Source organism: Erigeron canadensis, chromosome 3, assembly GCF_010389155.1.
Source record: "Erigeron canadensis isolate Cc75 chromosome 3, C_canadensis_v1, whole genome shotgun sequence".
Classification (NCBI taxonomy): Eukaryota; Viridiplantae; Streptophyta; class Magnoliopsida; order Asterales; family Asteraceae; genus Erigeron; species Erigeron canadensis.
In genome coordinates this window covers 38,062,247-38,345,636 of record NC_057763.1, presented here as the reverse complement: position 1 = coordinate 38,345,636, position 283,390 = coordinate 38,062,247, and the positions used below count along the sequence as shown (strand labels likewise).

At 33.5% G+C, this 283,390-nt stretch overlaps 34 protein-coding genes, 4 long non-coding RNA genes, 1 other non-coding gene and 2 pseudogenes across 54 annotated transcripts in view; 24 read left to right on the top strand and 17 right to left on the bottom strand.

Annotated features, from left to right (window-relative positions):
• The first annotated feature begins 11,624 nt into the window (after positions 1–11,624).
• On the top strand, positions 11,625–13,202 carry LOC122592082 (probable inorganic phosphate transporter 1-7). The gene has a single exon (XM_043764289.1). The coding sequence runs from the start codon at positions 11,625–11,627 to the stop codon at positions 13,200–13,202; it is 1,578 nt and encodes a 525-aa protein (XP_043620224.1).
• A 334-nt stretch (positions 13,203–13,536) lies between these two features.
• LOC122590809 (actin-depolymerizing factor-like) lies at positions 13,537–15,529 on the bottom strand. Of its 2 annotated transcripts, XM_043762978.1 has the most exons (4): positions 15,316–15,529; positions 14,327–14,592; positions 13,841–14,012; positions 13,537–13,715 (listed from the first exon to the last, which is right to left on the bottom strand). In XM_043762978.1, the coding sequence occupies exons 1-3, from the start codon at positions 15,346–15,348 to the stop codon at positions 13,862–13,864; spliced, it is 450 nt and encodes a 149-aa protein (XP_043618913.1). In that variant the 5' UTR covers positions 15,349–15,529; the 3' UTR covers positions 13,537–13,715; positions 13,841–13,861. The 2 variants fall into 2 exon arrangements, with proteins under 2 accessions (XP_043618913.1, XP_043618912.1); XM_043762977.1 differs by having other exon boundaries at positions 13,537–14,012.
• Positions 15,530–16,664: 1,135 nt separating this feature from the next.
• LOC122590810 (chromatin modification-related protein MEAF6-like) lies at positions 16,665–19,577 on the top strand. The gene is made up of 6 exons (XM_043762979.1): positions 16,665–16,762; positions 16,872–16,978; positions 17,912–18,012; positions 18,301–18,370; positions 19,204–19,247; positions 19,341–19,577. The coding sequence occupies exons 1-6, from the start codon at positions 16,750–16,752 to the stop codon at positions 19,441–19,443; spliced, it is 438 nt and encodes a 145-aa protein (XP_043618914.1). The 5' UTR covers positions 16,665–16,749; the 3' UTR covers positions 19,444–19,577.
• A 1,303-nt stretch (positions 19,578–20,880) lies between these two features.
• LOC122590808 (protein root UVB sensitive 2, chloroplastic-like) lies at positions 20,881–26,094 on the top strand. Its single transcript, XM_043762976.1, has 9 exons — positions 20,881–21,063; positions 23,072–23,160; positions 23,255–23,339; positions 23,449–23,508; positions 23,588–23,681; positions 23,756–23,853; positions 24,136–24,315; positions 24,539–24,661; positions 25,488–26,094. Exons 1-9 carry the CDS (start codon positions 20,962–20,964, stop codon positions 25,911–25,913), a joined length of 1,257 nt encoding a protein of 418 aa, XP_043618911.1. The 5' UTR covers positions 20,881–20,961; the 3' UTR covers positions 25,914–26,094.
• Positions 26,095–36,350: 10,256 nt separating this feature from the next.
• On the top strand, positions 36,351–37,780 carry LOC122593389 (transcription factor MYB14-like). The gene is made up of 3 exons (XM_043765789.1): positions 36,351–36,637; positions 36,752–36,881; positions 37,255–37,780. Exons 1-3 carry the CDS (start codon positions 36,505–36,507, stop codon positions 37,745–37,747), a joined length of 756 nt encoding a protein of 251 aa, XP_043621724.1. The 5' UTR covers positions 36,351–36,504; the 3' UTR covers positions 37,748–37,780.
• A 7,883-nt stretch (positions 37,781–45,663) lies between these two features.
• LOC122592081 (11S globulin seed storage protein 2-like) lies at positions 45,664–47,596 on the top strand. The gene is made up of 4 exons (XM_043764288.1): positions 45,664–45,958; positions 46,192–46,481; positions 46,586–47,065; positions 47,210–47,596. Exons 1-4 carry the CDS (start codon positions 45,664–45,666, stop codon positions 47,594–47,596), a joined length of 1,452 nt encoding a protein of 483 aa, XP_043620223.1.
• Positions 47,597–50,042: 2,446 nt separating this feature from the next.
• TRNAN-GUU lies at positions 50,043–50,116 on the top strand. Its single transcript has one exon. It is a non-coding gene; the product is annotated as a tRNA-Asn (tRNA).
• Positions 50,117–51,177: 1,061 nt separating this feature from the next.
• On the bottom strand, positions 51,178–52,550 carry LOC122592754 (F-box/kelch-repeat protein SKIP25-like). The gene has a single exon (XM_043765051.1). The coding sequence runs from the start codon at positions 52,518–52,520 to the stop codon at positions 51,324–51,326; it is 1,197 nt and encodes a 398-aa protein (XP_043620986.1). The 5' UTR covers positions 52,521–52,550; the 3' UTR covers positions 51,178–51,323.
• A 5,082-nt stretch (positions 52,551–57,632) lies between these two features.
• LOC122592080 (patellin-4-like) lies at positions 57,633–59,560 on the bottom strand. Its single transcript, XM_043764287.1, has 4 exons — positions 58,676–59,560; positions 58,481–58,599; positions 58,065–58,203; positions 57,633–57,902 (listed from the first exon to the last, which is right to left on the bottom strand). The coding sequence occupies exons 1-4, from the start codon at positions 59,426–59,428 to the stop codon at positions 57,633–57,635; spliced, it is 1,281 nt and encodes a 426-aa protein (XP_043620222.1). The 5' UTR covers positions 59,429–59,560.
• A 1,577-nt stretch (positions 59,561–61,137) lies between these two features.
• LOC122590884 (structural maintenance of chromosomes protein 1) lies at positions 61,138–69,778 on the bottom strand. The gene is made up of 18 exons (XM_043763063.1): positions 69,101–69,778; positions 67,835–68,071; positions 67,307–67,540; positions 66,895–67,133; positions 66,533–66,799; positions 66,194–66,464; positions 65,165–65,289; positions 64,946–65,055; positions 64,711–64,818; positions 64,494–64,633; positions 64,327–64,416; positions 64,031–64,239; positions 63,651–63,820; positions 63,166–63,275; positions 62,708–63,081; positions 62,349–62,600; positions 61,937–62,164; positions 61,138–61,411 (listed from the first exon to the last, which is right to left on the bottom strand). The coding sequence occupies exons 1-18, from the start codon at positions 69,542–69,544 to the stop codon at positions 61,363–61,365; spliced, it is 3,657 nt and encodes a 1,218-aa protein (XP_043618998.1). The 5' UTR covers positions 69,545–69,778; the 3' UTR covers positions 61,138–61,362.
• Positions 69,779–79,841: 10,063 nt separating this feature from the next.
• LOC122594076 lies at positions 79,842–83,830 on the top strand. Its single transcript, XM_043766550.1, has 5 exons — positions 79,842–80,063; positions 81,921–82,093; positions 82,260–82,443; positions 83,196–83,302; positions 83,390–83,830. Exons 1-5 carry the CDS (start codon positions 79,992–79,994, stop codon positions 83,469–83,471), a joined length of 618 nt encoding a protein of 205 aa, XP_043622485.1. The 5' UTR covers positions 79,842–79,991; the 3' UTR covers positions 83,472–83,830.
• Positions 83,831–85,933: 2,103 nt separating this feature from the next.
• Positions 85,934–88,372, top strand: LOC122592678 (rho-N domain-containing protein 1, chloroplastic-like). The gene is made up of 2 exons (XM_043764963.1): positions 85,934–86,040; positions 87,096–88,372. Exons 1-2 carry the CDS (start codon positions 86,001–86,003, stop codon positions 88,154–88,156), a joined length of 1,101 nt encoding a protein of 366 aa, XP_043620898.1. The 5' UTR covers positions 85,934–86,000; the 3' UTR covers positions 88,157–88,372.
• Positions 88,373–98,299: 9,927 nt separating this feature from the next.
• On the top strand, positions 98,300–98,963 carry LOC122594042 (protein LIGHT-DEPENDENT SHORT HYPOCOTYLS 3-like). The gene has a single exon (XM_043766524.1). The coding sequence runs from the start codon at positions 98,427–98,429 to the stop codon at positions 98,961–98,963; it is 537 nt and encodes a 178-aa protein (XP_043622459.1). The 5' UTR covers positions 98,300–98,426.
• A 3,967-nt stretch (positions 98,964–102,930) lies between these two features.
• LOC122594596 (putative lysine-specific demethylase JMJ16) lies at positions 102,931–111,398 on the bottom strand. 6 transcript variants are annotated; one of them, XM_043767032.1, is made up of 9 exons: positions 111,273–111,398; positions 109,620–109,883; positions 109,060–109,122; positions 108,893–108,970; positions 108,371–108,811; positions 108,022–108,216; positions 107,361–107,519; positions 104,312–104,656; positions 102,931–103,427 (listed from the first exon to the last, which is right to left on the bottom strand). In XM_043767032.1, exons 2-9 carry the CDS (start codon positions 109,875–109,877, stop codon positions 103,131–103,133), a joined length of 1,836 nt encoding a protein of 611 aa, XP_043622967.1. In that variant the 5' UTR covers positions 109,878–109,883; positions 111,273–111,398; the 3' UTR covers positions 102,931–103,130. The 6 variants fall into 6 exon arrangements, with proteins under 6 accessions (XP_043622967.1, XP_043622968.1, XP_043622969.1 ...); XM_043767033.1 differs by having other exon boundaries at positions 108,896–108,970; XM_043767034.1 differs by having other exon boundaries at positions 109,677–109,883.
• A 5,409-nt stretch (positions 111,399–116,807) lies between these two features.
• On the top strand, positions 116,808–120,508 carry LOC122594048. Of its 3 annotated transcripts, none has more exons than XR_006322915.1 (10): positions 116,808–116,966; positions 117,050–117,239; positions 117,359–117,481; positions 117,574–117,784; positions 118,639–118,700; positions 118,941–118,994; positions 119,223–119,288; positions 119,523–119,594; positions 119,790–119,882; positions 120,232–120,508. XR_006322915.1 is itself a non-coding variant. In XM_043766529.1 (9 exons), exons 1-5 carry the CDS (start codon positions 117,030–117,032, stop codon positions 118,815–118,817), a joined length of 636 nt encoding a protein of 211 aa, XP_043622464.1. In that variant the 5' UTR covers positions 117,016–117,029; the 3' UTR covers positions 118,818–118,994; positions 119,223–119,288; positions 119,523–119,594; positions 119,790–119,882; positions 120,232–120,508. The 3 variants fall into 3 exon arrangements, 1 of the variants encoding a protein (XP_043622464.1); XR_006322914.1 differs by having other exon boundaries at positions 118,788–118,994; XM_043766529.1 differs by lacking the exon at positions 116,808–116,966 and having other exon boundaries at positions 117,016–117,239; positions 118,788–118,994.
• An 8,898-nt stretch (positions 120,509–129,406) lies between these two features.
• On the bottom strand, positions 129,407–129,973 carry LOC122590730. The gene is made up of 3 exons (XR_006322588.1): positions 129,960–129,973; positions 129,754–129,816; positions 129,407–129,642 (listed from the first exon to the last, which is right to left on the bottom strand). It is a non-coding gene; the product is annotated as an uncharacterized LOC122590730 (long non-coding RNA).
• Positions 129,974–133,758: 3,785 nt separating this feature from the next.
• On the top strand, positions 133,759–149,510 carry LOC122594171. Its single transcript, XM_043766641.1, has 8 exons — positions 133,759–133,951; positions 146,729–146,791; positions 146,894–146,947; positions 147,035–147,088; positions 147,318–147,383; positions 147,921–147,992; positions 148,599–148,691; positions 149,067–149,510. The coding sequence occupies exons 1-8, from the start codon at positions 133,786–133,788 to the stop codon at positions 149,084–149,086; spliced, it is 588 nt and encodes a 195-aa protein (XP_043622576.1). The 5' UTR covers positions 133,759–133,785; the 3' UTR covers positions 149,087–149,510.
• LOC122594172 lies at positions 137,795–145,335 on the bottom strand. Its single transcript, XR_006322947.1, has 4 exons — positions 145,177–145,335; positions 144,796–144,846; positions 144,402–144,463; positions 137,795–137,863 (listed from the first exon to the last, which is right to left on the bottom strand). It is a non-coding gene; the product is annotated as an uncharacterized LOC122594172 (long non-coding RNA).
• Positions 149,511–151,562: 2,052 nt separating the features above from the next.
• On the top strand, positions 151,563–152,730 carry LOC122590471. The gene is made up of 3 exons (XR_006322516.1): positions 151,563–151,746; positions 152,170–152,253; positions 152,335–152,730. It is a non-coding gene; the product is annotated as an uncharacterized LOC122590471 (long non-coding RNA).
• A 294-nt stretch (positions 152,731–153,024) lies between these two features.
• On the bottom strand, positions 153,025–155,885 carry LOC122594097. Its single transcript, XM_043766570.1, has 9 exons — positions 155,808–155,885; positions 155,501–155,639; positions 155,255–155,383; positions 154,923–155,136; positions 154,388–154,450; positions 154,091–154,144; positions 153,657–153,722; positions 153,445–153,516; positions 153,025–153,334 (listed from the first exon to the last, which is right to left on the bottom strand). The coding sequence occupies exons 2-9, from the start codon at positions 155,627–155,629 to the stop codon at positions 153,231–153,233; spliced, it is 831 nt and encodes a 276-aa protein (XP_043622505.1). The 5' UTR covers positions 155,630–155,639; positions 155,808–155,885; the 3' UTR covers positions 153,025–153,230.
• A 4,202-nt stretch (positions 155,886–160,087) lies between these two features.
• On the bottom strand, positions 160,088–162,091 carry LOC122594341. The gene is made up of 4 exons (XR_006322967.1): positions 162,010–162,091; positions 161,759–161,901; positions 160,964–160,999; positions 160,088–160,329 (listed from the first exon to the last, which is right to left on the bottom strand). It is a non-coding gene; the product is annotated as an uncharacterized LOC122594341 (long non-coding RNA).
• A 3,885-nt stretch (positions 162,092–165,976) lies between these two features.
• Positions 165,977–173,595, bottom strand: LOC122592397 (dolichyl-diphosphooligosaccharide--protein glycosyltransferase subunit 2). Of its 2 annotated transcripts, XM_043764611.1 has the most exons (20): positions 173,521–173,595; positions 173,282–173,430; positions 172,282–172,471; positions 172,098–172,187; positions 171,815–171,877; positions 171,625–171,694; positions 171,452–171,516; positions 170,905–170,971; positions 169,691–169,815; positions 169,486–169,601; positions 169,326–169,395; positions 168,960–169,061; positions 168,694–168,783; positions 168,449–168,591; positions 168,145–168,256; positions 167,988–168,071; positions 167,174–167,254; positions 166,873–167,097; positions 166,369–166,491; positions 165,977–166,265 (listed from the first exon to the last, which is right to left on the bottom strand). In XM_043764611.1, exons 2-20 carry the CDS (start codon positions 173,425–173,427, stop codon positions 166,149–166,151), a joined length of 2,079 nt encoding a protein of 692 aa, XP_043620546.1. In that variant the 5' UTR covers positions 173,428–173,430; positions 173,521–173,595; the 3' UTR covers positions 165,977–166,148. The 2 variants fall into 2 exon arrangements, with proteins under 2 accessions (XP_043620546.1, XP_043620547.1); XM_043764612.1 differs by lacking the exon at positions 173,521–173,595 and having other exon boundaries at positions 170,917–170,971.
• Positions 168,859–168,987, top strand: LOC122594718 (annotated as a pseudogene).
• A 3,035-nt stretch (positions 173,596–176,630) lies between the features above and the next one.
• LOC122593083 (ABC transporter I family member 19) lies at positions 176,631–179,646 on the top strand. The gene is made up of 6 exons (XM_043765429.1): positions 176,631–176,793; positions 177,727–177,887; positions 178,113–178,164; positions 178,570–178,706; positions 178,816–178,902; positions 179,003–179,646. The coding sequence occupies exons 1-6, from the start codon at positions 176,652–176,654 to the stop codon at positions 179,288–179,290; spliced, it is 867 nt and encodes a 288-aa protein (XP_043621364.1). The 5' UTR covers positions 176,631–176,651; the 3' UTR covers positions 179,291–179,646.
• Positions 179,647–182,964: 3,318 nt separating this feature from the next.
• Positions 182,965–188,578, top strand: LOC122592484 (serine/threonine-protein kinase tricornered). Of its 3 annotated transcripts, none has more exons than XR_006322721.1 (15): positions 182,965–183,090; positions 183,204–183,273; positions 184,234–184,566; positions 184,787–184,961; positions 185,042–185,125; positions 185,206–185,447; positions 185,548–185,764; positions 186,013–186,092; positions 186,268–186,352; positions 186,441–186,572; positions 186,659–186,772; positions 186,854–186,901; positions 187,140–187,278; positions 187,707–187,763; positions 188,244–188,261. XR_006322721.1 is itself a non-coding variant. In XM_043764724.1 (15 exons), the coding sequence occupies exons 3-15, from the start codon at positions 184,343–184,345 to the stop codon at positions 188,270–188,272; spliced, it is 1,572 nt and encodes a 523-aa protein (XP_043620659.1). In that variant the 5' UTR covers positions 182,965–183,090; positions 183,204–183,273; positions 184,244–184,342; the 3' UTR covers positions 188,273–188,578. The 3 variants fall into 3 exon arrangements, 2 of the variants coding, with proteins under 2 accessions (XP_043620659.1, XP_043620658.1); XM_043764724.1 differs by having other exon boundaries at positions 184,244–184,566; positions 187,140–187,224; positions 188,244–188,578; XM_043764723.1 differs by having other exon boundaries at positions 187,140–187,224; positions 188,244–188,578.
• A 4,262-nt stretch (positions 188,579–192,840) lies between these two features.
• LOC122591117 (casein kinase 1-like protein 9) lies at positions 192,841–198,328 on the top strand. Its single transcript, XM_043763333.1, has 14 exons — positions 192,841–193,318; positions 193,450–193,490; positions 194,270–194,339; positions 194,495–194,643; positions 194,727–194,822; positions 194,966–195,036; positions 195,512–195,573; positions 195,672–195,735; positions 195,820–195,904; positions 196,288–196,414; positions 196,556–196,629; positions 196,707–196,773; positions 197,217–197,326; positions 197,831–198,328. The coding sequence occupies exons 1-14, from the start codon at positions 193,243–193,245 to the stop codon at positions 198,083–198,085; spliced, it is 1,347 nt and encodes a 448-aa protein (XP_043619268.1). The 5' UTR covers positions 192,841–193,242; the 3' UTR covers positions 198,086–198,328.
• A 2,299-nt stretch (positions 198,329–200,627) lies between these two features.
• Positions 200,628–204,727, bottom strand: LOC122593983 (vacuolar protein sorting-associated protein 2 homolog 3). Its single transcript, XM_043766456.1, has 11 exons — positions 204,479–204,727; positions 204,355–204,399; positions 203,793–203,827; positions 203,614–203,664; positions 203,428–203,532; positions 203,274–203,345; positions 202,742–202,813; positions 202,461–202,541; positions 201,371–201,406; positions 201,234–201,289; positions 200,628–200,890 (listed from the first exon to the last, which is right to left on the bottom strand). The coding sequence occupies exons 1-11, from the start codon at positions 204,516–204,518 to the stop codon at positions 200,842–200,844; spliced, it is 642 nt and encodes a 213-aa protein (XP_043622391.1). The 5' UTR covers positions 204,519–204,727; the 3' UTR covers positions 200,628–200,841.
• A 2,003-nt stretch (positions 204,728–206,730) lies between these two features.
• LOC122592859 (60S ribosomal protein L14-2) lies at positions 206,731–208,604 on the top strand. The gene is made up of 5 exons (XM_043765176.1): positions 206,731–206,816; positions 206,914–207,015; positions 207,784–207,913; positions 207,992–208,104; positions 208,352–208,604. The coding sequence occupies exons 1-5, from the start codon at positions 206,814–206,816 to the stop codon at positions 208,406–208,408; spliced, it is 405 nt and encodes a 134-aa protein (XP_043621111.1). The 5' UTR covers positions 206,731–206,813; the 3' UTR covers positions 208,409–208,604.
• A 913-nt stretch (positions 208,605–209,517) lies between these two features.
• LOC122593826 (CRIB domain-containing protein RIC7-like) lies at positions 209,518–210,831 on the top strand. Its single transcript, XM_043766277.1, has 4 exons — positions 209,518–209,711; positions 209,799–209,902; positions 210,159–210,225; positions 210,326–210,831. The coding sequence occupies exons 1-4, from the start codon at positions 209,654–209,656 to the stop codon at positions 210,613–210,615; spliced, it is 519 nt and encodes a 172-aa protein (XP_043622212.1). The 5' UTR covers positions 209,518–209,653; the 3' UTR covers positions 210,616–210,831.
• A 1,390-nt stretch (positions 210,832–212,221) lies between these two features.
• Positions 212,222–215,804, bottom strand: LOC122590724 (receptor like protein kinase S.2-like). Of its 2 annotated transcripts, none has more exons than XM_043762904.1 (5): positions 214,528–215,804; positions 213,889–214,208; positions 213,499–213,795; positions 213,292–213,415; positions 212,222–212,672 (listed from the first exon to the last, which is right to left on the bottom strand). In XM_043762904.1, the coding sequence occupies exons 1-5, from the start codon at positions 215,780–215,782 to the stop codon at positions 212,338–212,340; spliced, it is 2,331 nt and encodes a 776-aa protein (XP_043618839.1). In that variant the 5' UTR covers positions 215,783–215,804; the 3' UTR covers positions 212,222–212,337. The 2 variants fall into 2 exon arrangements, with proteins under 2 accessions (XP_043618839.1, XP_043618838.1); XM_043762903.1 differs by having other exon boundaries at positions 213,889–214,223; positions 214,528–215,803.
• A 212-nt stretch (positions 215,805–216,016) lies between these two features.
• On the top strand, positions 216,017–218,443 carry LOC122590725. The gene is made up of 4 exons (XM_043762905.1): positions 216,017–216,207; positions 217,576–217,721; positions 217,808–218,075; positions 218,148–218,443. Exons 1-4 carry the CDS (start codon positions 216,198–216,200, stop codon positions 218,360–218,362), a joined length of 639 nt encoding a protein of 212 aa, XP_043618840.1. The 5' UTR covers positions 216,017–216,197; the 3' UTR covers positions 218,363–218,443.
• Positions 218,444–225,455: 7,012 nt separating this feature from the next.
• On the top strand, positions 225,456–230,423 carry LOC122592595 (glutathione gamma-glutamylcysteinyltransferase 1-like). Of its 3 annotated transcripts, none has more exons than XM_043764866.1 (10): positions 225,462–226,102; positions 226,437–226,593; positions 226,866–227,104; positions 227,188–227,351; positions 227,808–227,859; positions 228,037–228,264; positions 228,651–229,154; positions 229,643–229,696; positions 229,869–230,113; positions 230,197–230,423. In XM_043764866.1, the coding sequence occupies exons 1-10, from the start codon at positions 226,028–226,030 to the stop codon at positions 230,255–230,257; spliced, it is 1,779 nt and encodes a 592-aa protein (XP_043620801.1). In that variant the 5' UTR covers positions 225,462–226,027; the 3' UTR covers positions 230,258–230,423. The 3 variants fall into 3 exon arrangements, with proteins under 3 accessions (XP_043620803.1, XP_043620801.1, XP_043620802.1); XM_043764867.1 differs by having other exon boundaries at positions 225,463–226,102; positions 230,184–230,423; XM_043764868.1 differs by lacking the exon at positions 230,197–230,423 and having other exon boundaries at positions 225,456–226,102; positions 229,643–229,749; positions 229,869–229,960.
• A 500-nt stretch (positions 230,424–230,923) lies between these two features.
• Positions 230,924–235,840, bottom strand: LOC122591080 (succinate--CoA ligase [ADP-forming] subunit beta, mitochondrial). The gene is made up of 12 exons (XM_043763276.1): positions 235,619–235,840; positions 234,844–234,954; positions 234,564–234,675; positions 234,186–234,250; positions 233,155–233,232; positions 232,899–232,973; positions 232,647–232,799; positions 232,418–232,552; positions 232,093–232,257; positions 231,885–232,007; positions 231,288–231,359; positions 230,924–231,203 (listed from the first exon to the last, which is right to left on the bottom strand). The coding sequence occupies exons 1-12, from the start codon at positions 235,718–235,720 to the stop codon at positions 231,123–231,125; spliced, it is 1,272 nt and encodes a 423-aa protein (XP_043619211.1). The 5' UTR covers positions 235,721–235,840; the 3' UTR covers positions 230,924–231,122.
• Positions 235,841–237,389: 1,549 nt separating this feature from the next.
• LOC122592079 (protein NPGR2-like) lies at positions 237,390–241,346 on the top strand. Its single transcript, XM_043764286.1, has 5 exons — positions 237,390–237,587; positions 237,666–237,915; positions 238,101–239,314; positions 240,147–240,300; positions 240,731–241,346. Exons 1-5 carry the CDS (start codon positions 237,390–237,392, stop codon positions 241,045–241,047), a joined length of 2,133 nt encoding a protein of 710 aa, XP_043620221.1. The 3' UTR covers positions 241,048–241,346.
• An 8,290-nt stretch (positions 241,347–249,636) lies between these two features.
• LOC122590906 (rho GDP-dissociation inhibitor 1-like) lies at positions 249,637–252,279 on the top strand. The gene is made up of 5 exons (XM_043763082.1): positions 249,637–250,028; positions 250,759–250,822; positions 251,096–251,317; positions 251,802–251,926; positions 252,027–252,279. The coding sequence occupies exons 1-5, from the start codon at positions 249,780–249,782 to the stop codon at positions 252,093–252,095; spliced, it is 729 nt and encodes a 242-aa protein (XP_043619017.1). The 5' UTR covers positions 249,637–249,779; the 3' UTR covers positions 252,096–252,279.
• Positions 252,280–252,617: 338 nt separating this feature from the next.
• On the bottom strand, positions 252,618–261,055 carry LOC122590905 (phospholipid--sterol O-acyltransferase). Of its 2 annotated transcripts, none has more exons than XM_043763081.1 (16): positions 260,756–261,055; positions 259,572–259,707; positions 259,010–259,154; positions 258,717–258,886; positions 258,196–258,272; positions 257,904–258,117; positions 257,646–257,811; positions 256,480–256,579; positions 256,290–256,384; positions 255,815–255,866; positions 255,616–255,687; positions 255,193–255,361; positions 254,157–254,261; positions 253,992–254,076; positions 253,824–253,915; positions 252,618–253,007 (listed from the first exon to the last, which is right to left on the bottom strand). In XM_043763081.1, exons 1-15 carry the CDS (start codon positions 260,990–260,992, stop codon positions 253,834–253,836), a joined length of 1,905 nt encoding a protein of 634 aa, XP_043619016.1. In that variant the 5' UTR covers positions 260,993–261,055; the 3' UTR covers positions 252,618–253,007; positions 253,824–253,833. The 2 variants fall into 2 exon arrangements, with proteins under 2 accessions (XP_043619016.1, XP_043619015.1); XM_043763080.1 differs by having other exon boundaries at positions 257,646–257,814; positions 260,756–261,054.
• A 5,182-nt stretch (positions 261,056–266,237) lies between these two features.
• Positions 266,238–270,484, top strand: LOC122592078 (exocyst complex component EXO84A-like). Its single transcript, XM_043764285.1, has 7 exons — positions 266,238–266,414; positions 266,803–266,900; positions 267,013–268,066; positions 268,359–268,790; positions 269,088–269,276; positions 269,367–269,503; positions 270,008–270,484. The coding sequence occupies exons 1-7, from the start codon at positions 266,238–266,240 to the stop codon at positions 270,441–270,443; spliced, it is 2,523 nt and encodes an 840-aa protein (XP_043620220.1). The 3' UTR covers positions 270,444–270,484.
• Positions 270,485–271,102: 618 nt separating this feature from the next.
• LOC122593551 (multiple organellar RNA editing factor 2, chloroplastic-like) lies at positions 271,103–273,438 on the bottom strand. Its single transcript, XM_043765974.1, has 4 exons — positions 272,985–273,438; positions 272,630–272,727; positions 272,465–272,530; positions 271,103–271,449 (listed from the first exon to the last, which is right to left on the bottom strand). Exons 1-4 carry the CDS (start codon positions 273,386–273,388, stop codon positions 271,307–271,309), a joined length of 711 nt encoding a protein of 236 aa, XP_043621909.1. The 5' UTR covers positions 273,389–273,438; the 3' UTR covers positions 271,103–271,306.
• A 2,475-nt stretch (positions 273,439–275,913) lies between these two features.
• On the top strand, positions 275,914–276,433 carry LOC122592077 (annotated as a pseudogene).
• A 2,788-nt stretch (positions 276,434–279,221) lies between these two features.
• LOC122592666 (50S ribosomal protein L16, chloroplastic-like) lies at positions 279,222–280,001 on the bottom strand. The gene has a single exon (XM_043764950.1). It carries the CDS (start codon positions 279,999–280,001, stop codon positions 279,351–279,353), a length of 651 nt encoding a protein of 216 aa, XP_043620885.1. The 3' UTR covers positions 279,222–279,350.
• A 1,564-nt stretch (positions 280,002–281,565) lies between these two features.
• Positions 281,566–283,390, bottom strand: part of LOC122592737 (heterogeneous nuclear ribonucleoprotein 1-like) — a 3,902-nt gene continuing 2,077 nt past the window's right edge. Inside the window, exon 2 of the mRNA XM_043765032.1 lies at positions 281,566–282,824. Coding sequence (XP_043620967.1) covers positions 281,838–282,824 — 987 coding nt within the window. The 3' untranslated portion in view covers positions 281,566–281,837. The remainder of the gene's footprint in view (positions 282,825–283,390) is intronic.

The following is a 283,390-nucleotide window of genomic DNA, read 5'->3' as shown; positions in this document are numbered from 1 at the left end:
TCTTTGTCAAAAAGTCAAATTTTGACACGATTCTTGGTATGTAATTATGATATCTATATAGTATCAATACCACTGTTAAAAAAAAAAAACATTTTCAAACCGGCCTAGTGACAGTAATTATAGAGAGATGCACTAAAATATAACTAGTTAAATTAGATTTTTAGTATAAAAAAGTACTGGGAAATTAATATATTCTAATTCTATACACTCCATCTATAATACATTTTTTTTCATTACCTAAAATTTCAATTTACAGTTACTAATATACTCATTTAACTTAAAACACCAATCGATATTGATAGTGATATTCTTATAATAATTCTAGCTATATACAACAAATATACATGCATATTTTATTTCAAATAATGTAAAACATAGTTTGTTGTGTTCGGTTGAATAATGTTTTGGTAATATCACTCCCCAATTAATATTCTATTTAAGTATTTAGTAGTCAACTTTTTTCAATTTTCATATTTGTCTTATTTAATTATTATTTTTTCCCCTCAAATATTAAGTTGCTTACCACGTGCCACTACATGTTACTTATAATACCACACCGCCAACGGAAAAATTGTCAAATTCTCCCTTATTAGCATGGGATTATATTAGTTATATAAGAAAGATCTCTTCCAGCAACAAAGGCGAACTAAAGAACAACTGGTAGAGATCATTTTTCCAATAGTACGCTTGGAAGCTTCTTACGCTTTCGATTTAGTAAGACTACAAGAGTGGAACGTAATTTGATTGCTTGGGACCTTCCTGATCATATCGTGGGGAATAGCTTGAGTTACTTTGTGTTCTTGTTAGTTGAGACGCGATTGTATTTTGTATAGTATATTAGTATTCACATAGATTGATTGACGCATCAGAGTACGATGCTTTGTATAGTCGGTTTGACTTTTAGCTAATCCGCCTAAACTTCATTATTATATATAAAATCTAATTAGGATGAACCCTTTTACCTAAAAAGAAGATTGCATAAAGAAAACAAATATAATGTACGTATTTTCATATGTTAACTAAAGTAATGTAAGTAGAAAACATTACCACGTACAATTTAATTTTTTTGGTATAAGTAAACCATTTAATCACTTGTAACGGCTCATGGTTTATATCTCGTAGTTTAGAGTGCGTACAGGGCTTCACATTGTATGGTGATGTGTCTCTGAATATCGAATACCGATTGACTGTTAAAAAAGGGCAAACCATTTGAAAACTAGTAACGCTTTTTATAATCATAGTAACAAGTTTATTGATCATATATAACTTAAAACTCCAATTCGGTTAAAGAGTGTAGAAGGTGAGGAATGAAAAAAGTGTAAGTGGCTTCACGGAGAAGGAGGGAAATGAAGATGGGGCCAAGCAATGTGTTTTTGTTTCGTTTTGTTTTAGCGCTTTGACATGTGTCGAATGACAACGGCCGGTGTAACAAAATATATATATTTAACAAATGGCGTGATGGGTGTGTGACCCATAGAGGTCTAGGTACGAGTTGATGCGTTCACTCAACAAATGGCGTGAAGGACTGAGTGTGATGCGAGTGGTATATATGAGTTGACGTGACAAAGTAATTTGGGATGATTTCTCTTCCCATCCAAATGCTTTAAGCATATATATACTGACAAGCTAGGTGTGTTAGGTTGGCGATATGCAAATGAAAAATATGGATTTTCTCAAGTTAATTCTTCAAATTGAGTCAAGTTAGAAAAGTCTTGACCATTAAATGAAAATTAAGAGTCAACATTCAAATATCATCTTTGAATCTTGATCCTTAATTTTAATTTAATTTAAGGGTCAAAATTACCCTAACTTGTTAGGGTAACTTGAAAGAATCTCATCCCAACAAATACACGAAGAAGATCGATTTCGCATGCCATATAAGACAAATTAGAAGATAGAAATCACAACTGCGTGCAAATCGATGAGATTATACCACAATAAACTCCCGATAGGTAGATAGATATGGCATATACCTTTTTTTTTAAAAGGTGTGGATCAGTTGCTCGTAACAAGGGATCTAACTTACGTTGTCTTAATCGGGTCCGCGCTAGAGAGCCCCCTCACCCAAACTAAACCGCCCGAAGGCACGACATTTAATTGGGGTAAAACTCTGCTCCTTTTGCAGGGATCAAACCTGTTTCACTGGAGGACTTTTTGTGAAATTCCTTTTAAATGTCTTTTCTATGTCTCGAACTCGAGACCTCCAGCATGTAAAGTTGGTGCTCAACCATTGAGCTATAATACATATACTATGTAACTTGAAATAGCTAGCACTAAAAAAAAATACCTTTTAATGGCACACACTTTTAGTGACATATATTTATGTGTCACTATATAGTGATCTTTAATGACATATGTACATGTGTTACTAAATAATGGATATATTAGTGACACTTAATAACTGTGTTACTAAATAATAGATGTATTATTGACATTTAAAAACTGTGTTACTAAAGAATGGATGTATTAGTGACACTTAAAAAATATGTTACTACAGAATAGATGTATCAGTGGCACATAAAAATTATGTTCTAAACAATGGATATAAAAGGTCAAGATTTACCTAACTTTAGTCAAGCTGGGTAACTTGAGGGAATCTCTTCCCATATTAATGACACCTAATAATTGTGTTAATAGTGTATATACATATATATATACATATATATTAATTGCAGAAAAAATTATGTGTCACTTTTTCTTGTAAGTATTTTTCTTAACGTATTTGATTATTAATTATGATTGTTTAACATAATTGATTGTTTTATAAGTTTTTTATAATAGAATATTTATATTGTGTTTTTTATTATTTTTTTTACATAATATCTTTTCGTGAAATAAATTTAGTTTGTTTGTTTACATAATCAATTATAAAATATTGGGGAGGTATCTATTGACTCCTCTCCTTCTACATTAAAGTTTTAGTTTATTTTTCAAAATTACATTTTTCACCCATAAAATCTTCATATATAACTATAAATTTTCTATAATTGACATATATACTTTTGTTTCTTTCTTTTTTATTTTATTTTATATAAAATTAGTTCAAGTAACATGTTTTTATTTAAATAAATTTATTATTTTTTAAACTTATTTCAAAGTTTTGTTTTTAAATTTTTAAACAACCTTTGTTTTAGATAGAGTGACAACTTTTGAATATGTTGTGTCATTGCACTTAAATAAATATATTTGTGTTTCTTTTTTGGAAGTTTTTGTTAAATATTATGTTTTGTGAGGTTATTAGTTTAAAACTAAACATATTTACAATGTTGTGTTTATGGTATTGCATTTTAATAACAAAACGTGAACAAACGATAACTCCAGCCCTGCAATGCGGGGCTTCTGAACTACCTAGTTTATATTCATTTTCCAAGTATAAGAGTGAAATAAGGAAGAGTATAGAAATATTTACGTATTGCATATTTGTATGTATGTAATGTAAGTTTTGATGTTTATCTTGGGATAAAGTTTTAATGTTTTAATTATTGTTTATGTTTATGTTATTGATGATGTTGTTTATGGTATTGTAGTGGTTTTTTTTATGATATTGTGAATGTTATTTTTGGTATTGTCAAATAATTGATATGATATATTTTTATTTTTGTCCATTGGTAAGTTCCAGAAACAATTTTTGGCAGGAGGACAAACTACTCTCTAAAAGCTTTAGCAAAAGTGCATAATTTAACATACAACGAGTACAACAACAATGTGCCCCCAAAAGTTGTTTAGGATGTAGTGACACAATTAAAAAGTGTCACTAAAGGTGATGCAGTCGATAGTGGCATAACAAAAAGCGTCACTAAAAGCCATAAGACCTATAATGACACACCAAAAAGTGTCACTAAAACCATTTAGTGGCACCGTTTCCAGTGACATTTTTTTTCTGGTACCTTTTCAATATTTAGTGACACTTTTTGTGTGTCATTAAATGTTTTTTTTTAGTGTAAATATACATAAGACAGCATCTTGCTAGAAATAACTCGACATTGTTGAAAATGTATAGTTTTAGTCTACAATGTTTAATGAATCAGCAAGTGGGATTCCATCAAAATTGGATTTATGTCTATTCTAACACTATGTGTATATAACTTAAAACTCTTCTCTAGTTCTATATATATTGATATCCATGATAACATTAATGTTAAAAATGCCATGTGGTTGAATTTGACTTTAGATAGTACGAGGTGCGCCGAAAACCAGATCAATATCGTTAAAGCCTCGTCTTTGAAGAAGAATTGCTCGGCCAAAAAACTAAAACTACTCGATTAAGCGTGTTTCTGGCATTGTTCTAAGGATAATGATAAATAGGCCTATTTAGTATGCCTAAAGATAAAATCATGACACATTGCATGATGAGTTGTAAAGATTAAAAGAGAGAGGACACATGATACATATATTAAACATCTAATTCATTAAGCATATATTTTAAATATATCAATCATTTTCCTTGTATTAAACCTATTGTTAGCTAGCATTACGTTGAATAAAGAATGTTTAATTTTCTATAATCGTAACACATGAAGTAAGCATAGCATATTTATCATTTATGTTGCTTTATGCCTACATATATAAAGCAGGAATATTTTCTAATAAAGGTGAACAATTTCACATGGTCTTTTTATAATGTTGGTGGCATCACAAAAAAGAACAACAAAGAGGAACCCAATTATCTATATATATATATATATATATATATATATATATATATGAGAAAGTTAATTTGAGTACAAGGGAAAAAAAATACTAATTAAGGAACAATTTCCACGCGTCTGATCAGAAATTTTATACGGCTCAGATCTTTCCTAGGATAACTAGCGCGCTTCATATGTTTACACGTTGCAGGGTATATCTGTAATTTTACCCGTACATATAAAACTCATCCCGTCTTTCTCTCTCTCTCTCTCTCTTCAATCATTTTCTCACACTTTTCGATCACCGTTTACTCTTCCGTATTCCTCCGCCTTTTACTCCTCCATATTTCGCCACTATTTCATCGTTTTTTCTGACCAAATCATGAGGAAAAGGAAAAATATCGCGCCTACTTGTAAGTTTTATGTTTAATTTGATTTTTATTTAAGTATAAATCATTTAGTATTTATTAATTCTATTATTAATTAATTTTGTTATTGGGGCGAAGTTAGAGATTGATGGATACCAATCGAAGTCAGATGTTGATGGAAAATGTTGTTATCTCGGTGTCAAATTCATCATTTTCAGATCAAACTCCTACTAGTTTTTCTTTTTCCATTTTATATTTTTTTTATTGCATTTTCTTATATAAATAGCTCTGTTAGTCTATTATTTTTTATAAACTTTTTATTATTTTTTTTTATATATACTACATTATAATATTTATTATTTATTTTCAACTATGTAGTTTTTTTTTGGCAGCTCGAGTATTACAATGAAAGGTCTAGAATATTTTATCTTAACCAAATACATATTAGAGAACCCTCTCATCCAATAATAATTAATAAAAGGAAAAATCCCTTAATAGTTCTCCCAAAGACACAACAAAAATTAGAGGAAAACATTGCCCCCTTATACTCAAACCTGTCCCAAATTCAAGCCCTCACAGACGAACACAATGATGTGACTAAATATATACATATTTCCCACGTGATTTATAGGTTGTTTTATGCCTAATTGTTAGTCATTTGTATGTGCTTTCGATGCTTTATGGTATGTATGAGTGGTTTCAGGTTTATGGCATGCGAGACGGGTGAAAATGACCAAAAACGACTTAAATAAGTATGAAGTGAAGTTCAAGGATCAACCGAGTGAAAGATATGGTGGAAAAAGATGTTAAAGTGAAGAAATCAAGATGGAAGAAGTGTAACTCCCATTAGAATAGTTAACTCCTGTTAAAAGGACCAATTATAACCATTTCAGTACTTAACTCCCGATAGGCCAGACCTTAACTGCCGTTAAAAGGAAGGTGGAACTACAAGCTCACGCTAACTGGCGTTAAGGGTTTGATTAACGGCTATTAGTAGTTGAAGGACTGATGGTGTAACAAAATCTTGACGAGCGTTAAGAATAAGCTGACGGGCGTTAGTCTGAAGGACTAAAGTTGCAAAATCTGGACAGTTAGCCCATGTAATGGCCGTTACACCTCCCTAACGGCCGTTAGTTGCTGAATTTGTATATATACTCTTATTTATTCATTAAGGACGACTGTTAAATACTTTTTATCACTTTTTGACCTAGAAAAACATAAAAACGACTTGGAGACTTTTGGAGGTCAATTTCTTATCATCATTTGTTCAAGAATATCAATTTTTGTTCAACGATTTGTTATTGCTTTCGAGATTTATTCAAATCATTGGTACAATATGATCTCTTTTAATATTATTTGTGTTTCCTTGGTTACTATGAGTGCCTAAATCTTAATTGCACCCGCTTGGATAGTGAACATGTCATAGGGTTGTTTGACGTTACTTGCGATTGTTGAACAAGTTTTTTATGTTTAATGGAAGATCCGCATTTAGTTGAGTTTAAATATTGTTTTTATCTTTTATATTTATTGATTGATAATTGTAATTAGAAGTTCGGAAAAATCTATATCATTGTCAATTTGTTTATGAAACGGTTAATCGGTCTATAATTAACCTAAAGTTGTTGGAGTTTGAAAGAAACTAGCGATAAAGATTTTAAACAATTAAATTCATTTTGAGTGTGCAAACACCTATGATAGAGGAATCTGATTAGGTGAATAAGCAGTTCGGAAGAAAGCTTTTAAAGATTAAATCGTAACAATCAACTTAGGTTCTTAATGCTTAATTGTTTTGAGTAGAAATTAAACGCGGAAGCGATAACTATATTTCGAGCAATTAAAGTTTAAAGTATAACGGGAGTTCATCTTGTCTACCTTTTAAGTCGTTCAACAATGCAAGTAATGTTTAGACCCAATGATTGGCATGTGAGCTAATCCAAGTAGGTGTTTCTTTTAATTATTCTTGTCATAAAATCATTTTTACTATCGTTTTAGGACGATCCTTCCCCCGGTCATACCGGATTTCTTTTCGATTAGTCTTTCGAGATTACTAATTATTCACTAACTTTTGCAACGTGGCAATTCGGCCACAAAACCCCCAATTTTACTTGAATCACTTTATTTTTTAACAATTGCTTTACAAAGTCCTTGCGTTCGACCTCGGATTTACCGGTTTACTATACTGCATACGAACGGGTACAATGCCCGTAAGTGTGTTATAGTCAGTTTTCTAGTAGTTCGTGTTTATAAATTTTATTACTCGATTTAACACATCAAGTTTTTGGCGCCGTTGCCGGGGACTTAAATTAAGTAGTTGTTTAATTTTGTGATTCGACCCTTTCTCGCATTCACTTGTGAGGAAGTTAATTGTTTTCTTAGATTAGCGTAATTTAGTGTTATTTTTTTATTTAGTTTTAGTCTATTTTATAGTCTAGTTTTTCTTTTTCATTTGTGCTTTTCACGGGGTATGTAGTATTAGCGTCACCCATGGCAGATTAATTACTTTTATATTAACAATCATACCGTTATCGCCACCACTGCCACCACCACCACCACCCGTCATAGTCACCGTCGCCGTATTGCGCGGTACCCTTTTCGTAAGAAGTAAAATTAAGTTGCTGAAGTTAAAATTCCATCTACTTGTACCAAATATTCGCTTTCAAATTTCAGATTCCCACAATTTATGTTAGCATTTGTAGTAGGCAATCACCAAGTCAAATTGTAAAGGTTTAACATAATTGATCAGTGCATTTTAAGCCGTTTCTTGTGTACCTAGGAATCTATGATTACAATGAGACACTATTTAAACATTCTCTAATCAAATGCAAAGTTAGTTACAACTTTTTTTATAGGAAGCATCTACACACATCAACTATTCCCAAAAACACATCTGAAACGTCCCGTTTTATCTAAAACGCTGCATTTATCGTCGTGTTTTATATAAAACGGGACGATAAACGTGGTCTGACACACATGTCAGTCATTCCCCCGTTTTAGGTACCGTTTAGCCTAATACGTAGCGTTTTATGTAAAACGGTACCAAAAATGAATGAATGACTGACATGTGTGTAAGACCACGTTTAATTCTCCTAATAGCTTTACTATCTACACACCGACCAAACGCGGCATTTCATATAAAACGGGGCGATAAACGCTGCGTTTTATATAAAACAGGGCGTTTCAAATGTATTTTTATGAACAGTTGACGATGTATCTATAGTAGCACTCTTTTTATATAACGACAAATTTACATCGAAAATAATCACTAGCAAAGGCACTAATAGTCAGACATCCTATCACAAATTAAGAACTAAGCAAAGCTATATCCTAAATTTCTCCTAGTGTTTTTAATTAGAGTTATCGACATAAATCGTTCCTGTGGTTTACTAAAAAAAATCACGTTTCATCCTTGTGGTTCAATAACCTCATTGACAGTCCTTTATAGGAAAATAAGGTTCATCTTTCGTCCTTTAAGTTAACGATCGTTATCTTTCTTCCGTTAACACCCTCACGTGCCTCCCACGAGAGGGTATTTCAGTACTTTTCAAGCCATAAAGGATTGATTCTTTTCTCATTCTTTAAATCTATCTATTTATATCTACTGTATATATCAGATCTATATCTTTTGTATGTGTATGTCTACATTTATACATATATACATTCAGATATCTATATCTACATATTCAAAATCATATATGTTAATTCTTCCACTGAATAAAGATTATATACACTCATATATCTCACAAATCCTATTATGTTGTCGATCTATATATCCATATCTATAAATTCAAAATCATTTATATCTACAAATTTTTAGGAATCTATTTGTATGTATATACATACATACAATAGTCTAGCAGATCTTGTTCTTATTTTTTATATAGAGGGAAATGATGATGTTTGAACATTGATATAAATGTAAACATAGATATAAGAAAATGGGGTTTTGGGGTGTAATTTATCTTCTATGTATATATGTAAATTGTAGACACAGGAAATGGGAAACGGGTTTATGGATAAAGATGATGACGATAAACATAAATACATAAAAAGATCAAGTTTAGTCCTTTATGGCTTGGAAAGTACTGAAATACCCTCTCGTGGGAGGCACGTGAGGGTGTTAACAGAGGAGAGATAACGATCGTGAACTTAAAGGACGAAGCATGAACCTTATCTTCCTATAAAGGACTGTCAATGAGGTTATTGAACTACATGGATGAAACGTGATTTTTTTAGTAAACCATAAGGACGATTTATGTCGATAACTCTTTTAATTAGCTACAAAAACTGAAACCTAAAAAAGGTATGGAAAAAACTTACTCAGATCGGAAAGAACTAGGACAAGAGAAACACCTCTACCTGCAGAGATGGCGCCAACGTTTTCACTCCATAATGTTTTTGATACAGTTCCTTACGAGTCTTAGATAAAGTTACGTAAAAAAAAATCATAAAAATGAATGATTGCTATCATTACTAATCTAATAACATTAATAACTTTTCTAACTTATAAACTATTGTAAAAAGATTTAGTTAAATTATTAATGTCAATAGAGTGGGCAATTTATCATACTTAGTTATATTATTTTATAAAAAGAATAACTCCCATGTTAAAAGTTACATGGGAGAAAATGTCTAAAATAACCTTAATGATTAAATTACACTATCAGTCTTTAATCTTTTAAAATACCTTTATTAACCATTTACATCAATTACTTTTACATCAAATATCTACACTACTAGATGCCGCCTCTACCACACATTCGTCCCCCACCATCACACTGTCGCCACTATAAACACCATCGCATTGTGCAGGTAACGTGCTAGTTGTTTTAGTTAAAACATTCATAATTTCATCAATTATTCAATTATGTTTTTAGATCATCACAAAGTAGAGTGATTCTCTTATGTTGTTCGTCTATTAACGCATATCCATAATTTGTGTTTTAGTATAATGATTTATGGAAACACATAACAATATATGGTTAACGATTAAAGCTCACAACTTCTTTCAACACAAAGTTAGAGCCTAGTAATATTAGGTTTTTATAAGAAAGCGGGCTCATTTTTAATTCCAATTGAAAAAGGGCTAAAATGGCAAAATGAAAAACTTATTCCAAATTAATCTCATTGACTTATTTGACTTGTCCGATTCGAAATTTGAAACTTGAAAATCGCACAAATGACAAATTAGCTAATTAACATGCTTATCAGTTATCACATTCTAAATTAGTAGTATACTTTAATAATAATTAAATCATAGTAACATATTAACATTGTAGCAAATTTCTTGTTTTTTTTAGAAAAGAATAAGATTCATAACACTTACCATACATAACATAAAAATTACTCTTTATAGCAAATTACCTATAGCTTACCTAAAATGACTAATTTACCAATCCAAACCTGACTAATTTAACCTAAAATTACACACGAAAAGCACTCTTTATAGCAAAATACCTATAGCTTACCCATGTATTATAAATGCCACCTCTAAACAAAATGGAAGTTAAAATTACGTACAGAACAGTTTGAACCCAATTTTTCGTATTTATTGATGATGTCGATAAAAAAAGGAAAATGTTAAACGCAACCATTATGGCTGCATTTAACGTGTATAAAAAATTTGAACTTTTTATATCAAAAGTTCATTCCTAAATTTTATGATACATATACAACTATTTAATGCTAACACTTTTATATATATATATATATATTTTCATTTCCTACATTCACATTCCTAGTAATAACTAAATAAAAATTTCAATTGAAAATATTGTTCTCAATTTATTAACTACGCAAAAGGGAATAAATAAATGAAAAAAGTATTAATTTAAATTTGACCCACCCTAGAAGGTGGAGTTTAAAATAAGAGGTGAAAGAAGATGCCAAAATACCAACGAATATACCACTTGAGATACTTACACATTTTGTTGTATATAATCTAAATCTTAAACCCCCCAAAAATCTCGTATCAACTTAACGATCCTCGTATCATCATCATCATCATATCATCATATCGATCTTCAACAAGACAAAGATAGCATTAAGGTTTGTTTCAATATAATGATTATCTTGATTATCAATTCGTCGCTTTCGTTACACAATTTTGTTTCTTTGTTTTTATTACTTGTTTTATTATATAGTTTTTGGCATGCATGCATGCATATATGATATATCACAAACACACATTTGTTGTGTTTACTGCATGAAAGCTTAGAGTACTTTTTTAAATTTTGGTTATATCAAAGATGATGATTTAAATGTTTACTTGATTCAAAGATGAAACTCAATATATGATGATTAATTTGTTTTGTGCTCGATTTTTATTTTAATATATATACTTGTACAGAACGGTCCGAATTTAACGAATAAGAGATCATGTCTACAAACATTTTATGTTTTAGAATTCTTTTTATACATTTATACATTGGTTTATTACATATAGTAATAATTATATCGTGTGTGGCTGATAATATTGTGTAGTACATATGATCTTTATATACATTTAGCATACATTAGAGAGGATTAATGGTTCACTAATTAAACTGATGAGTTCTCCTGTGTATGTGCTTGCAGATTTTCTGTTGGAGATTTTCTATAGGGAGTAATCGGCTTAACAAAAACTACTGCAATGGCAACTGCAGGGAATTTGAAAGTTCTTAATGCGCTCGATGGTGCAAAAACCCAATGGTATCACTTCACCGCAATAGTGATAGCAGGGATGGGTTTTTTCACAGATGCTTACGATCTCTTTTGTATATCTCTTGTAACAAAAATGCTTGGCCGCGTTTACTACACCAAAACGGGCTCACCCAAGCCTGGAAGTTTACCGCCTAATGTATCGGCTATGGTGAATGGGGTGGCGCTAGTTGGGACCCTCTCGGGTCAGTTGTTTTTCGGGTGGCTTGGTGATAAACTTGGAAGGAAGAAGGTGTATGGCATCACACTTATGCTTATGTGTCTTTGCTCTATTGCTTCCGGTTTGTCTTTAGGGAGCACACCAAAGGCTGTGATGACTACACTTTGCTTTTTCCGGTTCTGGCTTGGGTTTGGGATTGGAGGAGATTATCCGCTCTCTGCCACCATAATGTCCGAGTATTCAAACAAGAAAACTCGTGGTGGTTTCATTGCTGCGGTTTTTGCTATGCAAGGATTTGGAATTTTAGGAGGAGGGGTGTTTGCAATTATTATCTCGTCAGTGTTTAATTACCAGTTCAAAGCTCCACCATACGAGGTTGATCCCGTAAGGTCAACAGTTCCTGAAGCCGATTATGTTTGGAGGATTATTCTTATGGCCGGAGCTCTCCCGGCTCTCCTAACATTTTACTCAAGATCTAAGATGCCTGAATCTCCTCGTTACACTGCCTTAGTGGCCAAAAACGCTACCAAGGCGGCTTCAGATATGTCAAAAGTCTTGCATATGGAGATCGAGTCCGAGCAACAAAAGGTAGATGTGAATACAAAAGAAAGCTTCGGTCTCTTTAGTAAGGAGTTCCTCAAACGACACGGGTTACATTTGCTTGGAACCACCACTACATGGTTCCTGCTCGACATCGCATTCTACAGTCAAAATCTGTTCCAAAAAGACATATTCACAGCCATTGGTTGGATTCCACCAGCGAAAACAATGAACGCTATTGAAGAAGTTTACAGAATCGCAAGGGCACAAACACTTATTGCTCTTTGCAGCACTGTTCCGGGCTACTGGTTCACTGTCTTCTTGATCGATAAAATAGGACGATTCACGATCCAGCTACTTGGTTTCTCAATGATGACAATCTTTATGTTCGCCTTAGCATTCCCTTACAACCACTGGACTCGACCAGAAAACAATATCAAATTTGTGGTTATGTACTCGTTCACTTTCTTCTTTGCCAATTTCGGCCCCAACACCACCACCTTCGTGGTCCCTGCAGAGATCTTCCCAGCTAGGGTGAGGTCAACTTGCCATGGTATCTCAGCAGCATCAGGAAAACTAGGAGCAATGGTGGGTGCTTTCGGGTTCTTATATTTGGCTCAAAACCAAGATCCAACCAAGACAGATGCAGGTTATCCAGCAGGTATCGGAGTGAAAAATGCATTGATTGTATTAGGCGTAGTTAACCTTTTGGGAACTTTGTGTACTTTGTTAGTGCCTGAATCAAAAGGGAAGTCGCTCGAGGAAATGTCAGGGGAAACTGGGAAAGAAACCACTGATTCACAGCCTTAGCTTGAGTTATATGTATCGGGTACCATTAGTTCATCACTATGAGCATGATTTGAAGGTTTAAAATAACAAGCTTGCTTCGATTTTAACTTAATGAACCTATTTATTCGTCTGAGCTTTTCAATACGTTATTCTTGTGGCCAAATGACACATTTTTACACTGTTCATTAGACAAATAGAAATTAGAGTTATCAAACTGTACGGATTGGGTAACAGGGCATAACATTTTCATGTCAAAAATATACTTTTTTGATGCGGGTTGATCAGATACAACTGGTTGGGTGGGCCTGAAACACCTTTTGGCTTAAAGTTTCAAACTTTATAAACACAGTTTATATGCCTAATATTAGTAATAGAATTATGTTATCTCAATAATAACCTTATAGTTTATAAAACAATGAAAGAGGTTTTATCCATTCCAAATACATATTGAGCAACCTGTGGTCGGTTTTGATCCGTTCCCTATAAGCTGATGTTTTATTGACTCATTAGAAGACATAAGCTGACATCGACCATCTATATGCAAAATAGGTTGGAATTGGTATCACTAGTAGAAACAAAAGGCAAGCATGCATGTATATGCTAAATAGGTCACACACTACATGAAAAAATTCTTATATGAATGGATCAGTAAATACTACCTTAACAGTGCATACACAGAATCAGTTAACACGTTCTCTGAGCGCTCCTAGCTCCATCTCTTCAGGATCAGTAGCTTGAATTTCATAGTGAACACCATCTAAATCCCGTCTTAGTTTGCTTTTAGAAGTTGCATACAACATTTTGGCACGGATCTGGGAGGATTCTGGCGACCTACAGAACACACGGATTAAAATAATAACTAACCTTCAATTCATACAATAACATTCCATTCAATTTTAGAAAAAGCAACCAATAAATCTAAACAGAACTTATAAACGATAGTAGTTGACATGACAATAGTATGGTTTCAGCAGCTTATAAAAGTTAATCCTTCTGACCTGAACCCAATCCAACCCATTACATAATCCGTACATTTTGTCTCTTCTAAACAAAATTTAAAAAACCTTGTGTGTGAAACTCAACAACCTCACAATTAGCAACCAAAAAGCTTATGTAAAGTTTTAATGAGATGGCAGAAAACTAACCAAGCAATGAAGAAAATCTTGCTCTTTTGACAATTGTCAGAAGTCACAAAGTCAAAGTCAAAGACAGCATATCTGCAATCATTCTCTGGCAATTCTGATATGAAATCTTCGTAACTCTCAGAAGGACTCCCTGTCTTATCAACAACAACTTCATTTTTATTGTCATCAATCTTAAATATCACATAACGGTGCGCCTTCTTTCTTTGCAGTTCCAAGAACGCTTCTTTGCAGTGGTCAGCAACATCAACCCCTGAGATAGCATTTGCCTGCAAATCCATATCATATATAATTACCAAAAAATAAAAAAACAGAGATTGACCTTTTCCACCATTGTGCTTTGACATTATTCGCATACAAACCATATTTGTTGCAGGAACTCCAAGACATCCCAAAAGTAGCATTTGCTTATTCTAATACTAATATATTTTGTTCTTTTTATTAAAAAAAGATGTATTTTAATGAACACAACTAAGATTAGCTAAAGTTAATAAACCAAGTATAACGGTCCAAAGATTCAAGTAAATTGTCAAAAAAAAGGTAACATATACTAGTAATACCAATTATTGGCATAGAAAACGTTAAGTGTCATGTAGGCAAAGACGATGCCATTGCACATTTGCACACCCCAGCCTACATGGATTGCTACATTAGATGAAAGTGATTATGTTTACATGGACTAAATTCTCTATAAAAAAAAAATGTGCCCATGACTTTTTATTAGTAATAGTAACTTGGTCTAAACTTAAATAAAATGATAGTTCAGTTTTCTTGTATGCAAATAAACCATAGCTATTATCAGAAAACTAAAATAATACCACACAGTAACGTGATGCAATAAGTAATCACTTCAAAGATTAAGAACATGATTATAAAAAATTAAATGACAAGTGAAGAAAAAAACTGGCGGGGTGACATTTGATCGAACACCTTGAAGGCATCATCAACAATAATAAATAAATAAAAGAAAAAAGAAAAGAGATAAAACGTACTCCTGCTACTCCACCTCGGAATCGAAACGACATTGGTTAGTGAGTGATGTTTGTCAAGAAAGTGAAATTGAACTCAAAGATATGACGGGCACAAAAGGTTTTTAGAAAGTGGGTTGGTTGGTTCAGTAAAAATCACCACCAAAATGAAAGTGGGTTGGGAGTCAGGTCAGGTCAGTTGGTGCGATTTGCTTGCTTTTGATTGCATGGTCCTACGACTACTTGTTTCCGCTTTTTCCCCCTCCCCAATATTTATATGGATTTTGTTAAACCGAACTCTAAAATCTTTTGTGAAATTATATTAAATACTCTATATTTGACGTAAAATTTTAAGGTTGGACCTTTAATATAACAAAATATAACTTTTTTATACACGTTAATTAAAATACTAAACGATTCATTTGACATTTTCCTTTATATAACATTATCATCTTTGTTTATTGGAATTTTGCTTGATGATTAAGATAAATTGTCTATTGTTATTACTCATGACAGAAAGAATTTTCTAATGTTAATCAATTGATTTTTATTTTGGAAGACATTGAGGTCGGAATGAGATTGGGCATTGTCACGTTTCATCATAGCATACAATTTGTCTTGATTTCCGATTGATAAAAAAAGGAAGAAAATGAAATTCTTGTATTTTCTAACTCGTCCCTAACTACGTGTGTTTGAGTAAGTATTTGCATAGTGTTTCGCCTCACGGGCTCAAGCGTATGACTTGGTTTTTGGTATTGTGGTGTGTGGTGAGAGCCTCTCGATAAGTTACTAATTTAGCGTTGTTATTATTTTTGTTTAATTATATTTAACTATGAAAATCTTAAAATTTGTAGTATTTGAAGCCCCAAAATATATTTTGTCATGTAAGTCATGATATTATTTCTAATCTTAACATTTTTATCTTATATATGTGAATGTGTGAATAAAATTAGTTTTTATATAAAAGTTAAAACGAATAAAGTAAATATGTAGAGTAATAGTTTGATTAAAGGGGCAAAATTACCACTCGGGTGTTTATATAGAGCAAATTTACCACTTATTCATCTTTTTATAAGAGAAGTGATAATCGTACTATATAAGTTCATTAATCTATCATAATGTACAATACATATTGTACAAACAATTAATGCGTAGTTGTAGTAGATTAATCAATTTATGTGGTACAATTATCATTGCCTTTTTATAAGGTTAAATTTACCGTTCATGCGTATAAAAAACAATTTACATGTCGCATGAGTATTTACATGTCGTCGCACAACAACATTGAGTAAAACAAAAGTGCATATACTATTTGTAACATATTTAATCCCATTTTGTTTATCCTAATTAGGGATTTTTGGGAATATCTAGAACAACCAAAAAAGGCTTCTCCACAACACTACAAACCCATCAACTATATCTCACACAAACTGTAAACATCACAGTAAAAAATAACACATGGAATCTGAAGGTATATGGCAACACTCTTTGTTCTGTTTTTCATATTTAAAATATCTGTTTTTTTATAAAAAAATAATTATAATAATAAAATATTCAATTGAATTTGATGTTTATTTTAGGGCAACAACAACAACAAAACACTTCCAACAATCCATCATCTATGATCGCAGCTGTTCTATCCAAAAGAGCCAAACATCATGAAGATCTCCGAGCCATTGAAAAACAGGTCCCTTATATGTTTTCTTGATAAATATTATTACAATATCTAATTTCTTCTGAAGTTTTGAATTTTTTTTATCTGGGTGTCTAGAAATTTGATAGCTTTTTGATCAATGATATAATTAAAGTGTTTTTACCCTAATTTTCTAAAAATGGAAAGTTTCAATACTTTTGGATCAATGAAAAAAGATTCATTATCTCTCATCTGGGTGTGTTTCAATTGTCTTCTAAGTAAGAAAAGTTTCAAGCTTTTTGGATATTAAAGGAGTAGTCAATATATTTGATTTCACCTTTGGATGTGCGTTTGGAAGATTAGGGAAATTTTCAAGATTTAGTGAAGGATATGATAATGTGAGTGTTGTTCATGGATTTCGTGGTTAGGGCCCACTTCCTGAAAATCCCATTGATCATAGGATCTGATTTAGACTCGAGTGGTCGAGTGGAGTGTTAAATGGCGGATTGTAGAGAGGAGAGCTGACAGTTATCGTAGTACTAGTGTATGAGTGAATCTATGTTAAATGTTATACCAAAATGATTACAACTGCTGAATTGTCGGAGTCTAGTTCTTCATGAATTCAAGTTACAGACTTACAGCTCTAATAATGTTGGGCATAATCATTATGCAATGACAAGTTTCTTACATAGTACGAGTAGTGTTTAATGGAATTTATTGAAGTATCTCTGTGATACTCTTCGAATAATTATTTCAAAGCAAGATTTAATGGAACATATTTGACTATGCTGGTATTTATGCTTTATATATTTTAAAACTTTAGGTCAAATTAAGCTCCTTTTGTCTATTTATTTTAAAGATAACGTAACAGAAATGATCAGTTAAATGCTTACAAAAGGTCATATCATCTGCCATTGCCCATCAAAACGTTGTAGTTTTATTAATACTAAAATAACATATCAGCCTAATGGTTGACGTTAGTTGCAGGTTTATGACATGGAGACGGCTTATTTACAGGATTCAAGCCAACTTGGAAATGTATTAAAAGGTTATGAAGGGTTTCTGTCAGCATCTAAGAGCACATCACTGTAAATCCCAAAATCTCGTGTTTACTTTTATATGATGCAGCTCTGTATCCTTTACCATATTGATACTCCATCTGACCCATGAAAATTGCACAAAAACAAACTTAGGAGTTTTGGAATCATCTCAATTCTCGAGACATTCCATCTATTTGTGATAATGGTAGTGGCAAATCAGTAATTAACTTGGAAAGATAGCAGAAAATTTGAATGTTGCAAATTTTGTGATATCTATGGGACGTTAAAGGAGTTAGCAGTTTAGTATTTGACTTGAGCTGTGTGTCGTGATTGCAGCTACAAGCGAAGTAGGAAATTTCAACCGGAAGATAGGCTCTTTTCACTATCTTCAGTCACCTCACCAGCAGTATGTTTTGTATCTCTTATATATTAAGTACTGTTTGTTAGTTATAATTGCATGTCGGCCCCGAACCTTTATTGCTTTGTCCAAGTAGATGCGGAAATATAGGCCAGTTATGTGAATACCAGTTAATTTGTTAACAATGGGTCAAATGGTATGAGACAAGTCAGAGCGTTAGGCTATTCAAAGGTTTTGTAACTCTTCTTAAGCATTTTCAAATGCTTGCTACATTTTAACCTTCTTTATTCAGAAAATGGCTTATTACTTTGATAAATCGTTTCTGTAATCATTTTAGTACCTTTGGTCATGTTTAGTTATGGATCAGTTTTTCTAATTTTCAAGAAAATGCAAGGGTTTTTTTTATCTTTGGAAAACCCTTGAAAAATTTGAAAACAGGTTTAGTCGGCAAGGGGAAAAAGCAAGGAGTTTTCCATTTCTGAAATGGAAAATAGTTTAAAAATTACAAAAATGGGTGTTTCGAAATTCAAAGGGTAGTTATCAATTAGAAAATTGAGTTTTTCTGTTTCATGTATACTATTTTTGGAAATTTTTTTATCATGTTTCTAGGACCCCTAAATTTTTTTTTCTGGAAAACACTCCTAGTTTTTGACCACTAAATGCACTCACTTCATTGAGATTAGAAAAGTTTTCAAGAAAATGTTGGTGACTCAATCCAAATAGTTCCACCATTTATGAAAATATACCTAGTTTTGACTTGTTACACAACGCACCTGACATATCCATTTGCCCATTCTTGACGGTTGGAAAGCGTCTTTTCCTGTAACTTTAATCAAGAAGTCGCCACATTGTTTAAAAAAACCTTTTCTGTTGCTTATCAGACTGAAGAACAAGCTGCAATGGGAGCTGCATCTGGGATGGGACCGTAAGCACTTTCTTCTTTTTGAATTATTTAATCTGGTCTGCTATGAAAAACAATACACAGTACTGAATTTTGTTCACATTTTTATTTGGTTAGGGGGAAACCGAAGAAGGGTAGGCCTGGACCGAGGGATGTGAGAAGAATCAGGCAATACAGTGAACCTGACTTCGACTATGAAGATGATCCAGATTTGATATGACATATTTTATATCAAGGCTTAGAGTTAGTACTTAGTTATGCTACTGTAAAGATTAAAGATATAAAGAAAAATTGGTGTTGCAAATATGATTGCGGGGGAACTAAAGTTGCAATTATTAGTCAAAATTTTCTGTTTCCTGGTGTATATATATGCATATATTTGTGAATCTTATGGATTTAGGCTCGAGGATATGTTGTGTTCTGTTAGACAAAGAACCAAGGCAGTGGCTTATAAGCCCATCTAGTATTGACCTTTGGGGGCTACACTACCCGAAATTGAGCCAAAACTCATTCGCTTCTTTGTGGTCCAGTGGTTCACATTGTTGGGGAGATACTGAGCCCGTACCCAATTTGGACAAAACCTACAAGTAGCTTGTCATCCTACATGATATATTTTGAGGTCAACTAACGATCAATCTTTAATGGAATAATCTGACCCATAAGCTATTGGTTGTTCTATGATAATACAATTCATCATAACCGTATGCTATGTCCACTTAATATATACCCTTTCTGTTTCAAGAGAAGTGCCCGCGGTTAAAAAATCACACCTGTAGGAGTCATATCATGGCACTAAAGCGTTCACAACTTTACTCTTGCTTTTTGCATAGACTTTTAGGAATTCGTTTTGTGAAAAGAGTATCAAAGGGTATAACTCTAAGCTTCATATTTTACTTTGAAAGAGAGCATTCATTGTTGGACCGGAAGAGTATTTCCTTGACCAGTATTGTGCATATTGCTTACTTTACTCTACTGGTCACTAATGAGTAATGACTTATCAATCCATAACCATTTCTTCTTCGACCAACATCGTGCATATTGTATAATTTATTTACCCATTCAAAACCCAACCCTTCCTCAAACAAACACCGTGCATGTTGCTTTAATGGCGAATATATAAACTTTTGTTAACTCGAAATGTTGGATTAAGCGGAATAATTTTAGGGAAAATATTATATGCTGCAAACATCAGCTCCCTGCCCTCACATAAATTTTTACATGAGATGAAATAAAAACTCAACCCCCTTTTAAATGTGAGGTGAAGCAGCATATAATCATTTGTTGTTAAGAGCATACCAGACAACCCCATAATTTTATAGAGGGTTAAAGAGTCGAAAATTTGAAACTTACAACCTCGAAAGGAAATAGCACCCTAGATATGACTATGTATGTATTTATGTTTTTTTTTTAAAGGTAAATTTTGCTTGAAACTTCGTGTTGCGATTTGACAACAAGAGGTCTAACATACATTATCTTCTCTGTCCCCTCAGACATAAACCTGGGTAGAAAGACTATCTATATTTCAAAATTGATAGAATATAAATTCAAACTTAGATCTATCGGTCACCAAAAAACTTTAAACCATTCCACCAACTCATCATTTTTAAAAAGTATGACAATGGAAAAAAAAATGACGTCGTATTGGGGGTGGGCGGGGATCTATAGAATGCCTCGTATATGTAACTCCGAACAATCATCTCGTCTGATCAAAAACTAAACCAAAAACAAAAGGTGAAAAATGGACAACAAAGAAGCAGGGAAATCGTTGTCTGTTTCATGGACTGAAACCTCGGATAGTGTTTCTCGTCATTTTCACTTCCGCCCCGACGGTCAATTTTCTGTCAGTAATTAATCCCACTCTTCTTCTTTCTTTTTTTTTTTACTCAATAACAACTTGCTATTGAAATATTATAATTACGGTTTTCATGTATATATTGTTATCACCATTATTACTCGATCGTATTATTAAGTACTATTAGTTATTGATGAACTAGTTCTGTTCTTTTGAAACAGAAAGGTGTTATGACTGTATATATTGTGTTAATGGAATGAACATAATTAGCCTAATAATTAAACTAGGAGTTGATGTAAGTAAATTTAATGGAAAATTACTTCTAGGGATATGTCACCTCGCCATACCCTGCGTTTGACGGGAACAACAGTACCCAATCCCTAAGGGGGTACCAGGGAGGTGAGTTGTAGACAGTCTTAACTCTACCCAAAGGTAGAGAGACTGCTTCCATAAGGATCTCCGGCCAAGAAGATTTAAAAGCAGTAAAAGGGTAAAGTGTTTATACCTGTCTGTCGAGAACATGATAAGACGATATACCTGTCAGCTGGGTCCACTGGGTATGGCTACCTTAAGAGTAGGTAAGAGTAGCAAACGTCCGACCTAACAATACCCTAGCACAGTACATAAACTCTAGCAACCATACGTAGAGGAACCACACCAATCCATCCCGAACTTGGTGGTTAAACTCTACTGCAGTGACGATATTGTAGGGGAGGTCCTTCGGAAAAATAGCTCGATGCCAGGATGATAAAAACTTCACACCTCCCGTTCTTCATACTTTTTCAATATGAAAAAAATGCAAAAGAAAAAGGTCGTCTTATTCAAAACCCCAGCTATGACATCCCTTCTCTCCCACTTCACACCTCGGAACGCGCCGTTCTTATAAAGGCGCTTTGACACTATCTTAACCCGAAACGGCTGAGGAGAGCAAAGGTTCCTTTTTTTGAGGGTACTCCCGGGAACAGATCCAGTGGAGACGGAGTGGGGCCTATAGCTCAAAGGATTAGAGCACGTGGCTACGAACCACGGTGTCGGGGGTTTGAATCCCTCCTCGCCCACAACCGGCCCAAAAGGGAAGGGCCCTTCTCTCCGGGGGTAGGAAAATCATGATCGGGATAGCGGACCAAAAACTATGGAACTTGCGTGTGGGTCTTTTGTCGAAATGGAATGCAAATAACAACATGAAATGTAGGAGCATAATCAACAAAGTCTTCAGCAAGGAGCTCAAACAGGGGGAACGTAAACCGCCAGGACAACCATACCTATACATATGTATTGACTAAAAACTAAGGGGATTAAACTATTTCTAAACAACCTACGGAGCAAAGTACCTTAGGCCGCTAAGCTAAACTAATCCTAGTCTACTCACAAAAAACGCTCACAAAACGACAAAGGTAACCTATACACCTAGTCCTCTAGAAACTGTCTGTTGAGTACACACCCGACAACTAGAATGCGTTTGAAAGAATAAGGAAAAGTAGCATACCTATACATATGCGTTTGACGGGATTGGATATTGTTATTGTAGGCTCGATTAACTAGAATGAGTCCCTGAAAGAATACACACACCTCAAAGGAAAGTGTGTGGCCTTATAATCCGTAAACGTTGAAGGTGGTTGTTCGGAAATTTCTTGGTACTTAAAAGATCAGCAAAGTTGGTTCAGATGAGATTTCTTCTGGCTACCCCAAAAAAAATAAAAAAAAAATAAAAATAGAAGAAACTTTATTAAGGATACTCTCTATAGCAAACCTTTCTGGCTATTGATTGGTTATGTTTCACATTAGATGGGCCCATTCGGTTTTTTAAGGTGTCTTGTAGACAAAGTTCCTATACATTTGATATAATACAAATCGCAAATTGTTGTCTACATTGATAAGATTCTCTTGCAATCATCAAATGTTGCTCATCAAACGACTCACCATAGACGTGTTTTTTGATCATTTTATCTGGAACGTAGCTCAAAACATAAACCTTTTTATATGTTTAGTGTATGGATGTATTAACGAATCCTTGTGTCTTCTGACTATTGAATCTTGTGGGATTTTAATATTTTAGGTGAAGGTGATTGACGATTCAAGACCTATTATCTACAAAATGACTGAATCCTTCATCAATCAGTTCTTCCCTTCTGGTTTTCCATATAGGTTAGTTAGTTCATGAAGCTTGGTATCACTTAACTGCCGTCTAATAAGCGTCGTTTCTCTTAGTCACCATTTATATCGTCTTTTGTTACTATAGTGTCAATGAAGGATACCTTAGATACACTCAATTCCGTGCATTACAGCATTTTTCAAGTGCGGCACTATCCGTGTTGTCGACTCAGGTCCTCTTCTGATACTTAAAACTTCTCTATTTTTAAACTCTGTCTTTGCATTGCCTTTGATTTTTGGGAACATGATGTTGTAGGGATTTGTAAATTTACCCCTTTGTAGTCACTGTTATATGCTGCAGGTTTGAGACCTACACCTGCACAAGCAACTGTAGTTAGTTGGGTAAGAAACAGCTATTAACTAAAATTTAAAGATGCCGATGCTACAGAAAACTTATACTGAGTTTGCTGATGTCACTTAGGTACTTAAAGACGGCATGCAGCACATGGGAAAGCTAATATGTAGTGATTTAGGTGCACAGATGGATTCAGAGCCCAAACGGTGGAGAATTTTGGGTTTGTACAGTTCATTTTTTTTTCTGTGTAGCTATGAAAATATTCGACTTCAATGAAATTTTTTTAATTTGTAGCTGATGTGCTGTATGACTTGGGCACTGGTCTGGAAATTTTGGCTCCGTTATGCCCACCATTGTTTCTTCAAACAGCTGGCCTTGGGAATTTTGCAAAGGTAAGTAGTTGGTTAATTTATTTCTTTGTTCGTCAGTATAGGTGGCAAAATAAGCAAATTGAGTCGGTTGAGACGGGTCAAACGAAGCTGAGGTTAAACTGTGTTATTGTTCATGTATTATGAACAAGTATGATTACAAAGTTATTAGAAAGTCATGAACAATGTAAACACATGGGTGGCATTTCTTTCGACCCGTTTTCCTTTTAGCAACTTTTTTCATTATACCCTTTGCTCTTGTTGGCATAAGTTAAGACCCGTGGTAATCAAATTTACATCCAACAGGGGATGGCTGTGGTTGCTGCAAGATCGACAAGATTACCAATATATTCTTCCTTTGCCAAAGAGGGTAATCTTAGTGACTTATTTGCAAAAGGGGAGGCGATCTCTACTGTGTTTAATGTGCTTGGAATAGGAGCTGGAATTCAATTAGTCTCTACCGTTTGTTCATCAATGCAAGGGAAGGTATGGTCACATTTATTTTTTGAAGTTTTCTTTTATCATTGCCACTTTCGATATAGGGAGCTGGCATTCAATTAGGACACCACACAAATTTTACATACAAAGCCGTGCAATAACAACGGCAGCCAGTACTACAATACACTACATTGCCTTTGACATGTGAAGTAAACAAACTGGGTATTAGGTTACTGTTTCTGCTGCTTTAAATACTGATCTTTTTGTGCAGATGGTTGTTGGGCCCCTTCTTTCCGTTATACATATATATGGTGTATGTGAAGAAATGCGGGCTGCTCCCGTCAACACTTTGAACCCACAAAGAACTGCAATGATCGTAGAAGAGTTTCTAAAGGTTGATAGATGAATGCTAAGATGGTCTCGTGAAGGTTTTTTAATTAAACGGGTCAAATTGGCAGAACAAATCAAATGGGTCAAAATTCAACAAAAAAAACCATAAAAAGTGTGTTGAAATGTATACATCCTAAATTACTTATTAAAAGAATATGATTATTTGATAAATTGTGTAGCTTTTTGTACATATCTTGGGGGAAAATGTCACATTAAGGTAATGTACTTTAGGCGAATATCTAGTTTAGGTAACAAACTTTGTTTTTATTATTGAAAATCATTGAACTTCCCAAAAACTTTGATCCATAGTAATTAATTTTTTTAAGTTTGTTTGATGATATGGTCCTGATTTGCTGATTGTCCAGTCAAATAAAGTGTCAGTAACTTTGACCATGTTGCAATATTTTTAATACGATCTGAAAACCGGTTAGCTTCAAATATTTTGTATCTGAATTTTGAAATTCATATGGTTTTTATAAGCAAAGCTGCAAAAGCAAAGTTTATCTTTCCTCAGTACATTACTTTACTTTCTAGTGCAGATTTCCCCATATTGAATGCATCAATGGTTTATGAAATTCGTAGAGACAAATATATATTGCAAGGCCTACTCTACCAGATCTGTCCTAACCTGTACGAGAATGGCCCATTTTAACCCATTACCCAACCCACCCATTTGGTCATGCTACTGTCTGAGGATACTAGGTTAATTGTCTGTGAGTCTGTCCCATCTTAAAACAAGAAGACATGACACATAACAAGGAATACGTTCTATCACTTCTATACGAATGCTATTTTATAAATATATATGGTTACTGAAATGTATGATTCAGACAGGAAAGGTATCGGGCCCTGTAGACCTAAGGTACAAAGAAGATCTGTTATTTCCTGGACGGCTGATAAAAGGTGCCGGAAATGTTAAAGTCGGTAGAGATTTGCATACTGCAATTAAGCCCTCAAAACTTAAGGAGCTCAAAGAAATCTTTCCAAATGAGAAGTTTCTGCTGAGTTATGGAAACAGGTGGACAGACATGGTGTTGGAGCATAATGCTAGCGGTGAAGATGCACTAAGAGGATGGCTGGTTGCAGTGTATGCTTCAGAAATGGTGAAATCTGTTTCTGAACGAGATTCCTATGTGTTACAAGAGGCATATAAGAAAATGAAGTCGGTAATGACTTCATTGCTTCCGCAATTACAAGCAAAAGGGTGGCATACTGACCGTTTTCTTGATGGAAAAGGTATACGTTTTGGTTTCTAGTTTTTACATATTGATTAATTCCAGTATAAGCCAAACATGTTCTTCCTATTCTGTTAGTCTTTTCTTTCAGGTTACTATATGACCCATTTAACTTACTTGATTATTCGGTTTATAAATTAAAAGAGAACTGGGAAATTGATATATTTGAATTAATCCTATAATAAACATGGACATGATGTTATCCTTTTGGTTCTTCCATCATTGTTAGTGATTATACTATTACTCCACTACTTTTATGGAATTTTGGATGCGGCAAAAGTGGCCATTGAGTCATCTTTCAATGTTTCATTACATGTTTTTCATGTGCCTTGACCTTTTCTTTTTACATAATAAGCTTTATTTCTTATTCCTTGGGAAATTATGGTGATTTCTGTTTGTTTCCGTAACAAAAAGTTAATCACCTGTTTGCAAAATGATTGTCTCACTATCTACAAAAAGGCACAAAAGATCCTCGAATGATGTTTCTGAAGGTAAGACTTTCGTAACACTGTTTTGACAATCAATGAAAATCGTAATACAATTGTGTATATACTCAAACATGTGCAAGGTAAGTGTTTGTGGATCCTACTTGTCTGTACATAGATTCAAAGAATATTACCAAGCATTTCTGCATACGCAGATACAGTGGTATGGAAATATGCATGAATGAATGGATGATTTATCAACCATCTGGTGAAGACAAATGATATTTATCAACCACCAAACTTGTGTGCATAAAATCAATATTTTAAATATTGGGTTGAACCAAGATCTCTACACTAGTCCGATACACAATTATTTTATAGAATTGATTTCGAAGTCCTGGTCGGCTTTATGCTTCAACCACTGACCTGAACCTGATGTGTTAACCTAATGTTTCTAAACCGACCTGTTGGACACAATGTGTTTAACCAATGTTCACCATTCCCATTGCAGTATGAGGACATTATGATTTATGAATAAGTATATTCATAGCTTTTGTTTATGCATGCTTTCTTAGTATACAACCCAAAGATTCAAAATATTCTACGGAGTAATTTGTAAGTTGAGAATTTATATAAAATGGAAACTAATTAATTTAAGTTAATTCATACCATATATTGTTACGCGTTACTAACCTCCTGAGGATAAAAAAAAAAGGAGGAAGTCAATAGAAAAAAGATGTCAATGAATCAAAGGTCCACTATTTCGTTGATCGATGTTAATGGACCAAGAAATCTGTCCTTTGTTGTAATCACCACACAAAGCCGGTCAGTAAAACTAAAGACGACCGATGTCATTACCAGCAGCTAAAGATTATTATTATTATTATTATTATTATTATTATTATTATTATTATTATTATTATTATTATTATTATTATTATTATTATTATATAATTTTCATTGTAAATAAAAGTACTTTAGTTATTGATGATTACATAGATGTTGTCGTAGGGCTGTTAATATGTTCGGGTTGACAGGTTCGGGTGTTAAATTTTGGTAAGTGTTTGTTTGATTGTGTTTAGAGATATAGAATTAGAGATTTAGAGATAATATGTGAAGGGGCAATACGTAGATATTAAAAAAACTGTTTAAATTTTATAAAATAGATTTCTAATTTGTATTATAAAAGGTATAGATAGATATAGAAATGATCACGAGTTAGTGTTAGAATATGTTGAAAAGCGGCCCAAATCTTTTGTCGGTAAAGCACTTGGACCCATCTACGATTTCTTGCTCGATTGCCTTTTACGTCTTTGTTTTTTCTTTATTCCTTTGACTGATTTAATAATGTAACTGATGACAATAACAAGGTTTGGTACTTGTTTTTTCCTTCTTTCTTTTTTATCATTATTAAAATATATATATATATATATATATATACACATATTTTACCTCGCGCGATGCGCGGCTAGTTAAAAAGGTTATTTTATGCATTAGTAAATAGCTATTCTATAGATTTATCATGTAGAAATTGATTATGTTATATTTCATGCTTAATTCGTGGATCACTTTGGTCACCTTTTGTTTTTTCCAACATGTTGATATCACAGTTACTTAACCTACTATAGTAATTACACACCACTTATGAGAACATTTAATCTAAGATATTTTGATATCATCAACACCACTATTTGTGTAGCCATAAATTACGTAAAAATGTATTCACCTGATAGATTAACACTACTATGAATCAAACGTAAATCGATAATGTAGCATGCTGCTAGTTTTTGCTTCTAGTTATGCTCAAAAGATGAAGCAAATACCTTATGTTAGTGATGGCAAAAAATAATCCTAAATACAATTAAGAAATAGAGTATTTTATCTCCGTCAATCAAAAAACTCATTTGTAAAACTCAGTAACTATTATCATTATTATATAGTAGATTTTGTTTTGTGGCTAGAATAGTAACAGCCAATTTTAGTTACTTTATTTTGTGATTCAGCCAAGAGAACGAAAGAGATGAACAACAAAATTGTTTTGTCATACATAACTTAATGATATTTTAAAATAATTTTTAAAATTTCATATAGTCTTCAAAGTTGTATATATTATAATAAATAATATTATTTTTGTCAAATATCCTTGCCAAATTAGTAGAGATATTGAACGACTTTTTATTCTTCATAATATGGGTTTTGATTTTTTTTTTTTTATATCTTGTGTATATAATTTTGAATTAATATTTTATATTATCTTTAATAAAATAAATTAGATTGAGAAGAAATAGAAGATACAAAATAAATATTGTAGAAAAAGTATGGAGATGCCACATAGGATAAAAGCTTATGTGGTAATGTTTAAAGGTAACTTTAGATATAAAAGGCTTTAGAAATGGATTATCAACACCATGGTGATTTTAATTTTTGTTTAATCTAATTGACTACTTCAGAAAAGGTAGAATGTGCCGTTCCAAAAGAGAAAGAAAAAGAAAATTAGGATGTAGAATTTGGTTTAAGGGTGGGGTAGGTCTCGGACTCCGGGTGATTTACAATTACTTGAATTTATATGACTCAATTTTTTTTTGGGTTTTGCTAAACGAAACCCTAAGGGTTTTTGTTAAAGTATATTAATTAGTTGTACGTTTACCATAAAACTCATGTTATTTGTACTTACCGGCTATTGGCAAAGAAGAAGGTATACACCAAGGTAGTTATTATACTTAAAAGAGGATATTGTTTATTAAAACAAAAGGTTTAAATTTGGAACATATATTCAAGGTGTAGCTAATATAATGTTAAGATTTATGAGTTTCGATGTTATCTTTTAACTAATTAAATCTATTTTTTACACTTATATTGTTTTATTTTTGTATATTCATATAGTTTTGAAAACTTCCATATAATCATCATAAGAAAAAAAGGAAAAGAACTTTATGTAATGTTGAATAAAAAAGATAATGAAATATCATTAGGTATAGACGTGATTTTTTAGTTAAAGAGAAGATATCATTTTATCTAATGAGAAGATCTTAGATTTCTATAATATATTTATTTATTTATTAATTAATATATATATATATATATATATATATATATATATAAGTTCATTTTTTTTCTAAATATATAGTTTATTTTTGAAAAAAATATGGAGTTGACACATAGGATAAAATCATAGGAAAAGAACTTTATGTAATGTTGAATAAAAAAGATAATGAAATATCATTAGGTATAGACGTGATTTTTTAGTTAATACTTTTTTATAAGAGTTATGAATATATATCAAATGATGATGATGATTTTAAATATTTTCTATACTTTCAAACGCAACTTTCCTTGCTACGAATACCCCCTCTAACATTCTTCCGATAAATTGTAAATATTAGTCCCCTAAGTAAAATTAGGGTCCTTTTACTCCTGTTAGGCTTTAATACATTTTTCCCCCTTTTCTACACAATTTTTTTAATAATTCATCGGTATTCGATATTAGGGAATACCTCATTATATAATGGTGATGTTCTGCATGTATTTTAGACTACTAGACGTAGACCATAAGACGTTACAAGTTATTCAAAGGAAGGACCTCCAGAACATGTCACTCTAAAGAGTCGAATCTATGAACTGGGTTAAAACCAATGATGACTCCAGGCTTTCATATCGATCTTTTATTGTAATAAAATTAGAGCCGCATCAATATGCATATTTGCTTTTAATTATTTATTGCCAGTTAGTATGCATTTTATTTACAACAGTTCTCCAATCTTGACCTAGAAAGATATATATGTATTCATAATGTATAAAATATGTCAATTTTTTAATATCAAGTTGACGAACATCAATTACCAGTTAATCAATTAGTGAGTCTTGATTGTTATGGAGTTTGGAGTTAGAGCTTGAAAATGAGGCTAGGAGTGGATACTTTTATTTCAACTCTTTTAACATAAGCTATTATTTTAAAAATCTTTCGGGGCTTTTGGAAGCTTTTTGGGCCTCACTTTTGATCTCAAATACATAATCAAACAGGGCTACTATTTTAACAAGAATTTATTTTTAAAAGTTCGGGGTCTTTAAGCTCCTATAATCCCTCGAATGCCTCTTGCCAAACAAAACCATAGACGTGTTATCTCTAACTGTAACATCCCACCCAATGGTGGAGGGACCTTAGACATAGGGAGGGCACAGCCCACCCTAGATAGACTAGAATGTCAACATTATTATAGGTAATCTGTTATGTTTTTGATCCATCAAACCTTTTGGCCCATCCTATGTAGAAAGATCCAAATTAACCTATTAAATTTCTGTGATATTGTAGTTGTATCTCTCTAAACTAAAAGTTACAAATAAAAAAGGTAAAAGTTTAAAAAATTCATTAAGCCACGCATACGTCTTCTATTCTTATGGACCAATGAGGGTATTTTAACATTAATTCATTTTTAGTAATTGTGATGATTAATATAAGTAGTAAGCTTTTATTATCCATTTATCCTCAACCATTTACATAGTTTACTGTGTTGATGTAATGGGGCTATTACGAAAGTATATACATATAAAGTAGTCTATATATACATATAAAGTAGTCTATCTTTCAAAAAAACACGAGATAAAAACATATACTTTTATTACAATTATGATTGCTTTATATTGTATTTATTTATGTGAACTCATTCTTTCTAAAAGTTATAGCTATGCTATTATAGTGTCGTTATTTAGATACAGTACAGTTATTGTCTTTGTATAATTCTGCAAATATATTGTTGTACGTTATTTATGAGCTATATGTTGCCATTTGTGAACTAAATTGATGTTATTATGCTGTTATTTTGCAATTAGAATCCAGGTTAACAAAAAAAATTTGGGCCTCCCTGTATAAAATTGTTGGCTTCGTCACTGATCCCACCCTATATATATATATATATATAGGGAAACCTTACTTTGAGAACCTATTTTTTTGTTAGAACCGTGAGAACTCCTAAAACTTATATTGGATCACATGTTTTTTTTTGTTCATTCACATGTGAAACGTTATAAAAATATATGTTGTAAAAGAAATTTTTTTTCAAAACCTTATATATAGTCGTTTGTCACATGTGAACAAAAAATGTCAGCAAATTCATTCACAAGTTCATAAAAGGTTACTTTGAAGGTTTCTTCTACAACATACATTTTTATATCATTTCACATGTGAATGAACAAAAAAAACATGTGAACAAATATATATCTTAAGAGTTCTCATGGTTCCTACAAAAAAAATGGTTCTCAAAATAAGGAAACTATATATATATATGTGTGTGTGTGTGTGTGTGTGTGTACGGAAAAGTGAGTATGGGCTGTTACACACCCAACTTGTGTGAAAACTCCTCACATGCTAATTTTTTACTGTAATATTTTAAATATATAAACGATTGGACTCATATTTTTTATACATTAAAAAATTTTACTTGTATGTAACGAGATTTAAACCCAAGTTGGATGTGTAACAACCGACATTTACTTCTTTCATACTTATATATATATATATATATGAACAATCAAATAAGAACAGTCTTAAAATAAGAACACGGTGAGGACACTTAAAAACTACATTTTGATGCATTAAAAGTCCATAAAACTAACATAGTGTATTACTAATTATCATTATTTAAGTGTTTAACAACACATTGGTTTGTCAAAATCGAGAAAATCATGTGTTTTGTTTTGTGCATCCATCTTGGATGCATATTTATCAAAATGATGCATCCAACAGAATACGTGATATTTTCAATTTTGGAGGAGAAATGTGTTTTAAAATACTTAAATAATGATAGTTAGTTATGCACTTTGATAATTTTATGGACTTTTAATGCATCAAAATGATGTTTTTAAGTGTTCTCACCGTTCTTATTTTAAGAATGTTCTTACCGGAGTGTTACTATATATATATATATATATATATATATATATATATATATATATATATATATATATATATCACCAACAACAACAACAACATAAATCAATCCCTAAGACGGGGCATGTGGAAGGTGAGCTGCAGACAGTCTAACCTCTACCCAGAGGTAGGGAAGCTGCTTCCATAAGGACCTTCGACCAGAAAAAGTAAAAGAAAATTGAGAAGGGTTTAGTTTTCATATCTGTCGACCGAAAAAAAGGCCTAAGAGCATTTACCTATCTGCTGAGTATCCCCAGCTATGTTTCGAGTAGGGAAGAATAACGACTACCATAGCCTAACATACTATATCATAAGTTCGACAAAAACATATACGATAGCATCCATATAACATACAAACCGCGTAAAAGTGTAAACATAATAGCCATAACCTCCTAGAAGAAACCAGAAACATGGATTTTGAAAAGATCCATACATACATATAACTAGTAATAACTAAGAAATTACGGGTGCTAGACAACCTATGAAACCCAGTAATTAAGACCGTCTAACTAGACTAATCCTAGCCCTCTCACATAACACCTAAACCCAATAAACTTATTCTAGTCCTCACAGTATCCTCTCATGGTCATGTCCTCCGACGAGCAAGACATTATATATATATATATATATATATAATTTTATTTTATCTATACTACTATATAAAAATTATAACCCCTATATTAAAAGTTTACATAATTGGGACATGCAAATTGACCAAAATACCCTTAGTGAGTTAAATCACCATCAACCTTTAATATTAAATTACACCATTAGTTCATTTTATTAGAAAATATTTCTACTAACCCCTTTAAATCAAATACTTTTACCTACACCAATAGATGTCGCCACCACCGACTCGCCGACGTATTGTGTGGATACCATGCTCGTATACTATTAATTTTAGCATTTTGTATTGGAGGGTCAAAATGAAGTATGAACACATGCGCGTATAGCGGCTGTTTACAGCTTTGCATGATTACATTGCCTCATCATCGATCTGTTTGAAGATAGTCAAATTTAGATTGGCTACTACACTACCACTCATCACCCAAAATCGTATAATTATCTTTTAGATTAATATATAAAGATTTTTGAGGTTAAATCAGATAGAGACGTACGATTATATATAATTAATTAACTGGCAATTTATACATCATGTGCTAAACTGTATACATTTCATGTAATTGCTATTTGCTGGATATGCCCAAAAAGTGGTCGTTCCGAAATAGTTTAAGACTATGAATAATTATTCCGATCATCATTTACAACATTTACGCTGGTTCGGCAATTTTATTTATAAAAATCGCTAAAGTTATAAATTGATAATAATTTGGGAGAAAAATCAATACAAACCTTTATCACGCATATTTAGTACTTTTACATAACATCATAATGGAAAATTTTACCCTACCCCACGGGAATAATATCGTATCAGATTTGACGGAGGGGCCATTGTGTGGGTAAGAAAAACAAAATCGCAAACTGGAATCTCTACTTGATTTTGAAAATCGCAACATGAAATTAGAAACGGTTTGAGATTTGGACTTCTAATTAGTTATGTGATTGTTTAGTTTTTGTTACAATTTTGTTGTTCATTTATGTAAATAAAAAAAAGTTTAAATTGATCTTTTTGATTACTCAAATTATTTCAACTATATATAAAATTATAATTATAATATAAAAGAAAAGAAAACAAGTTAATAGTTCATCCAAAATGTGCATGCACAAAGAGTGTAGAGGCTATGGAGTAAGCCTCGTTGCTCGGAAACTCTAGTGCTGACCACACTGAGAGACACGAAAGCGCAGGTAACGTCAATGAGGTCTGCAAGTTTCACATCTAAATAATACTCGATCCGATAGTTTACGATATAGATAGATATATATTTAACAAAAACATTCTAAAAAAAGATATAAATAGATATCGGTAGTTGTCCGGTCGTACTCAAATAATAAGCTTAGATACTAGAGAGTATAGTTGATTTGTAAGTAGCCACCAATAATCATTACTCTTTTGACGTATAAACCATATGCGTCCAAGTCTCTACTTTTTCTTTTAGCCTGGACTTTTATGTTTCTTTAAACAAACACATGTCATAATTAAATTTCTTTGCTAAAAACGACATATATGTTCGGAAAGTTAAGTACCTAACCTCTTAATCCTATCTTTATTTTTTAGAAATAAACAATAATTACTAATTAATAAAACTCTTTGTTTAGGCAATTACTATTCTCTTTTGTTACACATTTATTTTTCCCTAACACGAAAAATGTCCTTTATTTAAAAGTCAAAAATTCAGCTTCTTTGAAAGAAAATTATTTTTTGGTTATATAATATACATATAATAAATATATATATATAGAGGAAGGGAATATGAGGCTGTTAGGCAATCAAGTTGGGTGAAAAACCCCTCACATACCTTCTTTTAAAAGGTAAAAATCATGGGGGGCCATGTATTTATTTAAAATATTAAAATATTAGTATGTGAGAGGTTTTTCACCCAAGTTGGATGCATAACAGCCTTATACTCACTTTTCCCATATATATATATATATATATATATATATATATATATATATATAGGTTTTAGGTAAAATATAACAGGTATTATAATAAAACAAATAAAACAATAGGTTTTATATAATCACTGTGCATCATAAATATCACCATACATCAGTTGTCTCATGAATCTTCGTGCATCAATTTAACTATGATCTAAGGATCAAGATATTATCTTATCTGTTTTACTTTAATAGTTGTTTTACAATAACCAACCCTTATATGGTAACACTCCGGTAAAAACACTCTTAAAATAAAAACGGTGAGAACACTTAAAAACATCATTTTGAAAAGTCTATAAAACTAACATAGTGCATAACTAATTATCATTATTTAAGTGTTTTACAACACATTGATCCGTCAAGATCGAAAAAATCACGTTTTTTGTTGGATGCATCTATTTGATTAATATGCATCCAAGATAGATGCACAAAACAAAAAAACATGATTTTCTCGATTTTTACACGTTAATGTGTTGTTAAACATTTAAATAATGATAATTAGTTATACACTATGTTAGTTTTATGGACTTTTGATGTATCAAAATGTAGTTTTTAAGTGTTCTCACCGTGTTTCTTATTCTAAGGTTGTTCTTATTTGATTGTTATCATATATATATATATATATATATATATACACACACACATAAAAACGTGACAATTTTTTTAATTTGCTCACGCTAACTAAAAGTGTGACAAATGAAATATTATCTGTAATGCACCGCCACCACCAATCCTTACCAATTTGTTGCCACCACCAAGGGCGGTACCAGCAAAAAATATACTATTCGCTTAACTTAAAACTAGCACGGTACTCGCGCAATGCGGCGGTGGTCGTGGTGGTTGGGGAGACGGTACCAGAAAAAAAATCTACTATTCTCTTAACTTAATACTAGCACGATATCCGTGCAATGCGGCGGTGGTCGTGGTGGCGACGCTGTGGTGGTGGGGGTGATTGTTGTTGGTGGAGGCGACGTCGAGTGGTGTAGATAATTGATGTAAAAATAATTGATGTAAAGAGTTGACGTAGATATTTTAAAAGATAAAAAATTGATAGTGTCATTTAATTGTTAATGATAAAGGATAATGTATGTGAAAATTTATAAAGGTGTTAAAAGAAAATATTACATATTTTCAATATTTGTATGAATAAAGTGTTATATTTTTATAACATCGTATGGATAAGAGGCGGCAAAGTGGAATAGAAAAATTTTATGAATTTATTTTTGAAAAAAACGAATTGAAATTTAAAAATTTATAAGAAAAAATTCCAAATTTTTAAAAATATTTAAATATGAAGGGGGCGTCAGCTCTTCCCCGCCCGCTTCCGGTACTGTATATGACTGTCACTATCTCGCTGATGTCAATACCATTTTTTTTATCGTTGCATCGGGCAAACTTTAATCATCTATTTACAATTTTTATTAAAATAATAATTTAAACACGATTTTCTAATCTGATCCCAAAGTACACATCTTTTTTGACTTGTTTCAATTAATTAAAATAAAACTACTTCACCTAGCTAGCTACACTGTCCTTTTGTTGTACGTACCTTTGGCCAACACACCTTATATAAACCCAATATGTATCTATTACATATATATTTAGACTAAGTATCAAAATTCTCAACCCAAATTCGTTAAGCCTTTATTAAAGATTCAGAACAAGATAAAAATCTGAGTGTACGTACGTAGGTAGGTAGGTACAAATGGTAAGAGCCCCATGTTGCGATAAGATGGGATTGAAGAAAGGCCCGTGGACGCTACAAGAAGACCACATCCTCATCAATTACATTAATATGTATGGTCATGGCAATTGGCGCGCTCTCCCTAAACTAGCTGGTAGTGTATTTACTACATACTCACATTTTTATACTGGGTATATATTTCTTATAATTCCTCTTATTATAAGAAGTACTAGTTTTCAATTTGTAAAATTAATTTGGCTGCATGCAGGTTTATTGCGATGCGGAAAGAGTTGTAGGCTAAGATGGACTAATTATCTTAGCCCAGATATTAAAAGGGGCAACTTCACTCGAGAAGAAGAACAAACCATCATACAATTGCATGCAGCCTTGGGAAACAGGTAATTAATTTATTTATTTATTTGTATCCATATATATATATGGGGTTTGCTAAATACAGCCTTTAGGGCTGTGTTTAAGGTGTATAAATTGTTTGTACATTTACCATGAAAAACAGGGGGCGGGATTTTACTATGGAAGTTACAAGTTTTTTTATGCACGTTAAATACAGCCTTATATATATATATGTATAGTATACTAGTAGTTATATATAAATGTTTTTGAAATTAATTAGCTAGACTAAAAATTAGACCGTTTGGTAATTATTAGCTAGCTTGTTCTATAATTCATATATATATATATATATATAATACGTACAAATAACTAACAAATTAAACATATATGGTCTGTTTCTTGGATTGAAATCATATATAGATGGTCAGCCATTGCAGCACGACTACCAGGTCGTACAGATAACGAAATAAAAAACGTATGGCACACTTATTTGAAGAAGAGAGCAGTGAACGAGCATGAAAATTTTGAGCAGCAAAGAGACACATTAAAAGAAGAGGACGACGTCGTGGTGGAGTCATCACCGTCATCTTCATCATCTAATAAACCCTCCTCCGAAATCATCAATAATAATTATAGTGGCGGGCATAATAATCCCCAAACTAGTTCTAATACCAGTGACATATCTTCTGGGATCTCGAATGATAACGGTGGTGACATACAAATATTATTGAGGAATAATAATTCACAACTAATGGATGACGATTTTTGGTCGGAGATTTTCTCAGCTGGCGAAATTAGCTCCATGATGACTACTACTGTGGAAGGGGAGTACAAGTATACATCAAGCAGCATTATGCATGATGACATGCACTTTTGGTTCAATGTATTTACTAAAGGGGATGAATTATTATAATTAGATATATACTACGAGTATCTAATTAAGCAATTATCGTTGAGTGAATTTTGAGATCCTTGTAGTTTTTGATTTCTTTTCTATGTTGTGATCATCATGCATAATGTAAACTTATAAAAACAAAGTGAGATCAACATTGTAGTTCGTAATTAAAATAAACATTTTTGTGTTTCATAGAAACGATATATAAAAAACAAAAAATAAATTAATTATGAAGTAAAATGTTTTTTTCTTTAACAACAACGTGCTGATAAGTGTATTAATTGTATGTAGCGTTCATATCCCTGTATGGCCATCACCGGTCATTTAGTTCGTGGTGGATTTATTTATCACGCACGCCTTGAATCTGAGACGATCCAAATATGACCTTTTAACAGAGCAAAATGTCAAACAAGAACAACCTTCAAATGAGAACACGGTGATAACACTTAAAAACTTCATTAGGATGCATTAAAAGTATATAAAAACTAACATAATATATAACTAACTATCATTATTTAAGTGTTTAACAATACATTGATTTGTCAAAATCAAGAAAATCATGTTTTTAAATTAATTATGCACTATATTAATCTTATGGACTTTTAATGCATCAAAATGATGTTTTTAAATGTTATTATCGTATTCTTATTTTAAGAGTATTCTTACTAGAGTATTACGTCATTTATATAAATAGATCAACAGGAAAGCTAAATACGCTACGGGATCTAACAAATGTCTCAAAGGCATACACATATGCGAAGACTTTTGGTTTGTCTTTTTTATTTTCTTCCTACTTTTAAATATTTTTTTGAGTTGATGATGACGAAGGACTCAAAAGAAGAGTGAAGAGATTAAGTTTGACTTTTTGGCCGTAAATCAACACTGGTGTGCTGATCATGACGAGCTCCAAAAAGACAAAGGCTTGGTGTAAATTAAGTAGATTATCTAGTGGAATAAACTTTTAGAAGAAAAAAAAGTTTATACACCAAATTAGAAATTGCCGATTGGCTTCTATTAGAGTAGTACATTTTTTTTATACACACAGTGACAAGTGTAAGAATGTTTGTTTGTAATAATACAGTAATATTTTATACATTATATATATATATATATATATATATATATATTATATTATATATATAGAGGTTAGTTATTATAAGATAACTATTAACCTAAAACAAAAAGATAATGTGCTAGCCGTAAGATCTTCCATCCAAGATTAGATCCAAAGATATATTTAATGATGGCATTTTTGTTGATATTTGAAAGTTCAATGGCATGGAATTTTCATAACTACTGTCCACGTTTTCAGCTTCCTTAACTCATTCGTAAGTTTAATTATTTAATATTTAATATCAACTTTTAAAATACATTTTAGTTTTTGTTATCAAACTTATTAATTAGTTTGTCATACGTTCCATTCATATAATTTATTAATTACTAATCCACTTAAATAAATCATGATGCACCATTTTAATATTCATGTCCCATGTGTATCATAATTAGTTAGAGAGTCACAATGCATCATTTTGATATAATATTTTTTTTAACTAACAATTTGTTTTTAAACATCGCTGATGCATAAAGTTATTAGTACATTCGGGACAAACCATATGAAATTTGATGCACAAAAATATAAGAACTCGTTATTTTTTTACAAACCTTACAAATATCATTTTGTATATATTGATCCACATTGATTCAACGGAAAAAATGATTGCACCAATATTATGTAAAAAATGATGCACAACTATATATTATTTGAATAACACCTTATATGTAATTGATGCACAAATATTATATGGAATTGATGCACAAGTAATTAAGTATTATGTACAAAATGATGCACAAGCATTATATGAATAGCAACTTATGATCGCAAAGATGATAGATAAACATACTATGTTGATGCACAAGTATTATAGAAAAATTGATGCACAAATATTATTTGAAAAAACATGTGTAGTAGTCATTGATGTACATGTTTTATTTAAATTATAATACTTATGTATAACATCAAATTGAAAAAACAAAAATCAAGAACTTTGCTTATGAACACATGTTGAACAGATTTAAATTTCTTTATATATAAATGGAGTTAGAAATAAATAGAATAACAACATACATGTTTCCTTTGTTATACTCAAAGTGGAAGATGAAAACGCGAGAAGAGAAAGAAAGATAGGGGTCGTGATGGCTGCTCATAAAATAGGGTAAAAGATTGATTGTGGTTGCTGATATGTTTTTTTATAAAAAATTTACATATGTACCTTTTAAGTATTAAAAATATAATTAAATAATAAAAGACACATGTCAAACTCACATTATATCTTATTTGTTTTATGTTAATGGTTGTTTTATTTTACCCCTAACCTATATATATATATATATATATATATATATATATGTGGTTTAAAAGTAATTAACGTAAAAAGTTAATGAAAGTATTTTAAAAATAAAAAAATTATAATGTAATTCAATTATTAATCTTAAAAAGTAGTGTATGTGAAAATATTTTAAGGAATATTAGATAAATATTATCACACAATTTTTCAACACTTTAAAAGAAAAAACTTGTTTTTTCATTAGATTGTATAGATTTTTCATTCTTAACAGTTTGGCTAGTTAATAAGATATATAGTTTACTTATAGCCGTGGGCCTGAGTTGTTTTTGCAAGGATCACGAACGCAATGTTTGGGCTCATGTGATATTTTCTTTTATACAACCATCTTTAGGTTTCAAAATAACCTCATTTTATTTATTAGAAAACCTTGTTTTGACAATATTTTGGACCTTAAAGTCATGTGTTAATTGAGTTCTTTCATACACCAATATCCCCCACCAATTTATTAATGAAGCAAGTGTTCCTGATGTTAAGAAAAAAATAAAAATAAAATTAATGAAGCAATAGTCATCTACACATCCAAGGGTGCGTGAAACGACTTTAGATGAATATATATATATATATATATATATATATATAGTTTTAAAATAAGAACGGTGAAAACACTTAAAAAACATCATTTTCGATGCATTAAAAGTCTATAAAACTAACATAGTGCTTAACTAATTATTATTATTTAAGTGTTTAACAACACATTGATCCGTCAAAATCGGAAAAAATCACGTTTTTTTGTGGATGCATTATTTTGAAGAATATGCATCCAAGATGGATGCACAAAACAAAAAACATGATTTTCTTGATTTTGACAGGCCAGTGTGTTGTTAATCACTTAAATAATGATAATTAGTTAAGCACTATGTTAGTTTTATGGACTTTTAATGCATCAAAATGATGTTTTTTAGGTGTTCTCACCGTTCTTATTTTAAGACTGAACAGTCTTAAAATAAGAACGGTGAGAACACCTAAAAAACATCATTTTGATGCATTAAAAGTCCATAAAACTAACATAGTGCATAACTAATTATCATTATTTAAGTGATTAACAACACATTCATCCGTCAAAATTGAAATAATCATGTTTTTTGTTTTGTGCATCCATCTTAGATCCATATTCATCAAAATGATGCATCCAACAAAAAACGTGATTTTTTCGATTTTGATGAATCAATGTGTTGTTAAACACTTAAATAATGATAATTAGTTATGCACTATGTCAGTTTTATGGACTTTTAATGCATCAAAATGATGATTTTAAGGTGTTCTCACCGTTTTTATTTTAAAACTGTTCTTATTTGATTGTCCCCCTATATATATATATATATATATATATATATATATATATATAGGGTAACATTCCGGTGATAAGAATCTTAAAATGAGAACACTTAAAAACCTCATTTTGATGCATTAAAATATATATATATATATAGTAACATTCCGGTGATAACAATCTTAAAATGAGAACACTTAAAAAACATCATTTTGATGCATTAAAAGTCCATAAAACTAACATAGTGCATAACTAATTATCATTATTTAAGTGTTTAACAACACATTGATCCGTCAAAATCGAGAAAATCACGTTTTTTGTTTTGTGCATCCATCTTAGATGCAGATTCATCAAAATGATGCATCAAACTAAATACGGATCTATAGAATTTTCAGACTCGAATTGAGGCCCGGTGGAACTGTGATAGGGTTCCTTGATGAGCAAAAGTTTGTACTTCGCGGTCTAGATTAAATGAATAGAATAAAATTGCGTATAACCATGTATTTTATGTGCGTTTCTTTTCTTTTAATTTTGTTCTAGCTTGTGTTTTAGTAGTTATTTTTTGTTCGTTTGAATTCGGGTTTTTGAACATCAAACCAGAATTTTTCAAGTCCCAACCTCGTCCGGGTACCGTCCCAATTTCGTGACACAAAAATACTATCGAAATTTAAAAATGTGACCATGACCGGTATCCAATTTTGGTGGTGTCTTGATTTTTTGGAACGTGACTAATCACTAAATGTACAAGTCTCGCACTCATCTTTACTGTGGTCGTTTAATTGTATGTATATAGCACGCGCAGTATATGTATTTCTTGTAGGTCAAATTCTAAAGGAGATTTCGCATTTCAAATCTTGTTATTGAAACTTGAAGACATATTGACAGAGATTAATAATTAATTTATATGTACATCAATTAGTCAAGTTGGCTTGGCAACTTAACTATGAAACATTACAACACGTACGTACGTACATACGATCGAAAAAGAAAAAACAACAAACTAATTATTAGTAATTAGCTAGCTTATTATTGCTAGCTACAATAATCTCTGCCTAGCCGTGATCTGCTGGGCCAAGAGATCGGCCCGGAATCTAGAAATAAACTCTTCTGCCCTCTCATTGATCCCCTCCATTTGTGCTGACCCCATACCTAACGACTCCCACATCTCATCTGCCACCCCTCCTCCACCCCCACCTTTATTACTACTACTACTGCCCGCCACCGCGTTTTCTATTAGTATTCTCTGATCAGCGCCACCCGGAATCCCCTGCTTCTTGTCCAAAAACAACTGATCAACATAAATTGCCTTGGTTTTCTTTCTAGGGTATTTCTGCCCGATGATGTCCTTTCGTTTCCGTTTGAATCTTGATTGAAACGATAACGAGAGCCACCCGGTCCCACTTTTTGCGGTCGTGGGACGTTTCTTGATTTTCCGACTACCGGTTGGTTTATTTGATCTTTGAAACTTTTGCAGACGTAGCTTGGTAGAGAGTAATCTTAGAACCTTTTTAGAAGCTAGAAGCCTCTTGAAAGTCTTCAAGTACGCCATTATTAATTATTGGAAATACTGGATGTGGAGTCGTTATGGAGTGTTTTATAGAGGTGGTTTGTCAGTTGTCAAAATTAAGGTAATTGTGTAACTTAGTTTTTAAGCTAAGAAAGCTTTAAAAAGATATTCGGTTTTTTGTGGATGATGATTTCAGCTGGAGCATATTCTGATCTACTTTTTGTGGTATTCCATATTCTTGAGTTAGCTTCAACATTAAGTTGTAGCCATCGACCTCTCTGGTTTCCACTTTTTTGTTATCTTATTTTAACTATTTTTATTTCCTACAATATTAATTAAAGGCTATGTAAACTTATACGAGTTCTATATATCCGTGATAGATTGTTGTTAGTCTTAACCTAATTAAGGAAACATATTCTAATTAAATTCACACATCTTACAGTTACGTCATTTTTTACTTTCAAAATTTACCCAGAATTTCACCCCACCATTAATATCATCCTTCTCACCAAATTTTCAAATTCGCATGACCACGTTATCGTCACATCATTTAAATTTATTTAACACAAACATAAAAAATTTCAAATTAATTCGGGACATGGAAAATGGGTGCTAAAAGTAAGCAACGGATATCTTGAAGAACATGGACCATTTTTCTCAAATTCTGGCCTTCTCCATGGAGACATGCATGAAGCCACGATTTGGGCCGGAATGCCGTGTTGAAAGTAAGGTTCTCGAGAACGGCCAAGACACAACGCCTATCATTTCACGCTAAAAAAAACGTGATAATGTGCAAGATTTGGCCGAGAACGCTCCCTATTAGCACCGGCCAAAGTAACGTGAGAAGTTATAGAGTGTATATGATATATTATAATATTTTTCGAGTTTTCAAATTTATGGCATATTGATTATTTAAAATAAAAACTAAGTACATTCTTAATTTGAATAACAAAGTCGTCAAGTTTTCACATAAAATATTGGAGTAGTAGATGATTAAAAGAAAATTGACGTTAATTTTAACTTGCACATTAACAGACCCGTTTACTCAACCTCTCTGATCGAATATGACCTTTTTGGTTTTTTGATTAGTACACCGTTACTGACCGACAAAAAATGATAACAAATAAAAATAATCATTAACGTAAATGGCCCAACTCATTTGCCCAATTGTTATAGAAAAATTGGACCAAGCTAGACCCAAAAAAAAAAAAAAACATTATTGTATATGGCCCAACTGAAGATATGACTAGCGGCCGTAACAGGATGAAATGGAAATTTGATTTGATTTATAGAACATGAGATTATGAGAAGAATTCCAATTCGTTTATCAAAAAGGTAAAGCAAGGCTATAATAAGAGAATTTTGATCGAGACAAAAAGAGAAGCCATTTTATCAAAAATGTTAGGAACAAAATGAATTTTAAAAGCATTAATGTTTAGAGAAATGCTAAATACACAAACCAATTACAAACAATGATTTACAAACTTATGTGGCAAATAAAGAGAACCAATCAAATGCAAAATCATATTTTATTTCTTCATTATCTCTCTTCATGTTATTGGACACCTATGAGTTTGTATAAATGTGTTTGGAATTAGTTTGTCATTGTAGCATTGCTCTAATGTTTATTGTACTTGACCAATGAAATGAAGACATGCAAAACAACGTCAACATTGGTGGTCAAAGATCAGTAGGACCAGAAAGGGTTTTGTCCCTCCAGAACTTTAGGCTATAATTACGAACAATTTAATATTTGACGGTAAAAATAATAAGTTATATGTATCTACCCTCTTTAAAAGTTAAAGTACAAAATATCAGATTTGAAAAATAAAAAAAGAAAGAAAAATTTGACAACTGCTATAAGCCTATAATGATGTTTAAGTTTTGCCGTTGTCTCAAGACCCAAGTCCTTGACTACCGTTGTAAATTTGTCAATGAAAAGCAAATGTAGTTTCCTTGAACATTTTACAATACAGGTTCATAGGAAACTCTTAAATGGTTCTTCACAATAAATGAGCTAATAGTGTATTTAGTTATTGAATCGATTTAATAGTGTTTTGATTATTATTTATATTTTCTCAAGTGAAGTCGGACATCACCAATCACATTAGCATTTACACTCATAATGATTAGAAAGAACCCATTGTATTCCGGAAACTCTAGGCTCTTAGCACTGATCTTGACAAACCCGAATTTATTGCTTTCGCTCAGTACGTCTTCACTAAAATGCCTACACCTTCAACTTGTTATAAAAAGTGAGATACCGTGTATTGGTTTTTGATATTCAAACATTTTTTTAATCTAGCTAGCCATGAGAGGTAATTAACAACGACTCAACCAAAAGTATCAAACTAGTTTAGGTTAATTATCAATGTATTTACCAGATGATTATTCAAATCTTTCAACTTACTTCAAAATTTCAAATACTTACTGTTACTGTGAACTAATTATAAACATCCATCAAATCAAATTCTGTATAACATGAGAAAACTAGCAGCTAGTTTTTGTTTACAGAAAGGCTTTTTGTGAGCTAATGCATGCACAGTTGTCCTGATACAAACACCACTTACGCCAAGTGTATATACACATCATGCCATACACCACCACGTTGAAACCACCACAACCACTGCAAGGTGGCATTCATCGATGCCAAAAAACAGAACCTTTGCGCCACACCATGACTCCACTCTCCCTATAAATCCACCCCACCACCCCTCCCCTTAGTCATCATCACTTGTGTAATCTCTTAACCATGGCTTCTAAATCACTTGTTCTAGGCTTCTTCCTCTGCCTCCTTAGCACCACTGCTCTCGCCACCACTCGCTCGACTCACCTCGGCGGCCCTGAGTTCTGCAACCTACAGCAACTGTATGCCACCCAGCCTAACCAACTGTTTCAGTTTGAAGGTGGTTCCATTGAACGATGGGATGTAAATGATGAACAGTTTCAGTGTGTCAATGTGGAGCCTGCCAGGGTTACTATCCAACCCAACTCCCTTTTTGTTCCTAGCTTCCATCCATCTCCTATGCTTGTCTTCATTGAAGAAGGTATATATATATATATATGTGTGTTAATTGCACCTATTTATTATTAGTATATATATTCTACGAAATCTTAAAAATGTCACTCAAAATCATAAAATAATCTATCTATTCTTTATCTATATTTTATATTATAAAACAAATACTTTGTTTGACATTCAAGTTTCAACATTTCATCCAAACCAAATTTCATCAATAACATACACTATTTATATATATCTGGTGATGTATGTATGCAGGTGAAGGAATCATGGGAGTACACTTCCCTGGATGTGCCGAGACATTCGACACTGGTGTCCAACAACAACAGCAACAACAACAATCCCGTCGTATGCGCGAGCAAGGACAACAACAATTTAGTGAAGAAGGCGATTCTCACCAGAATGTACACCGCTTTAAACGAGGTGACATCATCGCTATTCCTGCTGGCGTTGTCCATTGGGCTTACAACGATGGCAACCAACAAGTTGTTGCTATCATCATGAATGACATCAACAACCCCTCTAACCAACTCGACTTGAGCCCCAGAGTACGTCTGTATATAATATATGCAAGCTAGTTACACAAAAAAAAAACTCCGTATATATGATGAAAAAGGTTGAGTTATATTGTTAATTATTTATATTTGGATAGACATTTTTCCTTGCTGGTGGAATTACAAACCAACACATTCAAGGACAACAACAAGGTCACCAACAAAGGAGGCAGGGACAGCAGCAGCAAGGATACATGAACATGAACAACATCTTTTCCGGTTTCGACACCGAATTACTCGCTGAGGCTTACAACACTGACCCAGAAATCATCCAGAGCATGCAAAGGTCAACTGAAAATGGGGTCATTGTCACAGTCAAGGAACCCATGAGATTTGTGACTCCAGAATACGAACAACAAGGACAGTTCCATCATCAGTCACGACGACAACAACAAGGCGGTCCATCAAACGGCCTTGAAGAGAAAATCTGCAGCTCTAAAGTTCTGTTCAACTTAGATAACCAAAGAGAAGCCGACGTCTTTTCTCGACAAGCTGGAAAACTCAACACTGTCACCGAACACAAGTTGCCCATCCTTTCTTACATGGACTTCAGCGCCGAAAAAGGAATTCTTCAAGAGGTAAGTAATATATATATACCACTTATAGCTGAGTGGTTACAGCCTTATATTCACTTTTCATATATGTATAGAGACTAGAGAGAAAAGTAAATTCACTTTTCACATAGGTATAGACCTATATATCTTACATTGCCACCTCTGCAGAACGCAATGTTATCACCACACTGGTCGATAAACAGCCACACCGTGGTCTACGTGCTCAACGGGGATGCACGAATCCAGGTCGTGTCAAACAACGGACAAGCAGTGTTGGACCAACAAGTGAACAGAGGTGACATGTTTGTCGTCCCACAGTTCTTCGCATCAACTGCTCAAGCTGGACAGAACGGGTTCGAATGGGTGGCATTCAAGACCAACAAGTCTCCAATGAAGAGCCCGTTAGCAGGGTACACATCAGTGATCCGAGCCATGCCACTTCAAGTGGTCGCAAACGCATACTCTGTCTCGCCTAGCCAGGCCCAGAGCTTGAAAACCAACAGGGAGACCGAAAGTCTTTTGTTCTCTCCGCAAAGAACTAGCCGAATTTCTTAAATGTGCACGACATATATGGTTCGGGCCAAGAGAAATTTTAAGGGATGTGTTACGCTGTTTAATGATGATGTACAAGAATAAAAGTGTATGAATGAGGTCGAATATTGTACTAATGGTTTTGTTAATAAAGTTTGGCCGGCCACTAAATTATCCCAAGTTTTCTTTCTATTTGGCACAAATGATTCTAGCTACTTGCAAGTTAATTAATCAATATTGTTTATAAAAAACAAAATTGCAAAACTAATTCATCAATGCTTATCGAAGAAAGAATAAATTGCAAACTAATTAAAATTTCGTATTCACAATTTCACGAAGCAATTTATATGCGCAAAGTTAAATAACACAACTAGCAATCTTGTATATATAGGGTGTAAAGAGTTTGGTCCATCAAATGCATTGTATCACATCTCCTTGTGAGATGATCTGGTCAGGAAATCTTAAATTGGGAAACCGAACGGGAAGAGTTTTACCCCTTAAATCAGGAAACCTGAAAACTCCTACCCATTTGACATGCTACAACTCTGACCCGAAAAAAAATTTAAAGAACAACTCGGCCTTTAGCACACCTAAGGAATTTTTTTTATGGATTTTTCGGCCTATCAATAATAACTTATTATCGTGCATTTATATTAAAAGCCTTATGAAAAAAGTATAACTACTTTATGCTTGTGGAGTTGTGGCTTTATTTAAGTAACGAGTGGTGGTGTAAAAAATATACGTATATCTAAAGATGTTATGTTATATTATCTTAATGTCTCATGACAAACATAATTCACTAATTTTTTTTTATTAATATTTGCTTTTGACAAACATAATTTACTAATTGTTTCTTTAAATACTATCTTCTAGTTTTACAAAGTGTCATGTATTACTAAGAAAATTTTTTAGAAGAATTTATTGTTTCTCCTAATTAACGGGTTATAAGGATTAATAGAGAGTTGTAATGATTTTTAAAAATATGATATGTCAGTTCATAATTAAGGGCGTCTAAATTAAAAATGTTTTTAGCATTGTAGATGGTGTATTTTTGTCTTTATATCCGTCACCAAATAAAACAAATTTGTGCCATCCACATGTTAAAGCTTTGTCCTCGCCCCACGCCATGCGGCCATGGTGTGTGTGATGAGTGACGAGCGATGTTAGAACAGTTGCAAACCGTAGCAAACGACAATTCATCGGTGTTTAATGAGCGAGGGAATAAAGGAGACATTTTTGTATTTCCACAAGTCTTTGAGTCAACTGGTCAAGCTATTTAACAATGCTGAAAAGGTGTTTCAAGACATTAGGTCCATTGGTTTTTTATGGTACAAGTATAGGGGTAGAAACGAAAGCATTTGTTGGAAGGACTCGTTAGATTTCAATATTATGTAAATACGATGATATGTATTCTTTGCCACTTCGCGATGGTGAAGTTGGTATTTGTGTATAAAAGTCAATTTTCGAAAAAAAAAAAAACTGGTCAAGCTGGACACAATGGTTTAAAGTTGGTGGCGTTCAAGACCAACAACATATCTAAAATAAAAAGTAGTGTAACAGGTTCCATATCGGTTTTCCGTTTCATGCCACTTGAAATGATGACAAAAGCGTACAATATAACTCGCCAAGCTTAGCCAGTGCCGACTTAAAGTTTTGATGACCTCACGCGAAATCAAATTTAGAAGTCTAGTTTATTAACATACTAATTAGTTAACCATAAGAAACAAAAATAAAAGTAATTCAAATTATGTTGTTGAACTACTAGTAATAAAAATGTAAATTGATATAAAAAAAAAAAGTGTTACAACAATGCAAATTATATAATAGTACCTAGTCCAAAGTCCAAACAATAAGGGTGCGTTTGGCTCACAGAATTTGATAAAATTTGATGTAATTGGAATTGAATTTCATTCCTTAGTGCGTTTGGTTGTTCAAAAAAAAAAGGAATCACATTCCGTAGGAATGTAAACATTCCATCATTTGATGGAATCTCCATTCCTTAGGGATGGAAGAAGGAATCTCATTCCTTCACACACTTGAATTTGCAAAAAATCAAAAAGATTCTGTCAAATTTCATTCCTTCAAATTCCAATTACTTTGATAGATTACATTCCTTTCAAAAACATTTTATAAACTAAACGCGCCCTAAGCCTATTATACAAAAAAAAAAAAAAAAAAGAAGAAGATAATAATAATAATAAAAATTGAGACTTTTTCTTTTTTTTTTTTGACTCAAAACTATTGCTTAGTCACCATATTGAGGCTGCTATGGGCTGGAGCTTTGAACCAACAGGGAGCCTGAAAGTAACTGTTTTCTCCACAAAGAGACAACCCAAATGTCTTATAATGTGTACGATGAGCCTTGTTTTATCTCCTTGTTTGTGTATGTACAAGAATAAAGTATGAATAAGGTCGAGGTTTTCCTTAATTTGCCTATAAGGATAGAAAGAATATAAACTATAAACAAATAGCTGGAATAGCTCAGTTGGTTAGAGCGTGTGGCTGTTAACCACAAGGTCGGAGGTTCAAGCCCTCCTTCTAGCGAAATCTCTTTCTCTTTTTATTTTCTATTAAATGTTTTGTTTTTTGAGACTACTCCACGAAATACAATCTACTATCCATCATCTCATTTTATAAGTTTAATATACACATATATGATTTTATAACATTGAAGAATTTACTAACTTGTATATCCGTGTATATTTCAGTCTAACATCCAATAAATAGGGTGACATGATGTTTTTAATATTATTGGATCTTCTCGTAAAGTCTTTTGGTGCCTACATTTGGTTGGATCAGTGCTAAATATTCTTGCCTCTGAAGACAGAGGTTATGGGTTCGATCCTCATCTCATGCAAAGGTTGGAGGGTCTTTTCTACCATTTAGGTAGAAACTGGAAGCAGCCTCTCTACTTAGGTAGAAGTAAGGTCTGCCTACATCTTAACCTCCCTCATACACCGTCGAGGTATTGGGGCTCAAAACTCACGGAAGGCGGCACTAAGCAGTTAGTTACCTTTTTTTTTATTTGTACGATCAAATTACACACCAGAGATGTGTTAAAGAACAAGTTTCAACCCGTTAGATTTCGTGTATATATCTGCATGGGCGGTACTAAAGGGGGGGCAAGGGGGTCCAACGCCCCCCTCCAAATTTAAATTTTGTCATGTATTTTTAAATTTTTTATAAATTTTTAAAAATTTCTATAGGTTTTTAACATTTTGCCCCCTTTTAGATTTATTTTTCATAAGTTTTCTAAGCTTACCCCCTTTGAAATTTTTTCCTGATACCGTCTCTGTATGTCCGTGTATATTCCGGTGTTGTTCATATGTGTAACTGTGTAAGTGTATGTAAAAGAACGTTGTTTGAATTTGTGTAACAATCATGATATCAGATACTATCCAGTATCCACAAGCCGGTAAATATTTGTATATATCTATCTATATATAGCGGTAAAGCTTATTTATTGGAGTGGATCATCAGATTATGAAACCGAAACCAACACCGACCATAGATATATAACGCTTGTCAAACACATTTGTTGAACTAGAGGCGTTGATATCAAGGCTTAAATCAACATACTACTCGTGTTTGTCAAAAAAACGTAGTACAATAATAAATAAATCTTTATAATATACGAGTAAATCTTTCATGACAACATTTACACCCTATTTGTCTAAAATTTGATTGAATGTATGACAACAATATATCTATATTATATAATAACATTCAAATATGAATAATATTTTAGACTCTAAACCACAATTTGCGAATCAACCTCGGGTGAACACATTCTAGGCAAAATATGAAGACGCAATACTTGTTCTCCGGCCGGTGTATCCACAACCAATAACCGCGGTGGAGACGCCACCACATCCACCACCACAATCCCAACACCACCACCACGAACGACACACACTCTACCACCACCGGCGGCAATGTGTTCAGCCCCTTTTAACATCTCATTTTCCAAAACATCCACCCATAACTTCATAACATCATCATATTTTCTTAACACGCCTTTAGATTCATCAACAATATATATAATCTTCTCATCCATTGCAGCCGCCGGACCTCTCCAGCCACCCAAAATATCCGCCGGCATTTCCGACCACTCATCGGAATTCACATCATAAACAACACCTTCTTTACCATACGCGCCTTTCCCGTTGACCATATAAAGCTTATCTTTACATCCAATGGCATCAATGGCTTCCATACTAAACTTTGAATTACTTAAAGATTTCATCTTTTTCCAAACCCCATTTGAGATTTCACTTTTTTTATCAAAAAGATTGGATTCTGGATATACCCACTTTTCAACGGACCGAGAAACGGTCTGGGTAAAGTGTGAGCCTATCCCACTCGCGACAACCACGGAGGCGCGTGAGACACCGGCGGCGCACCACCGTCGTGGGTTTGTTAAAGGAGGACCGGAAGCCCATGTATTGGATAGTGGGTTGAAAACTAGAGGATGTGAGACGGCAGGAAGAAGGTCGCCGGAGGTTCCAGCGAGTAGAACAAGATTTCCGGCGAGTGAGTATGATTGAACTGGTAAGTTCCGGGCGATGAACGATGGATGACGGAAGGACACGCGCCGGAGTTGTGGTGGTGTTAGAGTAACAGCTTTCCATTCATTAGATATTGGATCAAAAGACGAGAGTTTGAGTGTGGAATCGTGACTGGAGGAAAGTGAATAGAGTGAAAGAAAGGGCGGAAATGAAGAGGTGTAGATCACGCGCCGCCATGAATGGCAAACGGAGTAAAGAATTGAGGGTGGGACATGAGAAATACAGATATGGGCTATGTGATCAGGTAGGCCAGGTAGTAGAGGTTGGTGGTGATTATTTTCGTCGGTAAGTGTCCGGCGCTTATTCACGGAAGGGATAACGGCGGCGCGTGAGGTAGATGTAGTAGGAGGATAACCATCATCAAGAATTGAAGGTGCCATAATGTGGGAAAAAGGTGTGTGGCGGATGGGAGCTCAAAAAAGAGGGTTGGGATTTGACTAGGAATCGTACCATTTTATACGCAACGAAATATGATATTTCTTTATTTTTAATACATTATTAAAATTATTTCATATTGTTGAAAAGTTTAAAAAAAAAAATTAAAATAACCAATATACCCTTAATGAACCCTCCTTCTTCTTACTTAAATGAAATTATCAAATTGCCTTTAATGAATTCATATCAAATTGCCTTTAATGAATTCAATTTTAATAATGATCAATCCTCTTAATTGTTTAGCCAAAAAATCTTCCTAATTAATAGGATCGTGACATGTAGAAAATCAGAGGGTGAGATTAGGAAAGAGAATTAGTGAATTACATGTATTAACAAGTGGATATATTAGAAGGATTTTTAGGTGGATTAGTTAGGAGGATTATCATTTTTCATTAAATTTATATCCTAAACTTTTACCTTTTAAAATATCTCCACTACCACCTTTACATTAATTATATTTATATCAACCTACATCATTCGACGCCGCCACCATCAAACCGTCGTCGCTATCGTTACCGCCACATTTTGCTGGTATTGTGCTAGTTATATCAAAAATAAACTATGGAAAATTATTTATCCTCCTAAAAAAATAACCTAAAATTTTTTTTAATAGTTTTAGATGGTGACATGTGGATACTACTAATTTTCTTCTCTAATCTTACCCCTGATTTTCCACATATCACAATCTTATTAATTAAGAGTATTTTTAGGCTAACAACTTAGAAGGATTGATCATTACCCATAAACTGTATCTACTTATGTTTGTTTTTGTCACATATACGTACATATATATTTTCTAAACATTTATTTCATAACATGTATCCATGTTTTTTTTCTTCTTATTGATGTCATCTTTTTTCAATTTGCGACAATCACACTCATATGAGTAAAAACGATTTATAAACACCAACAAGCATGGTATCCAAGTAATGCGATGGCGGTTTAGTGGTGTCGGTGACGAGTGATGTCATCGACAATTGGTGTCGAGTGGTGTAACCGTGTAAGTTGATGTAATAGTGATAGTGTAAATATTTTAGAAGATAAAGACTTAGAGTGCCAATTAGCAAGATAAGGGTTAATAGTGTAAATTAATTTATTAAGATCAAATTTGCTAATCTCTAATAACCATATCCATAGAAAATTTTTATTAAGGGTAATTTAATACTTTTACATCTAATCATTCTCTAACATTTTTCAAAAATAAGGGATTGATAATTGTTATAAAAGAGTATAGATTAGATTGATAAAAATTTGTAATCAAATGTAAATATTTAAGTTAATTTTTTTTTTCTCCAATGTAAATCATTATTATATAGATCATCATGAAATTTTAGGGTGTTTAAAACAATAACTTTAGGGTTCATTTCCTTTTAAGCAATTAGCATCGGATACTAGTATTTCATAACATTTTTTAACTATACACAATATATATACATATTTATTGTACAGTTTAAAACATAGATGGTTGTGACTTACTAAATAATGTTGGAGGTAGAGGTGGGCAAAATCTCCGGTTAAAAAAAAAGCGACTTGGATTATCTAGGAATGGGAACCGATTATGGTTCCTCAGGAACTAGTTGGTTCGAAACCGGTTCCATTTTTGGATTCAAAAATCGGTTCCTTCCCGGTTTTAAACGGTTCCGAACCGAAAAAAACCAAAAAAACATAGTCAAACGTTGACCAATAACCGATTCTAGTCAACGTTGACCAAGAACCGGTTCCTGTCAACATTGAATGTAACCAGTTTCAATCCAATGCCCACCTCTGGTTGGAGGTGATAATATTTTAGGAGCTGACAATTGAAAATTAGTCACAGAATACCAATTATGCCATGTACATCTTGATAAACAAAAGCTAACTATTTAGTATTTTGTAGGTCCGATGATACTATGATAGCATGGTTTAACATTGATTGAAGTAAATTATATATAATTCAGGTCAATGATATATACTTTTAAATTTATATTTTTGTAATTGTGAAACACTTTAATTTTATTACTCATCGTTTAATACATACAACTAATTTCATTACAAAATCAATATCAATATCAATATATTCAATATATAGATTATATAACCAATTCAAGTAAACCAACCAAAAGTTAACACTAAATTGAGAGATTATCTAAAAATCTATATCATAATTGTAAAAATAAACTATAATCAACACGATTATGTTCACTGACCTAGTGACCCAATCATATAAACCTTATCAGATAACAATTGCTAGATCGTGCCATTTAGCAAACGTCGGTGATAAATTTTACTTCCACTCATCATTTAATTTAAATCTAACTAGATGGGTATACGCGCGTTGCAGCGGTATTATTTAAAAAACGATAGTTAAGTGTGGTGATGATGGATACGAAAGGCGATGGTCGGGGTGTCGATTATGATGGACACTGTCATACTGGAAAATGATAGTATGAAATAAAAGGGAGACAAAGTAGTGGTATATGAAATAAACATATGTTACTTATTTTAGGGTTATGAATAATTTAGAGATATTTTTAAAAATGTTTAAAGTTTTAAATTTTATTTTTTTATAAGGGTTTATAGATACAAGAATAGATAAATATAATGAAAGAAAATATTAAATGCTGGTTGTATATGAAATGGAACTAGTGGAGTTGTTTAAAGTTTGATATATTAAAAAGAATATCTTGATGAAAAGGTGTTTAGTTGGAGTATATGATAGAGACAAATAATAAATGCGAAAAGGTGTATGGAAGGACGTTACACGGATTTTCCCTTTTTTTATTAAGGCAAAAAGGTGTATGGCTATTAAAATATAAGGTTTATGTATGATTTGAGTGAGTGGTGTTTATTAAAAGCCGTCGCTATATTTAAATTTCAAACATATCCATATCTCTCACGACTCGTTCAATTTTTATTTTTTTTATTTTATTTTTTTTATGTAAAATGGTTAATTAGTACTTTTTCCGTCCCATTAAATTTATTTTATATTGGATATTTAAAGTCTTATTTTATAAACTTTGACCTTAAATATTTTGATTTATGTTATATAATATTTGATAAAAGTTATACTAAGAAAAAATACCTTTAAAACTCAATCAATTCATATAAATTTCATCAAATATTATATAACATAAATCAAAATATTTAAAGTCAAAGTTTATAAAGTTAGACTTTGAATATTCAAAATATGACACATTTAGTGGGACGGAGAGAAGTATATTGTAAAAGTTTATACCTGCATATAAATTTCATAGAAAGTTTTCGTAAACAAACACCCGAGTTCACATTGTCAAAATATCCTCGTTGTACACTCTCGTTAATTATGGATGATATCGTTTTAAAACTTCTTCTTGTCCTGGCCATATCATCACCCGAATAAAAGACATCACCGACTGACATTTAACGGTTGTTTGATTGTTGTTTAAAGATCATCAAGTCACTATTTAAATGTTGGTGAAGGTTGTGTTTTTGTGACACTGCACATAACCTACAGAGTTTTTCCGTCGTTAATACAACGCTAATCTGACTCAGATGTTAGTAATAAGTCGTTAAATCTATTGATAATTTGCATCAGATTTTTTCCGGCAGCAAACGAGGCACTAATGCTCTTATTTCAAATAATGTGTTTTTGTTGTAGTAAATATATCTAAAATCTTTTATATAGCAAATTATAGTAAAACCTTTTTCTAACAATTTACTTATTTCTATCTTGTACAAGTTAGCTATCACTTTGAAATTTTGATAGAAACTCTTATATTGATAAACAAATCATTTACATTTTTGTAATCTGACCTTAAGGGGGTGGGAATGGAAGCGGGGTGGTGTTCGTGGAAGCCCGGCCAGGCGTGGGAACACTGCCGCCGGGGGGTCGGGGTGGGGAAGATGGGAAGGATTTTTGGTGTAGTGAGCCCGATGAGAGAGAAATGAATGAGGGGACCGTACGCAAGAAAGGGACGAATGGTGGTTGGCCATGTGGCCTTTTTGACCGTTCCAAACTGAAGTAAAAATAAATTAGGGTTGAGATGAGTAGTGTCAGCCATTTTGAGGTGATTTGAAATGAATTGGGGAAGTTTGAGGTAGAGGGTTTTTATTGAAAGATGGTGATGTGGAAATTTGGAGAATAGTTTATGAAAGTCATTTATTTCTAGAAATAGTTTATGAACTTCGGCTATAACGAAAATACCTATATCTAACAATGGTATGTATAAATTTAGAAAGAAAAAACAGTCACCCTGGGTTTCATATAAAGATCATGTGCTATGATATAAGCTTGCACGACCATTTACATTTGTATTTTCCCAAAAATGAAAATAGCCAGCAATAAATTATTGCAATCTAAAACTATAACTAACCATGTGGGAGTTTTTTTCAATAAAATTAGCTAGTCAAAGTGTTACAATTCCAAAATACAACCAAGGCTCAACACATCATATGGAATACTATATTTAGAAAGACACCTTTGGGTCATCATATCACATACCTTTTTGCAATCAAGATAGCAAAAAGCTATCTTCTTAATTTATAATATCTTTCCAGTTGTATCTCAAACAAGCTTGATCTTAATCAAAGGATTATTAGGTTGATTAATTAAGAGGATTCATCATTTCCCTTTTCAAAATCAATAATTTCCTGATACATGTATATGTATATGAACAAACAGATAAAAAAACATCTAACAAATGAATTAGCGAAAGAACGAAATCAATGTTTGTACTCATTTGTTCAATTAGTATAAACAAAACGATTAAACGACCATAAGCTTAGTCTTTCTTGGCCTTTATGGCTTTGTTAGTCCTTCTTACTTGATGTAATCTGTTTCTTCTTTGGCTTCTTGCCGAAGTTTCTATAATAATAAAATTATGTTGTTCCCAAAAAAAAAACGACCGTAGACGAACGTTTTAATGAAGATTCTGTTAGTTTATGGATATATATGTGCACACAAAAAATATAGATTTAAAGTTCACATATATATTGCTCTAAATAAATTTATTTACATCTCTATACCCCTTAGATAAAATATCTCGATTACAAGCGAAAAAACATAAACAAAATTTAGTTTGAAGAAAAGAAAAAAAATTCTAATCTGTAACTGATATAGCATTCATGGGGGCAATGGGTTTAAGTTTGTATCTATAAAAGACCTTTCTACTTTTAGAAGTAGGATTAGCAAATGTAATGAGAATTTTGCCAGGCTCAGTTACATGAAATGAGTTTGAAGACATTCTCCCAATTTGCTTTCCTTTTGAAACCAACACATTATATGAACCTTCATCTTCTGGTACAAATTCTTCCTTATAATTTACCTCGCTTCCGGTAACTGTTAAATCCCAATATATTGTCATCCCCGTCTGTTATTAATATGCCACAAAATAAAATAGAAAATGCTTATTATTAGTAAGTTAATTTCCGAAACAATCATCTTAGTTAATTTGATATAGGTCATGAGGTTGTAATGTGTCAAGTTTATTGTGCCATTTCATTTGTGCTTACTGGATATAGAAAGAACAAACCTCTGTCATAGGAATTTCGATGCTCTCTGTTCCGTAAATTTTTAGCTTAAGTTCTGTAACTTTTTCATCCGGCGAGAATTCTCCGCCTTGCCTTCTTACACCTCCATATTGAGCTAGAAGTTGTTCTGGCTTTATGAATCTTCAACAAATTCAAGCAAATTTTTAGTTATTATATATAGCATATATATATGTTGTGATCTGTATACATGTTGTGAATCATTAACTAATTAAGTTAAGTCAGACAAGTTCAAATCGCACCATTTAACCATCCAAAATGCGTTATGTCACCTAAGCTTAGGTACATAACAGCAATCACCATATATACAAATTGTTCAGAAAACGTACAACCGATTTATATAACCAGATCATCAAATTCACAATATTTTCAATTCAAATTGATGGAGCAAACAACTTACTTGAGAAGAGTATCCGTAATTGCTGATGGCTTCACATACATGACTTTGTACCTTCTCGTCATTAATCGCATATTCAAGGTATAAAACGCGAAAAACCACATAGGAACATTAACAATCACCTGCAATTAATCAAGGTATCATAACAAAATTATTTAAACAAGCAAATTAATACTGATTAATTAGCAATTAACTTACAAATCGATATATAATCCCGGGATAATGATCCTGCAAGATGGAAAAATACGTCTTGCTACCTTGAACCATTTCATTCAGAAACGGTCTAGGTATATTCTTCACATCAATAATTTGTATAACCGAATCACAACCATCGGGTTTAAAATCAAGTTTCCGTATACATCCTTCCATTAACTTAATCCGCCAACGTAAAAACTCATTAACAGATTCTTTAGTCCCTAATCTCTTCCTTAATATTTCTCTATCCTTAAACACTTCATAACACTGATAACACAATGGATGTCCAGCTGTATCTATCCCTTCAATACAACCAATATTTTCAAGATCACCCCCAAAGTTTTCATCGAAAAGTTTATCGATATTAAAATCTTCCCTCCACATTAGCGTGTTTCCAAGCATTTCAAGCGCATTTTGCGCGTTGTAATCTTTGGCTTTCAAGAATTTCTTTAAAACGACGTCTGTTTTTCCGTAACCTTTACTAGGTAATAATGGGACCCCCCAAAGCTCGATTTCTTTAAGGTTTTTTCGTGATTTGTATTTTTCTCCGACGAGTGAACGTTTATATATGGCGTCTTCAAGGCGTAAACGAAAGTCGAGTAATGCTTTTCTTTTCTTTTTCTTCATTTCTGCTGCAACCGAGGTTGTTTGTTGTTTTTCGTGTTTTGTTATGATTATATCTCCTTCAACGCTATCGTGGAACGTTTCGTTTTCGTTTGGTGATTGCGTGTCGTCGTTGTTGTTGTCGTCTTCCATGGATGGTACGTAGATATCGAGCTCCGGCGGTGGCCGGAAAGTCCAACTGGAAGGTTGTTGGTTGTGTTGGTTATCAACCTCCGGTAGGGGAATATTAGTGTTTTGTATGTATTTGCTAATTATATTGTGGTCAATGATTTCTTGGCTTGTTTTTTTTAACTATACTAATTATGTTCCCTAAATAAAAGGATTTCATCTTACAAGTAACCTCACACTCTAATTTCAATACTTTGACATAATTAATTTGTACTACTTAATTGGTTTTATATGTAAAAATATTCTAAGTATCTTTAAAAAGGTGTGTCTTTGCCTCTCAATATTCAAAAAGGTGTGTCCTAATATATATGCCATTTTTTGTTCATATTCTTATTTACTATTTTGTGATATTTATAATAGGAAGGTACTAGTACTAAAAGAGAAATAACTTGAACCAATTTATTCTAACAAGTACCTAGATCTACTTTGACCGGATCTTTTTCTTAAAGAAAATGCAATTCCTTTGACCAGATTTAAGAAATGTGAGTATCTCAAGAAGATTAATTCCTTTGAAGGGTTTTTTTAAACAAAGACTAAATACTTTAATCAATCGATTTATATTTACTTGAACTCTAACTATCTACGAAAAATATTAATAAACCGACAATCATCGATAACAGGTTTGTTCATTCGAGTCTCAAAGTATGCCTCTAGACGACTAGACCGCCACTAAATTAATGCAATCAATGGTCAAGATACAACTTAAGACACAATATAAACCTGGAGGAGATATTTTAGACATTTCAAAATTTCTAATTTTCACCCAACACCCCTAGCTTCTTTGCACTATTAAGCATTGATTGATTGGCCTTTCAGGAAGGAAAAAAAAAAAAGAAACAATGATTGCATTAGCCCAGGGCCTTAGATGCGTCCTTTGAGGCTCGACTAAAAACATGGATTCAGTCAAACAAGCCTCACCAAGAGGTTTATTACATGTAATTGAATCATATATTATCAAAAGGCAAATAGGCTACGAAATATGTAACTTGGATCTCAATCTTTTTTAAGGTTTTGCATGAACACGACCAGCATTGCTAAACCTTGTATACTCTACGAAATTTTGCATTTTCAATAAACATGTCATTTACACTAACAAAGGAGGGTTAAAATACAGTTGTTCCAAGTTGTTCAATCTTGTTTCATATTTAATGTAAAACACGCTTGTTACAAGTTGTTGGACCATAATGTTGAGCCACAAAAGGATCAGGAAACCATCAAGGAATTTGCAAGTAGCTTCTTACTTGTAAATTGTGATTGACATTGTTTGGCTTGCAAAATAGATTTGAAGAGCTATGGTGGTTTTTCATTTGTCAATCGTTGAATTTAGGTTTAGAGGCTCATACGAGAATACTGGACAACAAATATAACATATTAAAATTAACTAATGAAGAGTTGCATACATTTTATTTTACATCTCTATATTACATTTCTTTGTAAATACTTGTATACTCAAAACAAGTTTGCAGGTCAACCTATTTATCACTAGTCCAGCTCATACACAACTCATTTAACAAACAGGTTTAGATGGGTCAGCTCATTTATGACGCAAGTTGATTTAGCCCCAACCTAAACTCACAAATTTCAAGTCTAGTTCATGGCATACTTGCAGATTGCGGTGACATTTACAGATTTCGCATAGCACATGGATAGGCTTTCCACTAGATGAATCAAAATGTGCATCAACAGAAAATCACTATCTAGATTTAACTAAAATCACAATTCAAGTATTCAACACAGGCTATTAAATCCTGCACAAATACATACAATCTTTTAACTTCTAAACAGAGTCCTTAAAGATCTACATATCTAGAGACAAGTCAAGCTTATGTACTTCCAATATGTGTTTAAGAGTTACCGCGTACTTAAAACTTTAAAGCACCCAAACCAATCTGCGATTCTTATGACTCCCGATATTGAGTTAGGTCAAATGTCAATGTTCTTGAACAGCTGCAGTTAAGAGGCACAGAAAGCAATAAGTTAATTTCCTGTTAGGATTTATGCATGTGGTGTAACTGTACACGTCATGTTACATGTCAATGGGGTTGGTGGCCCATTGGTAAGGTCTTTGACCTTGGGGGGATCCACCTGGGTTCGAGTCCCACTTCCGACATTTGTGGGGGTGGATTAATAGGGATTTTTCGAGAGTCTTGGGTTTCATCCTAGGCATGCGTGTAATTTAGGAGTAAAGTAGATTAGAATGCCGCTCTAAAAATTTAAAAAAAAAAAAAAAAGAAAGTTGTATTGTCTAACGAATTTAATAGAAAATTTATAGCTGTTAGAATTGTCTGAAAGCTTTTCTTTGTAACTTTACATTCTATCATTACCATTGATGGATGAATGCTTTCAAGCCTGTAAGGTAATCATATATTTGCCATTTCTATTATTTTCAAATACACCTCAGATTTCTTATTTTGCAATATAATGAAAAGAAAATAAAATAAAATATACAGTAATAAGATAGAGAAAGGTTACCCTCTTTCAGAATCCCTGTAAACCCCAACCAAAGCTTCAGCCTTGTCATAAAAGGTATCCTTGAGAGATATCACAATACTCTGGAAACCATTCCCTTCTAGAACATCCTGACTGGCCCTATCTCCCCCGCACGATTTTGATCTAATGAAACCAGCAACCTTAGCAACATTTAGATTATCAAGAGCCGCATCCACCTCATCCAGTATAAAAAAGGGCGATGGCTTGTAACTGGTGGGGAACACCAAGCATCAGTAACGTACTGAACTAACATATGCAAATAGCAATAACTAGAAAATGGTAATATAATATTATACAAACGAATTGTCGCATCATTTACATCAGAATATACATATATCTATGTGTGTGTGTGTGTGTGTGTGTGTCAAGTCATTTAGAAAATTTAGAAGTGCACCTGTGGATGGCGAAAAGTAAAGCAAGTGCTGCCACGGTTTTCTCCCCACCAGATAGTAACTCCATATCCCGAAAACGCTTCGTAGGGGGCATAGTAGAGTACTTAATGCCATGTAAAAATGGTTCATCCACATTTTCCAAGTTAAGATATGCAGTCCCACCCAGCGGATGCGTGGTGCTTTTCGTGAGTTGCTTGTAGATTTTGTCAATATTATGAAATATATGGTTGAACGCGTCCATAAAACATGCATGCCTGTAATGGAACACCAACATAAGCACAATACCATATAGGTAGAAATCACATCAAGATAAGTTTACAAATTGTACAAAAGTACAGCAAATAATAATATCAAATGTTACCTTCTGGCCTTCACAGTATTGAACTGCTTGCTTATTTGATTCTCTGCTTCCCTGGCCTCTTCATGCTCTTTGGTTGCTTCTTTCTCCTTCTCCAGCAAAACAGCATACTGATCTAGAGCTTTCAAGTTTGGAGCAGTTCTGTCAATTTCTGATATTATGTTTCCAATTTTTTGTTTGAACTCTGCCTCAATTTTTTCCCTTTCCCTCGGGTTTGTTGTATGCCGATGTGATTTACCCAGTTGCTCAAAATCATACACTGGACCAGTCGAATCAGTATCCATTGGGTCAGCCACGGTTGGAAGGCTAATTTGTTCTAGCTCACACTTCTCCTGAATATCTTGTTTCTTTGCATTTAACTGTGCAAGTAGATTCTCCTGCAAACCCAAAATGGAAAAACAATAATGTAAATGTCATCAAGCATCTAAATTTCATACGTCACTTTTTTAGAAAGAACAAACCTTAGTATCGATCCTGTGTTTATGCTTCGTTATGTTTGTGGTAGCAGCAGAGATCTTTACTTTCCATTCTTTCATCTCCTTCTCGCAAGCTTCTGATAGTGACTTCCACTCTAGAAAAAAGAAAGACAGAAAAGTGTCTCAAGTTTTACCAAATACTGTATATGTGGAGATGGGGTAAGTGATCATCTATCCCCATCAAAACATACATCGATTACAACGGTGAATTGTTCTTCATTTACTGTGTTCCCCTTATCTTAATGGCATAAAACCTCCTAAATCAACTTATTCACAATAATATATTTTACAAAATTAATCACTCTTGCAATCGTAGTTGACAAGCTAACAGCTTATTATAATAGCTTAAAAATTCAAAATCAAAACAAACAGTGTTATAAGTCGACAAAAGTACCCCAATTCGACCCCTTTCTCTACACCTCTTGCATGATACAGCTTCTTTTTGAAGAAAAAGGAGCCTGAACACATACCTTGAATTTCTTCCTTCAATGCATCAATCTCCTCAGTAGCTTTCTCTATCATAGATTTAAGTTTTTTCTCTTTCTCACCAACCTCGTCCAAAGCATTTTTAAGTTCATTCTGTGATGATTCTAGTTTAGCAATACGTGCTCCCATGTCCCTCTTTTTCTCATATTCCAACCTAAAAGTTATGGTTCGAAACACAATAATCTGAGTGGTAAGAAAACAATACGTATAGAGATGATACTGAATTATCATACTTTGCAATCAATTATGCATTATAACTTTAGGCAAGAGAAGGTACAAAAAGCTTTCACTTGTATTCAATACTTGCAATCAATTATGCATTAAATTCTCAATCTGTTAGAATATATAAACAGCATAGACTTACTGGTATTTCAACTTCGATTGCTGATTACGCAAGCTAAGTCTTTCCTCGGCCAGCTCCTGTGCAGCTGCAAGCTGGTTTTCTTCATACTCACGGATATTTTCCACCCCAACAGACTCACTGAATCTCTTGTAGATCTTGTCAACAATTTCGTTGATTCTTTTCTCCAGTGACAATATTTTGCGTTGTCTTGAAGATATGTTATCCTTTATCTACAAATTACAATAAACCGTTTGAAGTTAACTCTATGTATACTGTACCGTCAACGAAATTACAAGGCTCTATTACTGCAACAGCACCTTAAGAAGTTGAGGTTCAATATGACCAATTTCATTTTTTATATTACTGTATTCCACCGTCAATTTGGAAAGTTTCTCCTCCATATTTTTCTGCAACAAAAAAAAAATTGTGTTAGCAGAGTCTACAGCAACATAGAGGAATCATGGTATTATCATATTCCAACAACCTTTTCAATCTCTGCATACTGAATCTTCTTCTCGAGCCCACTGATCTTCCCAGATGCTTCAGACTCCTTTAACTGCATCTCCCTTATAGATCCAAGCTCTTGCAACTCTGCTTCAAGCCCATCTTTTTTCTTTTTAAGACCTGAAAATAGTGCCACAACTAAATGATACTGCAGACGACTAATAACACTAGTAATTAGCTAAAAGTAATATACAAACCGTCTATCTTTTTATCATCCCATTTATGCGATCTTGCTTCCATTCCACCACTCGTACCACCAGTCATGGTACCAGCTTTTGTCAATAAAATTCCATCAACAGTTACAACTACAAAACCACATTAACAATCATTTTAGAAAATACGTTTAATATCACCATACTAAAGGATATGTTATATAGGCTCGCATTTCTGTTATCTGGAGTTTTAATTCTAAAAAATATGTCATGATTTTACCTTTATATCGCTCTCCAGTCCAACTCAGATGCTTAGCCTCGTCAAGATCATCACAGACTAAAGTATTTCCAACAGCAAATAGAATAGCCTTATCCAATACTGGGTCAAATGTGTGTTTGTTAAGTAAACAAGCTCATATACTATGAACCATGCTTCAACAAAACCTACCAGATGGTTAAAATATAGGTACTGTAAAACAAGGAGACAAAAAAAGGATATTGGATCACATCAAAGATAAGCCTTGCAGTTCCGCCTAAGGTGCGCAGCTTCTCAATGACTGGCTTTACACGGACCGAATGAAGAGGTATGAATGTCATCGGAGGAAGCCTTTGGTCTTTCAGATACTACACAAGACAAGCAAAAGAATTTTTTTTGTTGTCAAACTATGTTAATACCATCTATGGTTGGCACCGGTGGTAATTTCAAACACATTATTATATATGCGGTACTGAGTTCTGTTTCATCTCAGATAGATTTAAATTAAATATATCAGCTAGAGAATAAATAGATCAGGAAAATTGATAAGTCGCCCAAACTATTGCTTAAGGCATACAACCTCCTAAATCAAATTTATTCAACCATTTTGAAACTATTTACACTATAATCTTTAAAATAAATGCCAGTTAAAATTGTCCACTAAAATCCTCTCACGTTACTTGCACATGATGGTAAAATGATATTTTTATAGATCCACTTGTCAGTTGTCACAAGGTTTTGCAAATCCCCCATGCAACTCTGGCCAATTCTGCCATGCAACTCTGGTCAATTAATGTGTTTGACCAAAAATTAATGTGTTTGACCAAAACCAAAAGTACAGTGGCTATAGAATAAAAAATTAATGTGTTTGACCAAAAATTACTGATTTTTTATTGACAAAAAATCTAATTCTTGATTTCAGTTTTACCAAAATAAAATCCCACCACCCAAACTTCCAGTATCATCCCAAAAACCATTGACAACCCACCTCACCACCACCAAACAGTCATCATTGCCATTACCATTGTTACACTCCCAACTCAAACTAAAACTGAACTGCATACCCGACTCAAAATATGTGATACCAAATAAAGTAGCACCATTCAGTTAAATCGTGCTGCGATTAAAATCCTTGCAAGACCCATGATACCCTTGTGGCCTTGTCAGAGTTAGAAGTGTAAGCTTAGTGCTCCAGTCATGGCACATCCATAGAAAGATTGTATCTGGCAATCAAAGACAAAAGGCAATACTTAACGACATAGTTATATTTACCTTAATACATTCTTTTCCTGTCTGATCGGTATCAACAACTACAGCATCCATAAATCTACCCATAGCAACAGTAACAGCAAGATTATATTTCTTCTGTGTCGGCCGGCACAACTCGGTCATACGACCATGAACACCAGGAAAAAGACGTCTCAGGGCCTCAACCGATTGTGACAACTTTGCATCTCTATCATTCTCATGTTTGTCAGCCTTTAATTCACGTAATTGATTCTCTAATTCGCTTATCTTCGCCCTCAGCATCTCATATTTTTCTCTGCATAAGCAACACAAATATCAGTACCATAAAAAGTAACTGAAACAGAGAAGTGCCAGATCACATACTTGGAATCTCCAAGTTTCTTCCTAGTGTCATTTTGTTCCTTTCTGAGTCGTTTGAGCTCTTCATTATGTTTTCCAATGGCCTCTATAATCTTTTTTAGTCGACTTTGCATTTGTTTCTGTTGTGACTCAAGCTCTTGCTTTCTACTCTCCAACTGCTGAAGATTCTCTACCAAATTCTTCTGAGCTTCCACATCAGCATGTTGTTCCCTGTCTTGTACCTCTTTCTCGTCCCTTAACTTAGTAGTCTTCATACCAGCTTCCTCTTTACTGTACCACATCAATTACTTGCATTAACTAGTTTTCTATAATTCTGGTTACTATTATTTGCTCATATCAATAACACTAGACAAATAACTACGTACATGCGGTTATATGCATCCAATTGATCATCAGCTAAATGAAGCTTCCCCCCTTCAGATTGACCTTTTGTTTGCAAGTTATCAATTTGCTTTGTAAGGTCCTCCAAATCATTCCTAAGCTTTTCAATTTCCACCATGTGCTTCTTCTTCTCTTCTTTCCTTTTATCAAGCTCTTTCCCAGTATTCTTAAGTTTTGCATTCAAGCGGGTCTTCTCCTCCTTCAGCTTCATAAGCTCTGGTTGCTGTTAAAACAACAAAAAAAACTTCTATGAATAAGCGTGTGGTTTACAAACTGAACCATGAAAATAGACTCAAATGAAAACTGATATATATATATGGTTAACATAACTTCTAGCTATAATTTAAAAAATGAAAGCAATGAAACATTTTAGGTGGGACACTAGTATGAACTCACATTTTTATCAATTTTATTTTTCTTCTCGGCAATGTTCTTTTCACGTTTATCTATTTCTTTTCTGTACTTGGCTTGCTCCTTCTCTTTTTTGCGTGATTCATTCTCATATGCATCCAATTCATCAACAATTTGTTGAAGGCTTCTCTGTTCCTCTTCAATTTCCTCATTGGCCTTCTCAACATCATGTTCTATGTTAAATAACTGCCACAAGAAGTGTTCCTTCTTTTTCGATATCTGCCAAAGTAAAAAAAGGTAAACCGTATGTATACAAGTACTGGTGGAGAAAGAAAACGAAGCTCAAAAAAAGTTTAATCACCAAAGTTTACATCAGATTCAGAGATGGAAGAAAACTGAAAGAACTATGACATCCAAATCACTGCAACTAAACACTCATTTCAAATCTTACATATATACATAAGTATCAAAGCGAGACATTCCACAGCATGCGAGTTTAATGCACGTTACTATATGCCAGATTAAACATGAAAACACACACACATATACGTGTTTTAAGATAGTGATGCATACCAACTCCTCTTGCAAACGCATATGCTTCTCGGCCTCTTCTTTCTGCTCCTTCTTTTGCTTTCTCTCCGCGACAATGGTCCTTTTCTTCTGATAAGCAAGTGCAGACTTTTCCTCAGCTGCTCCTTTCTTTTCCTCTAGATCTTCATACAATCTCTTATCTTCGTCAGACCCAGATATTTGCTCAAGAAGCATGGTAAGTTCTTTAGGATTTTTAGATGCAACTGACTCCACATCCCCCTGCATTTTGACAAACATAAACAGTCAATCTTTGCAATGTTTCTTGACTGCTCCCATTCTTTGTGATATTCACTTTATATCAAAATCTCCAAACATAATATTTATTTACTGCTGAAATGAATGATGAGCCGCGACTTTAGCATGGAAACATAATTTCACTTGCGCACGTATTCTGCAGCCGACTATCATAAAAGGTGTTGTGGGCTGCAGATTAACACTGTTCCATTATATTAACAATGGCCAGATCAGAAAAGTTTTAAACCAAGTCTAAAATATCTCCTACAGCAAAAGCAATGGACAGGTGGTAGAACTGAATGGCAACTAGCAAGGGAAGCGGGGAAATAACAATTGTTGAATAACATATTTTAAAAGTATGACAACTGTATTGTGGGCATTCAACCATCGCAAAAACTCTTCTTTGTTACAAAATATACACAACAAAAACTATAACATAGCAATTTTCACTCATCCTAAAAATTCACCCGTCCATTTGGTAACAATTTATGCCTTAACAAACTATTCTTATGGCACACTATAGTCATTTGATCGATAAGTGATACCTGGTTTATTACTGCCACTCTTGTATTGTTTTGCAATGAAAAGGTGAGCATTACACATTACAAATATCTAACATAACAACACAAACAAATATAAACAATACGATACCATATAATATAAATATACATTAATAAAGGGAGGTGATAATGTACCTACTTTTTACCCTTTATACACCTGGTACGCTTACTCCATGCGTATCATAGTCAGTTGCATCAAAGCGTAAAAAGTAGGTCTTTTCTACACTTCCTATGTTAAGATCCATTTCTGCCTGAACTAGAACCTAAATTCATACGGATTTCCTAAACCTAGCCCTTAGTGCTATAGTTACCACGTTCAAACACGTAGATAAGTATTCTACCTAAGCGTCTATCCTTACTTTCCGAGGGCAGATCATTATCGACATATAATATATTAACACGCCTCTCAACATACATTTATAAATCATTTCACATATATACAAACATACAATACCTGAAAAACAAGAAAATTTCTGGCCTTAATAAGAATACCAAGAGACTTCAACTTATTACAATAATCATCCCAATTAACAACCCTATCATCAATCCGATACTCGCTACCACCGGCACTCGTAATACTACGCGTAAACAACAAATCGGTGCCATTCGCAAGCCGATAAACCAACTTAACATACGCTTTCCGGCCTCTTTGTTCCTTATCTCGGTCATCAAACGCATAAATCAAATCCTTTAATTGTGCCCCTCTCAATTGACCTGTCCGTACACCTAGAACAAAGCTAATAGCGTCCATTAAGTTCGATTTTCCGGAACCATTGGGACCGATAATCGCGGTGAAGTCGTAAAACGGGCCGATTATTTGATGGCCTTTGTATGATTTGAAGTTTTCTAGTTCGATTTGGTGGATTTTGCCTTGCGGTGATGGCATGGCTCCTGGCATGGTGAATTAGGGTTAGGGTTTGGTGGTGAAGGAAAAGGGGTCAATACGGTGTCGTTTTGGACGGAATTTGGGGATTTTTTAGTTCGGGGGGAGTGAGGGTTTTGAGTGAAATTGTGGATCAGGCGGAAGAAGATGTGGAGAAAATGGGAGGGAAGGTGAGTTTTGCCCCAAATTTGTGTGTATCCATTTTTGGTAATTCACTGGATTTTGTTTGACTATTTACGATTTTTGTGTCTCCAGTGACGAGTGCGGCTAGTTAAATTTTTCCGTGTACAAAGAAAAAGATACTAAATAACTTACAGATTTTTTTTATAAAAAAAAATCAAAAAAAAACTAAATAATTAACTTCAATTTTTCCTATGTATGGCTACAGGCAATTCCAACTCTAAATGATTTAATGGATTTAAAACTAAATTGTGATTCGGCCATCAATCTGCACAACTGAATAATTAGGTTTTAAAAGGGGTGAATATAAAGATATTAAAGGCAAGTCGGAACAAACTTACTCTAATTCAACTCAATAATAACGAAATTTGGATTAGGTCTTTGTTTAAGTTGTAATCTTACTAATGAATCCGTTGGTCATGTTTTTTGCGGCTTGTCCATTTGGTCTTGGAGTTAATTAGGTCTTGATGTAAGGTAAACTCACTTTATGTTTTTTATTATTTTAGTCAACTTACACATTCATCATCATTCTCGTGTGGTGGATAAAAGTTGGATGAAAATGGTCAATGTCGTTATTCTTGATGACATTTAGAGCTTTTGAAAAACGGTAAATTGCGTCATTGACAATATGGTTTTTTTCTACGGCCGTAGTGATTTTTTAAGGGATTCAATCTATGACATTCTTATGGATTTTGAATAAGACTAAACACGAGTTAGAATGAGATAGTTAATGTAACAAATCTTATAAAACCTGATTTATTTATTTGATTTGTCATACTTTTATTATTTTTTTGTCGGCTTTTTGCTAAAATTAGTTACTAAGTATACTTCGTCTTTAACATTTGGAAGGAACGAAAAAGTTATAAACTAAGTACTGATAATATGTAATCATGGTCTCTTTTTCGACCTCAATTACCAACAAGAATTAGATATGAAATTAACATGGATCGAAAAAGTAAAGATGTATTAAGTTTTCTACGAATGATTTATATAAACAAAAAAGTTTTTGTCATTGCTTGACATATAAGTGATAAATAATTGTCAATAATACCTTATTTTTACAATTTAATATGAAAAAAATATATTAACACGTCAATTGTTCATTTACCGTTGCTGTTAACTATCAACTTAGTTATTGGTATTGCCATCAAGACCATTAGCGGTTAATCATCATTAAATTGTTTAAAATTTTCATGATAGTATTGACTTAATTGATAGATTGAAAAAATATATATATAATTTAACCTATATGTTGCAACGAATGCACAAATACTAGTATCGACGTGTAAATGAAGTTGTTGTCTTTTTTGTTTATGTTATTTAGAAGGACAAATTATTACTATAAATATGTAATTAATGGGAGTTTTTTATAACCATTTTGAGATTCAACTTGAGAGCGTATATAAAATTGTCTGGCTACTTGTTCATCTTGTGGTTACAAATGTTGTCATAGGCTCTTAGCCCATACAATCTTATTTAAGATGTTACAGATTAGTTTATCGGATTATTTATGATTTTGTTACCATATAATAATGAAGTTGAAGGAAATGAATAAATGATGCATGTCTAGGCCCCTATGGTCAGATACTACACTACACGTTAAACGCCTCAAAACCATAAGCAAACTAATGGACGACACATCCACACGGGACAACAAAACTATACACATCTACACGGAGTAACAACATAGTTAAGCATTTAATTTGTACTTAAAAAGATGATAGTTACAAATGGGTTGATAGCGTAGTGGTATCTCATATCTCTAATGAAGGCTTGTTCTTTGGGCAACCAGGGTTCAAATCCAAAGGGACGTAGGTTTTACCTCAAATGGCATTCAATGTTGTAGATGTCGTGTCGTTTGACGATCTATCCGAGAGTTTTCTCTGTGAACTACCGGGATGACATCTTGTCCGGTGAGTGTCAAGACCACATATGGAAACAGACTCTGACAAAAAAACAAACGTTATAAGAAGAAAAATACAATGATAGTTACAAATCATAATCATAACTAGATTTTTATCCCGCGAAAAACGCATGTAAGTTTTAATAAGTCGGTTTTTAATTAGTTTGTTATTAGTTCATTAAGTTAATCAAAAGTAGGACCAAATATTTGAGACATATACATTTATAGGTAATGTAAAACAAATTTTGGAATGAAATAACATTAGATAAACTATAAAAGTGTGTTACAATATATATATATATATATATGATCAAATCTGTATTATATATAACATTTTTTATATTAATATTATAACTGTTTCTTTACAACTACACAAATCATCCATGTATACAATTACATAGTCCAACAACTATCAAAATGAAATTTAAATAAAAGAGGCCTTGTAATTTAGGCCTTGTACTTCAATCATATTATAAGTGTAACAATACTAATACGACCTGTATTATTAACCTTATAAAATATTATCCATTGCTTCTTGATATTTTTTCATGTCCTGCAATCTGGTCCTGCAGGTGTTAACAAAAGTCTACAATTCAGCAGACAGTTAGCTAACGAACTCACATCATGAGCTTTAATTTGTAATAATACAAAAATTCCAAATTAACTTTTAAAAATTGATAACTAAACTTACTTTCTCATTCTACTTTAGAGCGATGAACACCGATGCCAGCTTCACATCAGTGGCCTAAATGACATAACTATATGTTAAAAAGATTGTCTGAATCATAATATCTACTTGGTTGTAGTACACCGGCTATACTCGATAAAGACCAATGGTTCTGATAATAAATACTACATTGAAAAATGCAAATTCAAACACCCAGTAGTAAATGACATGAAAAAGGTTCAAGCTTTCGGCTTTTGAATTTTGACTCGGCAACTTAAAACAGGCAATTTCATGCACATACCTTATCTTGCATCTCTTGCTTAATCTATTCCAATTCTGGTCTTGGAACCTGAGTAGAACACAAATATAAGACATGACTAAATTTATGAATGCCAACATCAATATTCATTCTTGCTATATTTGGACGGAATCTAGAAAAGCTAATTCTAACTTTCACAACCTTAAACTCAACTAACCAAATGCTGCAAGATCAATAAATAACCGAGTTGAACTTAAAAGGTGTCATCCAAAGTTGATAGCAATTCATTAGCCTTACATTGACATCGAGGAGCCAACTCTTCTATCCTCTTCTCATACTTATCTACCGATTTTTTTCTATCACTTTTTCTGCAATATTCAATATAACTCAATACCACTTGAACAATCAAATAAGCTATGTCTAAATTTCTTACTTCAACAACAATAACATCATAAGCTAAACATGAGCCCAAATGGCATCTGAGCTTGAATCTAAATGGCATAAGCCATTAACTTAGGTTTATCAACAACTTAAGTTCACATTTCACAAATTTTTCATATTTGAAAAATGATACATATATATAATAACTACCTATATTTGACATACAACTTGTTCGAGTTAAACCCAACCAAAAGTGTTTCGACCCAATACCTAACCCATTGGACCTGTCCATTTTGACACCTCCAAAAGTAATAATCGAGGTAATCATAATCATTAAAAACCATCAACAACCATTTAACTTTCATTGAAGTAATCTAGTGATACCTCTATGTCAAAGAAACTATTGACATGTTTCTTTCATTTACCTGCAGTAAAAAGAAACAAAATAGCATGTGACCTAGCCCCTACAACCCACTAAAAGAATGGGAAATAATCCTTATTTTACACCACCACTGCCAGCTGCAACCTCAGCAGCTACAGTTGCCGGATTTTTAAAAAAAGATATATATATTACTTAAAAAGAGATAAATAGCCTTTACAGTAGTGCTACATACATGAATAAACCATCTGCCCAACCCCCGTCTTGGAAGTTTCCTATTAGGAATGACGTAGTCAGCCATTAAGCTACATAATATGTTTTAAATACTCAAAAGTCCGACTTACCTCTAATATTAGTGGTCTTCCCTTCTTTGTTCTTTGTTGGCCCTGCCTTTTTTTGCTTCACAAGTTTCCTAATAAGTACGACAAAAGAATATCTCTGAGGATGTTACAAATTTATATGTATTCCAAGTTTACTGAAATTTAAATTTATATATCAAATTTATATATATTCCAAGTTTACATCCATAAAAATATCCCTTAATTGTAGATTTTAGACCTCAAATCTGCTAAAATTAATAAATTCCTTGAAGAAAGCATCGACATCGCATCGTGCTAAAATTAATCTCCAGTGACCACCGCATTTGAGCAAGCTTCACCTACATAAACGAATACAAGATAAAGAATAGACCCATAACATAAAAGGAAACAGATGTAGGATATCCAGATTTTCCTAACCTTATTAGGACGCCCTACTATGATATCATCCACTTCATGCTTATACCTAAAACAATAATAAATCCATTATTTAGCTTTAACTATATTGAAAAAACTTTATAATAAATATATCCAAGTGCATGGCTCTCAAAGTATGAACATAAACCAACTCATTTACACACTTAATAATCGATAAAAAGTTGCCACACTTTGTCCTCAAGCTCTGTAGTCCCATCAAAAGGAACAAACAGAAGTATATAAAACTTATAAACAGAGGTGCACGTAGTTTTTCATCACAAATTGGTTCTTACCGCTAATAACTTGGTGCCGGACAACATACCGGTGTACATCTTGTGTATCTTCCTGTCTAATTGTCTCAAAAGCACTTTGCTTCCAAAAGTAAACCAATTTCACTATAATAAATTACAACTTGAGGAAAAAATATAAGTCACAAAATCTAACGGCCGTTGGAATATATTTTTTTGTGCATTTGTTGAAATATAAATTTTCAATAGCGATTTTTCATGAGAAAGAAACTGAATCTAAAGTCGAGCCTCCTTTAAGCCTTCACCATATGTTTCATTTAACCAACTCAAGGTATTCCTACAAAATGAACAAACCCAACAATGAATCGGTCTTAAACTTAAATTAAAACAGCTTGGTGTTCAAGTGAATAGCCACAACAGCAACAAACCCATGACATCTATTGGGCTTCCACTCCTTAAAAAACCAAATTGACTCCAAGTAACAACACAAGAAATAAACTTTTAAATCATGTAGCTTTTAGAAATGATTAAAAATCCATCAAAAGTTATCAAACTGCATATAATATTCAATATATGAATGAAACAATAATATATGAATATAGTTACCTTGTCATCACAAGAACCCAAATTAGTGTTTAGGACTATTTCATCACCTTTAAAGCTTTCACAATTAGTGGTTTGATCACTTTTCTAACAATTTTAAACAAAAGCCAACTATCAAAATGCAATGTGGGTTATCAAAATCCAGAAATTCATTGAAGCATTTTATCAAACACTTGATATTCATATACAAATCTGAAAATTTTAAAGATGACCTGTATCAAACCTACAAAATTCTTAGAGGAAATCAACAAAGAAAGAAGCCTGTTTATATTTGCAACTTAAAAAACACATCATATCATCATCCTTTATAATTGCATCATACCATCAAACCTACAAAATGGGTGTTATTGATTGACGAATCTCTTTTTGAATCATTGCACCCTTTTTCAACCCAAAACATAATCTTCATCAACACCTATTGATTGTCTTGCTTTTTTCACTTTTGCCATCGAGTTATATGCACAATCATTATATTTTCTTTTGTTGAATAAATCACAGGCGAGAAAAAAAAAGGTGGACAACAATATGTATTCTTCTTTGAATTTTAAAACATTAAATGTAAAATCATAAAGGAAAAATCATAAGAAAACCCTAATTTATATGAAAGAATACCTTGGAAACATCAGAAACTTTTTTTTTTCTACATCGAAATCAATATCTTCATAATCTTCTTCATCAAAATCAATATCTTCATAGTCTTCTTCATCATCAAAATCAAATCGATATAAACAATAAAGAGTTTGAAAGAAACTTGATAAAAGCAGAGAGATAGAGACATAGATTCTTAAAAAAATTATTTGAATCTGATAAGAAAGAGAAAATTAAAAGCCCGCCCCACCTCCCTGTCCTGACATATCAACAAACACTTTTTCCACTTTCAAATTAAAAAAGCCCGCCCATTTTTGAATAACCATATATATTATTATTAATTATTTTATTAACTAAAAAAGCTTCTCAAGGAAGCTAAGTTTTATTAATCCACCCAAAATACCCTCTTTCACACACTAAAAACACCTCAAAAAACATACAACTTGACATCACAAATCCTATGTGGCACACCTCGTTCATCGACACGTCAACCTTTTGATGTCACTCGAGTTGTTTTCTTTAGTATGAAAAGGGAGATAATTACAAATGAGAATACAGTGATGTTAGATTGCTAGCTACGGATTCACCCGAGACGTACGAAATGCTTGCATATAAATCTTAGTAACACTTGATCCACAAATACAATATACACACTTACATATTTCTGTTGGCTACACACTTCATCAATAGAAATTATAGGGATCAACTATGTTATTTTTACCGTTACATAATCTATATATTTGTGAACATTATTACAAGATAGTGATAATCTCCACGATGACCTAAAAGAACGCAAGAAAAAACAAGATGGTAACTACGAAATAGAAAGAAAATGATGGTGACAATACATTTTTTATCTGTTAAAATAACTATCATCAAAATAGTCTAATGCTTAAACATTTTCTAATGCATTTATCATTGGTTATAATGTTATATGTTCGAAACCTCATTGAGTCAAACTTATTAGGGGTAGCCATAAAAAGAATTAAGAAACTATCAGAAAGGTATCGGATTAGACGATATACATTTGGATCGAAACATTCACATTTTTCAAATAATTTGAATGTAAAAATCTTTGAGAAAATACGAGAAAGAAATTTAATTTTTAATACTGTCTTATAAAGCATTTTGTCCCTTTTTTAAAATCTCAATTAAGGATTTGAACTACCTAAATCATCTCTCTTCTTTATTCACTAATTTAAACATCTCTATCTAATATACCTATAATACCCTTAAATCTCAACCACTCATGTTCTCTCTCTTCAAATTTTAACCACTCATTTTTTTCTCTTTCATCTATAAATCATTTTATTTATCTAATTCATTCAAAATCTTTTATCTCAAAAACCGTATATCGATATATTATAAAAATTGTATGGGTGTTCTTAAAATTTCATGCTCTTTCATTAAAGATGTCATTCGATATAATTTCGACGAAGGCGGAGTTCGTACGGCTAAGACATTTGGCTATCATACTCTATGACTTGACATATCAACCCCACCATCTCACTGCCGTAATGCGCGAGCACTATCTCTCGTAAAATATAATAAGAAAATAAATTTGAGAAAAAAAACACCCTCTAGTAATCAACAATAATAAGCTAAATCAATAACCAAGGTTTAACTTTGAAAATGCATTATGAATATGAATCACATGTCCGCGCAATGCGTCAACGATGATGGTGGTGGCGCCAGGGTGGTGGTGGTGGCGGCGTACTTTTTAAATGATAAACTATCATACTCTTATTTAACAATTCAATAATGTATCAAGTTATAGCATTGTTGTTTCATGTATTTAATTTAAGATATAAATGTATTAGAAATAGTAAATTGGGGTTAATATAGGTGTTTTATACTAGTTATACTTCATCTCAAATTCTCAATAATACTAATTGCTTTCACAATAGTTAGATACCGACATATCCTAAACTACCTACACTTTTCCATAATATCAAATATTTACATCACTCGTCATTGGTGTCACCATTGTCATCGGTCGCCAACTCGCTGCTACCTGGGTCGGATGTATATTGTAAGTAGAAGGGGTAATGCCCCCTATGTGCTACCATAAACTTGATTTTACAAATGTAATATTTTTCATCAAAACCCAAGCCTATGAAGATGCTTTCACTCTATTTTTTTAATGCTCTCAACCCAAACCATTCCAATTCTAATACGGAAAGAGAACAACAATATTCATAAATTAAAAAAAAAAAATCTTTTACAGTTTTCCTTCCTTGCCAAGTTCTTGTGTTGTTGCTTGATCTCCATGACTCCATTCTCCGATCTTGATTTTTATGAATCCAAATAATAATAAGTACAAGTGTTAATCGTAGTCCGTATAAAGAGATGTAGTAGTTGTTTATAAAGGCTTCAATCTTCATATTAGTGGCTACTTATTATAAATAAACATATGCCCGCAAAATGCGACGGTATTACAGCGCGATAAAAGCAGCGGGTTTAGATTGAAGTTGTAATGACTTGATTCCAATAATTGAAAATGTAAAGGTAGATTGTACGAAGTTTACTTGGTTCTTATTATTTAAAGTTGTAATTTACTAATCAGGGTTTAACGAAGTTTACTATATGCGCTGTTTACAAAACAACAAAACAACAAAAAATGTTTTTAAGTTAGTTTTTGGTTGTTTTAATGCGTTGTTTTGCTTTTTTTTTTTGTTAGTTTTTGTATTGTTACTATTATATATGTTTTTTTTACCCAGGGTTTTATGTTGTTTTAAACTGTTGTTTATCGACTGTTTTCTAAGCTTTTCATTGTTGTTTATTGGTTGTTTTTAAGTTGTTATTGGTTGTTTCAAGGGATCAAGATCCCATAAAGTTAAAAGTAACTTCATAGGTAAAGTTGAGAGATTGTTGACCTTTAGATTAAATTCAAGGGTCAAGATAATCAACTTTACCTATAAAGTTGTTTTCAACTTTAGAGGATCTTTATCCTGTTTCAAGCTGATTTTTGTTGATGTTTTAGGATGTATTATTGCAGTAAATGTGCAAAATTTTGAGGTTGTTTTGAGGTTACTCCATTTTAGTTTTACAGTTTTTTCCAGCTATTTAATACAGTAACTTTTATGACGATCATTAGCCATTAAATAATTTTTTTCCCCCATTACAACTAATTTTTGGATCCGTCACTGGCGGTTACTATCGCTACACTTCCTATGGGTACCTTTTAATTTTAATAAATTAATTATCTATATATATATTAAAACGGTAGGAATCCTAGCATTCTACAGTCTTCCTTAATCTTAAAACTATGTTAAAATATTGCCACGTAAGCTTTCTCTTATGTGGCATCTCCATATTAATTTGAATTTTTATTAAATAAAAACTATTAAAAAATTGCAAATGTCGTAGATTTTTATAGACAATGATAATACCAAATCCTATACAAATATTCAAAATCTTTGTTTACATATACAAAATAAATATTATATCAAACTATGATTACGAAACAGATTCATTATTTTTTTACTCCTTATTCATTATATTTTGCTTTTTGTATTTTTATTTGTTCTTTATTAAATTGACATCTTCTTTTGTTTATAGTATTTTTGGAGACAACTATATTAACACAACTTTGGTTATATATTTTTTATATTTTGATGTACTTTTTTTTATCATGTAGGTTTAGAAAAAAAAGCTTTGTTTCTGTCAAATAATTGATCTTATTCACGTTGAAAATTACATGTCTTTGAGGATTGTAAGGGATAAATCTTTTGTGACAGATTTTTCTATGACTTTTGTCAGAGGACGTATTTGTTTGACATATTTAACATGTATTCAGTTTCATACAATTTATCAAGGTGTGTGTATTTCTACATATTTTATTTTAAATCTATATGTTGAGGATTTTATGCTCATGCATTAAAACTTATAGTGTTTACTAATTAGTTTAAAATAATAATTTTTTTTCTAACAAGTTTTTGTTATCAATCATCATTCATAAATAAAACTATGACATTACTTCTTCTAACCAAATTGTTGCTTGCTTTGTATGTAAGTACAGATTCTTTAAACTCATATAACGTTATTAGATTACTTGATGTATCAAAAATTTTGTCTTTTGTTTTATTTCTTTTCATGTGCTTAGAAAAAAAAAAACTAAGATATTAAAAATACGATAATAACTAAAACGTTTGTAATTAAAAATATTTGTATAAAACTTTTAGTAAATATTTTTTAACATCCGCACATCATGCGGATAAAAGACCTAGTTAACGTGTATATATAAGTAGAAAACAATAACAATGAGAAATGGTAAATTAATATAAGTAGAATAGTAAGATAACAATAACAATAAAAGAAATAAAAATGGTATGCTAGAATAGAAGCCAAAGAGGGTTTAAAGAAAGAAACACAAAAATGCCGTGATAAGCCAAATACACACAACACAACCAAAACCAACCCACCTCTTTTATCACCCACCACCACTGCTTCTCCGACGATCTGAACAACAAATTATATTTAAAAAGAATAAGAAAAAAAAAGGAGCCGGCTTTCAAAACATGGTATCAAACACAACATGGCTTCGATATCTCGCCAGGCGTTTCGAGTATTCCCTCGCCCTTAGCTACAAGGTCGTCTCCCCCATTTATATCTTTATCCTTTAATTTTTAATTTATCCTAGATCTTTATTATTTATACTTCTTTTCTAAACATTTTTTTTTATTTACACTGATTAATTATTCTTGGGTTTTAGAATGGTTATCAAATTAAAAGTTAGGTTCTTTATGGCAATCTTTTTGTTTTTGGTTTTATTGAATTATTATAAAGAGTGCATTTTTAGGACCATATTATATGGTGTCATGATCTCTTTTTTTTTTTTTAATTAATTGTAGTTTTATGTTTTAAAGAATTTGATTGTTCAAATGTTACAGAGGTTGAATTAAAATATAAATACAATTAATTTACTGAACTTGTTATGTAGTTACTATAGATATAAGAAATACTATGTAGTGATGAGGTTTAATATCTCAGATGGTTTGCAGATTGTTCGGTTTGGAGTAGTTGTGATATCAGAGGACTAAAATGAAACACTAGGGATATTTGGTCCTCACAAGAGGTCTCAGGGACAAAACCTTCCTAGGAAAACATCTTGGGGGTGGTTAACGAAATGGTCATGGAGAAACCCTGGTTAGGTCGGTTGCATTCGAGTCTAAATACTTGATGACATTTGACATCCTATAGTGTTATGGCTATAATCGGAAGTCTAAATTTTAGGTTTATATGAAACAACCAAGAATACAACAAATTAGTCTTGGGGTATTGTTAGATTTCATGAAGTCTCGGTTCCACTCCATTCCAGCATACGTCATTACATTTCTATTGAATGTGGTCATGAGAATGTATGAGAATGTGGTCATGAGAATGTGTATATACATTGTTCCACGCCATTTTGTTATTACATGGAATATAGAGAATTTACAATAATAACTGGAAGCTTTGGATAATCTGTATCGTGTCAATTTGTGTAGTCATAGTTTTCGGTAGCAAAAGCATAGGCTCGCTGAAAGGATTTTAGGAAGACACATGTACAGAAGAATGTTGGGGTAGGAAACATTCAGGGAAGCATGAAATATGAATTACAGTTTCATTTAGATGTTAGTGAGCTAAACTTTGTAATGGGTAAGTGCTTTTAGGTATGTGGCTGAATGTTGGCCAAGCTAACATTTGCCAGCTGTTTAATAGTACCTTTTTGCTCCTACAATGGTTACTCGACAAATTTTACTGAATTAGATAACTGTTAAATTTTAATGGAATCTGATCTTAGAGTTTTGCTCTTTAAAGAGTCGGTGTAACCCATGGAAAGGAGCAGTTCTGCAACTTAGTCATTGATGTACTTTGAAAAGGAAATTTACAACCTTTTGTTCTATTTCAGAGTGTCTGACAACGTATTGTGCGATGGAACACTGTTTCTGTCCTACCTCCGCTATAGACAGTAGCAAATCTTTTATAAACTTCTATATTTAATTTAATAGATAGATCATAGTAGAATTAACCTGAGAGGAAACTGATCCTAGTGGAGGAATATATATTATTGCACACATAATCATGGAAAAGAACATGAGTATCTACAATTGCTACGGGAATTAGGGTTGTATGTATTTTTTTTTTGATGTACGAGCTGTACTTGGATAAAGAAATAGCAAAACTCTGTCCTCCTTCTTGGAAACAAAATATATGGTTACCACCGACCCTACTGCCAAACTATTCACAACTCGTATGTATAGTTAAAACATGTGACGTAACACCCAAACTTCTCCGTAGTCCTTACTCTGCTTGAAAGAGGGAAAAGATTGCAACTTTGGTCTTAATAACTTAACCTAATAATTTGTAGCCATAGAACCACACTGCCTTGAAAGGATGTTGTGTTGACTTTATTTAATTGTAGTATCTGGTGAAAGCATTTTACTTAGTGACCTTTTCTGTTGCAGAGCTACAAACATGGTAAACTATCTAACACAGAAGTAGGTGACAACATTATGAAAACTTTTTTCCAAGGAAAGTTAACTTTTTTGCATTGGAACAAGGGAGAGGAGATGGCTCCGACAATAGCACCCGAGGGCGGAACTCTTCTTGTTAGGAAACTACCTGCAGCAGATGCACAGTAATCTCACATAACCAATAACTATCTATTACTTGCATCTGCTTGTGTATCTATGTAATATATTTATTTATATTTTGTTTCTTATAAAATGATAGCCATCATTTTATGGAAATACATCTTGACAGCGATCTTGATATTTTCTCGTGTTTGAATTCTATTTAATCAGGCGTGTTTTTGTTGGGGATGTGGTGGTCATGAAGGACCCTGAAAAATCAGATAATTATCTAGTTAGAAGATTGGCTGCCATTGAAGGGTATGAAATGGTCTCTAAAGATGAAAAAGATGAACCGTTTCTACTTGAAAAAGATCAGTGCTGGGTGTTGGCTGACAACGAAAAATTAAAGGCCAAGGTATTTCAAAACAACTGTTACCTCCTGGTCTACATGAAAGACTCAAAAACGTCTGTTTGACTACTTGGAAATCTACGTATCTTGTATCTGCTTCTATATAAACTACTAAACATTGCATGCTAAAAGAACCCATTGCTTTGTCATTTTTGTTTTTGTATAAAATCAAAAAAGTTAAGTTAAAAAGAATGGGGTAGAAAGTTATTGTTTGGAAAGAAAATGAGAAGAGTTTTTGTGGTGATAATCCCATGTCTAGTAATTGTAGTTGTGTACATACATGGTGTCCTTTTCCCTGCAACATACCACCTTCTTTGCTTCCATTTCAAATAATATGTAACACTTGACTTGGCATATAGTTTGATTAATCGAATGTCTAATATTCTCCTTGTTACAGCAGACTCCTGAAAACTTTTGTGGACCTCAGACATAGTAACCAAATCTAAGTAACAATTGCTCAAGGCATAAAGGTGGCAAAACAGGCAGTTGGATGTGTTGGCTGATAGTATAATGTGTTCACGTTAAAACAGTAATTTTTTGCATGATCTGAACCGGGCCAGATAGACCCACACTTTTGCCCTTTTCTTTAGGTCATCAGTGTGTCAATTTTGATTACTTGTGTACATTCCTTTTTGGCTGATATATTTATATTTTTTTAGTTTCTTTTAGCTTTTGGGCTGATATGTTTATAATCTTCTTAAGTGTCTTCTTACATTCTGGGTCAAGGTTTAACATAAGCCTTTCTTAAATTTTTTCAGGAAGCAAAAGACAGTCGGTTATTTGGTCCGGTTTCAATGAACGACATAATTGGCAGAGTGTTGTATTGCCTGAGAACCGCAGTTGATCACGGTCCTATTCAAAACAGGTACTTTGTTTGAGTAGATAAAACATGATAGCTGCACTTTTCATCTGGTAAAACTTTGAATAATGTGTGTATTATTGCATCTGTCAGTCCATTCAGCATGCAGAAGGACTTGCCCGTGTTGGAAGTGGAATTGGATGTTGATGAAATGGCCAAAAACCATAAAGCTTAGAAAGTATTTGCAAGAAAGAAATCTCTCTCAAATCAGTTTGTATGTACTCTGTTTTTCGTCAAATTTTTACTATGTTGTTCCTCAAGAACAAAGAGTCAATAATTAAAGTTCAGATCTTCTTGATTCCAATTGTCTACAAGTCAAGCAGGATATCTTTTGGGAGAGATGGTGTATTCTTATCATGTTCTTTGTACTTTTCAACTTCTGCCCGATTTGGTGACATGGGTTTATTAGAAAACTTGATGATCTTGCTTGGATTTTTGTATGTTCATGAGCTGCCTAATATCGGAGTGAAATCCTGAGGCATTGATGTTATTGTATGTCTTTTTCTTTCTCTGTCATATTATTAAAACAAGGCATGTAGTTTTGTTTGTGAGAGTTTTATTGTATTAAGGATGTACAGTTTAGTGAGGATCAGGCACTACTTCCATTAAGCCGAGTACACTTTTGTTAGCGTCTTTCTAGCATGAGGCCTGCTTTTATTATTCAATAACATAAATAATAACCTACATTGACTCAATTCAATTCTTTCCAAAACCAAACCCCTTCTCATCTCCAGAGTTTTGTAGGTAAAGCATACGCCAAATTCACCAAATCTTGGATCGGAATCTTTAAGCACAAAATAGGTATTGAATTGGAGCAACTTGCTTTAATCAAAGGATTTCGAATTAGGTTTTGGAAACTTTTATCAAGATGTAGGTATTACTATTGAAAATTATTATGATTTGCTCCATTCATCACTTATATGCATTGTAGAGGACACAAAGAAGCATATTTGGAATCAAACGTTAGCAAGTTCTAGCTCAGCATGGTCTGATGGGTGTTAGAAGTTTTGGTTGCCACTGGCTCGCTGTGTACATGTTCGTCAAATGTGAAACTTAAATCTAAAATTGTATATATGTAAAACTCTATAAGCAAGAAATAAATAAAATATAAATCAACTAGAAAGGTGAAAGGGGTTTTTGCGTATTAAATACCGTATATAATTTTATCAAGTATTATTACTGACAAATAAGCTACCAAGAAAAGTTAAAACTCAGCTATTAAATAGCCATATCTATGTGCTATGTGTGTACTTTTAGTACTCGCTTTTGTAAGTCGCATGTCGAAAACAAAAAAAAATGAAATAACTTTAATTTTAACTAACTTATAATAATCTAAAAAATAAAAAATACAATTAGCTAAACAGGATGTGTCATAGCCATTTACTTATTTCTTCCAACAACCTAATAACTAACTTAATCCATTGTTCAATATAAATTGGATTAAGAGATTCACATGGAAAATTATAAAGTAATATTACATCTATTCATTTATCACATATCAATGAAATATGATGATTTATAAGTACAAGTTCTAAGAAACATTTCTCTTGATTACTCAAGGGTGCTTGGTTCACAAATAGGAAAAGGTAAGGGAAAAGGAATACTATCATTATAGAGTGAAGTATTATTATAATTTTAATAAAAAAAATACATAAAAGCACCGATTGATTGATTCCGCTTTAATAACAACTAATACAATATTTTCAACCACCACCACCACCCACCGGAAGTCGAAGTTGTCTCTGGCCACCATCACCATATCCCATCTCCCTCTTTTCTCTTTAATAATACATATCTTCAACAACCACCACCACCCACCGGAAGTCGTCTCGGCAACCATCACCATATCCCCACCTCCGGTCGGCACACACATACACACATATGTGTATATATGCACGACATGACAGAAACACACACACACATACACACACACACACACACACACATATATATATATATATATCACGTATTCACGTCCAAGGAGCGGTGGTGGTTATTGTTTCAGAAGGATTTTGGTGGTGGCGGCTATGGGATGATGGTTTTGGTGGTGGCGGTTGACGGATGGCGGTTGGTGGAGGTGAAGTCCGATGGTGACGTCGGGTGACAGTTTTGGACCACAACAGTTTTAGTTAAAGAAAGGAGAAGGATATAAATAGATTTGTGAGGATTGATTACCTTACCCCTCAATTTGTTGGATAATGCTCAATTACCCACTTCTATGTATTGATCATCTTTGCATACAACAACCAAGCATCTATAATCATTCCCTTTCCCATTCCTTATCCCCCAATACCTCTTACTAGGCACCCCCTCAGTATAATAATGAGTTTTTTAATTTCGATTATTTTTTTCCCCTTAAAAACTGTGAGACCTTTTAAATTGAGTATTAATTCACATTGTTTTAAAGTTCTTTCACATATGAAATATTATAAACATGTATATATGTTATAGAATAACTTTTTTTTTTCAAAACCTTAAAAATAACCTTATATAAACTTGTGAATGAATTAGTAAGGAAAAAAAAAAAATTCAAAATATAACCCCAATAAACCAAAATAAAAATGTAATATCTATTGATTTTCCCATATTAGCCTTTATAAAGTGGACATATTACAACAAATGGTTGGGTCTTCATTCTGACCTCTAAAATCTAAAACCCCCCAGAACCAGCAGTCAGTCCTAAAAACCTTAAACTCAAAACGAAATGTTGCCGGCGTCTCAACTCATCTTTCACGGCGTCCCCTGTAAGCCACACTTCCATTTTTACAACATTTAACTCTAAGCTTGTTTTATCTTATCTATGCAATTTTTTATTTTTACTAGGGTATAAGTCTTTTTTTACCTTTGTTCGTAAAGTTATTTTTATCCCCATTAATCATACTTCTAGCATATTTAAGAGACTATTAGTTCTACTGGGGAGCCTTTTTATTTATGGGTGTTAGAAAGGTTGTGTCTTTAATATATGTATTTATGGTTTTTATGTCATTACGTGTTTGTCTGTATGCCACCTGTTTGATGAAATGCCTGAATGAGTTTACATAATGAAGTTCGGTTTAGCCGCTGCAGATTATGTCTGCAGTACTTCTAGGAAATCGTTTGTTAGATAATATGCCTGCTTTAGTGGAAATTCTTAAACCCCGATTATTGCTGAAGGAACTACACTTGGTTTATTTGATGTCAAATATGCTTTTTTTACTCGTTAATCGTCATTTAACAATGGACTTTTCTTAATCACCATATTTTTTTTTTCATTAACAAATATATCTATTGTTTGATTATTTGTAAGTTATCGCGCTTGCAAAAGTAGATGATCGTAATAACTTGTCGAATTGCCAAATTGGCAGCATTAGTTGTGTGGTTTAATCTACTTATTTTGAACTGCAAACTCATACACCCTTACCTTTGTCCCATTGAGGACTTGAACCCGCAACCGAATGGTTGATGGGGTGCCTTGGACATCACTATCTCAAATGGCTGTTGGTTCCACTGTTAATAAGTTGATGGGTGAATCTTAGAGAAATTATGGTTATCTGTATTTTAAAGTATGTGTCTGTCCATTGAAATACATGTTCTTTGTAAACGTAGCTTTGACATTGTTGGTTCTATCACGTCTAGCAAGTTCGGATACTTGTGCTAGAACTGGAAAAGATCATTGTCTGAATATATTTTAACTATCATTTCTGCAGAATATCTCGTTTACAATGTAGTTATGAATATTTTCTTTTTGGTTGAACTCAAGAATTTTGCTTTTCCCACCAAGTAAATCAAATTGATTATTTACATTATATCTGCTTTGCAGGTCATGGACCATCAGATGGCAAGTGCCTAAGTGGATTCGTGGTACCACCGTGTTCCTCTTGTAATGAATATAAAAGATTTACAATGTTCAAACCTGTACCTTTTGGCTTTGCTTCAAAGGGTCCCATGTCATTTATGTGCAATGCAAACTCTAGCGGTGGTCAGAGAAGGAATCCTGATTTTTCTAGGCAGAATAGACAAGGCTATTCAAGAAACAAGAATAGGAATAGTGAAGATCGAGATGGCATTGATGGATTCGAAGACTCTGAAGTTTTTTCTTCAAAGAACGGACCGTCTTTTCTTTCGGGATCTTCTCCCCCAAAGTTCCAATCCGCTGCAACTCCCGGGCCTAGAGAGAAAGAAATTGTGGAAATTTTCAGAAAAGTCCAGGCCCAACTCCGGGAACGGGCTGCACAAAAGGAAGAGAAAAAGGTTGAAGATTCACAAGGACAAAATAAACAGAATGAAACTGTGGATTCTCTCTTAAAACTCCTGAGAAAACACTCTGTTCAACATGGAAAGAGCACAACCAGCAACAGAAACAATAAAGACTTCGTTCTAGACCACCAGCCCGAACAGAACAACTCGTTTATAGAAGATAAAAGCCCAAAAGACTTGAATAACAGAGTCAAACATGAGGTCCAAACTACTGCTATCCAATCTAGTCGGCCTGCATCAAATTTCCAAAAGAGATCTCCTGTTTCTAAATTGAAATTCAAGCCAATTTTAACCAGTGAAGAGTCTTTTAACCCTGAACCATTTAAACGGAAAGAAATCATACATGAGCCTGAGTCTACGCCTGAGGTCAAATTGGAGACCAGGTCTGAGCTGAAGGTTGAAAATGAAGCCTTCGACGAGTTTGATGAAAGTTCAGATGATGAAGCTTCTGACATTGAAGATACTGCTGGTGAGATTGATAATTCAGACGAGGTGAATGTGGTTAAAAGTGATGATCTAAGCGGCATGAAGTTGGTTGAGTTACGAGAGGTGGCTAAATCTCGAGGCATCAAGGGGTTTTCGAGGCTGAAGAAAGCTGAGCTATTGGCGTTACTGACTTGTTGAGTGTTGCTTATATTAAATGAACTTTTGTCACTGTAATGTACCATAGGACCGAACTAGCTTGTTTTTCGCCCTTACACCTTTCTAGTTTTATTTGATATCAACAATTTTATGGTACTTACCTACGAATGCAGAGTTTGGCTTGAGATTGTTGAAGAAATTCACATTGTATCGGCAGTCTTTAAGTTTGTATTCAATGTTTGGTGTAGTTGAGTTGAATATCATTTTTTTTTTCCGAACAAGTATTTGTTATCATATGGCCATATGGGTGTCAAAATATAGATCAAATTCTCATTCTGTACTAGTGACATTTATCAGAATGTTAAGAAAAATATATAGTGCACTAGAATTGATGAATGTTCGCATATTGTATAACTTTTATATATGTATCACGTGTTAACACACGAGTACATAACATAAGCATTATGTTAGTGATGATAAATTAGGCCTATCCTTATAAGAAGTCATTTATAACCCACATCTAACATTATTCATCAGTTTCTCTTTCTTCTAGACACATCAAGACACCCCTCCTTATAACCTTCACTTTTTCCCCTCACATTTTCTTTTTGGGCCCTACCTTTCTTCACAAAACCCACTTATAATATTAGAAGAAAGCACGACGCGCCTGGTGCTACTTGCATCTAACACTATTGTTGCGTCGGAAGTGCTTTAGGCAAAGGGAGGAAGCACTATAAGGACCGGTCTTAGTGTATCAAGATGGTGAACACTGAACAACATTATTCATATCGAAAGATTACCAATCGAGTAGTACTTTATTGTGTACAGTCTATAAGTGTAATATTATTTTAACCAATTGTACTTTAATATTATTTCAAATACTAGTTTTAATACCAGTTTGATACATAAATTAAAAATATATATCCTACTATTGATTTTATTTTTTTTTATAAAGAATAGTATTCAAACATGTTCCATCACATGTATTTGGTCTCTCAGATAATAACTTAATAGTAAAACACATGTATCATAAAAGTATTGATCAAAATCTAATAATACTTTTGATATTGGTAATGATATGATATTACCTAATCTAAAGTCATAATAATAAAACATGGTCGTGCCATTTACAAATTTTCAACTACGTTTAATTAGATTAGTTAATAAATAAATAATAAAATAGTATTATGAATTATAAAAAAGAAACATAAACGAATTCTTATTATTTATTTATTATCAACTTTAGATTAGGGATGAGCAAAAGACCCGGAAACCCGCACTCGATCCGGAACCGGCCAGAGCCGACCCGCCCGAAGCCCTAACAGGCCGGGTCACTGGTCACGTTTTTAGTGCATTCACTGGTCACGGGTTGGCCGGGTCGGGTCAGGTAAAGCCAAAAACCAAAAAACTGTGAAGGAAACCCGTAACCCAACCCGAACCTTCACGGGTCGGGCCACGATTCCATTTTTTATGCTCTCGCGGGTCATCGCAGTTCGGGTCGGGTTTCGACCTGTGCATATCCCTACTTTAGATTACCACAAAATATAAGATTGGTCAAGACAATGAATAAATTTGGTGACAACGGGTTTAATAAAGTTTTTATTTAAGTTTTTTTTCTTTGTTTAACAGCGAATTAGTAGTTAATAGTTAGCATTTGAGATATTATATTGACATGACTGACATCTAATTGCTAGGTATCTGAATTTATATATGGAAAATGATAAATCCTCCTAACCAATCCTTCTAAAAATCCTTCTACTATATCCACTTGTTAACACATGTAATTCACTAATTCTCTTTCCAAATCTCACCCCCTGATTTTTCACATGTCACAATCCTATTAATTAGGAGGATTTGTAGGCTAATAACTTAGGAGGATTGATCATTACCCTATTTATATATTAGTTATTAAAATTTCTTAGTTGATTAAATTAAAAAGACACTTGTTCATTAAATAATGTGTCACATGTTGATCAATAGATGCCATAATGTTTTTTAATATATTCGTAGATGAAACTACATTTGGATGTTTGGTATAGGCAAATGCAAAAATAAAAAAATGGTTCCCTCTGTTGTACATACATGTAATATAATGGTGACATAACAGAAAACATATATACTAATATACTAAAACAAGGATCTACTACTCTTTGATCGATACGTGTTGCTTTATTTAAACAACAAGTATCATTTAAATTTATAGAATAATTCTAATTTTTAAATATCATAATTAAATCTTTTTAATTAATTAATATATAAATTTAAAATTTTAATAAAATTATAACTCTTATATTAAAATTTTATAATATTTTTATATATGTTGTAATTATAGTTATTTTTATATAGTTATTTTCATGCATAATCAAATTCTATATATGTTCAAATTTATATTTTACAACATGCTATCTACAAAATATAAGAATAACACTTATTTATTTGAATTTATAAAACATGCTATTTGAATTCAATAACTCCGTATGTAACTGTATATATAAGATGTGAAATATTTATTTAAAAACTAAAATTTCTGTGAAAATTAGAAAACTGATCAAAACACACTGTGTTATGAATTTAACACAATGTGTGATTGTGTTACGTTTTAAATAACAGTATGTTTTTTATAGCGCTTGAAAATCAGAAAATTGTTCAAACACATTGTTATATGAACTTTAAAACAATGTTTTTTCTAAAAAATAAAATAAAAACACAAACTGTTAAATTTAGATCACAGTGTGTTTTGACCAATTTTCTAATTTTCATAAAAATTTTAGTTTTCAAATGATCAAAATGTGATATATCTATCATGATATATGTTTGTTTCTTCTATTTTATTAAATTAATAAAGCTGAAGGTTAAAAAACATAATAATGATTTTGAATTCTTTATAATGAATAATTGATGGAATCAATGAATCTATCTTGTTTCATGCATAATGCTTTTCCCACGTAATAATAACTATAATTAAAGGGAAAATCATCCGTACTGCAGATTTTACCTAAGCTTAGGTAGTGACACATTAAAAAAACTACAGATTAAACCTTTGAATTTGATAAATATACATAACCCCTCTTGAATTTTACATAATCCTGTTTATTTTACCTAAGATAGATACTGCATGTTTTATCTAACTTTTCTCCATAATTAAATCAAGTTTTAAAAGCATATCGTACAAATGTGTTGTTTGCTTTGCTCTCTTTAATTAAGTTTTAGATCTAGCTTCTAATTAAAATTAAACAAAGAATAATACCCGTGCGTTCATGTGCAATCTCGTCTATTGAGTTAAAAAATAGTTAACCAACTTCATTTAGGTAGTTTGACCAAAGGTATCTTTTAAATACACTATGTGGGTTATGGATGTGAGTTCTTTCCAAGATCTCTGGTTTAAGTTTTGGATTTTTCATCTCAAGTTTTTTTTTTCTTCATGAGGAGAGGATTGGAAGTCCAACAAATCACTGGTTAAAATTACATCAAACACGTCTGAATCGAAACTAACTTTACAAAAAGAAAAAAAAATTAAAAAGTTAATAGATTTTTAGCCCATATATACATAAAGGCACAAGGTATTAAATTTTAAAGACATTAAAAAAATTAATAATTTGTTACACACATAATATAGATTGCATGAGTCTTATTATATGTTAAATGACTATATTGTTAAATTATTATATCTGAAGGATTTTATACGCTGTTATATCGTCATTTACTTAACTTAATTTTTATATTTTTGTCTCATATATGGATAGTTAGATTTAAACAATTATATTAAATATTTTAAAATAGTTGTATACATTAATACTTTTGATTAGGCCCCGTTCTTTTTTTACTTAATATACTTAATAATTAAAAACTTAATGCATTCAGTGAATATTTATGTTTTTTTTACTTAATAAACATAAATAACCGTTAATTACCTATTTTTTACTTAATACATTCAGACATTATTTATACATTCAGTTACTTAATACATTCAACACTTAATGACTAGAAAAAAAACGACCCCTTATACACTCATTAAAATCTAACTTTACATAAAGTTTGAATATTTCATGAAAAACAAGTTCAATTACTGTATAAATAATATGTAAGAAAGTTTTTAATTAACTAGTGGACATTAATAAAAGTTTTTTTAAGTTGATGGATACAAAGTGTAATAGTTAGAAATTTTAGTTAGATTTTTTTGAGCTAAAAAATATAAATTATTGATAGAATATAAAAAAAGTTGTAAGTTTGTGATTGTTTTTTATAATCTTTTTATATAAGTAAAAGTCAAAATTGAGAATATAATCAACTTGAAAAAATCAAGAATTTTGATTGGTCGATAAATAATTAAAATGACGGTCTACTAATTAATAATACATTGGAAAGAGTTTATAACCTTTTTCAAATTATTTTAAAAAATTTATATGCAAAATAATATATATATATATATATATATATATAACATAGATAATAGTTATATAATTTTTTAAACATTGAGTTAGACTTTATTATTTATATAATCTATAATACACTTGGAATTATAATCTCTTCAAAAGCTAAGTTTTAATCAACGAATTCACCACTAATCAAGCCTCATATGATTATTATGCTAAGGTTTGGGATATGTTACCACTCTTCCCCATTTTTTTCCTACTCTTTTCCGCTTTTTCCCCCCCAACTTCACGGAATTCCCCCCACCACTCAAACAAAGGCAAAAGAAACAACCGTTGAAAAAAAACCAAAAAACCATTAAGGACCTCGGACATCACACTAGCTCTTTAATTCTCTCCCCACCCATTGATCAAGTACATATAAGGCGAAATGGTGTGCAATCTAGTAACCGAACGATACTGGCTTGGTCCTAGGTACACCGTCCACCTTAATACATACAAAAGTGTATTATAAATTGAGAAAATAGCATGAGTACCCAATTTATTATAAAATTAAATCAATTTAACCAATTTTTTTCAGACTTTTACAAAATACCCAACAAAATCGCAATAAATGCAAAAATCTAAATCTAAATAAAAAGTGAAAACTAAAAAAAAAACAAAATAAAAAACAAGTCAAAATCTCATAGAGATTTTCAAAATCTTTATACAATTTTACAAAATCTCTATACGATTTTCCAAAATCTCTATGCGATTTTGCCAAATTTTTATGCGATTTTCAAAATCTCATTGTGATTTTGACATTTTATTGCGATTTTGTTGGGTAATTTGTGAAAATCCAAAAAAAGTTGGTTAATTTGGTATATTTTTAAAAAAAATTGGGTACTCATGTTATTAACTTTATTTGGTTACATATCCCTACATTATATAAATCTCACTTCAAAATTTGTTAGTTATTGCCTATGTGGCATGCTTAAAAATGCAAGAAAGCCCAAAAATTATTACAATATTGCTCCTTGGAAGGTCTACGGATTAGTTACTTTTATAAGAAGTTCAAATTTTCGAAAACGGATTAGTTATGCTTTCAAGAAGTTCAAATTTTCGAAAATTTGAATATGTAACCGTTCATGTATTGCTTGTGGCGGTTACTTCCTTGCATGTCTATGTCTATATAAGGCCACTTTCATTCAGTTTTAAGGCATTTCAAAACGTAAACACATAACAGATCAATTTTAGCATGGCTTCACTAAACCATGTTTCAATTAGAAATTTGCGTCTAAATAATAAGCCATGTACGATAACGGTTAGAATTTGCGGCTATGGAAGCAACCTCTATATGGAGATGTTAATAACATAGATAGTATTGAGATGATCCTGATGGACGAACATGTAAGTATTCATTGTTTGTGAAAATTCTTTTTTGATTAGATTACTTTTTAACATAACTTTCTTTCGAATTTATAACTAGCTTTTTAACATTTTAATGTATAAACATTTTCATTTTGACAGTTTGATAAAGTGGTTGTTGCAACAATCAGTTTTATTCCATCCGACCAGTTATGGTATTTAATGGAATGTGTGAACTGTTCTCAAGAAGTTAAGTTGACCGATCTCTACACGGATGCAGTCGACATTATTGATGCTTTAAGGGACAACAAAATGTGGATTTGTTGTTCATCTAACAAGGAAGGAGTTCTCGTCAATCCTATATATATATATTTATATTTCAAATTAAAACTCTATAATCATTAAGTTGTGTGGTAAAATTGTATCTCTGTTTTTTTTTGTAGGTTTAATGTGCAAGTTAGGATTGTAGATGCCACTGGTGCTATTGGAGTTAAAATGAATGATCAACAAATTTCAAATCTTATACAATGAACAGCCTATCAAATTTGTGATGAAAATTATGAGGTATATTTGGTTTATTTTAGTGCTAAATAAGACTTTTCTATGCATTTTAAGTCATTAATTTTTTTTAAAATGGTCATTAGTTGTAATAGGAGTACATTTAATTCGCTAAATGCATGCTTGAACTGGTGTTAAAGAAATTATTTAAGGTTATAACGCATCTACATAGGTCTATATATCAAAGTAGGGGAAAATTCATAACACCTATCACATCCAGGTAACCAACATAATCATTCTTATACGCGCCTACTATGGGCAATCCATTTTACAATTTCTCTTCGGCGTGCAATGTACGCGTTTTAAGCCCTCGTGTATCATTAATAAATCCCAAGGTATATCTAACATTCTTCTTCTTTAAATTAATCAACTTATAAGAATATTTTTATTATGTCCAACTCAGTTATATTTATTCATTGATACAATCTTAAAATAAAGTTTAAGAAAAATTATTTAGGGTTGTCCGTGCATCGCACGGGGTCTAAGCACTAGTATATAATATAGTTGTTATTGTTATAATTATAGTTTTTTTACTCGTAATTAATAAAGTATCAAAACTACTAATCCTTATCTAATGAAATAGTAATATAAAATTAATTATGGTTAAAAAACGACTAATGCTAGGAGGGTTGCCGACCAACCAATCTGATATTGAGAAGTTTGATAATATATCATCACGAAAGGAACAGTAAAGGTTCTGTTCCAAATGCAGTAAGTATAGGTATCTACAATTCTACATCCAGGTTTTGTCTTTTTGCATCTAAATTTTTATATGTATGGCAAACAACCTTCGTACTCTCTTTAGATTTTTTTTGACCATAAATTTTTTTGAACCTTTCCATACCGTAATCAAAGCAGCTTGCTTTTCAGGGATTGACATGTCACTGCTACACGAATGGTGATGACCGAAGAATATGTGGGAAATCATCATCATTTTTCGTCAAACTTTATTTTGTTCGTCCTTTCTAATATAATGACGTTAAAAAGAATATATATCTCTTTTCTCTAGGATTTTGAAGAACATGTATATAGATAATGATAAAAATGCCTAATTTATTTAAGTTTTGACACATGGATGTCACAAATTCTTTTTTATAATCTTTATCATTGAATTTGTCATATGTATTAGACATACTTTTAGGTCCATATATTATGCACGGTAATCATTTTCCATAAATAAGTTTGTAGGAAGGTTTTCATGGATTTTCGCTACAACAATATTTACCTTTTTCTTGTGTTATTTTCAAGTTTTGTAAAGAAAATTTAACAAAAAGACAATTTCAAGAGAAATATATTCTTTGGATTTATAGTTGAATAGGGTGTTGACTATATTTGTAATTTTTTCTCATGTTTTTTATACGTAATAGCTATAAGATATACGACTATAATTTTTATTTATTAATAAAGGATTTACAAGGTGTATTATATATGGAATAAGGTTTAGACACCAACACTACTTAGCTACACCTATACGTAGTATACGATCATCTCCAATGGTATAGGTTTCTTCTAAAAGCTTGTTTTTTATCAAATGAGAGCTCCAATGGTTACAACTCAAAAAAAGTCTTTTAATTATTTTTTAAATATGAAATAGTGAAGAAAAAGAGTGTCATCTTTTTACAAAGACTTGAAATTCCTCAAGCTATTGAAAAAAAGCTTTTCACTTCAATGGTAAAAAGTTTTTACAAAAGCTTTTTCAAATAGTAAAAAACTTTATAAAAAACTTTACATAAAGCTCCATTAGAAATGCCCTAACACGGACTCCAAATGATATATAAAACATTGAATACACAAATTGTTGGTACATTCGGTGCATGTTGATCTAGTCAATGGTTCATTGATCATTATAATTTTGTTCGATACAGGTAGCTCACTGAGTACAATAATTAATTAATCATCTTCTAATCTACAAGATGTTAATTTGAAAAAGCTAGAAAGAAATGGTTTATTTTACTAACATGGACTCAACGAGTAAAATCCTAATTAGAAAAAAAATTGACATCAATCTTTAATTGGTAATCGAGTGTTGACAAATCACTCGTTGATCCCTTACTACTCCACTATGTGTCTCTTATTTATAGTTGTGGGAACTTGAATTTAGATGGGCGTAAAAAGACGACCCATAACTTGGCATATGTGTAACGTAAGGAATAATAATAAAAAAACAAAAAAAAAATGAGCTAGCAGTTGTCTAGAACCTTACATATATATAGCTACTAGCTATTTTAAAGTAAATTAAATAAAATACATAATATAATGCATTTTATACTATACATATTTTATGGCGTACGTATATTAGCCTAATAACTAGTTGATGAAAGTTTTATATGTAGCTTATTAATAAAATTTGTTGTTATAAAATAATAAAGATAATGAAAAGCTACCCAGATAATGAAATAATTGTGATCTAAATAAAATCAACATGTCAAAGTTACAATCAGAACTTTACAGAAGAATAACACTGCCCCACTCAATCCAATCACACTTGATAGTGCATATATACGTCGTCATATATAGCAACAACACATGTGCACCGCGTAAAACCTACGTATATATATATATACATACGTGACTTTCTCTAAAGTGAAATCTCTCTATCACTAAAAAGTTGATTTGAGATGTATACACGTACGTTAAATTAACAAAACAACCAATGACTTAATTAATTAATTAATTAAACAATTAAAGTGCATATATAATCAATGGTGTATGTTTAGCCTAATAGAATGCTTCGGATTGAGTTCAAAAGAAAAGGAAAAAAAATTATTCTAAAATTTTTTTCAACTATATGATCATGACATTTAAATGATGAGATTAGAAAAAAAAATTATGATTGAATTATACTTGTTATGATTTAATTAATAATATAATTATGCTATTTATTAAATGATATATCATTTCTTTTAAGAAAACTGTCGATCCACCTTTTGGTAAACTGATCAGGATTGTTGGAAATAAAACCAACAAATCTTAAAGCTAATCGAGCTACAAAGAAAACCAAGAAAAAGAAGTTCCCCGAAAACTAACCTTGTTTATTAACCAAGTGATTTTCGGTTTACATTGGAATGATTGGGGTATTCAAATCAGCCTCCCCCCTCCTTTATATATAGAGAAGGGGGACATCCCACATGTATTACAATTTAGCTAATAATATTTTACAAGGATAAACAAGGTATATTATTAACTAAAAAAACACAACATGTATATATACCTCAAAGATATATCAATGATGAGTTAATTGGTGGAGTGGTTTGGGGTTTCCGTGGTGACCTTTAGGTCCCAGGTTCGAATCCTTACTCGTCCAACTTTGAGATATAAGCTAGTCCTTCTGTGAGGACTTAACTTGGGTATATGGGTATATCCAAGTTCAAGTCCTAGGGGGCAGGGTTTACCCATACTAATCGTCGTGCTTTCAGGCGGATTAATAGGGTATTTGAAATAGACATTTATATTTTGAGAGAGCTCTTTAACGCGAATCCGGTTAAAACAACGTATGTTAGACCTCTCGTTTTCGAATCACGACACGAAATTTTAAGTGAAATTTACCCTTAAAATATATATATATACCTCAAAGATACTTCAGATAAAGTTTGTCCGTACAAGTCCAACTGTCTCATATTATTGCATCCAAAATATTTTCAAAAGACACAACACAACCAATAAGGCTGATCACTCTTATCAGTCAGCCAATTAACTGTCAAGAAAACCACAGAATTAAACTAATAAAAAGTTTAAAGTAATGATAGTACTCACTATTCTTCTAGACTCCTAGTACACTAGGTAGCCAGCTAAGCTACTTTTTTCCTTATTTTGGGACACTTGTATATATTTTACTTTCTTATTGCTCTTGTGATTAAAAAGGAAACCCTAAATCTTAAAAATATATTCTAAAAACAACCCAAAAAAGAAAGACAAAAAGACAAACATCGTGTCTTAGAGATTTCCCAAATCTAGACAAAAACCCCATATCAAATCACACATCATTACCTAAAGTTTTCAAGAAGTAGTGGAAGGAAAACCCTAATTAGCTAGATTCAATGGATCCATACTTTGAAATCTATAACAACCACCAACAAGATTCTAGCAGCTTGATCACCCTTGAAACTGGTTCTTCTTCCACTTCTCCGGCCGTAGCGACGACTCCTAGCCGCTACGAGAGCCAAAAACGCCGTGATTGGAACACCTTTTGTCAATACTTGAGAAACCACCACCCACCACTCTCTATTTCACAATGTAGTGGTGCAAATGTGCTAGAGTTCCTTTGTTACCTTGACCAATTTGGAAAGACCAAAGTTCATACCATGATATGTCCATTTTATGGGCATCCAAATCCACCTGCCCCTTGCCCTTGTCCACTTCGACAAGCTTGGGGCAGTTTGGATGCCCTGATAGGCCGTCTCAGGGCGGCCTACGAGGAGACTGGTGGAACTCCACAAACAAACCCTTTCGCGGAACAAGCTGTAAAGCTTTACCTTCGTGAAATTCGTGAATTGCAATCAAAAGCAAGAGGGATTAGCTACGAGAAAAAGAAACGAAAGAGGCCGGTTGGCACCACTACTACTACTACAAGCTGATATATTGCTTGAATTTGAAGAAATATAAATTATTATGCAATTGATTATCATGTTCAATTAATATTGGTATGTATTATATATCTTTCCTTAACTTAATTAGCTAGTTGAATTTTATGTTCTTCCCATGTAATGTGTTATATGAATATGATCTTGGTATGCATCAATCTTTTTTATTTCATGTTCTTAATTTCCTATATTAACTTAGTTTTGTTTATTACTTGCTACTTTGCTAGTTTTTTTTTTTTTTTTAAACGAACACTTGCTTGTACTTGATTAAGGAACCATTAATAGGGCATAGTTTTAATTTTCATTGGGGTATCCAAAAATAACTGAAGACTATAAAAATAGCATATTCCTAAAAAGTTTCTTATCTAGCGCCAAATAGTGCAGTACATATATTCATGGAATAATTCGGACTTACTAGTAATTTAGATCATCGAGTACTTGAAATTCTTAAGTTGCAGTAGTAGTGTAATTTAATAAAATAAGTTGCCTTAATTCGCTTTTTGCAATAATTACTGGTTGGTTAGTGATCTTTATTACTAATTAATTAAATTAATTTGTCCACTCATTGATCAACTTAACATTTCATTAAGTTAATAATTTTCGATTTAAGGCTTAAAGGTTAATTTAACTATTTAAGGCTAGCTACATATACAACAAATTAAATCAACAACAAACATGACAAATTAAAAATCCATAATAACAATTTAATTAGTATCAAATTTTTAGACATATAAGCATGTAAAAATGTGAGAAAGCTAGCTAGCTTAATTTGATCGGCGCCCACAAAGATAGATAGATGATCATCCAAGTAGTCTGCCCGTCGACTCATGTATCCACGAGTAGTAGATTGATATCAACCTGGTTTTATAATAACTGACAATCCTACTTAATTACGCATAATTAGATCCATTGGACATGCAAATCAATAGCAACTTAACCCACTAGCTACTACTCACAAAAATTAGGGTGAAATAAACCTTAATTACGGAATTATTGGAACCAGTCTTGGAAACTAGTTTCTTGATGATCCTTTAAGTCATCTTAATTTTTTGTTTTGTCACTGATCATTTAATTTGACAACCTACTATTTTCTTAAATTTAAAACTAAACTACTTTTACTTCTTGTACGTTTTTGATCACCATTCCCTTAGCGGAGCATCATTAAGTAGTCGAGTGGTATAACCACAATGTTACGACCATGTTTGTTTGAGTGATATCTACAGATCGATAGATCTTTTGTCCCTCATATGACAACCTATTTTTTTTTTCTTCTTAATATGTATATATGACTGCTTAAATTACTTTTAACTCTTCAAGTCTTAACCATTTAACGTTTTAAATTATCCATTTTTAACCTTCTTATAACCCTAAATTGGAACAGACGATCGACAAATACTTAAGAACTTGTCACATTTTAGATTACTAGGCCGAATGATCTGATAAGACACAAGTTCCTTTAATGACTTTAGTTTAGATGTTCAAAGCACTTTTCAACTATACATACAAGCTAATTAATTAAATTATGTCACGGTTATATATATACAAGTAAACAAGGTTTTGTCATATTTTCCTGATTTTGGGTTACACAACAGTTTAAAGAGGACAAGTTATAAAAGTATAATGGAATTAGACTAAACAAGTGTTCATGTGTATATATCAAATCAAATGAAACGTATATACGTCGCATGAGGGGAATAGGGGATACATATATTTACATGTAAAATGCCACATAAATCATGTCAACAATAATGTCATTATGCGATGTGGCTACTTATAAGTGTTCTGGTAGCAGGATGATGAAAAAGGGACAAGAAGTAAAGGTAAATGTTGTTCCAAAAGTTTAAAGAATAAAAAGTTATCATATGATCAGAGGCCAAACAAAAGTTAATTAGATCGTGTATATGGACCGAATAAATTAAAGTATTAAACATTTATTTTTCTTTTTGTAAACCAACATAACTGTCCCTTGATTATATGTTTAGAAAGCGAGTATACGGATACGATTTTTCTTATTCAGGATATAACCAATTTTTTCTCGTGTGGTCACTTATATTCTTATATCCATCTACGGGGTGATCTCTACACAAGATCTTTTTGCCATACACAATAATATATGCATTATATGATTGTACTAGCTATACAAGTGTATAATGCATTAAGTGTTGTGTATGACTGGAAAATATTGTTTAGAGATCATTTACATCCATCTAGAACACAATTTACTACTAGAATTCTTGATAGTGGTAAGTGGTTAATCATTGATGAGTTGGTGGAGTGATTTGGAGTTCCCTTGGTGACCTATAGGTCTCAGGTTTAAATCTCCATTCTACCAACTTTGAGATATAGGTAGTCCTTCTATGACAGCTTGGTTTGGGTATATCCAAGTTAAGTCTGAGGGGGCAGGGTTTACCTCTATTAATTGTCGTGCCTTTGGGCGGATTAGTAGGGGTACGGTTTTCCCTCCATTGGGTAGTTGAAATAGGCATTTCTACTTCGAGAGAGCTCTCTAGCACGGACCCAGTTAAACAACGTATGTTAGACCTCCCGCTTTCGAATCGGCTAGATCGACGGAGTCACGTGTATTGAAACTTCACCGGTCATTTATAGAATAGACTGGTGAAGTTTCGTGTGTAAAACTATAAATGCTATATTTAGCAAAATTTAAAATAGATACATAAATGATCGGTGAAGTTTCAATACACGTGACTTCGTCGATCTAGCCGATTAATTTTAGAGTTCGACTTAAAATAAAGATTCTTTATGATATCGAATTGGAGGGGAAAGTGCATAAATTCAATGTCAAAAATAAAGATTCTTTATGATATCGAATTGGAGGGGAAAGTGCATAAATTCAATGTCATTTGGTACAAAGTAGAGGCTGACAATCTAACGCGAGTGACATCAGCCTTCTTACAGCCGTGTGGAATGGATACATGCCACCTAAGGCGACCCTAATGCATATTTCGTTGTGGGAACTGGGAAGTGGGAACTCTTGAAGGAAAAATAAAAATTTTTTTAACACGACCTTTCGTTCTGTGAAGCGCGAATAAGAAAATTTTTGATTTAAGTTTCTTTTTCGCATGCCCTATGAATCTAGATGCGGACTGTGGCGAAGATGCATTCAACGCAAATAAGACATACAATGGATTATATTTCACGTCCTACCGTATCCAATCCATACATGATAATGCCGAAATTTTTGTAGGTTTCATAGATTATGAAAGTTATTAACTTCCGTTTCTTATGTCTTCAATACATGAATATAATACTCTTAAAACAAATTAAAACCATCCATTTTAAAAGGGAAGTGATAATAGTACCACCATAAGTGATACATTTACCACACAGAAACAACAGTGACTTGTAATGTATATTGAAAAATTTGTATCTTATGGTAAATTAATAAAAATAGATGATATATTTATCATTTTCCATTTTAAAATGACAAAATAAAAGCGATATCTAGACACTTTATATAAAGCCACATATTAAGTACACAAGTTACTTAGACAGAAGACAACCTTGTTTTGACTACTCTCGACAAACTCAACTTCGGTAAAATATCTCGTTCAAGCATTCTTATATTTCTATTTGTCTTTGTTATTTTCTTCGTGTCTGCCCCTTTTCCAGAAATGCAACTTTATATCGTATTACCAACTATGCTAGGGCTAAAAGAAGAAAGTTGCATCATAATCAAGCAGATAACATGACCGGACAAACGGTCCCGAGATCATATAACCTATCAAAACCATACTAAACCAAATAGAAACCAACAGATATCAGTTTGATTTTTGGTTCTTCAACTTTTACAAGTATTTCTAAGTTCTCAGTTTTGGCAAGTCATGTTTGATTGGAGCCAAACCAGTTTTCTTTGTTATTTATAAAAATTAAAAAGCTAAGTTGTATATAGTTCACGATTTGTTGAAGCTGAACTCTTACCAATTAGTACCTTTCAGACCCATGCATCACAAAGAACATTGCTATAACTTCAAGGACAACTTGTACAACCTTGTCTATACATAGCATGTTACTAGAAGCAGCTTCACATATGTGACTTAGAAAGTAAATTTTTACAACATTGTAGATACTAGATACAATGCATATAACAAGAATACAATTGTGTGATACGTGATCATTTGAACTATCATTAGGCTAGCAAAGTTACGATTTTGGATCAAGTTCTCCTTCTATAGTGTCAATTAGACGGTTCAACTCATCAATGTCATATCGAAAAAGAAAGAACCTGGAACTCCAAGGACATGCACATATCTGCTTTGAATGTTCAAGACAAGAATATTTGTCAGGTGAACACGGACAGCTGGCAGCGGAAAAGTACAAGTCATAAAAGCATATAATGCATTCCCTTTTCACTGTACAACCAAAATCTTCTTCCATTTTGCGCGACTGTGAAGCATTGCATAAGAACTCCCTCCTGAAGCTTTCTTGCCTCGTCCTCGACTGTTCAATAAAAACAAGGACCTTCTATTAATAGGTAACATGCGTAATCTGTAACCTTTTCAAGCTAATTAGTACTTAGAGATGGAAAGGTGGCCATTTCGACCCATTTACTAATGAATGGGCCAGTTTGATTGTGCCTCTCAAATAGGTCACATAATAGAAAAAAATGATTTAAAGGGGGGGAAAGGGTCACGCGTGTTGGAGGTTTCATCAAGTCGTTATTAAATGCATTCAACCTCCTAAATCCACAGAAGGCTCCTACAAGTAACTGGTCGTTTAACCCATTACCCAGCCCGCCCATCTTGCCACATCTAATATGACTATTATGTGAGATCATCACATAGTCAAAAACTTGGAAAACCCAAGAGCCTCGAATGACCATATGTGCCAAGCTGGATTAGCCTGGCTCTCGGAGCCTATGCTGGGGCTTTTGATTTTACAGAGAATGAGCATCTCCATGAGCCTAACGCACCTATTAGAGCCACTTAGTATAATTCATGCTGTATAAATCCTACCAGTCTTCTCATACTTGTGTCTTCTTATAAATAATTTTATTGTATGATTTTTGTTAGAATAATTTTAGAATTCTATGAACTTATAAGAGATTAAGAGGTCATATGAGCCAAGCCACTAGTTGAGTTTCATAAGACTAGATGAGTCAGTGACTTTAAACCTTTACAAGCCAGCCAAGCCAAAGCTTTGGCTTTTGGTGAGACAATCACAATCCACATGACAAGACTGTGCCTTTGCCAACCTTTCTACAAACCCCACAACCATTTCGCCTTTATTTAAGTGCAAACCAGTTGCAAGTTCACGTCCGGTATACATTAACATCAGATTTTCTTAGTGTCCCATTTGTAAAGAGATGGGATATAAGAATTAACCTTAAGAGCTCTTGTAAGCCAACCATCCTTTCCACATGGATTATTCCACCCTTGTTTTCGAATGTCCCGTATTGATTTGGCAGCCTCTCTGACCCCCTCCATCAACAGTTTGTCATAGGAGATGGATGTCTTCCTATGCATCGCACTGTATGTTTCTACAGTCAGCTGTCCATGAGGCAACCAGTCAAGGGGTGCCAGGTTGACCTTCTCAGAAACACTATAGCCAGTATCAAATCCAGAATAGTACGCTCCAGGGAAGATAAGCACAAATTGCTTCGGATTGTGTACACAACGATAGACAGGTATACCCTCTGCTTTCAAGGTAGAGGGTGAAAGTTGTGTGACCTGTAAAAGTGCTTGAAAACTCATTACATAGGTAGATGCTATATACAATGAAGTTTTTGCTTCATCAAATCCTTGCATACACTTCTCCATACCATGAAACTTGAGAGATTTGATCGAGTGATCACAGAGTTCTAGAAGAATGTTCGATTATTAGTTAAACTATTAATTAATCAAAATACACAAATGGCAATTTTAACCCATTTACGTTATTACGTATAAATGAGTCTTTGGGGTATAGTTCTATCTATAGCATGATAAAACAAAAACAAGAGTTAACAACTAAACAGGTCACAAAAACCTCCTATATCATATTATTAAAAAAATAAACTATTTATGAAATACTACTAATTTTAGTGATATTTTTGATACACTAATTATGTATAATATCTACAATGTCATTTTGGTAATCATATTTGACCAATATAAAAAATACTCATTTTGACCCAAACCAATTTTGATTTGTTACCAAACCCACCCAACCGACCCTTTTTACTACCTATATATGCCTAACGAAAAAATTGAATATCGCAGACCCAACTTAATGACCAAATTCTCGAGAGAAATGGGAAATAAGCCATTGCAGACTGCAGTTAACAATATTTACCATTTGATAAGAATATTTGACAGCTAGAAAATACTTATTTTGACCCAAACTTGTTTTGATGTGTTACCCAAACTGCTCAACCTTACCCTTTTTACTACCTCTAAAAATACCAGATAAAAAAATGGAATCTTGTAGACCCAACTCAATGACCAGGTTCACAAAAGGACAAACTGGACAGTGAACACCGTATGCAACAATATTTTCATTTTAATAAACATATTTGACCAGTAAAAAAGTACTCATTTTGACCCAAACCCGTTTTGACATGCCCCAACCTACCCATTTTACTACCTTTAAAAAAAGGATTCTTGCAGACCAACTACATGACCAAACTCTCAAGAGAAACTGCAAATATACAATAATAATAACGATGCCCAATCCCGCTAGAGGGAGAGGTGTGGGTAGGTGAGATGTCGACAGTCATATCACTACCCGAGGGTAGAGAGACCAATTCCAGAAAGACCTCCAGCACGCAAAAAGGCTACTGTATTCAACAAAATTCGAGAACCGTAAATGTAAGTATGAAGTTGTGAGAAAAGCAGAAACATTGGTCCTATATATTGTATACTGATACGATCAAGACTATTATATTATTAATATTATTATTATTAGGTATTAATATTAGGAAAGTGTTATTATTATTATTTAGTTAGTTAGTTTGTTAACCAAGCTATAGGATTAGTATAAATAGAATATTAGGGTTGTAACTTTATTATAGGTGAAATATATTGGTAATTTAGTTATTAATTTGGAGAGTTGATCGATCTCTCGAATATCGATTATCTATCTCAGTTTGATATCGATACAACCATTTGATTTGTATCAATTGGTATCAGAGCTATCCTTCTTGCAACCTGTGGTGCGTTTTTTCTTTAAATATATTTTTTAAACAAATCACTGTTCATCGCACTGTTCATCCAGAAAAAAAAAATCCTAACGGTGAGTATGGAGGATTTCAATAGGAGACTCGAGGAATACATGGAACGGAGTGCAAGGCAACACAATGAGATCATGAGGTTATTAGGGGAGCTAACGGTTTCGAGGGGCTTCAATGTGTCTGATTCGCCTTCATCAGCAGCAATAACACCAACCGCTACCACCACAACTCCACCAAAAACAGCCCCTACTTCTATTCTACCAAAAATAGTTCCGTCGGTATCTACTTTCAGATCTGTTTCTGTGTTTCAGCCAAACAAATAACACCAAATCCACCAAAAACTATTCCTACTCCACCAAAGACCGTACCGTTGATGTCTACCTTCAAAACAACAGTCACTAAGGCAACTAAGTCCTTCGATCCAAAACGTGATACAAAAACAAGACATAATTCCCCTTTAATGTCTACCATCTGCTGGTCACATGTGACAAAAACAACTACAACCTTTGATCCAAAACAAGTTGCAACAGATGTGGTTTTTGAGAATCAGAAACAAGATTTCTCTGGTTGCCAAGCTGTCGGAAGAGAAGTTCTTCGAATAAGGATATGGGATCCGGGAATCATTTGAAGCAATATTTGAAGCCACACCTTGAGGACAAGGTGTGTTTTGCGGCGGGGAGTAATGATACGATCAAGACTATTATATTATTAATATTATTATTATTATTAGGTATTAATATTAGCAAAGTGTTATTATTATTATTATTATTATTTAGTTAGTTAGCTTGTTAACCAAGCTATAGGATTAGTAAAAATAGAATATTAGGGTTGTAACTTTATTATGGGTGAAATATATTGGTAATTTAGTTATTAATTTGGAGAGTTGATCGATCTCTCGAATATCGATTATCTATCTCAGTTTGATATCGATACAACCATTTGATTTGTATCATATACCATGCCAACTATTTAATCTTCTGAAAGGGGAATAAGTTTTCCCCAAAAGTAAAAAAAAAATTAGGTTGCAGATGAGCCGGGGTATCATATAGGTTGGAGGTGATATACACACCACCTTTTTTTAGCCATACACCACCAAATGTGCTTCACATTATGGTACAGCACAACACCCGAAAGCACATTTGGTGGTGTATAGCTAAATAAAGGTGGTGTATGGATCATCAGCCATATAAATTTAGTGACAATGGAGATGAGTTGGTACTCACTAGCTTATGGAACAATTCAGGATGTCCCGCCAATTCTGGGAAGCTTTTCTTCAGTAATGCTTCACATTTTAGGTGATATTTACTAGGGACGCCATACCAGATTCTTGAAGCACCAAAATGCATGTAACTGAGGGAGTACAATTGGTGCTCTTCAACTTTCTGGAAAAACATTAACAAATCAGAATATAGACATCGACAACTCACTAAACACAAAGCAGTGATATCCTATATGGTCGGATAAAACACAAACTACCATAAATATAGGTAGTGACAACACATGCGGGTTTGGTAAGGGGGTGGTAAATCAAGTTCTGGTCAAAACAGGTCACTTGTATATGTGCGTCAAATGGGTCAACATTTGGTCTATGTTTGAATTCATAAGAATACTTTACGAAATACAATTATAAAATCATCATATTGTAATTATGTAAGAATTCCTTTTCAATAGAAAGCTTTTAGACGCTTTTACTGGACACAAATAGGCTATTTAATCCGTTCGACCGATAGGCCCATTTATTTTAGCTAAACTTTATGTAAACTATTTGACAATATATCAACTGAATACAACCCAACCAGTTTCCATATAAATTAATTAAAACTGCCACATCTGATCATAAAAGCTCTTGATGTCTTCTTGCTCAATAAAGAAATCAAATCTTACCCAACAAATGGATGAAAAGCACATTCCTACATCCATACGTGGGGACAAAACGGCAGTATTGTCACTATCAAAAGAAAGAAGAGAACCAGGCAGCTTAGGGGTATTATGTAGATACCAACAAGATTTCGTGTACTCAGATTGACCATCATCAACAAGTGATGGTAAGTCTGCCTCCAGATTATGACCACACAGCACCTATAATTTATATTTGAATGAGAAATTTAGCAATCATTCGAGAGTATAGTGCAATATACTACTTAGGGTCTCAATATACCAAGTTATTAGTTGGGCCAATTTCGGTCCTTCTACTAATCAAATTTCCTTTCACCAAAAACAGATGACAACATACCTGGATTTCCTCAGTCGGATGTTGAACAATCCGCCAATACTCTCCCTCAATATTTTCCCAAGGTGGAGTTCTAAAATCAGTAAAAATATCCTTCTTTTGAAAATAATTCTGTTTGAAATGCTCCGCGTACGCCCTGAATGTTCGCAAAGTAAACTCTGGACCACGTTTAAATTCAAAGTTATCAGACCCATTCTCTATTTTGGCCCGAATTCTCCTATTTCCATCCGTTTGTTCAACAATTTCATTAAGTTTCCTCTTTGAATGCAGATCTTTAAGTGCGTCAATTGACTGAACATGGGTACTGAACCTAGAAGATTCAAATTTAGTTCCCCTTAGAAGACATGGTGGCTTCCAGGATTTGGGAGGAATGATCCGACAAATTCCATATTCTTCAGCTTTCGGACGTATCTTTGCAATGTACTTGAAAATATCTTCAAATTCCTGTCACAAAAGGTCAAAGCTCAACTATGAAGATAAATGAAGGTGAACATTGGAAATACTATCACTAATTAAAACAATTACCACTTCTTCTGGCTGAAAAACAGGAGTATATTCTACTACAGGCCTGCAGGCATCTTCTGGACGCCAACGTGCAATAACCTATAAAAGTCCTCATCTAAGCTTAAGTGTAACAAAGTGAAGGAAACGACAATTAAATATCAAACTGATTGAAAGGCATTATCTCTAACCTTCTGGCAACCTGAACCCCCAAGAATAACTCCTTTTGGAAGGGTATTTTCTACAGAATTATTCTGCAAGAGGAAGCGATTATCGACTGCTATCAGAATCATTATATATTGCTAATAAACCATATAAGACATCACCGACATATGTGCTGCTAATCTTCTGTAAATTACAGCGATAAACTTCTTATTTCAGTAATGTAAAAGCAATATTTACATTAAACCTAACCCAAACAAGCCTTTTATAGCTATCTTAGTCGTATTTCTTCAAGTCTACCACTCACTCAAGCTTTGCCAACAATATTGATGGATATGGAGAAAGATATCATATCACTAACATATACAATATAATTCATTCTTTGTAGATTATGAGGTTGTGATCTATATTATCTCTCGAAATTAAGTGAATTTTCTGTAATTTTATTTAGCAAACTATATCCTACTGGGTCACACTGAAGCTTTCCTTTCAAATCAGGTATTCAGCTGATCTGTCATGGATCTAGTTAATGAAACTGCATATTAAATATAAACCCAGTTGAAAAAGAGAAGAGAAAGAAGATTTTAACTGTCTTAAGATGTTTACTATCCCCTTTTTTCAGGTTGATGGGTTGAGTTTTAAGTACCCATGGCCTTTGCTTAACAGACTTTTGAAGCTTTTCAAAATCAACTATCTTGGAAGCAGCTTCAATGGGCTCTACCAAGTTATAAGGTTCGTGGTCCTTTTTTGTCCACTTCAGTGTGAAAGGCCTAACAGAGACAAAACCGGGCGGGCTTCGCACTTCATCATCGGTTTTCCTACTAGATACTCTGCCATCACTGGTCATTTCTTCCTGTGTGAAAGCAGATAAAGATCAAGCAAGCAACTTTGATGTCATCTATCAAGTTTAAAGGAACATAATATAAAATCAAAAGGATATTAATATAACTTAGAATGCCTACTCTACGAATTATTGTATTCTCACAGTTAATTAATATGCTATAAAAAAGTTCATTAATCATCAAGGGCATAGAGAAAGTGAAACTTATATCGTGGCTACTAAAAATATGTACTCACTCCGTCCCATAATAAGTTTCCACACAAAAAAAGAAGGAAAGGACACCAAAACTTATAAAATGCGAATCATTTCAATGTGCAATAAAAAATATGACAAAATTACCCTTGGTTTTTACGCACACTTCTATAATCAGTTTTTTGAAAAAGTAAAATAAGGGTAGGATAGTAAAACTTTAATATATAACGTTTGGAAGTAGACACTTATTTTTGGGACAAACTATAAATCAAAACGTGGACACTTATTTTGGATGGAGAAAGTATAATAAAACGGAGCTCATACAGATTACATGCACTTGCTACTTATGATAAATGGTTTATTACGGCGATGACATAAAAAGTATCTTTGGAAAAACTAGATGGACCTGGAGTTTGTGGCATGACCTTTAGTTTGAATAAATGTGTAGCTTCAACTAGAGCCTATAAATATCGAGGTTGCAAAACAAACTGAACATTAAAGTGTGCCATTCATGAGTCATTGACATTCGGCTGGAAAGTTGTGGTTGTTCATTCACAAAAAGCCGTTCGTTTATATAAACGAACAAACATGAACACAAAAGTCTGTTCGTTCAGCTAAACAAATAAACATGGCTTGAATGTTTAATAACTTGTTCATACATGTTTCTTCACTTATGTTGTTAGTGTACGCAGTACGCTCATAGACTTATAGTAATCATACTTAAACTTTCTCATTTTGAACAATTTAAATGTCTTATAATACTTTTTAATCACAATATATTACTCTTTTCCGATCGTAATGCTTCTAGTAGTATATTAGTTACTTAGTTTGCATTCAATCTGTATCTAATTATCTAAAAAATGAACGAACACGGACATCTAACACGGCTTTATGTTCAGCTACCCACGGTTCGTTTACAACCCTAAATATAACATAAATACAGAAAAAGTCAAAACAGATAAAACTGAAGACGTTAAATACAAATTATTTAGGCGTACTTAAGTTAGTTACTACATACTATTCAGTTTATTATAAGTTTAAGCTCTCTCTATACTTGAAGCTAATAATTTGGGAGTTTATTGTTTCCGAAATAATCGTATATTTGATATAACACAAAATACCAGAAATAATAATAAACAATTAAATATAAAAATAAAAACTTATTAAAATACAAAATCAAAATAAAAGGAGTTATGAAGAAATGTATACCGTACAGATGACGCTCAGGAAATAATGTCGGCGGTGAGATTACGGTGGCGCTATTGAAGTGAAGTGAAGTGAAGTGAAGTGGTTATGGCGGTGGAGAGAATTAGCAGCTTTTTTTTTTTTTTTTTAATTTTTAAAAATTATTATGTAACCACTCAACCCGCCTTATGATTACGGACTAATGAATGCCAAATAATGTTGTGTTCTATTTAATTTAAAGCTTATGTAAGTAGTTCGTTTAATTTTTTTATGAAAAGGAAAAAAGTAAAAAATAGTTAAACATGATGTCATTTGTACATTTCTGGTACTATAGTATTTTTTTTGTTTTTCTTTTCCTTTTTTTAGAAAACCAATTTTAAATAACAGATTTTGAAGAAGTTTAGTTAGTTTTTAAGGCTATCTCAAAGTTTAAGGACGCTTTTAAGCGTTTTTGAGTTGTCACATCACATCCTTACAAATCCTTGTATATCTTTATAAATCCTTCAAATCCTATAATTTTATCTTCAATCATACTAACATCCTTGCATATCTTTTACCTCTAACTAAAAAAATATATATATTAAGTAAGGACAAGTAATGACATGCCCTTAGGTAAAGGCATCTTTCAAAAAAACTTTAGTTTTAGACAAATTTTAACGGCAAAAGATATAAATGGCACCTAAGGACGCCTAAGGGTACCTCTATTGGAGATAGCCTAAGATACATATGTATTTTTGACTGACATGTTTTATGCGTCGGGTTTGATAAGTAACCCTGATCGATCAAAAACAAAATTACTTGTTTTGTAGCGTTTAAGTACAATCACACTATCACAATTCAGTTAGTAATAATAGACCTACAATCTAATGTTCACGCTAGAATAGTTTGTGTGTAGATTGGTTGGTATTTATGTGAGCAACAAGTCCATATTCCAAGGAGGTTTTGGAGCTTTTAACACCTTCCGATCTTCATCCTCAACCTAGATCTACTCTTTTAATTTACTTTCAGTAATAAAGTCTCCTCACAAACCGACATTGCAATTTAGTATGTATATATAATTTACAATAACTCCATTATTAAAGTTCTAATGCATCTCTTTTTAATAATCCAATATAGGAGGCTGTACTCATACATCATTTCGGAAAAGAAAGGTGTTGGCGTTTTTTGTAGAGTTTTGAGACCGGACTCCCTAACGTTGCCGTCAGCCGCCACGTCCCGTTTAAGGAATTTTAAGTCGATTATCTTTCGAAGCTCGTGCGAAATGCACATTTTTGCCATTTGAGGAGGGTAATCTACCCGTCAAGTGTCTTGGTGTGCCGTTGATTTCATCTAGATTGCGGGCAAGTGATTGTCGGGTATTGGTAGAAAAGGTTAGGATAACTTAATTATAGTTATTCAAATATGTTTATAAAGTTATTTTTAGAGAACCATATATGAATGTAATTCACATTTTATCTACCGTTGTAATAATTATTTCTAAATATGATAACACACTTAACATTTGTCATTATTAAAAACAAATGATACACCAACAAGAGAATGTGATTCTGCCTTTGAATCGTTTTCATGGTATCAAAGCCGTTAATTTGGTTCTCGTCATCTACCTAATCATCCATTATACTCACAAACCATCGAGCAGCCGCCATGGCCGACGAAGCCAGCAACTCAGGCTCGGGTTCTGAGTTAGCCCTGCTGGAAGAGTTCATTGTCCAAGATGGACCGACAGTGACGTTTGGTAATGATGAAAATGGAAAAACTGAAGAATATGGTGTGCTTTATAATGGACATGTCAAATTCACAAGAGTTGCATTTGTGACTTTGAAATTTTTTGGATATATTCTTATAAAACCGTTCCATTTGTCGTATTTTGGATTATTTTTTATTCTGAAACTCTTCCATTATTAATTTTTTAGAACAATTTTACAAAACTGCTCTATAACATATATTTTGGATCGTATTTGTTGTTCAAAACTGTTCCAAATTATATAAGTTAAATGAATTATTAGCGAGTTTTCAATTTTTTTCAAATATTTTTTTGTGAAATAACTTGGAGTTTTTTGTGTTAATTCAATAGATATTATCATTGTAGAAGGTATATTGGGTAAACTATTATTATTGATTTAATCGCCAATGTCAATTATTGAATTTCATGGACCACTTTTAGCAATATTTCTTCTATTATGCCCCTCTCAAGTCAATCTACATTTTCAGATTTATTCGTAGCTATAAAAATATCTATATCTATACTATCATGTGTAGTGTTTTGTATCTTTTATAGACTTATAACAATTGGAATATATATATATATATATATATATATATAAACAGATAACAATTAGATTATATATGAAAGCATATTTGATTTCCTTAGGTAGGCTTGATTGATGTATCTTTCACATGATGGGTCAGGGACGGTCTGGCTAGGTTGATTGGGGTTGTCGGAATATTAACTTTTCGATGTTTAGGAATCTAGTGACAATGGAAACGGAATCTGTATAGATTTGCATGATGAGACATATATAGTTGAAAGACCTTTAGTTTAGGTTATCCATATAAAAGTGAGACAGAGTTTTATTTGTTTGAGGACAAGCAAAGACTTAAGTGTAGGGGTATATGATGAACGTTCATTTTGTGATAAAAACTCCTATCGAAAACTTGATCCTTGCACCAAAATGGGACCCGAACCGGTATCTACTTTTGGAGGTTTACAGGACTGGATTGGAACGCTATCGGTAAATTCCAAAGTATGTGGGTTTTCCCAGTATTGTACCTTATCGATACCGGCTTATATGAGACCAGGATCGATATCACGTTTTGGTGATTTTTAAGACCGGTGTTGTTATCAGGGCCCCTGTATTGGTAGTATCATGCTTTTCACATAACTATATTTTAACTAACAAGAAGTGTCGTCTTGATATTTTTTATGTATGTGCTTTGTAAAAGATATTTATGACCATAAAGATATCATGCTCATTTTTAAACATTTTGAACTTTAACAATTACCATCTATTACCAACAGTCCAACACAATGCACTTGCATGCGGACTTTGGTGTATGGGTTGGTATGCAATAATGCAATTTGTGTTCAGTGATAATATGTCTTATCGAACAAATGTTAATGTGTCAAGGTAGTTAGTGCGATTACCACAAGTATATGTATATCACATTCTATTTACCACTTAATTAGTAAACAAAATTGTGATGATGTGTCTTAACGAACATATGTTAAGGACTCAAGGTAGTTAGTGCGATGACCACAAGTATATCACTATCTAATATCTATTTACCACTTAATTAAGTAAATAAAATGTGAGCATTTGCTTTACTTTGAGAAAAAAATAAAATAAAAAGACGTTAATAAAAAAGAAGTAAAGACACCTTGGTATGTAATTCCTGAAAGGCATAGGGAGTAAAGCATACTAAGTAGTAAATAGTTACCAAATGCCTATTCTGAAAGAGCAATCAATGACAAAGCCAACTGGGTTACTACTCAACGAGCATAATACCCACGCGTTGTGGCAAAATTTTAGTTTAAAAATGACAATTTGTTATAAGGGTAAATATGGTAATTAATATTGTAGTGTGTGCAGGGGCATTTTGAAAACCATAATATGGTGAAAGAGTTTTTTTTGGCAAAAATAAAAATAAAATATATGCTTAATTTCTTAAGACATACTGTAAATAAAAACTTAAAATGCTTTATAAATGAGCAAAGATTGTACATACACTAAATAGTGTTGTAGTGTGTGGAGAGGTACTTTGGGAACCATAAAAATGTTGAAAGGGCATTTTGAGAACAAAAAATATGCTTGAAGTCTTAATCTAATTCTCTTTATAACAGGTTAAAGAAGTATAAATATAGATAGATATAGAAAAGTTAGGGAGCAATATTTTAGGAATATTAAGAAAAATGCTTAATTACTTAAAATAGGAATCTAATATACATTATAAAGGAGTATAGATATAAATAGATATATATGACATCATAAACACTTACAGAAATGTAGCAAATATAATCAATGTAATATTAGCTAGAAGGTTGTTAGAAGTTTGTTATGAGTTAGGGGTGTTTGGTGTTACGATCTCAAAATAGATTTTGTGTTTTTACAATTAATTTCGTGCTTGCAAAACTGCGTCTTGAAAAAACATGTATGTACATGCTTTTCTAAAACTATGTTTTTATAGCAGATAAATCACCTTTTCATCCAAACACTTTTTTAAGTTATTAGTCTCAGACGTAATAATCAAACAATCATTTCAAAACGCAATCACAAACACCTTAGTTGTAGTTAGTTACAAGTAAATTGGATAAGAGTAGTTAATCTCAACGTGACACACATCACATGTGTGTATATGTACATACTACGTTATAAAACATTTAGTTTTTTTTCATTATTTTCAATTAAGTTGTTGATAACTTCAAAATACCATTATTTTACTTAATACGAGCATAGTACCCGCGCGTTACGACGGAATTTTATTACTACTTTTTTAGATGAATACATTGGATACAGAGTGTGTCAAAAATATATATTATGAGATTCTGTCGATTGTTTTAAAACAATATAAAAAGATCAATATTAATTAAATTAGAATTAATTACACATTGATAAAAAAAATGAACTAATATAATAAAGAAAAACAAACCAATATAATATTTATACATACACTAAATAGTGTTGTAGTATGTAAATGAGCATTTTGGGAACCATAAAGATGCTGATAGAGGCATTTTGGAAACAAAAAGTATGCTTAAAGTCTTAATTCAATATTCTTTATAAGAGATTAAAGACCTCCATTTAAAATACTTATAATATCAATTTGAATTGCCTATAATACTTACAATAATAGTTTTAAAGTAACTTCAAGTTGTTTTGTAATCGATGCATCACTCCTAGATCGCGTAATGTTGATAAGTTATTGTTTTTAAAAAGACGTCGATGTCTACAAATTTTACTTATTAATATCTATTTGTTTAAGTTTTCATGTCACTTAGCTTGGCGGATGTTGAAACAAGATTGTAAAAGAGGATTATGTATAAGGGAAAAGTGAATATAAGGTTGTTCGAAACTTAAGCTGAAGTGTGGAACTTTTTACATACAAATTTTTTAATATTTTTTAATTAATGAATAAATGTTTGAACCCCATGAATTTTATGGATTAAAAAACAACATGTGAATATTCCACACCTAAGCTTAAGTACCTAACAACCTTATGTTACCATCCCATATGTATAATACCACTACAATACTACATAGACCCAAACCCAGTTGGCCAATTGTACCATCTCGATGAAAACTTTACATAAAACTCACCCATGTTCGAACTTTGGGCTTGTTTGTTTATTTATCCATTGAGTGATTGAATGGAGAAAGTGACTGAATAAAAACATAATATCTATATAGATTATTTTTTTTTTTTACTTATTAAGTCAATAACAAATATATTTGATCGACTTAATAATTAAGTCAATTAAGATTAAGTCAACGACTTTTAATTAAGATACTCATGTTATCAAACACTACCTACCTCTCATAGATAAACCTTGGGCCTAGTAAATGCTGACATAAATGTATTTGTTCACATAAACCTTGGGCTTGGGCCCAGCAAAAGCATGTAAATATATTTGTCGCTCGCTTTCCCTCATCACCAACTGTACGAGCTGCCGGTGTTTGGCTTTAAGCTTATTTTCTGGTCTTATTTGCTTGGAATCTTCTGGTAAGAGGTTTTGATTCTGTGTATCCTTTAGTTATATATATATGTTTTAAAATCGTATAATTAATGACACAAATTCCCGGAAGGTTTTTTGTTTTGATAATGGAGGTATTTGGTCACACTAAACTGGAAGCTTCTATGAAAGATGTATTGGCTGAATCCATATATCCTCTTGATTCCCGCATCCTCCTCGTCCCTCTTAACCAAGAGGCGGAGGAACATAACCATTGGCTCAAATTTCTAGACCTTTCTAGGTGGATGCGCGCGGGTTTGCCTGTATGTATATATATATATATTCTATTCCTATTTCTATACATACATTGATACATACATATACTTTACCTTGTGCAAACAGGTTTTTTAATTTTTTTTTGCTTTTTTGTATGTTAATAAAGGCGTTTTATAATTCTTATGGACTACAATTATATACTCGAGAATTTGCAATCGAGCTCGATCATCCTTTCGTACCTGTTGTGAGTGATTTTGCTGTAGCTGCTTTCAACGAGCTGTGCAGGATGGTTGGTTCTTTTCAAAAAAAATTTCTTTTCAATTGATTATAGTCTGTCATATTTCATTTAACTTATGGTCACGTACATGTTCCTATTGCTAGTATGTAAAGAAGGGTGTTGAGGACAATATCTATGAAGCCGAAGTGACAAATGTCAATTACACCATCAACGTTTATGGATATAAATTTATAATAACATTAGAGGCCTTGGAAGAAGATGCCGTTGGTGTTTATGAAGCGACCGTCCTATGTCATTGTAGTGATGGCCGAAGAACACTCTTAAAATTCATTCGCTTGCCCTGTCCACCTGTTGGTACGTACGTCAACTTACTTTTAGTCCGCGCTTCATTTTTTCACATATATTCATCCAATAGTTTTTATAATGCTACGGAGTATATCTCTATAGGCTACGTTTTACTTACCCAACCAATCCTAGTGTGATACTATCTTGACCCACCAGTTACCCAACCCAACCATATTGCCACCTCTAATGTTTTCAAAGCATACAGGTGTAGTAGCATTCAACAGTGAGAAAGGTTTGCATGCGAAACATTCCTACGAGTTACGGTTTAAACACACTGTTTCCTATACGAAATATATATCTCGCTTGCATAATTGATCACCATTTCTATCAAAAGTCAAAACTTGACATTAATTATACAGACATAGTTATAATATGCTACATGAACTGAGGCATACCCTCTTTTTTGTTAATATTTCTTGAACTTTTTTTGTGCTTTCTACTGATTAAACGTTGTTAGTAGTACTATGTCACATAATTCACTTTTTATTTTTATTTTTTTGTTATATCAGAGTATTGTTCTCAGGCTAAAAATCAGAGTAATGTTCTCGGGCTAAAGTTTACTCCCAACATTCCCATCTCGCGGCCCTTAGATGCGTCATATTCTTAATCTATACTTTTATTTGATGTGGTAGTTTTGACTTTTGATCGATTAAGTGAGATGAAAGTCTTCCAAAGTCGGTTTTAATGCATGACACCTCGTGGATTTTATTTAGATATATAGATAATCATCATTGAAACATTATGGTTTTCGTAATAGTAACTACTCCATTAATTATTATCTTTTTTTGTATATACCCAACTCGCCCATATTGCCACTCCTAGCTGTATCCTATCCTTTATCTGTACTCTATTATTATGGTCAGGTAGGAAATTTAAAGGGATGACTGAGCTGGTCCGTGAGAAATCCATGTGTCAAGCTGGAAAGGTTAACATTCTATTTATTTTTCACGCCTTTTCTTCTTTGTGTTGTCTGTATGTTTATATTTTTTCACAATTTCTTTTGGATGTGCAGAGCAAAAGAAGGCCATTAAAACTGAACTGAAAATAAGATGCAATGCTATGATCTATTGTTGTTCATTCGTATAGTTATAATTTTCTTTCTTACACGCATTCTTTATATTGTTTATCACAATTCTTGACTGGCTCCTGGTGGTTGGGTGTGCAGACCGGAAGAAAGCAATTAAGTCTGAACTAAAAATAAGACGGAAAGCTATGAAAGGTTTTATATATGTTATCTGTTGGTGTTATTTCGTCCTGTATTGTCCTAAGTTTGTTATTTACCTTAACTCATCAAGCATAAAGCCAAGAATATTGATACAAACTGGATCAATAATGAATGAATGAAAATAAACAAGATAAATGGTTAATGTTAATGGGTTAAACCGAGGTGTCGAACTAATCCTGACAAACAATCTCTCAAAACGCTTGGTTCATTTACCCTGTGCAGGTAAGAAGAGATTCAGTGAATCATCTGAGTTAATTCGCTTGAAGAAACATTATAATATCGTGAAAGGTTTGTATTAAGATACACAAATACATATGTAACTGTATGCTCTTATCTTAGCTAAAAATGGCATGTTTCTTTTTTTTGTTTTCTTCTTTTTTTCAATAGATCTTCTGCCTGTACCGAGGTTGATTTGAACGTTTAAATTCTCTTTTGGCAGTTTTTATAAAACTGGTCCAAGAATGGTTTAGATGCTTACTGTTTCTGCTTCTAAAATTAATCTATGTTGTTTTTGCACTATAGGTGCCTGCCGCACCTTTGCTCAATACACTCATATCTTGCCCATGGACTGGAAGATCAAAAGGAGCAATCCAGGTTAATCGAATATCGTTTTGTTTCACCTAGCATTCCGATAGACATCAGGAAAAACATATAGGTGTCGAAAAAGGATGGGTTATTAACATGTTTGTTGGTGGGGATTGGACCATATAAAATGTGTAACTTTTAGAGCGGATCAAAATGTGTTGGGCTAAGCCACCAATTAACATCTTTGTATTCTCTCATGTTCAGATGATTGGTTTGTTCCTAACAAGAATACTGGCTTGCAACCAAGAAGTCCTCAACACTCTTGTGGGGGCTATGATTACCATAATCCGTTGACAGGTTAAATAGTTACTCGTAGTATTATATATGTACTTTTTGATGATCTTTCTTTCCAAGGTGTGGTAGCATTGACGGATCTAAGAATTCTAGAGGATGGGGGGCCAAATTTAATTTTATTTTTTAACCTTAAAAACAAGACCAAAAGTTTTTGATGAAGTTCTTTTTGTGTTTTGGGTTTTTGCTTTGAGAGGCTGGTGTATATTGGGTTGGGCTTAGTGTTAAAAGAATCATTTTGGGCTTTCTTTGAGTCCCCCTTTTTCTCTGGTAGCCCGGTGGATCCGCCTCTTTCTTGGTACAAAAAGTAAAATAACGATGATTTTCTTTTTTCTTTTTTCTTTTTAATTCTCAGTGTTCTCGCTCTATACAAAAAAGAGAGGTGATTAACTCAAGTGACGTTTTATTCTTCTATGACAATTGATGCAATATAGAGTTTAAACAAGTATATGATACATAATTGTCAGGCCGGATTGAAAAAAAAAACTGATGTAACATAATGATGATTTGTACATGCATTTTAAGCGAGTCGATTGTCACTTCTATTTGATTCATGGGTAGCCTGAAACCCTGACAGGTTTTGAATATTACTATTATGACAATGGATGGTTGTCTTAACCTTCAGGCTTAAACTATTTACCTTTGTAGACAAGTGTGGTAAAATATTAGTGATTAAGAATGGTTTATTATGTTAAGTGTTTTCTAGCAACAAATTCCTCGACCTTAACTTACAGCATTATTTATCTACAGATTGGGATTTTTTTAATTTGGTAAGTTGAAGTGTTTGAACCAATCAAAATAGAGATTAATCACGGGAAAACCAACGTACTTTCTCATTTGTATACGGTTGTCCATTATACTTTTTTTATTGATGAGGTTTATCCACATTTTTTTTTTGTACACGGTTGACCCAAAGTTGACCAGTTTACCTGTGATAGTCCGGTCAACTTTGGGTCAACCGTGTACAAAAAAAAAGTATGTGGGTAAACCTTATCCATATAAAAATATAATGGGCAACCGTGTACAAATGGTAAATTACGTTGGTCTTCTCGTGATTAATCCAATTTTAATCAACGTTCGTAAACATATACTTTTTAATCAACACAACTATATATTATATTGTCAATTGTTTCCTTACATTCTATCTTCATAATTATGTCAATATTATAACTATACTTTTACACATAACTCAATATCGTTCTAATATAGATCATTTTTAAACCACACGTTAAAATGAAAATAATATAATTCATCCCGGACCAGACCTCGTTACAAAGAAAAAAAAAAGTTTTGAGGTCGGACACCAACATTCATTATTATTGGGTTGCAATGATATGCAACATCCACAACGTCAAAATGTTCAAAATTTTTGTATTTTGGGTTTCCTGAGAAACATTTGGTTGTTAGACCTTTTTTAGTAAGAAAGATTCGCATGTATTAAGTATGCGGGATCATCCATAAGATATTTTTTTTAGCCATACATCACTACTTATTTTTTTGATTAATCACGATAAGACCAACGTACTTTTCCATTTGTACACGATTGCCCATCATACTTTTTTATTGATAAGGTTTACCCACATACTTTTTCTTTTGTACACGGTTGACCCAAAGTTGACCGGTTTACCTGTGATAGTCGGTAATATTGGTCAACCGTGTACAAAAAAAAAGTATGTGGATAAACCTTATCAATAAAAAAGTATAATGAGCAACCGTGTACAAATAGGAAAATACGTTGGTCTTCCCGTGATTAAATAATATAAACATGATACTCGTAAGAGTTACGCCCATCATCAAATAAAATAAGTCTCAAACTATTTTTCTACTCACAAACTTTAATAGTGAACTTGAGAGAGGATTCTAATCCTCACACTATCACACAGACACACATGACTGAAACCGTTCCATATCTGCTTATAGAGTTATAGACAAATGTACCTCCCAACTTTATACATACATTTTTTGTTAATCTAGGGGTATAAATTAAGAAAATTTTGCGGGTGAATAGGTGATTATTATTTATTTTATAGAAGTAAAAATGTATAGTAAAAAATACCTACAAATTCTCTAGATCAGTAGATTACCGAGAGGGTAAATGCCTACCCTTAGAATAGTGTACCTTGTTGTTGGTTGGATTATGCCACTTTTGTTTAAAACTAAATTATGCCACTTTCTAATTCTTTTTTCTTTTCCCAACTTTGAATTAAATCAATATAAGGCAAGGTTAAAATTAAATATTTGGTCAAATTATGAGTTGTAAACTTAAATTTGATGCCAAGCCCACAAAATGTTGAATTAAATATCTTAAACTAAGATAATCTTCAAAGTATATGTTTTCTTCAAGTCCCTGAAATACATGAAAGGTAAAATTACACCGACTTCGAGAAGCATGTGATCGATGTCGTTGGACCGATCAAAATTATAACTAAATACCACTAATTAGCTAGGGCAATTAGAGTATCGTATCCACAGGGAATCAAGAAAAAGTGTTAAACAAATTACAAGAATTAATTGAACTAGACAAACTTAAAACGATTTGATTAACAACTAAACTTGATTATAAACTTAACACAATAATGCAATTAAATAAAAGGGATCATTCTCATGCTTCAAATTATGTTTTCAAAAATATAACCTAACTTATGTTCGTTGGAAATCACATAGACGTGATTCGTTATAAGCTTGGATTGAATGAACGTTAAGAACTAAATTAATCGGTTGTGATGATTCACGATAACGAAAATCGGGGAATTGACGCAACTAGATTTTCTATTCATTAACAAAATTACAAGTTCATAAAAGATTCTTCCAATAATAATTGATTAACAAGAATTTGAAATCAAAAGATAGATGGAAGTCATTCAAGTCATAAACTAGTAATCATTCAAACAATCCAAACAACATTAGATGTTAAAACACAATTAAGAATTAAACATCTAATCCACTTTGAACATAAGAAAGATTAAATACAATTGTCTTACATAATTGTTCACATGAGAATGATCAAAAGAGAATTACCCTATTGTCTTCATCATTGAATCTTCAATTTGGAATGTCTTCTCCATGAATTTGTGATTTTATGATGAAATTGGGGTGTTGAGAGGATGAGAAACTGCTCCAGGTATGTGAAAAGTATGAGGGATAACTTCTCAAGTCATGAGTGAAAGTTATATAAACTGAAAATTAATAAAACCCTTTAAATTCGGAACTTTGGTGCAGCTATGGCCGTCCCAGACGGTCACCAGGGCGTCCCAGACTGCCTCCCAGAAATGGCGATTTTCCAGATTTTTGTTTTGACACTTCTTGATTTGATTTTCGACTTTGCTTGACTTTTTAATGATCCATTTAACTTCCATTTGTCACAAATAACCTGAAACACTTAAACAAACATAAACAAGCCCTAATCGTCTATTAATCTTCACAAAACTTGTTATTTTCATATCTTAAGATTAGACTAATTAGGCGTTCATCAGCATGACTTGCATATATATATATATAGGGTAACACTTCAGTGAGAACAGTCTTAAAATAAGAACGGTGAGAACACTTAAAAAAACATCATTTTGATGCATTAAAAGTCCATAAAACTAACATAGTGCTTAACCAATTATCATTATTTAAGTGTATAACAATACATTGGCCTGTCAAAATCAAGAAAATCATGTTTTTTGTTTTGTGCATCCATCTTGGATGCATATTCTTCAAAATAATGCATCCACCAAAAAACGTGATTTTTTTGATTTTGACGGATCAATGTGTTGTTAAACACTTAAATAATGATAATTAGTTAAGCACTATGTTAGTTTTATGGACTTTTAATGCATCAAAATGTAGTTTTTAAGTTTTCTCATTTGTTCTCATTTTAATTCCATTCTCATTTGAAAGTCACCATATATATATATATATATATATATACAGGGGACAATCAAATAAGAACAGTTTTAAAATAAGAACGGTGAGAACACCTTAAAAACTCCATAAAACTAACATAGTGTAGAACTAATTATCTTTATTTAAGTGTTTAACAACACATTCATCCGTTAAAATCGAAATAATCATGTTTTTTGTTTTGTGCATCCATATTGGATGCATAATCATCAAAATGATGCATCCAACAAAAAACGTGATTTTTTCGATTTTGATGAATCAATGTGTTGTTAAACACTTAAATAATGATAATTAGTTATGCACTATGTCAGTTTTATAGACTTTTAATGCATCAAAATGATGTTTTTAAGGTGTTCTCACCGTTCTTATTTTAAAACTGTTCTTATTTGATTGTCCCCTGTATATATATATATATATATATATATAGGGGACAATCAAATAAGAATGAAATTAAAATAAGAACCGGTGAGAACACTTAAAAGCTACATTTTGATGCATTAAAGGTCCATAAAACTGACATAGTGCATAACTAATTATCATTATTTAAGTGTTTAACAACACATTGATCCGTCAAAATAAAAAAAATCACGTTATGCACAAAACAAAAAACGTGATTTTTTTCGATTTTGACGGATCAATGTGTTGTTAAACACTTAAATAATGATAATTAGTTAAGCACTATGTTAGTTTTATGGACTTTTAATGCATCAAAATGATGTTTTTAAGTGTTTTCACTGTTCTTATTTTAAAAGTGTTCTCACCGGAGTGTTACCATATATATATATATATACGAAACAAAAGTTTCGTTTCATTCCATCGGCTATATCAATTTAATAGTCAATACTAAAACACCAGTTTATGACTTGCATATATAGTTTGTTGAAGTATTTGACTGACTGGTGTTGGTTCTATAATATATAAAGAACAATGCATAAGTAAAAACTGAAAAACTTGAAAAACCGGACCGACTTATATATGTTAGATTCCGGAAATACTAGTTTTGTTTGAGATTTAGTCAAAACAATACCAAATCAGTCCGTGAACCTCCTAATCACCAACATGTTAAAAACCCGAAAACTTGAAATTAAAAACTATACAAGCCTTATTGGATTCTCGAAGTTGTACCCGTTGCAAGTGGCATTGTCGTTCCTCCTCTCCACGACATCATCATAGGGATAAACCGACCAATCCGACCAATCTTCTGCAATATAAATGCATCAAAAAGGAAATTTGACAATGAGAGTGGGTCTTAATATAGCTTAAGCAAGAAATGGTGCAAGTGCTTAGAAAAAATTTAGTTAACCTGTATTACTCCTCTCATTCCATGTTTTTGGTATTTTTGACCGGATATTCCAATAAAGAACTTTGCATACACCTAAGCAATTCGTAAACAACACGAGGTAGCTCGATCATTTCAAATGCGGTATAATTTGTTGACTAGGGATCATATAATACTTTTCTTTTCTGGGACTACATATGTAAAAGTAGTATTGAGAAGTAGGAGTACTCATACGAACCTTTCATAGCTTTATGTAGTTCCTTCAAGCGAATCAACTCGGCTTCATTCTTACCTGCACAATGAATATAAAAAATAAAAACAGAGAGAAGAGAGGAAATATATACGTATATGGGTGCAGACGTACATGAGAAATCAAGGCGCGCATATGGCGTATGTCGACTGCAAAATCATAGGCAAAATTGCCTTTTTGGAAAAAAAAAAAACCAGCCTCCCTTCGACTAGTGGGATAAAATGTGTTGCATAACAAAATGAAAGGTGATTCATATTTGTAAATTAAGATGATCAATTAAGTAAGCAAAACAAGCAACATAGTGACTAGTTATGCAAGTACTTGCTAGCGACTCAGCTCTGATATGAGTGATTGGTTTCAAAATTGCAAACACTTGGGAATAAATTAGCTGGGAGAATAGAACCTTTCATAGACTTGTGTAGCGCTGTCTCCAGTCTGACCCCTAACTCTCTTTTCATACCTACACATGCATACTTAAAAGTGAGATAAATACTAGAGTACTAGCTAGCTGTTAATAATAGATAAAAGTGCAACTTATAACCCGAACCTTAATTATTCGTAGTATATAAGCATAGTGATATTAAGTTTATGATGAAAGTTTTAAAGCAGAAGTAGCAAGCAAGCATGCATGGATTATTAACCTTTCATAGTTTTGTATTTGGATTTCAGGCAAATCAAGCGAGGCAATGCCATTGCAATCTTACCTGCACGCAAAATAAGACACTAAGGCATAAGACACCTGATCGAAAGGAAAAAAGTTGTAATGATCGATCTATATGTTGATTCTCAGGAAGATAACAAGATATATATATATGAGATATTACTACTACTCCATATATTATGACCGGCCAGTTGAAAAGGAAATAATATAACCCATATATAATGCAATTTTAAAGATATTCATTCATAGCATATATATATATATACCAGTTGGTATATGATCAGTAAGAATGAACTTGGTCATCGTACCGCAACCATCAATAGGATCACATGAAACTTCGGTTTCATAGACGCCAAGAATGCCTTCTTCGATGGCCTCTATGGTCATGTAGAAGAGATAAGCACGACCTGATCGATTAACGTAATTGCACTCCATAACTTCATGATCACGGAGGTTGTTGTGTACATCCTTCTTCATACTCTAACAATTAATTACATGGAGTAAATTTTTATACGTTTTTACTGTACGTAATTAGTACATGTAAACATGGTGAGCGATAAAGTAAGAAAATTAAGTTCAAATGAAGATAGATAACCATCTGAATGATCTTGTTGAAGGAAGCAACGGCAAAGTCACCAATAACATGAACAAAGGGATGATCGAGATTAATTGGCCTTTTTGCTTTATTAACTAGCTCGAAATTGAATTCAAGCATTTGAGGCTGCGCCACACATGAAAATTTCAAGGCATATATGTTGTATTTGTGGACAAACACGATTTAAATATATATAAGTGAAAACAAAGAGATCGAATATATATACATACGTGACCATAATCGAGCTTTTTAAACTCGAGCCACGCTCTTTGCCCAACTTTGTTCAAAGGAACATGCATGACATGAGAAAATTTCTTTATATAATAGGACCTTCCTTTAGACGTCCCCCTCCTCATGCTGTTTTTGCTGTTGCAGAAATCATATAACTTAAAAACCACCCAAACACAATTAATTAAAGAGGTTCGACATACTAATTTTGACAAGGGAAGGCTTTACCAATTATATTTCAGCTATCATAAAGGAATGGAGATCGAATAAGCTAGCTTTTTAGGTTGGAATCAAAAAATAGTTTTAATTAGGGCTCTCGACTTGTTTTATTAAATTCATTGGAATTGGGCCGGGTCCTTACAGAATGGGCTTTGTGCCCAAATATATTTTTTCTCATATATTGTTCCAGTTCAACGACGCCCTACCATGACCATCCACAGCAACTCCTATTCTAATACCTTAATCTATAAAATCCATTTATGTGATGACTTGGAGCAAACTTATTTGAAGACTTTGTCACAACATCACTGCACAAAAATCCTCAAATACCAGTGAAGCGGATTCACTTAACTATATAAAAAAGTTAGTACTTTTTAATATCAAAAGTCAACAACTTAAATTTAACGACAAGTGTATAACTAATTAATACACCCTAATGAACCCATAAAAGAATAGTACTTATCTTCTATCTGATGAATATTGTTGATTTATGTAGTGCATTGAAGATGAAATGCATTTTTTTGGATTCCTACGTTGATGATTTTTTTTAGCAAAGTTTTCAAGTGACACTAGTGATGTGAATGTATTTTGCTAGAATACGAGAATGGCGAGGTGCATTTCTAATCTCTAAGCTTAAATTTATTCATCTTTAAATAACATATTCAAGTTATCTATCTATATCTATATCTATACTATCTTATAAAGCATTTTACTTTCTTTTTTTAATTTCAAAAGATGATTTAAACTACCTAAATTACCCATCTTCTTCTTTCACTAATTTAAACATCTCAACATAATATACCTATAATACTTTTAAATCTCCACCACTCATTTTCTTTCCTCTCATCAAATCTCAACCACTTATTTTTTTTCTCTTCTCCATAAATCATTTTATTCCTCTAATTCATTCAAAATCGTTTATCTCAAAAACAGTTTATCGATAAATTATAAAAATTGTATGGGTGTTCTTAAAATTTCATGCTCTTTCATTAGAGATGTCATTTGATATACTTTCGATGAATTTTTAAATCAGAGGGCGAAGCGCATACGGCTAAAGCATTTGATTATCATCTCCTATGACATATCAACCCACTATCTTACCGCCGCAACGTGCGGACACTTTCTCTCGTACTATCTAATAAAACAAACAGTTTTTTTTCTTTTCATAAACTTTCGACCTTTGAAAACCTAAAAATACCCTTCCCCTTTATTTACTAATTTAAACATCTCCATATATATCTAATATATCTATAAGACTTTTAATAAAATATTACAGTATAGATTTCCCAATACTTAAAATAAATACAATCACACCTTTAACATCAATTACTTTTTAATGAAATATTTACCGTTTTCGATGATCTTTCTTTCGGGGGGCAAATTTATTTTTTTTTAACCTTAAAAACAAGACCAAAAAGTTTTTGATCGAGTTTTTTTTGGGTTTTTGTTGAGACTTGAGACTTTGAGAGGCTGGTGTATATTGGGTTGGGCCTAGTGTTAAAAGAATCATTTTGGGCTTTCTTTGAGTCCCCCTTTTTTTATGGTAGCCCGGTGCCCCGGTGGATGCGCCCATTGTACAAGTTATGTGCATTTATAAACTTTTCTTGGTACAAAAAGTAAAATAACGATGATTTTCTTTTTTTAATTCTCAGTGTTCTCATTATATACAAAAAAGAGAGGTGATTAACTCAAGTGACGTTCTATCCTTCTACGCCAATTGATGCATTATAGAGTTTATACAAATATATGATACATTAATTGTGATTTGTACATGCATTTTAAGCGAGTCGATCGTCACTTCTATTGAAGCCAACTACTTCAGCACATATATGGTGGTGGTTGTTTGTTAGTCATCTGTTTGGCCTTTTGATCAGAGGGCATTTTTTGTTATAAATGATTCATGGGTAGCCTGAAACCCTGACAGGTTTTGAAGGCTGGCTTAAACTATTTACTTTTGTCGACAAGTGAGGTAAAATATCAGTGATTAAGAATGGTTTATTATATTGAGTGTTTTCTAGCACCAAATTCCTTGACCTTAACTTACAATATAATTTATCTACGGATTGGGAATTTTTTAAGTTGGTAAGATGAACCAATTATAATACTATAAACATGATAAGAGTTACGCCCAGCATCAAGTAAAATAAGTCTGAAACTAAGGTTCTACTCACACATGACTGAAACCGCTCCGTGTCTGCTTGTAGAGTTATAGACAAATGTACCTCCCAAATTATGGGTTGTAAACTTATAATTGATGCTAATTAGCCCACACAATACTGAATTGAATATGTTAAACTAAGATCTTCAAGGTATATGTTTTCTTCAAGTCCTTGAAACACATGAAAGGTAAAATTACACTGACTTTGAGAAGCATGACTTGCATATATATTTCTGAACGACCTAACAAAAGTTTCAATTCATTCCATCGACTATATCAATTTAATAGTCAACAAAACACCAGTTCCTGAAATGCTAGTTTTGTTTGAGATTTAGTCAAAGCAAAACCAAACCCCTAATCATTAACCCAAAAACTTGAAATTAAAAACTATGCAAGCCTTGTTGGATTCTTGAAGTTGTACCCCTTGCAAGTGGCATTGTCATTCCTCCTCTTCACAAGATCACGATAGGGATAAACCGACCAATCTTCTGCAATATTAATGCATCAAAAAGGAAATTTGACAATGAGAGTGGGTCTTAATATAGCTTAAGCAAGAAATGGTGCAAGTGCTTAGAAAAAATTTAGTTAGCCTGTATTACTCCTCTCATTCCATGTTTTTGGTATTTTTGACCGGGTATTCCAATAAAGAACTTTGCATACACCTAAGCAATTCGTAAACAACACGAGGTAGCTAGATCATTTCAAAAGTGGTATAATTTGTTGACTAGGGATCATACAATAACCTTTATGTTCTGGGACTACATATGTAAAAGTAGTATTGAGAAGTAAGAGTACTCATACGAACCTTTCATAGCTTTATGTAGTTCCTTCAAGCGAATCAACTCGGCTTCATTCTTACCTGCACAACAAATATAAAAAATAAAACCAGAGAGAGAGAGGAAATATATGGGTGCAGTAACAAAAGATTACATGCATGAGAAATCAATGTGGTGGAGTAATGTGACTTGCCAATGTGTGTGTGTTTGGGGGCATACACCACCTCAAACACTCTCTTTACCGATATCACAACTTAATCAATACGAAAATTAAAGAAGAAACATATGAAAAATAACTTCATATAAATATTGATTTCAGTTTACTCCTTTTTTTTCAACTTTAGTTAAATAAATAATTTGCAGTTTGTTTTACCTAAACTTACTACAAACTGAACCAACAATTTTAGACTAAACGATTTAAAAGTAAGCTCAACAAAAAGAGAAACAAAAAGGAAAACAAAAAGTGTATTGTGTATAATTTGAAGAAAAAAAATACATACCAATTCATCAACAAAGACCATCTCGAACGTTTTGATTTTCTTCGGGTTGTTCCCCTCCGAAACAGTCCATACATGCATAACATGGAGTCTTAGATGATGGTTAATATGTGTTGGCTTAAGATTTTCAAGATAAACTAATGTGGTTTTACTTTTTGTTGTTGAAAAAAAGTCATAATAAACCTATAATGGACAACAAACTAAATTAAAAGAGATAATAATAACAATAACATAAGAATTCAATGTTAAATAATAATAATGATTAAATATGAACGAAGTATATAAATTAAAAAACACTTTTGGTAGTGCACATATTAGGTTTCATGTTGAAGCACAACTAATCCTAATGAATTTTTTTTTGAAACGGACATATTTTAAGGGTGTTTTGTCAAACAAGTTTTCGAAATTTTTTTTTTATAAAACCAGTCAAACCGGTATTTCAAATACCGGTTTCAAAAATTTGCCTCGAAACCGGTATTTGAAACACCGGTTTCAGAAAAAGTACAATCGAAACCGGTATTTCAAATACCGGTTTCGCAGTGATGTTGACATGTTCTGACACGCGCTGCAGTGCTACAGTGGTCGAAGACACAAAAAACGAAACCGGGTTTGGAATCCCCGGTCTCAAATATATATATATATATATATATATATATATATATAGACATGTAGATGTGATGTTGCATTGTCTGTATGTGGCCATTATCTCTTGAAATATATACAAAAGATATATTTATCATCATCTTTGATATAAAAATCACTCACAAGACCATCAATTTCTTCAAATATATGAAACCAGAGATGATGTTGTGGAATATGATGTCCAGTGGTGGCTATCATTTCAAGATATCAGATCTATGTATCGATCATCTATATCTATATGTGGGTATACTGTATACATGAATATATTATGGAGAAACAAATTAAAACCCAATAGCAACATATATATATATAATATATATATATAGGTATGTATGTATAATTTCTCTTTTGAAATGGCTGTTTAGATATGTATTTTAATATACATATAGATATGTACCGTATACCTATGTCAATATAGAAGATGATGATAAACATAACTTTTTTTTGGAAGCTGGAGTAAATGACTCTTATTTTTGACTTGGGTGTTTTCACATCTGTGGGTGTTGGGTCTACAAAAGATGGTACACTTGTTTTTGTGATTATCCTTATTATATATATATATGTAACTTGAAACCGGGGATGGCAAACCGGTTTTAAAAGTAAAAGGTACATCCATTGTTACTTGTCACATCCATCTGCAGCATGTCACATCACACTGACAGATGTCATCCGGTATTTCAAATACCGGATTCGAGGTCAAAAAGTGAATCCGGTATTTTAAAAACTGGATTCACTGGTTTTGTAATTTTTTTTTTTTCGAAAACTTGTTTGACAAAACACCCTTAAAATATGTCTGTTTCAAAAAAATTTTCAATCCTAATTGCATCTGAACACATATTGTATTAGTCATTTGGGCTCATGCAGTAGTGGCTTAATTAGTAGATATCAAAGAGTCTAGATTGTACAGAACAAAGACCCATGAGCATAAAGTCAACCTGATGGGGAGCAGCTCTTTAAACTTATTTCTTTAGATGGGAAATACCACTTATGCAATAAGACAACCATAAAGGTAAAAACGTATAAACTTATAGAGCAATTACTAATACCTAGAAGTACCAACTTTATAGTTCTTGGAAGTTAAGCATTATGCATACAGTCTTCCAAGTGTACCCATGCCAATGTGGAATAAATGTGAGTTACTCCGCCTTTTCAATTAACAGCTTTATGCAATTTACTCACCATTGCTTGGAAAGCAACCACATAACATGTATGGTTAAACTCACATCAAGCGACTACATAAGGAAAACAACACGAGTCCTCTGCAACATGAATAACATGAACAAATACTTCCTCATTAAAAAGTTAGGAATTAAACTAAACGAATATTACCAATAAAATACAAATATTCTGACCATAGTCCTCCGAAAAGTGTGATTTCTTCATTGTTCATTCACATATAAGCACCTCTAAAACCACCACTGTATTTGTGAATCTTTAGTAGCCTGCTATTCAAACAGGCGAACAAAATTCTCAGCAACCAAATAAGCATCAGCCGCCTGTTTCTTCATAGCAGCGTGTTTAATTGCGCGGACAACATTTCGACCGCTTGATCTCCATCGGCAGCCACAGAATTCAAATCAAAACCACACATTAACCAAAACTTTACGATATATACATCATTATATATAAGAAATTTGAACGATGAGTAAACGTTCTAACTTAAACATAGATGGATGTGTTTTTAAAACCTAATTATATTTTCCTAAAACCTTAAAACATCTAAGTGTAATCTATTTATTTTCTATCATAATCTTAATCTTTAATTAAAGGATTTTACCATTTCTCGTGGTAAAGATGGCCTAATGACAAAAAGTGTAAAACCACCACTAAGTTGGGTTACCCAGCCATACGAGGCCAGGCCCAATTGTACAATCTCCATGAAAACCCGACATAAAACCCACTTTGCCCAAGAAAAACTGGTATAAATACATTTAGAAATCAGATCGTCGAGGGTAGGTTTGCTTCCTTGCCCACTTTGCCGCTGGCTTTTCCTGTACGAGATTCCGGTGTTTGGTTATTTCTTCTGGTCTTATTTGCTTGGAATCTTCTGGTACGAAATTTTGATTTCGTGTACCCTTAATTATTTATTTATGTATCTTAAAATTTTTAAAATATACAACAAAATTTTCCCAGGGCGAGTTTTGCTTTGATGATGGAGGTATTTGGTCACACTAAACTCAAAGCTTCTATGAAAGATGTACTTGCTGAATCCATATATCCCATTGATTCCCGCATCCTCCTCGTCCCTCTTAACCAAGAGGCGGAGGAACATAACCATTGGCTCAAATTTCTAGACCTTTCAAAGTGGCTCCGCTCGGCCTGTCATGTATGTGTGTGTGTATATTCTATTCCTGTTTCTTCACATAAATTGATACATACATGTACTTTGTCTTGTGCCAACCTCCTCCTGCCATTTTTTATTTATTTATTTATCTAATTCTTTTTTTCTTGTATGCCAATAAAGTTGTTTGTGGGGGGTTTTGAACCACTCACGTATTCCAAAGATTTCTCACTCGAGCTCGATCATCCTTTCGTGCCAGTTGTCAGTGACTTCGCCGTGGCTGCTTTCAACGAGCTGTGTAGGATGGTTGGTTTAATTAAATTTTTTACTTCTATTAATTACAGTCAGTCATATTTTAACTTATGGACACGTACACATTCCTATTGCTAGTATGTAAAGAAGGGTGTCGAGGACAATATTTATGAAGCTGAAGTTATGAATGTCAAATACGTCATCAACGTTTATGGATATAAATTTATAATAACATTAGAGGCCTTGGAAGAAGATGTGGTTGGTGTTTATGAGGCAACCGTCCTATGCCATTGTGATGATGGCCGAAGAACACTCTTAAAATTCATTCAATTGCCCTGTCCACCTGTTGGTACGTCAACTTACTCTTAGTCTCCTTCATTCGTTTTATGACATTAATTTGTCTGATATGTATCAAACCGGAAAGTAAAGAAAGAATAAGAAAATTGATAGATTTCTGGATTAATGCCCAAGTAACCCCTAAGAACAATGATAATGTTCTCCATACCTAAAATAAGATGCCCTAATGCCCTTATTTAAATAACATAGACTCCTAACCTAACTTGTTAACCAAGTCACTAATAATAATAATAATAATAAATAATAATAATAATAATAATAATAATAATAATAATAATAATAATAATAATAATAATAATAATAATAATAATAATAATAATCACTTAGCCCCTTGACTTCTTTCTGCTATGCGGCCCAGCCCACTTATTCTCTTGATCTGTGTCATTACTCCCTGCTGCAAAACACACCTTGTCCTCAAGGTGTGGCTTCAAAGATTGCTTCAGGTGATACCCGGATCCCATGTTTTGATGTGTAATGTTGCCATTCGTAGATCATAGGAATGCAGCAGAATAGAACCCACATTAGCATTGCTTCCATTGTCGAATTTGAAGTCATACATGGCTGCATTCTGTTGATGTGACATAAATCCAACCTAAGCAACAAGAGGATCATATTGAACCCATATGAAAGGCTCAACTATCATCTTCTAAGGCTGCTTGTTGATGTCTTCCAACTTTGTATGATCAGGCTCCTTGCTTATTCTAAAAACAGCTTCCTTGTGTTCTTTATTATTATGTGATATAAACCAGACCCGAAAATAGCAACAGAAGGATAATACCAGTAGAACTTATAAGAATATAATAGAAAATAAAGAAAGATAAAGACAAGATAATCTGGATTAATGCCCCAGTTCCCCTAAGTTCCTAAGAACAATTAATCATCTTTCTCCACACCTCATAACCGTGGCCTATGGCCTTATTTAAATATAGAGACTTCTTAACCTAACTTGACCCACAAGTAATAATAATTATAATAATAACTAATAATACTATTAATAACAAATTTACACCTGGCCCTTAATCCCCTGACCCATTCAGCCCATTAACTTCTTCAGCCTGATTCTTATTAGTTATCATTACTCCCGCCCCCAAAAAACACCTTGCCCTCAAGGTGTTGCTTTGAAAAATTGCTTTAAATAATTCCAAGATCCCATATCTTCCTTTCGCTTGGATATCAGTGGAAATGACTGGAAGACCCAAAAATATGTCCGAAATCATTCCAAGACTGCTCATGAGATACCCGATGCCCCAATTCATAACACCCTTTTTTAGCTTCACATAACTTTGTGGAATCGTAAGCTCGTATGGAAGGTCAGACTTTGGAACACCATGCTGTATGTTTCTAAGCCCATAATCAGTTGCTCCTTTCTTGACCATTGTGAGTAGAGAAAAGGAATCACTTAATGGACAATTGCCCATAATGGATAATTGTCTTAGCAGCATGATTGAAGGGACTTTCCTTTCCTTGTAGTTGTTCACGGACCTGATCTGCAAGTTCTACTGAACTCACCATCCCTTCCATACAACTGACTTCCATTCCCTCTGAAACCTGTTACTTTGGAGGCCGAAGCCCCAAGGGTTGGTGTTATCATAGTGGTCAACTGTGGCTGGGTTGGTTTTGACTGCGTTACCTGCTGTTTCTGCATCTGATCTGCTTTCTATTCTGTTTTCTTTCTCTTCTCGACTGCCTCCGTTTGCAAAACAAATGTTTGGTTAATCCTGGCCAAGTGTGCATCCGGTAAACATATTATGGCCGACCGTAATCCTTCCCTGAGTTCCCTTATAAGGATCAAGTCCTGTTCAACATTAGCTGTTATGGCCCGTAAAGCAGCATTGACATCAACACTCATACAAGCCATAATACCCACAAGTTGCAAGATCCAAAGCTCTGATACCAATTGATATAAACCAGACCCGAAACTAGCAACAGAATGATAATACTAGTAGAACTGATAAGAATATAACAGAAAATAAAGAAAGAACAAGACAAGATAATCTGGATTAATGCCCCAGTCGCCCTAGGTTCCTGAGAACATTTAATCATATTTCTCCACACCTCATAACCGTGGCCTATGACCTTATTTAAATAAAGAGACTTTTTAACCTAACTTGACCCACAAGTAATAATAATTATAATAATAACTAATAATACTATTAATAACAAATAATACTATTAATAACAAATTCACAGTCGGCACTTAATCACCTGACCTATTCAACCCATTAACTTCTTCAGCCTGATTCATATCATTATAAGCCTTGTTCCTTGTAAGGGAGAATTCAGGGAAGAGATACTGCCGGCCAGAAAACAAATCCATTTACCGGATGCACACCTGGCCAGGTTTGACCAAACATTGGTTAAGCAAACTGAGGCAGTCGAGAAGAGCAAGGAAGAAGCAGATCAGCAAGTAAATCAGAAAGCAGATCAGAAACAACCTATTTCACAGTCGGAGCTGACTATACCTGGGCTGAGTTAGGTGCAAGTTAGGGTTGTCTCCTATACCTGTGTTTTGCAGCGGGGAGTAATGATACGGATCAATGGGTTAGGTGCTGGGCTGAGTTGGGCTGATACGGCAGAAAAGTTTATTATTATTAGTTAATTACTTATTGTCCAAGTTAGGGTTGTCTCCTATTTAAATAAGGCTTGTAGCCACCGTATTCTAGGTATTGGAGATTATTATTATTGTCTGATTCAGACTTAGGGAGTTACAGGAGCTCTAATTCCTGTCTATCTATTTAACAGCCGACTTCCATCGGCTTTGTTTGTGTTTATTGCTTGTTCTTCATTTATACATTCTGCTGTTATAGTCAACTTGCTGCTGTTTTCTGGTCTGTTACACATCATTCTGATAGCCCATAATTGAACCCGTCATCCCTACTCTCAGTTATCTCTGGAGTCTGGATTAATAAATTTTTCTTTTTCAGCCTCTTCACCCTCTTGTTGCAGTTTCTCTTCAACCACCGTTGGTTTAATAGGAGCATCATCGAACTCATCTTCACCCTCTGCATCCTCTACACGATCAGTTGGGCGATTTTGTTTTCTGGCCAACCGCATCTCTTCCCTAAATTCTCTTATAAGGATCAAGGCCTGTTCAACATTAGCTGATATGGCCCATAAACCAGCATTGACATCAACACTCATACAAGCCATAATACCCACAAGTCGCAAGATCCAAAGCTCTGATACCAATTGATATGTATCAAACTGGAAAATAAAGAAAGAATAAGAAAATTGATAGATTTCTGGATTAATGCCCCAGTAGCCCCTAGTTCCTTAGAACAATGATAATATTCTCCATACCTAAAACACGATGGCCTTAATGCCCTTATTTAAATAACATAGACTCCTAACCTAACTTGTTCATCAAGTCACTAATAATATTAATAATAATAATAACTAATAATAATTATTATCACTTAGCCCCCTGACTTCTTTCTGCTATGCGGCCTAGCCCACTTATTATCTTGATCCGTATCTGTAACGACTCAAACACAAAACGACAAACTCTATTATATTTTAAAAAATTTCGCCATGACCTTATCGTAAATTCAACAACCCAACCTGTAAAAATTTTCAAAAATCCTTGTACAAGACCAACTCAAGCTTTTTCAAACTAAAATTTACCTCCAACTTACCAAACATAACTAAAACATAATTTTACATGCCAACTATCATTTGACTAATCATATAAACTAGTCAAATGATCATAACTAAAACATATTACATACTACATCTTTACAAACTATATTTGACCATTTCACAACACAAAAAATAACACTTTCAAACATTTGTTCAAGAGCTTGGTTCACAAAAGGGATTAACTATCACCAAAATTACACTACTTTCACCTCAAAATCTCTAGCTAATTACTCCAACTTGGATTTATCCTTTGATCCACTTGAACCTATAAAATATAAACAACTAAAAGATAAGCAATTTTGCTTAGTGAGTACAAAATACAATTATGCAAGTTATCATCATATCAATTATCTTAGGCTAGCACAATCATAACACTTTATCATATTACTTGAACTACTTGTACTAGCCAACTAACAAGCATATGGATCCATAGCTACTATTAACTCTACCTACAAGAGTTAAACCAAAAGTCAACTCTTGTAGTCTAACTACCTACAAGAATGGACAACGCCAACTCTTGTAGTCTAACTACCTACAAGAATGGACAACGCCAATTCTTGTAGTCTAACTATTAACATAAAGATACTTTGTACTCACCTTATTAACGAGAACTTGCAAATAATCCTTAAGATAACTCGAACTCAAAACCTATTACAATTGCAAAATACATGATTACTTATATAGCTTACTTAACTTTCCAACTAACCCATAACATACATATATTGTTGTGTTTGGCTAACTACATAATACACTTTTCTTATAAAATTCTCAAGGACATAAGACAACTTTGCTATACTATCATTTAACAATATTTCTTTATCATCTCAAATCTCAATTTCAATTCTAGTTAGCCAAACAATAACAATAACAATTATAATAATATGGGTTTCCATAAAATTTCTTAAAAGAATGATGATAATAATTTTATTATCATCATATAATAAACATATAAATATTAACAATTATCAATAACATTACCTTCACTTGAATTAACTATAGATACTAGCTACACTTGAAATCCCCAACTATTTTATGATGAACCCTAAATAAATTCTTCCATACTTCACCCAAAATCAATCAAAGATATATTATTATTATTGTTGTTGAAGAATTAGAGATTTAATTATGATGGGAAGAAAATATATATTAGTAATTAGTAAAGATCAAATCTTCACTTGCTCCTGTTTTTTCTTTTTTCTTTTTGGCGGTGCAAAACTCTCAACGACCCACACACATATAAACTTCTAGGAGGTTTCTAATGTAATTGTATTTTAATTAAATTAAGGGTATTTAGTATTATTAGTTATATTTTATACCCTATTGTTTATCTAATATTTCATTTTCACACTAACATTTTAATAAGGAAATGACTCATTTATCCTTACTAACTATAAAATATAATATCATAGTTAAAATATTACCGTTTAAAAATCGGGGAGTTACAACTCTTCCCCACTTACACAAGATCACGACCTCGTGATCCACGCCATATGCCACGATGGAAAATACTTCAGCACGACTTCTTCGGGTTCCCAGGTGAACTCTGAACCCTTTTTATGCCTCCATTGGATTTTATACAATTTTAATGTTTTCCTACGAAAGTTCTTAACCGGCTCATCAACTATTCCAACCGGTTCTTCAGCATAGTTAAGTTTATTATCTATTTCAATCTCATCCAACGGTACTAACATAGTTTTATCAGCCAAACATTTTCGAAGATGTGAGACGTGGAATGTATTGTGAATTCCTGCGAGTTCTTCGGGCAATTCAAGACGATATGCAACATTTCCCACTTTTGCCAAAATTTTAAAAGGGCCGATAAAACGAGGACCAAGTTTTCCACGTTTACGAAAACGAATGACTCCTTTCCATGGAAAAACCTTAAGCAACACATGATCACCTACGTTAAACTCAATAGGTCTTTTCCGCTTGTCAGCATACGATTTCTGTCTGTCTTGAGCTGCCTTTAGTCTTTCTCTAATCATATCAATCTTCTGGGTGGTCTTAAGTACAATATCAGTTCCACCCAGTTCTCTTTGTCCCACCTCTCCCCAGCATATAGGAGTACGACACTTCCTACCGTATAACATTTCGTAAGGTGGCATTTCAATGCTAGCATGATAACTATTATTGTATGAAAATTCTGCTAGCGGTAAATATAGATCCCATGTTCCGCCAAAGTCAATTATACATGCGCGCAACATATCTTCTAGAGTCTGAATGGTCCTTTCACTTTGACCATCTGTCTGGGGATGATATGCGGTACTCAAGTTTAATTGAGTACCCATATCCTCTTGGAATTTATGCCAGAATTGAGAAGTGAACCGAGTATCTCGATCAGATACAATAGAAATAGGAACACCATGCCTTGCCACCACTTCTTTCAAATAAAGATCAGCTAACACTTCTGAAGAAAAAGATTCTCGAATTGGAAGGAACAAAGCACTTTTTGTAAGACGATCTACAATCACCCATATGGTGTCATAGTGATTACGAGGTGTCTTTGGTAGCTTTGTAATAAAATCCATAGTGAGATGTTCTCACTTCCACTTGGGTATTTCCAAAGGCTGTAAACTCCCATATGGTTTCTGATGCTCTGCCTTAACATGCAAACATGTTAAACACTTTTGAACGTATTTAACAATATCTCTCTTCATTCCAGGCCACCAGTAATCCTTTTTGAGATCATAATACATCTTTGTTGCTCCCGGATGAATGGAATATTTAGACTTGTGTGCCTCCTCGAATAATATCTGTTTAATGTTACTTGAGAATGGAATCCAAATTCTGTTATAACGAGTAATAAGCCCTCTTGAGTCTTTAGAGAGATTCTTAACTTGACCTTTAATTCGTTCTTTTCTCTCATCATTTTGTAAAGCTTTCTCTTGGGCTTCTCTAATTTGATCGAAAAACTCGTTAGTAATAATCATTCTTAGGGACGCAACTTGAATATTACCATGACGACTTTTCCGACTAAGAGCATCTGCTACAACATTTGCTTTGCCAGGATGATAGAGAATTTCACAGTCATAATCTTTTAGAAGATCTAACCATCTTCTCTGACGATTATTTAGATCTCGTTGATCAAAGAAATACTTTAGACTTCTATGATCGGTATAAATAGTACATTTAACACCGTAAAGATAATGGCGCCATGTTTTTAAGGCAAAGACAACCGCTGCCAACTCAAGGTCATGAGTTGGATATCCTTTCTCGTGTTCCTTCAACTGTCTCGATGCATAAGCAATGACTTTCCCATGTTGCATGAGAACACAACCAAGACCATTAGAAGAAGCGTCACAATATACAGACATATCATAAACCCCTTCTGGAAGAACTAGAACAGGTGCCTCACTTAACTTCTACTTGAGTGTATTAAAAGCTGATTCTTGTTCGTTACCCCACTCAAACTTTTCATTCTTTCGAGTCAACTTTGTTAAAGGAGAAGCAATTCTTGAGAAGTCTAAAATGAATCGACGATAATAACCGGCTAGTCCAAGAAAACTGCGAATCTCTGTGGGATTTTTCGGACGATCCCATTTCATAACTGCCGCTATCTTTTCAGGATCAACTTTTATGCCTTCACTACTTACAACATGACCAAGAAATTGCACTTCTCTTAGCCAAAACTCACATTTAGAAAATTTTGCGTACAATTTTTCTTTTCTGAGAGTTTCCAAGACTTCACGCAAATGATGTTCGTGTTCAACTTGACTCTTTGAGTAAATTAGAATATCATCTATGAAAACAATCACGAATCTGTCTAACATAGGACGACAAACACGATTCATAAGGTCCGTAAAAGCTGCGGGAGCATTTGTAAGACCAAAAGGCATAACAACAAATTCATAATGCCCATAACGAGTTCGGAACGCAGTTTTTGGAATATCTTCTTCTCGCACCTTTAATTGATGATAGCCAGAGCGGAGATCAATTTTAGAAAAATAACTTGCACCCTGAAGTTGATCGAATAAATCATCAATTCGAGGTAAAGGATACCTGTTCTTGATGGTTACCTTGTTGAGCTCACGATAATCAATACACATGCGCATAACACCATCTTTCTTCTTGACAAAGAGAACAGGCGCACCCCACGGGGAACTACTTGGACGAATAAAACCCTTGTCTAAAAGTTCCTGGAGTTGACTCATTAACTCTTGCATTTCTGTCGATGCTAGACGATAAGGAGCCTTGGCAATAGGATTAGCACCTGGAACAAGATCAATACGAAACTCAACTTGCCGGTCAGGTGGAACACCCGGCAAGTCATCAGGAAAAACATCAGAATATTCATTAACAACCGGAATTTCTTGCAAAGACTTTGTCTCTTTTCTAGAATCAATAACGTGAGCTAGATAGGCTTGACACCCATGATGAATATGACGGCGAGCACGAGCATAAGTACAGATTGATAAAGGATATTTTTGTCTCTCTCCATAGACAGTCATATCTTCCCCACTTGGAGCCTTGAGATGGACACTTTTGTCATCACAAGAAATGTTGGCTTTATGTAACCCAAGCCAATCCATTCCTATGATAATATCAAACTCACCCAAGATCATCGGAATTAAATCAACTTTAAAAGATTTAGAGTCAATAACTAGTTCACAATCCCGATACGCATCATAAAGAAGTAACTTTTCATTCTGAGGAATTTCTACTTCTAAGGGTGAATCTAATTTAGATGGGGTTTTCATAAGATAATGGGAGAATCTAGAGGCTACAAAACAACGATTTGCACCAGAGTCGAATAAAACTTTAGCAGGTATAGAATTCACCAGAAAGGTACCTGACACAACATCTGATGCCTGTTTTGCCTCATCAACTGAAATCTGAAAAGCTCTTCCCTTTTGAGCCCCCGTCATCTTTGCTAACCTCCTTTCGGTTTCTTTCCTCAATTCAGCTTTCCTTTCCTCCTCCGACAAAAAAGGACAAGAACTCTTTCTGTGGCCTGCCTGAAAGCAGTGGAAACAAACTGTCACTTTCCCTGGTGTCACTTTCCCTAGCTGAAACTTGCAGTCTTTCATGAAATGGCCTGGCAGTCCACATTTATAACAGTTTTCCGAATTAGCCCGACATTGGCCTGAATGCATCCTCCCACAAATATCACAACGAGGAGAATTTCCACTTCTATGTTGGTTTCCCATTGGCGTGTCGCTTCCCTTAAATTTCTTGCTGGAAGAACTAGTTTGCTCAAACTTTCTTTTCTGATGTAAATCTTCACTCCGTGCTTTCTCTACTTCAAAGCCTCGTGCAACATTATATAATTCAGTAAAAGACTTCATCTGCACAAGACTAATGCGTTCCCGTAGATCTTTACGGAGTAGCCTATGAAAATTTTCTTTAAGCAAATCATCGTTATTAAGATACTCTGGGAAGAATTGAGCTTTATCCAAAAACTGAGTTTTAAAAGAATTCAGGTCTAATGATCCCTGAGGTGTAGTTAAGAACTCGGCACGAAGTTTAGCAATTTCTGCTTCAGGACGGAAAAACTTGTAAGAATCTTGTTTAAAATCATCCCAAGACAAGGTAGAAATGAAAGCCTCACCTTTAACTCTGATTTGTTCATCCCACCACCGCTTAGCACCTCCTCTTAACCTACTCGCACCATAGATCGTCTTTAACTCAGGAGGGCATTTAGTAATTCTGAAAGCACCCTCGATCTCAGATATCCAATTAGTACTAACAATGGGATCAGGATCCCCATCATATTCAGGGGGATGAGAAATAGTGAAATTTTTTAAGTTATACTCTTTCTGAGATGTAGTCTCTGCCATATGAGTACCTTCACTTCCCACGGTTTGAATTTTAGGCTGACGTCCTTGAGTTTGAGGAAAACGCTTATCAAACTCCTTCTTAACAACTTGAGAAACCTGTTCTTTGATCATAGTAGTTATGTCACCAGTAACGATATTTTGCACAGTATCCTGAATTTGACGAGTAAAGTAAGGAGCGAAATTCTGAAGGGCTCGTCCTATCTGAGCTGAGATGCTATCATCATTAGCATCAACCTGTTCATCGTCATTAGAATGATGTTCTATGCCCGCATCATGATGACTTGGGCTACCTAAATCCTGATTAGTAACATCCATCTGAAAGTTCAATCAATCTATTAATTTCACGAATTTTATAATTCTACATCATCAAATACAATTATAGCATATATAAGGTCTCGAGCTCTAAAGTCCCATGTTAGAGAACTTCCATATTTAACGCTTTTAATTTAAGATGTTTAATATATGATCGTAATAATGCTGCAGTCATTATTATGATTATATATTATAACTCCTTGAGTTAAATTAGTTAAATATTTTCATACTCTAACATAAAACAACTTATCTCACTTACGGCCAGTTACATATTATGGTTTAAGCTTAGGCGTTCTATTCTATAATGATCGAATACCTAAATCCCTTAAACCAAAGCTCTGATACCACTTGTAACGACTCAAACACAAAACGACAACTCTATTATATTTTAAAAAATTTCGCCATGACCTTATCGTAAATTCAACAACCCAACCTGTAAAAATTTTCAAAAATCCTTGTACAAGACCAACTCAAGCTTTTTCAAACTAAAATTTACCTCCAACTTACCAAACATAACTAAAACATAATTTTACATGCCAACTATCATTTGACTAATCATATAAACTAGTCAAATGATCATAACTAAAACATATTACATACTACATCTTTACAAACTATATTTGACCATTTCACAACACAAAAAATAACACTTTCAAACATTTGGTCAAGAGTTTGGTTCACAAAAGGGATTAACTATCACCAAAATTACACTACCTTCACCTCAAAATCTCTAGCTAATTACTCCAACTTGGATTTATCCTTTGATCCACTTGAACCTATAAAATATAAACAACTAAAAGATAAGCAATTTTGCTTAGTGAGTACAAAATACAATTATGCAAGTTATCATCATATCAATTATCTTAGGCTAGCACAATCATAACACTTTATCATATTACTTGAACTACTTGTACTAGCCAACTAACAAGCATATGGATCCATAGCTACTATTAACTCTACCTACAAGAGTTAAACCAAAAGTCAACTCTTGTAGTCTAACTACCTACAAGAATGGACAACGCCAACTCTTGTAGTCTAACTACCTACAAGAATGGACAACGCCAATTCTTGTAGTCTAACTATTAACATAAAGATACTTTGTACTCACCTTATTAACGAGAACTTGCAAATAATCCTTAAGATAACTCGAACTCAAAACCTATTACAATTGCAAAATACATGATTACTTATATAGCTTACTTAACTTTCCAACTAACCAATAACATACATATATTGTTGTGTTTGGCTAACTACATAATACACTTTTCTTATAAAATTCTCAAGGACATAAGACAACTTTGCTATACTATCATTTAACAATATTTCTTTATCATCTCAAATCTCAATTTCAATTCTAGTTAGCCAAACAATAACAATAACAATTATAATAATATGGGTTTCCATAAAATTTCTTAAAAGAATGATGATAATAATTTTATTATCATCATATAATAAACATATAAATATTAACAATTATCAATAACATTACCTTCACTTGAATTAACTATAGATACTAGCTACACTTGAAATCCCCAACTATTTTATGATGAACCCTAAATAAATTCTTCCATACTTCACCCAAAATCAATCAAAGATATATTATTATTGTTGTTGTTGAAGAATTAGAGATTTAATTATGATGGGAAGAAAAGATATATTAGTAATTAGTAAAGATCAAATCTTCACTTGCTCCTGTTTTTTTTTTCTTTTTGGCGGTGCAAAACTCTCGACGACCCACACACATATAAACTTCCAGGAGGTTTCTAATGTAATTGTATTTTAATTAAATTAAGGGTATTTAGTATTATTAGTTATATTTTATACCCTATTGTTTATCTAATATTTCATTTTCACACTAACATTTTAATAAGGAAATGACTCATTTATCCTTACTAACTATAAAATATAATATCATAGTTAAAATATTACCGTTTAAAAATCGGGGCGTTACAGTATCATTGTCCAAAAGCTTTCATTATATGTTAATGCTACGGAGTATATCTTTATAGGTGACCTCTTACCCAACCAATCCTAGTGTGATACCATCTTAAGTTTGCTGCAATTTAAGTTTTCAGCCCGAGAACCTTTAGCGTGTCAACCTGACCGGCTATCAAATCCAGTAAAGAAGATTTCGCAAGTCAACACCCGTATTCAAAATGTTTTGTTTTGACCCACCAACAACCCAACTCAACCATTTTGTCACCTCTAATGTTATCAAAATATACACGTGTGGTGGCATTAAACTGTGATAAAGGTTTGCATGCGAAACATTCCTATGAGTTACAGTATTAAACACATTGCATATGCAAAATATCTATCATGCTTGCATGCGTCCATAACTGATTACCATTCCTCTCAAAATTTGACATTAAATGTACAGATATGGTTATGCTTCTTGAACCAAGTCATGCCTCTTTTTTGTTACTTTGTTATTCTTGAACTTTGTGCCTTTGACTAATCAAACCAGATTTTAATAGTATTTTGTCGTATAATTCAGATTTTTTCAGAGTATTGTTCCTGAACTTTTATTCCTGGTCGTGTAGTTAATTTCATTTTTCACTGTACTCTTCTGACTTCTCAAAAGTTGGCATCATTCCCATTTTTTAGAGCTGTAGTTGGTATCTGCTGTCCCTTGGCGTGGCTATTTTAAACCATTTACCCGGAATCAGTCAATTTGGGTTCTGCTTTACTCTTTATTGGATAGATGGGTTGATTGCCTCTCCAAGTCTACTTTTATTGCACACCGCCTTATAGGCCTTGTTTCTGTATTGTTATTAATTTTCTTCTAAATACCTGATGCCTCAACATACTCATCTTGCGATTAATCTAGACTCTATTTGATGTGGTAGTTTTGATCTATTTATTTGTGAAAGTGTCGCCTTGGGTTGTGCTTAATCCTTTTTTGGATTAAATGAGATGAAAGACTTCCAAAGTGGCTTTTAATGCATGAAACCTCATCAGTTTTATTTAAATATATATAGATAATCATCATTGAAACATTATTGTTTTCGCAATGGTAACTATTCCATTAATATGATCAGGTAGGAAATTCAAAGGGATGACTGAGCTGGCCCGTGAGAAATCTATGTGTCAAGCTGTGAAAGGTTAAAATTCTATTTAGCCTTTATCTCTTTTCTTCTTTGTGTTGTCCGTATGTGTGTATTTTTTTCACGTTTTTTTTATCGCCTTGGCTTTTGGATGTGCAGAGCAAAAGAAGGCCATTAAAACTGAACTGAAAATAAGATGCAATGCTATGAAAGGTTATATGTTATCCCACTAATTTTTACGCATATTCTTTGTATTGTTAGTCGCAATCTTTGACTGACTCCTGGTGGTTGGGTGTGCAGACCGGAAGAAAGCAATTAAGTCTGAACTGAAAATAAGACGGAAAGCTATGAAAGGTTTTATGTTATCGTTGGTGTTATTTAATACCTTATAGTTCTAATTTTATTATTTACTCTACTTCACTAAATATTAAGCCAAGAATGTTGATACAAACTGGATCAATAATGAATGTAAATAAACAAGATAAATGGTTAATTTAATATGATAAACTCTAAATGATAGAGGTGTCACACTAATCATGACAAAAAATCTCTCAAAATGCTTGCTTCTTTTCTTCATGTGCAGGTAAGAGGAGATCCAGAGAATCATCTGACTTTATCTGCTTGAAGAAACATTATAAAATTGTGAAAGGTTTGTATTAGATACCACAAATATATGACTGTATGATTTTAAGTCAGAGATCAATCTCTTGTGAGTAGCTAAAAATATCATGTTTCTTTTTTTCTTTTCCTCGTTTGATCTTCTGCCTGTAACAAAGAGGTTGACTATTCTGTTTAATTTCTCTTTTCAGGAACTTCTGTGAAACTGGTCCAATAATGGTTTAGACTCTTAGGGTAGGAAAACTTGGAAAATAGAAAATGTGTTCAAATATGATTTTTCTAAAATAATTTTCATGGAAAACAGAAAACCTTATTTTCCAACTTATAACTACATATTGGAAAACTCAATTTGTAGTTTTCCAAATAGTTTTCACTTTAGAAATGGAAAACTTCATGTGTATTCCAAACTTGCAACTAAACGCGTTTTCAAATTTTTCAAGGGTTTTCCAAAGAAATCCCTTCTCATTTTCTTGGAAAATGAAAGCGGAAAATCAGAAAGTGGTTTCTGTAACCAAATGCACCCTTATTATTTCTGCTTCAAAATTTTATCTTTGTTTTTGCACTATAGGTGCCTGCCACACCTTTGCTCGATACAGTCATATCATGCCCATGGACTGGAAGATTAAAAGGAGTAATCCAGGTTAATCAGTTATTGTTTTGTTTCACCTTGCATTCCCATAGACACAGCATAAACATATAGGTGTGAATAAAAGATGAGTTTATTAACATGTTTGGTGGTAGGGGTTGGACCAATTAACTTGTGTAACGTTCAGAGCGGATCAAAATGGGTAGGGTTGAGCCACCAATTTTTTTCAAGTTTATTCATTTCATGCATAACTGTATTAAAGAATTATTTATTTTTTGTTTGTAATAAAGCAGCTTATAAAAGAATTTAAATGCCTGAGAATTGCGTATACTTTTACCAACTTGTAGTTTTACTGATGGAGTTTCATTCTAAACTAGATGTTAAACTTAGCATGGATGACTTGCAATCAAATATAATTAATTAAAAAATTTGTAACCCAGATAACCCCTAATCACAGAGGTCGAAACCGTCATTGTGGGTGGGGTAGGTATTGCACGTGTACAGCTTATAATTAAAAGAGTTTATATTCGTATATATAACATACAGTTTTCAAAATCTTACCAACCAAATGCAGCTAATATATCTCGTATCACTTTTAAGTTCTATTTGAGCACATAAAGCACCATGAGACTTATCATCTTTGTATTCTCTCATGTTCAGATGATTGGTTTGTTCCTAACAAGAATACTGGCTTGCAACCAAGAAGTCATCAACACTCTTGTGGGGGCTATGATTACTATAATCCGTTGACAGGTTAAATAGTTAATTGTAGTATTATATTTGTAGTTTTTGATGATCTTCTTTCCAAGGTGTTGTACGGATTAAACAATTCTAGAGGATGAGGGCCTAAATTTTCTATTATTTAAATAGCTAAGACTAAGAGTAAAATTTTTCAAATGATTCTTTTTTGATTTTGGATTTCTGTTGAGGGGCTAGTGTGTTTCGGGATGGGCCTATTTTTTTTAAAAAAATTACTTTGGGCTTTCTCTGAGGGTGGGTCCCCCCTCCTCCTCTTCTCTCATTGGCTGGTGGATCCGCCCATGAGTTGCATACGACAGTACTTATGTGCTTATATAAACCTTGTTTTGTACAAAAAAGTAACATAATGATCACTTTTTTTTTGTCCAGTGTTCTCATGCTATACTTAACATAATGATGATTTGTACACGCAATTTAAGTGGGGCGATGGTCACTCCTATTGAAGCCTACAACTTCAGCAGTCAGCACATATATGATGGTGGTGGTTCTTGAGTTATCTATTTGGCCTTTTGAAAAGAGGGCATTGTTTGTTTCGAATCACCGACGATAGGTTTCGTTTAGATATTATGTCTTGACCCCTAAACTATCGTCACTTTTTGTCGATAACCGAGGTAAAGTGGCGGTGCTTTAGTGTGGTTTTGTATATTAAGCATTTTCTCAACAAGATTTTCAACATTTGTTTAGAGCATGAATGCATGATCTATCTACACAAGTACATACTATTTCATATCTACTATTACACAAATGTTCCTCCCAACTCTATATATCATTTGTTAATCTAGGAGTATAGTTTAAGAAAATATTGCAAATATCAGTGCTTTGATAACATACTTTGGGCTAAACGCCTAAACTTATCTATTAGAGAAGCCCAGGTCATTCTTTGTTTTATCATCGTTGAGTACTTGAGTAAGTAAAGGAGTAAAAAGGAGTAACACATACAAACGGATTAAGATTCTCTATGTTAGTCCAACTTCACGTGTAAGTTGGAATAAATTTAGAGGATCTCAATCCCCAAACTAATCAATACACTGATACTTTTTTTTAAAGACAAAACTACCCTCCTTGTATTTTATTTCTTCTAATTCGAATTAAATCATAAATCTCCATATCAATCTCTCCTCCCAATTAATATTCTCCCAAGATAACCTTCGGTCTCATCTTTCTTCATCACAACTCTTTCAAAGTTAAATGCCCCGACCAACTTCCCAACCTCAACCTATGCCCATTACCCACAAAACCCTCCCCTTCGTCGCAGCTTCGTCATCGCACTCCCTCATCGACGGCTTACACGACCAACCCATATCCGAACCTAGTCGTTAATTGGGCTTTAAGTAAATGTGGCGCCATCGCACCTGCGTCAACCATTAACAAAAGGTTCGAATATACATTCGAGAGATAGTGTGATGTACAGCAGAAACACAAGACATATGACAGATGGTCACTGTGGTTATCTAGATGAAGATTGGCAATGATGATTAAAATGATGCTAGGGATAATATTGTCTTTTAAATTAATTTTATGCGTAGGGATCAAAAGTTTCGGTGTAAAAATCACTACCCTAGTCAAATACACCAGCCTTTGTTTTTTCTTGTTGTGTACAACCTACTGAATTCGATAATATCATAATATATATACTTGTAGATACCGTAGCTTGAACAATGTCATATCGTTAAAAACTTGTTTTTAGCTTCGAGATGCTAGGTGCATTGTGATAGCATTAACAATTATTAAGAGACATTGTTAGATATTGCTATAACTGTCTTATTTTTGTTATTAGATGTACGTACAAAATATCAGAAAATTTATGTAACTCTTTTATTACTAAACCGCTCTTGTGTTCGTCGGTTTGATGATTTGTCAACTTATATCACCTTTGATAAAACGAAAGAAAAAAAATAGGAAGTTACATACCCATAACCCATCACATTAGCTTATCGCTTATCGATTGTTGAATTAACGTGTCAGATTCTTAAAGTTTTAGGTTGATTTTTAGGCATGTAAGTTAGGTTGATTAATCATTTTACTATTCGTATACCCTGATTAAGAGGTAACCCGCTATTCAGCTATGGTATAAGCCATTTAATGCATCAGAAAATTTAATCTACACATGAGATTTTAAAAGTTGAACAAACTTAAAATACAAAATGAAATGTAAACATGAGAAACCAAGTACTTCTAATTAATACATTCATCGTATAAGATCAACTAATAATTTAAAGGTTTTAGATAAAATAAAATAAGTATTAAAATAAAACAAATAAAATAATAGGTTTATCTTCACTGAAAATCACTGTGTATCATGAAAATCATCGTGCATAACTTACTACATGAATCTTTGCGCATCAATTTACCTATGATATAAGAATCAAAATCTTGTCCTATTTGTTTTAGTTTAATACTTGTTTTATAATACCAACCCCATAATGTAAATATGAGTTAGTATGTATATTTTATTTATTTTCTATTTATTTCCCAATACAACTAACTACAAATTTTTTTATCAATCATAATTTTTTTTTAAAAAGTGTATCATATATAGAAATATTTATGAATCCAACAATTTGTCATAATCTAAACATTTATCATTTTCCGTCTTGCACTCCTTTGTGGCCGGAGGTCCCTATGGAAACAGTCTCTCTACCTTTGTGTAGAGGTAGAACTGTCTACAGCTTACCTTCCTCATACCCTGCGCAGGGATTGGATCCTGTTGTTGTTGTTGTATGAATCCAACAATTTGGTGTCTACATATAAAGACTAAAAAAAAAAAATTTTGACATCATTTAATTGGCTAGTGGTATTTCTTATTAAAGATAGTAGACAGTAGGAAATTCTTAACTATTATGTTAATTCTTTTTATAGGCCTTAAAATATACTCTCAAATTTGATTATTGTGATAATTTATAAATTTAAAAAAAAAAGTAAAGAGAAGTAAATCATATTTACCACCAACAATTTACCTTAAATTATTTATCTGTAATTCTCATCTCTCTAGCTTCCTCCTTCTCTATCTGTAATTCTCATCTCTCTAGCTTCCTCCTATGAAAATAAGGTATTTTTATTCGTATTTTCCTATATGTCTTGGTTTTGGTGTGTAGTTGATACATAAGTTTTGCCAATAATCTGTTTTATGAAGACTTGCACACTACATGTTTGATGAAATGTCTGAAAGACATCTTCACCTGGACATGCTAGCTTTGAAACTGGCTAGAGTAGAAACTTTCTTAGTGATATCTGAAGCTAAAATCCTTGGCGTTGTGATGTGACGATTTTGCAGCCTCAAAAGCTGTTTGTTCGAAACCTACAGCTGGTAACGAACTCAGAGAGAAACTTAAGGCTGTTGGATTAACCCCAACCAGACTAACCCGAGTTAAATTAAATAAAAGAAACGGGGATATACCTGATTACTAAAATAAAGCTTATGATAGGTATTTATATAATGTTTGAACTGATATGTTGGTATTTTTTTTAATAGGAGGAACTCACATGACAAGTTGTTTGTTCAAGGAAAGCATAATTCGTGTTAGAAAACTTGGACACCAATTCAACCGAAGCTGATGTAATTTTTGAGCAACTTAATCTATGTTTTTAGTTTTTAACTTTACCTTTCATTAATAATGCTGACTTTTATGTGATGCAGTTGAAAGTGCCATGAATATAGTTAGAGAAATGTTGTGGGTTGCAATGTGAAACAATAGTAACACCACCAAACCATTCATAGTGTACTTAGGTACTTAGCCTTATGGTGTCATGTCATTGGCCCATTCATGAGCTGGTAATCTCTTCTTCTCCACAAAAATTCATTTGCAGTTTAATTTTGGCTCGGCCTCTACATTATAACTATAACTATTGTTATTATGCGGCTCATATTTCAGAACTTATAAATTATATATGCTTCACCTCACAATTGGTTTGCAGCAGGCCCGCTCCACCTAGTTCTGTTTTTCCTGTGTCTAAAATTTGCACTTTATTTTATATTTTAATGATTGCTTAATTGGTTAATCCAAGTATCTCACCAGGTTTATCTATCCATTGTTGCCACACATTAAACCATTTTTTAATTAGACTCCTGTGTTCTATTTGCATATCTGATATTGTGTTAACGTACTATAAGTCGGACTAAAACTCTTTAGCTTGTTTTCCTGGCCTTAATTTCGTAACTCTAGGTGACTTGTGAAACTGTTTGGAGGCTTGCTAGGAAGTTTTTAATATCATTAGTAAATTTCAATTTGGTAATTGCGCTGTCAATTACTATTAATGAATAACCATTGCATATGTGTGACAACCATCAAACTGCAATGTAATAGCGTGGATCATGCATAAGCGGACATGAAATTAAACATTAATTGTCATATGATGATTGTTACTCAATATCTGCACTTGTCAACCAGAATTCTAGAACATTTCAACTAGACTGTCATCATTTGTGGAACATGTAAACATCTTAGGATGACCATTAAGAATATGTCAATCGAGTACTCGCACCTTATATTATAGATTTTAGATTTGATCATGAGCTACTTGGAAACCTGAAAACTATGTAAGCCTTGATTGATTATTAAAGTTGTACCCCTTGCAAGTGGCATTGTCATTCCGCTCCGCCAGAAGATACCTAGGAAAGAGAGAAACCGACCAATCTTCTGCAGTATTGCATAAAAAAAAAGGAAATTGAGAAGTTGGTCTTAAAATAGATATAGTTTGATCGAGCAAAAGATAGTGCAAGTGCTTAGAATAAATAAACTTAGTTAACCTGTATTACTCGTCTCATTCCACGTTTTTGGTATTTTTGACCGGATATTCCAATAAAGCACGTTGCATACACCTATATATAAAATGCATGAGGTATCTCATATTTCAAAAGCGGGTAATTAAAATATGTTGACTAGGGATCATATAATACTTTTCTTTTCTGGGACTACATATGTAAAAGTAGCATTGAGAAGTAGGAGTACTCATACGAACCTTTCATAGCTTTATGTAGTTCCTTCAGGCGAATCAACTCGGCTTTCACCTCAACTTCATTCTTACCTACACAATTAAAGAAAAGCATATAAAAAAAACTAAGCTGGTGATCAATGATGTGAGAATTCATCTGTGTCAGAGCCTATGAGGGAGGGCTATCCAGAATTTTGCCAAAACAACACCACAACCATTCTGACAACATACATTGTTATTAACAGGGGTGCAACACCAACAACTCCACTGCTCCCTTCCCCCACTAGTTGGATAGAATGTATGTTGCATAACAAAATGATCATAAAGTTGTGATTCATATTTGTAATATAAGATTAAGTGAAACAAACAACATAGCGATGAATGCAAATAACCAGCGTTATCACTAGCCAGTAGCCACTCTAATTTCCAAAATGGTGAACACTTGAAAGGGAGAATTAAACCTTTCACAGACTTGTGTGTTGCTCCCAGTTTGATCTCTAAGTCTCTTCTCATACCTACACAAATAAAGTCATGAGACAGATACGTACTACTCTTAACAAATGAAAGTGCAACGTAAACCTTATGTGTATGACTATGCGCAAAAGAAACCATGTCAAGCCCGTACACCACACTTCATTAATAAAAACCTTTGATTAACCTAAACTAGAGACATATAATAAGCATATATAGTGATTATATATCAATATTTATGATGAAAGTTCTAACAGACAATACAGGAACCAAGCATGGATAATTACCTTTTAGAGTTTTGTATTGGTATTTCAGGGAAATCAAGCGAGGCAACGCCTTTGCAATCTTACCTGCATAAGAAATAAATCACTAATTTAGGCATAATTAAGACACATGAAAGGAAAACAAAAAGTTGTAATGATCAATGTATCTTGAATCTCATGAAGATAACAAACTCTGGAGGTGTCATGTCAGACAGATAGGGTGGGTCAGGTAACTGACTTAAACGGTCGGTTTAAATTAAAACATGCAAACCTTTTAATACAGAATATAGTTGTAATTTATTTATTAACAAAAAATATAACTGATTGATGCATCAAACTGGACTCTGCAGACTATACTTTTTCTATGACATTTGAATAAAGCGATTTAAAAATATTACCAGTAGAGAAACATTTACATTCCCATTAATTGGGAGCCAGTTCCGATTTTGATTACTACTTCGTGTATCCCTTAATCCTTAACTATGATCGGTTGAAAAAGAAATATAACCCGGCCATGCAATCAAGATACTACGGGGCAGATATTCAATTCATAGCATACCAGTTGGTATATGATCAGTAAGAAAGAACTTGGTCATTGTTTTGCAACCATCAATAGGATGGCATGAAACTTCCGTTCTATAGACGCCAAGAATGCCTTCTTCGATGGCCTCGATGGTCATGTAGAAGCGATAAAACCTATGAAATACATGTATGTAATCGCACTCCATAACTTCATAATCATGGAGGTTGTTGTGTACATCCTTCTTTATATACTGACAATTAACATGGAGTAAAACTTTTTTTATTATTTCTAGTATATGTGAAAGTGGTGAGCGATAAATTAAAATAAGTTCAAATCAAGTGGAATTGATGATATATATATATATATACCATCTGGATGATATTGTTGAAGGAAGCAACGGCAAAGTCAGCGATAACATGAACAAAGGGATGATCAAGATTAATTGGCCTTTTTACTTCATTAAGCAGCTCGGGACTGAGATACTCAAGCATCGGAGGCTGTGCCACACATGAAAATTTTAAGGCATATATGTATTTGTGTGAGGAACTGTACTGTGGACAAACATAATTTAAATATACAAGTGAAAAACAAGAGAATATATATGTTATACATACGTGACCATCGTCGAGCTTTTTAAACTCGAGCCAGGCTTTTTGCTCAACTTGGTTCAAAGGAATATGCATGAGTTCAGGAAATCTCGTCTTCATACTAATTGGAGTTCTTCTACACCTCCTCCTGGCCATGTTGTTTTTGCTGTTGGGGAAAACATGCATACAAGTCAAAAACAACAGAAAATTTGTACGGATACAAGACTTTAAACCCCCCAGGCCCCCACGATTCACGTACGAACGACCCGTAACGGAATCGCGGTACAAAGTAGACCGTACGTGGGGAAAACGAGATCGAAGATAATAGGTGTACCTGATTTGATTGTATTAATCGAGTAAATTGCGTCCCAAGAGTGTGGTTCGGTCCTGGAGTTGATAACGCAGGAGAAGAAGAAAGAGCAACAGTTAAGAGAATTGAATAGCTAGCGGCGCAGACCTAATTTTATTTATGAATTAGATATAGTGGTTCTAGGTAAAATAAAACAATTATTAAAGTAAAACAATAGATTTTCCTTCACTAACAATCAGTGTGCATCATTAAAATCATCGTGTATCAATATATATGTGAATCTCCGTGCATCAATTTTATCATGATCTAAGGGTCAAGATCTATAGTATACTCTATTTAATTTAACGAGCATGGTATCCGCGCAATGCGGCAGCGATGACATTAGTTGCAATGTGGTGGCGTCGACGGGTGGTAATGGCAATAACTGATACAAATACGAAGATATTTGATTTTTAAGGATAGTGAACATATTTTAATAAATTATGGAATGATTGTGAAAATTAATTAATTAAGGGTAAAATGGTAATTTTGCACGTCCCAAAATTGTAAATTTTTCAACGTAGGGCTATAATTTTTATATAGTAGTATAGAAGTATAGATATGGAATGATTGTAAAAGTTAATTAATTAAGGGTAAAATGGTAATTTTGCATGTTCTAAAATTGTAAACTTTTCAACATAGGGCTATAATTTTTATATAGTAATATAGAAGTATAAAAGTATAGAAAGCAATTTGGATTTGTACGTAAACTAAAGTTGGGCAAATGTTGTTGGGCCAATAATAAATATTATTGTTGACCGACATAAATTTATTCGGAATATAGTCATGTAGAGGTGCAAGAAGCGGTTAACCGATTTCGGTTAATAATTTTAATAACCGGTTTCGGTTATTTTTTGAAACAGTAATAACCGATTACGGTTAACTTGTATTTTTAGATTTTAAAACTGGAACCTATCTAACCGATTTCGATTAATAATAACTGGTTAACCGATACCGGTCAACCTCTTCGGTTTTTTTAAACATATTCCAAAGCCTAAGCGACGAACCCATATTGCTATGTATTCCAAATAAACATTATTTTCTAAACAACAAACTTCATCATCCCAAATCTCAAAAACAACAAAAAATTGATGTTGGATCGGATGAAATAAGATATATTGAAAGCTTACGAAATCATCTGATGGTGCGATCTTTCCGGTTATATATCAGTGTATGTATATAATATGACTGAAATATATATATGTATATATAATATGTGATTAACCGGTTAACCGGTTATTATTTGAAAAATTAACCGGTTATAGGTTAACCAGTTAATAATCGGTTTTGGTTTTAAAAAGAGTAATCGGTTGGTAACCTACGGTTTCTGGTAACCTATAATCGATTTTTACTATTTCGGTTACTAACCGATTTCGGTTACCGGTTACAAATCGGTTCGGTTCGGTTAATCGGTTAATTAACATACTAATTTTGGACAAGAAAAATAAAAACGAAACGAGAAAGAAAACTTTACCAATTTTCGGCTATCAAAGAGGAATGGACTGCACGTTTGGTTTGGGTGGTAGTGAATCGCAGGCTCGCAGCTTAATAAGTTGGAATCAAAATATTTTGGGGTTTTCGACTTATCTTGTTATATGTATTGGTACTGGGCCGGGTCCTTCCAAAATGGGCTTTGTGTGTCAAATTATATACCTTTATATTACGAGTATTATTTTTCAGCTTCTATTTGAGGTCCCATGACTTCAACAATTACACCTTCGAATCCATTTCAGGATTTTGTTCATCAGCAATTCAGCATATACATGATTAGCAACTGATTTCGTGGGCGTCATGTTTCAGGTATATCTTCCGAATTTTATTTAGGTTTTCCAAAGTTTTTATTTAGTTATTATCACTTCCATGTAGACTTCTAGGCTGAACCAGCTTCCGTTCATGATATCTTAAAATGGATCAAGTGTTCAGCAGGTACAAATTTTCTGAATTTTAACTAAATGTTTACATTTTTTTCGGAGCTCCTTGTGCTAGCATTTTTTGGTACCGTTGCTATTGGTTTGCTACTTCAACGTCAGCTATTATACGCTCACTTCAAACAGGTTTAGGTATAACTTCTTTGTTAATTTTTATAATTAATGCTCATCGGTTTAATTCGAAGGATATACAGTATATGGATGAATTTGTGTCCAAAAACTTAATATATACATTAATTATTTCATGTCTTTGTCATATTGTACTTGGTAAGTTGATTGTTTGAGATGTAAACTTGAGTGGGAAGGTGCTTAAATATGGTCAAATGATAGGCAAGTCGGGTCATAATGGGTTCAAGTTGAAATGGGTAATAACCTGGTATGTTGTGGTGGCTTTGCTACCTGGTGAGTGGTGTCGATGGGGGTGGTAAGTAGTGGTTTTGGCGGATTATGACATATTAAGTAATTGACCAGGATAAACGGTCCAGTCCACCTTAAACTTTTTGTAAATCACTTATTGAAATACCGTATTACATATGGCATGAAACACATTCTCACCCATGAACCAACTTTCAATGTGTGCATCTTCAGCATTCTTTGTAGTCCTTTTTCTTCAGATAGATATCAAAAAAGGGCTAGAAATATATATCCAAACAGGGTTGGTTGGCATTACATGTTCAAACTCAATACTAAATTCTAGGTTAACTCTTTTTTCTATTTATGATTAACATAATTCAAGTGGCTGTGAAGTTTAAATACGCGGGTTCGGTCCTTCGGGGTGCCCAGATCATGTGGGGATTAGGATGGAGGCATTCTACCGGCATCATATGGCTCGTCAATGGGAATCCAATTGTGGTACCGGGGCTAGGTTTCCCCCATTACCCTTTTTTTTTTTAATTCAAGTGGCTGTTGGACGATCATGTCTAATGTTTCTACTTAATGGTATCTATTTGGTCATGTCTAATGTTTCTACTTAATGGTACCTATCTGGTCATGTCTAATCTTTCTACTAATGCAATTCATACACATAATAGCATAGTGTAATTCATGTTAACTACTCACTTAGTATATAAGGTAATGCAAGGGCTCATATATTGTCAGTTCACTCATACTCTATTGATGATGCTGTTCCTTTTGCATTTGTGAAATCAAACTATATAAGCTCTAATTTTTTTGTCTCCTTTTACATATGTGATAGAAAGATTTAAGTATAGCCTTCCAGGAGGTTTCGCTGTTCTTAGTTTAAAGGTAAATGTTAATTCCAACTGTATTTGGGTTGAACCCATGAATTTAAGTTTTAAAGATGAATATGTAATAAAAAAAATGCATAAAGTGATAAAGTGCAGTCAAAACTCAACTTCTCAAGTAGCTAGCCGTAGCTTCTTTTCCCACATCCCTCAAAAGTGGAGATGGATCTTAGTTGTGCTTTGTGTGTTACTTTGTTCAAAATTGGGTAGAAAAGAAACCCAAAAGTCTTATAAGGCCTTTAAATGAGATGAATTGGAAGAATGGCCGAATGGGGGTTTAACTAAGAGAGTCAATAAGCTGCTGCTACTTTATTAGAACAATATAATGAAGCGGATGAAGGAAAGTTGCTAATTCAAAAGGCAAATATTAATTGTTAAGGGAAGGGGACAGAAATAGTGCCTACCTATTTCCACAAGGTTATCAAATGCAAAAGACGGAGGTCCAGAATTTTGAGCATAACCAGAAATGATGCAAGTATAGTGGAGGGGGGAACAAATTAGCGAAACATATATTAAGGATTTTCTTGGAGAAGCAAAGCCCGTTGATGGTTTAAACAGGATTGATGATATATTCTGGAATCTGGAGTACTCTATCTAGTGAAGAAGTTGAAGCAATGACTAGTGAAGTAACTGCCATGTTTGATATGGATGATAACAAGGATTGATGACAAAAATAGAGGAAAATAGTGGAAACAGGATTGATGGTTACTCTTTTTAGACCTATAGTCTTGCAAGACTTAGAAATCAAACGACTAGTTTTAGTGTGACAAACTGGTTTGAGTTTCATAACAAAAAAAAGGGGAAAACTGTAACTAAAAAAACGGGGGTAAATGATCCATGACCTAAATAAGGATTTTTTATCCCGATGTAAAGCGTGGATAAAAAAAGTTATAGCTAACAGAACAAGCTAGCAACCTAGCTACTAATAGTTTACGAGACCAATAAGGCAATAACAACAGTTAAATGTCGAGGCCGGGCCAAAAATAACGTGCAAACGAACTTTTTTAGTTAAGAAGAGACGCCCTTTCCAACTAGGAGATCTACTTAATATAAAACCAAACAAACAAAGTGACACACCGGCCAGAGCATGATCTGACATAATATATATGTTTTACAGACCATATATATGTCCTACATAGGAAAGCTACATCATATAAAACCAAACAAACAAAGTAACACACAAAGCAAGATCGACATAATATAATTGTTTTACAGACCATATATATGTCCTACATAAGACAATATATAATTTAGTTTGAAACTTAAACAATGGATCCCAGCACTTCTGAAGGACAACCATCTTTCTCCACTATATATAATTTTTAGTCTAGCTTCCTATAATAGAGCGTATCGTTAATTAGTATTAGTGGAAGTCTCAGCGTATGATTTATCAATAAAGAATCATCTTTTTCCACTATAATTTTCCACAAGTATGTTTTCGAAATTCAACCGATTTGAAACTATAGTAACCAAATCTTTCTACTTTCTACTTTCTACTTTCTACGAGTACTTAATGAAGTAGAAGACCCTCCACATAATTTTCGTTTAAATAATGCTTAGGTGGCACCCCCTAACCCTTCCATCAAATCAAAATACTAATTCACATTTAATTCCTTATAATAATTGTGACGTAATCCTGCTTTGTTTTAAGATTGCATATATATAAAAGCAAAACGTCTTCAAACAAATATCCAAGTTCATAATATCAAATCCTTTATTTATCATGGTTTAGAAAGTACCCTTTCGTATATATAAATAAATAATAATAATAATGGATTTCTCTATTTTTTATTTTTTCAGTTGTAATAAAAATTTATGGTCCCCTTTGTTCCCGTGTTTTCACAAATATCATTTGCATCACAATTTGGTATATAAACTACCAAATTGAATAATGTGAGAGAGAATCGATCTCTATATATCCTCTGCCAATGCTTAAGCTAGTAACACTAAAAGATGAAGACATGTTTACCTCCTGTTTAAGAATAGATCACGGTATACCCCAGTCCTGAAAAGGATAAAAATTATGAATGAAGCAAAATGTATCATGAATAGAAAATAAGTCATCACGATCGAAAAGCATTAAAATATACGAGAGTAAGTACTCGCGCGTTGTGGCGGTGAGATGGTGGGGTGATAACTAGGTCAGAGAGTGTGATAGTCAAATGCCTACGGCCTCCGGCCTCGGATTTAAAAATTCGTCGAAAGTATATCGAATGACATCTCTAATGAAAGAGCATGGAATTTTATGAACACCCATACAATTTTTATAATTTATCGACGTATGATTTTTGAGATAAAAGATTTTGAATGAACTGGAGGAATAAATGATTTATGGAGGAGAGAAAAAAAAATAATTGGTTGAGATTTGAGAAGAGAGAAAGCGTATTATGGTTATTTTAGATAAATATAGAATATATGAGAGGGGTATTTTAGGGATGTACTTAAAATCAATATTGAAAATTTCAATTCAATGTTGAAAATCTGGAAGGAATCTGCTTTATAATATATTATAGATATCGACGTATGATTTTTGAGATAAAAGATTTTGAATGAATTGGATGAATAAATGATTTATGGAGGAGAGAGAAAAAAGATGATTGGTTGAGATTTAAGGAGAGAAAAAATATATTATGGTTATTTTAAATAAATATAGAATAAATGAGAGGGGTATTTTGGGGATGTACTTAAAATCAATATTGAAAATTTCAATTCAATGTTGAAAATCTAGAAGGAATCTATTTTATAATATAGTATAGATAGTTACCCAATCATGGATCTTCATCATCTGGTATCTCTTCTTCTTCTTCATCATCTGATGGTGGATCTGCTAGATAATCAGCAATCAACTGATCATACGAATCCTCTGGAGTATCATCTCGAAAATCATTTTTCATTCTCTCAGTGGATCTGACCATCCACCAAAAGACAATCATGTCATTTTTTTGACATCAAAACAATATATATATATATATTCAAACATACATGAAACAAAATTGAAGAACGTAAAAACCTTACATGTAATATTTTGACCATCAACGGATGAATATATATGTTAGTATAAAGGAAACTGCTAAAAAAGAAGCAAACCCTCAAATGAATTCTACTATTTTATTAATTAAACTTAGAAGATTCAATGTTCGTGGGTCCGAAGAAGAGGGGAAAAGCCAAAAGTCAATGGAACAACATACTGTAATTGATGAAAATAATAAACTAATCAAGCAAATTCACCATCCCCTTCGGGGCTACCGACTAGTCGATAAATCAACTAAGGTTTGGTCTATATTTTGTTGAAGGAATAATGTCAAGTAGTGTGAAGTGTCCATTGAGCCCACATATTGGTACTCGTATTTCTTTTTGTATGTATTCATTTTAACAAAGTTATGCCCTTGATGTGACGATGTAATCACGACGGTAGTGACAGGCAAAGGTGACACGCCCACTCACTCACCACACACTCAAATTTTGTTTGCAACCCACCGCTCACCCACCTACCTACCCACCACTTACACCACACTATCCCTTACAAGAAAAGACAAAAAACAAAAAAATCAAAAAACAAAAAGAAATGAAATGAGGAGGAGAAGCAACCACTCGTGGTAGAACCATTCAATCTCACCACACTACGTAAAAAAGGATTGGTGTTGGTGCTTCACGTGTGGTCACCACTCACCCATCACCCATACTATGCCAATCCTTTTATATTAGAAAAAACTAAAAACAAATGTTGGGATAATTAGGATAAAATACAAATGGAAAGGGCATTAGTTTTTTTTTTTTTACTTTTTGGTAGTTGTGTGAAGTTAGGACTCTCAAATTGTTATCCTTAAATTTTATATACTTTATTTTTTCTATTTTATTTCTTTCAATTTATATTGTGACATTATAAGTTATAGAAATATTGTAAAACATTAGTGGCCACCCGCTAATATGATCGGATTTGGCCATTTTTCGATTATCATAACCAAGTTATTGAGCTAAGAATTTAAAAACCCTTCTAAGATAAAATATTAGATCCACCACTGGCCACGATTGGTGGCAGTACGTGGCTAGTTATTAATGTATTATGGTTTTAATAACTTGTTAAATATTAAAAGTTGCTTTATATAGATAGTTATTTTCTCTCATTTTTTTTTACATTTTAAATTTAATTATAATATAATTTATTTAAAAATATAAATAAGTTATTTATTTTGTTAAATATGTTTGATGAAAATAAATATTTACAAACTAACTAATTTATATTTATTTACAATATAAATAACTTAACCTTTTGAAACAAAAAATGATTTCTAGTTTTTTAAATCAAAATAGTATTAACTATAAAACATATTGTTTGTTAAAAGAAAGAGTTGGTTGTAAGTGTAAGATTGTAAAAATTTGATTTAGTTTGGTTGAGTATGTATAAAAGAAAGAAAACAATATTTTTTGTTTGAATTCCGTTGTAAATGAAGATAGTAATAAGATCTACTAGCACACACATAAGAGGCTTAAGTGCTTGACGCAAACAGATAGAGAAAAAAAAAAGTAAGTGTGGTTTAACAAGCGACAAAATTAAATATAAGGATATTTGTTCGACAGTTGCAATATGTATCCACTCAAGTGAACAACCCCATTGTTACATCCGTGTGACACTTGGAAATCATGTGGAAAGACCAAATCACATGGAAATTGCGAAGCATCGCTAGACAAATACCCAATAGGTCTTTTGGTATCATCTATGTGAACCCACACAGGGAACCTGTTTACAGCAGTGTCCTCTGGTACCAATTTTAATGCAATCTGGAATGAAGTAATTCCAAAACAACATCAAACACACGTACACACTTGTATAACAAATAAATGTTCATATATATATATATATTGAGTGAAATGAATAACAAAAAAGAAAATGTATATACACCAGAGAGATGTGAAGAAGGCAAAACTGAGGCATACTAACATTTACCTCATTGTCGAGATTCACTTCAACAGCTGTATATAGCAAAATATAAGAACAAATTACGTACACATAGATACATTCATATATATATATATATGTATATCACAAAATAATGAAAATAAAATGAACAACTTACATTAGAATTTCTTGTAAGCATACATGATTTTTTGCTAACTAAACCGAGGTGGTACGAACTATCACTTCCTACTTCCAATCGTTTTTGGGGAGAAGATTGTAAAACCAGGGAGGCGGACAATTTTTTGAAAATAAATTCTGGTAAAGGTAGGTGGTGAATGTACATTTGATGTATACTTGTTGTAATTAATTGAATGGCCTCAATTAACAAGTTTACTTTATTGGAAAGTTTCCAGACTCTTTAAAGTTTTCCAGGATGCAAAAACGGAAACATCATAAAACCTTGTACGTCTACACTCTACATAGTGAATACCAACTGGTACAAGTATTGTAATTGCTCTGTAACTTATTGCTCGGTCTGTTAATGAATTTATATATGGACCATATGAAGGTCGCCAAGTGTAATTAAGGTACGTACATCTGTAAAGAGAGATATATACAGTATCAACAATTATTTTCTTAAAGACATAATGATCGAGTTAAAGTAAATTGATTCGAGCATGAGATGATCCGGGAACAGTTGTAAATGTGCATTTTCATGTAGCTTCTAAATGGTTGATGTTGAACGTTTAGTTGCAACTTTCAACTTGAGAGCCACTATTTGACAAATATTTAACGCTTTAATTATGATTTCCTCTTTACTTATTGATGTTTTCTTTGTACAAAATCATTAAATTAGACTAAAACACAGTAGGTACTATTGAACGAAATGTGTTCAGATATATTATTTGCGCGATATGACTTAACTGAATTAAAAGATTCTGTAAATATATATATATATATATATATATATATATATATATATATATATATTTGAGATAGAAAGAAACTCAGGATTCAAGAAAAAAAAAAAACACCTTACTTTAATACCTAGCAGTCCTTTTACCACAAGGACAAAAGGATGGACACAAATACCAACAGGGGAAAAGGTACCGGATCTCTCGTTTCAACTCGATTCAAAATGACATCAAATACCAAATTTTGATGAATTTTCATCCCGAGATGTCCCCCCACTATCCGCTTCTTGGTGGCCTCAAAATGGGGGCTTTGAAGATGCATAGGATGGTGTACCTGCAACCCGGAGTACCTGCAAAGAATAGAGAGAGAAAGCAGTCGCTGCCTTCTTATCGTGGCCTCGTGGGTGTCGATACCACGAGCAACGACCCACGGCGACATTGTTGGCTAGTGAAAAATTCGTGGGGACCCAAATGGGGTGTCAGAGGATTTACAAAAGTGTGCTTCAATGTTTTTTTCGATCTCGATGGGTTAGGTTTTTACAGCAACGACAATAATAAAAGTAAGTTCTGATCAGTCGTGTTAATGATGTCATACGTTTGTGTTATATCTAGATCTAACTGGTCTAACTTGATGCATTGATTGCTGCAGGAATTTAGAAGCTTTTGCACTGTGGGAGCTCATCATCATCAACTAAGTATAAAAAAAAAAGACAAAGCAACTAGTATATCTAGCTAGATGATTTGGAAATTAAAATTTTTTATTACTTGGTATAACTTCATATATTGGCTCTGCTCAGAAGTTTTATTGGTCATCAAGGAATTAAAACGATGTAAATTAATTGGTATAACTTCATAGATGATCTTCCAAGTAATATATTGGTCATCAAGGAATTAAAACGATGTAAATTAATTGCATCGCTTGATGATCTTCCAAATTAATTGAAAACACAATATTCAGTTTTTCTAATATGTGCCAAATCCTTAGAAATTGAAAAAGTTTAACAAAGAAACATGCATCGCTTTCAATTTCTGGAAAAAAGATTTTATTAACTTCTTCAATCCAAGATACATTAAATGCCTTTTATGTGTGTCTAGGATTTAACGTTTTCATGTATATGCATGTTCGGCATTTTTTGTACTCCTTTTCCTTCAAATAGACGTCAAAACAAGGTTGGAAATAAATACCCAAACAGGGTTCGTTGACATTACATGATTAAACTCAATAGTCAAAACTGAATTCTAAATTTTAACTCATGTTTCTATTTATGATCAAAATGATTCATGTGACTGTTAAACGGCCATGTCTAATATTTCTACTTTATGGTATCTAATCGATCGTCTTCTCAGGCCGCTTTTAGCTTGGCTGATGTCGAAGCAAGATGGGAAAGAGTGTTATGTCCAACAAACATCAGGAAAATCCCCAGAAGTCCCAAAGTTTTCAATGTGGTGAAAAGATCCAACTGTCGAAGGTAAAAGAACAAAAAATAAATAAGTCTACATTAGAGGTGTGCCATGAAATGTGAGCTGCTGAACACACCGAAACAGATGAAACTGTGGATGTACCTTCAGCCAGAAAAACACATAGAGCAAGAGAACAGCTGCAATGCCACCATGGAAGAGAATGGCAAATGTGGCAGGCACGGCTGATGTCGGGAAGTTCTTCAAGTTCACACCAAGACGTAACAACTATGGCAAAAGAATCAAAACATCGGCATAACAACCATTAAGAAGTAGTCAACAAAATGAAGATAAGTGGACTTAAACTTTAAGCCAAAGTACTAAAGGTAGCTAGACAGGCAGATTTGCAATGGGTCACAGCGGGTCAGTTAAGTATGTGCCAGCTCGTTACCCACAAACACTGCCTTCGATTACCTAACGAACTAATGCGTTAATACTTATAAATATAGATTTAGCCGTCAATACGTTTGATGATGCTGTACACATTAAAAAACAAATCTTGACCACTTGACACACAGCCCCACACCCATATTAGCCAACTTGTCTATTTTGAACCATTTGAGATTTGTACACACAGATATTTAGCATAGCATCTACAGATGGACTTACCCCAACTAAGAATGCCAGAAATGGAACAAAAACCAGACCCAAGAAGCCAAAGGAAACCTCTTGAGAAGGACGTTTTTCGGGAACCCGGAAGATGTGTGATATCTCTGCTTTGGGCCCGTATCTTAAGTAAGGACTAACAGCTAGTGCAGGGGGTTGGGTTGTCTTTTCAGGTGCGGTGGGCATATCTAACTCGATAGAGCCAAGAGGTTGCAAGAAAGAGTTCTCCTGAAACGCCGACATGGAGCTTAAAAAATGACCAAAATTTGATGGACACAAATATTTGCTAAAATGCAACATTTACCATGGCGGCATCACCCACTGTCAGCTCAATGGCATATTGACCGGAAAGATAGAAAAACTTCTCAACAAGACCAAGAAAATCCTGAAACAAACAACGTACAAGTGTAAATATAAAGTCCGACATATGAGAAGTGGTATAAAAATGAGGTATTGTTTTTCTGTCTTTTTACAGACTCAATTTTTTAATAAAGCCAGTGATAAATTTCGAGTTCGTGAAAGTACAGACCAACACACAACAATAATTGCATGAATGAGATTCATTATAGCAATGATTGCATGGATTCAGTATACTAATGCTAGAGGCTATGGGTCACAATCTCAACTTCACGCGTAAAGTGGTCAACTTGGATTGTGTTTTAGCTCCATCAGGTATGCCATAATACCCGCCCAATGCACGGTGGTTGGTGATTGAAATATTAAACTTTTTGTATAAATCAATTCATTAACTTTAATTAGTATACAGCTAAGGGTGATGATGGCCAGCGGCCGGCTTTGCTGGCAGCCGGCTTTTGGTTATCTAATGCATTGTTAAATTTTAGATTGTGATTTTATTTGTTAATAGAATATTTAAAGATATAAAAAATTGATCAAAATCACTCTAATACCATACTAAATTTGTTGATCAAATTGGAAGAATATTTTATTACTGATTGTGTGAAATATTTACCAAAATTATCCTTGTTCTTAAAATTTTCAAAATTTAAGACACCTCGCTTATGCTTTATAAGGGAGTATAGAAGTATAGATATTATAGATATAATAGTTGTAGATAGTAAGGAAACAGTAATATCATAATAGAAGAAAAAAAAATCAACCAGAGTTATCTCAAACTGGTTCCCGGAATTTCCGACAACAAAGATATGTTCAGCTCCAGTTTCATGTCTCAACTTTAAAAATGCCTGCAAAAAAATATGTTAAATAAGTAAACCAAAAACTTACAAAATACAGACAGTCTAGGAGCTGGTCAGATACCTGATGTGGCTTGAACGCCTTGCCAAATGGGGTTGTCAACACAAATGATAAGCGTAACTTCTGAAGGTGGTTTGCTGATAGAGACACATCTGTCTTTCCAGGTAAATCAAGCCTAACAAATCATATAATCAGATGAGGTGAATACAAAATATGTTGGGTTCTATGTGCAAACATGATCATCAACAAACCACTACATGTGAAGATAAAAATAATCTCTCTGTTAGTGCATTCTGGGTTAAGGGGTTATTAAGTGATTATAGACAGGAAAAATGAACAGCTTTTTTTAAGCAATTGAAAAGCATACTTCTTTTCAGACTCCACGTTATCACCCTCAAGCACAGCAACTTTGGCACTACCAACTTTAATAATTCCAGTAACATGGACTGGCACTTTGGTTCGGCCTCCGGTTGCAAATTTTCTTTTAAGTTCTGGATCAGAAAACACGATCTAGCAGAGAAAAATTAATATGATTACACAAGATATGTTGTCAAGGACCACATGGGAAAACAGAAGCATGAAAGGTGTTAATTTTCAATCAAGATGGAGTACCTCAAACGCAAAAACATACTCCCCAACATCAACACCTTCTGGCAAAGCATCCAAGGTATGTATAGCTTCTACGGGATCGAAACGAAGTTCCTGAAGTAAAATAGAATCATAACAATCAAAACTAGAAACTTAGGCTTGAAAAAATGAATCATTGTAACAATTGCTATCTTTGCGCTTGGGGCAATGACGCGGCTAATGAGGTAATAACCGAGGCGCGTCAATTGCTGGTTGAAAATCATTGTAACAATTGCTGATTCATAGAGAACCTGCTTAAGAACTGAAGCGTCTTTTGATCCAGAGCTAAAAACTTGCATGAGCTTTACTGACAAAGATGGAGCAGAAGATCCCAGCACGGTGTTCACCTTAACCTGTAAACAAAACATAACAGAATTCACAATCTGGGAGCATAAACCCCATGTAAAGTTGTATTTAAACTATTCAGATGATCAATAAGCATTGCAGGTCACTTTTGAATACAACCAAGACATGTTTATGAAGAAATCACATGTATCATCCAAACTCCATTATTTCATATCTAATGATACCCTTGGAAGGTTAGAATTTAAAAATCTTATCAATCACAATTTGAAGAAACTAACATGATGAAATGTGGAAAACAAAACAGTACACACCTTAAGTTTATCTTTACTGGTCAATGAAAGCACGGAAGCTGGAAGCGATAAAATTAGAGGAACAGATACCCTGGAATGATAAAGATTTTAGATTGTTTTAAAGAAAACAAGAATGTACTATTAAAAAATGCAACAAGTGCAGTGACCAGACTAGACTTGCCTATTGTTTTCTAAGCAGGATAAAGAATCAATTTGGTAATACAAGTCCTTGCTATTGCCAGGAGTACCAATGCCAAGAAAAAATCTTGCTAATCCCAGAATCTTGTCATCAGGTATCTGCATCAATTTGAGGAACATCAAAACTAGATTTCAATCACAGAAAAAGAAAGTGTTTTGTAGCCTAAGTATATAAGACTGTAGCGCACACTTAAACTTCCAGAAGTAGATGCGAAGGTTGTCAGCCCCCGAACAACTGCAGAGGTGGCTGAAAGTGGGCCTTGATGTGTACTTGCGTCAATATGTTTGTCATCAAAGTAATAAGCCCCGTCATCTACAAAACAATATTGGTTACATGAATATACACTGATAAAATAAATAAATATTAGTGATTAATTAACGACATGAAGCAGCAAGACACAAGTACCTCTTTAATACAAGTGGAATCTATTCTCATTCAAATATTCTGTAGTCTTAAATCCTAAGGAACCACACTAACCTCCCATACTCTTTTGATGCATATCAACAAAAACACGGATCCTAATTGAAATTCATTCTAATCTGCTTTGGGCATTGGTACATGCCAGTCATACTTAGACAGTTTTCATCATGGATGCATCACCAAAATCCATACACTATAACTGAACTCATTGGCATTTCAGATACGAGCAACCAAAAAACATCTAATAACCGAAAAAAAGTTTTGGTGAAACTTCACCAGGTCACTTACTTAGACAACAGCACTCCCAACCAACCTATAGCCAGTAAATAATCATAAAATGATTGGGCTCCAAAAGATATGAACACACTGAAACACATCCTATTTTGCAGATACAGCATTAAAAGGCATAGATTAATCTACTTTAGGGGTGGGGGTGGGGGGCAAGTAGAAATTGGGTTTTTTTTAATTTGGAAAATGTGAATAAAAATAAAAATAGAAAAAAAACGTGTTTTTCATGTTTTCTTAGAAAACATTTTTGAAAAAGAAGGGGTGCTTTCCCCAACTAAACGCGCCCTTAGTAACATCACAAACAAATCACTGCCAAAAGATAATGATATAAAACCTTGCATAGCAAACATCAACAAATCACAAGCATACATGCAACGTATTGACCTTGTAAGCTTGCAATTAGCAGTCTTGACTTTCCTTAACTTCAGGTTGTAATAATATAATTCATAGTCTAAGATTACTCAATAAGAAATCCAACACTAATGGAAATGATTAGAGATTAATATAGATAACAGTGTTGGACATACGAGAAGAAATAACTGACGCAGTGACGCATACATGTTAAAATGGAGGATAAAGAGAAAAGCAGCAAAGGAGATAAGGATGTAGAACGGTAAGAATTTTAATCTGATTGAATTGGTTCAACACTACATGACAACACATACAAATTTATTAACTTAAAAAGAAGAAAACCTGTCCACTGACCATATTTCTCAATGCTGTCGAAAAGCTTCACAATATCTTTTTTCAGAGTCCCAATCTGCAGAAAAGGTCCGCAACAATTAGACTGAGCATCAATGTTTCATGTTATATTAAGTAAAAAAATAAACATCACAAAAGTAGAGTTCGATTGTCCTCAACAACACGAAAAGATAAGGGAAGACACAAGTAGCATCAAATTAATGGTACTGAATCATTTTCTATTATAAGCGCATGTGAAAATATAAATTATATAATAAGCTAAAAGGGGTATCATTAGCAACTCGTGGCATATGTAAAGCATGATGCAGATGACAATGTTAATAACAAACCATTCACACAGACATCAGAAGATAAGCACATCCAGATAATACATACAACAGCAGGAGAAAATTCGAATGATACACATCCTCGACCAAACATTATTCATTAAAATAATACTTTTATAGTGGACTTTAGGCTTAGTTGCATACATGCATAATATCTGTCCTTGGTTCATATTTGTCATGACAGACATGAGTAGAAGGTAGAACTAAATTACCAAAGTTTCATCGATTGCAGAAGCTGCTAATGATACAACTCCAGAAATGGTTTCAAATGCTACTCCTGAGTCAAGTTATTAGAGATTTCATGAGTGTTTGACCATTAAAATGTATCTTGTAGCTTTACCAGGTCAATTATACATATGAAATTTGTCCAGTGGAAAAAACTTACCTGCAGCATAAGTACTAGACTCGGGATTGTTGGAACTAAAACGCCATCTTCCATCACTTTGGCTGAGAGCCTGGGAATAATAACAGATTCAACTAAGACATTCACATTGCAGATAACTGTAAAGTTGAGGTGGTTCTGCTTTAAATAAGAGAAATCTTATCCTTTAACAATCTATGCAAGCAAAACCAACCTTTATGGAGCGTATAATCCCCTCAGCGTTTTCGAGAAGTATATCCACCTCAGAACTCTGATCCTGCATGAAAATAAAAGAGATATTATGTCATAAAAATGCAAAGTTAATAGTTACACAGTACACGGGTAGCCGGGTAGGTAAACACTTTTAACTACCTCCCCTGACAATTGTCCTAAGAAAAAAATTGATACTTTCATATTCTACAATATTATCAATATTATCAAAAATTGATACAAAATGAAGCACTGACATTATGACTTTCTTCCACATTAATGCTTACCTTGATAAGTAGCAAGCCTCCTATTGAATAATAATAATCTAGAAGCGTTGTTGCATCTTTGACAGCAACTTTAAGTCTTGACGCAATGCCCTGAATAAGTAAAAGTTAGTAAGATCTTTTAAGCCTGTGAAAAAGTAGGGGAGAGCATTCCAAATAATGAGCCAGGCATAACAAGCCTACATACCATTATATCTGCCTTGTTTGCCTTGCATTGTAATATCCCATTAACTCGTAATGCATGGTACAGGTCTTTTATATTTGCAGAAGACGTAGATAGAGTATCTACCACAGAACTACAAGTTTGCTCCTTTAGATCAGATTTATGTATTCCAAGGACCTCGAATGTCCTTAACGCTTCATATGCTTCTTCTAAGCTGAAATGAAGAACGCTTGATCAGATGCTTAAGTGACATTACAACATATAAGTTACTTTTTCTAAGCAATTTGGTACCCATCCTGATCCCAGATCTAAGACAGAAAGCATCATGTGAAGAAACAGACTAAAAGAGAGTAATATTTTGAAGGCATCGTAACCAGTTCATTATATTAAATTACTAAATTGTATACGCGATAGAACCAAAAGATATGCGTAAGTGTCATAAACAAAAATAAAAAAAAGTCATATACCCAGAGAATGTGTGACACTAAAGAGTACAGAAGATACACTTGTATGCCCAATTGGTCATGGAAATGCATAAGACAAATAAGAAAGCACCTAAAAGGCCGAAAAAGAAAGAGAACCAATGATATTGGAGCATGAACCATGGTGATATATCTCTTATGGATTGATATAATTCCTACAACTAAAAGTATCACAAAAAACCTTAACATTATAATCCAGGTTACATTTCCAAAACGCGTTTTCCCCGCAAAACAGCCAAACCAGTAAGTTTTTAGCAGTACATGTTGCCTTCTAGCTATGCATTTACATCCTTTCCTAATTTCTTCCTCCTAGACCTAAAAGTGTTAAACATAATCAACAAAAACATAAAAAAAGAAAATTAAAAAATCCTCTAAACACATACTCTCATATAGCTTCTTACATTCACCAGTATTATTTTGCAAATCCAAAACAACTGTACCGAATTCCACTTTAAAATTTAATAAAACCTATAAGTATACAGTACACACTTATATACATAACATATAAATCGATAACAGAAGTTAGGTAGGGTTTAAGAAACCTCGAAAACGATCCACCATCAGCGGAAAACAGTTCCAATGCAGCGGAGCGGTGAGATTCAGAGATCGGGTGAAATACCGCTGCAGCTTCACAGATCGACGCAACTGCTAGTAATAGTATAAGTATACATCCTAATTTTACTGCCATTGCCTGAAATAAAGAGAGAAATATGATACGATTAAAAAAATCAAAAAGACTGTAGGTTTGATTGAAGGTGTAAGAAATAGATTCAGATCTTACGAATTTGATCGGATAGCCAGTGGAGTGTGTGTAAGTCGTCGCCCGGACTGTGTATTTCAACGCCTGAATGTGAGCTTAGACGCGCAAGACATTTCCCTTTTTACCCTTCTTTTTATGCTTTCGTTTTGTTCATAATCAGTCCGAAGGTGTGATTCTTTTTACCCAATTGACCTTTCACTTGGATAGATTAATTATGTACTCAACCTGTTTTTTTCGAAAACAAAAAAGATAAATGGTGAATACTTTCAATTTTGATGCGCCATATTATGATAGAATTTTAGTTACATTTTAAAAGGTTTGCTTTTTCAATTTTTATGTGTATAGCGTAGCTAAAATCCTCTCACAAAATTTAGATTTGGTAAAATTCGAACCTTCATCAATCGGGAAAGAAACCACAAGTGAAAAAGTCTTTCACCACTCGGCTAATTATGTACTCGACTATCTTTTGGTATTACCTTGTGGGCGACGTGTAAACAGATTCAAACATGTACCTGTAATTTAGTAAAGTCCTTCGTGATAGTCTTACAAAATATTTACATTGAGGAACGATTCCTCCAAAGTCGAAACCTCGAGATCAAACTTTCATTTTGAAATTAATTATGTGATGACACAAACTATCTCATTGTTACGTCTTGATCTAACACGTGGTATGTATTGAGTCATTTACGGGGGTATGGCCCCCAATTGCTCCAAAATAAGTTTCATCTAACACCTGCCAAAAATAGTTTATATATTGATGTATTAAGCATGTTCTCAGTTAAAAAATATTTATCACGTGTGTCATAATTAGAAAATAGAATATTATTAGTTTGATTAGTTAATATTAAATTTTATAGTCTGACGTGTGATTGGAATATATGGTGATGAAATATGACAAAATTTTTAGGTAATGTGAATATTGAAACTTAGAAAAACATATTAATAATGAGATTTACATAATTTAAAATTAAATAAGTTGATTTGTAAGTTAAGTTTCATTTGGACATTTAAAAAAAAAAACTCCAAACAAAATGTACCAAAACTATATCTAAATTTTAAGAGAAATGATTTGTACATTACTAATTTTTGGCGTACACCACTAACTGTGCTTTACTTACAACACATTGATGGTGTATCATTAAAAACTGAGATCACCTCCTAAACACTCTAGAATATTTTTGTTACTTCAATTCATTTAAAATGTATATAACGTTTGTTATCATTTCTTTGTTATGAGTTCGCTAAAGATTAATTGTTTATTAAATTAATTATGTAGTTATTTGTAATTGATATTGAACTTATCTGTTAAAGTTGTAAAAAACTATTTATGTTGTATTAAGCTTTCTCTTACACATTTTACTGTATACTAATACTGCGTATAGCCTCGTAGAGACAGGGACTACCAACCGAAATTGAAAGATATAAAATTAAGAGATAATGACATAAATCGTCCTTGTGGTTTACCAAAATAATCACATTTCGTCCTTAAAAATTCAAAACCTTAAGGACAGTCCTTTATGAGGGATTAGGTTCATGTTTGGTCCTTTGACTATTTGACAGTCACCTTCTCCCCGTTAAACCCCCCACGTGAAGGGTATTCTAGTCATTTCCATTGTAAATGACGAAATGTGACTATTTAGGTAAGCCATATGGACAATTTATGTCATTGACTCTTTACCAAAACCTAATATTTTTTCATCTTTTTGTTTCACTTACTTAAAGCGTAGATATTCTAAAATTAAATACACATAAACATAATAATACATATATCTTTATTTGAAGATCAATCTATCCAATTTCATTCACCTATTCAAATGAAATGGCTTCCATTAATCAAAGGCAAAGAACACAAGAAAAAAAATGTTAGAAAACGGGGATACCGCCACTTTCATGCAAACCACCGCTGGGCTTTTTTAGGCCATCGGATCGTCAAATCTTTCATCGAATCTTTCAGGCCATCTGCTATATATATCTAAATGGTGACGACGGAGTTGGGGAGGTCGGCGTTATGGTGATCGGATTTTTTAGATATAAGTATAGATCTGGATATAAATATCGATTGGAAGTGGGGTGCGGTGGTTGGATTAGATATATATGTATCTAGATATAAATGGTGACAACAAATTTTTATAGATTTAGATACAGGTCGGCGGTGTGGTGCCCGACGGATATGCAATCACAACAACATGTGCGTCTCCGTTGCGGCAACCAGATGTGGTGTGGAGGGTCGAATGGGGTGGCGGCGTTAGTGCTGGTGATGAATGGGCATGACGGAGTTGGTGATGAGTAGGGCTGACGGCGGCGGTGAATTGTGAAGTGTCGACGGTTTTTGGTGGCGTGGTGATTAGAGGTGGCGGTAATGTGGGTCTTATATGGCAGGAGGTTTCCCGATGGGGTGATGGAGGTGTGGGGTAGGTGTTGTTGATGTTGATGTCTAGCGTGTGGTTTTCCGGTAGGTAGCCGAAAACTCCAAAAATAGTTTCAGAATAAGGTACAAACTGTAACTTAGCGAGAGAGAGAATGATAGAGAGAGGGGGTGACAAAATGAGATATATGAAAAATTTAGAGATATATGTATAGATTTATACTTAGAATGAGATAGATGCAGATGTATCGATATATCCATTGAAAGGTTTAAAAGGATTTGAAAAGAAAAAGATGATTTTTTTTTTTAATTATTATTAAAAAAATTAATTACACCTTTTGGTTTTTGTAAAGAGTTAATGACATAAACCATCCCCGTGGTTTACCAAAATAGTCATCTTTCGTCCTTTAGAGTGAAAATGACTTGAATACCCCTCACATGAGAAGCACGTGGGGGGTTTAACAGAGAGAAGATGACGGTCAAATGGTCAAAGAACCAAACGTGAATATTATTCTCCTATAAAGGACTGTCCTTGAGGTTTTGAATTTTTAAGGACAGAAAGTGACTATTTTGGTAAACCATAGACGATTTATGTCATTAACTCTAAAATTAAACCCGCGGGTGGTGATCAAAAGTGACAACAAACACAGCAGACGTGGACAAATCATAAATAACCACGTGTGCACAAGCCAAGCATCCACGTCACCACAACCCGAATAAAGAAACCCACCGTGAAGGTACAAATACTCGCAAAGCCCCAAGCTAAAAAAAACGAACCAAATCAAATATGGAATCCGAATCATCGTCAAGCAGTATCAAAGTAAAGGGCATGCAATTCGGATACAGTGGCGATAATCCAATTTTTGTTGATTTTAATCTCAAAATATCTCCTCGATCTCGTTGCCTTCTTGTCGGCGCTAACGGATCTGGTATTTCTATTTCTTCATTTCTGTTTTCTAATTATTGAATAAAATTTAAAATAATGGTTTTAGCTAATCATAGCGCGTCGTAAATTGGTTTGATAATGATTTTTAGGAACGGTTTAACTTACGTATAATATTCCGATTATTATCGTCAAAGTTTCAAAAGTGAACAATATTTGAGACTGTATATATATTTTAAAATTGAACTTTGACCGCTAAATTTGTTCACATTTGAATTACCACTCCAAAAGTTGTTAGGTAATGAACTTTTACTCAGGGGTAATTATTAGTGACTGACGTCAAATTTGAGATCTTTTAGTTAGCCTGAGATTTTAATCGGAATTTTGTAGTTTTGCAATTTGAATTTAATTAAGCTAATGTAAATATATAATAACCATTTGGAAAAGAATATCGGTTGGACATGAATTGGGCACTAATGGCTGCTGATTGAGAAGAATAAAGCTTAAGAATGAGTATTTTTTGTAATTTTTCGGCAATGCAGTAGTCTTAGGTGGAACTTTATTCCTTTACAATCTTAGGGTAGCTCTTGTGCACCATAGTTTGCATCAGCGTTTTTCCTAGACGATAGTACAGACTTTAACTCATGTAATTGCAATTATGTCGTGAACTTAGTAAGACATCCAGATCGGTGTCTGATGTAGCTTAGAATATGACCTAGCTTTTGTAATAAACCTATTGGCCTATCACAGTGTTACAACAGCCTATCTCGTGGTAGCTATTTTGACCCTGACATCCTGGTTATCGATAGTCTTCTCGGCAACCCCATAAATGTTACTTTGAGGATTATTAGAATTTTTGAACATAACAAACAGTTGTTTCTTTAACAAATGATAATACTTGTCTGTTCAAAGTTCTTTCTAATTAAGAATAAGAAAACAGCTTTATGGAGTGTCACCTACTCACCTTGTATTTATGCAGGGAAAACTACTTTGTTGAAGATTTTGGCTGGAAAACATATGGTTGGTGGGAAAGACGTTGTGCGGGTGCTAGATTTTTCATCTTTTCATGACACACACTTGGTTTGTAGTGGTGATTTGTCCTACCTGGGTGGATCTTGGACTAAAACTATTGGTTCTGCTGTAAGTCCTTATCTCATTGGTCATCTACTTTTCATTCAGTGCATAGTTTTGCATATCTGACCCATATTGTCTAAGCTATGCTTATGTTAGTTTGTCAATAAATGCTAGGTATGTGATACATACATGATATATCGACATGCAGTCGCTAGGATTAATTCATGTTGTCTGTAGCCAAGTGTATATCCATTTTCTGAACTATCGTCCTTTTTCTATAAATAAATTCAGGGAGAAGTACCACTACAAGGAGACTTCTCTGCAGAACATATGATTTTTGGAGGTGCGTTGTGACTTATTTTTTAGTTATTGTTCTATAGAAATTTTACTATATTGTAAAGTTCCATTCTTTACAAGTGATGTATAATTTATAAACCCCAACTCTTGCGTATTTTGTAAAACCTTGACATTTGAATACACCATAGATCATTTATTAGGCTTAATTTTTTTCGACATGTGTGCGGTTGATAAGATTGAATATGATTTCTACCATGACATTTGAATAAAATATAGATCATTTATTAGGCTGAAGTTTTTTCGACGCGTGTGCGGTTGATAAGATGGAATATTATTTCTGATACTTCGGATTCATACGATGAGTTGTTGACATATGATTGTGCACGATGTAATCAGTCTTATAGTTAATCTAAACCCTCTTTTCAACCTGTTTCATCTTGTTTCTATGCAGTTGAAGGGATTGATCCAGTTAGAAGAGAGAAGTTGATTGAGTTGCTGGACATTGATCTACAATGGCGGATGCATAAAGTGTCTGATGGGCAACGACGAAGAGTACAGATCTGCTTGGGCCTCCTTCATCCTTTCCAGGTCAGTTTCTTATTCCCAATCACTTTTAGACATGCAAGCATAAACACATGTAAATCATCAATGTGTCATATGCGAATGATCCAGGAATAAGGAAATGTTTCTTGTTCAGGTTCTCTTGTTAGATGAAGTAACAGTCGATCTGGATGTTGTTGCTAGGATGGATCTACTAGAGTTCTTTAAAGAAGAATGTGAACAGGTACAGGTTATCTGATTTCAAATGCAAACCTGATCTATTTCTTTTTGTTTTCCTATCTTCAATATCTGAACAATGAGTATACCGTTCACAATTGCAACAGAGAGGGTCTACAATCGTATATGCAACCCACATTTTTGACGGTCTAGAGTCATGGGCAACAGATCTGGCTTACATACAAGACGGAGAGTTAAAGAGGTATGAGAAGTTGGCAGAGCTTCCCGAAATGAAGAATTCCTCCAATCTGCTATCAGTGGTTGAGTCCTGGCTTCGTTCTGAGACAAAAAATCCAAAAAAGAAACCTGTCAATCCTTCACCCCTCATCCCAAAGACCTCCCCTTTTGATTCTTCCCCTTTCAGATCATCCAGGCACATGGCTTTCTACCGATGATTTCTATCCAGATGATCTATACTCAAATTTGAAGCTGCCAATATTTATGTTTTCACAAACCAAAAAAAGCTTTTGTATGTGAGTTATCCATTCTTGTTAAGTTGTTTTTTTTTTTGTCATTAACGACATTAGGATACAAACGTAGGTCCTTGAAGGGTTGTTTTATCTCCCATTACCAGTCATTGATATCCCATTGTGTGTAGCCATGTGTTTTTTTACCAGCTTACTATGTATTATGCTATTGCTTATTTTGTGTCCGTCAACATTAGCCTACCTATATGTTATAAATATTTGAGAAATATAATGTCGATTGTTTAATAATTGTTGGTTAATGATGGTAGTCCATTCATGTGAAATTTTGTGTTTGTAAGATTTGTCTACTGAGGTGCCATATGTCACTTTCACATGTTTGTGTGTATTGTTTAACGGGAAAATCATGTATGCTGATAGCTGCATACCGCCCCTTTCACAATAACACATGAGTAAATGAAAAAAACTTCTTAAAGATAAGCTAATAGCAGAAGAAAAAGATGGTAAGTACCTGTAAATAAAGCCGTTCTATAAAAAAAAAAGAAAAAAGAAAAAAAAGAGAGCACCTGTAAATAAAGCAGAAGAGTGTTGATATTTGCACTTGAAGGTAGGATGAATTGTGTCCCACAATGTAGTTTCTTGATTGTTTAGTTTCTCCAACTCCGCAGCAATGGTATTGGTCATTTGGTTGTATATCTCACCTACTGAACACTTTTGGACTTCCTTAGTGGGTAAGGTCTTGAACAAACAAAGATCTTTCTATTTATTTAGATTGATAATATTACTTTTGGACATAGACAAACACGTACAGGCGTTTGTAGGTCACCCCAAATCGACATCGTACACATGCCAACACTTATCAACAGGGAAATATTTTGATCTGTTACCCGAGCGTCACATACTAAATTGAAATTACAAAGTCTCCGATTATGAAGGGCTTGAGCTTAAATCCTGAACTTTATTTGGTTGTAGGATATATATAAGGGGAAATGTTAGGTAAAGCATGCAGTACCTATCTTAGATAAAGCAGGGGGTGATTATGTAAAATTCAGGAGGAGTTTATGTAAAATTCAGGGGGTTATGTATGTTTATTAAATTCAAAGGTTTAATATATAACTTTTTTTAATGTGACAGTACCTAAGCTTAGGTAAAGTCTGCAGTACGGATCATTTTCCCTATATATAATGGCATGAATTATCGGTCATCGGCATATATCTTCTATTTTTGTTCCAACCCCGCATTTGGTGTGAGTCGGTTTCATATTACACATGATGTTGCGGGACCATTGTGAAAACTTCTAGCCTTCGTATAGGTGAAAGGTATCCAGATATATGATAGTAACATACTAACATGCAAACTGTTTGTCGATAACCTTATTCAAACGTGTTTGGCAATCAAGTGCACTTCACGTTGATTGATGTGATTATGTAAAGAACTGTTACAAAACCGTTTGAATTATGACCCAAATCACTACAAATGTGTCTCGGTCGCAAGTTTGATTGCTATATGGAAAGTTAATTATATCGAAACCATCTTTGTAAGAAAATGACTTTAGGCAAACAATAGAGCAAACGTGATGTTATTTGCTTAAATGCAAATAACACAAATAGAATGGTGTGGTTACACACACACATTTCAAACCAAAGATGTCTTGTGAGTTATTATGAAAAAAATAAAATTTAATGTTGATAATAATGACAAAATTGTCAATAAAAAACTACAAGTTGATGTCATATAAGTATATGTAACTACAAAGTGATAAAATTATATAAATTTCTTAAACTAATAGCGACGGAATTATATGCTAACAAAAGCATTCATTCATAAATTAATAATTAAAGTAATGCTATATAAAAACGCACATTGCATACTTTAAAGGAGTTTTATAATGTTGCAGCACCTCCACGAAGTTAAGACGTGCTCATGCCGGGCGCCGGCCAGGCTCGATCAGCCGATCAAATCTTTTATCTACAAATTAAACTTATCCCATGTTATAATAAGATACTCATCATTTGAGGAGGAAAAAACAATAATTTCTTAATGATTTTCTTTAAAATAATACATGTGATGTTTGGAATCATGTATTACAAATATTATTTGATTATTGTGTTAATAAAACACAAATGATCATGAAATATATGTTTGACAGAAAAATTAGTACTTATGTTTCTGTAGACACAATGTAGTTTAAAAAAAAAAAAGCGAACAATCAAAACATGTCTCTTTTAAATACAAATCTATATCCATATTAGATAATAGAAACATAATCTCACACAATTACGAATAGTGAAAAAAGAATTTGGACCCTTTTTTAGCTTTTTCTTTGCAACCTTTGTAAAATTTACTTAGCGGAATGTAAACATGAAACATGTAACAAAATGAAGCATTAACCATTATGACCTTGGAGTTAGTTATTTGTTACAATTACGTAACAAAACATTGCAATTTTTTTTTATAGAAGACTTTATACATGACCCTAATAAAAATGCATTATATTTTTTACATAGTCTAACGATAGCTAATTTAAATATGAATACTGTATTTTAACAAACCATATTATAACTTTTAATCCATTAACCATCACTAAGGTGTCCTAATGATTTAATTTCTTACACTTTTGTAAAAATATCTTAGGGTACATTTTTCAATTTTAATTTGATGGGATAAGAAAGGGAATGAGAGGAAAACTTATGTTTTTGTATTATTGAGTTTTTTTATTAAAAGAAAGAAAAGTGATGGAAAAGAAAAGTGGGGGGTTTTGGAGCTAAAAACTTTCCTTCCATATTTGACATGATTTGGAAGGATAAGTTATAAATTTATCAATATACCCTTCAACCATTATATTACTATAATAATTACGAGGTTATAAATGTAAAATTACATATTTTTATTCTTTCTTATCCTTCTCTTTTAACTCAAAAATGCCTTTACATCCTTTTATTCACTTTCTTTTCTTTTAAATGATAAAACTCAAGAATGCATTTTATAAATATAATTTTTTATCCTTTCTTCCCCTATCCAATTTTCTCATTTCTTTTCTTTTAATAAAAACTTGAGAATACAGTCTTAGTTTTGAACCCTTGTAAAATAAATACCAAGTTGAAGGTTGTGACCAGGAGGATTGGTGATATATTGAATTATACAAACTTCTTCAAAATAATATAATAAAATAATATAATAGTAGTTAATATTGTAATTATGAAATTATAATAATTTTAAGATTGTTGAATTTATTTAGAAGACATCCATCTTGAAGATCCATATGTATAAAAGCAAAACTGACAAGTAGGATTTTAATGCTTTATTCAGATGAGATGTGAATTACTCGTAGCGGAAAATATAACATATATTGTTTTAACCGGGTTCAAACTAGAGAGCTTGTTACCTTTAATACCTAATAGAAAGAGAAAACCCTGAACTAAACCGCAACAGATAGAATTTCAATGCTTAATATTTATAAAATCACTTTTATTTTTTAGTTACTAAACTCCAAAATAATGCCTATAATAACATGTGAGAATACAATTATCCATTGTTGTTTAGTTTGCCCAAGTCACCACAAATAATCAATTTATTAAATTACTCGTATATAAATAATCAAATGGGCAAGATGCGGAAAACAATGAAATAAAAATAAAATAGAAACACTACCCACCCAAGGTATATATACACAGCATAAACATTGGAGGTGGAGGTAAGTTCCATGAGAGAGAGAGAGAGAGAGAGCAAGAAATAAACAATAACGAAAATGGCGGATTCATTAGTTCTATGTATGTATCATCTACACATTTATTTATTTATCTTTCAATCATACATATATTCCTTTTATTTTTTGACATCATAATATAAATTTTGAGTTTTTCTTCATATCATTTTGAAACAGGAATTTTGTAGCGCATTTGGATTGACGCACCGATTAAAATTTCTTTTCCGATTGATTATATCACCTGAATGTAAGTTTGTTTAATATTTTATAGGGAGACACGTTCTCGTGACTCTAATATCAATTTTTTGATTTTAATTTTGTTCAAATTTAAGCTTTCAATGTGATATATTTGGATATTTTGATCTTAGAATTATTATATTATAATTGTACCTATCTATGTATGTTTGTATCTATAGAGAAACTGTCATATCATATGAAAATGTATAACAGAGAACTGTCATTAGATCACTTTCATTCATATATCTTGAATGAAGAAAGATTGACAGATTCACATTTCTAATAATAGGCATATAAGTCGGAAAAATCATACGAGCACGTTTGTGCCTTTTGCATCTCAAATTGTGTATTTATGGCTTTTTCAACTTCTATGCATTTTTTTAATAATGCATATTCGTTGTTCAACATGTGGTTGAGATGCATGAATGTGAATTTTGTGACTATGTCAACTATTTAAAAAGTGTTTTTACAAGAATCTTACCTAGTATTTATATATGTACGAGAGCAAGTACCCGCGCGTTGCATCGGTGAGATGATGGGGGTGATAGGTCATAGAGTGTGATAGCCAAATGTCTTAGCCGTACGGGCTCTGCCCTCGAATTTAAAAATTCGTCGAAAGTATATCAAATAACATCTCTAATGAAAGAGCATGAAATTTTTAAAACACCCATATAATTTTTATAATTTATCGATGTACGGTTTGTGAGATAAAAGATTTTGAACGAATTGGAGGAATAAATGATTTATGGATGAGAGAGAAAAAAGATGATTGGTTGAGATTTGATGAGAGAGAAATGGTGTTTGGTAATATATAATTGATAGAAGGGGCATTTTGGGAAAGTAAATGTTGAATTGAAAGTTGAAAGTTGAAACCGTATTTGCTTTATAATATAGTATAGATATGCATGTATGTATATATTTTATAAGTTGTTTTTTATTCAAGTATTGATTTAAATTTGTTGTTGTGAAGGTGAGTGCAGAAATTTGTTGGCCCTGTGTGAATTTAGGTGTGTATGTTGGGGATTTTAGGGAAAATATTTGTGATGCTGGCAATGAATTTATCTGGCTGAGGGAAATCGATGGATTCAGCAAGGAGCTGGTTACATAAGTTTCAACCAAGGGATCGGTTGAGATCCAATACTCGAAAGAGGGAGGAGTCGATGGGTGACCTTGAAGATCCGAAGAGCCAAGTAACGGATGAAGAAGCCTCAAATATAACAAAACAGAAGGTTGCTGCTGCTAAAAAGTATATTGAAAACCATTATAAGGAACAAATGAAGAACTTGCAAGAGAGGAGAGAACGGTATGTTTCGTTTTTAATGAAATTATACTTGTGTTTATATATATGTTTTGGGCATGTTTTGTAATCTTTGGTATTGTTTGGAAGTGAACGTGAATATTAAATTTAAGAAATAGAAGTTTTGGACATTTCCCTTGCAAGCTTCAAAGTAACATTTAGATAAATGAAAATTATGTGATTTTTTCCTAGATATGAAAATAACAATTGTATTTATATTAAATAGGCGAATCCTACTCGAGAAGAAACTAGCTGATGGTGATGTTTCAGAGGAAGATCAAAACAACTTGCTTAGATTTTTAGAGAAGAAGGAAACTGAATACATGCGCCTTCAAAGGCATAAAATGGGGGTTGATGATTTTGAGCTACTTACCATGATCGGAAAAGGGGCATTTGGTGAGGTAATGTATTCTAGAATATAAATTTTTAAAAAATTTGTTTTAGCGATTTGAAAGAATTTAACGAATATTCTATGTTGTAGGTCAGAATCTGCAGGGAGAAGACTACAGGCAGTGTATATGCCATGAAAAAGCTTAAGAAATCAGAAATGTTACGTAGAGGTCAAGTATGTGCTTCTGCTACATGAGATGATAATTTTGGTTTTTATATATTAATGTTAATACACAGTTTTTAATTTCATTTTAGGTTGAACATGTGAAAGCTGAAAGGAATCTGCTTGCCGAGGTGGATAGCAATTGCATTGTGAAGTTGTATTGTTCTTTCCAAGATAATGAATATCTATACCTCATAATGGAATATCTACCTGGTGGAGACATGATGACTCTGCTTATGAGAAAAGATACATTGACCGATGATGAAGCCAGATTTTATGTTGCTGAAACAGTTTTGGCTATTGAATCCATCCACAAGCATAATTATGTGCATAGGTGTGCAATACATGATGAATAGCTTTGCATGTTTTGATTACTTCATTGGGTTTATCATGGTCTATATCTGACTTATTTTGGTGATACTAAACTGCAACAGAGATATCAAGCCTGATAATTTGCTACTTGATAGATATGGACATTTGAGATTATCAGATTTCGGACTTTGTAAACCTTTAGATTGTAGCACACTGGAAGATAAGGATTTCTCTCCTGAGGAAAGTGTCTCCAATTCAACAGGTGAGGGGAATGCTGCTGCTCCAAAACGCACACAACAAGAACAATTGCAGCATTGGCAAAAAAATAGGAGGACACTTGTAAGTATCAACATTTTTATTACTGCTTATCGGTCATCTATTAATGTTTTCGAATCTAATATTTTTTCGACGCCTGATAAGTTGGCACATTGTTACAGGATTAATGCCTTTTATTCAATAAACGTAATCATTAAGAGATCCCCTTAATAAGAAATATTTAAACAATTTATAAAATAAACGAAACCTTCTTTATGTGTTATATCGTAATTGAATCAGTGATCTTATATTCTAAATTGGGGGCATTGCAGGCTTATTCAACTGTTGGCACTCCTGATTATATTGCCCCAGAGGTTCTACTAAAGAAAGGTTACTCATTGGAATGCGATTGGTTAGTAGTCTATTATTATTCCTTTATAGGGAATCCGTCTCTTCAAAAGTGTTATTTTTTCCACATAGATTTTAGTTATAAGTTACTGTTTGTGTGTAAATCAAATAGGTATTTCTTAGTACTTTATGCACTGACTTGCTCTTTTTCAAATGATCATGTGATTGTTATTCTTCAGGTGGTCTCTTGGTGCCATTATGTATGAGATGCTCGTGGGATATCCACCTTTCTACTCCGATGATCCGATGTCAACTTGTAGAAAGGTAGTTTAGTTTATTTATATCCTATTCCACTCTTTTAGAGAGATTTGAATGATATGTTGTTTGTTTTTTATATTTGTTACATGTGTAGATAGTACATTGGAAATCCCATTTGAAGTTTCCACAAGAAGCACAACTTTCCTTGGAAGCAAAAGATCTTATCAGCAGACTGCTCTGCAATGTCAACCACAGGCTAGGCTCAAAAGGCGCAGATGAAATAAAGGTAGTGTATGCTGTCTCATATTCTAAGTTAATAATTATTCGACAATGAATATCCGATAATGACTCTGATGTTTAATTATGTTTTAGGCTCATCCCTGGTTCAAAGGTATTGATTGGGACCGAATATATCATATGGAAGCCGCATTCATTCCCGAAGTTAATGATGAATTAGATACTCAAAATTTTGAAAAGTTTGAAGAGGTGATTTCCGTTTAATTGTTTCTCTTGCGTTTATGATATTATACTGTACTTTGTCTTTATGACCCGTTCTTAATATTTCAGTCTGAACATCAAAGTAAGAGTTCATCAAGATCCGGACCATGGAGAAGGGTAAATCCCCCCCAACCACTAGAAATACTATCTGTGTTGTTCTTGCCTATTTACTTTAACAAGAGTTCAAAGCTATGTATCAACATTTTTCCATGTTTTTTCACATGTGATATTGTTAACTGAGATCGTTTGCCTTATCTTAACGTTTAAGTTTAACTGGAGATTTTTTGCATTTTAATTGGTATTTGGGCTGTCTATTAATACTTATTAATTTCTGCTACAATTGCTTTCAATACAGATGCTTTCGTCCAAGGATATAAACTTTGTTGGCTACACTTACAAGAACTTTGAGATTGTCAATGATTATCAAGTCCCTGGAATGGGTCTCTCTCTCTCTCATGCAAATTCCTAAATTCTAACATGGGCATAGATCAAAAGTAATAAATTTTGGAGATTTTTTAGATTGGAAAGTTTACATTTAGGTGATTAGTCAGTTGAAAAATTAAGTCTTTCATTCGTTAATTGAGTTTTAGGACACGTGAGATGATGTTTCTGGAATCTGGATAATGATACACTTCTACTTGACCATGGGCATGCAAGAACGACAGTAAACTGATTAGAAATGTTTAGCCTATTAATTAAATGTCTAAGATCCCCTACAGTAATTGGAAATGTGAACCAAGTCTTATACTCAATACATGCAGTAATCTGTAACGGTGAAAGTGCATAATTAAGTATATTTAGCTCAACATGTAACATTCATAGAACTGATGCTAGACAAGACATTTCTAAGCTTTATTCGGCTGTTTAATCATCTTTTTGCCAAGTCAACTCCTATCAACTAATTCTTTGTTCATTGTTGCAGCTGAACTTAAAAAGAAGAAAAACAAACCGAAGAGACCGACAATCAAGTCACTATTTGGTAGCCTACTATTTCTATCTTCTTTTTCTTTTTACTTAGTAGGAGACTAGGTGGATATTTCCAACCTATGAACCTAAAAAATTGATTATACCAAATTAAATAGGTCAGTGGCACGATCATGAATGGCTCTATTTGAGCATGATCTGAAAAGGGAATTGTTTGATAACCAAATAGAACTAAACTAAACCCTTTACTAAATTGAATTTTATGGTAGTTGTTTAATCTTGAATCATCTTGATAACAATAATATTAATAAAAGACAATTGTTATAAAACTCAATTAATCAGTAAGAGCCTTTAATTTTTCAATTGATCAAAAAGAAGCTTTGTTTATATAAAAGTAAAATTTCCTATCCTTCAAATTTTATACAACCTATTAAATTTAAGTTAAGTTCAACTTACTTAAGATTGGACATTCCAACAAAAAAATCTCTAAAATTTATCTAGTTGCTCAATCTTGTGAGTTTCTTTCATTGTACAGAAGAAGAGTCGGGTAACGAATCATCATAAGGGCACCATTGGAATTGCATCAATACTTGTCCTATCTCTTCCGATTGCTTGATCGATACCAACCGGTGAAAATTGTCATAATTGTCAAATATGGTTGAAGAATTAGATGAATTTTTGTGAGGCTATTTTACTTTTAATTAGCCATCAAAGTTAAATGTAGAGGCGTTTACTAGTTACTTTCATATCTTTTACAGTACCATTTTTCTTGACTTCGAGCCTAAAGAAATCTTGTGTATAAAGAGCCCAGCGTTGTATATTGGAATCATAGTGAAATTACTAGTCAAATGTGCACATGCACTTGTTTCATTTACACGTGTTCCTTTCTTTCTAAATATTTGCAATTTTGTAGAGAACACAAGTATCAAACTATTGTTTTTCGCTAGTTTGGCCTTGTACCTTTTAAATGACCTGGTCAAGTTTTGTTGGTAACTTTGTCCAAGTGAGCAAAAGGATGTGGCCATCTGAGATTTATGTGGAAGGTTACCTTGAAATAAAAGTATTAACACTTGGGTTATGTATTTCATATAACATCCATCCATCTATCTATACTCCTAATTAAAAATTATCCACCCATGTTGAAAGTTTACAAGATTTGTGTAACACCCAACATTTAAAAATAAGGATTTCCAAAAACTTTTGCCTAACGGCGTCAAAGAAAGCAGAATTAAACTTTAAAAGTCCAGACCAGCAAAACCTGTTTGGTTTATTCGTTAAATGGTGTTACTAGCCATATCATCAAAATAAGTCTAAATGGAAATCCATTGGTTGCCCAACATTAAACAACCGAGCACATCATCAATACAAGTCATTATTATCTAAACAATAAGCAAATGTCTAAAGTGAGCAGCCACTATGGGTAAACTATAACCAACTTCAAGATCATCTACCCATGCCTCACATCTTCTCCTGCTCACTATTGTTGGACCTGAGGGCACAACACATTTTAAAAGAGCAAGTGTTAGCTAACGAATTAGCTAAGTAAGATAACACATAAATTATGAAACGTTTGTCCACTTAAAACATTATATAAAAGTTATATTAATTCGTTAAGGCACATATCCTCAAACATATCATCACACTTACATATCATATCATCAACATCATTCATATTAGGATGGGCCATCCTAAATGTGCCTAGTCATCTTTTGCATCATCACATATCACATTTGAACATCTTTATAATTGTGACAAAAGTCACGCATCTCATATAACATATGCATCTCGTTAAGTGTGACATAAGTCGCACCCGACTAGATGAACCACCATTCAGTAGTACATCAATGTCGTTAAGGAATGGCAAGCCAATCCAGGAGTAATCCGTATGTTCAAAGACATTGGTGGTTAATCACGCCACCCGGAGATACTCAAACCACGTAATTATGTTGCAAGGAGCCACCCAAGCAACCATATACGCACCCGCCGGGCAAGGGCAAGTACGGGTTAAGCTTAACACTTTCATATCATATACGAGCTCGGTTTACATCACATATAGTTTAGGTGTCCACGTTACCTAGACATCATCACATATCATCTTATTACGTTTGGGCCTTTAAACGTGCACGTGTCATGGCAACTTAACAAGTCTAGTGAACTAGATGAATAAGCCATGTAGTCATGCACACTTTACATATCATCAACATATAACACATTTCACTTCATCTCAAGACATTACATAGCATTATATAGCATATCATTACATCGCATGCATTGTTACATAACGTACATCATCATATATCATTGTATATCATATATCATTACAACATTGCATATCATTTATCATCATAGATCGTACATCATTTCATATCATCTATCATCTCATGTCATATATCGTTGCAAAACACCTATTATCTCATATCATATTTCATTTCATCTATTAAGCATACATAGCATCTCATATCAGTACATATCATTGGGATAGCATTTCAGGCTTCAATATGCATCTACATAGCCCATATCACCTCCCGTATAATCCCGAATACACATAATCAAACAAGATACCATTTGGGGAAGTTATTATATGAAAACTATGTTTTTGTTGAACCCTCAGCGTGTCAAAGTAGTGTATCTTACCTCGTAGAAGCACACAACAAATGATAACGTAAGTTACCAAGCTTTGCAAGTATTCCCGACTACCTATAATCATTAAACAACATAATGAGCTAATAAATACCCACTCACTTATGGTCATGACTCACGTCTAAATACCTATAAACATGACTCATGACAATGCTTGATGCATCAGACATTCGATTAATACTTTAAAGCTTACATAACTCGACGAAACTCGGGATACACTCACTAAATTAACCTTTCTGGAAACTTGACATTACAATCATCTTTCAAAAACATTTCCATTAGAAAGTAGACTCTCTCACGATTCCGTGGATATCTTATTTGTCAAAAACGGAGTTACGGTTCAAAAGTTATGGCCATTTGAAAATTCTGTCACTATTGCGTCGCAACTACCAAATTGCGTCGCAACTAAACGTCACTGTTTTTCAGTTGCGCCGCAACTAGTCCCGATTCTGCACAAAACTCATTGTTTAACCTCCAAAACTTAACCAAACACACCCCAAACGACCCCTAACCTTATGAACGACTTTTGCACTTCAAAATTCACCATTTTAAGACCATAATGATGCAATGAAATCATTGATTAATCCTTACTTGATTTGCATCACATAGTTAAACGTTTTAAGTTACCGAATCGATTAAAACACACGTTTTTGACATCAATTGATCTTCTAATAACCTAGATCAGTTATGGATCTGATTATATGATTGAAAGGACATTAAATCAATGTTATTATACCTTGGATACCTGGAGATTACAAAGAGGATGTAAAAGGCTTGATCAACACACCCGAAAACGTATGAAGTCGCACAAGAATTGATCAAAGAGAGGAGGGACGACCTAGGGCTTGAAGAATGTGTTTTTGGAACTGAATAATGATAGGGATTAGGGTCTAATTACCCCTAAACCTGCTGTACACACTTTTCTAAACTTACATTCAAGCCCCTTCACTTCACATCTTTACATCTAAGGCTTAAACAACCTAACGGGAATACTTACTAACACTTTAATCACAATTAATCATCTTAAACACATTAACACATGAATCATTAAGGCTTTAAAACCTTACACATAATGCACATTAATCACACATAAACATTAAATCTCTTAGAGACTTAACGGACACGTTGTGTTGACTTAACGACTCAAGTCAACCGTTAATTAAAAGTTCGGGATGTTACAATTTGGGACATGTGATTTTACTTTTTTGCCCTTCTTCACCCCTTTAGTCTTCCATCTCCCAATAAATATCTTCTAATAAATACATCTATACTTCTATACTCCTAATTAAAAATTATCCACCCATGTTGAAAGTTTACAAGATTTAGGACATGCGATTTTACTTTTTTGCCCTTCCTCACCCCTTTAGTCTTTCCTCTTCCAATAAATATCTTCTAATAAATACAAATACTCTTCATTAAAAGCAGACACATTAAACATTAATATTTCTCTTCTCTATACCCTAAAACACACACACCATATTCATATGGAGTCGGGAATTATGGCGGTACATTATCTATTAATATGGATCCTGATCAAGCAAAAGTCGTAATAACGAGATCAAAAGATTTCAAGATCAAGAGGAGGTCGTAATTAACGATATTAAAAGATTTTAAGATTACAACAATCAAAACTCTCTCAATGATATCCGTTGCAACGCGCGGGTAGTATGCTCGTTTAATAATACAGTAACGTTAGTTACGCCACTGCATCAGATATACGATATCTGTTACGCCACTGCATCAAATATATGATATTTAGTAGTTTGAATGCTACTCTGATTTCCATATACACATACAAAAGTGAAAGGTATAACCGTGCTAAATCTGTCTGTTATATATCAACCAATTAAAAGTATTCAAACACGTACCAATTACAACGAAGCACCTCTTTGGTTTGTCTCAATACTACAGAAAAAGCACTCATATCAGATTATCTTCCTATCACGAGACGAGATTATGTATGACTTATTATCTCTAAAATAATCTCTTATTGATAACTGAATATTCAGCCACGATCGAGATACAAGAACATCCTCATATGATTATGCTTTTTCGTCAAGCATTTTCATATGTTCGGACAAACTCTCTCTACTTTACAACAACTCATTTATTAGAACTTATAAACATAAGTATATGACAAGACTTTATGATATACCAAACACAAATTGTTCTCAAAATGCACTTATATATTTGTTAAATGGATCTATTTAACAATACTAATTAGCAAAATCCATATAATAAATAATACATAAATAAATAAATGATAAATAATAAAATAAAAAAAGAATTAAATAAAATAAAAATAAAAATAGACATAAGAAAACAAACAAACAATATCGACACTTTGCTTGTTATTTTATTCTCCCCCTCACAAATCCTGTTCACCTCTTTTTCATTGGATTTTATTTTCTTTTCCCAAATAACACAAAACATTCTTTTCTTTTTTAAAATATTTATTTTTATTTTGCCTTGTTGTCATTCCACCAAATCAATCTTTATCAAAATTAAAACCCCCAAAATCTGCATGCAGTTTTTATACAATCAATCAATGAAACCATCAAAGTTAATAATTATTCTTTCAGATCTTAATCCTTAAGTAATTAGTTATTATTATCAATTTATCATCATCAACGCAACCCCAATTTTATGTTTCAAATTAGGGTTTGTCCAGCCATCTAAAATATAAAATTAAAAAAAGGTTCTTGATTTATGTTTTTTAATCAAGAGTTTTTACATTTTAGTATATAAAGATTCTTAATTTGATTGAAACTAGGGTTTGATTTTGATTAATATAAGCGGGGTTGAGTTTTTTTACAAACCCTAATTAGTATTAGTGTAATTATTGCATATATATAGATTTAAATAATAGATACAGATCTGAGTTGAATTAAATTATGGATCGTGTTGTTGGTAATAAGTTTAAGCTTGGAAGGAAAATTGGAAGTGGATCTTTTGGTGAACTCTTTTTAGGTATTTTTTATTTATTAATTTTTATTAAAGTTTCAATTTTTAGGTATTTAATTTATGTTTTTAGTATAGTTATTGATCAATTATTATTATTATTTTTTGTTTAATGGAATACATAATTGTGTATAATGTAGGTGTTAATATTCAAACTGGGGAAGAAGTTGCTGTTAAGCTGGTATCGACTTCTTTTCGTTGCGATAATGGTTTTGATTATCTTATTTTAGTATGTGTTTTGATAGTGATTATTATTTGATATCGAATTATTGGGATTAAGGGATAATAAATTGATAACTAAGCGGTAATAACATGTGTTACATTTTACAATGCTTGGAATGTTGAATGTAGCTACAAGAATTCAGGTTTTATTGTTGCAGCAATTCGAACAGATAACCAAATACTAGAAACCGATATTTTGATAAGCACTTTCAAAATGCACAGTTAAACACCCCCTGTAGGATTCTTTCCGCTTTCTGTATACGATGGTAACTATATTAACGTGTTCTCTAAGTTGCCTTATATAGCTGTATTGCCACTCTGTACACTTGATTCATTCATGTCTACTTTGTAAAGTGGAAAGCTGCGATATTCTTACTATATTTCAATACCTTTTCAATCTTAAGTATGTGTATATGTATTCTTATATTGAAATTGCATGTTTCAACTTTTGGTCTGAACTTTGGGGTTTACTACTTCGACTTTTCATCTTTTAGAGTCATATTGCAGTGCTTTTCTTTGAGTTTTACATAAATGGTTGATTTGTGAATTAAAGAAACATTGTTAAAATGTTTGTTAGACGAAGAAGAAAAATTGGGGCTTTTTTGCTGTCACAAACTAGTGACTTTTTTTAATATCAACATTTCTACTATTTCACTACATGTACTGTCCTATTAGAACCGCTTTTTAATTATTTAAACCCCGACATAGTACTTACACGTCTATTACTGGAATTTCCAGGAACCTTCCAAGACGAAACATCCTCAACTTCATTATGAATCAAAAATATATATGATTCTCCAGGGAGGAAGTGAGTCTCTTCTCTATCTATCTATGTGTGTGTGTGTGTGTGTGGGTAATCATATACTCAAAATATAATTACTCAGGTGTTTTTACGAATAATAAAACATGTTGATATTCTAATAAATTACCAAATATGACGGTTTCTTTATTTTTTTAATGAAGCGGGAGTACCTACCCTTAAGTGGTATGGAGTAGAGGGTGAGTGCAATGCCATGGTCATTGACCTCCTTGGACCAAGCCTGGAAGACCTTTTTAATTATTGCAATAGAAAGTTTTCCTTGAAGACAGTTTTAATGCTTGCAGATCAGTTAGTAAGTGCTGTTTATCCTGGGTTATTTATGTTTTGTTGCTCTTTTGACTTTAAAATGCGCTAATAAATTATGTAACCTTGCAGATAAATAGAGTTGAGTACATGCATGCAAGAAGCTTTCTTCACCGTGACCTAAAGCCTGACAATTTTTTAATGGGCCTGGGCCGCAAAGCAAATCAGGTTAGTATTGAATTTCTTTAATCTCTTACAGCACTTTTTGGTGGTTCTGTTGTTTATTTCTTTTTCCAGTGTGTATTTCTTAATCAAAAGACATAAAACATGAGTATCTTGTCTAAACTTACTTAAGCTCTCGGTTATGGCAGGTGTACATCATTGATTTTGGCCTTGCAAAAAAGTATAGGGATCTTCAAAGTCATAGACACATACCCTACAGGTAAATTTTGTACCTACTTTATGGTTGCTTCTTTACTGTAAGCATTTCGGTTTTCATAATTGTGCCATGATCATCTTCACTTTATGAGTAGGGTTTTTGGCATCCTCTATCTTGCCTCTTTTTCTTTTTTGATGAAGATTTTAGCCTTGTCTATTATCAATGGCCATGAGTCTCTTTAGAATATGTCTTTTGGGCCAGAACTCCAGAAGTAAAATAATTCAAGCGACTTTTAAGGAAAATTAATTGAAAGTCTGCTTATATTTATAGGATTAGATAATTATTGATGTTATCTAGCTCTGTTATTATATTTGACACATTAGTTATTAGTTATAACTTTATGATCAATTTCATAGTTTTTGGATTAAAGTGTGTTGGGTCTAAGCACCTATCAATTCAGATCTTGTGTCCTACCTGCCAACTCCCATGTACCTGCTTCCGTTACTATACAGTGTTCTCATCAAGTATTTTTTATTAGGGAAAACAAGAATCTCACCGGCACGGCTCGCTATGCCAGTGTCAACACACACCTTGGAGTTGGTCAGTGTTTAATCATAAAAGTAGTTTTTTTGGTTAAACAAATGTTTTAATGCATTTGAAGTCTTAATGTGCTTGTTGTCTTGTCTCTTGTTATGCAGAACAAAGTAGACGGGATGATTTAGAATCTCTTGGTTATGTTCTTATGTATTTTCTAAGAGGAAGGTGAGTTGTTGTTTTGGTTTTCTTTTTAAACCTCCTGATACTTGTTGATTTTTATTAACAGGCATACTTGTGATTTTGTTTTAGCCTTCCCTGGCAGGGATTGAAAGCAGGAACTAAGAAACAGAAATATGACAGGATAAGTGAAAAGAAGATGTTGACTCCAATAGAGGTATATTGTCAATCATGTTCATGTTTGTGTATATGGAGTAAATAGAGATTCCATGCAGCTTGTAGTGTTTTTTTACTGTCACCAGCATCTCCTGAATTAATCACTTAATCATTCTCCGGGAACAAGGAAAATATCTAGATTTGCGTACCAATTTAGATATTTGTATGAATGTGGTTAGATGTGGCAACATGGTCAGGTTGGGTGGTTGGAAAATGAATCAGCACATTTGACGTGATCAACCTGTTACCATTATAGCAACTTTTTTTAGGGATTACTCAAATGACTCATGGGAGACTTGTCAAACTTTTCTGCTTTAGGAATTATATATTTTTCTTAAAAGATAACAATCTGAAGCTGCCATAATACTTGATATCTTTTAACAGGTGCTCTGCAAATCATATCCTTCAGAGTTCACTTCATACTTCCATTATTGTCGATCTTTGAGATTTGAAGACAAACCAGACTATTCATATCTGAAGAGGCTTTTCCGAGACTTGTTTATCCGTGAAGGTGAAAGAAACTTCATCTTACTCTACCTGATTCTATCACCTCAGATGCTTGATGTGTTTGTCATTTATAGTGATTGAGCATCACTGCACTCTGAAAGTGTACATATTTGTTGACTTAAACCTGAATGACTTTTATTTTCAGGCTATCAGTTTGATTATGTCTTTGATTGGACCATTTTGAAGTATCCACAAATTGGTGCTAGCACTAGAGGAAGAGTGAGTGAAAAAAATTATGTTGCTAGTATATTCATGTACTCTTTCATGAAATGCTTATTATTTGCCCCTTTTTACAGACGCAAAGTGGAATAGTTGGTCAAAATGTTGGAACATCCACAGATAAACCTCCTGGAAGAACCTCAGGTATGACCTAGAAGTATAATTTAAAGGAATATTATCAGTTAGAATTGGCTGTATGGGCAGATGTTGCAGGTAGTCATAAGTCATTACGGGTTATGGTTGAAACTTGTCCATTTTTAGTGCCAGTTGAAACAGCGGTTCAGGCCCGGCTTGCTTGACTTGCAAATGCTCTTTTGTTCACATTGTAATTTTAAAGTTGTGTGCTAATTGTTGCAAAATTAATATTATCACAGTTAAACTCTTGAACTGTAAATAAAAATGGTTTTGGAGTTTGTAATTGTATGCTATAAATTGTAACTTTGGGTGACTACCCTAACAAAACGCTTTTACCAGTAAATGGATTGAAGCCGTCACCTCTAATATGATGGACAGTCTCTATCTCAAATGAATACATGTATCCTTTTGGTGAGCCTGTTTAACATGTAGCTTGTTTCTTATTCCTGTAGCCGGACAAGATGTTCGTGAGACAATCTCTAGAAGAAATCCATCTGGTGTTGGCCGCCATGAACTCTCAAGAAATAGGACTTCAGAGAATGTACCTTCATCAAAAGATGTGGTATGTTTTTCTTTGTTTTTAATAGTTTTTATTTTAGGGTTTGCTTCTTTTCTAAAAATTTATAAGTTAAGTATTTTATTTAAATTTAAAGAGAGATGCTCCACTTACGAGAGATTCTTAAATATCAATGTAGCATATGATTCGCAGATAGAGAAAACAGAGTTATTGTAGTCGGTTTTCACATGCGTCTGTATGATTCTATTTTTATTTTTAACATTTTGTCATGGGAAAACCGGCAGGGGTTGGGTGACAGGTCAAAACAGATTTTTTATGGGCCTGAATTGGGTCGTGCTGGGCTGACTTGCAAAGTTTTAATTATTATCTTTATTAGTGGGTTGGTTTTGCTTGTGAAAAATGATTTAGGAGATTTTATGCCTAAAATATAATTTGGCCGACTTTTGATCCAGTTGGTCCGTTTCCCCTTTTTTAGCTGTTCGTATATGTATATTTGTGCACTTTTGAAGATAAATAGGCTGTTTAAAACTATGCTATTTCAATGCACAGCAACCTGACTCAGAAAAAGTTCGATCTTCACGAAACGGGAGCACGTCAAGACGTGCCTCTTTCCTGAGCAGCAAACCTGGCTCTTCAGCAGAAGCCACAGATGGTAGATCAAGCCGAGTCGTGTCAAGCAGTGGGGGCCGCTTATCTACTACTAATAGAGGATATGATACCAAACCGTTGGGCTTCTCTGGTACTTCAAAGGGTGGGCGTGACGATCCTCTCAGGAGCTTTGAATTCCTCCAAATCAGGAAGTAATACGGATATAAGGTAGTACAATAAATCTAAAATACCATGCAATTTTACATTATGTAAATGGGAATTTGTGTTTTACACCACAAATATAAGATGGCATGGCTTATAATATATGTGACAGTTGTGATGCTCATCCAAAGAATGAGGTTTCCGTGTATGGGAATTTTCGTTATATGTATTAGTACCTGAGACTTGGTTACAAGTTTTAATACTGGTTGCAATGTTGTATGTTTTTTCTTACAAAAATTATTTTCTGGGTTACAATTTGGGGTGAAGTTTCGGTTACTCTATTAAAGATGTTTAGGCCCATTTTTGTGCCAACTGCCAAAGCAGGTAATCTGAAGACTCATTTTGTTTCATGTTATTTCTGGTATGTTTAGGAAGTTTTGGTTATACCAGGTGGCGTAATACAGAAGTACTATTGGAGGAGTATTGGCCAAAATTAGGTGGTCATACAAATTTAATAATGCCAAGTTATGATTGTGTTACTTAAAAGAATTGAATATATGATGATAAATATTACGAATAAGGCATGCTTATTGAAGATAATATACAGGGGCACCATTGTTTAGATATGTGTTAGTTAAAAGATATGTTATGTTTAAATTATTCAAGTAATTCATTGATTGAATGATCAAAGACATATGATTGCAATTTTGTTACCCGGAAGGAAAAATGTAATTTTTGAAGTGAAGAATATTCTATTTTTTTTCAAAACAGCAAAGTTATATTAATTCGCCGTGGTGTTGAAAGTCTGAAGAAGCCATTATAAATTTAGACTCATGAGCCATGAATTTACAAAGGGAAATTGTCGCTACCAATAGAGTTTATACAAGCTGTTGTCCGCATTTCCTAGAAAATATGTACATCGAGTTTACCGATCTTTTTTCGCACTTACTCTCGAGCCATAGGAAAGATGTGCATCAATTGGAGGGGTATACATCTTGGGAAATTTCGCCAATATGCTCCACCAAACATTTTCCCTAAACTAACTCGATACGAAACCAACAATTACCATCACCAAACTTAATTAATCCAATTCATATTTTACATACCAATATTATATAGGCAATGCAATAATCCATCAAAGGATGTGAAAGATTCATCTAATTATAACCACAATACTTCCTTAAAATTTGAAGTTATTTTGATTTTGGAAACTACTAATGTGAAAATACGTCACTTTTGAACACTTAGCTTGAAGATCGAAAACTCTTTTGCATTAATGAATGGATATAGGAGTGTGTAAAATTTATTGGTGAACGAATATGAAGATTAGCCAATAATCACTATGGATCTTACCAATCTTAATCAATCAATTGAAGAATCAGTCGACCCGATTAGGTGCCTCTTATTATGAATGTTTATTATTAAGAGTTTACCAATAACGATCAAGATGAATCAATAACATATACAGAATATGAATAAAAATATATGGAGAGAATGTCAAATTAGAAGAAGCAGCAGCAGAATATGAATGTGTCGTGTGTGAGTAATTGAGACCCTAATCTCTCTTATATAGCCAAGCAGTTTCAGCATCAACACCTTTAGTCCCTCAAGTCTTTAGTCTTCTAATTCTCTCCTTGAAGTCTTGAGTATTTGTTCTTTAGTCATTCCAGCTTCTTATGATATCCAACACTAGTCCAAAATCATAACAACCAACACAAACAAAGTTAGATATATGAAATGATGATATCCTAAGTTTATATTACTTACTTTAACAATTGGTTATGTATATGACCCTTCAAATTCATGGGTCCCTGTGCGCAGATTGTGGTGAAGTTCATTGTTTGGGAAAATGAGCCTTGATAATGCAAACAATACACGTGCATTGTTATAACAATATTTAACCATCTACAACAACACATACATTATATGGTTTGTACATTATAGAATAGTAATTTGTAAATTTGTTTGTAAATATCCTTGTGCAAAGGGTAAATTAATGAAACTATAAGATCATATTGCAGTACATACTTCATACTTAGTCCATACATATGTTATCTCCCGTTGTTATTTTTTCTAACCATTTACGTCTATGAAGAATGAATGATATCCACAAGAAAGTTGTGACTAGCGAGGATGTAGAACGCCATCCCGTAACCAGATTTCATGCTTTACCAACAAGTATTACAACCTTAAGAAGTTAATTTCATGCTTTACCAACAAGTATTACAACCTTAAGTTAATGGCAGTGATTTAAAAGCCAAGGGTAAATATGAAATTCTTACTTTTTTGGAGCCAGATATTATGGTACCACACCTAAAAATGCATATGGTAATTAACTCTTGCCCTTCTTGAGTAACCTAGCATTAGGTGAATCAAATGACTTTATGATTTTCTAATCGTTAGGTCCAACGAAAAAATGAATCAGGTCGAAATATATTTTGTCAGAATGGTGGTAATCAATCTTGGCTCCAGTACTATAAATGACAATATAATAGCAGCCTGAATGCCTGGTGATCAACCCTTTCCTTTTAACATGTAACTACTTTGTATGGGAACCCCACCCACACAACAAGCTGATGCATCAAATATCGCGAAATAAAAGCAAAACTCATGGATATCACCTATTAATCATATAAACACAAATGGGACAAATAAAACATTAAACCCAAAGCTGGAAGTTATATTGGTGGATTTGTGAATAATGTCGTCAAATGATTGAACATGTACAAAAGTACAGAAAGCTTCCCAGATAAGCTCCACTGAGAATGCATGATTAGTTGACCATACGAAGGATATATGATCAAGGGATTTTAACCTCTCAAGGCCGCCAATCTCTTCTCTAGCTCATCCATTCCGGAACTGCATATACCATAAACGCCAATATGTTTCAACAAGTACGAATTTTAAATGTGATCTCTTGTAACTAATAACCATGGTGGTTTCTTGGGCATTTTCATGAGAGATAGTTAATTATGATGGAAAAAGTAGCTTTAACACTTGAATAAGTAAACACATTGAGAGTTTTTGTGAAACCAAACTGATGCAATCTATAAAGGATAACTCATGAGCAAAAACAAAATTTCCGTTTTGAACGTTGCGGAAAACGAAATATTGCCCTGAGAATACCCATTTGAATAAAAACATGTATTTAATTTTTGGACAAAAGGGTAATGAAAAATGGAGCTAATGTATAAAATTTCACCTGCTAGCATCCTCGGTGTTTTTCCCGGCAATTTTTCCTTTGGGAGCTGATGATAACTGTAAAAAGTTCAAAAGCAAGTTATATATAATATACTAAAAGGATGCATAATACCAGAGTAACGAGTTGGTACTACAAACCTGTGAAGCCACATCGACACCAATCTCATCTAGCACCTGCAATGTGAAACATGGTATATAGTAAAGTCCAAAAAAGAATTTGCCAAATGATAGAATCCTGAACCAAGTAAGATAGAGGATGTTTGGATTTTTCCATGGTCTTGCAATTGTAATGACTAATGATTATCATATGATATAAAATTTGCCGGGGAATTATTTTCCCCTATATCAGAAAATAAGACATAAGATAGGGGATGTTTGGATTTCTGTTTTGGAACTGATTGTCTATACAATCCGTTTTTGATGTTTGGATAGCCAGATTCTATTTCTGGTATCTATTTTTTTAGGGTCAAATAATCAGTTTTATACCAACTGCAATAAATTGTTCTGTCCAGTTATTGATTATAAGATCACTGGCAGGAACACAGAGACACGAGGTGGAACCAAGGGCATACCAAACATTTTTATTGCTTGGCTGCCATTCTGCCAATAGCCAATTACATCGTTCAAAAATGGATTTTTTTAGCCAAGTACCATAGTGTGAGCTGGGAGCAGCTCCGAAAAGCGAGGCCTACTTAAATAGTAATGAGCTTTCAACAGCGTTAACAACACTGAAAAAAGTAAACTATTGTTGCCCACTGATCTGATCATAGGTGAAACCCAACCCCTTTGTTTCCCTTTTCCTTCGCTACTAGGAGAGTCGTGGGGTACTGAATATCTAATGGTAAAATGATATTATTTATTCACCCAATATAAAACCTAATATAAGATTGTAGTTCTCATCTCACAGACCATCTCTCTTCTTTTTTTTCCCAGAAATGTCATTTTTTACCGTTTAATTTAAGTTTTTAGACAACTGGAATTTGCCAATCAAATAACATCTAACTAATACAAATTTAAGCACAAAACACACACAAATAAAATTTCCTACATCCTGTTTTATTTAGGCTAATTTGATTTCGAAAATCATTTTCAGAATGTACACTCCAAACAGGAAACACCCCCATAAGTTGCTACTAAAAATGAGTAAAAGAGTAGCACTCATATTGCAAGGAATGTTTGTGAGCTTTAATAATCTTTCAGGTTAAAAAGACAGAAACATGGCGTTTACCTGGTTTGTTAGCTCGTCTGTTTCATCTTCAGCTTCGTCATCATCAATAACATCGTCAATGGCATCTGACATCATCTCACTCTGGAGAAAAAGAGGAAGATAATGAGTTTAATGGGTATTAGAATGAGGTGGGCACATTATATGGTGCAACTGTTATGTAAGCGCAACTTTATACAAACTTGGGCCCATATATGGATAAAATAATGACCCCTAAAGGTCCATCAACGCAAATCAATTATCTTTTGTCTACTTTTTTATTGGAAGGGTGTGCAATATCTTACCGTCATATCCATCTGTGCTGATTGCTTCTGGAAATCTTGCATCACCTTTATTTGCTTCGCAGGGGCCATTTCCTGCAGCGTAACAAATTCACATGATGTAAATCACAAAACAGTTCACTGAAGATTAGATTGATTTGACGTAATAAAGTTACGAGTTGGCAACTCAGGTTGTGTTGTGGGTAAAAGCAGGTGGACTTTTGTAATGGTTTAAAATGTGCTAGGTTGACTCATCAACACCCGTTTTTTTTCTTCCTTAATTCAGCTTCAAAATATAATGATATGATTACAAAATTTATACTGAAGAAATGATCTAAATACTATTGATAAACAATTTAGGAGATGGTGACCACTTGAGAATATTTAGTGTGAGCTTCAACTATTATCAAAGTCACCAGGTAGAAAACATCTACTGTGGCAACTATGGATAATAGATGCCAAATGATGAACAGGCATTCATTAACAAGTTAATTGACACTTTTATGTTTCATAAAACCATTCAAGAAAAACAGAAACATTAAAGTAAGGGTAATACCTTATTCATTGCTGACATTGCTTTAGTTGCACCTTTCATCCCAACAGACACAGAAGAGTGTGCAGCTAATGCCTGAGAAAGACGGATGTACCATTATAGAAAACATATATAGTCAAATTATGACAGCAAAAAAAAATCCCGGTTGAAGATATACCTGTGTATGGGTTGCTATGCCTCTCATTTGGGCTCGACTATTTTGTAGCTTGGCTATTTGTTGTCTAAGCCTGATCAATTGGCGGGCTAAAATCTTTGTGGCTGCCTGTCCAAGCCAGTGTTATTGCTCAATGAGTTCATCAATTTTTGAATGTTATACATATTCGATTTAAAGCATATAACTAACCTCATTTCCTGTTTTAGCTGTTCTCTTAATCTCGGCAACAAGTTTCTTTTCCTGTTCCAGTTATAAGTTCAACTTAAGTAACATTCTTTTTGAGTTTTTAAATGAACCATGTATCCACGTATCGGGCATGTATGTACATGATTATAAAGATACATCAAATGTAATGTGGTGTGGTGTACCTCAACTTGCAATGCTGTAATTTCCCTCTCTACACCTGATTCACAATATACAAGCATAAATAAGGTCAAAACCAGTTCTAAGCACTACACACAAGATATAGAGAATCAGTACATTATCAAGCACATTAAAAATCACATATACTAATTAGTATTAAGCATGCTTACATACCGATGCCATTGTTCTATCAGTACTTCCAGAAACAACAAGCATCATTACAAATCCTTACGTATCGTTTATCTCCCATCTGGATTTAGAGCATTTATCTAATATGATCATTGCATATACACGTAACGGTGCTTCTTCCTAATCGATTATATGAGATGTTTTAAACTAACACCAATATCTAAAAACCTTAGCATATCTACATTACAAACTAAATGAACTCATTAATTAAATCTGATAGTAGGCTATTATTCGATACACGACAGTCGGTTCGGTTGGATGCACATAAGAATTGAGGATAGCCTAAATCAATTCTTTATTGTTGTTGATGATTTTCATATATTGATAATTATGTAAAAAGGGTTTGAAAAATAAAAATATTTAGAAAAAAATAAATACCTCTAGTAGCATTAGCCATTTCTCGTTTACTTTCTCGAAGTGCTTCTGAAACACATAATAATAATAACATATAAATTTTGATACTAAAAAATGATTGATTAAATTGAAGAATACAAAAATTGACCTTTAGGGGTGGGTTTCTTCTTGAAGATGTTCATATTCATGACTGATTGATCAAACTGATCCGAATGATCGGATAATGATTATGTGAATGATCGGATTATTATTTAATTTCTAATATGATAAGAAGAAGAAGATATTAATTAATGGTACTGGTGATTAGGATTTCAGATTTTTGATGATGATTATATATATTTGTTTAAGGAAAACTCCCGGAAAATTCATATGTTTTTTTCGCTTTCTTCTAAACCTAGTTGACATTCATTTTTCTGTATTTATACATAATTAAAATTAACTAGAACAATACTTTCTTTGTGAAAGCGGTTGGATAGCAGTAAACACTCTATATCTTATGGTTCAATCCTTTTCCCATGCACAAAGGTTGAAAGGTTTTTTATACTATTTAGATAGAAATTGGAAGCAACATCTTTATTTAGGTAGGGATGAAGTCTCTTTATATCCCGCAGAAAGCGACACTAAAAAGTTTTTTTATTTCTTACTACTTTGTTTGTGGATACGTAGTTTAATTTGTTCTTTGTAATTTTTTGTCTAAGGGCCTGTTTTTTTTTCCATTAAGTGTTGTGTGGATTAAGTGTATGTCTGAATTTAGTGTGTCTGAGACGAGTGAGACGATAAATAAATAATTATTCTTTGTTATGTGTACTGAATTAACCAACTGAAGAATTTAAATTACTATTATACCCTTGAAATTTAACGAGTGTTTTTTAAAGAAAAGTTTTGAACGGATAATTATGTAAAATACTTTTTAGCTGCACTTTTTAATTGAGTGATGACTTATTAAATAAGTCCTAAACAAAGATTATATCCAATTTAGGCAATTAAGATTAAGTCACGTCTTATTTATTAAGATGTTATCAAACACCACCTAAGTAAACTTATTTTAATTCATTTAATTACCAAATTATTTTGGTTCAATGATGTTTTTAGCTAGGAAAGAAAAAACATTAAAACATTTTTGAAAAAATTGGACTTTCTGAGATTAAAGATACAAATAAGATAGAAACAGAATAAATAAACTTAAACAATTTTTACTAATATTTACATATTAATAAATCCCGGAATTTTCCTATAGGCTAAATTACATGTGTTAATAAACATCAAAGACTTCGACACTATCAATAAGAAAACATATTTTTCGTCGTATTTTTGTGGGTATTATGATAGTATTTTTCAACGAGAATGAATTCATGAATGCTCAACAAGATAAGCAAGATGATATTAAATTTAATAAGACTAGGACGGTACTTGAGCGATGCGATAGTGGATATGTAACAGCGTTGACGGCGGTGACAGGGGCATGTAGATTTTTGATCTAATGTGGCTTTGATGTATGATACATTACGTACTAGAATGTTTACATGTTAAAACTTAAAATCAATATTAAAATTTAAGCTCAGCATTGAAACTTAAAAAGGGTTGTGCTATATAATATAGTATAGATAGTATTAAATCATTTAACCTCAATAATAAATTTATTGTCACTAAACTGGCATTTTGGTTCTCAAATTAAAGAGTTATAACAAGTAAAAATTTTTTAATTTCTTATCATTTGCTCGCAAAAGAAATATATCTTACGTTGTCTTAATCAAGTTTGCGCTTGATATCCCTACACCCTTAATACAAAATTCTAATTTTATCTTTAATGAATTAAGTTATATATCAGCCTGTCACCGTTGTGAACAAACGACAACAATATCATTACCGGTTGTCGTTGTTGTATTGTGCAGGTACCCTTTTAATCTATTTAAATATATTTATTTATTTACATTGAAACAAAGTCCATCATCATACTTTTAACCCACAAAAAACAACATATATTAGACAGCTCTTTCAATTTGAACACGGAATGAATATGTTTTATAACATAGTAACAAACAATTTTTATTTTTTTTTTTTAACATAAAACTTAAAAAATAAACTGGAAATAAGCTATATCTCTAACCAATATTATAATAAAAAGGTCTTATATTATACGACTAAGAACATAATTTGAAGCCAGACCAGCATTGGCCTATGGTTGAAATTTGTTTAAACGTTGCATTTACAGTTGAATTAAAATTTTTAGTAAAAGTCTAGTAATAAAATAATACAAATTGAATTTTGTTTATCAATAATCAATCACCTCTGCCTTTGGGCTAGAAAGCCTGACTTAACCACAACCCTTTATAAATTTAAAAAAGCCACCCAGCCCAGTCCAGTCCAGCCCAACTTAAGAAACTCCACTATAAAATGCATCATAAGTTTCAAACCCTAGTTTCACTATCTGTCTATCACTACTGGCCACCCTTTCATCTCGGCGATTTAGGAGCACTTCCAAAATGGTAAAAGCAAAACCCTAATTTTGCATTCTAAGTCTATACGTAGATACTATATAAATTCTGTATGTATCTAATAATAAAAGTGTAATTGATTGTACAGCCGTTCAAGAGGTACGTGGAGATCGGAAGAATCGCACTTGTTAACTACGGAAAGGATTATGGAAAGCTTGTTGTCATCGTTGATGTCATCGATCAAAACAGGGTATTCTTTTCATCTGTATCTATATAGGCATTCTCTATTTTATTTATATGTGTATATTTATATATATTTGCTTTAATTTAGTAGCTGCTACTGCTAATGTATAGTATAGATACATACACTTGATGCTAGCTATAGGTTATTTGAACCATCATTTCTTATGGTATGCTCAGCTTATTTACTGATTCAGCAGGTATATATAGGTGTGTGTGTGTTTGTGTCGGTGTACATATTAGTTTTACATTTGTATCTAGCTGTAGTGTCTTTTTTTACTGATTGTACTGAACATACAACATACTGCAAAAGTTAGAGTAAAATATACTTGATTTATGCCATTATTAATCTCATACATTTGGTTCCTTGGTGTTTCTTTATGAAAAGATTGTCATTATTAGAGTTATTGGTTATAAAGGACTTTTTTTACAAGTAGAGTTTTCTTAAAATTTAAAATTTTGAACAGAAATAAGAATGTGTTAATTAGGCAAACAAGTTTGTTTAGAATTTTAGATTTTTGGATCTAATGTTGATGGACATTTATGGGTAGAGATTCTATTAAATAATGGCTTATGTTTTGTGTGACTCAAGGCAGAGTCTACTTTCAATCTTTTTTGGTAGTCTGGTAGGGATGTTTGTATGATGTGATGACATATTTGAGGATATTTCATATTGGTGCTAGACATGTCTAAAAGCTGGTGTCTTTTGTTGTGTTTTTTACGTTGGAATTTAGTATATATGTGACCTTTGAATTCTGAGATTTTCCTTCATTGGCAGGCTCTTGTTGATGCACCTGACATGGTTAGAGGTCAAATGAACTTCAAAAGGCTAACCCTTACAGACATCAAAATTGATATCAAGAGAGTCCCTAACAAGAAAAGTCTTATTGCTGCTATGGAGGCTGCTGGTATATATTGTTATTTGTGTATGTTGTGTAGTTGTGTTAGTGGCATGTTAGATAGCTGAACTGTGTGATATTTATCAGATGTCAAAAACAAGTGGGAGAACAGCTCATGGGGAAGGAAGCTTATCGTGCAAAAGAAGAGGGCATCTCTGAATGATTTTGACAGGTTCAAGATCATGTTGGCAAAGATCAAGGTAACTTGTCCCTCATTTGTATTGAAATGCTATTTATTTTGTGGAAGCATGATCAAGAATCCACCAGAAGTAGTAAAAAGTGAATTGAGAATGTTACATTAACTAAAATAACGAACATTATCTTATACTTAAAGGCTGAAATATTGTATGTACATCTATGCGTCTATTACATGTTATCAGTAGATTGGATGATTTCTTATTATTTTTAAGATGCTCATGTATGTTGTTGTACTTTGTGATTTTGCAGAAGGCAGGTGTTGTAAAGCAAGAACTAGCTAAGCTTAAGAAGGAAACAACCGCCTAGTTTTATCCTTTTCCTTGAGTTATTAAAGATTTTGTTTGAACTGCTGTTGAAAAAGCCATTTTTGGTTTGCTCTAGAAGCTTGTGACTTTACCCTTTTGTTTCTTTATGTATTAAGAGGAAGTTTAGCTATCAGTTTGAAGCTTATGTTTAAATGTTTAAATTCCGTCCTGTTATGAAAATGCTTAATTTCAGTTTATCTGAGCATAGCCACTGCTAAGTGCTACCCGTTCAAAACTCATACGATATTTGTCAACAATCTACTTAAAGAGCAAGATTTGCGTCTTGCAACATTTTGTACAAAGAGTGATATTTGTGCTCCTTTCATTGACTCAAAAGGTAGAAACTAATGTTTAGTATTTATCTACAGTACAATCTACTCAACGGACAACGGTAGGTAATATGTGTTGTACATAAAATGTAGGCGAAATGTGTTGTACATAAAATATAATGTAAAAGGCTAAAAAGGGGTCAAAAATGCGGCCACCTTCCTCCTCCTTGGCAACGTAAAAGGATAAGAAGGGGTCAAAAATGCAGCCACCTTCCTCCTCCTTGGCTTGTTGCAACTTTAGTTCAGTAAACTGGCACTCATTTGTGAGTTTTAATGTTTGTCCACTTAATAATAGGCACAGGAAATCTTTCATATTTGCGACTTAAAAAGTTGTACTTGGATTAGTTCATGTATGGCCATTGCCAGTTTTTGGCACAGCAAACCTGAAAGTTTTGAATGTCAAATGTCAAAACCATACGAAGTTACCAATGTATGTTCTTTTCAATCATGGATGACGTTTTAGAGAGTCGTTCTACTTGAACCCACACCCCCTCTTTTAGGCTCCGATAAGTTCATGCATATGTACATTTAGATCTAGATCGAATGTGTGGAATCAGATGGCATTTGAATTCAATCAGTATGTTACCCTTGATAAGAACAGGTTGAAGACAATTCATTGTAACATTTGGTGTAAATTATAAAAGAACTTATTTCCCACCATTAGTTTTTAATAGAAAGTAGCTAGAAATAGTAAAACTGAAATCAAAGGTGGTGCTTAATGATGACAATCTTCCTCCTATTATCTCTCCCTTACTCATTTCATTATTCTTCTTTTATCAACATTTATTTCTTCCTTTTTCTCCCCTGTATGTCTTTTGGTTCCACCAGTTTGGTTAATTCTCTCTCTCGAGTTGTTTACTATATATTAAGGGGTCGTTTGACCCCTTTCATATCCGGAGCATACTGATTCTTTGAAGATGGGTACTAAGGTCAAAGGCTTTTTTAGAGGCCTTAAAAACATCTCAAATCTATTCGGTTAGCTCCATCATGCTTAAGTTTAAATGCATGTTTATAGATCATGATCACGCATGTTTGATGTAATTGTGAACTTTGTAAATGTAGATGAAGAAGACGAAGAACAAGAAATACAGATCGGTATGCCCACGGATGTGAAGCATCTTGCTCATATCGGTGCTGATGGACCTGCTGCTGAATCTCCTAGCTGGGTATATTTTCACCTCTCTTAACAAAAGTAGTTATTGATTTAATGCATTTCTATAGAAAATCATAAGAAGATGGACAAAGATTTTTCTGGTTAATGTGGTCTGGCTATTTCGAACCTTATTAAACATAACATGTTTCAACTTGAACCTGTTTTGTGTCGTTTTCCCACCAGCCCGTCTGGTCACCTCTAGTATATATTTTTGTGTTCTTTTATCTTTTGACCCGTTTCAATTTGAGCTTGTTTTCTTGACAATGCAGATGAGGGACTTTGGTGATGGACAAGGTCATTCAGCACCAATGGACATGACGCCTACTACCAATAAAGGTTCTCATCAATATGTTGAAATATTTGTCATTTTTGCCATTTCCCTTTAAAAAGATCAAATCTAAAAAGATTTTACTAATCAAATGTACTTGTTTAATAGGTACAAAGAACCACAGGATTACTCGAAGTGAAGAACTAAATAGGGACCTTCCAGATGTACCCAAAACATCTAGACACCGTCATCATCGCTCAATGGACAATTCTATGGACCATGAGTCACAATCATCAACCAAAACAAAGCATAGGAGACACCACAGAATTCGACGCTCCCACGACAAAGACAAAGGGACCTTGCCCGACATTCCCAAGAAGTCTCGACGCAAGAAGCCAAAAGATGAGGACGGGTCAACAAAATCTAAAGATAGTGAATCTTCCGCTGGGGATTTTTAAACCGATGTTAGGATCATCCTACAACGAAACTCAACGAATTAGTTAGGAAATATGGACACTGGGAACTTTGAATCTCACCCAGTTTTTGAAAGGTTACTTTCGGGGTAGATGATTGATTAGTCATATGCATGTTCCATTTCCCCTTTCCTATGCACCTTAACTTCATGTATGTTCTTGAAAGATTGATTCTTGAATGATCATTACTTTTGTTCTTCATGGATATGGGGTCAAATTTATCGTTGTAAGTCGTAACATGAATCTATAAACAAGATGATGCTGGTTTGAAATCATGCGCCTTTTACTAGGTGGTTTGACTTATATTTTGTTAATTTACTTATGATGTATCATCTTATTGGGGCTTTGGTTGGAGTCGGCGGCTCGACCACATGGTCAATGTACTTATGATGTATCAACTTGGTAGCAGAAGTTAGGAGAACAGGGGAGGGTGATCAAAGTCTAAGCACAGAGGAGCAAGAAAGGCTTTCCATCAAGGTATATTATTGCCAGAGATGAACAAATGGGCAGGCTGGGGCAACCCATAAATCTTTATTATTCTAATTAAATGAATAACTAGTATCGGACAAAATAACTTAAAACAGGAATGTTCCCTAACATTAGAAACTCACTATCAGATAATTGCTCCCAGAACACATATCCGAGAGCCATGACCCCTTTAAAGCATATGGTAAAGTGAATAACTAATAACATAGGCACATAGTGCATGTTGTCTCTCTATCTCTTAGATCCTTACTAGCTTAGGTCTACCATCGGCAGACCGTCATAGTACTTGGAAGACATGCCAAAAGAACGTTGCAAGCTGTTCACCTTCACAGATAAATTTCCTTCAAGGTAATGTGAGTCGTATTTTTATTGTCAGCATAAAACCAGAGTTTGATCAGTTTCTAATGATGTGATACCCTATATACTAAACAGGATTTAGAAATCAGATGCTGAATTCAGTCACAAGATTCTCAATGTCCAAACAAAACGGTTTGTTCATCAGGTCATGTTTTGCTCATTGCCAATCAGAAAGGCAGGATACATAGTTTGCTGATAATTTCCCTTGTGCTTGGAAACAAAATACATTCCTCCAATCACTGTAAATAGCATGATAAAGATTGAAATTGACCAATTATTTATGGAATGGGTTGATTCGGGTTATGCTTTTTCTCACTCTGGGCAAAGATGGAAGTCACCAAATTTCGTTTTCTAACTGCACTAATAGACTACTGATTAGATAGTTAGTCCTCTAACAACTACTTACAAAAATATACTAGTATAATTCTACATATCTAGTGCTTCAAAATTTCAGTAGTATCGGCTTTATATGATAACCTTTGTTTCCCTAATCTAAGTACACACCAGATCAATCATGTATCGAATACAACAATATGAAGTTAGGCTATCTCCAATGCTAAGGACGTCCTTGAGCTGCCACATCATATCCTTACACATCCTTATAAATCCTTAAAATCCTATAATTTTACCTCCAACCATACAAACATCCTTACATATCCTTTAACTCCACTAAAATAAAAAAAAAAATATAAGTAAGGGCACCTAAGGGCATGCCCTTGGGTAAGGGCATGCATAAAAAAATCTTTAGTTTTGGACAAGCTTCAACCGCAAAGGATATCCAAGGGCACCCAAGGGCGCCCAAAAACATCCCCATTGGAGATAGTCTTATATAACTAAGTTGGCATAAATCAAGTCATATGATATTTAACCTCTCCTTTTGAACAATTTCTTTTTTATACCACTAATTTGATCTAAGCTTTGCAACACTTGTTCAATAGACGGCCTATCTTTTGGTTCAGCTTGAGTACATTTCAGAATAAGTTGAGCATACCGGTATGCTGCTTCTGGCGGATAGTCTTGATAAAGACTTGAGTCTACTATAGTCTTGACCTTTTCTTTGTTAGATAACATTGGCCTCATCCATTCCACAAGATTTTGCTCCTTGACGGGACGCGTTTTGTCAAGAACATGTAGTCCTGTAAGTGTTTCCAATAATACCACTCCAAAAGCATATATGTCATTTTTCCCATTCAAATGACCTGTACACGTTATATCGAAAACAAGTAATATAGCAGGTTTTATGTGTTATATTAAAACTTTGTATGAATTTTGGTCCATTTGACATATTTTTATAATTTTATTGTAGCTGAAACATCAAATAAATTGATCTGTGCCCGTTCATAAGTAAATGCATTGAACTAGTTAACCACCACTAACCAAATAGCCAGTTGGTCTTATATCAACTATTATCTATACCCCTCTGTAAATGCTTTGTGGGGCCAGTTATGGAAGACTTTTGTCGAACTAGGTAACGAGTTCAAGTTCAGGCTCACTTTATAGGGTAGTAGTACCCAAAGACTGGATAAACTTTGCCTGGCTGGTCCTTGGGGAAAGGTCAGTTGGTGCCCAAAGGGCACACCAGTTAAGGGTTCTTCTGCCGTTCCATCCCTTTTTTGTGGACTACCCCAATAGAATAGTTATTTGGAAAATGTGACCGTAGGACATCAAATTGACCTATGTATGGTTGGTTCTATATAGTTGAAGAAGCAGTGTATATGTATTTATCAGCTGTCAGAGATTGATTTCTATAAAACTGAGCATCATGTAGTTTTTACATTAACGTGTAGACTAACAAGAGGAGACTACAGTATAATGTACCTGTTGCTACATACTCTGGAGCTGCATACCCATACGTACCCATTACCTGCGTACAAACTTGTGTCTCACCGTTTATTGGACCATGCCTTGCTAACCCAAAATCAGCTATTTTTGCATTGAAATCCTGGGAATGAAACCACAAATGAGTTGTGCATTAAGCGGTCTTTTATGAAATAAAATCGTAAGAGACTAGGGTAAGTACTTCACCTTATCAAGCAATATGTTAGAAGCCTTCAAATCACGGAATATGATTTGGTTCTCTTTACTGTGCAAAAAGGCAATGCCTTGAGCCGTTCCCATCATGATTTTGACCCGCATTGACCAAGAAAGTGTTAGTCCAAATCCTTCTGCATTCGTCGGAAATATGTTACTTTTCAAAACGTAATTTTCTAGGCTTCCATGTAGAAACTCATAGACGAGGAGTAGGTCTTTATCTTCTGAGCAGTATCCCAACAACTTGACTATATTTGGATGGCCCAATTTGCTTAAAAATTTCACCTCTGACTGCATCCATGATACCAATTTTTAATATTAGTATTATCTGAATGACCCTGTCTACTTACAAGTTTGTGTAAAAAAATGAGTCATACAGATTACCTGCCATTCTTCAACTCCTTGCATACTATCAGGGTCAAGTTTTTTAACAGCAACAGGAATCCCATAGCCAACCTTAGATGGTGCATATGTTTCCTCCTCAACCCAACCTTCAAAAACCTTCCCAAAGGCTCCCTCACCCACCACCATATCGTCACTAAAGTTCCTAGTTGCATGTTTAAGTTCATCCAAACTAAATAATTTCAAACTTGAGTCTGAAACATCAAATTCTTGGTACGTATCACCTTCGCTTGGTAGAACTTCTGTGTTTGAAAAGGTGCCGGGAACAAACCGTTTATCACTTTTCTTCTTTTCTAATGAGTCTGCATCACCCATGACTGAAAATAAGATAGAATACATAATTCAGATATAGTAACATTAACTGCTTATACATATTTGTGGATAGAGGTTATTTCTATTTCATTTTATTTTTTGAGGTAAAAGGTTTCACCCTGGTTAAATTTCATTTAATTACATATTAAATTTTACAAAGAAATAGAAGGCAAGCAAACAACAAACTAATCACTAAAAAACAATCATCAATAGATAGGGTGAAAACCAACCTGACATGTTTCAACCTACATAATAAATTTATCTAACCCGACCCATTTTGCATCTCCAGTAACAAATAGATGAGGTTACCAGGTGTAAGAGAACTTTTTACTGGCAACAGGTTTCGTAGCATTCTTGATAATGTTATATTTCTGGACTTTCTGCCGGAATTGGAATTCGCCTGATCTTGATGGTCATAACCACTACACATTACGACATAGTCTCCTCTCTGTTGTAGTTGTACTGCAGTCTCAAGTGCTACTACAACCTCACTCATAGTAGGGCGTTCCTTTGGTCGAGTCTGTAAGCATTTGTCAGCAAGTTCTACAAATGCTTTCAAGCAATCAGGCATGATTTGACCCCTCACCCTTGAACAATGGGTTAGTGTCATCAGGTATGGATCAATAATATGGTGCACTGTGCTTTCTTTGATGAATTGTTGGGCCCAACCAACTAAACCGAGTTCATTGTCTCCAAGATTTGGATCAAGAGCAGGCCTTCCACATAATACTTCCAACAATACCACCCCAAATGAGTATACATCAGATTTTCTTGTTAATCTACGGGTCAAGAAATAATTTGGATCAAAGTACCCGAATGAACCTTTGACATCTGTGCTCACATGGGTATACGTCTGATCAACTGGACCCATCTTAGATACCCCTAGATCAGATAACTTAGCTGCCATATTCTCATCCAACAGTATATTTGAGGTTTTGACATCCCTATGTATGATACGGAAGCGGACTCCTGTGCCAGTGTGAAGGTAATCTAATGCACGTGCAGCCCCAATGCATATCTTGAGGCGTTCCATCCAAGAAAGAGGAGACTTTTTACTTGACCCCTTATAAAGGCGTTCTGCGAGGTCCCCATTAGAGATATACTCGTATACAACCATCATCTCATTAAACTCATTACAGTATCCAATCAGAGAGACTAGATTGCTGTGTCGACACTTGGATAGCATCTTGATTTCCGTCCAGAATTCAGTGGCTCCTTGCTTGGATATAGAATCCAAGCGTTTGATTGCAACAACTTGAGTACTGACACCGTCTTGTAAAACACCTTTATAAACCTTACCAAATCCACCTTTGCCTATGATCATCGATTCATCAAAATCATTTGTTGCCAATTGCATCTCGGAAAAAGAAAACTCATGGCATATATGTTTTTGTGATTTAGGCTTCTTAGCACTACTCTTTTTCTTCACCAATGGACGGCTTGTTTCGTGAAGTTGCCTCATCACGTAAACGATTATATTAACAAGAATCATGACAAGTATCATACTGGTCGATAGGTTTAGATAAGTGAATGTGTTCATTACTAAAAAAGTAGAACAAGTCATTGTTTCCAAGATATTTGTTATCTGACTAAAAGTTAATCCCTTTTCCTGATAAAACAGGATCCCAAAACAAAACCCCTTCAACAAACTGCCACGTGGCAGCTGGCACATATGTTTTAAAAAATCCACCACACAAACCGTATCCATCTACCTTTCCTAATTCCTAAATTTTTTTTTTCTTTTTTTTACTTTTTCTTATTTCTTATTACCTACTTCTTTTCTTTTAATTTATTTTAGATCCATATTTAGGTGAAACATATTATTTTTATGAACATTGCAACTTTAGATCCAGAGTTTGAATCTGTATGAACATGAAATTAAACAAATTCATATTATCAACTATTTATTTCGGATCATTCAATGAAAACATTGATTCGTATCTCGATCATTGACGAACGGAATTAAAGTTGCAGGTTTTATGCTACAAGGTAAGTCAATCTATCTGTATCTATCTAGATTATGGATGAAATAGGGTTATGGTAATGATTTGATAGGAAGGTAAAAAAACCCAAAATATTGGGATGATATAAATTTTATTGATTTATAAAAACTTTTATATTAAGTCATTCAAATTCAAAGATGCCATGGTACACACTCTGTTCATTTATTAATGTTGTTGATTTATAAATTTATGAGTTTTATAATTCACGGCTTTATCCAGGTATATTATAAAACATGGAGTTTTACATAAAAGTCAGATTAATTAGTTACAGAATTCAAAATATTCAAAATTTATATTCTTATCGTTATCTGTATTTAAAAAAAAAAAAACTTTCATATATCTGTTTTTTGATTTAAATTCATTGTAACTAACTTTTTGATAAGTTTGGGTTAAACTCTCATAAAAATTCTCGTAGAATCGAGAATGAAGTTTTCATTCTGTACATGCCAGATCATGAATTAGTAACTGAACTGCATCCAATTTCTAAAAAAAAAATGCCAACTGTTTCCATTTTTGGAATGGAATATTTATGGAATCTCCATGAATAGGATCAAACCTTATTCCATGGTATTTACATGAGGTTCTTCTTTCTTATTCTTAAGAAAGTCCCCGAGAGGCCTTACTTGATCCATGATTTATGTTTCATCTTTCGTTTACTTTTCGTTTGTTTCGAGAAATATATTGATCAATTCCGATTCTTTCTTTTTCTCTTGATTCTTTTCCGATCGAGATGTATAGATCCTGTTCATGGATTAACGAAAATGTGCAAAAGCTCTATTTGCCTCTGCCATTCTATGAGTCTCTTCCCTTTTGCGTATGGCATCGCCACTCCCTTTGGCAGCATCCACTAATTCGGAACTTAATTTGAAAGCCATATTTCGACCCGGACGTTTTCAGGATGCCGCTCCAAAAACCCGTCCTCAGTTCGGATTGCAGGCTGCAACTCGCCTGCATGAAGCCGGAATCGCTAGTAATCGCCGGTCAGCTATACGACGGTGAATCCGTTCCCGGGCCTTGTACACACCGCCCGTCACACTATGGGAGCTGGCCATGCCCGAAGTCGTTACCTTAACCGCAAGGAGGGGGATGCCGAAGGCAGGGCTAGTGACTGGAGTGAAATCGTAACAAGGTAGCCATACTAGAAGGTGCGGCTGGATCACCTCCTTTTCAGGGAGAGCTAATGCTTGTTGGGTATTTTGGTTTGACACTGCTTCACACCCAAAAAGAAGGGAGCTACGTTTGAGTTAAACTTGGAGATGGAAGTCTTCTTTCGTTTCTTGTCATTTTTGCAAATCATCCTCATTACGACTTTTATATTTCTTTTTGATATTAAAAGCAAAAACTCTTATGGCAGCTGAAAACATGTCACTCGTCAGTGAAATCAATGGTGAAGACCAACCTTGGAAATTGAAAGTGAAGATCATAAGGCTGTGGAAACAAACTTTTAGCAACAATCCTCATGTGGTCTCAAGTATTGACATGGTGTTGATTGACGAGCAGGTAATATGAATATCAAAAATAAAAAAAATGTTTTTATAAATTTGTTGTTTCTATTATTATATGATATGGTTTTATTAACAATGCAGGGATCAAGGATCCAAGCTACGGTCAAACATAAGCTGATTCCGAAGTTTGCTGCCTTACTAGAGGAAGGAGGGATACGTGTTATCTCAAACTTTGGAGTAGGGGAGAATAAGGGGAGGTTTTTACTCACAAGGCATCCGTGCAAGATCAATTTCTACCCTAACACCAGTGTTAGATTGTCTAACGACTGGGCTGGTCCGGATCAGTCAATTCACCTGTTATCTTTTGATGATATTTTGACGAAGAACTTTGAATCTGTGTATTCCTTTGGTACGTACAAACAAATCTCTCTTCTTTTGCTCTTTTTATTGATAATACGCTGATATAAGTAAACTATTTCAGATGTCATTGGCGAGGTTGTTCATTGCCAGGATACCAAGGTTATGACCACGAAAGGCAAGGAAAGGCGTGTCAAAAATCTCCAGTTACAAAATCATTATCCCGGTAAACATAGTCACTCTCCTATGGTTGGTCAACAAGATATACAAACTAACAAAGTACAAACTACTTGTCGAATGGGTAAGTGTAGGCAATTGAGTGCTAAAATATTAGATTGAATTTAAAGATAACGGCAATTATAAGAAAGTAATGCTCTCATAAGTAAAGCTCTCACATGCTTAGCAGCGTTTTGCACTTCATTATTCCTCCAAAAATATTCAAGAATACTGTTTTCATCTTGTCATCTGATGTCAAGATCATGAAAGCTTCAACATCTTGCTCCACTTTTTCACAATAACTATGTGCCGTTGAGGTTATAAAAGTATAGTCAATTTGTTTTTACTTATAAACATGTACTTGCCTGTCATTTGGAAGCATTTTAACCCACATCCAGAGATCGGCAGGTGTTCCTCCATGGTGGCCATTGCCTGCCCATTGGCCAGTTGCCAACCCAGCACCATACACCATGCATCCAATTTCCCCACCCAAAATAATATAACTTAGATCTGCATTTGCAGCTGCGGCCAGTTTGAACATGAGCACCAACAAAATACTCACCGCTTCTTAGTTCTGTCACCAACTAAATGAGTCAAATTGGGTTACATTCTATTTCAAATGGGTCACATCATTTTTTTTTGCAAAAAGGCAAAGTGTTGAAGAGGTTAAATGGGTTGGAAGTTGCCCAAAGTTTTTTTTTTAATGCATGACTTCCTAAAGCGTTTTCTGAATTTACATGAAATTACTATTGCTATAACAAGATTGTTTGTGTTATCTTTAATGAACTGATTAGTTAGAAAAATGAAGAAAAGTTGTTTGCTACCTCTAGCTTCTATCTGATTAAAAACTGAGAACTCATAGCCTGCAAAATTCTTGGCTCTTTTATCTTCAGAAGAGGGAAAAAGCAACAAAAACAGCCACCAAGGGAGCATAGTCCCCGCGGCCGCCCGGGGGGGGGGGGGGGGGGGGGGTCGGTTCATATCCAACAAAGCTTAGCATCAGCAGCCACCGGTTTATCTGAAAGGAAAAGGTTTGAACATCAAATTGTGTATGAGCTAGAGACACAAAGAGGAAGACGAGCTATATATATATATATATATATATTAAAAGGTTAATAAAATGACCACACGGGAATTTTCTTCAATTATCATTGGGAAATCTGTATTTTCACAAGACGTAGAAGAAGCTTACCAGGACCAGCAGTGGTACAATCAAGCGTGATTGCTAAGTACATTTCATCCACTAGAGACACATTTCAAAAAAATCTCATTGTGTCGATGCAATGCAAAGACCCACACTGATTGCTAACCTACATAAGAGTAAACCAAGAAGTTGTGATATGCTTATGGCTAATCTATAGCTTCAATCCATACATTATTGGCAAACATGAAAAAAATTATTCCGCGGATGGGTTTGCAGAATAAAATAACACCTAGTAACACAATAAGTCAAAACACGAAATTTTTTGATCATTTCATAATGGAAACTAGTAATCAACTATCTAGTAACTACTTGACAGTACACTCATAAGTTTTTCTTAGTTACTACATTCTGATTGAAGATATAAAAGCTAATACTACAAAGGTCACATGGATTCCTAGGTCTCACAGAAAGAAAAACTTTCACCACAGGTGGATAGCTAAATTTCAGTCAGCTAACTTTTAGTCCAGCATAATCAATTGCTTTCTAAACACCAAAGTTAATGTTAGCCTTTTGCTAGCCAAAGATATATTGGATAGTTAAGATACACATTTTCCAGTAACCTCTGCATAAGAAATATGATAGAAGGCAAAAGGCACGTACTTCTAGCTTTTAACAGTTAATATCCAAGTTCTATCGGAAGGATCTTGTAAGAGGGTAAAAACTCAATATGTTTATATTTCAACTTTAGTCATGTCATATCAACATGTCAATAAATTGAGAAGATGATAAAACAAGTACCAGCTATATCTTCAACCGGATCAATGTTGACCATGTGAACTCCACCGTGAACACCACATGTGAACTTCCCTAGGCCCCGTTCACCAGCAAGGATTTGGCTATTAACTACCAACTGAAACAAAAGAAACCAGCTTCACTTATAGGAATCCACAATAGATGGCTCACCAAATTTAGGGCTAAAGGATTTGGTTCAGTGACCCCAAGAAACCTAAGATCAGACATTCGGACCTCATAACTATATACGGATAAGGAACCAAAAGCAGCTCGGCTATAGAAAGAGGCCTTTTAATGGTGCATTACTCGATGCTCATCTAGCCAGACCATATGATTAGGGCTTTTGGGATTTCCATAATAAATATAAGACTACTACTTCGATCAAGTGGAACGTTAAGTTTGTAAGTAACCTGACATCGAGTACTTCACAAGAGATCACATAAGAAAATCAATGCATTGCATTGTGTGGCCAAATCATACAGAACTTTGCAAACCAACTTTCTAACAAAACTTTATGTGAAAACATACAGAGATTATCTAGGAAGCTTATCAATTAATATGAAAGAGTCTCAACTGCGGCGACTCGATTTTCCTGGAAGACATTATCTTTGTAGTTTCATGAAGTTTATGCTACACCATTAGCACCTTTTAAAAAGCATACCAACAGGAAGGGTACATACTCCATAGTTACATGGTGAAGCCTACCAACAGGAAGGGTACATACTCCATAGTTACATGGTGAAGCCTACCAACAGGAAGGGTCTATAGTTACATCTTAAAGCATACCGACAGGAAGGGTCCATAGTTATGTCGAAGCGCATACCGATAGATGGGGAACATAGTTACATCGGAAAAAATGACATAAAGGGTATGCTTTTAAAACACGAATATGTTTGATCATTCCATTATGGTAAGTAGTAATCAACCATCTAGTAACTAATTAATCTCAGGTTTACTTAATTAGTTCATTCTAATTAAAGATGTAAAAGCTAATACTACAGAGGTCAAACATTCCATTATGGCAAGTTGTGGCTTTGTGCAAGTAGTAATCAACCATTCAATAACTAATTACATTACAATCATAGGTTTACATCACATTGAAAAGCATACGACGGAAAGGGTCCGTAATTTACACCTGAAAGCTTACTGGTGGGAAGGCACCATAAATTCCATGAAAAAGCATATTAAGAGTCTATAAACTATATTGGACAACATACTGACAAAAAGGTTCAACGCCAACTATAACAGAACTTGAATACATCTCAGTAGTTTCATTAAGTATATGCTTGTTGGCACCTTTTCAAAAAAGCATACCGACAGGAAGGATCCATAGTTACATCGAACACATACGACGAAAAGGGTCCATAGTTACCTTGGAAAGCATATTGACTGAAAGGGTGCATAATTTACACCTGAATCCCATACTTTATTATAAAAAAAATAATTATCTAAAGGGTCCACACACTAAATTGAACAACACGCTGACAAAATGGTCCAACCGTCCAACACCAAATATAAAAGAATTTGAAACACATTTTTGTAGTTTCATGAAGTATATGCAGTATGCTACATCATTGGGACCTTTTCTAACAGCATAATGGTCCATAGTTGCATCGTAAAGGAAGGGTCCATAGTTGCATCGTAAAGCATACCGATAGGAAGGGCCCATAGTTGCATCATAAAGCATACCAACAGGAAGGGTCATAGTTACATAGAAAAGCTTACAACGAAAAGGGTCCGTAGTTGCATCGAAAAGCATACAACAGAAGGGTCCATAGTTATCTTAGAAAGCATATGGACTAAAAAGGGTCCGTAATTTACATCTGAAAGCTTACTAGTGGAAAGGGTCTGTAAATTCCACAAAAAAGCATACCGATCTATAGGATCCAGAGACTATATTGGATAACATACTGACAAAAGGGTCCAACGCCAAATATAACAGAATTTGAAACCCATTTTTGTAGTTATATATGCCACATCATTGGGACCTATTCAAAATTCATAAAATAATACTGAGGGAAAGGGTCCATAGATTACATCGAAAGCATCCTGACATAAAGGGTCCTTAGTTTACCAAAAATCATGTGCTTTGCCATAGGATAACCTCTGCAGCAAGAATGTAACCTGATACTTCACAAAACCTGGAACCGCTGATATGAACTAGGAATATCAAATCAAAGTTTCTTGAAAAAGGGACAATTATTTACATCATATAGCATAGCCGCAAAAGTTCATCGGTTACATGAGGAATTTTCAAAAGCAGAGCTTTGAATCTTTGAAAAAAATACCAAATCATCGATTGAACAATATTAGGCAAATCATCAATGTAATGTGATTACCGTACAGTCTGTAAAGACCATCCAACATTCTTGAAATTATACTGAGGAAAAGGGTCCGTAGATTACATAAAAAACATACTGACATAAAGGGTCCAAAAGTCTTGAAAGTATGTTGGGGAAAGGGTCCATAGATTACATCGAAAGCATATAATGACATAAAGGGTCTTAAGATTACATTGAAAAGCATACTGACATGTAAAGGGTCCAAATATTACATCGAAAGCATACTGACATAAGACGGTATCGAGAACAAAAGCTAGTTATAAAATTTCAAGAGCAAAGAAGAAAACAGAGACTAGATCACTAGATTGGACAACATACTGACAAAAGGGTCCAACACCAAATACAAAAGAATCTGAAACACATTTTTGTACTTTCATGAGCATATGCTACATCATTGGGACCTTTTCAAAAAGCATACCGATAGGCTACAGGATGGGTCCATAGTTATAAACAAAGGGTCCATAGTTCATAGTTGCATACAAAAGGGTCCATGGTTACATCGAAAAGCATACAACGAAAAGGGTCCACCATCAAATATATCAGAATTTGACACCCATTTTTGTAGTTTCATGAGTATATGCTACATCACTGGGACCTTTTTTAAAAAGCATAACAACAAACGACAGGAAGGGTCCATAGTTCATAGTTGCATCGTAAAGCATACCGACAGAAGGGTCCATAGTTACATCGAAAAGCATACAACAAAAAGGGTCCACCGCCAAATATATCAGAATTTGAAACCCTTTTTTTGTAGTTTCATGAGTATATGCTACATCACTGGGACCTTTTCAAAAAGCATACCGACAGGCGACAGGAAGGGTCCATAGTTACATGATACCGACAGGAGAATGCATAATTACATCTGACAATAAGGGTCCATAAATTTTGGATGAGCTTTTAGCCGAAAACCGACAGGAAGGGTCCATAGTTTCATCGAAAAGCATACAGTAGAAAGGCTCCATAGTTACATCGAAAAGCATACAACGAAAGGGTCCATAGTTACATCGAAAAGCATACAACGAAAGGGTCCATAGTTATCTTGGAAAGCATATAGACTAAAAAGATCCGTAATTTACAACAGAAAGCTAACTAGTGAAAAGGGTCCATAAAATTCCATGAAAGAACATACTGATGACTGTATTGCAGTATTGGACAATATACTGACAAAAGGGTCCAGCGCCAAAAATAACAGAATTTGAACACAGAAATCATATTATCGGTTGAAAATAGAACAATAGTTCATCATCATGATAACCGGCTCACATTGTAAACACCATAAAAGAAAAAGGGTCTTATTTTACATCTCAAAGCATATACGAACTGCTAAAAAAGAACCGATAAAATAAAATAAAATAAACATAAAAAGAAAGAAAAGATACCTCCTTTTATTTCAAGAAACATACGATCTGCACATTGTTGCTGGCTTTCACATATATATATATACATATATGTATGTATAACACATAAATGGTGAGTGAAGATCGAACATGGACAATTTGAACAAAAAAAACCCTAAATCAAGAAAACTTTACTTTAAGCAAAGTAACTGAAATACAGTTTTTGAAGAAACCAATTTGTAGAATAAAAACCCTAATTCGATCGACTGTTAAAACAAAACCCTAAATTCAATTAATGAAAAGGGAGTGGAAAGACTGGAACACGGATACAAAAAAAGAAATTGTATTTGTATGTAATGTAATAATGTAATGCTTTTATATGTAAAAGTTGAAGTCGGTTAATAACCCGCGTCAATGTGAAGCTAATAATTTCAAATTAATTTTTTTAAAAAAAATTACTATCCATAAAAAAAAATTACTAATTTATTTTAGAAATTAGACAAATATATCATTTTATTTTAAAAAGGTTTAATCTAAATATATATTTTTAGTAATTCAGTCAGACCAATATAATAAATTGATTAAAAAATATCAAAATCATCTAGTTTTTGTTAAAAAAAGTTTCTAAAAGTAATTCAATATTTGTTTTTGGTAACTTATACATGTTGCTTTTTTTTTTTCTTATATTTTATAACGTAAATTTGATATCACCAAACGTCAATGAAATGATCATTAAAAGACTAATGTAAATAAATAATTGATAACTTGTAAAAAAAATAAAATTAATAAAAGAAGAACATCAAGCTCATCTAGTTTTTGTTGGAAAATGTTGACCAATTAATATATTCAAAAGTAATTCAATATTTGCTTTTGGCAATTTACACATGTTGTTGTTTTTTTAGGTTTATTTCATAACTAAATTTGATATTGTCAAACGTCAACAAAAGATCATTAAAAGTAGAAAATATATAAAAATTGTCAAACAATATATTGTACCCTATGGCCTTTCGAAGTATACATACAATTCGTCCATTCCATCTACAAATACACGTTCAACGTTATGATTTATTATAAATATAAATTGCTTCAATTTATATAATTCAACTACAAGATTAAAATCCAAGCATATGTTTTTATTCAGCATATGGAAGTTAAGTATTAGTGGTGGGAAAAAACTGAATCAAAAATAAAATAAAAAAATTATAAAAACCGAATAATTTGAACCGAAAAAGCCAATTTTATTTTTTATTTACTAGAAAACCGAAAGTTATGATTCGGTTTAGGATTTATATTAAAAACCGAACCAATTAAACCGAAATAAAAATATATATATTGTCATTTTATTTTAAACCTGTAACATTTTATTAATTAAATAAAATAAAAAAATATTTTAAAATAATGATACTGTCATTTTAAAAATTAATATAAGGTTTATAAATTATTTTTCATAATTATATAATTAAATTAATTATTCTCTATCATTATAAAATGTAGAAACTTATTTTTCATAAATAATGATCATATTTGAATTTATTAAATTAAAATTAATCTAAAAAAATTATAAAAATATATGACCTTAACATTTTGATTTAATGACTTTAATTTAAATTTAAGTAGACTTATATCTGCATAATGCGACGGCGACGGGTTAGTGATGAGGAAGGTGGTGGTGGCAGTGGGGACACGGATGGAGGCGACGATAGTGTTGAATGTAAAAGTAATTGATGTTAAATATGATATTATAGTAGTAAAGTGTTGGGGATCTATACTATAAATTATTTCATTAATTTTTTTCTAAACTTAAGGTTTTTTTAAAAAATATATACTTAGTGATGGGGTTGAGTTAGGATTTGTGTGCCTGCCTAATAAATTTACTGATTCGCCCCCGGCCGCCAATTACAAAATCCCCCAATATATATATCCACCAATCAGCATAATCATAAATCATCGATAAAAAAAATTGTTTTTGTATTTCGTGTTGTCAACGCTGTTGGTTTTCTATACTTCAAAAATCCATCCTTAAATCTTAATATACTTTGAGGTTTCTCCTGTAGACAAAAATTTCTCAATCCAATCTATCTTCTGCTTTTATCCAAATCAAATCAAATTAATTATAATTATAATTATATATAAGATAAAACAATAATAAGAAAAATAAAAAAGTGGAGGCAGAATGGCGATGGCAAGTATATACAGAAGAGTTCTTCCATCTCCACCTGCTATTGATTTCGCTTCTTCGCAAGGCAAGGTTTGTTTCTTACCTTACTTTCTTTTTATATGTTAAGCCTCAACTTTTTGCTTGTTTACTATTATTGAATCATGTTTTTTTTTTTTAATAAAAGTTTTGATATTTCACAACAATTCTAGTTTGATCAAATACAGTTCGGATTATTATGTTAATAATAGTGGTAGATATTGATTTTTTACGCTAGGTACGTAGTGAAGTAGTACTTACTAAGTTTGACATCAAGCAAGAAAGCTGCAGGCCACATAGACTAACTAGAAAGATAGATAGATATTTTTTGTAATTTTTGTTTATCTTTTGGAACTCAGCTTTATGTATGTGTGATGAAATAATGCAGAAATTGTTTATGGAAGCGACTCAAGGTGGGACCATGGAAGGTTTCTTTAAGTTGATATCCTACTTTCAGACACAATCTGAACCTGCCTATTGCGGTTTAGCTACTCTTTCTATGGTCTTGAATGCACTTTCTATTGATCCCGGTAAAAAATGGAAAGGTACCTTTTCACTGTCTCTTATTATTATCACGAAAGTTTATAATTTTTTTTCCTTATGCTATGTCATATATCTCGTGTAGAGTCTTAATCAGGGCTACAAATCCCTTCACGGATTGATAAATAGGCAAATTGTCTTAACGTAAACTTAAATCGATTATTGTGAAATACATAAAATCTAATTCCGATGTTGTACTGGTTGAGAAATTGCCTTCTTGGGCATTTATGCTACATTCTTTAACTTTGCAATGACAAAAGGCGTTAACTTTTTGCAGGTCCATGGCGGTGGTTTGATGAATCTATGCTGGACTGTTGTGAGCCTTTAGAAAAGGTTAAAGCCAAAGGCATTTCCTTTGGGAAAGTTGTGTGCTTGGCTCATTGTGCCGGAGCAAAGGTTGAAGCTTTTCGCACAAATCAAACTAGTATTGATGAATTCCGCAAGCATGTTATTGCATGTTCTAGTTCTGATGATTGCCATGTGATCTCATCATATAATAGAGCGACTTTTAAACAGGCATGTAAAAACCTTGACCATTGGTTGTATCTTTGCTCATATTATTGTTGTGACGGGCTCATCTTATTTTTATTCTATTGCAGACAGGTAGTGGCCATTTTTCGCCTATTGGTGGTTATCATGCTGGAGCAGACATGGCATTAATTTTAGATGTTGCACGGTTTAAATATCCTCCCCATTGGGTTCCGCTTAAGCTACTGTGGGAAGCCATGGATACCGTGGATGATGCTAGTGGATTTCGCAGGGGGTAATTTTTTCAATTCCAAGCTCTCTCTTCCAATTTATTATTGCTTCTGCTGCTGTATTTCTTAGTATTGGAGTGGCTAAACAGCAAGTTTGCAAGATATATATAATCCTTGAAACATCAGGGGCTACTTTTTAATAACTGAATAGCTCAAATACACATGAAAGATTAGTTCTTGCGCATCAGCAGGCTGGAACACTTCTTAGCTAGAAAATGCCTGACCGCATGTCTTTTTCACTCTTTTTTGTTTTGTTTTGTTTTTGTTTGTTTAAAGGCGTCTGCTTGATACATGTGTTAATATTATATGTATTAAATGATGATCTGAACATCTTGACTTTATTTTTCATGTTCAGAACTTGTATATGTCTCTGTACTTGTGCTGGTTGGATACCTCGTTTAGTCTGACAGCAAATCATTTATATATTGTCTCGTTATTGATTTATTCACTATATATTTCAGTTTCATGCTAGTATCTAGGCTTCAACGGCCACCAGCATTACTTTACACCCTGGTACGTTCAACTACGTTCCTGCCTTACCCATATGTGTTCACATACACCCTGTTTTAGAATTCTTGACCTTTTTGTATCTTTTCTGCCATATAAACTCACTATGCACAATTTTGGAATTAGTTACTATATAATTTTGCACATATTCTGACACTTCTTGTTTTCACTATCTTGGTGCAGAGTTGTAAGCATGAGAGTTGGGCTAGTATTGCAAAGTACTTGGTGGAAGATGTTCCGGTATTATTGAGTTCTAAGAAGGTGAAAGATGTGAAAAACGTTCTCTCCATTGTTTTTAATTCCCTTCCGTCAAAGTTTCTTGAATTTATCAAGTGGGTTGCAGAAGTGAGGAGAACAGAGGAGGGCGATCAAAGTTTAAGTACAGAGGAGCAAGAAAGGCTCTCCGTCAAGGTATACTATTGCCAGAGATGAATACATGGGCAGGCTGGGCTAATCCATAATTGTCTTTAATTGTAGTTTTTTAAATAATGTACGCGTTAGAAATGATCAGAAGAATTATATTATTATATTGATAAGTTAAATTCATCCAAAAAAGCAATTAGGTGGTTTTATCTTCTATACATGTGAATACACTTGAGATGACTTCTGGTCCATTTTCCTTTATAGTTAAATCTTCTAGTTTAACATATTTGAACCTGCCATAGAAAAGAAAAATAATACCAAATTAATCTGTTGTTAGGTAAGTCAAGTTTGCCACCTCTACTTATTGTCATAATCAAGAATCTGCATCATCTGTCTCTTCATGTTTTAATTTAATTTTTTGGTGTTTCATGTAGGGGGAGATACTGAAACAAGTACAGGACACTCATCTATACAAACATGTTACAGATTTTCTCTTCACTGAGAAATCAGGGTGCCAGGGCCCGCTATGTTTGGGTCAAGAAACCAGTTTGATCGATATTGCAGCTAGTGTATGCTGCCAAGGAGCAGGGTTTCTGGATGGAAACAGTGAATCTCGTAATGGGTTTTGCTGTGGGGCAACACATGTCCATTGCATAAAAGCCAATGGAGACATGCCTGTTACAGTAGTGTCTGGGACGGTGACCAATGGCATTGGTGAACAGCATGTTGATATGTTGGTTCCATCATCTCCTAAAAATTTAAGTTCGTCCAGCACTGGTTGCATTGGAACGCACCACCCAGCTAGTAATGATGTACTCACAGCACTTTTACTGGCTTTGCCACCTCAAACCTGGTCTGGAATCAAAGACAATAGCCTGTTGCAGGAAATAACTACTCTTGTTCGTTCGGACAACCTTCCCACTTTGCTTCAAGAAGAGGTACAAAATTGCACATTTGCACTCACTTTTCTTTCTTGCCTTTGTTCATTCTTCAACATAAGCAGTTTCTAGTAGTATATGGTGATCTTATATTGATCCTCTTATAGATGTTGATCCAGTGTGTTTTAGTTTTCTTATATATACGGGGTGTCTAGATGTGGGTTTATGAATGTTAATGAGAATGATAGGTGTTTAGTGGTGGTTATATATTCATATATATGGGAACTCTCCATTCCTGCCATAGGAGGTAGGTCTATAATCCGATTCCCATTCCACTTTGCCATCATACCTTTATCCATAGTGATTTCTGACTGAGTGACTTGCAAATTAACCACTCTGTATCCATGTTAAGAGTAGATGTGGCCTATACATTATTAAGATATATCTAGGCTCCAAAATCTTAAAGGGTTCTGGTGCATCATGGCCTAGTAATCTATACTCTGTGTTCCAAATGGTAGAGAGCTGAATATTATACTTCTGTATTGCAGATTATGCACTTGCGTGGTCAGCTCCATGTTCTCAAACGATGCAAAGATGACGAGGTAGAGGAAGATCTTTCTGCACCCTTCTACTCTCCAGATTAAATATTTTCTGGGTATCCATTATTTCTGTAATATTATTTGATCATGAATTCACTAAAAGGCCAGAACCACACATGATGTAACTTTACCAATTTTATGAAAAATGCTATATCTATTCCTATCCATGTTTTAGGTCGAGTATCAAGGAACAAGCGATGTATCCAGGAGACCAGAACAGGTTATTGGCAAGTCAAAGCTCTTCTTACAAGGGTCAAACTTACGTAATCAAATTGATGTGTCGTCGTTGGGACAACGAGCCCTTGATTGCTGTAGCAGGCTTTCTGAGAGGTATGAAAGGCCCGATCGGCTTTCGGGTGGGATCAGAAGCATTATTACTTGGCCTAAACCAATTGCTTATACGTCCTGCATAGGTTCAAGGTCTATATTTTCTGTAAATTATTTACCCCGTTAACAGATTAGAGGCTTTGGTTTACTAAATTGTTATTAGGCTTTGATCGTAGGTACTTTTTCCAACATACCACAAGGAAGCTCACATTACTATCTAACATTGTTATCAAATAGAATACACTCATTCCTTCCTGTTTTTATAAGCAGAAACCTCTTTTTTTGTGTGAGTTGCAGGTTCTGTAACCACATAACAACTATATAACACAAAACAGAATACTCAATCATTGAAACCTTTTTCTGTTTTTAGCAAATGGCAAAACTCTTGGTACCTGTTTGTTTACCTCTTGAGTTACAGGTACTCGGTAAGCGACACATACACAACCATAAAACATAGCGAATAACTGTGTGCTTAACACTTACATTGATCAATTATAGGTGAAAATTTAGTGAATGGTTAATTCTGCCTTCGAATTTATTTATTCAGTTACTGCTTACATGTAGCCTTTTTTGATTTTGAATCTTTTACAATAAATTAATTTTGTGCCTGGATAATCGGTGAACACAAAGCAAAAAAATGCTCAAGGTAATAAATAAAAAAAGCTAAATGTTTTAAGAATCAAAATAAAAGGTTTTAAAAAGTTGTCCAAATTGAAAATTAGAGTTCAAAGACCGCAATAGTTTAAGGTTAGACCTATAAGTAAAAACAAAACCTATTGGGTAAGGTGGACTATGGAGATAAAAAAGACCAAGGGTGAAAAAGAAAATTGAATGGGGTATTCACTTTTTGTTCAGCATTTTAAGGTATAAAAATTGTTGAAAATTGAACGATAAATAACCAACTTTTTAGCAAAAACATACTGAGCTTAGCATGAGCAAAATCCAATACAGATCAAAGTATGTCCAACCACTATTTCTGCTGTATTTATTTATCAGAAAAGTGACAAAAGAAACCCGTCTCCCCTCATTTTGGGAGTACTACAGACCGATGTAATCTTTAGCTCACGACAAAAAATCAAATTCAAAATACAATTGATATTCTTTATCCTGATTTCAGTGCTTTAACAGCTTTCTCGGCTGCATCATCCAGATCCTCTGCTGTAATCAATGTCATTCCACTTTCCTGCATATACAAGCATACCAAATACTTAAATATTCGACCCCATGAAATTTTAACACGTCCACAAGAGATTAGAGAAAAAAATACCTTAAGAATCCTTTTCCCTTCATCAACGTTTGTGCCTTCAAGACGAACTACGACTGGCACCTTCAGTGAAACCTGAGAGCATAAAAAAAAGTTTAGATTATTTCAGTACAACCATACTGAAACACAAGTTATAATTTTGACCCAGTTACTTGTGAAGTTATGAATATGTTGGTTTGGGTTTATCTCTAATGGTATTAACTATTAAGGTAATAAGTAATACAGTATAATGTAATTCTACTAATTAATTAATAAAAACCTTGGATCTTCTGGAAAAACTAAAAAAAAGCCGCTCAGGTATGAGAAATGTATTTGCAAGTGACTTGAGGTGAAATTCATCAGGGTAAACACCCTTTTACCCAAATAAAAATATTCCGGACAAAAGGTAGTCAAAATAAACCCACGCATTGCTGACCCATTTTGACTGTTCTCAAGCAGCCTGCCCGTGCCAACCACTTTTTTACCAATAATATAGTTACACTCCTATGGACTATGGTTGATCAACAAGACATACGAAATAACGATGTACAAACTACTTGAGTGCTGAAATGTTAGACTGAATTCAAAGATGAAGCAATTTTAAGAAAGTAATGCACTCACATGCTTAGCAGCGTTAACAATCCCACTGGCTATCACATCGCACTTCATAATTCCTCCAAAAATATTCACCAATATTGCTTTCACTTTGTCATCTGATGTCAAGATCTTGAAAGCTTCAACAACCTGCTCCAGTCATCCAGAATAACTATGTGCGGACAAGGTTATAAAAGTGTACTCAGTTTATTTTTACTTCTAAAAAAGTACTTGCCTGTCCTTCGGAAGCATTTCCACCTACATCCAGAAAATTGGCGGGTGTTCCTCCATGTAACTTTATGATGTCCATGGTGGCCATTGCTAACCCAGCACCATTAACCATACATCCAATTTCCCCATCCAAACCAATATAATTCAAATCTGCTTTTGCAGCCGCGACCTGTTTTAACATGAGTATCAAGAAAATACCATTAGTCACAGCTTACGAGTTCTGTCAGCAGGTATAGATAGTTTAAAATGATGACTTGATATTTATTGAAATAATAAAGAAGGCTAGGTGTTGACTTTGTATTTATTCATATACAACGGACAAGTTATACCTCTCGGGGATCTTCTTGTGTCGGGTCACGAAGAGCAAATATCTCTTTTTGACGAAAAGCAGCATTATCATCAAAGTTTAACTTAGCATCAGCGGCCACCAGCTTCTTATCTTCAGTCTCGGCAATAGGGTTGATCTGAAGGAGAACATTTGAACATGACATCAAAGTTCAGCAATAACAACTAAAATATGAAATGAAGCCACAAGTTCTTTATACAAGTAATGCTCACCTCCAACTGGGTGCAATCAGATTCGCAGAAAAGGTTATACAACTTCTTCACCTGTTCTATTGAAGCAGTTCTGTCAGCTGTCTTGATAGCAAGACCATCTACAACTTTGGCAGCATCTTCATCTGTAATTCCTTTAAAAACATCAATGGGTACCTGTGAAAAGCGAATGCAGATGAAACAATGACAGAATATGTGAAAAAAACTAAATATGTGAAAAAAGCCAAGGAATTGTATTCCAAAAAGAAGGCATACTTTTATGATCATGTCAGGGTATTTTTCTGCAAGATCTTCGATGCTGGTTCCTCCCTGACCGCAGGCAATGATAAGCTGAAAAAGCAAGTCCCGGTAAGCATCCAATTGTGTGTATAAGAAAGAGACAGAGAGGAAGTCGAGTTATATAGAAAAGGCTAATAATATGACAACATATGGGCATCTGTTCAATTACTAGAAAACATGAAACAAAATCAATCCGAAATACGTATTTTTACAAGTAGAAGAAGGTGCTTACAGGACCAGCAGTGGTACGATCAAGAGTGATCGCGAAGTACATCTCATTCTTTAGTGTCACCTTTTCACACAAGTAAACCTGCACCCAGAGGTAGGGTATGTGTTAACTTTAAAAAAGATAGAAGATGTGAGATGGGAGAAATTTGCTGTTCACAAGATATTTAGAGTTGCCATGTGCCTTACACTAGCTAAAGCATATCATATCTAATGCATATTATTTTCTAATAAGAAAGTTGATCTGGACTTGATTCAAATTTCACTTGAAAACAATGAAGATCTATATCTGGATCCTTGAGGCTTGAAAGAAGTAAGATGGACTACAGAGCAATAAGTATTTGTCAATTGTCATCTATAGCAATACCTAGACCTCATGATGTCAAACATGTACGCAAATGAAATGCACTTATCCACGTCGTCATACAAAGCTTACTATAGACATCCGATACCCATTGTGTCGATGCAATGCAAAGTCCCACACTGATTGCAAACCTAGACAGGAGTGTACCAACAAGTTTTGATTGACGATACTTGTGGCAAATCTATAGTTTCAGTCCGTACATTATTGGTACACATGAAGAATATTATTCCGAGGATGGGTTTGCAGAATAGAATACCGCCTAGTAATATAATGGGAGCACAATAAGCTCTCAACACCCAAATAATATAAGCTTCCAAGACACGAATATGTTTGATCATCCCATTATGGATTTATGGCAGCTATTGATCAAACATCAAGTATCTACTAGACATTACACTCATAGGTTTTTCTTAATGTTTTTTAAAAGCTAATACTACAAAGATCACATGGAAGCCTAAGTCTCACCGAAAGAAATTTTTTTACCATGGGAAGTAGATAGATATATTTCAGTCAGGATCTCACAACATGCCAACATCACAAGTATAAAATACAGCAGTAGATCCTACACGTACATAAAGATCTCTGACAACACATGTGACGATAACCTCAAAGCAAAAATAAATAGATTCCAATAGCGCAAAAAAATTAAGACGAATTAAAAAAAAAAAGTTAACCTTGCTGACAACTTTGCCTTGGGGGCCCGTTTGTTTAGTGACAAGAGTCTGCCCAAGCATCTTCCCTACATGACCAACAAAATAAATATGAAAAGAATGATCAATCAACCCATCAATAAAACAAAATTTCATATTCAATGTTAGCCTTTTCCTAGCCAAACTTATATCGGATATCTAAGAGAGACATTTTCCAGTAACATCTGAATAAAGAAATACGATAAAACACAAAAAGGGGCATTCTTCTAGCTTTTAACAGTTAATTTCCAAGTTCTAGGAGAAGGATCTTTTAAGAGGCTAAAAACTCAATACGTTTATATTCCAACTTTAGTTCTCTCGTATCAACATAATAGTGAGCTGAGAAGATAATGAAACACGTACCAGCTATATCTTCAACCTGATCAATGTTGACAATGTGAACTCCACCCTGAAGACCACTTGTGAACTTCCCTAGGCCCCGTCCACCAGCAAGAATTTGGCTCTTGACCACCAACTGAACAAAAAAGACACCAGCTTTACTTATATAAATCCTCAAACATATAGCTCACTCAGTAGAGCACCACAGATGGTTCACAATTTTTTGGTAGAGCAAGAGTCAAAGACTTGCACATTTATTTCTAAATAAAGGTAAAATAGACGAATGATCATGCAGAAATTTTACCTCCTTTTCATTGGGAAATGTTGTTTGAATGGCCTTTCTAAGTTCCTCAATAGAAGAAACAGCAACACCTTTTGGTACGTTAATACCATATTTACTCATCAACTCAGCTCCCTGATTTCAAAAACTTCACGAGTCAATGAATAAAGAAGAAATGCCAACTAATTTATAGTACTATATCACTATGCACCAATAACATGAGTCAAGTCATGATAACAAAAGAGGGCCTTCTAAGTGATGTGTATTATCTAGTTGCTCTAATGACCACGATTTCTTTGTGTTTCATTATTATTCCTACCCAACTAAATCGGGTTAAAATACTTCAACGTATCATAGACGGATTGTAAAAGTTTTTAGCTTTTCCTACAAATAACCACAATCGAGAAATGAAACTCCCACATGGCACACGAACCAACCCAACAGTAAAAAATTGACACATACCTAATGACTCGCTCTGCAATACATAAACGAGTATTTTGATATCAAGATCTCTGGTCCTTACCAGTTGACCCATATCCATTTTACAAAAACTCAAGTATTAAATCCTTACATAATATATACATTTTTCTAATTCTAATTAAACACACAAACAATCATATATGAATATGACAAAAACAAAAGTCAAATTCTAAATCGCATACATCATCATCACCTTTTTTTTATTTGTAATAAGTTATATATTTTATATATATATATATATATAAAGACAAATAGAAAATATTTATTAAAGCATATTTAAACCCTAAAAAAAGAAGGTGAAAGGAGAAGGGAATACGACCTGATACTCATGGATGTTGAGACGGCGGAGCTGCTGCTGTTGCCATTTTCCGGCGACGGAGATAGATTTATTTGCGAGCTTGGTTATCAGCCCCCTCACCATATTTTTTTTATATAACTTTTTATATTTTTGACGATGGAATGTAATAAGATCGGAATCGAGATAAAAGAAATTAGATTTAACAGACAGACGGAAGGGAAGAACAAATAATGACCTATGTGCCGGGATATATATTTTTTAGGTTATATATTGGAAAAGCCAACCCCTCCTTTTTTTTTTCACAAATTAATGTACTCAAAAAATGTTTTTCTATATTCAATACATAGGTAGTGTTTGACTAGTTGGTAATGTCTTAATTATAAAATCATGAAATATGTTTGTTAATTGATTAATAAAAAAAAAAACAATTATATTTACTTTGTTCGTTTACAATTATGTTTGTATTTAGTCATTTTTTCTATTTAATCACTTAATAGACAAATAAACAAACAAGCCCATAATAACATTAATACGCTATTAAAAAAACTGTTAATAAAATAATTTATAATAATTATAAATTATAATGCTAAAAAAAATACAAACTAAAAATCAACTTTGTACCAAAAAGATGTCGTAAATTTCAACCTTTTGATTATACGTCTTTGATAAAACATTTAAAACACATTATGTTGTCGGATATTACGTGAGTTTAATCCAGTATTCAAAAAATTGTCTAACAAAATAAAGATTAATTATCTTGTGGGTTATAAATGAATTACGTTCAAAAATGTTTTTTCTATGAGAATTGATAATCACATCGCACCTTTTGATTAATCTATAATTGTTATATTATTATGTATTATATACTTGTATTGTCGATTATATTCGGTAAAATAACAAAAAAAAGGCACAAATATCAGCTTATTCCTTTTTTAAAATGTAGTTTTTAGATATGAATATCCATTTTACACAAACATAATAACAAAAAACCTTAAATACACTAAAGTTATCATAGCTTTAATATAAAAACTTACATATCTTTTTCCGTGTAAACGTTTTTGTGGGATTGAGATTATCCGAAGTTCAAATGAATCTTATAAGTAAAGTTAGAAGATTTTTTTTTTAATTAAAAGTCAAGATTAAAAAATCAACTTTAAATCTTAACATTTGATTTTAATTTAAGAGTTAGCCTAATTTTAGAGGATCTGTATCCGCTTTTGTATTATTAATTACATTTTCTTTTATCTTGATTTCATTTTTATTATAAAAATATTCTCATATATTTTTTGCAACATCAAATTTTCTATTTTAAGACATGTTTGTTAAACAAAATCACTCCAAAATTCGCACATATTCCATGTTTACAGCTTTCAAACAACCCACATGATTTCTTTTCTTAAATCACAATACTTATTGTTTACCATCTACATTTTCAATAAAATGCCACCGATCTTTATTCGTCTGTTTTAGCCATAAACTAAAAAGTAACATCATTGATTGTGTATATATATTACATTTTTGATCGATTACTCATATCGGTTTTTGATTAACCATCTGGTTTCAGTTTCAATTTTAGGTAATTTCGTTTCATTTCATATCATTTCGTTACGTATCAATTATATGTCTGCAGTGATCAAAATAGTTTTTATCGTATTTTCAAATATTTCATTGTAACGTAATAAAGTTACATGTTCGTTAACTTATTTAATTTGTGTGCAGTATAAGAAAATATTAGCTTTGACTGTGAAAAGTAATGCAGCATCAAGGCTCAAGTGAACAAAATGCGAATAAGATGTTATGTCCGTCGGAACCACAAGTTTCAATATATTTTTCAGCAGTTGTTAATAAATCTGCCTTAGCCATCAGTAATGAGATCATTGATTATAAGAGGCCAGACGCTAGTAGTGTAATCGAAGAAGAAGCTGCAGAATCTTCTAATATTGAAGAAGCTGAATCATCGATTCGAGGGAGTGATTCTTTGAATAACGAGGTACATTCTCTCTCTCTATATATACAAGTTATATGGAGTTTAATTAATTGATAATCAAAATATGTTGTGGTTATACAGGAAGCACGAGCAGTGCTAGGGCGACTTGAATATCAAAAGGGGAATGTAGAAGCTGCTCTTCATGTATTTGAAGGGATGGATATAGCCGCAGCTACACCGAAGATCAAAATTAGCCTTACTGAACTTAAGAAGCCTCAAAGACGGTCACAAAACTATGCTGCTCCGCCGTTCTCTATAAAAACTGTTGGTTTACTCCTTGAAGCTGCTTATCTCAAGTCAAAATCGTTGCAGAGTTCTGGACGGTATAAAGGTATACATTAATTACCTCTAAGGTCTTGCAATGTTGCAACTTATACGTTACTTATACCAAAGTTATGTGTAGATTTTATAGGATTACACGTATCTACTTGACATATCATTTGGGCTTGTTATGACCGGATATCAATTATTGTGTCTGAATGTAAGTCCTGTTTACGGATTTTTATTTATTTGCAGAAGCGGCTGAATCATGCAAGGCTATTTTGGACATTATCGAATCATCTTTACCAGAAGGCTTGCCTGAAAACCTTGAAGCCGACAATAAATTGCATGAGATTTTAAGAAATGCAATTGAGTTACTTCCATATTTGTGGGAACTTGCTAACATGCATCATGAAGCAATCTTGTCGTATAGGCAGGCACTGCTCCATAACCGGAATCTCAACAATGAAACGACTGCAAAAATTCAAAAGAATTTTGCCATTTTTCTTCTTCATAGTGGAGGAGAATATACTAGGCCGCATGATATCCAAATGGATGATTTGTTCATACCCAACAACAACATAGAAGAAGCTATTTTACTTTTAACAAGTTTACTAAGAAAAGTTTCTTTAGATAGAGTCATATGGGACCCATCCATATTGGACCATCTTTCTTACGCGTTGTCCATATATGGTGGACTCAAGTCTTTAGGTAAACAGTTAGAAGAATTACTTCCCCGGATTATTGATGATAATGAAAGGTACCTACTTTTAGCTCTATGTTATTATGGAGAAGGTGATGATTTATCCGCTTTGAATCTACTGAAACATGTATACGAAGGTGATGGTCCAAATTGTGGGTTGGCTTTGTTAATGGCGTCAAAAATATGTGATGAAACCAAAAACTCCAATTTTATGGAAGGAGTAAGTACTGCAAAGAGAGCCATTGAAGTTTATAAAGATAAATGTGATGAAATGGTTGGTGTTGCATATTCCTTTTTGGGTGTTTCCTTTTCTGCCTATTCAAAATCGGAAGTCACTAATTTTGAAAGGGTTAGTAGACAACGTGAAGCACTTGAGTCTTTAGAAACAGCAGGGAGGTTGACTAGAATGGTTGACTCGAGAATTCTTTATCACCTTAGCTTAGAAAATGCTGATCAGAGGAAGTTGGATGCTGCTCTTAGTTATGCAAACCGTTTGATTAGTTTGGAAGGTGGATCCAACCTCAAAGGATGGCTGCTATTAGCTAGAATATTGTCTGCACAAAAACGCTTTGAAGATAGTGAGGCTATTACCAATGCAGCTTTAGATCAGACTGTGAAATGGGACCAGGGTGATCTACTCAGAACTAAAGCCAAGCTCCAGCTTGCACAGGGTCAAATAAAAGGTGCCATTCATACATACACTCAGCTTCTCGCAGTTCTTCAGATTCAGCGTAAAGGTGTTGGATTTCCAAAGCAACATCTTGAGGTACTTTGAGCAATTTAATTGCTATAAATCATATTGACAACTTTTTGGATCATCTTACTTTGCCTTCTTTTAGCAAAGTTGAAAACTAGGCATGATGATTTCAACACTTAATGTATAGACTATTTAGGTACTGTATGTTCTTTCTTTTACATGTTAAACAGGTAAGTAAATTGTAAGGAGTATTATAATTTACTACAATGAAACGGGCCAGATGAGGTTGAAGCAGCCAAAAGTGTATTTTGAATGCATAAAACCCTTAAAATCATATTATCAAGATATTTAGTTCATTGTTGACATAATATGATCTTTGTAACTAATACTATTTTTGGACAAAAAGTGTTTCATGTCACCTTTACCAAAAAGTTACCCAACCCTCGTGACCCACCCAATTTGCCACCTTCCCATCTCCATAAAAACCATCCTATTTGTGTAAGGAGGTAAAAAAGAGTATGCTATATCAGTATAAGATTCTAGAACTGCTAAAATGAAAATGTAAAAGAGGTGTAATGATACTTGAAACTGGAATACCATCCTGTCCAAAATGGTTGTGTCTTCTTTTTGCGTTTTTGAATGAACAAATAGCTAAAATTAATAGAGGTGTAATGATCCTTGAAATTGGAATACCATTCCGTCCAAATTATAAATGTTCTAAAGTAGCAAGTAGCAGTATAGCTAAGGTTTAGGTTTTGTAAGAACTATGCCTTTTCTTTGTTACTTGGTTTTACGAATATTACAACACTTTCATTTCGTGTGCTCTACAAAACTTTAACATCTCATATTTGGTATGCTTTATGAATACAGTGTTATCTATTCTTACACTTTGGTTTGCTAGGTTGGTGAGAATTGTCATCTAAGGTTGGAGGTAGAGACATGGAATGATCTTGCTATGGTCTATATTAACTTAACTAAGTGGCAAGACGCGGAGACCTGTTTGTTGAAATCAAAAGCTCTAACTAACTATTCGGCTTCTACACGACATACTTATGGTACATTCTCAATATTCCTGATCTACCACCACTGGTCATTTTAATCTATTGAGAACTTAATCTTTTGTTTTACATATATTATTTATTTTTCAAATGGAAAAACATTGCAAATGATAAGTAATTACCTATGCTTCGTCGCGAAATTCCAGTGTAATTGCACCTATGGTAGGATCAGAAGTTGTTTGTTTTGCATTTGAACATAACAAAATAACTATGAATTGTGGTAGTTTATAATGTAGTTGGGAATCCCGCATCTCTTATTCTGCAAAAGATGACTAAGGAAAATTTATATATTGTTTATCCAATTATATGTTTTCCATCTCATAGTACAAAATATTAGCGTATAACTTTCAAAAGACCTGCTTGGCCTTCCTTCCGTTGGGGCAATACTATCCAGAAAGTGACCGTATACTTGATCCGATTTTTGCAGGGTTGCTCTATGAAGCACAAGGTCTCCATAAAGAAGCTCTAAAATCTTATAAACATGCGCTAGATGTCAATCCTGCTCATGTGCAGAGTCTTATTTCCATAGCTGTTGTGTTCAGGAAGCTTGGTGGACAGTCTGGAGCTGTGGCCCAAAGCTTCTTAAATGAAGCGTTGAGAGTAGATAGGATGAACTCTTCGGCATGGTATAATCTAGGCCTGTTCCTTAGAAACGAGGGCCCCATGTGCCTAAGTGAAGCTACTGATTGTTTTCAGGCTGCTAGTGTATTAATGGAAACAGAACCCATCGAGCCGTTCAGATGACCAATTGTAGCATGTAGATGCGGAAGACATGACAATGATGACTTTGTGCTGTTGCTAGCTTACATAGCGGCTCGAAGCTTGTGGAGATGGGCTCGAAACTGATAAAGAGTTATAGAGTGTAGGCTAGAAAACGATTTCATTTGTTTAGATTATTTATTCTACTATGCAGGTCTTATTTTTACAAAGCAGGAAATAGAAAGTGGCATCAGAAGTGTATTTCCTTTTCTGGATACATATGATGCTACAAGGAGAGATACATAAACGGAGGAGGTTTTTTCCTATTTCAGAACCCTTTTCAATTCGGCTTTCTTGACCACCCCCAAGATGTTTTTCTAAGAAGGTTTGAGCCTACTTTTTTTGAGGATATCAGGACTTATGGCCATGTTTTTTTCTTCGAACAATGAATTTCATTAGCAAGGAGCTAGATCATGGTACAAGAGGCTAATTACAAAGAAAAAGTCCATACTAGTTGCTTAAAACGTGAGCCAATTATTGATCCAAATTAATGAATGCCTTAGACTTAATATCCTGGTAAACTTTCGGTAGCCTGGTGTCCGCGCGTTGCGGCGGCTAGAAGGCAGTTGTCAATATTAGAGAAACCCTTGTTGATGGTGAGGAATCCGGCGGCGGTGGTTGGGGGAGATGAATCTGGCGAGAGAGAGAAGGGTTGTGATTTAGTTGTTGATGGTGATAAATTGATGGCAAGGGTTACCGATAGGCAGATTGGCTGGTAAAAGTGATATGATTTTTTTTTTTTTAATATGGGTTTCTTTTTTTGTGGGTTTAAATTTTGATAGGGGTAATTTCGGTATTTAGAGAAGGAGGTGTAAAATACAATATAATTAAGGAGGGTATTATAGAAATAAAAAAAAATGCTTAAAACTTAATCTCAGTATCTTTATAAGGTTTATAGATTTATAGATAAAAGTGAAATGATACATCAGGTAGTTGTGCCCAAATAATTTCCATATGGGTACCTACACGAGCTAATTATCCTTGTAAGCATGTAACACATTCCCTTCCATGTTCAAAAATTTTACAGCACATAATATTTAAAAAAAAAAAAAAAATACATCTCCCATGCATGTATTTTATGGAGTATCTTACAACATTTTCCATAGTATATATTGTTCAATAATGTGTGAACAATATTTAGAAAACTTAACATTGTAAAGTGACAAATAAAGATTTTCAATAAAATGATTAACTACAAATTAAGGATTTATTTTGCTTAAGTTTGTTTGATGGCATGCTTTTGGAAACAGGTAATAACTTTGACTTTTATTTTGACTTTTTTTGAATGACATGTTTCTTAATCTAACAAAAACCTTTTGAGCTTTTTAATTCATTAATTAACTGACAATCACACAAGATTGTTATAATTATATTATAATTATATATATACAGTTTCAAACATATGTATGGTATACCATGTATAGAAAGTAACCATATTACTAATGGAAAATAATCCGTACTGCAGATTTTATCTAAGCTTAGAACACTGCCACATTAAAAAAAGTTATATATATTTTTTTTGAACGGCAAAAAATGATATTATTAGTTAAAAGGGCATACTAGCGAGACGCTAGTTTCCAATAATACAATACAATAAACATTACATTCATAATCTAGAAAAGTCGAAAAAGAAGCGAAACAAAGAGCAACATAACCCAAGCAATTATGATGACGTCAGCTACGAAAACGGCACTTAGATGGAGACAAAATTAACCATTCTTCAGCGGGTTGACAATCCATCTATTCCAAAGATAATCTCTCTTCGTGTCTCGAGTCGAAATCCAAAGAAAGGAAAGAGATATGATGGAGTTGAAGGTATCATTAACATTAACTTGGGTACCATTGTGATGAACGTTGTTCCTCTCCTTCCAAATAGGTCACCACCAAACGAAGAGAATAGCTTCAAGAATGTCTCGTTTAAGTTTGGTAAGCTGTAATTCTTTGTACCAATTCACCAATTCAGAAGTCGATCCATTAGGAATGTTTAAGTGAATCCAATCACTAATCTTGACTCTTACATCACCCATAAAAGAGCAGTCATAAAAAATATGGTTGTTTCATCAATCCCATTATCACATAAATTACGACGGACCGAAACCACATTTATCCCTCGCCTAAACAAGTTAATATGAGTTGGAAGCCCATTACAAACAAGTAAGGTTGGGAAATTCGTGACTCAGGATCAGATCGGCGAGTGGGGGAGTCACGAGTTTTTAAAAACTCGGATCAGAATCGGGGAAAACCCGAATCAGGTTTTTATATAGAAAAATTATATTTTTTAAAAATTATATGGAATAAACTTCAAAATTAAAACATAATTGTTTAAAAACTTTAATATAATTCTTTAAAGTTCAAATTTCATTCATTAGAATCATAAACTTAAACCAATTTAACATTTTTTTTATTAAAAAAAAACCAAAAAAAAAAAACTTTGACCAAAGTTGACCCGAGTTTTGACCCGATCCAGCCGATTCTTGACCGATCCATCCGATTTTTGACCGATCCATGCGAGTTTGACCGAGTTTTACAAGCGACCAAGCCGTTGACCGAGTTTTGACCCGATTCCAGCCAACTCGACCCGTTTAACCCCGATTCCGATTCCGATCCCGAGTTCTCGGCCGAGTTTTACAACACTGCGAACAAGTCGCCAAACAAAAAGATTACATATTAAACCTTTGAATTTGATAAACATACATAACCTCCCATGAATTTTACATAATCTCCCCCTGTTTTACCTAAGATAGGTACTGCATGTTTTACCTAACCATTCTCCTATTACCAATGGCGTGTTCATGTGGAGGAAAGACTATCCACTTATATACCTTTTGGTAAAAAATAAATTGGTTATTTTTTATAACTTTTACGGAGTATTACTTAAAGTGCATATCCTACAAATATCAGTGTATATATTAAAAAAAAATAATTGTAACATACCTTCTATTGTGAATGAGTTATTGACTACCCGATTTATCATAATTTAAAAAACACTAGTTTAATATATCTTTGGACTCGTCATTGCATAAGACTCGCGCGTCATTTGGATCATAAATATATTGTTCATGACCTTTCTTTTTATAACACCATGGCATGGAATGTAAGTTAGCTTAAATGATATTTCCTTTTCTTCATTTTTTTCTTTTTTTGGTTTTAAGGTTCCAGAAGGTTATAACGCATGTGTATATACCATTTATATGTAAACTAGATTATTTTCTTGCATAATACATAAATAAACGCATATAATTATTTGCATGTTAAATTTTTGTAATGACATACATTTGCATTTTTAATATAGTTATATTTTAATACACTACCCACTGAGAAATCATTTATGTTATTGTTGTGATAGTTCTATGTATGTTAGTATTGAAGACCATAAATATATGGTAAAATTTCTCGTAAAAATAATCTAAAATTTTATAAATCAAATAGATACTATTTTTTTGTGTGAACATTCAAAACTTTATTAGAAGAAGAAAACTAGCGAGATGCTAGGAGTACACGGCGATACAAGTACAAGAGTAAGAGTATAGGGTGTAACGATAAATCAAAAACAAAGCAGAAGACAACAGAGAAATTAGAAATTAAAGGTGTTCCAACGATCCCAATTAAGACGGAGCTTGTCAGATCGGTTTGATAGCCATGAGAAGCTTATTGATTTGAGTTCTCTTGTTGCAAAACGGAGTGAGGCCTGCTTGTTTGAGAATGTAGAATCATTTCGGCATTTCCATATCACCCATATGTATGCAAGAGTGACAAGACTGATGAGGTTCCTCTTTGCCGGAGTAATCATGGGATGTTTATGAAACTCGAGCAGGTCTTTTACACAACCTGGTCCATTGGGAGGGAGGTTACACCAGCTAGTTACGAAGAACCAAAGTGACTGCGCGAAGGAACAATGGAGAAAGAGGTGTTCAGCCGTTTCATCAAAAAGGTTACATAGTCTGCAGCAAGCGGAGGCAATAGTGATGTTTCTTTTGCAAAGCTGGTCGGTTGTAGGGAGTCTATCCATCTCCAGTCTCCATCCAAGGATGTTGACCTTTAATGGAGCTAATTTGTTCCAGGGAAAGGACCAGAATTTTGGTCCATACATGGTGGACAACATATGGGTCTTCATCGATTTAACAGTGAAAAAACCAGAGCTGTCAATTGTCCATGACCATTTATCATTTGTGCTGCTAAGAATGACAGTCGAGATTTGGGTGAGCAAGTCATGGAATTGCTGAAGTTCAATCGAGCTTGGGGGGGGGGGGGGGGGGGGGCTGACCCAATCCCATTCCCATTGAGAGAATCATCTTTGTCCAGTGCATCGGTCCTTCACGAAGCATCCTTTAAAATTTTCAAGTCGAAAGAGATCAAGAAAGGTATCTTTGAGAGGCTTTGATCCAGTCCACCTATCAATCCAAGTTTATAAACTCTCACACCAAATTTATAATTTCTAAGAAAAAAATATTATAAAAAAGAATATGATAGAATTAAGTAAGTACATGCAATATTTTGTAATCATAGATTCAAAAATAACGAGATGTTAGAGTTTTTACATAGATTAGAAGTGTGCTCGTGTAATACATGGCATCCAAATATTTTTTTAAATGTTATAGTAAGGACATACAGTTAAAAAGTAGAAGGTGACTGTTTTTGGCTTCTGACATCCGTGAGGGTTGTGTAACATAGAGAGTTTAAGGTGTATCATACTCCAAAGTTGAAAATCATTGCGTAATAGCCCAGTGGCCATCCGCCACCACTTTACAGGGGAGGTCTTGGGTTCGAGCTTGCCAAAGGCAAACTTGAGATAATTAAAAGGTTATTAAGTGGCTGAGAATTACCTGGATACTAGCCTGACTGAAGGATTCGTGGGTACCAAATGGTACATGAGAATGATTTCCATTCAATTATCTTTTTTTACTACAAAGTTGAATTTTTATTTGTATTGTTTTTACATTACCACTTGTTGTTATAATAACTTTTTAATTGCAATAATATATTCCATTTTTGTTCTAATATATAAGCACGAACCAGTCATGTTGACCTGTTGGACTCTCTGATCCTAACTGTAAACATTAAAAATTTCATGTTCAAAAATTCAACTCGTGAACGACCCGGGTTTACAAAGTTGGCCAAATTATAGGTTGGCGGGTTGATAAGTAAAATAAATGGATTAAATTACAAGTTCACGGGTTGATAAATAAAATAAGTTGGTTAGTCAAGTATGCTTTTAAGTGGATTGATTTTGATTAAGTATGTCAAATTAGTTGTTTTTATGTCAATTTCATAACCCGGTCAACGACCGGGTATTGATCTAGTTATGATTAGTTCGAACGACTAAAAGTATTTGTCGGTCAACTAAGCATATCTTTATTCTTGCTAGAAAATGATGTGTACATTTTTCTTAATAAATGAAAAGGGATGAAAATGAATGCTTTTTCAAAAAACAATTAATGGGATGCACATGGAATCGTGTTAAATATGTACTTGTTTGGATGCATAATAAAACGCTTTTGTGGTTGGTTAAAAAGGATATGACTATATGAAATCTATGTGCGAGTTTCACCACTTTTCAAGTGATATTAACAAGAGCTTGAGAATTAAAGATATCGAAATTGTATATCAGCGTGAACAAAATGCTACCTGTATAAGTGAAATATTATTTTAAATCGAAGTTGAGTATATAAACATTTAATACCATTAAACTTAAATTTACAAATATATATACAAGGTATTATTAAAAAGATACACGTGCAATATAGTTGCAGTGACGATGACAACAGTTTGGTGACGGCAACAACTAGTGGTGGTCATGACGACGTTGAGTGATTTAGTTAATTGATGTAAAAATAATTGTTAACTAGTTAGTATAGATATTTAAAAAAATAAAAGATGTATGGTGTATATATGTAAATGAAGAAGATATAATTATTAATCATATCCCAATTATGTAACTTCTCAATAGGAATATGTAATAATTAGAGTAGAGGGTAGGCTGCATAACAGCGGTGACGACAATGGTTGTGACGGGTGGCAGAGGTAAATGGTGTGATTATTATTTTAAAAGTAATTAATGTAAGAGCAAGGCGGAGCAGGATTTTCGGTTGACGAGGGTAAAAAAAATGACAGGGAACATCGCTGGTAATTTTTTTTAATCTCCCAATAATTTAAGTTACATTGTTAACATAGTCTAAATAAGGAAATGATGTAAGCCTATTGATCCTATGGTCACAATTTAATATTGATCTTTTTCATCTAACGGTTCAACCTTTTTTAAAAATGAATTTCATACTCTGTTTTATAGTTATTGGGAGATATATTTTGTAGCTTTGTTTTTCTTGTCCTTTTACTTATGAGTTATAACTTTTAGCTTGTTTGTTAAATGTACAAAATATTTAATAATAATAATAATGATGATAATAGTCCACTATTCTAGTGAAGTTCGTGTAAAATCCAGACATAACTTGATGCGTGATATTATATTCTTGTTGACATATGTTTTAAGGTGAAGGGTTATGGCGTGTAAAGAGGCTCTAATGTGTTTATCAGAAGATGAGAAGGATGTTCGACAAATCTTTTAATATTTAATTGGATACAATGTCAAGATGCATGCATGGATTCATTATCTCCTTTTGCTAGTACGGGGCAACTTCCTTTGCATCCAGGGTAGCTTTGCACAATGTTGTGGAGAAGAAAACGAGGAAGTATGCGTCAAAATGTGAGGACAACGAATACAAATTCATACCATTTGCTTTTTGTACTTTAGGGGAATTTGATAATGATGATTGGACACACTTTCATGTATTAAGTTTATTTTTAATATCACTCAAATAATGCTAGGAGTGATACTCTTATTTTTTTTATTGAATGTGTTTTTGTATTTAAAAAGTAGTTGAAGCACAACTTGTATTAGGCTCTCATCTTTATTTGTATAGGGGGCAGACCTAAGACGTGGGGACTGTGTGGTTCTCATCTCGTGAGTAACTCATTATACAAAGGTTGTTAATTTCATGTAAGATTTTTTTTTTATATTAATGAAGGTTATATTAAAAATTAAATAATTAACAAATAATAATAATAGCAAAATTTTTGTTAGCACATTATTATAGAAAGTTCAAAATATATAATAAAATTAATGTTATTCAAATTTGTCATATTGTATAGAAGATAGTGTGAATGTTTGACATAGGCGGCTTTAAAAATATGACCATGCATGAATTCTTTTTATTAATTATGGGCGAATAATTCTTACATTCTTGTTCTCAATGACAAATTGACAATAAACACCGGCAACACATTTAATATATATGCTTTAATATAAAAATCACACTAGTTTGTCAGATTAATGTTCATACGACGATTTAACTGTGTTTTGTGGAATAATAGAATGATAAATATAGCTTCCATGAAATATGAGAATGATAAGCAATAGATACGTTTAACACATTATTACATGTATCGATAGTTTTTGAGCATTAACTCAATGGTTAAAATATCATCCTCTATTTATGAGGTCATATGTTTAAGCCTTAGGAAGGACATAAGAAGTCCCTTTATAAGGCTTTGACTTTGATATATTCAGTTTTAAGTCTGAAGGGCCAAAGTTTACCCATATTAATCGTCGTGCCTTCTGATGGTTTAGTAGGGGGTTCCCCCCATCGGGTATTTGAAATAGACATTTGTATTTCGAGAGAGCTCTCTAGTGGGACCCAGTTAAGACAAATTATGTTAAACCTCTCGCTGTCGAATCACGACACGAAGTTTCTAGCGAAATTCACCTTAAAAAACATGTGTTAATGATTTTCATATTATATATAACTGCCTTTTATTTCTATTTTTTTTAAACATTGGGATATAACCATTTTTATATTTATCTATTTTTTTTGAAAGATATATATGTATTGAGATTCTAAATATAACGATTTAAATATATATTGAGATCATGTTTATCATTTCTTTGTTTTGTTAGTTGACTAATATTGCACTAGTCGTTCCGATACAGCGATACCATCTCAATCCCGATCCAGAGAAGTGGTACTAAATGGGACTTGGGACCGGGACCCGGTACTCCATTTTCTCGGGATTTGGATTACGGTACTGGGATTTGGTTCCAGAAAATGGTATTAAATAGGAAATTCAGGACTCGATACCGTTGATACTGTGACGGTACGGGACAGGACCAGTCTCATGTCCATCCTTATATCGCACTATATTTTTTTACTATGCCAAAAAATTATTGATTTATGACTAATGTGACCGAAACGTTTGAGTTGTTTTTAGAGCATTTCAATAAAAGTTTTTACAAAGCTTTTTAATATTCAAAAAGCTTTTGCATAAATTATTTTATTGTAATGAAAAGTTTTTATCAAAGATTTTGGAAATCTTTGGAATAATTTAACATTTTTTTCTTTTTTGTTATTAAAAATTATCTAGAAATATTTTTTTTTTTAACTTTTGTTATTGGAACAAAACTTGATGAAAAAACTTATTTTTTACACCTTTAAAAAAAGTTTTATTTTTTACAAATAAATTTGGAAATGCCTAAAGAAATCCAAATAAATGCTACTGCTACTGGGTGTGGGTACCATTCTTACTTACTAGTGCTGTATTGTCTATTTGAGAGACCAAAAAAGGAAATAAAAGAGAAAAAGCAAAACAGATTTGAAGAAGAGAAAAGGATTTCTTGTGTTATTCTTGTTATCATCATATTGTCTTAAAAAGAAAACAAGACAAGAATGGAAGGCTTTAAGGGAGCAGAAGCAGAAGCAGGAACATCATCATCTGGGCCTTCTGCTTCTTTAGTTGTTAATGGAGATTTGAAGAACAAACAAACAGATGAATTTACAGAAAACCCATTAAAGATTAAGGATTATGAACCTGAAAATGATGATGTTGATGATGAAAATGAAAATCTTGAAGATGGTTTTTCTAAATTTGTTCCTGGCCCTCTTCTCCCTCTTAAGGAGCAGCTTGACAAGGATAAGGTTCTTCTCTTTATTTTCTCAACACTTTTAAATTTTTATAAGATCCATTATTTGCTCTCTCTCTTCTTTTTTTTTTAGTATGGTATCATATGTTCATATGTCTACCTGTTTGATGCTATGTTTTGACTTAGAGTTTGTTATGAAAGTGGATTAATTTTAGTATCATTAGCATTCTCAATTTGTGAAAGCCTATGCATTTTTTGGTTTTGGGCAATTAAGGATTAGACTTAGAGCATCTTCATGAATGCACCAAATCACCAAAATGGTGTAAAATTTGGGGCAAACCTTCTCACTCCAAGACACCAAGTTTCAGAGATGAAATGTCAAAAAGATAATCTTTTTGCACCAAAATAGTGCAAAATCTTGGTGCATACATTGAATACACTTTTAACTATACCTTTTTGCTTCACTATGATAAGGATTTAGATTGTTAAGTAAAAACGCTGAAATCTTGCTCCGTTATTTGGAGTCTCTTTTTGGTTCTTGCATTTTCAGCTTTATTTTCAGGTAACTAGAAACCTACAAATGTTCAATTTGCACAATCCTTGTAAGTTGTAACCCGTATCAAACCAAGCACATTAGCACAATTTCAGATTTAGGCTTTCTGTAAGAGAAGTCTTTAATGAAGTCATATATTCTCAATTCATCTAGCCTTTTGCATTACCCGGGCACTGTTTACATTAGGATACTTAGTAATCGAGCATGATAATTTATAATTAATGTTTTACAGGATGACGAGAGTCTAAGAAGGTGGAAGGAGAAGCTGCTTGGTTGTGTTGAAACTGATTTAAATGGTTAGTTTTATGACTTTATCACTCTTTTGATCATCTGTCACTTTACTAAATTGTGTTATTTTAGTTAACCCCGACTACATGTTATAAGGTAAATCGAGGATATAATATATGCAACCATAGTACACTGTCCATCTTGTTGCCATGATACAAAATACTAATCAATGTTTTCACAAATGACATACAAATGGTCTCCATACACACAGCTTGGACTTGGAAATAAAGTTTATGCTCCCTAATGATTTTTGTATTCAATCCATAATATTTGGTTGTCAGGGCAAAAGGATCCCGAGGTTAAATTCCATTCGCTAGGAATCCTATCAAAAGATGTTGGGGAGATCACAATTTCGTTACCTGTTAAAGAAAGTCAAAGTGGCCGTCCCCTCTTTACTCTTAAAGAAGGTGTTCAATATCAGCTTAAACTAACATTTACAATTCTCCACAACATTGTTTCTGGTCTCACGTGCACCAGTACAGTGTGGAAAGGAGGAATTCAAGGTAATATTTTGATATTTAAATCATCTGCATATCAATATCTATATACTAGTATCATTATGTGTATAAGAAGTCTATGTATGTGAGTACACTGACTTTATGTGTATGTAATGTGTATACTTAAAACTAGTACTTAAATTCAAGGCTGGTTTCAACAAGAGAGTAAAATTTAGAGATATTGGATGTTTCATTTATTATCAACTCTTTTTGACTTTTGAGGTCAAATACAGGACTTTCATGTGAAAACTACCCCATGAATATCGTTACTAATTAAACACCTAGTTCTTTGCATGTCTGGTAGTTTTTATAAATCTTAACTTCATCATTATTTTTTTCATTAATGATTCTGGAATTTGTATCAATTTTGGCCTACCTGTTGACCATAAAAGTCAAATCATGCTAAAAAGTATGAGCTGTTTGACATTTAACTTGTTACTTCACTGCTTTTATTTGTTTGTTCTTTTAAATCATTGGATGTTGGTGTCAGTGGATTGTGTCAAAAGAATGTTGGGTACATTTGCCCCCCAAAAAGATGCCTATATTGAAACCTTAGACGAGGAGACTGCCCCATCTGGTATTTTTGCAAGAGGAATATACACAGCAAAGCTAAGGGTCAGTCAAATACTCACATTACTCACATTCTCCCTTTTCTGAGTCCCTTGATAAGACCACTGTCGCTATAAACGAATTTTACTTTTGTTTGATGGTGCAGTTTGAAGATGATGATAAGGCGTGTCATCTGGAGCTTGATTATTCTTTTGAGATCAAGAAGAATAGTTAAAAGTATTGATCACATTTAAGAGGCAAATTCGTCCTTCAAGTCTAAAAGGCATCAATCGCAGTGTTACCCTTTTTTTAATTTTAACTTTGCTAGTGATATGTTTGCAAGTTTTTTAGCTTTATATTGAGTAAAATCACCTGCTTTGTCCAGAACAAGACTGCTATAGCAATTCTTTTTTACTTCAGCTAGTGTAAGTTGTTTATTCTCCTCATCTATCTGAAAAAGTAGTTTCAAAACATGCTGAATGTGATATTGAGCATAAATACCAATTTGAAGTCGCAGTGGTTTGAGTGTTAAATCTGTCCAATACAGTTAATGAAGTTTTAAGACCTATTTCAGCTTGTAGCCCCAGACATGCAAAAGATGGAAAACATCTGCGACGAAAATGGGTCCATACATCATTATGGTACATTTGTTCATCATCATACCTTTTAGAATTGTCACAACATCTAATTACATGAAATTAAATGTAACGAACACTCATATGGTTTTGATTAAATCTTACTGTATCTAAGACTAATGTTATTCCAAAAAATTTTTTCTAGATAATATTCATAATGGACTGTTGGTGTGACCAAATAGTATACAATACATTTAACAGTGATCCCTGTAGCACCAAAATGTTGTGGCATTAATTTTATGAAGATACAAAGTTCTGGCTCAAGGCAAAGAGACTGATGGCCATGGCCTATGAATGATACATCTAAATCCTTCAATAACTAAACTATTGGTCGTGGGATGATTCAAAACAGACATCTTCTTCCTGAATTGACATCAATCATTCGTATGGGTGACGCATATTCATCATGGTGCATCAATGGGATTATCATATACCCGGGTTTAACTCCAGGATCATATCCCACAGTCATTGAGTGAAAACCAGACCATCTTCACATTTCTGGCATGTTAACCCTGCATCAAAGTTTTCTATTTGTCAAAGTGAAAGATGAAACATGGTATTTGATAGCCTTAGGCATATATCATATTTCCCCAATTTACTTGTAATGATGAAGATGGTAGATATGTTATTAACTTGAAAAGATTCAAGAAATAACACTGCAGTTTCCATAGGAATATATGTGATTCAAATTTTTATGGGACAGAGAGACTTGGTAAAGAAACACAAGGATAAATCGATAGAGAGTTTGACATTTTTTGGATAATGTTGAATATACAGCGCTTCTTGCCAGATATTGTTGTCCAATTTGACTGTGTCCACTATAGTCATATATTACAAGTGAGTGAAGGTGGCAAATTTGGAGGGTTGGTAAACATGTCAAAAAGGGCCAGGTTTACTAAAAATAATATCTGTCCAAACGTTTTACAAAATAACTAGCTTATCAAATATGATTGAGAAATCCTATTTTAAATGAATAATAATCTTATTTGTTTACCTAATACCTTCGGAGGTTTTTAGCACCCAAAATACATTGTGGGTAACTTTGACCCGTTGTCTTTTAAGTTAATTTGTTTTACCCGTTTGACCTCTAGGAATAAAAACATAGCCCAAATTGACACCGTAAGTAAAATGGGTTGAAATTGTTATTTCTATGTCATGTTATAACATATAAATAGTAGTACCAAATGATAGAGTACAATTTCTTTAATTTTACTGAATACATCAATATCATGTCAATTTTAAGCATAGTTCGTTTATTTCTGGTATTGAGGGGTAAAGAAAACTAAGAGTATCCAAAACTATAATTGTAAAGAAATCAGAAACACTACCTTGTGGTTTTTACAAATATTTCTGAAGGAGATCAGCTGAAGAACCCCTGATCCTGCAACTTTGACCCAAGTGAACATCTCCAAAAACATATCTGCGCCATTTGATATATGTTAGCAGTTAGCTACAAAACTATAAAGCAAAATCATTTTTTTAAGGAGTGGATTTACCTGTATTCACAATACTCGGCCCATGCACAACGAGCTTTTCCATAATCCCAATAACAGTCTTCATCCCTCAAAGGTCCACGTTTAGCTGTTAAAAACCTAGAAGTCAAAATATGGAAATTCTTGTTTTGACATTCGTACTTGATTAGCAGAAATGGAAAGACTGACCTTTGGTAACAAATTTTGATATTTTATCCGGATGAATATCATGCCACATCTCAAGCCATAGCTCTCGCATTAGAATCGGGGACCTCACAATATTCCGGTGATTTGCTGCAAATAGATTGTCAAATTAATTCTAACCTCCATATTTTACATACATTATCTACATTAAAGATTGCCACATCTTCATATAAAAATAAGCTGATTCAAAATGGCCAATGTGTCAACAAACAGATACCCAATCCCGCCATGAGCAGGGTATCGCGTATGGGAAAGGGGGACTATTGACAAATTATTTTAATGTATAAAATATTAAGTCAGGCCTTAAACGGGGTTAATTTATAAAAAATATTTCCAAGCTTTGGAAACTCTATACGGGTTAAGTTAATGGGGACTAAATAGGTCAAGTTAAAGGAACAACTATAATGCCGGTGGACTTGGACCCTGTGGATTGAATCAATCAAAGGTCAGAAACGACTATTACCTGAAGGCCAACTATATAAAAGAAATGTAACCAGAGACTTTCAGTCTTAAAAAAGGTTTCTAACACACAATATCACTAAAAAGAGGACCAGCCTGCCCTCATGATCTTCAACCTCTATCTTTGTTCTTATACGTTTTTGATTTATCTTAATTAAATTCATATAACTCAACAAAAAGCACATAAACTTTACTATATAATGAATTAAAATCCAAACTGTTGTAAACAGCAAACCCCAAACCCAAACATCAAACCCAGAACCCACAATATCTTCAAATCAAACCCTACTTGGAAACCAAAACCCTTATGTGAAATTTCGGTCCCAGATCGGGTGTGATTTCAACAGTAGTTGTGTTGTTTATTTATATCATGAAAAAACTTATGTATGCGTTCATGAGTGTTCTGAAGCATGTCTTTGGTTCACTAATATAAATTTCCAAAAAATTAGAGATCGAAGATGAAAAAGGGTAATTGGTCATTCCAAATAGTTTTGGACACAAACTATTGATTTCAAAATTCAACTTAAGGGATCTAACTTTTTTAAATAAGAAGTCTGGATACCTTTATCAAGTTCCCAAACTGCTGTCCTTCGTCCAGGAAGGCTTTCAGAATCTTCATAATAGGTTATATACTTGACACGAGGTGACCTTGTCATATTGGGGATTAGATCGGCCCCAGGATGGTGTTCTACATCCAAATCTATTTGCACGTCCTCCCCTTCATGTTCTGACTAAAATGATTTTAAAAAAAAAAACCTTGATTGAAGAAAGCGATTTTCATGTTGCAAAGGTTGCCAACTTGATGTAGTTTTTATAAATCTAGCGTTAAATAAATCCGTACCAGAAAGCTTTTGTTATTTGTTTAATTTGACGGATTTACCATAACACTAAGCTAAAAGGCTTCAGACTTTAAAAACAACGGGAGATGTAACAACAAAGAAAATAACTGAGATATTAACTGAACATCAACAGCAACATGTGATACCTGAGGAGTTCTTGTTACATTAACTTTTGGTCCCAGCCAATTCTTGCAATAGGAAAGAGAATGATATGGTACCTGTAAGAAACTTTATGCTTGTTAAATTTTATGTAACAAGACCACTGAACTTTAGATAATGATTACTTTAAAAACATAGCTACAATGGATAATACTGTATAAAATCCATACAATTATTTTAGATTACCGTCGCATCACCACTTGCAGCCCCAGGGTTGCCTTCGATCTTATTCCCAGACCTACATACAAAAAAGGGATCGAAATCTCAGAAATTTTTAATGGTGCATGATCATGAAAGCCAAAAATATTAACTTTGTTTTGGGTAAAGGCCAAGATTATTAAGTTTTGAACTGCTATCTCTATAAAGTAAGCATTTTGAAATCATAATCGCCGTGATATATTTGCTACCATTTAGTATCTATCTATCAAGCCAACGGGGTTGGCAGCCCATCGGTAAGGTCTTTGACCTTGGGGCATTCCACCAGGGCTCGAGTTTCACTTCCTACATTTGTAGGGGTGGATTACTTTGGGGGGATTTTTTTGAAAGTCCTGTAGGAGTAGGAGTAGAATAGTTTGCCATTCAAAAAAAATATACATATTTATCAAAATTGATGACCTAAAATTGCCTAACATGATCATCAACCATATGTTGGAAGAGTTACCTGGTGTACAGAGATCCTTCAAGCTCATAAACAACATCAGTCATGATCCAATTGTCGGGGTAAGGCTTGCCGCTAGGTGCGAAATAGTAACCGACCTAGTTTAAAATCAGTAAATGAGATTCCGGAGCTAAGTATCATATGACTTAGTGAAATCAACAATAAGATTAAGATGCAGCTTCTTAATTATTACCTCAGTTCTTGAATCTACTCCATATATACAAAATATGTTTTTTAGAGGTGGTCTTTCCCAGGGCGTCAAAGGATTGAGAACTGGATCACCATGATACAATCTGGATAACACAGAGAGTTCGGTTGAGATTTTGACCTTGCAGAGTTGCAGGTACAGAATTGCACACGCATGAAAAGAAACTAACAATAAAAAATTCTAGCTACAAAACTTCAGTAGTGGCGAAATGGACAGCTGGGGTTACGGATTAATATGGGTCAAGTTGAGATGGGTCTGTTACTACAAGTCTATATGAGTCAGTGAGACCCGCAAACACTTTTTGTCCAACAAAATTTTTCAGGGTCTGTTATTTGGATTTTGGCATAACAGAATGAGTTTCCTTACATAATCTTGTTTATTTCATGGGTCTCATAGATTCAAACCCATATAAAATGGGAGATTTGCACTTTTTAGGGTTATATATCTTGAATAACAACTAAATTTCATTTTTCCCTTGTAAGCCATCAAACTTTTATGGCCCTCATAGGCCATCCAAGTCATCGACTTTGAAAGGCCATCAGGTAACCACGAACAGGAGAATCGGTAATTCTTTCTTATATGTTTGGGTATTATTGTCTAGAATACCACATGTCCCTTATAAGCCATCAATATTTCTAAGGGTCTCAATTAGGTATCCAAAAACGAATCAATCAAAATTTGACACATGTAAAAAGGTAATAAAAATCACTGATCCATTCAGTCGGCCAGTTACTAATAGATCTATATGGTGTAAGTTTGACAACTTCGAACGGCTTAAGAAGATGAAAACACGTATAATGGCCTAGAAGCGACAAACTGAAAAGTAGGCTATTCTAGACACAGAAACTCCTCTATCTCTTCTCTCATACATTTTATTTTAAAGTACTATCAGTCTATTACCATTTAAATATTTCAGAACAATATTACTTGACTCATAATCTAAATCTTTAAATATAAACGATTTGAAGGGATTTATATGCAACAAAATAGACTTTGCGAGACTTTTAAACTGTTCGACTTACTCCAAATTTAGGTTTTATTCTTTTAACCGTCTCATTGACCAAAAATAGTCTTGACCAAAAAGTTGCCTTCACGACTGGGGCTAGATCTGTAAGGTTTAGATCTTATAAAAGCAAATTTTGATTACTCACTTGTCTAGATGGTACATAAGCCTTTTGCTATCAGGATCATAATGCTCGATTGCTTTGTAAAATGTTCCGTCTGCTATTTCTCGAGCAGAAAATGATAATTGAGTAGGGACCCCACATTCCATGCTAGACAAGTTGGCCTGCATTTCATCTCCAAAGGATGGATAAGCTTCTGCAACAAAATGAAGGGCATTAGTGCATTATCATGATCAACCTCAATCAACTTCCTTCATAAAAACATCTATCAGACTCACGCCATACCTACAACTGCGGGGATCTCAATGTTGATAATGTTAGTTGGAAATCCAGAATAGTTTAACCGATATTCAAGTTCATCACAGTGATATATATGGTGATTTTTTCTGTGGCCACCAGAAAAATGCTTTGAGTACTCAGTTTCACTCTGACAGTACTTTGAAAAAGGTGACATCCATAGTGAAGAGCCAAATGAATTGAACATCAATCGGGCTGTCCCCTGACGTCTCACCAAAACATATGCACATTTAAATATGGACATACACACATATGTAACATAGAAAGGTAAAGGACGGACCTCGGGTACAGGAAGACCAAATGTAAATCCAGAGAGTGTTGCTTCTACTGTCTGAACAGAACCAAGAAGAGGAGACCCTGAAATTAAGTAAAGAAGAACATACATTTGTAGATTATTTCCTATAGTCAGTAGTACTAGATGTTAGAGATAGGAATTTCGACCCTTTAACTTATGAAAGGGTCAAAATTTGGGTTGTGTTAATCTCAACAGGTCAAATCAAAATGATTACCCAAAAGGAAATGGGTCACACGTTTTGAACGCGTTTTACATCGCCCATAGTCTATTTATAAAGCTACAACATTCTAAATGGTTTGTATTCGAAAGTAAGGGATTCTGTAATTATAATGAACATATTAATTTAACAATTTAAAAAAATGGAAAAACAGTGCACATGGTTCAACCCAACCTGATGTAGCCTGGTTTGACCAGTCTTAACTAATCACCCATTTAAATCAATTACACAACCCGCAGGACCTATCCATCTTGCAACCTTTATAAGACCCAATAGAAATATGCCATACCAACAGCGAAGTAAGCATGAATGTGATTATCTAGCCATTCATTATATCTGTTGGGGGAAATTTCTAGCTTCAACCACTCCAAAAAGTATCGGAAAACATTGTTACCCAATGAGTGGGCAAATACTAGGGATGGGCCACCACGATGTTTAAGAGCAATCTCAAAGGTAAGTCTGCAAAGGTATGAAGACACGGCAACTTTAGTATTAGGAAAAATTACAGATAAGCTATGTAACATATATGCAACATATATATATATATATATATATCTTTTATAAATATAACTATGTACAAACTTTAGCTTGTGAAAATATAAATCCCGCTCCTCTAGCTTCGATGGTGACAGTCTCCAATCATATGGAACAGCAAGAATAGCATTTGCCTCGATCCCAAATTCAATGCACCATTTAATCCATTCTTTCCACACTGATGAAAGAGGGCCTGAAGTCAATAATTCCTTTCATGTAAGCAAAGATATTAATAGTTGAATATCTGGTGTCAAATTCAAAAGAACCAAGGTCCATTGTTGCTTTTAAGAACAGATCGTTCTAAAAGTGATGACTCACAGCTGACCAAGGACTATATACACTAACATATATGAACACATATATGGAGTGAGTGTGTGTGTGAAGTGTGAACATGTAATACACATACATATATGTGAGTGGATGTACTTTAACTGGGTGGCTACCTACTCCAATTCTTACACATCTGACAATTAACTGACATGACATCCATAATCGTCCAATAAATTATAGTCTGTGACTATGCAGGGAGATAACGGAGATTCAAGTATTGCATACATAAATATATATGTATATATATATTATAGCATTATATAAATGATAAAAAGATTACCTGTTATATAGCCTGGGTCAAGCTCTGTGATTGCAGAAAGGCCACTATCAGGACGGGACTTGCACTCAGGGTGATCTGTTTGATTGAAAGGATCGAGCATCATGCACTTTAGCCAACAATTCATTGCGGAAAGACACTGCATGGTAGATTGTAGCCTTCTTCTATCATCCACCAACAGTATTGATAAAATGAAAAAATGTGCATTACTACTACTCCGTACTAATCTACTATACATAGCATAGACAAAAGTAGAAAGAAATTGCATCTTAATTGAACATAACAACCAACATCTCTTATCAAGTCTTCTTTTCTGGTACTAGTGGTAAAGCCAAGGGATCTTTAACTCGGTAAGCATTACCCCTAAAATGCCTGATTTCCATTCCCGTTTGCACATTAAGCATATGTGTAAAACATAACTTGAATAGGACTGTAGAAGGTGGAAACAAATCAAACCGTATATTTTCAACTTTCAACTATAACAATGACACAGATGATGTTAAAATTTCATCACCAAATGAGTGGAAGATGTTTTCACCTTAATCATGGACCACTGAACTAGATAAAGACCCCTGACCCTGAATGCTAAATAAATTCCAGGTAGCAAGAAGAAATATAAAATGGCTATAAAGCTTAACATCGTTAGTGTTAGTAAGTTTATAAACTTATTAATGTCATCACTTTATTCTAAGTAACTTTATGGACTTTTTCACAAAACTGATTCCTATAAGTCTTTGCAAAAGTAAAAAGATAACAAGTATAACTTAAACTACTCTTTATGTCCCCAAATAATTGGCCCCCTTACTACATTTTACGTGTCCCTAAATAAGCATTCATTTCTAAAGAAAGGTTGGATCTACACAATTAGTTTTCTCATATTACCCCTAGGCCCTAAGTGCAACTAGAAGATTAAAAGATACAAAGAATCACTCCATAACTTGTTGAAAACGACTTTTAAACTCAATGAGGTCTTCCAGGGTGTATGGGGGAGGTTGTGATAGCCTTACCCCTACTACCAATGAGTTTCTTTCAACTATTTATTATGTAGCAACTAACAATCACACGTCATGGTTGCTTAACCATTACATTTACATACATAACAACAAAACATAATGAAAATATATACTTAATTATATATCAAAAACTATAAATATAAATATATGTATGTAGGTGTGTGAGGGATATACTTTGGTAGTATCAAGCCAAACCAAATCGAGAGGATTAAAATCAAGAGGCGAGTAAGGGCAATCCAAAATAGACCATGCTCTGAGCTGTGTAGATGCAAATCCTGGTATTATGATCCCTGACAGCTTTGAATAATCGCCCTTAAACTCACCGCCGCCATTTACGGCCGCCGTTCTGTTTATAACGCCACCGGCGATGAGAAGGACTACTACGGTGGTGAAGCTTATATCAGTCCTCATTTTCACATAGCCAGTGTGTGTGGAAAGTGGTGGTTAAAGTGTGTTGGCTTTTGTCGGAGTTGGCCATGGAAATATATATTACCTACCACATGTTTTCCAAAATACTTTTATAACTTATACACTTGTATAAATGTACGAGTATCTACCGATATATATATAACAAGGAGCTAAATTCATTCCTATACAAACAAGAATAATTGTTAATATCATATAGAATAATACTCTTTATCTAATGTCTTATCCAATAAAATAATTGTTAATATCATATAAAAAAATATATCATATTTTAATTAAAATATTTGAGATATGTTTCATTTAAAATATATAGATCAATTTTCTATTGATAAAAATAGTAAGCTATATTTTAAACCATAATAAAGAAAAATTGAATATTAATAATGTCGTAACACCATGTATCTACAATATTATATATATATATATGTCCGGTTTAGTCAAATTACCAACTGCGGTGTTGAGAAGGCTGAGTTTAGCTTAGGTGAGTGACAACTTTGGGAACATCAACCTTTGACATTGATCTGCAATTTTGGAGCATGTGGTGACAGAGAAGTTGCACTCCATTAAACAAAATAAAAAAAATTATCGAAATTAATGATATATAATTTAGCTTGTAAATATGCGTGACTATTGTGATTACTTTTATAAAAGAATTTGATAAAAAAAAATGTTTTTACATACAACTATATTAGTAATGTACTTTACATTTACCAAAAAAAATTAAAAAAAAAATTTCCAACCTATTTTTCTCTTCTTTTTTTCCTATTCTTTGTCCTGAACAGCAGTGGTGATTGGATTCAGCATCATGTCTCTTTATCGTTCAATAGAGATAGACGACGTCACCAGCACAGTCAATCCGAGGGCACGACTGACGGTGGAAGTCCCACAACCGTTCTAGAGAAAACCAGCTACATGCTAGAGAAAAACCCCATACCCCACCTCTTTGGCAAGGACTTCTCAATATGCCTTTCAAAGGTTTCGAACCCGTGACCAACATTTGACTGAAAGACATAAAGGGCTTTGAATGTCAAGTTGGGCTACCAATAGAGAGGTTTATGTCAAGACTAATATTTCCAACCAAGTGATGAACTTTTAAAAAAGAGACTTATGACAACAAAGTCAATGTTTGTATGTATTCTTTATTTATTAATATTTTGTAGGAACAAAATTACAAATATACCCTTAAAAAGTTTACATTGTACAAAAATTGAAGTCGGACTCCATCCATTGTTATATTTTATAAATTTTACAAAGTTATTATAGAATGAAATTTAAACTTAATACTAATGTGTTGCCTATGATGAATTCTAACTCGACAATTTAAAGTATTTAAGATATATTATTTTTCTTTATTTCGATTGATAAAGATCACAATTTCATTTTATTTATTTTTTTGTGCGGAAGGGGCAAGGGGGGAGGGGGGTCGAACTCGAAAAATGAAATGTAATGGATTGATTGGAAGGCAAGCGTTTAGGGTAAAAAAGTAGGTGGAGGTTTTGGTGCTCTGGAGGCTCAAAATTTAGTATTGATATGTACAAATGGATATGACATGTGGTTCAAAACTTGGATGCCGTGAGGTTTAAAATCATCCATGTGATTCATGGTTCTGAGTTTGCGTTCATATGTAAAACAAATGGTAATAATATATGGACAAATATATGTTCCTCATTATCTGAGGGACACTCGATTGCTAGCTCTTTAAGATGTTATTAAAGATCAGTTGGGAGTGAAGATAAGACAAGATTCTGGAATAATTATTGGCTTAATGGTGACAATCTTGCAACTAGGTTTAGAAGGTTGTATGCCTTGACACCATCTAAAGAACGTGTCATATGTGATATATTTTTATGATATGACATGGAAATCCGAATGACATCGACATATTTGTGATGACATGGATAAGCAATAACTTTTGGCATTGAATAATTTATTGAATCAATAAGACTTAATGAACAACATAATAAATTTTTGTGAGATTATCAAGGTCAAAAACACAAATGTTAATAAAGTGAAATTGAAAATTTTAATTCGTTAATTATTACTAATTCATTAACTATTACTTAAGAAAATTATATTTTTGATATATATAAATATAAAAATATACTTACTCGCGTATTACGCGGGACAATAATCTAGTTTATTATATCACCTCCGATATAATGTTTGTAGCATAATTTTTTTTATATATATATAATTTTATTTTAAGTATTTGTTTTAGAACGGAATTCTAAAATGCATCTTCATTACATTTACGCTTAAGATGAAATCCAAGACTCTCGAGAAACTCATATCAATTCGCAACCACACATGGAAGAATCAGGATCGAACCCAGGTGTATCCTCCCAACTCATATGCAAATAACTCAACTCGGCCCAAATAAATTTAGGTTATATGATTCATTTTTTATGAGTTTTGGTGAGTTATTGAGACCAAAACCCAAATGTTATATTTGATCTAATATATGGGTTAAACATACAAATATTTGGATGTCAATTAAGTCAAATACTCTTTCGTCCCATTAGAAATGTCATGCTTTTAATTTTCAAAGTTTAATATTTGCAACTTTAACCATAAATAAAGTTACTTCTTATATAATACTTGATGAAAGTTATATAAAATAATTGTGTTTTAGACGTGTTTTTTAATGGTATAACTTTTATCAAATTTTATATAACGTAAAAATATATATTTAAGGTCAAAGTTTAAAAAATAAAGACTTCGAAAATTCAAAAGACACTTCTAATAGGACGGAGATAGTAATTTATTTATATATTACTTGATATCTTTGTATGTACTTGTTTCCTTTTCTTTGATAAGAGCTTATTATTTGATACATTAAGTTATTATCATAACCAAAAATTAGTAAAATAATTCTATAAAATTCTAGATGGACTTTTTAGCATGGACTTGATTAAAACAACATAGTTTAGATCATTTATTGTGATATTCGATCAATACTTATAAGAAAAAATAAGGATGCGAATATAATCTCAACAAAGTTACATTTTTATTCATATAAACTTGTCTTGTTGATATCGCTTAAAGTTGCAAGTGTGGATATAATCTTGATGAGTTTAAATTAATAATTAATAAACTATGAAAATCTATATCTATATTTTATGATAAATTTAAACTTTTCGGCCTTTGAATTATCAATTATGTTCTTACTCTAATAACTTACACATTAAGTTATAGCTCTTAAAACCCAAATAATCCAAAATCCATTAATTTGATCAAATAACACCTCATATAGAATAATTCCCAAATGCTGATAGTTCTTTTAAATACAAATAATTTTGTGTTATGTAACATGCTAACATATTTAAATTGTGACTTTTATTTGTTAGCAGAATATCCAAATGTATTTAACTAATTGATTAAAATAATATAATATTTTCATCCTTATTAAAAACTTTATATTTTATAAATTACCTTATAAAGTATTTGTATTTGTATGGTGTCTTGGATTTTAAAAATCATAAACATTACAACTTTAACTTATTATCTAATGTTTATATTATATTCATATTTATTGATTTACATAATTTTAGTTATAAATATCTTACGCATCATGGTTAGATAAGTGATAAACACTATGACCTCTCATCTCATGCAAAGGTTGAATGATATTTTCTCATGCAAATGTTTGAGGGTATTTTCTACCATTTAGGTAAAAAAATAAAACAGAATCAATCTTTCTACTTAAGTAGAGATAAGGTATTCCTACATCTTAATCTCCCCCACACACCGTCGAGGTATTGGGACTCAAAATCTTCAAAAGGAGGCACTGAGCAGTTTTTTTTCTTTAGTTATAAATATCTTATGGAAAATGTTAAGGGTTGTCATTAACAACTTATTACATGCATAAAAAGTAGTACTTTATATATATCAATAACTGTCCCCCTGAATTTTCGTAAGACAAAGTACAAATTTTAATGCATCAAATTAATTAATACTGACAGAGTGACAGCCAGGGCCGTCATTAACAAAACTCATATCTTATTAATACACCTACAAATTTTTTATATATGTGTTAGACAATTCAATATCAGCAATTGGCGAAACCGACTACCGTCGGATGACACAAGTTTTTATTTTATTTTTTTAATATAGTTAAGTAGTAACTGGTGTTCAGATGAATCTCAACACTTAATAATGCTCTGATTATTTCAAGTTTATCTTTGGTAAGACTCGATCTCAGGTTTCTAGAGAAATGACGGTTGATGATCACTGGTTTACTGGCTACTAACTAACTATATAAACAAAAACGTTTTAAACATCATCCATATTTATCTTAAGTTTGGTATTTGTATTGGGTTGATAGAAGTTTTTTCTTTTCTATTTTTTTTTTTTTTTTTGAAAAGCTGGGTTGATAGAAGTTAATCGTTAAAAACGTTTTTCATTATATTTCTATTTATGGAAAAAATATCCTTTCTCAGAGATGGCTTTCAAAGTTTCATTCGATCAGAAAAAAAGATGGCTTTCAAAAATAGAGGTTGACCAAAATGTGAGGTAAGCGTACAAACTACAAAGTCTTCACATCTTAAAAAAGTTAAGGCTGTTTCACCTTTTTCTTTCTAAATTAAAATATAATAATTCTTTTCTATTTCAGAAGTAACACAAGTGTGTATAATTTTTCATAAATTAAATAAAAACGTGCAAATTTTATATAAAAAGTTAATGTTCACTTTATTTATTTTAACAAACACAATTAACTTTAGGGGTTTGCTAAATACAGCCCTTAGGGCTGTGTTTAAGGTGCATAAATTGTCTGTACATTTACCATTAAAATCAGGGGGCGGACTTTTAATATGGAAGGTACAAGTTTTTTTATGCACGTTAAATACAGCCCTTAAGGCTGTATTTAGCATTTCCCTTAACTCTATAATTATAATATTGATGTTTTCATCTGACATTGTGTCTCTACATGGTTAATAAATGTTATCAACATATATGAATTGAAGTATTTTCTTGTGTAATTATTTTCTCGATTTATATATGTGTTGTAATATACAAGTGATTAATATATGAATCTCGTTGCATTTCCCGCCAAACAAGACGACAATTCAAAACAAACAAACAAACAAACAAACCCGATGAAACTGAAGATCTTTAATGAACATTTCAAACAAAATGAAAATAAAAAGTATAGGGGTACAAAATCAAGATCCGAATAATAATCCCTTTGGATTGATCACCTCTTTTTTCGTATCTCTATTACTAGTTTAGTATGGAAACAACAACAACATCTCCCCCATCAAATTTCCGGTTTAGAGATCACGGTCCAGATATGGACAACGGAGAATCAGTTGTCGGTGATACGAGTTCTGAATTGTCTTCAGTCACAAGCGACGATGAAGAATCTGATATCGAGTCTGGTGAGCTGCTTGCATCCATGACTGCCAAGGTTTGTATTTGCATCTTTTCTTTAATTTTTTTTTATTTAAACAGCGAGTTAGTTGTTAGCAGTCAGCATTCGAGACACCACAGTGACATCCAATTGGGTAGTATGCGGTGTTCGAACCACGCATGCTTGAGATGAAACCCAGGACTCTCGAAACCCCCCTAATAATCCAGTCCTACAAATGTAGGAAGTGAAATTTGAACCCTGGTGGATTTAATCCAAAGTGTATTTGCATCTTATTCCTTCTTTCTATAATACTATGTACGTATTTACCCAATATAATTTAAAGGACTGTTTACCATAGCAAAATAGTATTTTAGTACATTCAAACTGTTTGTTGTAGATGGTGTTCTTGTGTTGAATTGATGTTTCTCGTGTTTATCTTATTTAGGGAATTAATCATTTATGTTTAGAACTCAATGAACTGAAGCAAGCATCACAAGTCGATTTCCAGGATAACATAATTTCCAATTATGCATCCTTCATTAGGTAAACTTTAACATATGTCACTAATTAGGAACAACATACAATAGCAACGTACTTACGTTGGTTTGTTTCTGTATGTCTAATCATTTCTCAAATTGGTAACTATATACCGCAGGGTATTTAGAGAAACAGAAGGTATAAACAATGAAGTCATGCAATTGAAATATCATATAATGGCCCAAAAACAGCTTGTAAGGAATTTAACAGATGATGTTGATCTACAAACTGTATTGGATGATAATCGAATGGACAGGGTTCTTGATGAGTCCACAATTGATGATCAAAACCCGACAGTTTTCTTTAAGGCTTGCGTAGATGAAGTTTTAGAAACTCTTGACAACCTTTTGTTTGAGCATAGATTAGAAGAAGCATTGGACATTTTTGAGACGGAAGATGGTGATTCTCCGAAAGTCAAATTTCATGAAGATATTCCACCGGATGTTTGGATGGCTTATAAATCTGACATGGCAGAAAGGAGGGTCATGCTTGCTGATAAGCTGACACTAGTGGCAGACAACCCAAGAGTGTCCGCAGCAGAACTGCAAAAGTCATTAGGAGGGCTTTCTAGGCTAGGTTTTGATCATCTTGCTACTCGTTTACTGCTCAAGTACTACCATACTCGTATTGCATCTGGTGTGAAAAACTTGCAGTCCTCCACGGGATATCTGCCTGGGCTTTACGTTCATGATTTAGCAAAATTGAATTTTTCTTTGATTTCTCAAGCTGCCAGAAGTTTTGTTATGTTATATGGAGAAACTTCTCCTTATGATTCAGAACTCATGAAATGGGCTTGTGAGGAAACTGAAGCGTTTGCTGGTTGTTTCAATAGGCATATAAAATCGATGTCACAAATTGGCGGTGGATTGTCAACATTGGTCGACACTCTGCATTTTGCCACGTCATATTGCTCTATGCTAAAAAGCCAAAAGTTAGTGTTACTACCATGCTTGATTGAACATATCCTTCCTAGCGTGGAAGGTATTTTGAAGGCTCATTTTGACCATTTCAAGAAAGTTATCAGCATCTTCACATCTAGTGATGTTTGGGTTATGGGAAGATATCTTGTCTCTTCAATGTTCACGGAAGGGACCACGTCAACTCTTTTCAGTCAACAGCCTGAATATTGCTTGCTCACCAACAGCGGCAGGAAGTTTGTGTCGCTGCTACAGGTATGCCGAATATCTAAAATCATACTGTAAGATTTTTTGACCCCTTGAAAGTTGGTGTTTTCCAATGTGAAAGTTGCTACTGGTTTATCTATCTAATGAACTACAAGCACATTCTGTGCATAGTTTGTATTCATTTTATAGAAAGGTTTCATTTGTCATATTTGCCTTAAAAGTCAAGATGGCTCATATCAATTACAAAAACCATAATCAAAGTTTCATTCCTTTTATGAAATGGAGGAAGTACTTGCAAATTTTCAGATGCTGAATTCTTATATCCACTTTAACATTTCAGACTGTTATTGAAGAAGTTTCATCTTTGGTTCCGATCTTCGGAACCTCAATTCTTAATGAGCTCATGGAAATATTTATGGAGTACAGCTCCATCCTTGAAAGAGCCCTCGCCTATGAAACAAATGATGCTGAGGAAGGTGCACCAAGAATAAAAATGGCAGAATCACTGTCACAAAAAGTTTCCATAATTGCCAATCTATCAACGCTTGAACATTTCTTCTCCAGTGTGATTAGGAACCTCTTCAAGGGGGTAAATCACTTGAAGATTGTAATGGATGGAAGCATGATATCAATTGCAGATGCCTGCAGTAAGCTGAGAACTCACATCTGCAAGCAATTTATACGTCAGATAATGTCTAATGAAGATACTAGTATTAGGGATCATATTGACTCTGACTTGTTCCAGGGTCTGATGCCTTCTCCTCCTTATCAGGTAACCATCGAAAATCTCTAATGTCAATGAATGTTACTATCATCTTCTGAAAGCCTTAATTGGCACACAATCTTTTATCTTGACCAATGTTATCAGAAGTGGTTTTTCCTCGACTTACAGAACCTCAAGTAGGTGTCTTTCGTTTTTATTACTCTGATAGTGTTTAATTTAGTAAAAGGGGCCATATTAATGTGTTGATTTCATCATATGACATATTGCATTAACAAAATGAGACATAAAAAAGATAACAAGGATTATCCGTACTTCATAGATGACATTGTGAAGTGAAATAATCAGATACTATTTCTGGAACTAAGGAAAGTCGAAGAACTTACAGAAGACAGTGTCAATGAATTCGATTGGTTGGCGAGCCTACTGACAGAACTAGTTGAGACTGCATTTGATTGGATTTTAAGAGACCGCGAAACCTGGGTGACATGTTACAACGATGAAACAACTGATAAGCAATCTGATAGATTGACTCAGGTGACGGCTCTTTTCGACAAGAGCTTAATGCTACGTATAAAAGGTGCATCTATTCTTGAATGTTTTGCATTAACTTTTGTCTCACTGCAGTTTTCCCTTGACATGCAATTTCTGGTCGAAATTGCAAGGCGTGGAGGGTATTTAACCACCAATATGATCAACTCTTCAACAGATCTTGTATCAAAAATGGAATCAGCTATTGTTTCTAAGGGGTTTGATCTAAACAGGTACATACAAGATCGTCTTATTAACCCTAAAAGCCACACCTATTTGAACTGAACAATCTGCAAAGTTTCTGAACCTCTTTTTTATACATGGTAATACTTGTTTGAGAAAAAGCCATTTAAACTGAGTAATAGGTAAAATTAAAACCACATTTCAAAATTTCTTGTCAGGTATCAAGTGATATTGAATCTCGAAATCACCCCAAACCAAGCAGTTTGCCAGAATATTAGAGTTTGATCTCAGTTTATAAGGTCCAGAATGCAGATACATTTTGGTCCGTCTGTATTGACTTTGTATTAGCATCATTAATTTCTTTAAATATGTCACATGCTATATATAATACCAAAACGCCATGAACCTTGAAACCGTAGTTACTTAAATATGTTTGTTTTGAAGACTTTAAAGGCTTGGTTATAGATGTTCGGTTCTTGTAGTGACCAACACCAAATAAAACCGGATCTAATCACTAGCAACCCAAACCCATATAAATTACAGTATCTTTTTAGGTGCGTGGTTGATTACAAGAAGGTTGCAAACTCTGCAATAGAAGCCATAAAACAGCTTGAAGCACTGGAAGAGCAAAAATGGCGCTCGGGTATCGACATTCATAAGTTTGACGATAACAGTAGTGAAGAATATCAACCACATTTTTCAAGCAACTCCATTGAAGATGTTGACACACAAAGCTGCTCAGAAGTTTCATTTGGAACAGCAGATCTCTCAGATGAAGAAACCAACCCACTGGAGCTTAGTGATCATGAGGCTGAAGTCAGAAACCGAGAAGATTGTGGCGTAAATGGATCTAAAGAAATCATAAGCGATAAAATGGCGAAGCTGCCATCATCAGAAATGACTAATACAAAAGATTTGGATGATAATATTCTTGTAAAAGATGAAGCAGATATTGAAGATAGCATCGTAGAACCAGAGCATTTTGCCTAACGTGAAAAAGCATAGGTTATGCAGAAACAATGCAAGTTAGAACTGGCAAATCACTTGTTGGTTGATCCAGATCTAAAAAGAGATTCATTTTGCCTCACTGGATCATTCATTATAAGGAAATCAAATTGTAACTACCAATAATCTATAATGTCGTACTCAATTGCTGTTTGATCAGTCCTTGTACAGAAAAACTTTTACACTATTAAAGATTAAGATACTTTATAAGGTTTCAACTTTCAACTAAATACTTTATAGTTGCTGAAGTAACATGTAAGATACTTTATAAGGTTTCAACTTTCAACTACATACTTTATAGTTGCTGCAGTAACATGTAAGAATAAGAAGAAACATGATTGCTAACTGAATACTCCATGCCACTCAAAAATTTCAATCAAATACTCGTCAGTTGCCACAATTATGTTTTCATCAGAATGAATAATCGCACACTGCATAAGCAATTCCATCATGCCAAAAACAAATTTAGTAAGAACTTCTAACCACTTGTGATAAGAGCAAAGTGTTTCACATAAATCCATTAAAGACTGCTTTCTATATAATAAACCTGCACATATTTCATTTTACCATTTCATAGAACAGAACAAAGTGCAAAATCCGTTGAAAGATGTAGATCTCGCGCTACCTCATGAAAGGGATGGTCATAAACAAAAGCAGTATTTGATAATTATTTGACCTAAATAATTAGATATTAAATCATGCAAAGAGCTACATTTGCAGAAACACAAGAGACGTAGATTAACCACAAGACACCATCTGTTCATAGATAACCAATCCACTAGCGATGTTTCAGATGTAGAGATTGTATCTGTTCATTACATAATCAGGATATCTGGGCCTTATCACGTTTAGCGACTGTTTTCACGACGCCTGACATATCGAGTTCGATCATTGTATCTTGGTCTGTCTTGTGCTCTTTGTGGAACAGGCTCAACCCTCCTTTGTCTTTCAGGTGACCTCTGAACGATCTCTCCATTCACAAACAGCTCAGCTGAAAAAAGAAAATCCAATCACAGATAAGTGGTTCTTATCATATATTTATGAATTGCCACTTCATCTATCAAACTCCAATTATCACTCCCATTGCCACAATCAAGTATCATCAGAAAAAGAAGTAATGACACATGTACCCCATTAACATATCAAATTCATTCAAAGGTTTAACACATTGCTATAGCATTTTCTCAAGAACTTAATTTAAGGTGTCAACAAGCCAAGCAATTAACAAGCCCTCAAAAGCCTGGTTGGGGGGCTAGCACCTGACTTGTAGGAAGTCAGGCTCTCTTGCTGATGGAAGCAGCAGGCCCACCCTTCTAAAGCCCAGAAAAAGGTTAATGCTTGCTTTGTTTTACTTCCATGCTTCAAAATATCATATAGGGTATTGGGTACCGACCCATGCATATTCTCAAATAAATAATATCATATTAGCTCATCAAGTTCAAAATTGTAAACTAGCAACTCAATTTTAAAAAGTAGTTGACTAGAATATCCAACTAACCAAACAAGCTAAACTCTTGCAGTTACTCCAGAGATTCTTGTAAGTCTATCTATTTAAGACCGTTACTTAGCATACCTTTAGGCAAGCAAAAGCATTTTTCAAATACCAACACGGCAACACATACAAAAGCAAAATATTATATTGGGTATTGGGAACCGACCCATGTATATTCTCACATAAATAGTTAAATATTATCATATTAGCTCATCAAGTTCAAAATTGTAAACTAGCAACTCAAGGTTAACAAGTAGTCGACTAGAATAACAAATTAAGCTGAACTCATGCAGTTACTCGAGAGATTCTAGCAAGTCTGTCCATTTAACACCATTACTTAGCACATCTTTAGGCAAGCCAAAGCATTTTTCAAATACCAGCACATACAAAAGCAATAGCAAAAGTATAAACACGTTAATACTCGAAAACACACCCAACTAATCACAAAAAAACAAAAAATGACCCCCAAAAAAGACAATTAGAACGCAGATAAATTAAAACAGAGCAACGATACCTCCATAATCTTTGTTTTCGGCATCCACATATGAATCAGGTAGCACAAAGAGTACACCAGGCTGACCTGAAACATTTATAAACATTTGTAACTAACTACACACTCCATAACAACACAATCAAAATCACAAAAAAATTTAACAAAAATACAGATAAACCAACAAACCTTCAAGCTTATTTGAAGTCTCTTCATCAATCTCACATCCAAATCCAAAGTACCTCTCACAAGAAACATTATAAATCTTCTGCTTTGCTTCATCCTCACTATGACAATCAATATAATTACATATCCAAAGAAAATACCTTCAACAAATACTTTTATTTATTGTTTCCAAAATTATTTACTAGAAATAATTATATGCATAAACACATAAACCTAATAAATAATTACAAAATTCAATTAAATGTGAATATGATGTAATATGTATATATGTATGTATATAAGTTAATTGAGAAATGTAAAACCATTTGAAAAAAAAAAGGAAAAATGTAGAAAAAAGAGATTAGGGTTAAAAGAAAACCTGCCGAGAATGTTGGCTAGGGTTTGAACATAACAATCAATCATTTGCTGTTTAGTAGCACCTTCACCGCCAGGTTTATCCATAACAATCAGCCAGTGTTCATAATCACATCCAGGGAACAACGGCGCCATTTCCGTCGGTGGCCGGTCACTGAAATTCGAACCGGAGTTAAGCGGAGAGTAAGCACCGCCGGACCGGTTCACACGGCATCGGATTTGGTTGAAACGGACAGCACTGCCGGGGTAGAACTGGAGAGAGTGTGAGAGAGGGATGGTGGATGATCGGAGCGGTTGGTAAGAGATTGGTGGAGATCTGCATATGGATGAGAAAAGGCGTTTGGAGAAAGTGAGAGAAGATGATCGGAGAGTTAGGAGTGATCGGAGAGATGTTGCCACCGCCGCCATGGTTGTTGTGAAAGTGAGGAAATGGTGGTAAGGGTTTATGGATAGATAGATTTATAGATGGGTTTTGATGATTTTTAATAATTCCTAGATATATAATGAAAATGAAAACTGAAAAGACATTTTTGCCCATGATGAGAAAAAAAGATGTTATTTAATTGGTTTGATTTAATTAGTTTGTAAAAAAACTTTGATTAGAAAAACTTTAATACGAGTAATAGTTACATTTATATGGTTTTGCTACATATCTATATCTATACTAAATTATAAAGCAAATTGTCTTGTCTAAATTTTTTAAAATGTCCTCTTATCTATTATATATTTACCTAAAATTACTATAATACTCTTTTTTTCTCCTCAAATCTCAACCAAACATTTTTTTCACTCTCCTGCATAAATCATTTATTCCTTCAATTTCTTTAAAATCTTTTATCACAAAAATCGTACATCAATAAATTATAAAAATCATATAGGTGTTCTTAAAATTTCATGCTCTTTCATTAGAGACGTCATTCGATACTTTCGACGAATTTTTAAATCCGAGTGAGCCCGTACGACTAAGACATTTGGCTATCACACTTTATAACTTTTCACCTCCTATGACTTATCATACACTATGACCTATGACCCTACCATTTCACCGTCGCAATACACGGGTACTTTGTCGCATTTAAACAAAAATTGATGGGATAATTAGAATGATGTTACAAAAATTGATGGATTATAAAACAATTTTTTTTTATAAAGTGTGATGCGTTGAAAGTTATTCTCATAAAGTAAGAAGGTTAAATACTTTATAGATTGTATAGATAGATTAGTAATTTTCATAAATTGTATAGTCAAATGTTATATTGATATAAACTCAACCTTATAAAGACTTAACCTGAATTCTTCCATCAAGTTTTTGACATTTGTTAATAAATTGGTGAGTTGTATTCATATGGATCCTTAAAAAATGGTGAAAACCAAGGGACTAATCTAAGCCCTTGGATCAAACAATCATCAAAATTCAATCAAACAATGATTGGTTACTCCGGCGACATTGTCCAATCATATTTGATTGGTCAAGCCAATCAAGCTTGATTGGTTACTCCGGCGAATTACTCAGGTGAATTACTCCGGCGACATTTTGCTAATCGTATTTGATTGGTCAAGCCAAATCAAGCCTGATTGGTAATCACTAAGACACTAACGCCGTCGACTCTTCTCCGCCGACTTCTCCGGCTAATCAATTTCGTTTTCGGGTGGATACGGAACGGGCCAGAGACCCTTATCAGTTCTAAACTGACCGTCAAGGGACGCATATGAGAATGGTATGGATTTGATGGACGACGATCCAAGATATGGTTGAATGTGATTTTTCCCGCGACACTTTGATTTTTCCGGCGAGCTCGAAAACAGTGTTTATTGGCTAGGGTTTGTGTGAAATGTGTTTCTGAGTGATTTGGTACAAGTTTCATGCATTAATTCGAAGAAACAACAAAGCTATAATGTTTTTAATTTTTCCGGTGAGTTTTTTAAGTTTTCCGGCGAGTATAGATCGGATTAATTTCTGGTCAGAGTTTGTTCGCGGTGTTTTTGTGAGTGTTTTGCTATAAGTGTGATGTTCTAATTCGAAAGAACGAAGGTTTTATCGTCGTTTGAAGTTTTTCGGCGAAGTTGTGTGTGTGTGTGTTCGATGGGGGGAAGGAGACGAGGGGAAGGGGAAGGGGAAGGGGAGATAAAGGGTAGAGATTTATTTTTGAGAGGATAATTCAATGGCTAGGATTCGTTTATTGGTTTCCATGTAAAAAACTAGAATCAAATGAACAAAACTCATAAATTGATTTATAGTTGATGACGTATATTCGATGCAACACCACCGTCGGATACATAGCAGAAGACTACTATGGATTCGCACGAATCAAGCATTATACTCGTAATAAAAACTCTAAATAGTCAAATACCATAAAGGTGCAGGAAAGAATTTAACACATTGGAATTATATAACTAAAAAACTTAATATATAATCTAGATATATTTTGTATATAACTTTTCTTTATTTTATTTATTGGAATTTAGTTACTTTTAAAAAAATTAAATACATGAAAGGTAATGGAAATTTTATATTTATTGTAATGGCAATAAAGTCTTTAAAAAGAATAAAGGGAAAAAAATCATTATATATATTTTAGTAAGGAAAATGCTAAACAAAGTTTTTAGGACTCCACTTAACGTGCATAAAAAGATTGTACATTTTCATATTAAAAACTGACCCTCTGAATTTGGTAAGTATACAACTAATTAATGCACTTTAGCAAAACCCTTTTAGTAAATATATTACTTACCTTGTTGACATATGTTAAATAATTAACTAACACCGCTTTGATCAATCTTCCTCTTTAGATAGCGAATTTAACCCCCATAATAATAAACGAAATCATAAGTGAGGTTTTTTTCTATTGCTTGCGATCGATAAGGCCGGTTTTTCTTTGTTTTAGTACCAAGTTCGCATACAAGCTAGCTAACTCTTCGAAAAAGATTAATCAATGGCTTCATCATCATCATCGTCAGCAGCTAACAAGAAGCTTGTGGTGCTAAAGAGCTTAGACGGGGAGACGTTTGAAATTGAACAGGAGGTGGCGATGGAGTCCCAAACGATAAAGAACATGATTGAGGACGTACGACTGTGTTGACGCCGGTATCCCTTTGCCTAATTAATGTAACAAGTAAGATCCTTTCTATGGGTTATAGAATACTGCAAGAAACATGTAGTGAAGCCATCATCAAACGAGGAAGGCGTTGATAATCATGTTTCCGAGGAGGATCTGAAGGCGTTTGATAAAGAATTTGTTAAGGTTGATCAGGGGACTATTTTCGATCTTGTCCTGGCTGCAAACTATATATCTCAACATCAAGGGCTTGTTGGACCTGACCTGCCAAACTATTGCTGATGGGATAAAAGACAAGAGCGCAGAGGAAGTCCGCACGACATTCAACATCAAGAATGATTTCACCCCGGAAGAGGAGAAGGAGGTTCTTCTTGAGAATGCCTGGGCTTTTGAATAATTATTAAGGTCTCAACAGTAGTTTGCATGGGCTTCTCGATCGTTTTTTTTTAGTAAATCTAGCTAGAACTTTTTTACGTGTCTTTTACATGATTTTAGTGCTATTATATTATGGGTATGCAGTATGTCTCTAGATGTTGTTTGGATTATGTGTTGAACGTACTCTTAATGGTTTATTTTTTTGTGATTGTTTTATCTTGTGATGCCTTTGAACTTTTATTAGATCAGTGGTTGCATTAATATTATGAGTTCAACTATAAACAAAGTATTCCCCATTCTGCAGCAAATAAAAGCGACTATGTACGGCCTCCATATTATAAAACATTATTGCGTCATAGTCGATAACAAATTTTGGGTTAAAGTAGTCTTGTTTAAATGTATTTAGTGCTTTTTTCTCTTTAATGACATTTAGATGCACAGGCATGTTCAATTAACCATAATTCTGATAAATATGTTCGAGCATCAGTAATTTTCAAGCCAAGATCAAGCCGTTTGTTGTGAAAACTTTTCAAGCAATTGAAATTTCATTGTAATGTTGAGCCAACAAACAAAACACAGGTTGGTTAAGAGCAGTTAGTTGCCTTGATTAAAAAATCTCACAATTAGGAAGACCTGTTAAGTAAATAATTTCATTATAAGCATCCCGGCCTGAGCCAAGAAATACAGCACGTATTCATCTAGAAGAGTTAGCTGCCTCGTTTGGGAACTCTTCTACGTTAGCTATGGCTGATGCTTGCCGCATATCGAAAGGTTCTTTGCATATAATTTTCCAACATGCATATATTTTTGAAAAAGAAAAAGAAGATAAAATAAAGTTCGAGTCACCCAGATTAATTTCAATCTTATTTGATTAAATTTTACAATTATAATTTTCAGTGAAAGAAACTTCACCAATGACAACATGTAAAGTAAATATTGACCTCATCATTTGCCTTCTCGATCGACAGGCCAAACTCGAAAGATATCACCAATGACCACATGTTAAATTTCCTAAAAGTTTCCAAGAGAACAATGCACCTGGTCTATAAATTTTATAAACATGTAGTATACTAGTATTCAGTGTTGCGATTGCTTAGTTAAGTGCTTTTCTGTTGAGGTGGCTGATCTCTAAATTACCAAACTAGCCCATTACAAGTATAATTACCAGGGTTGAACACTATTCAGTACAACTTGCAGAACAGATCACGGACTACATTAGCCCTTTTACTAGCTAGTGTGTGTTTTCCCATTGGGTTGATGTCGGTAATCATATTTCACAGGTTTTTTTTAGAGAAACAGAAGGTATGAACACTGAAGTCATGAAACTGAAGTATCATATAATGGCCTAAAAACAGCTTGTTAGGAACTTAACAGATGATGTTGATCTACATACAGTATTGGATCATCATCCAATGAACAGGGTTCTTCATGAATCCACACTTGATAATCAGACTCTACAGCTTTCTTTAAGGCATGTGTAAACGAAGTTTTAGAATGATGAAACAACTGATCAGCAATCTGATAGATGACTCTGGTGACTCTCTTCGACAAGAGCGTAATGCTATGTATAAAAGTTGTATCTATTCCTGGATGTTTTGTATTAACTTTGGTTTTCAATACATATTGCCCTTGAAATGCAATTTGTGTTTAACTACCAATATGGCAATATGACCAACTTTTCAACAGATCTGTTTAAAAAACATGGAATCAGCCATTGTTTCTAAGGGGTTTGATCTAAACAGGTATATACAAGATCATCATATTAACCCTAAAAGCCACACCTATTTGAGCTGAACAATCTGCAAAGTTTCAGAACCTCTTCTTATACATGGTGATTCTTGTTTCAAAAAGAGCCATTCAAACTGCATAAGAAGTAAAACAAGAGTACGAAACCCACATTTTAAAGTTCCTTGTCAGGTATCAAGTGATACTAAACCTCGGATCGCACCAAACTGCTAAGTTTCCTAGAATAGTAGAGTTTGATCTCAGTTTATAAGGTCCGGATACCTATTGGTCCGCCTATATTGAGCTTGTATTAGCATTCTTAAGTTCTTTATATAGTATACATAATACCAAAACACCAAATAACAACATTTGACGGTAACGCCGATGAAGAATATCAACTACATTTTCAGAGCAATTCTATGAAAGATTTGGACACAAAGCTTTTCAAAAGTTTCATTTGAAACAGCAGATTTGTCAGACAAAGAACCCAATCCAGCAAAAAAATTTACTCTGGATCTTAGTGAAAATGAGGCTGAAGTCAGAAACGTAGAAGACTGTGACAAAAAATGGATCTAAGGAAATCAAAAGCAATAAACTGCAAAAGATGCCATCATCAGAAATGACTGATACAAAAGATTTGGTTGAAACCATTCTTATAGAAGATGAAACAGATACTAAAAATAGCGTAGTGGAACCAGATCCAGAAACAAAACAGGTCAGCCTAACAGCTTCATACGAACTAACTGTCAGAGCTAAGGAAAGATAAGGAGGCTTAGCAACAAAGTAAAAGAGTGACTCTCATGGAAAAAGTTTTAAGCTTATGAAAACTTGGCGATCTCTATCAGAGAAGAAAACAGCTAATCAACTCAAGATCAAGGGAACCGCTACTTCCCTTAAGGTCATAGGTATCCATTCATCGTGTTTACTTAAGGCCTACAAATAACCCAAACCAAACAGGACTCCCTAATCTTACTGCCACTAATAGTAATTGAACGATAAAAATCGTAATAAAGGTTCTAAAATCTAAATCAGCAACAAAAAAAAAAGGATAAAAACAGCAAATGTGTAGTTAAAATAAACTCAAATTGAAATCAAAACATTATCACATGATTATTAGCAAATGTGTGATACTTATAGTCTACAAAATGTAAAACATTCAAAAGTCTAATAAAACTCGAAATGATCAACTAAAAGAAAAACCGAAAAAAATCACCTCAACGAATACCGATTTCTTTGGTTTGCGGGTCACGAACGATAGACCTAGTAAGAATAGGCATTTTACTTCCAGCAATCTGAATAGCTCGTTTAGCTAAAGCTTCAGTAACACCCCCCATTTCATAAAGAATCTGTCCAGGTTTCACTGGAGCAACCCAATAACTTATAGCACCTTTCCCTCTCCCCATTCGGGTTTCCGCGGGTTTCGAAGTAACCGACTTGAATGGAAAAACACGCACCCAGACTTTCCCGCCTTTCCCACCACCACGTCTCACATTCATCTGCAAAGCTCTTCGACCCGCTTCGATCTGTTTGGATGTGATTCTTGCGGGTTCTAATGCTTGTAACCCGTACTTGCCGAAACAGATTTGGGCACCGTCTTTGATTCCGTCGATCCTGCCTTTTCTGTATTTTGGGAACTTCATTTTTTGGATGTTGACGCCGTTGAAGAAACGGGTTTGAGTGAGGTTCGTGGGTCGGGTTATTGTGGTTAGAAAGTTTCGGAGCATTTTGGTAGCCATTGACATCAAGATTGCGTTGAATGTTTTTGTTAGGGTTTGAGATTTTCTTTGAGAAATAAAAAAGGTGTTAAGAGAGGATGAAAGAATGAATGAGATATTTTTTCTTTGTCTGCAAAATCTTAGGGGCATAGTTGTCTATTCGCTTTCAATTCACCTGTATACTAATAAAAAACCCTCCGTCTTAACTTCAAAACTTATTGGTCTTGATTGTGTGAACATAACTAGCATGATGTTGGGAAAGAATTCCATTTTCTTTATCACAAGCCATATATCAACCTGTTTTATATTAAATAATTTATTAATGTAAATGATAACATTTCGATAATGATAACATGATGTTCAATAAGTCATTTAAACAAAATAATGATATAACAAAGGTTTTGTTTTTATATGTTTGTCAAATATGTTTAAATAAAAGAGTTGAATTGAAGCAATGGTTATAATAACAACCAAATACCATGATATATTTATGGACTCTATGTAATGCATATCGCAAAATTTTGTTCAAAGGTCAAGATAGAATGAAGCAAGGTAGCTTAAATCCAAACCCATAAAATATTGTTATGAATAAAGTTTCCCAGGTTTTGTAAGATATCTAACTTCTGTGTTGGGAGCTTGGGTCTAGGCTATATGGCAAGAAGTAAAAATAAGACCTGAATTCATACGAAGCCATGCCGAGGGGATGTTTGTTTGGCTTAATGATTCACTGATGTTCACCTCAAGGTTACGGCGCTCAAGTTCACTTCTTGTTTAAAGGATGGAAACCTATAATCATGTTTTTTGTTCTTTTAACATTGGTAATAGGATGTTATCTTGCTTAATTAATTGGATGTTGGTTGAACACTGAACCCTTCGTATAATCTTATTGTTACAAAAGATTTCACTCACTTGCCATACATGGATCCTCACAACCCCGAAAGTTTATCACCTAACACTCAAACATGGCTTCACTAACGACAGGACAGTGAAGTAGACAATCTTACTTCTAAAATACTTTTTAAAAAACATCCCCGGCCTTACAAAGAGTAAAGATCACTTTTAACCTCTAAAAAAAAACAAAAAATTTCACTTTGATCCAAACCTAGATGTTGCCATTTCTAGTAAAAACACACTAAACTGAAGTTTGTGCATTTCATTGATAAATTATAGTAAAACAAAGTGTTGCCCACACAGTATCATAAAAATCAAGTTGGAACCCATCTATTATACAACATTTAATTAATTAACGACTACAATCTGGTTCACTGCTTGTTTCTTTCCGTACAGAAAAACAGAAAATGATGGAGAATGGTAGGACTGCTGTTGCTCACCACCCTTTCTGCCAAAATAGTATCATTCCATTAACGATCACTCACTCCAACCACGTCCTCTTCTTTATCATACAATGAGTTGAATCAGAAAACGAACCCATAAGCAAGTCGTCCAATCGATTTCTTTCTTCCTGTGGAGTAAAAGAAGAAAGTGACAAAGGGAATGGTTAGCAATCTCAGTCACAAGCACTACAGCTAGGACTATTGCTACTCACTACTTGCCCATGTCAGTTGCTTCGTTTTCACTACATTAACTCTTCTATAACTAAGAAGTATAACATTTGGCAAAAGACCATAAATAGTATCAACATGCTATCACTAAGATCAGCAACTCGATGCTGCACATTAAAAAACTGCAATTGGGGGAAATAATAGGAGGGTACTTAACAATGAAAAAGATAGAAGCATTTTATGAAGAAAAGCACACATAACTATAACAAACTCTCACCAAACACAATACGACCTAACAAACTTAAAAAGGACATACAGCTAGTTGTACCAATATTACCAAAATAGATGATTAAAAACATACTACAGAGATTTAAGCAATCCAACCAGTTTCAGCTTCTTTCCATCAAGCATCATTCAAGCTTGACCATGGATGTCAATGACACCAATCCAATCACTGTTCAGATCAACTGAAACCAGAAACGGTTCAAGAGTCTGATCTCCATCCTGCATTAGAGTAGCCAGGTTGCCCATTATAACCACTCCCCATATTGCCACCAGCACCTGGCCCTTGCTGATCTATGCTTGGTACACCTCCTGGCCCAAACCGCCCACCGGCAGGAGCTCCATATCCACCTGGGTTGCCATTGTACCCATCATTACTGCCATAGTTTCCGTAACCATAGGGCTGACCACCATACCCAGAAGCTCCACTTGCAGATTGACTCATTGGTGCAGAAGCAGCAGGACCACCTCCAGCAGCATTCCAAGGAGCATTAGCTCCATATCCCACATTCGGACCATAGCCTGTCCCACCATAACCAGGACTTTGACCACCCCATGAAGTTTTCATTGCACTTGGGTTTCCATATGCTCCGGTAGGACCACCATAGCCAGTATTAGCACTGCCATAACCACCAACGCCGTAACTCCCATATCCTCCATAACCAGCATTAGGATTTGGGCCTCCAAAACCATAACTTGGTTGTCCGTACCCAGAATATGGCGGGTAGCCACCACCAGCATTATTCTGCTGCATGAATCTCTTACCATCCATTTGATTATCATATGAACCAGCATTGTTACCTTGATAGCCGCCAGCACGACCACCACCACCTCCACCACCAGGGTTTGCATCTTTAGGAAGTGCACGTTTCACCTCAACAAGCTTATTATTCAGTTCATGGAAGGTCTTCTGCACAACTCTATCAACGGCATCTTCTGTGTCAAATGAGATAAAACCAAATCCTCGAGGCCTGTTAGTGTTTTGATCAAACATTATTACTACATCAGTTACATCACCATATGCTTCAAAGTACTGCCGAAACTGTTCCTCGGTCAAAGTGGATGGCAATCCACCCACAAAAATCTTTTTCGTCCTATAATTTCCCGATCCTCCAGAGCTTCTTGCAATATTATTTCCTGGTCGAGATGTTTGCTGTTCTTCTCTGGATAAAGCTCTCTTTGCTTCCACCTGCACCCCACAAGTGAACTAAGCATGCAGCATATGGACATGTGGAAACACAAACTTACACAAAAAGAATGAAAACCCAATATATCACAAGAAATACACACAAGATATTTCACATAAAGTTTGATACAAGTTAGCATGCAACCCATAACACCTCAAAGCCTATAGCATCTCTACCTACCTTGATACCCATTTTTACAATCTGGACATGACAGTAACTATGCAGACAATAAATTGACACAAATAGAAAATCACAATTATGCAAATTCTAATACTAGTCAAATGCAACTGATATTATTGTCAATCTTAAGGTTTTCACATGGTTTGACTAGTATTTGCCCGTGTACTTATATTTCATATCAATCTTATGCAACGTGACACGCAAGACACTGAAACTAAAATGGCAGACAAACAATGTATCCAGTTATACATAAATTGCTATTGTAGATAGTGGAGCATAGAGATTAGCTTTACATAAATAAACTTCCAAAGTTTATGTTTTAACGTAATTAACTCTATTTTTTGCACTTTTTATGTAATCTATCTTTACAGAGATGGGTGCACTTAGA

What these genes read in the sequence shown, in the direction of transcription:
- LOC122592082 (XM_043764289.1), top strand. Translation starts at nt 11,625, where the DNA reads ATGGCAACTGCAGGGAATTTGAAAGTTCTTAATGCGCTCGATGGTGCA.
- LOC122590809 (XM_043762977.1), bottom strand. Translation starts at nt 15,348, where the DNA reads ATGTCGTTTCGATTCCGAGGTGGAGTAGCAGGA. An exon ending in TCCGAGGTGGAGTAGCAGGA is followed by an intron (nt 14,593 to 15,315) that starts GTACGTTTTATC and finishes ATGGATTTGCAG; the next exon opens with GCAAATGCTATCTCAGGGGT. An exon ending in AAGATTTTCTTCATTGCTTG is followed by an intron (nt 14,013 to 14,326) that starts GTTAGTTTTCTG and finishes TGTGTTCTGTAG; the next exon opens with GTCGCCAGAATCCTCCCAGA.
- LOC122590810 (XM_043762979.1), top strand. An exon ending in TCCGAGCCATTGAAAAACAG is followed by an intron (nt 16,979 to 17,911) that starts GTCCCTTATATG and finishes CGTTAGTTGCAG; the next exon opens with GTTTATGACATGGAGACGGC. An exon ending in CTTCAGTCACCTCACCAGCA is followed by an intron (nt 18,371 to 19,203) that starts GTATGTTTTGTA and finishes GTTGCTTATCAG; the next exon opens with ACTGAAGAACAAGCTGCAAT.
- LOC122590808 (XM_043762976.1), top strand. Translation starts at nt 20,962, where the DNA reads ATGGACAACAAAGAAGCAGGGAAATCGTTGTCTGTTTCATGGACTGAA. An exon ending in GCCCCGACGGTCAATTTTCT is followed by an intron (nt 21,064 to 23,071) that starts GTCAGTAATTAA and finishes TTAATATTTTAG; the next exon opens with GTGAAGGTGATTGACGATTC. An exon ending in TCGTAGAAGAGTTTCTAAAG is followed by an intron (nt 24,662 to 25,487) that starts GTTGATAGATGA and finishes TGTATGATTCAG; the next exon opens with ACAGGAAAGGTATCGGGCCC.
- LOC122593389 (XM_043765789.1), top strand. Translation starts at nt 36,505, where the DNA reads ATGGTAAGAGCCCCATGTTGCGATAAGATGGGATTGAAGAAAGGCCCG. An exon ending in CGCTCTCCCTAAACTAGCTG is followed by an intron (nt 36,638 to 36,751) that starts GTAGTGTATTTA and finishes GGCTGCATGCAG; the next exon opens with GTTTATTGCGATGCGGAAAG. An exon ending in CATGCAGCCTTGGGAAACAG is followed by an intron (nt 36,882 to 37,254) that starts GTAATTAATTTA and finishes AATCATATATAG; the next exon opens with ATGGTCAGCCATTGCAGCAC.
- LOC122592081 (XM_043764288.1), top strand. Translation starts at nt 45,664, where the DNA reads ATGGCTTCTAAATCACTTGTTCTAGGCTTCTTCCTCTGCCTCCTTAGC. An exon ending in AACTCGACTTGAGCCCCAGA is followed by an intron (nt 46,482 to 46,585) that starts GTACGTCTGTAT and finishes ATATTTGGATAG; the next exon opens with ACATTTTTCCTTGCTGGTGG. An exon ending in AAAAAGGAATTCTTCAAGAG is followed by an intron (nt 47,066 to 47,209) that starts GTAAGTAATATA and finishes CCACCTCTGCAG; the next exon opens with AACGCAATGTTATCACCACA.
- LOC122592754 (XM_043765051.1), bottom strand. Translation starts at nt 52,520, where the DNA reads ATGGCACCTTCAATTCTTGATGATGGTTATCCTCCTACTACATCTACC.
- LOC122592080 (XM_043764287.1), bottom strand. Translation starts at nt 59,428, where the DNA reads ATGGAAGACGACAACAACAACGACGACACGCAATCACCAAACGAAAAC. An exon ending in ATTACGGATACTCTTCTCAA is followed by an intron (nt 58,204 to 58,480) that starts GTAAGTTGTTTG and finishes AATTTGTTGAAG; the next exon opens with ATTCATAAAGCCAGAACAAC. An exon ending in TCGAAATTCCTATGACAGAG is followed by an intron (nt 57,903 to 58,064) that starts GTTTGTTCTTTC and finishes TATTAATAACAG; the next exon opens with ACGGGGATGACAATATATTG.
- LOC122590884 (XM_043763063.1), bottom strand. Translation starts at nt 69,544, where the DNA reads ATGCCAGGAGCCATGCCATCACCGCAAGGCAAAATCCACCAAATCGAA. An exon ending in CAGGAAAAGAATGTATTAAG is followed by an intron (nt 65,290 to 66,193) that starts GTAAATATAACT and finishes TGTCTTGTGTAG; the next exon opens with TATCTGAAAGACCAAAGGCT. An exon ending in GGATGATAAAAAGATAGACG is followed by an intron (nt 64,634 to 64,710) that starts GTTTGTATATTA and finishes CACTATTTTCAG; the next exon opens with GTCTTAAAAAGAAAAAAGAT.
- LOC122594076 (XM_043766550.1), top strand. Translation starts at nt 79,992, where the DNA reads ATGGTATCAAACACAACATGGCTTCGATATCTCGCCAGGCGTTTCGAG. An exon ending in CCCTCGCCCTTAGCTACAAG is followed by an intron (nt 80,064 to 81,920) that starts GTCGTCTCCCCC and finishes TTTCTGTTGCAG; the next exon opens with AGCTACAAACATGGTAAACT. An exon ending in CTACCTGCAGCAGATGCACA is followed by an intron (nt 82,094 to 82,259) that starts GTAATCTCACAT and finishes CTATTTAATCAG; the next exon opens with GCGTGTTTTTGTTGGGGATG.
- LOC122592678 (XM_043764963.1), top strand. Translation starts at nt 86,001, where the DNA reads ATGTTGCCGGCGTCTCAACTCATCTTTCACGGCGTCCCCT. An exon ending in CATCTTTCACGGCGTCCCCT is followed by an intron (nt 86,041 to 87,095) that starts GTAAGCCACACT and finishes TCTGCTTTGCAG; the next exon opens with GTCATGGACCATCAGATGGC.
- LOC122594042 (XM_043766524.1), top strand. Translation starts at nt 98,427, where the DNA reads ATGGATCCATACTTTGAAATCTATAACAACCACCAACAAGATTCTAGC.
- LOC122594596 (XM_043767032.1), bottom strand. Translation starts at nt 109,877, where the DNA reads ATGACCAGTGATGGCAGAGTATCTAGTAGGAAAACCGATGATGAAGTG. An exon ending in ATAGTAAACATCTTAAGACA is followed by an intron (nt 109,123 to 109,619) that starts GTTAAAATCTTC and finishes TTCCTCTTGCAG; the next exon opens with AATAATTCTGTAGAAAATAC. An exon ending in GGGGTTCAGGTTGCCAGAAG is followed by an intron (nt 108,971 to 109,059) that starts GTTAGAGATAAT and finishes GGACTTTTATAG; the next exon opens with GTTATTGCACGTTGGCGTCC.
- LOC122594048 (XM_043766529.1), top strand. Translation starts at nt 117,030, where the DNA reads ATGACACAAATTCCCGGAAGGTTTTTTGTTTTGATAATGGAGGTATTT. An exon ending in TCAACGAGCTGTGCAGGATG is followed by an intron (nt 117,482 to 117,573) that starts GTTGGTTCTTTT and finishes TCCTATTGCTAG; the next exon opens with TATGTAAAGAAGGGTGTTGA. An exon ending in CCATGTGTCAAGCTGGAAAG is followed by an intron (nt 118,701 to 118,787) that starts GTTAACATTCTA and finishes TTGGATGTGCAG; the next exon opens with AGCAAAAGAAGGCCATTAAA.
- LOC122594171 (XM_043766641.1), top strand. Translation starts at nt 133,786, where the DNA reads ATGAATGTCAAATACGTCATCAACGTTTATGGATATAAATTTATAATA. An exon ending in ATTGCCCTGTCCACCTGTTG is followed by an intron (nt 133,952 to 146,728) that starts GTACGTCAACTT and finishes TAATATGATCAG; the next exon opens with GTAGGAAATTCAAAGGGATG. An exon ending in GATTAAAAGGAGTAATCCAG is followed by an intron (nt 147,993 to 148,598) that starts GTTAATCAGTTA and finishes TCTCATGTTCAG; the next exon opens with ATGATTGGTTTGTTCCTAAC.
- LOC122594097 (XM_043766570.1), bottom strand. Translation starts at nt 155,629, where the DNA reads ATGGCCAGGAGGAGGTGTAGAAGAACTCCAATTAGTATGAAGACGAGA. An exon ending in AAAAGCTCGACGATGGTCAC is followed by an intron (nt 155,384 to 155,500) that starts GTATGTATAACA and finishes TGTGTGGCACAG; the next exon opens with CCTCCGATGCTTGAGTATCT. An exon ending in AACACACAAGTCTGTGAAAG is followed by an intron (nt 153,723 to 154,090) that starts GTTTAATTCTCC and finishes TTAATTGTGTAG; the next exon opens with GTAAGAATGAAGTTGAGGTG.
- LOC122592397 (XM_043764611.1), bottom strand. Translation starts at nt 173,427, where the DNA reads ATGGCAGTAAAATTAGGATGTATACTTATACTATTACTAGCAGTTGCG. An exon ending in TCCTGCTTAGAAAACAATAG is followed by an intron (nt 169,396 to 169,485) that starts GCAAGTCTAGTC and finishes TTATCATTCCAG; the next exon opens with GGTATCTGTTCCTCTAATTT. An exon ending in CCAGTAAAGATAAACTTAAG is followed by an intron (nt 169,062 to 169,325) that starts GTGTGTACTGTT and finishes TTTTGTTTACAG; the next exon opens with GTTAAGGTGAACACCGTGCT.
- LOC122593083 (XM_043765429.1), top strand. Translation starts at nt 176,652, where the DNA reads ATGGAATCCGAATCATCGTCAAGCAGTATCAAAGTAAAGGGCATGCAA. An exon ending in TGTCGGCGCTAACGGATCTG is followed by an intron (nt 176,794 to 177,726) that starts GTATTTCTATTT and finishes GTATTTATGCAG; the next exon opens with GGAAAACTACTTTGTTGAAG. An exon ending in CTAAAACTATTGGTTCTGCT is followed by an intron (nt 177,888 to 178,112) that starts GTAAGTCCTTAT and finishes AAATAAATTCAG; the next exon opens with GGAGAAGTACCACTACAAGG.
- LOC122592484 (XM_043764724.1), top strand. Translation starts at nt 184,343, where the DNA reads ATGGATTCAGCAAGGAGCTGGTTACATAAGTTTCAACCAAGGGATCGG. An exon ending in AAATGTTACGTAGAGGTCAA is followed by an intron (nt 185,126 to 185,205) that starts GTATGTGCTTCT and finishes ATTTCATTTTAG; the next exon opens with GTTGAACATGTGAAAGCTGA. An exon ending in CGATGTCAACTTGTAGAAAG is followed by an intron (nt 186,353 to 186,440) that starts GTAGTTTAGTTT and finishes TTACATGTGTAG; the next exon opens with ATAGTACATTGGAAATCCCA.
- LOC122591117 (XM_043763333.1), top strand. Translation starts at nt 193,243, where the DNA reads ATGGATCGTGTTGTTGGTAATAAGTTTAAGCTTGGAAGGAAAATTGGA. An exon ending in TTTTGGTGAACTCTTTTTAG is followed by an intron (nt 193,319 to 193,449) that starts GTATTTTTTATT and finishes TGTATAATGTAG; the next exon opens with GTGTTAATATTCAAACTGGG. An exon ending in TGGGCCGCAAAGCAAATCAG is followed by an intron (nt 194,823 to 194,965) that starts GTTAGTATTGAA and finishes CGGTTATGGCAG; the next exon opens with GTGTACATCATTGATTTTGG.
- LOC122593983 (XM_043766456.1), bottom strand. Translation starts at nt 204,518, where the DNA reads ATGAATATGAACATCTTCAAGAAGAAACCCACCCCTAAAG. An exon ending in GAAGAAACCCACCCCTAAAG is followed by an intron (nt 204,400 to 204,478) that starts GTCAATTTTTGT and finishes TATGTGTTTCAG; the next exon opens with AAGCACTTCGAGAAAGTAAA. An exon ending in AACACCGAGGATGCTAGCAG is followed by an intron (nt 200,891 to 201,233) that starts GTGAAATTTTAT and finishes TGGTATATGCAG; the next exon opens with TTCCGGAATGGATGAGCTAG.
- LOC122592859 (XM_043765176.1), top strand. An exon ending in TGCTGCTATGGAGGCTGCTG is followed by an intron (nt 207,914 to 207,991) that starts GTATATATTGTT and finishes GATATTTATCAG; the next exon opens with ATGTCAAAAACAAGTGGGAG. An exon ending in TCATGTTGGCAAAGATCAAG is followed by an intron (nt 208,105 to 208,351) that starts GTAACTTGTCCC and finishes GTGATTTTGCAG; the next exon opens with AAGGCAGGTGTTGTAAAGCA.
- LOC122593826 (XM_043766277.1), top strand. Translation starts at nt 209,654, where the DNA reads ATGGGTACTAAGGTCAAAGGCTTTTTTAGAGGCCTTAAAAACATCTCA. An exon ending in AAACATCTCAAATCTATTCG is followed by an intron (nt 209,712 to 209,798) that starts GTTAGCTCCATC and finishes TTGTAAATGTAG; the next exon opens with ATGAAGAAGACGAAGAACAA. An exon ending in GACGCCTACTACCAATAAAG is followed by an intron (nt 210,226 to 210,325) that starts GTTCTCATCAAT and finishes CTTGTTTAATAG; the next exon opens with GTACAAAGAACCACAGGATT.
- LOC122590724 (XM_043762903.1), bottom strand. Translation starts at nt 215,782, where the DNA reads ATGACTTGTTCTACTTTTTTAGTAATGAACACATTCACTTATCTAAAC. An exon ending in AAGGAGTTGAAGAATGGCAG is followed by an intron (nt 213,796 to 213,888) that starts GTAATCTGTATG and finishes TCATGGATGCAG; the next exon opens with TCAGAGGTGAAATTTTTAAG. An exon ending in TCCAGAGTATGTAGCAACAG is followed by an intron (nt 212,673 to 213,291) that starts GTACATTATACT and finishes TAACGTGTACAG; the next exon opens with GTCATTTGAATGGGAAAAAT.
- LOC122590725 (XM_043762905.1), top strand. An exon ending in TGGTGTTGATTGACGAGCAG is followed by an intron (nt 217,722 to 217,807) that starts GTAATATGAATA and finishes TTAACAATGCAG; the next exon opens with GGATCAAGGATCCAAGCTAC. An exon ending in TGAATCTGTGTATTCCTTTG is followed by an intron (nt 218,076 to 218,147) that starts GTACGTACAAAC and finishes AAACTATTTCAG; the next exon opens with ATGTCATTGGCGAGGTTGTT.
- LOC122592595 (XM_043764866.1), top strand. Translation starts at nt 226,028, where the DNA reads ATGGCGATGGCAAGTATATACAGAAGAGTTCTTCCATCTCCACCTGCT. An exon ending in CCACTTTGCTTCAAGAAGAG is followed by an intron (nt 229,155 to 229,642) that starts GTACAAAATTGC and finishes TCTGTATTGCAG; the next exon opens with ATTATGCACTTGCGTGGTCA. An exon ending in AACGATGCAAAGATGACGAG is followed by an intron (nt 229,697 to 229,868) that starts GTAGAGGAAGAT and finishes TCCATGTTTTAG; the next exon opens with GTCGAGTATCAAGGAACAAG.
- LOC122591080 (XM_043763276.1), bottom strand. Translation starts at nt 235,720, where the DNA reads ATGGTGAGGGGGCTGATAACCAAGCTCGCAAATAAATCTATCTCCGTC. An exon ending in ACCCTGACATGATCATAAAA is followed by an intron (nt 232,800 to 232,898) that starts GTATGCCTTCTT and finishes CGCTTTTCACAG; the next exon opens with GTACCCATTGATGTTTTTAA. An exon ending in GAAATGCTTCCGAAGGACAG is followed by an intron (nt 232,008 to 232,092) that starts GCAAGTACTTTT and finishes TGACTGGAGCAG; the next exon opens with GTTGTTGAAGCTTTCAAGAT.
- LOC122592079 (XM_043764286.1), top strand. Translation starts at nt 237,390, where the DNA reads ATGTTATGTCCGTCGGAACCACAAGTTTCAATATATTTTTCAGCAGTT. An exon ending in GTGATTCTTTGAATAACGAG is followed by an intron (nt 237,588 to 237,665) that starts GTACATTCTCTC and finishes GTGGTTATACAG; the next exon opens with GAAGCACGAGCAGTGCTAGG. An exon ending in GAGTTCTGGACGGTATAAAG is followed by an intron (nt 237,916 to 238,100) that starts GTATACATTAAT and finishes ATTTATTTGCAG; the next exon opens with AAGCGGCTGAATCATGCAAG.
- LOC122590906 (XM_043763082.1), top strand. Translation starts at nt 249,780, where the DNA reads ATGGAAGGCTTTAAGGGAGCAGAAGCAGAAGCAGGAACATCATCATCT. An exon ending in AGCAGCTTGACAAGGATAAG is followed by an intron (nt 250,029 to 250,758) that starts GTTCTTCTCTTT and finishes AATGTTTTACAG; the next exon opens with GATGACGAGAGTCTAAGAAG. An exon ending in TGTTGAAACTGATTTAAATG is followed by an intron (nt 250,823 to 251,095) that starts GTTAGTTTTATG and finishes TTTGGTTGTCAG; the next exon opens with GGCAAAAGGATCCCGAGGTT.
- LOC122590905 (XM_043763080.1), bottom strand. Translation starts at nt 260,992, where the DNA reads ATGAGGACTGATATAAGCTTCACCACCGTAGTAGTCCTTCTCATCGCC. An exon ending in TTATATTTTCACAAGCTAAA is followed by an intron (nt 258,887 to 259,009) that starts GTTTGTACATAG and finishes ATACCTTTGCAG; the next exon opens with ACTTACCTTTGAGATTGCTC. An exon ending in TTGGTCTTCCTGTACCCGAG is followed by an intron (nt 258,118 to 258,195) that starts GTCCGTCCTTTA and finishes GTGAGACGTCAG; the next exon opens with GGGACAGCCCGATTGATGTT.
- LOC122592078 (XM_043764285.1), top strand. Translation starts at nt 266,238, where the DNA reads ATGGAAACAACAACAACATCTCCCCCATCAAATTTCCGGTTTAGAGAT. An exon ending in AATTATGCATCCTTCATTAG is followed by an intron (nt 266,901 to 267,012) that starts GTAAACTTTAAC and finishes TATATACCGCAG; the next exon opens with GGTATTTAGAGAAACAGAAG. An exon ending in TGCCTTCTCCTCCTTATCAG is followed by an intron (nt 268,791 to 269,087) that starts GTAACCATCGAA and finishes TGAAATAATCAG; the next exon opens with ATACTATTTCTGGAACTAAG.
- LOC122593551 (XM_043765974.1), bottom strand. Translation starts at nt 273,388, where the DNA reads ATGGCGGCGGTGGCAACATCTCTCCGATCACTCCTAACTCTCCGATCA. An exon ending in GACTTCAAATAAGCTTGAAG is followed by an intron (nt 272,531 to 272,629) that starts GTTTGTTGGTTT and finishes TAAATGTTTCAG; the next exon opens with GTCAGCCTGGTGTACTCTTT. An exon ending in CGAAAACAAAGATTATGGAG is followed by an intron (nt 271,450 to 272,464) that starts GTATCGTTGCTC and finishes TTCTTTTTTCAG; the next exon opens with CTGAGCTGTTTGTGAATGGA.
- LOC122592666 (XM_043764950.1), bottom strand. Translation starts at nt 280,001, where the DNA reads ATGCCCCTAAGATTTTGCAGACAAAGAAAAAATATCTCATTCATTCTT.